This window comes from Bidens hawaiensis, unplaced genomic scaffold (genome assembly GCF_021521415.1).
Source record: "Bidens hawaiensis isolate Kalapana, Puna unplaced genomic scaffold, B.hawaiensis_p1.1 tig00023837_1, whole genome shotgun sequence".
In the NCBI taxonomy this organism is placed as follows: Eukaryota; Viridiplantae; Streptophyta; class Magnoliopsida; order Asterales; family Asteraceae; genus Bidens; species Bidens hawaiensis.
Window position 1 is genome coordinate 27,276 of NW_027493752.1, and position 288,358 is coordinate 315,633.

General features: G+C 36.3%; 1 protein-coding gene and 1 pseudogene across 1 annotated transcript; one reads left to right on the top strand and one right to left on the bottom strand.

Annotated features, from left to right (window-relative positions):
* Positions 1–22,189: 22,189 nt before the first annotated feature.
* Positions 22,190–23,234, top strand: LOC143568210 (protein PHOSPHATE STARVATION RESPONSE 1-like; annotated as a pseudogene).
* Positions 23,235–117,293: 94,059 nt separating this feature from the next.
* Positions 117,294–120,099, bottom strand: LOC143568211 (pentatricopeptide repeat-containing protein At1g74600, chloroplastic-like). Its single transcript, XM_077054419.1, has one exon. It carries the CDS (start codon positions 120,086–120,088, stop codon positions 117,476–117,478), a length of 2,613 nt encoding a protein of 870 aa, XP_076910534.1. The 5' UTR covers positions 120,089–120,099; the 3' UTR covers positions 117,294–117,475.
* Between the last annotated feature and the right edge of the window lie 168,259 nt (positions 120,100–288,358).

Below are 288,358 nucleotides of genomic sequence, written 5' to 3' on the forward strand. Positions count from 1 at the left end.
GTCACTGCACCCTCATACGTCTGGTGTCCTCCCGCGTTAACTATACTCCTCACTACTGGAGTAAGTCCCCATATATAACGTTCCACCCTTTTTGACTCTGGGGTGACCAACCACGGCACTAATCGTGTCAGTTCATTAAACCGGTTGGTATATCCCAAGTGGTCCGCCCCATGCATCTCTAGGTTCCACAACTCATGTTCCAGTTTCTGCAATTCATTCTTTGGGCAGAAATGTTTCAAAACAAGATCCTTAAGCTCTGCCCAGGTCATGCGTTTTGTCGCCGCCTGACCTCGAGTCTGTACTATGGTGTTCCACCATGTCAAGGCATGGTCTGTGAACGTACAGGTGGCGTACTTAACGACACAATCCTCGGGACAGTTGCTGATATTCACCACTGATTCTATTTTCTCTATCCATTTCACTAACCCATTCGGTCCTTCCGACCCGTTAAACTCTAAAGGCTTGCATAACATAAAGTCCTTGATTGAACAACCCCTGGATGATCCAGTGCGGTTGGTCTCTACAGTAGGTATAGGGCCATTACTGTCGGTAGCGACCACCGTAGGCGGTGCGTCATTACTCGGAATCGTGTTATCGGTAGGTGGAGGATTAGCATTATGTTCCCCGCCATTATTTATGGGCGTTTGATTGCTCGGAGGGGTTGGATTAGATGAATTATTAATACTGGCGGCAATGCGCGATACTATATCCGGTATCGCCGCCTCCAACTGTTGAGCAATCAAACGGCTCACATCTACTTCCGATATTTTCGTGGATCGTTTCGGTGCCATTCTACACAATCATCAAAGAAATATATATAATCAATACCATTTCAAAACATAAAACACAATACATATTTCATTCATTAGTAAACATTGATTCACATTACACAAACATCAGTTTACATACTTTCAGTCAACATTACATAACTAGTTTTATTACAAGGGCCCTATGTCGGTATCATCTCGACATAACCCGCAAAGGGGTCAGTGCTTGAATGATACCCAAAAGTATCTATAGTGATATGCCCTACAAGAGACCCACCCTAGGGGCCAGTGGTTGTACTACAACTAAACAAGATTCACTCCGTGTTAGTATCACCACTAATTACTTACACGGAGTATCAAAAAGCGGTTCAAGATTCTACCATCTAACACATCTACACATGGTGGTAAACCAACCCCACCAACACCGCCACCAGCACCACCAACACCGCCACCATAACCCGGATTCGGGTTTCCATCTGGCCGATCAACCAGTGGGAGTATGAGCACTCCCTCTTTAACTGGTTAATAGCATACTGGTGGTCCAGTATGCTGTCCCCGAGGTACGCTCGCCTCTGTACCCCCACGACCAGGGCGGCAGAGTGCTCGTTCACCTGTTCGGTGAGAACACGTAGCCAAGCCGCCAAGTCCCGTTCCTGCCTCGGAAGACCCCACACAGGTAGGGTCGCAGGCTCGGGTTGGGGGCGGGAAGACTCGCCCCGGTGGTATGTGGATCTGGGTGGGGTAACGGTGGGCGGAACATACGGGGCACTGATCCGCGCCGTGAGGCGGGGGACCGTGTCTGAGGGGAATCGGGGCGGTCTGTGGTGCGGGTGGTGTAGGAGATCTGGTAACCCTAGCAGGGGAGGGTAAACTAGCACTCCTAGCTGGGGTGGTCTGTCTAGAGGCACTATGACTAGCCTCTGAAGGCTCGGAGCTGGGTGCTAAACTTGGGCTTCCAGAGGCCCCGGAACTGACCTCTTCCGGGTCCTCTTCCGTCGACACACTAGGTGTTCTTGCCATTTTTACCTGCACACAAGTTAACAAACATATAGTCCCTTTCCATAGTGTAATTCATAATTAAATTAATCATGCACTTACTTATACAATTTTACCACATAATAATATTATTATACATTTACACATATGTTGCCAATTTTACCTATTTAAGTCCCCCGTGACTTCCCCTGAATTCCCTCGTGCAGACAAGCCTGTTATTATGTTCCGGACCATAATAACCCACTTGTCCATCCAAGTTCATCCCGATCTCGTCACAATATATTATTAGTTGATATTCAGATCCTATAATACTTGAGCTACTGGTTATATTTTAGGTATCTCTTTCAGACATCCTAATTCTTTATAACCAATGGCTCTGATACCAAGTTCTGTAACACCCCGTAACCGCAGCGGAAACGTACACGGGATGCAACAGACACATCTGATATCAACAGCATTGCTTATAAAGAAAATACCACTACATTAATTTATAACATATTACATTGTTGCGAGTTGCGTTACTGTCTAGGTGTCACACACATATATTACCAATAAGACATTAATATATATTCATTACAAAATACAGAGCAGCAAGCTTCCAACAGGTAGCACAGATAGTTAAGCACATATCAATCATTCCAACCTGGGCATACCTAGAAAGCATGTAAAGAAAACGGGTCAACTACGAATAGTTGGTGAGTTTCACTAATTTAAATAAACCATAGATCAGTATAAAAATCATATGTTAACGATGAAATTATGCTAAGCTCGTTAATGAAAACTCTATTAATCCCAAAAACACAATAAATGACCCCTGGGGACACTGTTAACCCAGAACATATCCAATAACCCCTGGGGACACTGTTAACCCAGTACATATCAAATAACCCCTGGGGACACTGTTAACCCAGTACATATCAAATAACCCCTGGGGACACTGTTAACCCAGCACATATCAAATACCCTCTGGGGACACTGTTAACCCAGAACCATATCCAATAACCTCTGGGGACACTGTTAACCCAGAAACATATCCAATACCCTCTGGGAACACTGTTAACCCAGAAATATATCCAATAACCCTCTGGGAACTAAGTTACCCCAGAACAATTCCACCCGATAAACAAATTATCTATTCTATGCATCATACCATATATATATATATATATAAAAATATACAAGTGTTTCCATACGATCGGTATGTACTTAGATAATTTAACACAATCATCCTTTCCGCCCCGGGAAAATAATTAAAACAGTTCATTAAAAGGGGCTCGTGAAAACTCACCTTTTTGTGAGTCTGTGGGTAATACAATGAACAGCTACGTGCCTGGATCTGTAATATAATATCTAGTCGTTACTATATAATTCCCATAAACTAAATCCGTATTAATCGGTACATCTGGGGACATTGTTAACCCAGTACTGTACTCGATCCGGGGACAACGTTAACCCCGCGACACTTCTAAGGACTCAGATGGTAACATTGCTTAGAGTTTGACAGTCAATTTAGTTAAAGTGATGAAATTATAGCTCGGTTTGAACAGCTACGTGCCTGGATCTGTAATATAATATCTAGTCGTTACTATATAATTCCCATAAACTAAATCCGTATTAATCGGTACATCTGGGGACATTGTTAACCCAGTACTGTACTCGATCCGGGGACAACGTTAACCCCGCGACACTTCTAAGGACTCAGATGGTAACATTGCTTAGAGTTTGACAGTCAATTTAGTTAAAGTGATGAAATTATAGCTCGGTTTGACACCCCGTTTGGCCGCGGGGCCCGTTTCCGGTATTTCGGTGCCGGAAACGGTAAAATCGGGTAAAATTACCCAAATCATCCGAATTATTTTCGGATGATTTATTTTTACTTAATTTACTTAGATTTATGAAAATAGTCCATTTTTAAAGTTTTCGTGTACCAGTCAGCTCGCTTATGCGAACTTTGCCGGTTTACACGTTTTAAGCTTTAAATATTTGTTTTTACGTTCTTTTTAGCACAAATAAATACCCGTTTAGTCTCGGGTCTTGAATTTTTGCACAAAACTTATTTTGACAGAAAGAAAATTTTACAAAATTTTTCCAGATTTATTTTCTTATATTTACATTTATTTATCTATTTTTAAATCTTATTAAAACACTAAATATGTCAAAAATACCAAAACACTTTAGAAAAATCCCAAATTTTTCTGGGATGATCTCTGTCATCCTCATAACTTCCTGGAATTTTTCCAGAATTTAAAACTTATTTTTCAAGCCATTTTCACCCAAAACCGAGCTAGAAATCCCTAGAACTCGTTTCACCGAAAAGCCTACTTAGACTTTTCCAACTGAGCTCAAATTTTGTGGGTGACTTTTATATGTTATAAAAAGCTTATCTTAAATTTTCCAGAATTTTTCATCATGTTTAGCTATTTTTCACTATTTTTGGCCAAAACCGAGCATTAAATTCACCAAATATTTATCTTTTATCCAAAAATTACCAAAAATTCACAGATCTCATATTTTCATGTGTAGATCATCTCTGTGAAATTTCGTGACCCGACTCTAAGCACACGAAAATCTGTCCAAATCTCATATACACACGAAAACCGAACTATCTTGTGTTTTCTAGCTTTAGATCGCAAGGATCTCGGTTTCTAGCCTTTGCTAGCCGCTAGATACAACACCTACAAGCACAATAACACTATACCAAGCAAACTATACCAACAATCAAACCATTTCTTTCAAAGTGTCGGTTTTTAAGTAAAAACAAAGGTTTTAACCGTAAAAATCCGTTCTCGACTCTTTTTACTCATTTCTTGGACCAAGATCCTTTGTATAACATGTATACATCTCTTGATCGTGCAAGAGTCGGTTTCATCTCGGGTTTTCACCCATCTTCCACTTGGAAAACTCATTTGACAAGATTTCAACCGTAAAATTTCGTTCTAAACACTTTTAACTCATCACTTAGATCAAGATCCTTTGTATAACTTGTATACATCCCTTGATCACACGAGAATCGGTTCCATCTCGGGTTTTCACCCATTTTTCACATGAAACTTCCTTTTCTCAAGATTATAGAGTTATAAACAAGAATTTAAGCCTTAAAACATGAGTATACCTTGAAGATTTTGGTTAGAGATCATGGAATTAGATGGTTGCTTGAAAGATATGAAGAGAATTGAGAGAGTTGATGTGAAAAAAAAAGAAAATGTAATGTGTAATGGGGGTGTGGGTGGCCGGTTCTATTGGTGGTGTGTGGGGGGCCCACATCTCAAACCATGGCCACACATTTGGATTACACAATCCAGATAATGTTGTGGATAGTCTGGTTCAGTTCGTTTCTCGTTTAAACTCGTAATTCGGCTTAAAACGAGCATAAAATGGTCGTTTTTCGGGTTAAAATAAAATTTACATAAAACTGATTTAAAAACTTTAAAAACTTAACCCATGACATTAAAACATCATATTGTCGGTATTTGTGCATCTTTTTCGGTTTGATTGATCGTCTCTTGCTTGGTTTGGTGTTAAAGGTTTCGTTTAGCGTACCGACGTACCATTAAATCGAAATCCTTTTTCTGTGCTATAATTTACTTATCCCGAAGCATTAATACTTCGTAAATATCACTAAACATTATATACTTCGTCTATAATGTAATTCCCGATTCGTTCGGGTTTCAATAATCGTTCATTGGTTAATTGTAATTCCAATACGATTCACTATATAATCGAGTATGATTCGTACTATGAATCATATATACTCGTATATACGTACTATAACTCATATATTCAATATTGAATGACACGTAAATAGTATATACCGGCTAGGGTATACCTGGATTTGCCGGAATCGTTACAGTGATCCAGAGTTACCAGCAGTATAAAAACATGCTCTAAAATCACTATAGACTGTTGTTTCATTTTCTCTTGTGTTATGTGTCAGAAAAGCAGTGATCAGTGAAATTTTTGAACTTAGAGGCATGCTACCACCATAGAAAGCAGGATCTTGAATTTCCTTTGATGATTTTTGACACTTGAGATCATACTCACGAGCTTCAATCTTTTGTAAAAATTCACTTGCAGTTAAATCTTCATTGAAATAACTGTTTTCTTTTAATACCATTAGTAAAGTAGAGTACGAACTTGGTAGTGCACTCTTAATAGTATCAATCTTGTCAATCTCAGAAATTTCCAACTTCATTTTATCCATTTCTGCAATCAAGTGATTGAATCTCGTTGTCATCTCTTCAACCGTCTCACCTTTGAGTAAATTAATGTTTCTGAATTGAAACTTAAGCATCACCTTTTTACTTTCAGCCGTGTTTCCCATACTTGTCATTCGGATATGTTGAAACAGAGAGGCACATATTTAAATACTACCCATTTGATGAAATATAATTTCAGGTAAAGCCATGGTTAGAGTAGAGTAGGCTTTTGTTTCTATCTCTAATGCTTTCTTCTCTTCTTAGGAATATTGAGATATAGCTTTAGGTCTGAATCCAATAGTCTCATCCCCAATCATAGGAACAGTATAAACTTCATTTAAACAATATGAGCAGTCAGGATGAACTGATCCTAGATGAGCACGAAACCTAGGTTCCCATTTGGCAAAGTCACTGAACTTCATCAATCTTAGACATTTCGAATGTGAACCTATCTCGGTATCAAGTTGCAACATTTGTTGCATCAACATGTTTTGAGAAGCTAATGCATACATACCGGCCATTTTTGACAAGTTTCAAAAATTCAAGGGTGTAACGAATCAATTAACGAATAAGGTTAACGAATAGTGAACAGTGAATGTAACGAACTGTAAACAGTTGTAGCGAACTGTGAACAGTAATTAACGAATCAAATCTTAACGAAGCTAAGATTGATCAGATAGCGAATCAAGATTGATCTTAACAAATCAATCCAACGAATCAGAAAGTCAACAAATCAGATTTAACAATAAGTCAAATTAACGAATTGACTAACGAATTAGCTAGCGAATTGATAAGAAGAATCTTGACGAATTAGAAAGTTTCCAGCAACGAATCGCTAAGATAGACTTAGAGAAATAGGTAACGAACCAGCTACAGTTGATAACGAATCAACTATAGCGAATCAGTTTGTTACAACGGTTTGTAACAAACTCTAACATCTAATGCCACGTGGCAAAGGTTGTTATGACACAAATCCCAAGGTAGACACGTGTCACAGGAATCTGTTAGCCCAAATCACGAATTAGGTAACACGAATCAAATATTGATGCGAACTGGTTAACAAATTACTTGGAGTTTATAACGAATCGACTAACTTAGATAACGAATCAAAGTGAACAAGATAACGAATCAACATAAAGATGATAACGAATCACGTTCATCTTCAAATCTTCAAAGAAGATTACCAGAATTTCTGGAAATGAAGAACACGAAACCCAGAATACTCAAATTCGTAATACTACCTCAGAAACCTAGCTCTGATACCACTTGTTGGAACCCGGAGATCAATCCTAATAACTATAACAGATCTCAGATCTGTGTGTATTCGATTAATTCTCAATACGGATCTAGCTCTTAATTAGGTTTGATTATGTGTAGTATATGTATATTTATTATCAGTATATTAGTAGTTAAATAAGATTAAAGATGAAGATCGAGAGAGAGAGTTTGGACAGCGTATCGTTAATTATCTCTCAAAACTTAAATTACTTGTGAACAGAGTTCACTATAAATAGAAGATAGGTCCAGTTCGCTAACATTCCCTAGCGTACTAGACACTACTTCGTTACATACATAAATAAAGTAAACAACTTAACGAATCACCCCCTGATTCGTTAACATCCCCTAACGAATCAGGAGGGAATAAACTTAAGTCTTAGTTCGCTAAACAACCTTAGCGAACTAGACATTACATATAACGAACTAAACCGATAAATACTTGTTTATTACATTAAACAAAAATGACAAATACATTAAAGATAAATACAAAGACTCAAGACGCAAAACCGTGCACTAACAGACTTCCTCATATATGGATTCCCTCTGTCCTTTTTAGTAGAGCTTCCCAGATCAAGTAGCACGAGCCATTGTGTTGTAACAGTTGTAAATATAGGCCTTAATAGACTGTCGAAAGAGGTTCATCATTTTCTTTTCTTGGAGAAATCTTGCTCTATCACCCTTCGGGATTTGGGATAAACGGTAGCCGGTACCATTCTCGTTAAGTGGAATGATAAACTCCACTTTGACCGCTTCTCAAGCATCGTAATTAACAGCTTGAACGTATGTCTCAAATTTATCCGCCCAGCTTGGATAATCCTCCATTCTCAAAAACTTAGGTGGCTTTATTAATGTGCCCATCTCATTCTTGAGATTGATGTTTTGAAGTAATGCCAAAGGTAGTGACACCAAAGCATTCGTTTCCTCCATAATTGCACGTAAAACAAGACAAACAGTAGCTACAGCGTATAAGGTTGTTAACCTGTAAGTAATAGAGCGTATATGTATTAATAAAATGTAAGCGTTTTACGTTGTGTAAGATGTTATATGGTGTATATGAAGCTTATGCGCTGTTAAGTGACTTATACGTTTTAAGACTTATACACTTTAACTTGACTTATACACAGGGACACACTTATGCGGAGCAAATGACTTATGCGCTGATCAGGAAACATATATATGGATCAGCATACTTATACAGTGAAATGTTTTGTGAACTGAAAGTGATCTGATTCATGATTAATCTGATTGAATCTGTGGCTTTGACTCTAGCAGAAGTGATCACAAGATGTTTACGAACATGTAGATGTAATTGTATTTTATTTTGATCCGCATTTGAGTGTTTAATTGAAGAAATAAGTTTCAGTGATAACTTTGACTTGAAAATTGTCAATTTGATACTAACTGGTGTGTTTAATTCGGTAGTAGACACGAGCCTAATGCTCTGATACCACTTGAAAGACCGGTTGTCGGATCATATGATGTCACCATACACATGTAAAGGCAATACGAAACGGACCGAATACGTTGTGTCACTATACTAAGCTATAAGGCGGAAAAAATAGCAAAGGAATCAAACACATATCAACTCAAAGTAATAATCACACTTGAATATAACAATGTCAAAGAGTAAAAGTGATTCCAAAAGTATTTCCAAAGATTACAAAATATGACAAATTTTCACCTATTTATACATCTTGGCATATGGGTGTATAAGTCAACAACGTATAAGACTTATACGTTGATAAAGTGACTTATACGTCCTTAATAATATATTATGACCAAAACCAGCTCGCTTAATCCTACAAGACCTAGCATTAGAAATTTTTCATTAACATTATTACACGTTATTTATTGGACAAAGGTTAGCCAATAAGTAATATGACCACGGTCATAGATATGATCGAGTGACATATAACTTTCGGTAATTTGTAAGCAAATGTATATAAAAACCTCTTAATGTTGTAACTATAATAATGTGTCATTTACAAATGAATGCCCTCGCCAGTATTTTCTGCTGATCAAATTTTTTTAAACATGTTTAAAGTGACTTATTAGAGACTCAAGAATGATTCCTACGGGCCTTTAGTTTAAATAAGTGGCTTGCCACCAGAATAAAGAAATGTTTTTTTTTTTTTTGTAAACATCCTTATAATATGTTTTGTAAACATCCCTATAAAACTTACGTTTGTATAAAATGGGTTTTATTCCCAGTTTATAATATAAGAATCATAGTTTTTTTGTAACTCTGATAATTGTTTCTAACTACGGTCTTGATGAAATATTCCGCAGCTAAATTATTTAAATAAACACTGATACCACCACTCGACATTCACAGTTCCCCTACAGAGGTATAGATGGAGCTGGTCCACTAATAATTGATGAAGCATCACCATCCTCAATCATTTTCACATTAAATCTTGATTGACTTGCCTGGCTAGAAGAAGGTGCTGATGCAACAGGAAAAACTCTTGGTGATTCAACAAATTTTTGGTTCTTCTATGATTGGAATTTTTTGGTGTGGTCTTGTGCTCAAGTTGCTCATGGGTGCAATGAGAGCATTAGCGACAGTAAAACTAGGTTTATCTTTCTTGATCATTTCATTTTCAATCATTTCAAGCTCTATGACTTGCAAGAATGCAATCACAGCATCCATCTTCATGGTTAGGAAATTAGATTTCTCTTTGATGAGTTTTGTAGCTGTTTACCACTCACCAGATAATGAAGAAAGTAATGTCCTGTTGAGGTCATTATCAATGATTGGTAAGTCCTTGGTTATGATTTCATTGACAATTCCAAAAAATCTTTGCAATACTGAGCTTAACCTCTCACCAAGCTTGAAGTTGAAATCAAGTTGTTGTTTCAGCTGTTAGTGCATTGATTTTTCGTCTTGGTCTTTGTTTCGTTATGTAATTTATCTTGAATAATGTAAAAGGGAATTTTGGTAATTACCAGTCTATTCGTTAGGTTTATTTGGTCATTCAATAAGGTTTTTAACGAATGAGTTCAGTTGTTATGATTATTGGTCATTCGTTATGGATTGTATAACGAATGAGCCTATACGCTATTATTATGTACCATTCATTAAGGTTGTTTGACGAATGAGGTATAGCGAATGAGTCATTCTTTATACTTTAAGTTAAGTTAGGGAATGAAAACGAATGGATCCCATTCGTTATGGAATGATTAACAAATGGGTGTCGTCTTCTATATATACTTTTATCCCCGATCTGTAAATTAAGAAGTGTGTGAATTATCTATTAACAAGTCGTTACTCTGCTCAATTTCTCTCTCAACACACACACACTTCATCTAAACTATTTTATATACATCAATCACCTATAATATATCAATTAACTAGATCCGTAAAGTACGAATCAAAATCGTTACGTCCGTAATAACGTTTTCTCAATTGGTATCAGAGCGGGAATTTCTCTTGATGCGTACCAATAAGACGTGATTCAAATTTGAGATGATGTTTATTTTTTTTCTCCAACTTTTGGTACTGTTTGACCAAAATGGAATGAATCAGTGGTTAAATTGAAGGTTGATTCGTGTATCTGGATGACAACCGAATCTTCGTAATGTAATTTGATGGATCAAAGTGATTGTGATGAATCCACCATTGATGACCATGGATGAAGCTTGAAGAATTGATTAAGTTAAGTGATGATGATTCATTGTGTTTTTGTTGAAACTGATGCTTGAATCATGTTCTAAATGTAAATCTGATACTTCATTGAAGATATGGATTGATAATTTAAAGAATTGATGAAAAGATGTATTTTCCGATGAAGATAACCGTAATTTATGGCGATCTAACTGATTTTTCTAGCGATTCACGCTTTTCCGGTGAACAGTAATAGATTTAATTGCTCATTCGTTAAATTATTGTAGCCATTCGTTATGGGTTTCGTAGCGATTGAGATCATTCGTGTAACTATACTAACGAATGAGGATGGTTATAACGAATAAGAATGGTTTATTTATAACGATTGTGGGTTCATTCATTACATGATCTAACGAATGTAGACTGGTTAATGTATAAGCTCATTCGTTGATGGTTATAATGAATAGGACTGGTTAAGTTATAACAAATGAGGGTTGTTAATGAATGAGGGGTGTTAACGAATGTGGACAATGTTTTGTCGAATGGTGATCAGGTTAATGTATGGGGATAACGAATGAGGAATCATTCGTTGTTTGAGACGCATTCGTTATTGTTTTTTTATAAAAATGGCGATCAGGTTAACATATGAGTATTTTAGAAAAAAATTCTAAAACAAAATCTTTCTAGAATATTCCTAATGTATTGGGTTGTAAGGCCCCGTTACCGGTGCCTCACCTTTGGACGTTGGATTTACTCATAAACACAGTTCTACAGATCAGAGTTTATTAAAACATTCGCGGAATATAAAACATTAAACATTTGCTACAAAACATTCAATCTTTTCTTAAAAACCATAACATAAAGCATCATAATTAAAACATCGTTTCATCTATCCTCAGATGCCAGCCGTTCAATCCATGCCACGTGCCATCCTCATGCCATCACGATAAACATATATACTTGCGTGCATACTAAAAGTCAGCTACGCTGAGTTAGTTCTAGTTAATCAGGTAACATACAATACATACGCATATCATACATACTTATGTATCCGACGATACATATTCATACTTAACCAGTTAATCTTCTATTCTACATACATACTTACTACTACCTACCTAAATCCACCGAGAGTATGTTCATAGTCCGCCGTCTATACCTATACTCAGGGTCGTGAACACGAAAAAGGTCCGCCGTCCTTACCTATGTTCACCATTTATGGTACGTACAAAGTCCGCAGTCCTTCCCTGTACCATCCTATATTAACAACACGTGCAAGGTCCGCAGTCCTTCCCTGTGTTACAACCTATTTCTTAGCACGTAAGAGGTCCGCAGTCCTCCCCTATGCTATCACAACACAATTACAGCAAGTATAAGGCCCGCAGTCCTTTCCTATGCTGAATCCTATTTCATAAACACGTATAAGGTCCACAGTCCTTAACTACGTTCCCATCTATCGTATATAACTCGTATAAGGCCCGTCGTCCTTAACTACGCCATCACATGCCAAGTCTATGCCCAACGGAAGTTAGAGGGATTTGCCATCCTAACTTACTAAGTCAGATATAGAACTCATTTGCCATTCCTGTACCTGCATACACTTATTTTCATATACAATAATCACATCGTAGCATAAGAACACTCTAGGCGTTCTTCACATCATTCATCTAACAATCATACTCCTTGTCCATACGTGCAATATCCGAAGATCGTTCACGCCCCAACAAGAATTCATCTATCACGGTCATACATCATCTATACGTTACATATAACATTCATATCTTTATTTATAACCTAACAGTACGCGGAATATCCGAAGATCGTTCACGTACCGACAAACAATCATTCATATCTACCACTTAAGGTAAGTGTATTAACTAATCACATCGAGTATGCACACAGCCCCGAAAACATACAAGGAATGGGGCTAGAAACTCACCTGAACTCGGTTACTTCTTCTGCTATTGGTTATTCCTCCTTGAGCTGTGCGCGACTAACTGTTTAATAATTGCAAATATTAAATACTACTCTAGCCACTCTCAATGCTACTTAATTAGTCTTACTCGTCTAAGCCGGTTTTACTTCATTGAATCATTACCCGGTTAGTTAATCGTTACTCATTAACCTTTAAAGGAATCTTTCATAAATTATCAAAGTCCAAGGGCTATTATGTAATTATCTCATTCTTTCACAAGTCCAGGGGCCACTTCTGTAATTATTTCAAAGTCTAATTCGTTACAAAATCCTCCTTCATTCGCTATAACGAATGGCCTAGTTCGCTATCTCAATTATAACGAATTGAGTCTGATTCGCTAACTGATTCGTGACCTTATCTTCATCTGATTCGTTACTTGAACATAACGAACTGGTAGCTAATTCGTTACCTTGACAGAACGAATAGGCATTTAACGAATTAAGGGCTGATTTGTTATCAAGTCACACGAATGAGTCCCATTCGTTATGACCGCGTAACAAATCACCCAACCTTAACGAATCATCAACAGTTCTTATCCAGACTTTGACTCAAGGGTCAAAGTCAAATTCGTCAAGAACACCCACAGTCAACAGAACTTAGATTTGCAATTAAATCTTCGTTTCTTAACGAAATGTCACGATTTTGGTAGCAATGGAATCGTCTGACCAGCTTCTACAAACCCCAATCATCAAATCGGCCAAACATTTACATTTAAAGGGTGCGATTTATGCATCTACATACGGGTTTCTTCATATTAACAATTAACCTATCAAACTGTAATCAATTTCAGTAAGTTTAGCTTTGTTGGATTCGTTTTTACCATACTAACACAGATCTATGATTTCTAGACTAAATCCGAACCTTAACGAACTACGAACACGAGCTGGTCTTTGATGTTGCTTTGGTTCGTCACGGCGATCTAGCACCAACAAGCTCGGGTTCTCGTCTTCGGATCTTGGCTCGGGTTATAGGATAAGGTTTGTGTGTGTTTTCCAAGGTGTAGGCTATGGTGTAGAGATGATAATGGAAAGGATTAGGGTTTAAGGGGTATTTATACTCCCTTAAGCCCATGGACCTAAGGCCCATCTTTCCTTCTTGGTCCATATTTAATTCCATCTAACTAGCCCACTTGAACCATCTTTGTTATTTTACCATTACTCTACCAACTCAAGTAAACGTTCCCCTTCATACGTAAATAATATATATAATATTATTCTTGGAAATTTCGGGATGTTACATGGGTACTCTTCTTGTAAATTTTGATGACATATTTTCCGGCCTACTTTTTACATGTATCTATGGCCGAGGGGGAGACACGAGTAATTTAAAAAGGAGTTTGTTTGTGAGTTTTGAAGATTGTTCAATACCTTGCTAAATTTGTCAAGAAAATGGGGAGATAACAATTTTATATGAGTTTATTTGACTTTTATCTTCCTATGTTTGTAAGGGTTTCTTGAAAAATTACTACAGTTCGGGTAGTAGTTCATGATTGCAAAGCTAACTTTTATTGAGTTCTAGACTGCAATTGTTCTTCGATTGCTGATTGATTTGTTCGAGATTGAAACTTGGCTATATAAGATATGAGTGTCTCTCTAGTTACTTCTTTCTGAGGGACTTTAATCCTGACTATATTGACTACGAGTATTCAGCGGATTACTTCTGTTGAAGGGGAAAATTCTTAAACGGGTTGATTTTGTTGAATAATATACAAGTCTTGTCATTAGTTTGAAGAATATGATCGTTCGAAGTTGATTAATAGAGGTTGGAACTATGCATCATATGCCCAAAACATTTGTGCATCTAAGCGAATAGGACGTAAAGGAGCTTCAAAGAGATAATTTGGGATATACGTTATCAAGGGAGGGAAAACCGAAGTGAAAGATGTTAAATGATCGGGTTGTTCATGAAGATGTGTGATGAGATCAAATGTAAAGATATGTTTTCTTTACCGGTGCTGATGGATAGCTGATGACTTGTTGCTAATTGTTAAAAGATTGAGCTATATCATATGCCAGTTGGATGATCGAGATGATCACCTGGAGTTGCTTACTTGGGGGGGGTGGGGGGTTGAAGAGATATGATATGAGAAGCTACAAGTTATTGGTTTGCTGAAAAGATTTAGAAATTTGTCTATCTGCACAAGCCCAAGAATCGTTGGTCAAGGGGAGTTTATGATTAATGATTTGCAGTTCAAATTTAAAGCATTCGAAAGCTACTGAAAAAGGGGAGTCTGTAAGTGCATGATTTATTACCCGTAGTTGACCGAAGAGGCTAGGGGTAGTTTAGTTCTTATGTTTAATGTAATATGGCCATTCGCTATGGATTGTATAGTGAATGGGTCCATTCGTTATAGACTAGGCTATTCGTTAAGTTAGGAGCCCATTTATTATGGAGATATAATGAATGGATGCTCATTCGTTAAGTTAATCCCCAATCGTTATGGAGATATAACGAATGGGAGCTCATTTGTGATGGGAATACTCCATTCGTTAGAGATCTTAATGAATGGGGCCTAGGCCTATATATAGGCAGTTCCTATACATATTAGGTAGAGATCCGAACTTAAATTATACAAAGTACCGTTACCATGCCAGATTCTCTCTAGATATAAGTTAACCATTCATAATGTAATCACCATTAATTTATCTTCTCGGGTGTATGTATCATGTTATGCAATCGGATCATGTTCGTATAACGTGTAATAACGTTTCCTCATCAGCATGTCCTTCTTTATCTCCCCCAACTCCACATTTCCTTCAAACATGTCTATCATTGCGTCATACATGGCTTTTGAAGATGTATGGTGCTGTACTCTAGTCAAAATCTACAATTTCAAACCCAACTTCCACATAGGCAATGCTTCATCATCCCTTCTCTTCATTTGGCTTTCAACCGCTTGATTTGAATTTAAAATAGTTGTTAGTGTATAAGAACCCTCTTTAATTAAAAACCACACATCATGATCATTATAGTTGACAACAACGTCAAACATAACCTTCCGTTTAATGTAGTTTGACCGTTCAATCAACCTTGGATTGTTGTTAGTAGAAACTTCATGATCCAAATCAATTTGTTTTTTTTTTTTTGTAATTTTTGAGAAAAACTTAGAAATTATTTTTGTTTTGATTTTTGATTTTTTAATGACTGAAATTAAACTAAAAATTACTTAAAAATTGATAACAATACTGAAGTTTACTCAAACTTGTGGATCCTGCTTAGAGAAATTAGATATGAATCAAGAGAAAAATTCAAATGGAATTCAACGAAGATCTAGACCACATAATAATCAAACAACATGTAAATCTATTATTAGAATACTATTAAACCTTAATAATCTAAAGATCTGAAACAAAATTAAAGAAATCAGGAATGATGATGTCATTCTCCAATGAAATAATGCTCAGCTGATGTTATCATCTTCAATTCTTAAAATATTCATCTCAAATCACACAAATCTACAGTCGAAACACTAAAACAAAAACTTAACTATTTTCAATGACCTACACAGTTATGATACCACTTGTCAGGATCGGATTTCGTGATAACAATATAAATGGGAAAGAACACACGAAACAAAAAGTATGAAAAACCCCTAGAATGTGGTCGGCGAAATCAACCGCAAACAGTAAGGTTTTAATTATAGTAGTGACTGAAGAACAAAATTAAACTCAAAATATTTCCATTATCATTAATTTCAGTTTATAATGATATCCACGGAAAAATTAGGGTTTTTGAAGGAATGTCGGAATGCAATAAAGTTGTCAGGCGTGGCCTTCAAAGGTAAGAGGGATATTCATAGGTGTACAATCAATTTGACCTAATCATTTTATTTATAGACACACATGGCATTCATTCTAGAAACCTTAATCATTATAAATGCTAACAAAATTATTACAAGTGTAAAACAGGTCTTCGACTATACATCTCCATTGACGAGTAGAGCTCCTTTGACCTTGTAATCTTTGAGTGTGCTCGGGACTTTACTTCGAGCAGACTAATACATAGAATATTTTCATAGGGAAAATATTCTTCTCAATCGGATTTCACCTTCACAGGTATATCAAACCTATAGCACATTGAAAATAATATACTTTGTCAACATTTAAGTTGGTGAGAATTCATAAGTTTTAAGATACATACATACATACATATATATATATATATAATACGAAATGGATAAATTCAAATGTCACATGCAATATTACCAACCATAAGTAAACGATAAAAGTATGTAAATAACGCCCCACTCTCCCGACCAAAGTCGCGGAACCTGGGGAATGATAACCACCGTTTAGTCCAATCGGTACATCCTAGGTGGCGTAGGTGTGTCCCGCCAGACCCCCCTACTTTGATGTTTGATTTTGATGTACCAACCATAAAACGATAAACACATTGCACATAATTTCACGTATGATAATCATAAACGAAAAGGAATGATAATATTAACATGTTTCGACACAAGCATGAATCAGTTTGATCTTGATAACATAACCATTGAATAAAAACTAGTAACATGCTACACCCCAAAAACATAATAAAGGTTTAATATGGGGTTATGAAAGCTCACTTGCTGTAATAAGTGACTAAAAGCCAGCTAAGCGTTTATGCGAGCTAAACCTGAAAAGTTCGGGTTGATGAGCGGCCACATAAAAAATATTTCTAGGTTCAAATTAGGATTTAAGAAAAATGAAATGAAACAAAATACTGTTTTAAGCATTTGAAAGAAAAATATATATTACCTCTATAATTATCCATTTTAGTTTTTTTACCACAAATATTTAAGTGAGTTCATTTTAAATTATGTATAAAATTTTGGATTATAATAATGATTATTTACGTTATAAGTCGGGCTCGTTCCGAGAAGAATCCTAATCGGGCTCAAAACGAGTTTAAGCGAGTGGTTTGTTTTCGGTTGGACCAAAACTCAACTTTTTGGTTGGGTTTGTGTCTAACTTGATGAAGATATTATTTTCCAGTTTATGTGAAATAAATGTTCATTTTATATGTTTATGTAATGAAAATAACTAAACCGAAACAAATAAGTGTAAAAACGAGTCGGCTTCATTTTAATGAACAACCACCTAGGAAAAGTTGCATTCAACCAATTAAACTATTTAAAACAAACCGAACACATTGGAAAACATCACATAACACACCCGAGGAAAGAACTAAAACAAGAAAAGAAAAGTCTTGAACTCCATTGTTTGACTTTTGAAAGTCATATTGAGAATAATGCAAAAATAGCTTGAAGAACCTAATAATTTTGCTGGACTGAAGTGTGGAAAAGTTGTATGCAGAGATATGTGGGCCTATTTATAGTTGAACAAGGTGAAGGATGTTGCCAAACAAATTTGAATGGGCCAAGAGTGTTAAAGAGTGTTTTAAAGCTTTTATTTGACCAATAAAATTAACTAAATGAGTTGAAACAGAGGTTTTTGAGTTGAAACATGTTAATGTCAATAAAATATGATAATTAAAATTTAAAATGGTGTTTGGGTGTTTAAACGAGTTGAAGCATAAAAAATACCCATAATAGCATATGTGCGTGCGGTGATGACTGCTCCATGCGGCGCGCTTAATCTTTTTCTTAAAGAAAACACTTTTGGCAACACTAGTCCTTAATCTTGGTTAATAAGAAATAGTGGTTCGATATTCAGAAATACAAACTTCTCACGAGTACACAACTTAACAAAATCGTACAACGCAAAAAAAAAACTCAATAAGTCTCCACTTTATTAATGATAAAAGATCTGAAATACAAAACGAATCAGGTAAACGGATTCAAATACAAGTACAAAAACGACTAATGACACAGATATCACTTCAGCAATGACAGTTGTACATGCTATCAGGCATGTTATGAACTATCGAGACTCAACATCTTCATGCCTTATGATTTTTTGTCATTTCTTTACATTCATTTATGCATATATTATAATGGATTCCTTAAACTCCTAAAAAGTCACAGTTATGTGCATCAACTTATACAAACATTGACTAGGAACTCTTAAAACAAACCTCTCGGTTTATTCTCTTTTAAAATCATTGATCAAGTAAGTACTTGAACCACATTTGACTCCAAACAACGTTATAATTGTTAATGCTAATCACTTTTAGCTAATTTGTAATGTAATGCGTTCTGACGCTTTCACTATTAATAAACTGTGGTTATAATTTCAATATATCATAATCCAAATTTTGGGGAAGAAATTTCTTTAACAAGGGGATGATAAGACAAACAGAAAATTTTGCTCAAATACTGACAACACTTCTCGAACATTAGTGGCACAAACATATAGATGTGATGTCAATTGAATTCACTTTGATTATTCATGTACACGGGAAGTCTACTGAATTCACTTTGATCGTACACATAGACGGGAAGTATACTTTATCATTGGTCATACATATTGACGGAAAGTCTACTGGTTTACTTACTGTCACATATGAATTTTCAAGACGAAAATTCTTTCAGCAGAGGGATGATATGACACCCGATATTATAGGGTAACTTCTTTAACTAAACTATGTTATCTTCGTAAACTCCGTTAGAAAACGCACATGTGGTAGTGCTTAAACGTCTATTGCTAGAGTCTTGTATGTATTGGAAAACAGTCGGAATGTAATTTTGACATGTTATAGCGCATAAGTCTTATATGGCGTATAAGACTTATATATCACATAAGTTATGCGCCGGATAAGACTTATACGGCGTATAAGTGGTTTTTCATGTCTATAAATAGGTCTAGATACTTATGCGCTAGGGGGGGGGGGGGGGTTCATTCCATTGTACCTGAGTTGTACTAGTGGCATATCTTGGATGTACTTTGACCGTTTGAGTAATATAAGAAGATTTAAAAGAGAATTCTTGTGTGATTTATCTTTTAATGGATTCCACACATTGAATGAAGAGTAGATATTTTTTATTGTTATACATCGATCCTACACGTCATCACAAACGTCTCTACAAGTGGTATCAGAGCATTTGGGCTCTATATCTATTTAGAAACCGCAAGAGTTATCTCTTTTACACCTTATTTTCACTATATCAAAATTTTTCACCGTCAAAATTCTTCAAAAACTTCACAAGATGCTATTTTACTAGCCTACATCAATCCTTCAAAGTTTCATATTCAAAAGACCATTATTTTCATCTATAAAAGTGGCAAAAAGTTCACTAGGACATCTACGGTGCAAAAGTTTTTCACACCGGATATGTCATATACGGCGTATAACTGAGACTTATATGCTAGTGGATATCTTATACGCTTTGGAGAAATTATACGTTTGTGAGATATGTACGCCAGAGAAACATATACGCCAGGAGGGTCTAATACGCTGATTTGTTGATTTTTTCCAAGATGTACAAAATGAATGCATTCTTTTCTCAACCATCAAGCTTCCAAGATGGACAAAATGAATGCATTCTTTTCTCAACCATCAAATTTTGAGACTTATGTGCAAGCTGTGAATTACGACACATAAGTTACTGTTGAGGAGGAATACATCATCCCTAAGAACAAGAATGGAACCAACTACCGGTTATCTCAAATTGATGATGGAGATAAAGCTACATTCCTAAGAGAGAAGAAGATGTTGAACCTGTTCCAACAAGCTATCGAAGCTAAAAATTTTCCAATTGTTATAGCACAAGGCTCTTGTTACTCTATTTGGCAAGCTCTTTTGAGCAAAGACCGTGATAATCCCGACATGAGGAAGAGCAATATGGCTTTATTAAAAAAGGAGTTTAACATTTTTACCATGGTTAATGGTGAGTCATTTGCACAATTAATTGAAAGATATTGTCATTGGTGAATAAGATGAAAAGGCTGGGAATTGAAAAGCCTGAATATGACCACATAGAGAAATTGGCATTACCTAAGGAATTGGGAACCTTTATAATGATACAACAATCTAACCCTGTTGCATATTCTCGGCTAAATTTGGCAAGATTCATTAAGATGCTGGAAGCACAAGAACTGGAGTTGAGACAGAAGCAAAAAATGACGAATTCATCTTTTTCACAAGACATTGGGCTTTATTACAAAAATTAACAATCTGTTGTTTCTTCAATGCCAAAGATACAAACCACTTTTTGTGCTGAAAATAGGGGAGATGCTTTTGTAGGAAGTCAAGTACCATGCTAACTGATCAACAATCTCAAACCAATGCTAACCATAACCAAAATCCCGATGATCTCTATTGCAACATTGATGTCAACATAAAGAATGCGAATTGGCATACTGCTGATAATGTAAAAGAACAGATGGCATTTATTGTGTGTTTTGGAATCTTATGAATGCCTCATAGCTGGGAGAATTGGTAGCTTCAACATGACCAAAGAAATTGGCATACTGCTGATAATGTTAAAGAACATGGCATTTCTTGGGTCTGTTTTGGAATCTTATGAATGCCTCATAGCTGGGAGAATTGGTAACTTCAACATGACCAAAGAAGACAATGATCAAACAGAACCTGAGGAGATGGAAATGCTTGATATAAGATGGTGCATGGCAGGCGTGGTAAGAAGGGCACAATGGTGTAAGGAAATAACTTCGAGAAACTGGCTTGATCGAACTCCATCAAAGCTTGGATTTGATAAGTCTAAGGCGAGATTCTTCAAGTGAAAAGAAAAGGGGCATTTCAAGAGTGAATGCACCAAGAGGTGTCTGATAACGGGTCCAGTCCATTTGGAAGGGATTATAACAAAAAAAAACTACATATCACCGAAACACATCAACTCAAGCTGATCTGGTCATTTCCAACAAAAAAAAAACAAGTGAAGCTTCTACTTCTCAAAGTAAAGCTTGTCATGCTTCACAAGATGGTAAGGGGTTCAACTGGAAGAATTATATTCAAGCAAATGTTGTTGAGCTCCGAGGAGGCTAAGAGCTTTGCTAAGGAAGAAATTTTGGTTGCTGAGGAAACTGTGTTAGTTGTGGAAGAAAAGGATATTGTGGGAGTAAATCAATGGGAAATAAAAACATACATAATAATATGAGCAAAACGATTTGGTTTGGTGTAAAAATTAGGAGTGAATGTGTTTTTTTATTAGTTAATTAATTCTGTTAGTTTGATGATGTGTAGTTGTATACATTCAAAGTGATGAAGAAGTTGCTATTATGATGGCATAGCCTTATTTGCTATTATGTCCATTGATCGGTTTGGATTCCTAAAAGACGAATTATGGGATGTTTTCAAAAATTACAAGATGTAAAATTTAGCTAAAATATGCGCAGATAATCAAATGATCTCATGGCTATTTACCCTTTATTTAAAGCTAAATTTACTATTAACTGCGGTTGAATTTTACCCGGGTGTACGTTGACTTGGCTTCAAAGAGGCTCCAGGATCATTAAATTGAAAATATTAGATTCAGCAATCTATTAAAAACCAGTTGAATAATATGAGCCCACCGAGAGACATGCCATCACATAATCAAATGTTTAATTTTGTAAGTTCACAGTTAAAGGGTTCGGTTGGGTTGACTGGTCAAAGCAATGCAATGTTGTGGGGTCAAGAATCACTTGAAGATCTTCTTGAGTTTCCTGAAAATGTTAGTGGTGGGAGTTTGCAAATTGAGGCGAAAAAGGTTTGATTCCCGTCGGTGATCATGATGCCGGAGCGGGATCTGATTGACAGAAATGGGTAGTTGGCTTTATGAATGTTGATGATAATATTGACTCGAATTGGAGTGAAATTTGGCTGATGTTGATGCTCCAACTCTAGAATCCAAGGTATGCTCCTTTTTAATTACTTGCATTGAAATTAGAATATGCGTCGGTGGGACGAGTTGGGTTACGGGTCAAAATAGGTTATGTCGAAAGGAGTCATATTCCTTGGCAATATTTGCTAACGTCAAAAGGCGCATTAATCCGATGTTATTATTTTGCTTAACTCTTTGTTAATATTATATAATAAGTATTAAATCAAACATTGTTGTGCAGCAATTGCAAATCATTCCTTGTCCTCCTGGCCAAGTAAAGAAGTGTGTCCAGTCAGCGGCCCATCATCTATTGGACCCGCAGTCAAACCTCAGATGCGTTGAACACCGGAACTCCATGAATCCTTTGTTGAAGCAGTCAACAAGTTGGGTGGTAGTGAACGTGCGTATTTCATTTGCAATTTAGATGATATACGTCTATATGTGTATATAATATAGACATTTAGCTATGATTAACAATTTTTGAGTATTTATGCAACGGAGAACGATTCATAACTTTCATTTAATATGCCAAACTAGGAATTTAAGGTGTGTGTTCTTTTAATAAAATAGCTAATATCTGAAACTTATGTATAAGGTTTTTTATGACAGGAGTTTGGGGTTCACTGATGCATTAGAATTGCAAATGAAAGTACAAAAGCAACTTCATGAACAGCTTGAGGTATGCCAATATTTATTTATTTTTTTGTAACAGGTAAATATATTTTTGGTTTGAAATGTGTTTTTAGTACATTAATTGGGCCGTATTGACAAACTAACAGTTCAGTTCTCCAGTTTTTAATAAACAGATAATGGCTACGGGGAGGGATCAATTCAAAACACTATCTATTGTGAGAAGACACAATATTAATATGCACAATTTACTTTTACCAATATTTAAAAATTAACAATAAAAGAAACATGTATAAAATTATAAATGTAATGGTTATTGTTTCTAACTTTTATTGAAATTAAAAAGAAATCTTATTTCACAAAACTCATATCGATCGTATGAAACTGAAAACATAAAATGCTTGTGAATACTTTCAATTTTCTCAAATATACAAAAACACATCAAAACTGATTTACTCTAAATACTAAAACTAAAAAGTTTTAAGCTTGCCACATTCACTCTCATTTACACGTTAGTTCTTAATCTAATAACAAATGAACTATATCGCCAATCTTTCGTTCTGTTTTTCTTGCCTTGTCTAACCTTACTGATTTCCTATATAACAATTTTGAAAATACGTTAGCGATGTGCTGATGAATCGTGGACTGACTCTAAAACATTTTCAATCTTTCGCTAAAACACAAATATAGTTTTCTGTACAGCTCAGTAGGGCATCTGCTTTGTTCCCAGGGGGCGTACCACTAACATACGCTCACAAGTAAATAGTATTTCGGGGAACTGTGCCCATAAGAAATACGATTTGAGACTGACGCATAGCATGCCTGAGAAAACGTTATGTTACGTTATATGTTACACGAGCCAAGATCTAGTCACTAGCACGATACATCAATCGAATACGAGATGAATACGTTAAACTAATACTTTATTGATACATTACTGTTCATACATTATGAATATATTATGGAGAGAATCCGGCATGGTAACGACATACATTAAAGGAATGGAACTGATCTCTTACCTTAAATGAACAGGAACAGCCTATTTATAGGCCTCGGCTCATTCGTTATACATCACTAATGGATGAGTATTCCCATAACGAATGAGCTCTCAATTGTTAAATCCCATAACGAATGGGCCTCCCATTCGCAAATATCCGTAGCAAATGGGCTCTCTAACTTAACGAATGAGCTTAGTCTATAACGAATGGACCTCATTCGCTAAACATGCTTAGAGATAAGCCATATTACATTAAACATAAAGACTAAACTACCCTTAACTTACTCTATCAGTTGCGGACAATAAATCATGCACTAACAAACTCCTCATTTTCCGTAGTTGTCGAATACTTTAACTTCGAATATTTTAACTGCAAATCATCAGCCACGATTAATACATTAACAAACTCCCTCTTGACTGATGATTCTCGGGCTTGGGCAGATAAATAATTTTAAGTCTTTTCAGCAAACCAATAACTTGTAGCTTCTCATATCAGATCTCCCCCTCAAAGTAAGAAGCTCCATGTGATCATCCTAGTCGTCCTACTGGCATATGATATGGTTCAATCTTTCAACAATCAGCATCAAGTCAACAGCTATCCATCAACACCGGTAAAGCACAAATATCTTTACATTTAACCTCGTCCACATCTTCATGAACAAACCCGATTATTCAACATCTTTCACTAATGTTTTCCATCTCTTGATAACGTTTATCTCAAATTAACTCTTTGAATCTCTTTTACATTCCATTTGCTTGGATGTACAAATGTTTTATGCATATGATGCAGAGTTCCAACCTCTATTAATCAATCCCGAACTATCTGACTTCAATCCAATGAAAAAATTTGTATTGCATTCTTCAACAAGTTCAACTCATCCAAGAATTGTCCCCTTTAACTATTCAATGTAGCATTTCGGTTTTTTTCGTTTGGTATTTGTAGCCGTTACCCGACCCGGTTCGTATTCGGGTAATTCAATCATTAAGTATATATTGCTTTTATTTATTTATTTACTAGTAGGAAACCCGCACGATGCTGCGGGGAGCGACAAATTACAACGCAATACTTGTCTATGACGGTTTATCAATTCTCTCATGATATAATGTATGATACTCGTGTTAATTTTCTTATTCATGTAACTTATTAAAAAAGTTTATCATGTAATTTACTGCAAATGACAAATGTAAGCATCAAAAACACCACCATGAACAAATGTGACTATAGGTTATATATGGGTTCTATCAACCATATACATAATAATTAGCAATCCTTGATAGAACTTATATTGTAAACTAAGTCAACCAGATCAAGCTATATCTGTCAAAAGCATTTCAACAAACGGAAAGAAAGAAATCTAAAACAATGTCATATAAAGTAAGAAATTCAAAACAATGTCATATAGCAATACAATAACCGATTAGGCAACTAAGACTCACTAATCATACAATCTCAAGGGTCCATACGAAACAGTATGATAGATCTAAAGTTTTTACGCTTCAAGAAGGAACAACCAAATTTCTCTTAACCCTTCTACCGCAATTTACCAAAAATAGACTTCAACACCAACCTGCAGCAGCAACGAACGACCTGAAACAACAAAAAAAAACTCAAAACTGCCAAAAATAGATTCTAAAATTATAATTTTGATTTCATCAACAGAGCATGATGTATGAACAAAAATTGATTCTTTTGTATTTTTTATTCTTGGATATTCTAAATAGATAATATGTTACATTGATTATAAAAACCATATAATAATAATAATAATAATAATAACATTCTAAACCTCCTAATTGGGAGCGTGCATGTTAATCTTTAGAAGCAAGCTTGTGAGATACTGATCGTTGATCTTTTCCGTGGCAATGCAATGTGTCACAGGCTCTGAGTCCACAAGGCATTTTCTCTTCGTGAAACTGCCATAATAAAATGATTTTAACCACCATACATAATACTTAAATTTATTTATTCATGTGAATGTTAAAAAAAAGTTAAATGCAAAAGTTGATAATACAACCTAAAAGTTACTGCACTGACCTTTAGAAACATAGTTATCAACTTACTATATTAATAAACTTAAAGAGTAAAAAGGAAATACGTTAGCCGTAAAAATATCATTTCTTTATGTTTGTATACAACATTTAATTCCACGACTCATGATTTTATTTTAACGAAAAAAGCCCGTAATTAACTGAACCAACCCATTCAGAACTTGACCTGCAAGTACAGTTATACTCACCTGCTAATAGCTTTCATAATTATATATAATAATTATTATTCTGTAAAAAAATACATAAAACATTAAATAAGATTAAATAAATAATGGGCTTTTTTAATAAACAAACTTATTTTAAGGCTCAAGTTAAGCCCAAACTTGTTTAACTTAGAAAAACTCGAATCAGCTTGTTTATCATTAGTTATTTTTATCATATTTTATATACATTAATTATTGTTCCGGAAATATATACTTCAAAAATTAAATAAAAATTATATAAATGTCGGGCTCGTTTAGGCTCACGATCCTACTCAAGCTTGATAAGTGAATATCAAAGTCATTTATTAAACAAGCTTATTTTTAGGCTTTAGTTGAGCCCAAGCTCGTTTAAAATAAAGCTTGAATTCGGCTCGTTAGCATTTAGTATTTTTTATCATGATTTATATATAATAATTATTATTCTGTGAACATATACTTAAAAAATAAATTATATAAATATTGGGCTCCTTTGGGCTCACTAACCTACTCGAGCTCGAGAAGTCGAACTTTTTTATCGAACAAGCTTATTTATTAGGCTCGAGTGGAGCGCAAGCTCGTTTAACTTACAAAAGCTTGAATCCGGCTTGTTTATCATTTTGTTAATTTTATCTGAATTTATATATAATAATTAGTATTATTCTTATATGAACATAACAAACAACAATCGTAAACCTCACAACTTTGTAACCTGAAATGAATCAAAACACTTTGGTGACTGGACTCACTTTGTAATCTCACTCAGCCTAAATAGAAAAGGGTACTCACCCTGTACAAAAATATCGTAAACCTTACAGCAAATAAAAATTGTTATTTTGAAATAAAAATTTATAACTAAATTATTATAGTATATAACAGTATGATAACAATAACTAATTTATTTAATAATTATTATTAAATGAGCCGTGATTGAGCTGAGCTCGAGCTTGGAAAATAAAGCTCGAAACCAGCCGAATTCGGGCTCAGCCCGACTCGTTTACACCCCTAAGCTCAATACTTTGAGTTAATGCCGAGCAATACATAATTCTACAAAAAGATTACACCATGTTACTTAATTGTATAAGAGACACAACCTTTTTTAAAAATTTCTATTATTATAAATATATAAAAGCAGTTACAAGGGGATGTTGAATTAATTAATACATTGCAACAAAGTATTCAAAGACACTGCAAGTGGCATATCCTCAATTTGCTCACCCTCAAATGAAGCTTCAAACTCTTGCATTATCTTTTGTAGAGAATACTGAAAAATTAACAAAAATAAGCAAATTAATAGAATAATTGAAAGCTAAAATTCGGAAAATACGATTTAGGGTAGAGAAAAATTACCTTCTGACACTTCAATTAAGAGGAACGAATTAGACTTGTGAAAGTTTTATTGTTGCTTCATGAGTAACACATTATGCTAAAGAATCAAACTATATTAGCAGAAATTCATCCCATGTCATCTAATCAAACTATATATGAACGCTTTCATATCTGCACAACAGAACATTTTTAAGGCTTCAGCAATGTAGAAGACAAAATATTACAAAGTTCAATTACAATAACTTTTGGGTCAAAGAATTAGTTGAGTGTCAGTGACATGTCTCGAACAAGCTCAGTTAGAAATAATGTATTAATGCTCCGCTCAAAGACTGCACATAGTTAACGAACATAAACAAGAACCATTAAAAGATACAAATATATCAAAACCAGCCCTAGTGAAAAGTACTAAAACTCCAGTCTTTTGAGATCTCTTTTGCAAGCTCTTCTCTTTCCTCACCATCTGCATTTTAGAGTCTAGTTATGTAAATATTATCATAAAGATACATAACAAGATGGAAGCTAACCGAGTAATTCAAACTATAAGCACTAAAAAATCTGAATTGTAACCAAAGTATCCACATCATCCAAAACTACTTCTAGTATTTTTTTTTATGAAAAGATAAGATCATACATTTAGATTTAAAAATTTGAAAATAAAGTAGACGTGCTCACACACTTTTGATTTAGGATATTTAACCCAGAATTACGAAAAGCTCACAATGCAATTATCTAACATTCTCAAAAAAGTTGAACGTAGCTGAGACAACCGCTAAAACCTTAAAATTAGAAGAAGAAAAATTAAAACAAAAGCAACATGCGTACAATTATAAAACCCTAAAATTGGAATGACTGGAAGGCGAATTATGCATCAACAAAAATAAACTCATCATAACGGTACATTCAGAATCTGTCAAGACATAATATTTTAAAATATATAAGAGTAAAACAAAAAATAATTAAAGTGTTGTGGGTGACATGGGGCAAAGTTGTTAATATATACAAAATTTGAGTAAAGATTAAGGGTTAATATAGTAAATGTATTTTTTCCATCCGTGTATGTATTTGACTAAAAGACAAATATGCCCCTTAAAAGTATTAACCCTATGCAATGAGACTTGTACAATGAGCAATACAATTTGTATTATTTAAAATTTAAGATGCCCATAACTCGTGGATTATATATAGTGGAGATTGATATAACTATTGGAAATATGCATAAAACACCCCTTAAACTAACTTTAATCCCCTTGTGCTCCCACCACCATAAACCAGGGACTCCATTGCAATTTAATAAAAAAAATTATTCTTCTTCTCCCGTCGTCGCCCCCCCCCCCCCCGAATCCTTGCTTACTCCTCAATCTTCGGCGTAAACACGAAATTGATTTTACCAAATCACTTAGTTACCAAAACCGAATCCTACTGACACCTTAATCATGGTAAATGATCACGAATTGACAACCAATTGATTCGTTCTTAAAAACTTAACAAACCGTCCTAATCGGTCCTTAACACCCTATATAAACATTTCCATAAATTAATTAAACTTTTCTACACCATCCCTTTGTCATCTCAACAGTAATCCATAACTCAATTCCAGTATACAAAGCTGCCCATACCCATACCGTATTCAAGCTTGAGCCGTGAACGTTTCTCACAATTAAACCCTCAACTTGTCGTTGTTACTGGTAATTGTTATAGGTATTTGGTGTGTTTTTCTCCAACAAAAATTTACCCTAAATCCATTTCATTCAATAATAAAAACTTAATCTGATTTGAAAATCTTGGGTTTGTTTGAGAAGAACATGAATTGGAGACATTGTATTTAAATTATCAAACTCATCTAATGATCAAGTTTAAGCGCTAGCCTGATGGCCAACACATGTTTATTAAGACGCGAACCAGCTTGGGGCGTGGGTTCGAGTCCCCTTGGCCCGGTTTTGAGTTATTATATTTTTTTATATTTTTTAATCAAGTGTTTTTTAAGTTACTTTAAATTAACACTATTTTGATAAACAAGACCTGGGTTCACGTTTTTCTTGTTTGAACCCTTGTTTCTTAATATATCTACACACACACACAAACATACATACATACATACACATGTCTTACATATAATTAATATGATAGTAATATTTTACCACTCGTTTAATGAACCTAACCATATTATATGTTCAAGATAAATTTTCATTTAACCTTCCCGTTAAAATATATGTATATATATTATAGTTATTTTGTTTATCAAAAATCAAACATATTTACAATAATAATAATAATAATAATAATAATAATAATAATAATAATAAAAAAACAACATCAATAAATATAATAGTCATAATAATAATGATAATTAAACTAATCAAACTTTTACTTAAAACCCGATCATATCCTAAAATTCGTCACATTATTATTTTCGTTTATAATTATATGTTATCATTAACAACTAGGAACTCTTGCCGACACATCCCGAGAAGCCCGATCGCATCTAACTTATTTGTTATCGCTGTGTCTTCTTCCCTTACCATACTCTATAAGGTGAGAAGTCATTCCCCTTATTTTACCTATTTTTATGTTTTGGGGACTTATGCGTACTTACAAACTATTTACATATTATATTGTATACTCATTAGGGAACTGTGAAGATTGTGTGTGTATCAATTGCATGACTAATTGTAACTTACTTATTTGTTTGTTTGTGCCGCATTCGGAGAGGTCCATCATAATCACTTTATAGTATGATCGTATGACCGTCTTAGTAGCCAAAGCCCGATTCGCTAGGAAATGATTAAGCGACAACAATTATTGCTCATGGTTTGATTGTTTATACTCACAATAACAGTTTTGCGCTTTTATATATATTTATTGTATTTAAAACTGGTGACTTTCTCACTCAACCCCGTGTTGACAAATATATGTTATTTTGTACGCATTTACAGGTTATCAGTCGGTTTGAAGACAATGTGAAGAACATGTAGAGATGCCTTTAAGAATTAAAATTTATTACAAGATTATGTATTTTTATTTTGGATTGTTTTGTAATTTATTTCGAATTTGATGTACTTGGATGATATTTGGTTATTTAATATTAATTACATAACTGCATGATAGCACCTTGTGAGTTGTGAACCAATTGTTCGCGAATGGGCATACTTTAACGAATTATCCTTCATTCGCTAACACCCTTAGCGAATGAGCTCTCTAACTTAACGAATGAGCTTAGTCTATAATGAATGGACCTCATTCGATAAACATGCTTAGAGAATGAGCCATATTACATTAAACATAAAGACTAAACTACCCTTAACGTATTCTATTAGCTGCGAACAACAAATGATACACTAACTGTTAGGTCCTGTAAATGATCACTCACACTCACAATAATGTCATAACCCACACAATAAATGTGTCGACAAGAAGGTTAATGACGGTTGCTATTTTAGGTAAGGAAAACTGTGAGCACATAACAACATCGTGTTGTTTATACTGTACTTTTTGCTCAGCATTTATTCTTTGTCATTCTCATATAAATAATTCATTTTGTGGACCAAATACCAATGGGCTCGTGTGTGACTGGATAATCACTTTCCTGCCTATCATTCGGAAAGATTTATCTTGGAACATGCATAGACAACAATGTAACTCCACATAAAGCTTAGCAGTTTCTTGGTGTCAGGTCCCCGATTTCTAGTAGATCTTACACTCATAACTCACACAAATAAATGTGTTGACAAGGGAGTTAATGACGGGTTGCTATATTTAGAAAGATAACCGTTTGTTAAAGGCGAAATCAATAACAAACAGGGTAGTTGCTAAACAATAAATCAAAGGTAACTAACACACTCAAGATTCACTCAAAAGATTTCCATTCATATAATGTTCATCATACAAACGATAATCGATTTAGGGTTTCTTGAAGGGAAAATTATATCCGTACGATTCCTAGGGCATACTTTAACGAATTATCCTTCATTCGCTAACACCCTTAGCGAATGAGCTCTCTAACTTAACGAATGAGCTTAGTCTATAATGAATGGACCTCATTCGATAAACATGCTTAGAGAATGAGCCATATTACATTAAACATAAAGACTAAACTACCCTTAACGTATTCTATTAGCTGCGAACAACAAATGATACACTAACTGTTAGGTCCTGTAAATGATCACTCACACTCACAATAATGTCATAACCCACACAATAAATGTGTCGACAAGAAGGTTAATGACGGTTGCTATTTTAGGTAAGGAAAACTGTGAGCACATAACAACATCGTGTTGTTTATACTGTACTTTTTGCTCAGCATTTATTCTTTGTCATTCTCATATAAATAATTCATTTTGTGGACCAAATACCAATGGGCTCGTGTGTGACTGGATAATCACTTTCCTGCCTATCATTCGGAAAGATTTATCTTGGAACATGCATAGACAACAATGTAACTCCACATAAAGCTTAGCAGTTTCTTGGTGTCAGGTCCCCAATTTCTAGTAGATCTTACACTCATAACTCACACAAATAAATGTGTTGACAAGGGAGTTAATGACGGGTTGCTATATTTAGAAAGATAACCGTTTGTTAAAGGCGAAATCAATAACAAACAGGGTAGTTGCTAAACAATAAATCAAAGGTAACTAACACACTCAAGATTCACTCAAAAGATTTCCATTCATATAATGTTCATCATACAAACGATAATCGATTTAGGGTTTCTTGAAGGGAAAATTATATCCGTACGATTCCTAGGATGGCTGTCACACTCAAAAATATTCCATCTTATCTTAAAAGTGTGATTGCCTGAATCCGTCCTTAGGAGGCGTGCCCTAAATTATTCCTTTTATAGGCCTGACACCTCCTTTACAGCTGTCATTCCTTCTAGAAACCCTAAATGCTAAAACATATTCAAAACTATTCTAAGTGTAAAACAAGTCTTCCGGGTAGGCTTTGTAGCAATATGACTTTCCGAGTAGATTGTGTGCTTTGCCTTCCTTCAGTACTTGGTAACATACATGTGTTCCTGGGATCAGTTTCCGGATAGACTTTACTTAAAGAGTATTTCACCAAGTAAAATACTCACCGGGTAGACTTCAATCTTCTTGACTTTATCAGACTTTGCCTGACAACTCTTACGAGCAACCTTGTTCTTCAATGGTTCCTTCAACTCTTTACTAGAAAATAGCTTATTAGCAAAGTGTGCCCGGTAGCACTATTCCTTGCTTGAGTTGATCTCTTCCCGATGTAACTTGAGATATTCCATTATTCATCAAGCCTACTTGGACCAATTTATTATTAAAGAATACCTTGCCCGGTCTTCCAATCACTTGGCTTCATGAGCTTGGTTAGCCAAAAGCTTACTCGGGAGTAAACCTTACTTGGATATGAAGAACATACTTGCTTGATAAAGTGATCCTTGCCCGGGTATGTACAAACTAGTGAACCTTACCCGGTTATACATAAATTTGCAAACCCTGCCCGGATATCCACCAAAGAAGAATTCTAGAAGATAACCTTGCCCGATAGACAAAATATATTATGCCCGACTAAGTAAAACCTTGCTCGGAAGTCTAAGGTGTGCCCGGATCCATACTTAGCGAATTCTGAGGAGGTTGAGAAGATTCCAATCTTCCATATATCTCTTTTAGGTCAAATCTTTGACTCAACAATCTCCCCATATATTGGAACACCTCAGCTGACCCAAAACATCTCTATGGTTACGTACACTTAGTCAAAATACATAATCAAATCAAAGTCAAAATACCTATTCATAACAAAAACAAATTAATTACATAATCAAAAGTTGTCCGTAGACATTACAAAACAAAGCCTATACTAAAAATCATTTTCTTCTTGCATTGTAGTAGGCTTGTCTTCTATTCACCATGATTGTTGCTGCTCGTTGTTTGAAAATATCAAGGATTTGGTAATGAGTGTGACTTTCTGGAATGACTAAATCCCTAATATCTCTTAAGTCTTCATAGTGCAGGTAAGTCAATTCTTCATCTCTTCTGATTACTGCCAAAGTTACTCCATCTGAGTTTCTAAGAACATAATGGCCTGTATTCTCCTTGTATTCAATCTCTGCAATGATGCCGTTCTTCTGCACAATGTAATTTGGTCTTGTCATTCTTCTTTCCATTCTGATGCAGGTATTCATATTTGACAAAGGATTTTTATCTTTGATATTCATCTCATATCTCAGTTCAGCACTAGCTATTTTCTTCAGTTTAGCTGCTCTTCTTGTTTTCTCAAGTCTTTACATTTTCCAGCTTTTCTTTTCTTTCAAGAAGGAGAATCCCTTGTCAGCTTCATCTCTTAGGAACTTTGAGAGTTCATTTTGCTGTCTTCCTGCCATTTTGCTTGTGTCATGATAGTCAAAAAGGTCAAGCTTGGCCATTTTCTCCAACTGTTCTTGTGTGAAATTAGCAAAGTCATCCTTCAGAATTATGTCTCTTAGTTGTTTACTTTCCATCACTACTTTCAGAGACTGAGAGACTGAATCATAGTAGAGTCTTCTAGGTAGATCCACATCAGATTGTGGTCTTGTTGTTCTTTGCAATTTAGATCCAATAGATTCATCTCTATGAGTTGTTGGTTGTTGCCTTGATGTAGATGGCCCTGTTTGTGTAGACATCATGGGTTGACTGGGCCCCTCTACTTCAAATCTTTTCTTGTACCAACTTATGACCATTTCAGCAGGAAGATTAACTAATTCATCCAACTTTTCACCCCCGTCACTAAACAATCTTGCAATCATTTCATCAATTGCCTCATCACGCAGTAAACCAGCAGGTACAAATCTTCCTCTAATAAAACTTCTTAGATTTGCCCCCTGCATCAATACCTTCTCCCACTCAGCCTTTTGCATATAGAACATATCTTTCAGTTCATCTTTGTTCAGTGAATTAAAGGAATCTACATCCATTCCCTTCTGTGTAGTCATTACCCCTCTCAAGATATCAATCATTTCATCATTCTCCCAAGGAACAATGGGTTCATCAACCGGTTCAGGCTTTACTTCCTCTAAGATTGGGGTTTCATGGGTTTTAGCTCTATCAGCCTCTTGCTTCTTCCTCAAGGACATTAACTTCCTTTTCTTCTTACGAGGCTCAGCCTGGCTTTTTCTTTCTTCATTCAGAATCTTCCTTTTCAAAATCTTGTATTCATATTCAACCACATCTTGGGTCATTAATTCCACATCATTCAAAGTTCTTCCATGTTCAATCAGAAATTCGCATTTTCCACCATATTTGCTATTGATCTTTTCAATCCTTTCCTTTTCATCTGCAACTTTCTGCTTAGCTTTCTCAAACTCCTTTTCTTTTTCAGCTTCTTTGGTTTGTAATAGAAATCTTTGAGTTGCTCATAAGTACAGTTTTTCAATTCAGCTTCAGAGTGATTGTGCAACTTTAGATACTCTGTGAGTCTTTGTCTTTTCTTTTCTAGCTTTGAAGCTTTTGATTCAGCATGGGATGATTCAGTTTGTAACAAATCCTTCATTTCTTCTTTTCTTTTCATTTTCTTGTAGAGTGTATCAACAACCTCTTTCTCCAAGCAATCAATCATACTTAGCTTCAATCCTTTCTTTAACAAGTATCCACACTTACCATCAAAATTTTCTTTTAAAGCCTGAAGTTTCTCAGTGTAATACTCGCTTATTTAAAATATTTTAAATAATAAATATTGTTATAGATATAACAAAATTTATAAAGTTGAGTTAGATAATTTATTTGAGCTTCATGAAAATCGTTCCATAACATAACGATTTTATAAAGTAACATAACTATCTTACAAGTATGAATTCAAAAGCAATAAGTATTAAATATTGTAAGGTATGCACATGTGAGGAAATTGAAAGAAATAATATACACTTAAGAGAATAAAACCTATGAATATAAGATAAACTTCTTGTTGAAGATTTTTGGATAAATACAAATAGTTTAAACTGGTTATCCCAACAACTACGTATCAGATATGCTTCGTTTAGCCATGTTTATCGATTTGGCTTATACACAAATATATAAGGCTTGATTGAAGATCATATCCGAACACAAAAATTTTGTTGGGCAACACCACCACTGCCGCCTCAGTTGGAGCTACCGCCGCCCTCCGTCACCATTCGAACGCCACCAGTTACAACCACTACAGCCTCCGCGCACCGCCCGCCTTGTACCGTCACTGTTGCTTCTTACCATCTGACTTCTTGCTCCGACCATCACGCATCCGTGTTCTCTTTAGATACGTTCGGTCTCACGGCTATTGAGGTAATAGTCGGTTCTCTGTTATTCGTTCGTTTGCATGAGTAATCAGTTGAGTTACTTCCGATTCGTTTCCGGCGACTAAGAAATATTGTTAACTAAAAGTGAATGAAAAACAATAAAACTTATTACTACAAAAGCATTATTTGTTAAACCTGATATCCATGCAAGCCCTCAACATATGTTTTAGATTTTGCATGCTTCAGTTCAAACTAGTTTAAATCTCTTTTGTTGCTTGCTTGAGACCAGGTTACTCTCTTATGTTTTTTTAATATACATATATAGTAATAGTTGATTTAGTTGATTTAATTGACTTCTTGACTATTTTATACTAATTTATGAATTTTATAAAACGTTACAACTTAAACCATGATGAAAGTCCCTGATTATATCATTAAATTTATTGTTTTATATAAACGAAGGTATTGATAACTTAATAAAGGTTTGTCGTTGTTCTAAGCGAACCAACACTCCCTTCTATTAAATTTATAGTCACTATTACGGTTATAAGAAATAACGATCTCGTCCGTCGCCGGAAATCAATAAGCCAACCTCATCAAGGTTTCGTCACTCTAATTCGAACAAAAATTAACTATAGGTTCTCATAAGTTGTTGGAGAAGAACCAATTCGTTTACTATTGCCTTGTTAAAGTTGAGGTACGGATTATGTTTCTTGTTACTTCGTAGTACGGTTTCTGGTTTCTGTCACACATAGTATACATTATATTCCGTTAATTCCTTACGGTTTCCGTTTTTGTTTACTCATAGTATTGACTCCATTCCGTTACTTTGTAGTACGTATTTTCGTTGCGCGTCAGTTATACTTTGAGTTCCGTTATTAATATAATATATTTTGTAGCATGCAATAGATTATGTATTTTGTACTCATTATTGCATGTTCCATTAGTAGCATTTTTCGTTGCATAATTATATGAAATTAGCGTTTGTACTCTGTCACCCGAGAATGTCTGAAATGTCGTATGGGCGTCAACGACATGCACTTATCGTGACAGTGCGTAATAAAAGTTCACGGCGTCTCTAGCTTGTGCTCGTATAGCACTTTGGCCCCTAGAGGCTAATAGATCGATCTTAGCTCTGAGTTTGCGTTTGTTTTGTGGAGATGGAAAAATGGGTGTACGCCACGCTCACTACGTGAATATCGACCTTCGGCCACACATGTGGTCTGGGCGATTTGCCATACTTCGGCTTAAATGTGTGGCTTAAAGGTCTTTGACCATGTTTGAAAACCTTCCAGAATGTTTTGGCCACACATATTATTCTTCACGTGACCATTTTATACCTAGTCAGGTACTTTTCGCCACACTTTGAAAAAAACTGTGACAAAAACTAGCCACATTATAAAAACGTGTGGCGAAACAGTCATAGTTTGTTTGATCTTTGATACATGTGACCAAAAACACATGCATTAGCCACAAACTGTGACATTTAACTAGCCACATATTTTAATAGTGTGGCCAAATTTGACAAACGATTACTGTATTGATAAGAGATGTGTTTAAAAGGTAAAAGATATAGCCACTTATATTACGTTGTGTGACCTAATGTCACATTTTCTAGCCACATTTTTAATAAAGTGGCGAAATATAACGAACAACCATTGTATTTATTAGTTATGTGGCTAAAACGCTTAAAATATATGGCCACTTACACGACGTTGTGTGACCAAAGAGTAGTTTACTTTTATTTTTCATAAGTTTTTTTATTGTCACGGATACACTTATTATGTGTGGCTATAAGTTATAAATGGTCACACTAAAATATTTTTAAGTGTTTCCAAATGTAATTAATGGCCACTTATACGAGGTTGTGTGACCAAAGAGTATCTTAGTTTTGCTTTTTATAAGTTTTTTATTGTCACGGATACACTTATTATGTGTGGCTATAAGTTATAAATTGTCACACTTAAAGGATGTTTTAGTGTGTCCAAATGTAATTAATGGCCACTTATACCAGGTTGTGTGACCAAAGAGTATCTTAGTTTTGCTTTTTATAAGTTTTTTATTGTCACGGATACACTTATTATTTGTGGCTATAAGTTATAAATTGTCACACTTAAAGGATGTTTTAGTGTGTCCAAATGTAATTAATGGCCACTTATTCGAGGTTGTGTGACTAAAGAGTATCTTAGTTTTGTTTTTTATAAGTTTTTTATTGTCACAGATGCACTTATTTTGTGTTGCTATAAGTTATAAATTGTCACACTTGAAGGATGTTTTAGTGTGTCCAAATGTAATTAATGGCCACTTATATGAGGTTGTGTGACCAAAGAATATCTTAGTTTTATTTTTCCTAAGTTTTTTATTGTCACGGATACACTTATTATGTGTGACTAAAAGTGATAAATGGTCACACTATAATATTTTTAAGCGTGCCCAATCGTCATTAATGGCCACACGTTGATTTGACGAGTGGCGACGTCATCATTGCCTTTACAGTTTCTTGTGCCGCCAAATTCAAATTGTCAGGGAGATATACCGGCGGTTTCCGATGGTGTTTAAATACCAATCACAATCACAATCCACAATCACAATCACAATCCATAATTAGAATCCACAATCACAATCACAATCCACCTTTCTTCCGATTATAATTTCCAATAATGGCTGCAGCTTGGCTCGAACGTGCACTGGGTGCTCAAGCCCCCATCTACTACGACCCCACATTTTTCACCATACGATTCCACTTTTTTTCCGGCGACGTCCGGAGGAATCAAAGGGTAAGGTTTATTGACTATGTCAACCCTCAAACCTTCACGTACCAACAACTTAACCGAATGGTTAGGTGGCTTGGGTACACGACTGCTAATTATTTCAGCATTTAAATGGTAGTGTCGGGAATCGAGGTAGCGTACATCGAGTTGAACGACTTGGAGCACTTCAAGGCGGTGTCCGTTTATGGGGCATTCCATTCTCAGGTGAACCTTCACCTCCATAGGCTAAGGGACTCCACCTACACCTCCGATGGCATGTACGAGAGGATCATGCCCTCTCATACTCCAGAAGAGAATCCGGATGTAGATTCGGATACGGAATCTGATGGCAGGACTCCAAAATCCGATATAGATTCCGATATGGAATCGGATGCTAGGAGTTAGTTTTACGTAATTTGGTTTTCTATATTAATGTAAATGTTATTATTGTAAATGTTATTATATTTTGGTATTAATATGTTATGTGAATGTTATTATTGTAAATGTTATTATTATCTATAAATGTTATTATTATATTTTGGTTGTGTTTTTTAAGCGTAGTTGATGCTGATTTTTTATAAATAACTTTAAAATAGATGTTAGTGTGAGTGAATAACAAAATAGACCTAAAATTTAATTTTTGGTAGTTGAGACAGTAATTTGTTGTAGTTCAGTTGATTTGTAGCGTATCTAGTAAGATAAACTAGTTTTTTTATTTTAATTAACTTGAATGTAGGCTATTATTACATAAATATATTTCAAAGATTTTCTGACAGGTATTAAAAGCATACAAAGAGTGTGATATACTAGTTTTTTTTATTTTAATTAACTTGAATGTAGGCTATCATTACATAAATATATTTCCAAGATTTTGGACATGTAGTAGGTATAAATGTAATTAATTTCCAAAATTAATTAGCTTCTGTGCGTTTCCAAAGCGTATGGAAACCATTTTGACAGGTAGTATGCAGTTATACACTCAACAACCAACTATATAACAACAGAGACTTTAATGACTGCAATAAAACTGGTGACTGAAATTTATTACACTTCTATATATGTTATGTGAATTCCAAACTTGGCCAAGCAGAAAATATCTAAGGTTTCCACAGATCTTAAACTTCCCAAAGATGTTAGATTTTGATAAAATCCTTTCCAAAACTCAATGCCGTCACCAAATCTTAAATCTAAGGTTACTGGTGATGACATTGAGTTTGGAAGCGGTTTTTCAAAACTGAATTTTATTTGTTCAAAGGCTTCTTAAAAAGTCTGGAGGAAACAATTTTGGTATGCAGGTTAGTGAAAAGAAGGGCATAATGGTCTTTTCTTATAAAATGAGTTGATAATGTTTTACAGGAAACCAGCTGTTGAAAAGTATGTTGAAACATAACCAAATAGAGGTTGTGCAAGAAACAAAACCATCATACGAGAAATGATGCATTTTTGGGCTTTCTTTGTATTAATGTAACTTTGATATAGAACGAGTCAGTTATGAGTGTAATGATTTTATTGATCTTACTATGGTACACTATAAGTCAATTGTGACTTTTATCGATGTAACATGATGTATGTTTGAACTTGACACCAATTGACCAAAATAGCCAGAAGATGAAATGAATTCAACAAACCGGCCTTTACGTATAAGTAGTAATAGTATTAAAAACAACCAACATTTCTTTAGTTTGAATTAATAAGTACAAAGTAAAGAAGGAAGATATCATGTATCATAACTATATTTAAACATTATTTACATCTAACTAGCCGAATGAACACAACTGCTGGGTCGACAACCCCGACATCGGTGTCAATCTCCATTACCAATAGTTGTAGGCTTTTTACCGGGCCGCCAGTAATCATCCGAGGACTCATTACGAAGCAGTTGATTTGGTTGTACAAGTGGCAATGTATTACCCTCATGAGGGAAAGTTACCGTACTAAATTCCTTATTGACCTCGTCATACGAATGCCTATAATTCTTGGGTGGAGTCATGAGGACAACATGCTTTTTTCTATCTAGCTGATCTTAAACATAAAACACCTGGCGTGCTTGCGAGGCCAATATGAACGGATCATCCTTGTGGCCAAATTTGTTTAGGTCGACCGACGTGTAACCAAGAATATCATGTTTGTCATGTTTACGGTCAACCCATTGGCACATGAAGACCGGAATTCTTTTAGTATGATAATCTAGGACCCATATCTCTTGCAAAACCCCAAAATAAAAGTTTTGTCCATACGTCACCACGTCTTTTTTGATGTGCATGTCATCCGCCTCTACACCAACCCCGCTGTTCTGGTAAACTCTACCATCATGAGATTTTGTACTAAATTCAAAACCGTTGATGTCGTACGAGTCGTATTTGTAAACGTTGCGGTGTGCTCCGTGTGCAATCCACTTTACGGTTTCCGATACAGAACCTGGGGAGCCCGCTAGCTCTCTTTCAACCTGAATTTCATTAGAAGGATTAGATTCTTTACCTACATTGCAGAAACTATAAAAGAATTTTAAAAATTATAGAAGACTTAATAAATTGATCTACCTTGTCACGTAACCAGTCACCAAACTTTAAAGTATGCTCCTTCTCCAGCAATGCTTGTCATTTACCAGGCATTTGGTTTTTCAAAGAGGTCTTACGTTGTCTGCAAGTAAGAGTATAATATATTGCGAATTAATATATATATATATATATATGTATATATTAATTTTGGGTGCGTTTGCTTAGCGTTTTAGGTTTTTAGCTTTGTTTTTTGCCTTTGCACATCTCGCATAACTACCGTACGTTAAGGCATTAGCGTACAGTAACTGCACCCTATATATATTTGTATATATATAATTTAGAGTATATATGTTAGTAATACTTACTCGATATACAGCGCTATTTCAGGCGTATTCTGCAGCACATAGAAATGTGCTCTCTTGAAAAGATCAGGAGAAACTTCAACTGATTTAACACATGTGACAGGGATTGTCTCCCCATTATCATCATGCTTATCATGTGGAATACCAACAGTACTCTTGATGTTTTTTTGGTAATCGCTCAGAAACTCGATTGTTTCTTCCGCAATGTTCTCCTCAGCAATGCACCCTTCTGGATAAGTTTTGTTTCGCACATGCCCTTTGAGAACCTTCATACACCTTTCAAAGGGATACATCCAACGAAAGCATGGTGGCCCACATAATTTTATCTCTCTAACCAGGTGCACGGTTAAGTGAATCATGACATCAAAAAATGATGGCGGAAAGTACTTCTCCAGCATGCACAGTGTAACTATTTGCTCTTCCTGCATCTTATCAAGCTCTTCTACAATGATTTCTTTGCTACAAATTGACTTGAAAAAAAAAACAAAGCCTGATTATAGCATTTCTCATTGGTTCTGGCATGATGGACCTTATTGCAAGGGGCAGAAACTGTTGCAAAAGCATGTGATAATCATGTGATTTAAGGCCTTTTAGCTTCCTTTCTTTAAGATTCACCAAACTAGAGAAGTTAGAACAATAACCTAGTGGAGCCTTCAGTTTATACAGTGTTTCAAGAAACATGTCTTTTTCTTCCGCTGATAATGTGAAGCATGCTGCAGGCAGTTCTGTATTGTTGCCTTTTGCTTTCGGTTGAAACTCCTTTTTAATCCCTAAAAACTCCAAATCCTTTCTAGCTGCCAATACGTCTTTTGTCCTACCGGGAATGTTCAGCAACGTCCCGACAATACTTTCTGCCACATTCTTTTCAACATGCATCAAATCAATACAATGTTCGACAGGTAAATACTTCCAATAGCTGAGCCATTGGTACAATATGTTGAACTTCTTCCAATATTGGTGCGGCGTTGTGTTATCCCTTTTCCTCTTACTCCAACTTAGGGATTCAGATCCCTTTCCCCATTCATTGTTAATGTTTTTGACCTCGTCGTATATCTCCTCCCCTGTCATAGGCTCTTTAGCGGTTCTCATCTCCTCTTTTCCGTTGAACGTCTTTGTTTGTTTCCTAAAAGGGTGGTCATGTGATAAATACCTTCTGTGGGCAGCATAACTGTCACACCCCGGTCGTAATGGCGGAAAACCGAGGCGTGGCGACTAGGTCGTGATTGATTGAGCACAATAGTATAAAAGTCTAAATGCATAAACATAACCAAACTGTCAAATATTACATCATCCAGGTAACATGAAACAAATTGTTTTAATACAAAATATCAAGTTTCCAAACAACTCCTAGCCTAGCCTTCATCTCTCTAAGGCCTCTATCAGCTATTAGCTACTTCCTGCTTCATTTCCTGAAAACATGTAATAAAACGTCAACTACAAAAAGTAGATGAGTGAATTCATAAGTTAACTAATACTGTAGTGATAAGCCCTACACAAGCATACTAGGCTAAGTTGTAGGGGTTTATATATAGGGTGTACCATCGGCTAACCCACCACTCCTACAACTTATCCTACTATGCTTGGTATGCTTATCATCTCAACTGAATCTGCAAGAGTTTCGTATAAAGATTCCAATTATTGTTTCCATACATGCAGGAGGAACGGTATCAAGGATATATGTATAAGATACCCAAGAATCATATGTAACCATGCCATGATGAAAAATGATAATGATACATAATGATCACACAAGACCTGACATCGACCCCACACAAGACCACACTATGCTACTTGATTTCCTTGATGGTAACCCAAATCGATCACTTTGGGTACCATGAGAGAATTCTAAAGCGTACTTTAGTATCTCTTGGATTCCTAATCGATCACTTAGGAGATCCTTCGGATCCTTAATCGAACACTTAAGAGATCCTTCGGATTCTTAATCGAACACTTAAGAACCCCATAGGTCACGTGTATTCTAAATCGATCACTTTAGAATCCCACATCTAGTGACGGCCTGTCTACCAATCGACCACTTGGAGATCAAACCTATGCACTATTGTGACCTATATTGCCACTGTTCACACGATCACAAGACTGACCAATGAATAATGTGTTTTCATGATAAAGTATAACGGGTACATGACTTTGATTTCCAAACGTCCAATGTTCCCTAAACGCTGAGTGATTCCCATATTTACTCCTGAATATTTGATTATGCATACACAACTTCCGAGAAAGTTAAGGTACGCGTAACCTGCCATGATTACTTGTTTTCCCAATGTTCATTGTTTGCAAAAGATTTGTCAAGTGTTTATGATAAGTAATGTTTGAATAAATGTGTTTTGTCAAAACGTGTACATTTACCATGTTTTCACCCCCAATGATTTGAAAGGCTTTAAAAGAAAAATGGGGGCTATGAACTCACCTTGTTGACTAGGTGGGGTTGCTAGGGCGGTCGGGTGCTGTCAAACGTCGATCCTCTAAGTCTAGACAAGGACATAATAAGTTAACAACACAGTTTAAGTCTAAGAGTGTAAGCCTTACACGATCTCGAGCAAAAACTAGGTTTTAAAGACGAAACAGCTTGGTTCTGACCTGATTCGATCGAATAGGAACACATTCGATTGAATCGAAACACATTCGATCGAATAGACACACATTCGATCGAATAGACACACATTCGATCGAATAGACACACATTCGATCGAAAAACTCGTTCGGTCGAACATGGAACTTGTTCGATCGAATAGACACTCGTTCGATCGAATACGAAACTCATTCGGTCGAATGAGTTGGAGACCATTCGGTTGCTTTCCTATTCGATCGACTGGACTGATTCGATCGACTGGTTCGATCGAATGAGTCTGATTCGACTCCTTCAAGCTGGGCGACGGAGATACCCACGGGTTTTCCAGATTTTCCAGATTTTTGACCCAAAATCGAAGTTTTTGACATGGAAATGCTCGGGATTGAAAGGGGTATCGATTCCTAGTACTTTTAAACACAAAAGCTTGCATTTTGACACCAAAAATGACGGTTTTTGACCAAGAACACACTTGACACAAAAGTCGGAGTTTTTGCTCGATTCGGGGCGGGTTTTGGTTGTAAAAACGTATGATTTTCAAGAAGATCTTACCGACAACAACGATAAACAGATTGGTGGACTCGAATCTTAGATTGGATGACTTTCTCTCACTACTCTCTCTCTAGAAGTGGGAGTGTTTGGGTGGGAAGTGTTGGTGGAAATGAAAGAGATGGTGTAAGAATACTTGATTTTCCGCTTAAATACTCGGGTGACTCGGGTTCGGGTTTAGGCTACCGACGGGTCAAGACTAGTCGAGTTCATAAGTTTTTAAACAAACTAAAACTTTTTCAGCAAAACTTTTATAAACCATTTTCCGAATAATTATTTAAAATCTTTTTTTTTTTTTTTTTTTTTTTTTTTTTTTTAAATAAGAGCATTTTATTTTTCAAAAGCATAAAAATTAATATTTTCCAGGCGTAAATGTCGTTTTATAAAATAAACATTTCAAATGATAAAAGCAGATTTCTCCAATGATATGGGTTCCGAACTTATCGTCCAGAACCCCAAAGTGTATAGTTTCCGATGATTCCTTGATTTTTGTCTACCAGTCAAATTCCAGGGCGTTACATCCTCCCCAACTTAGGGGAATTTCGTCCCGAAATTTAGCTTTTTAGTATACTTGATGCATCGATGATTAAGATTACATGATCCCATGATGACCACTATGCGCCACCACTTCTAATATTCGTCTCAGGCACCACCCAAATCAAGCCGAAGGGGCTTATATATAGGGTGTACCAGCGGCTAACCCACCACTCCTTCAACCTTACTTGGGTGTTTCCTTCGACTCCTATTAGATCAATGACACACAGGACGACACACTATTTTCCACTACGAGGCATCATCCTCAAGCTTTACATCAGACATATTCATTTCGGATTGAAGGGGTTTATATATAGGGTGTACCAGCGGCTAACCCACCACTCCTTCAATCTTCCGCGAATATTACCCTCGGTAATTCTTGAATTCAATGTCTCACAGCTGCCACGCTAACTATAAGTCCCTAATTCCAGGTTTCGCTTCAGACATATTCAACTCGTGCCGAAGAGGTTTATATATAGGGTGTACCAGCGGCTAACCCACCACTTCTTCAACCTTTGTCGAATATTTCTCTACACGAACCTTGAGTTCACGACTTCTAGTTACACAATAGCATATTGCTTATACACGTATACACCTGTGACCTTGATGTAATTATATTCCGGACTATAATTACGAGCTCACCTTGTATCAATGTATAAGCTCTATTGTGTGCGGCTAGAAAATTTGACACGACACCACACACATACACACAACCATGCTCCATGAATGCAAGAATGAATGACAAATTTTTGGCTTAAATAATGTATAAATTTCCCCAAAATTCATATGATTGAGTAGATATGACTTGTGCTCCCAGCATGAGCCCTGAGTAGCCAAATTTGTGGATGCAAATAAAAGAATACTTATAAGCATAATAAGGCAACACGATATTCATTGAATAACACAATTATTTGATACATGCTGCAAATGTTATATTGACTTCTAGACAATAGATTACAAGAATAGAGACTAAGAGAACAGATGAGGGTATTTCTCCTTCATTTGATCTTCGCGTTCCCATGTAAACTCGGGTCCGCGTTTGTTATTCCATCGAACATTCACAAGCGGTATGCGGCTACGCTTGGTCTTCTTGACCTCGCGATCCAAGATTTCGACGGGTTCTTCAACAAAAAGCAGATTGTCGTTAATTCGAACCTCGTCGACGGGAATGAGAAGGGCCTCGTCAACAAGACACTTCTTTAACTGCGAAACATGAAAAACATTGTGAACTCTACCGAGTTCCGGCGGCAGCTCAAGACGATAGGCAACTGGTCCGATCCTTTCAAGGATTTTGAATGGTCCAACATACCTAGGAGCGAACTTTCCCTTCTTCCCGAAACGGACTACGCCCTTCCAGGGGGAAACTTTCAGCAGAACACGGTCACCAACTTGAAACTCGAGTGGCTTGCGTCGTTTGTCTGCGTAGTACTTATGCCGACAACGGGCGTCTTTGAGTCGCTGTTGAATGATAGCGATTTGATCGGTTGTTTCCTGTATTAGTTCCGGGCCGATGATCTGTGAATCCCCGGTCTCGGACCAACACAAGGGTGAGCGACACTTGCGACCGTAAAGAGCTTCAAACGGCGCGCATTTAATAGAAGAGTGGTAACTATTGTTGTAAGAAAATTCTGCCAGCGGCAGATGAGCTTCCCAACTATTACCGAATTCAAGGATACAAGCTCTCAACATGTCCTCTAGGGTTTGTATGGTCCTCTCGCTCTGCCCATCAGTTTCTGGATGATAGGAAGAGCTAAGCTTCACACTTGTCCCAAAGGCCTTTTGCAAAGATTTCCAGAACCTGGAAGAAAAACTGCTGTCGCGATCAGACGTAATGCCCTTAGGCACACCATGACGGGAAACGATCTCACGAATGTATATCCGCGCCAACTTTTCCGTAGTGTAGTCCTCACGAACCGGGATAAAGTGAGCGGATTTAGTTAGAATGTCCACAATAACCCAAATTGAGTCATGACCGCTAGGCGTCCGCGGTAGCTTGGTGATGAAATCCATAGCTAACTCTTCCCACTTCCACTGAGGAATAATAGGTTGCTGAAGCAGCCCAGACGGCCTTCGATGCTCTGTCTTGACTCGCGAACAAGTCAAACATCTCATCACGTATAAAGCGATGTCTTTCTTCATCCCGGGCCACCAATAATGAGGTTTAAGATCTTGATACATTTTGCTGCTGCCGGGATGAATCGAGTATCTGGACTTGTGGGCTTCACTTAGAATAAGCGTTCGAAGAGGCTCAGAGTTTGGGATCCATGCTCGATCAAGAAAATAGAGGATGCCGTCCAACTTGGTTTCGAATTTCTGTTCGGCTCCACACGACAAAACGCCCTTGAGATCTCCATTCACAAGCGCCTGATTCTGAGCTTCGCGAATTAAGGAGGGAAGATTGGATTGAATTCGAATAGAGTGCAGCTGGGTCCTTTCTTTACGACTCAATGCGTCAGCCACCACATTAGCCTTTCCCGGGTGGTAGCGGATTTCACAATCGTAATCGCTGAGAAGTTCGACCCAGCGTCGCTGCCTCATGTTCAACTCTTTCTGATGGAGGATGTGCTGTAAGCTCTTGTGGTCGGTATAGATGACACACTTCGTGCCGTACAGGTAGTGTCTCCAGATTTTTAAGGCAAACACCACAGCACCCAACTCGAGGTCATGCGTGGCGTAGTTCTTTTCGTGCACCTTGAGTTGTCGAGAAGCGTAAGCGATGACCTTCCCTCGTTGCATTAAAACGCAACCGAGGCCTTGATTTGAAGCATCGCAATAAACGGTAAAGTCATCGTCACCTTCCGGAAGCGATAGAATCGGTGCACGGCAAAGTTTATTCTTCAGAGTTTGGAAGGCTTCCTCTTGATCTCGTCCCCACACGAAGGGTTCTCCCTTCTGAGTCAGAGTGGTCAAAGGCAAGGCAATCCTGGAGAAGTTTGAGATAAATCGGCGGTAGTAACCAGCCAATCCAAGAAATGAACGGATTTCGGTAGGTGTTTTAGGCGCTACCCAATTTCTGATGGCTTCTACCTTGGCAGGGTCGACGTGTATGCCGTCGACATTGATAACATGTCCCAAGAATTGAACTTCCTTTAGCCAAAATTCGCACTTGGAGAACTTGGCATATAGTTGTTCCTTCCTGAGAAGCTCCAAAATAAGCCTGAGATGAAGCTCATGATCGGTCCTCGAACGAGAATAAATGAGAATATCGTCTATGAAAACAATGACAAACTGGTCGAGATATGGACGGCAAACGCGATTCATCAGATCCATGAAAATGGCGGGGGCATTGGTCATTCCAAAAGGCATAACCATGAACTCGTAATGACCGTAACGAGTTCGGAACGCAGTTTTCGGGATATCCTCTTCCAGAACACGCAATTGATGGTAACCAGAACGCAGATCGATCTTAGAGAAAAACGTAGCACCCTGAAGCTGATCAAAGAGATCATCAATTCTCGGTAACGGGTACCGGTTTTTGATGGTCAGTTTATTAAGCTCCCGATAGTCAATGCACATACGGAAAGTCCCATCCTTCTTTTTGACGAAGAGTACTGGGGCTCCCCATGGAGACGAGCTAGGGCGAATGAATCCCTTGCCAAGAAGTTCTTGAAGCTGATTCGATAATTCTTGAAGTTCCAGCGGAGCTAGACGATAAGGAGACTTAGCAACAGGGAGAGCACCAGGAATAAGATCGATACGAAATTCCACCTGCCTGCTAGGAGGAAGTCCAGGCAGCTCATCGGGAAAAACATCAGAAAATTCACGCACGACAGGGAAGTCCTGCAGTCTCTTGACTTTGGATTCCTTGAGAGTAACACGGGCTAGAAATGCGGGATACTTCTTTTGAAGGTACCGACTGGCTTTTAAGCAAGAAACGATTCTTAGGCATCCACCCGACCTATCCCCTTGAATGGTTAGAATTTCACCAGAAGACAGAGGGATACGAATAAGTTTCTCGGCGCAGATTACTTCCGCGCGATTGCTAGACAGCCAGTCCATTCCCACAACTAGATCGAAGCTTCCAAGACGAAAAGGTATAAGGTCAATACTGAACGATGTGGTGACAAGAGTAAGGGTGCAATATCGAATGACAGACCTCACTTGTGTGGACTCTCCACTAGCAAGTTCAACAACCAAGGCAGGTTCCAACTCGGAAATTTTTAATTTCAGCAAAGGAACCAATTCGCAAGAGACAAAACTCCTATCAGCTCCTGTATCAAATAGGACAGACACCCAATTGTTGTTAAGAGTAAACGTACCAGTAATAACATCGGGGTTTTGGCGTGCTTCGGCAGCTCCAATGGTGAAGGCCCTCCCGCGAGCCGGAGGAACGTTGGTGACGCGAGGGCATCGATTTCTGTAATGGTCCATCGCGCCACACTCGAAGCAGCCTCGAGCAGGGTTAGGCTGAGGGTTAGCATTCCCCACAGCCAATTGGTTGCCAGGACTCCTGCAGCGCTCCACCAGGTGTCCGAATCGTCCACAATTTGTGCACTTGCGGCACAACTCACTTGTTGGGTGATGATAAGAACATAAGTTGCACTTGGGATGCGGCCCAGTATATTCCTTTCTCGGTCTTCCCTGAACTGTTGCGGCTGAAACGGGGGCCATGGAGTTGATAGGCGTAGCACCAGTGATCGCAGTTAAGTAGGTCGCTTTCCGCTTCCTATTGTTCCCCTTTTTCGCTTTCCCATCGGAAGATTTGCCCTTATCCTGATGCAAAACACCGGACCTGAGCTGTTCCCTGGTCAAACGGGCAGTGAGATCGATCACTGCCTTAAGTGTAGTGGGGTCAACTGCAACCGCAATGCCCCTCATAGAGTCCGGAAGACCGCTGATGTATTGCTCGACAGCGCGTGAAGCTGGGGTAACCATGTGGGGCACCAATAGGGAGAGTTCATGAAATCTCTCCGTGTACTTCATGTGATCGGCGCCCTTCATCGTGTGCGCCCTAAACTCAGCCTCCAATTTCTGGAGTTCGGTTCTCGGAACGAACTCCTGCGTGACTAGCTCAACAAACTCGGCCCAGGGCAAGGCTAAGACCGCGTCTCGCCCCCTGGTTCTAATCTCGATATTCCACCACGTGAGAGCCCGTTTGTGGAACATACTCGCCGCGAATTTGACCCTGAGTTCATCCGGGCAAGAGCACATGTTGAATGAAGCTTCGACTTTCTCGAACCACTGGAGAAGACCAGCAGCTCCCTCGGATCCATTAAAGCTCGTAGGCCCAGTGTTAGTAAAAGCCTTATAGAGCCTGTCGGCCTGAAGAGTAGGATTCGGTTCTGGGGCTTGTGGCGCACCCGAGGTTCCTTCTTGCCTTAGGTTGTTAACCAGACCCGGAAGAACTGCTGCAATTTGCTGCGCTATGATGGCAGCGAGGTCAGCAGGGTCAGCATTGACGGACGAGCGACGAGGAGGCATTCTGAAAAAGAAAAAGAACGCGCAAGAATGATACCGGGAATAAGAATAACAGGATAAGGAATAGCCAAAGAATACATCGCTACGATAGACACAATTAAAGATGCAGCACATAAGCACATAGCAAGCACATAAGTGTGGGCGTGTGATAGTGATGCATGAATTATCTAGAGTTAAGGGTCCTAGGTTATAGTCTAGGTCGGTTTCCTAATTCCCTATAACCATTGGCTCTGATACCAATCTGTCACACCCCGGTCGTAATGGCGGAAAACCGAGGCGTGGCGACTAGGTCGTGATTGATTGAGCACAATAGTATAAAAGTCTAAATGCATAAACATAACCAAACTGTCAAATATTACATCATCCAGGTAACATGAAACAAATTGTTTTAATACAAAATATCAAGTTTCCAAACAACTCCTAGCCTAGCCTTCATCTCTCTAAGGCCTCTATCAGCTATTAGCTACTTCCTGCTTCATTTCCTGAAAACATGTAATAAAACGTCAACTACAAAAAGTAGATGAGTGAATTCATAAGTTAACTAATACTGTAGTGATAAGCCCTACACAAGCATACTAGGCTAAGTTGTAGGGGTTTATATATAGGGTGTACCATCGGCTAACCCACCACTCCTACAACTTATCCTACTATGCTTGGTATGCTTATCATCTCAACTGAATCTGCAAGAGTTTCGTATAAAGATTCCAATTATTGTTTCCATACATGCAGGAGGAACGGTATCAAGGATATATGTATAAGATACCCAAGAATCATATGTAACCATGCCATGATGAAAAATGATAATGATACATAATGATCACACAAGACCTGACATCGACCCCACACAAGACCACACTATGCTACTTGATTTCCTTGATGGTAACCCAAATCGATCACTTTGGGTACCATGAGAGAATTCTAAAGCGTACTTTAGTATCTCTTGGATTCCTAATCGATCACTTAGGAGATCCTTCGGATCCTTAATCGAACACTTAAGAGATCCTTCGGATTCTTAATCGAACACTTAAGAACCCCATAGGTCACGTGTATTCTAAATCGATCACTTTAGAATCCCACATCTAGTGACGGCCTGTCTACCAATCGACCACTTGGAGATCAAACCTATGCACTATTGTGACCTATATTGCCACTGTTCACACGATCACAAGACTGACCAATGAATAATGTGTTTTCATGATAAAGTATAACGGGTACATGACTTTGATTTCCAAACGTCCAATGTTCCCTAAACGCTGAGTGATTCCCATATTTACTCCTGAATATTTGATTATGCATACACAACTTCCGAGAAAGTTAAGGTACGCGTAACCTGCCATGATTACTTGTTTTCCCAATGTTCATTGTTTGCAAAAGATTTGTCAAGTGTTTATGATAAGTAATGTTTGAATAAATGTGTTTTGTCAAAACGTGTACATTTACCATGTTTTCACCCCCAATGATTTGAAAGGCTTTAAAAGAAAAATGGGGGCTATGAACTCACCTTGTTGACTAGGTGGGGTTGCTAGGGCGGTCGGGTGCTGTCAAACGTCGATCCTCTAAGTCTAGACAAGGACATAATAAGTTAACAACACAGTTTAAGTCTAAGAGTGTAAGCCTTACACGATCTCGAGCAAAAACTAGGTTTTAAAGACGAAACAGCTTGGTTCTGACCTGATTCGATCGAATAGGAACACATTCGATTGAATCGAAACACATTCGATCGAATAGACACACATTCGATCGAATAGACACACATTCGATCGAATAGAAACACATTCGATCGAATAGACACACATTCGATCGAATAGAAACACATTCGATCGAATAGACACTCATTCGATCGAATAGACAGACGTTCGATCGAATACGAAGCTCATTCGGTCGAATGAGTTGGAGACCATTCGGTTGCTTTCCTATTCGGTCGACTGGACTGGTTCGATCGACACATTCGATCGAATGAACTGATTCGATCGACTGGTTCGATCGAATGAACTGATTCGATCGACTGGTTCGATCGAATGAGTCTGATTCGACTCCTTCAAGCTGGGCGACGGAGATACCCACGGGTTTTCCAGATTTTCCAGATTTTTGACCCAAAATCGAAGTTTTTGACATGGAAATGCTCGGGATTGAAAGGGGTATCGATTCCTAGTACTTTTAAACACAAAAGCTTGCATTTTGACACCAAAAATGACGGTTTTTGACCAAGAACACACTTGACACAAAAGTCGGAGTTTTTGCTCGATTCGGGGCGGGTTTTGGTTGTAAAAACGTATGATTTTCAAGAAGATCTTACCGACAACAACGATAAACAGATTGGTGGACTCGAATCTTAGATTGGATGACTTTCTCTCACTACTCTCTCTCTAGAAGTGGGAGTGTTTGGGTGGGAAGTGTTGGTGGAAATGAAAGAGATGGTGTAAGAATACTTGATTTTCCGCTTAAATACTCGGGTGACTCGGGTTCGGGTTTAGGCTACCGACGGGTCAAGACTAGTCGAGTTCATAAGTTTTTAAACAAACTAAAACTTTTTCAGCAAAACTTTTATAAACCATTTTCCGAATAATTATTTAAAATCTTTTTTTTTTTTTTTTTTTTTTTTTTTTTTTAAATAAGAGCATTTTATTTTTCAAAAGCATAAAAATTAATATTTTCCAGGCGTAAATGTCGTTTTATAAAATAAACATTTCAAATGATAAAAGCAGATTTCTCCAATGATATGGGTTCCGAACTTATCGTCCAGAACCCCAAAGTGTATAGTTTCCGATGATTCCTTGATTTTTGTCTACCAGTCAAATTCCAGGGCGTTACAATAACTCTGCTTCTTTGTGTGATAAAGTCGAACACACTGAGTGTCGCCCCGACACACCACACAACCTTTGAATCCACTGTAAGGGCAACCACATAGTGTACCAAGAACAGGGTAATCATTAATCGTCCATAACACAACTGCACGTAGTGTAAACATTTCTTGTTTATATGCATCATATGTTGGCTCCCCGACCTCAAATAAAGATGCTAGATCGTCAATTAAAGGCTGTAAAAACACATCAATATTGTTTCCTGGCACTCCGGATATTAATAAGGTGAATTTTCTTTTTATACACATCTAAGGTGGAAGGTTGTAAATGACTGCTAAAATAGGCCAGACACTACGGTTTCTGTTGCCTCTATGCACGTCGACCCCATCAGTGCAAATCCCTAGACGGAGATTTCTTGGATCGCTTCCGATGATATAGGAGTACCGGTCATCTATGGCTTTCCATGCTGGTGAATCTGATGGGTGGCGTAAAACACCGGGTTTATTGGTACTCGTGGCGTGCCATGTTAATTTCTCTGCTGTGGTCTTTGATTGAAAGAGACGCTTGAATCATGAAATAATGGGAAAGTACCACAGTACCTTAGCGGGCGTGTTTATGTAAGTTTTGTTAGTCTTCTCATCCACCTTCCACCTTGACTTGTTACAAACTAGACATGCTTCCAAATCCTTGTAATCCTTATAGTAAATAATGCAGTCATTGATACACACATGTATCTTTTCGTATCCTGAGCCCATTGCCTTCATCATCCTTTTGCCCTCATACATATTATTTACCATTTCGTTATCTGCAGGTAGCATCTTTTTCAACAATTTCAGAAGTTCATCAACGAACTTATGAGATACCCCGTGCTTGCTCTTCAAGTTGAGTAGTTATACTAATGAAGACAACTTGGTGAAGTCAAGACATCCTTTATATAGGGTCTTCTCAGCGTCAACAAGTAGTTGTAGAAACTGTTGATACTTCTTGTCGCCTTTGAAATTGTCTTTTGTAGCATTTACCATTTCTACAGTTTCACAGGCATCTGTTAGAATGTTGGTGTCAACAAACCCATTATTATTATCATAATTAGTTGGAATGCAGGTGCAAGTAAACCCAATATTATCAACATAATTAGTTGGAATGTTGGTGTCGGCTTCTCCATGTTTTATCCAAGTAGTATAATTCATATCAATTCCAAACCTGTACAAGTGATGTTCTACCTCGTCTACACTAAGAGATACATGGTTCAAACACCGAACACATGGACATGAAACAGAAATTGGTGGTGATGTCTCCTTGCAATTACGAACTGCAAAATGTAGAAATACCTTAACACCATCTCTATATGCTTTACTGCACCTGTCGCCTACTGGCATCCAAAACTTATCCATCTTCCAAGAATTTTTTTTAATTAGCGCCAATAAATGTAACTGACTAAAAGCAAAAATATTTGGTGCTCACCTGAGATTAATGAAGCTGTTTGGTAGGATTGAGATTAATGAGAGTTCAATAAATAAACTAGCAGATCATTTATTAGGGTTTGGTCAATACTAATTGATTTGTGAGTCTTCCAGAAGATAACTCGATTAATTGGCGGGTAAAAATGAAAATTTTAAAATTCTAAATTTCGTTATATAAATATTAGAAGAGGTTCTATTACGTTCTCAGGGTGTAGCTCAAACGGTTGAGGCGCTTGTGATTAAACATAGATTGCAAATATCGCGGGTTCGAAACTTAAGAGGGACATATTTTTATTGATTTTTGATAATAACCTCTTTTTAATGAAATATTGTAATAACCTCTTTTTAATGAAGTAAATACACTGTGATTTTGGAAACACTCAAACTAAACTACTCATTAAGCCTTTAAATGCTTTCAGAAACATAAAAATACATCATAATAGCTGGTCTAAAATCATAACAAAGTTTATTAGCTTTTAATTACAAAACTAATTAAAATCCCTAAAAACAACAATAAGCAAATAAAATACAATATCTTCTTTTTCTGATTCAATCCTTGAAGCTACACTCCTTGCAAGTTGATCCTCTAATGACTTATTTGCCCTTATCAAGATAGAAATTATGTCTGTACATCTTGTGCACACATTAGATCTCGTGGACGAAACACAATCAGACCATATAAAGAAATCATATTTTTTTCCCTAAGTTGAAAAAAATATAGGGTTTATGGTCAACAATTGGATGAATTCCAACTTTATTTGCAATTTCACTAACATGAGATGCACAATTGTAGAACCTCCGACCTGGATTTTTGGTGGTGCTTGATGTTCTTTGAATGGCTTCTTGACCACAAAAACAATAATCTGAGACCGATTGCTTCTGTTACTGGATGTGGTGGTCCTCGATGAGATTTCTTCCATGTTGAAAAAGGACTTTTTATTGAAAACAAAACTAGATATATAAGTATATATATAGGAGGGTTTAGAAAGGAGTTGTTGTACACATGCTTTTTATTGCCGTTTTAGGATATTTATATATGTCTTTGTACAGTAGCGGGTTGCAAGTGTAACAGACTCTTTTGAACAATTATATTACATATTTTAACCTTATTGATTACACGCATTTTTAATAAAGAAAGATGAGAACCATTAATCCATATTTACCATTCATCAAAAGATGCATCACAAAAAGTACCATTAATTACAATACATAAAACATGTTAAGAAAGCATTTTAAGATAATACATATTTACCATTCATCAAAAGATGCCATACAAAAAGTACCATTAATTACAATACATCACAAAAAAACCAAGACTAGCAAAGCTAACATCACCATCACTCCGCCTTGTCCACAGTCTCCGCCCCCATCTCCTTAAAACTCATGTTGGTTGACACCGTAGTTATGGTGTTAACCAGGGTCTCACACACTAAGTCGTAGCATTCAGACTGTTGTTGCTGATAATCAGCAACCATTGCTAGAAACTCAATGTTGTCTTCCCATAACATGAGGTTACAGGATTGGAAGGTCTTTGATTTTTCAAATGCGAGTCTAGCCCTAATCTCTTTGATGTCTTCAACAAAGTGTCGTCTTTCTCTTTCTGAAGATCCATCGTTTTTTTCACGATGGCCTTCACGGTTTTCTCAGAAGAATTAATTTTTATTATCTTTCTGAAACTGTGTAGTGTGATTGAATAACCAAACTTAATGTAGTTAAGTTTGATTTGTAGTAAGATATAGTAAGATCTAGTAAGATATAGCTTAACTTTAATGTAGGCTATCATTACCAAAATATTTTTCCCGGCATTTTTGACAGGTGACGTATAATTGTGATCAATTAATTATGACAGGTGATATAAATGCAAGTAATCTCTAGATTAAACAAAAACACATGAGACAAATTTGTGCGTTTCCCAAGCGTGGGACACCCTTTTGTTTTTTATTACAGTTACTATTCATCTGTGAGCATTTTGGTTATATATACCTACACCACATTTGTGAAACTCATATACCTACATAATTTTAAATTATTTTTTTTAGTTAATAATGGATTGCTCGTCATCATCATCATCATCATCAATATCATCATCATCCAGATCCTACAAAGCTGCCCTCAGAAGGCGAATTGAGGCTCAAATCGAGGTAGATAAAGCTTGTCGGGAAACTCCTACTGAAGAATTTGTAAAGACTAGCAACAGCTTGGATGCCAGGGATCTCATTACAAAAGTTCTTACTCGGATGCCCGCTAGTTGTATCCGAGATCATGTTGTTTTGTTTATGGTTAATGTAGGACAGAGAGAGCTTGACAAGTTAAAACTTTTGGGCAAGGCAATTCTTGAACTGAATTTCTCAATGGAATTGAAGTTGAAGTTTCTTATGTCACTCAGAGATTAGTATGTGATGGTGTTTCATGGTGTATTTTTATGAGTGTCACTCAGAGATTAGTAGTAATAAAATTTATATGTTTGTGATGGTGTGTTTATATGTGTGTTTTGGTAATAATAAAATTTGTTGGTTATATGTTAAAACATTGATTCAACATGTAACTATTATCTTAAAGTGCATTACAAACTTATAACAGAAGTCCATATCATAACAAGTATCTTAAAGTACATAGCAGTCACTTTTGAAATCATTCAAATTTGTTGTTGCCGTTTCTTAAGTTCATCAATCAACTCTTCTCCGGTTAAACGAGTGTCGTCATTTCATGGAATAGCAGTGCTTTCTTGATAAGAGTATTTCTGTGTTGGTTTATATCCGAGAGGAGGATTTTGCATAAATACTTTAACCTCAACTATTTTAGCTGTCTTTGTTGTTTAGGGCCTTCATTTTGGAGATTACACCCCCATGGTCTCTTCCCATCATATTTCTCCATGTGTCTCATAGCAAAAATACCACAATCTATTCCATTACTTTTTGTTCTCCATGTCATCTTCAATCTATTGATTGTTGCTACTTAGAAAGCAATTTAAGTATTTTGACAATTTTTATAACAGGTATGTATGTTTTTTGGGTTAAAGGTAAATTTTTTTACCAGTATATCAGGAGTCTTTCCGTATCTTTCTTCAAAATTCTCTCTAATTGCTTTTGATTTGTCTTATAAGCTTTTAAACTTTGCATCAGCTGGTAGTTCTTGGTTTTCACTGTTGTCAAGTAAGTCTATCACTCCTGTTTGAAGATTGAAGGCAACCACAACGAAATGAACGTGTTGTAGAATTGGCACGAGCACTATAGCAACCTCCTTGAGTGATAGAATTCCACTCCTTGCCATTTCTCTTGTCATGTTGTCTGAAAACACATCCAGTCTTTATTTGTCTGTGTAACCCCTTGACTCAGAATAATGGTCACTTGTCTGTATATTAATTAAAATGCAGATTATTAAAGAGTTTAATCAGCGTTTTCTAGATAGTACAAACAAAATAGATTAATTTGTAACAGCACATTGCTTGAAGCAAAGAATCTGAACGGTGATGCTGTAGATTTTTTCTTTTCTTCATAGTTCATTACTTCACTAAATGCATCCATTGCATTGGCGGCTATATAAATGCCAGGACAGAAGCTTTCAAAGACCACCTTGAACGATTCTGTGTGAGTGGACTTGTAGACCTCCTCCCAAATGTCTCCAAGACAAAAAAATATATACTCTGAAAGTATTTCTTCATCTTCTGTGACACTAGCGGATACGTCAACCTCTCTCAGAAGATATGTAGAGTTCAGTGTAATGAGGCTATCACTTGTTGACAATCCGGTGTCAACTGTTAAACATAAAACAACTCACATTAAATTTGACTGAAAATAATTGTAACTTTAAGTAAATTCCTTCAACCCCTTTTGGTTTTTATTTATAATTACATACCCTCTTTTGCCCACACAACCACTGTATTAACAACTTCATCAATATTTACGCACAAGACATTGTTTTCTTGACCTGCATCACCTGCATCATTTTTTTACGACAGCCAAAGATGTAATATGTTCAACTATGATTATAATTAAGCTGGTATATAATTAAGCTGGTACATATATGATATACCTTTCTGAGCAGCCACTGGACCACCAACACCAACATCTGAATCAACTGCATCACACAGATGTAATAAGTTTAAAGAACAACATAAGTATTCTAAGAGCGTTTTAATTATACTAATAATTAATTTAACCCAAATACCTTTTAGAGAAGCCACTAGACCACCAACACCAACATCTGAATCTTGTGTTTTAGGGACCACATTATTAGTGAATCTGTTTCCCATTCACAACATCTAGCAAAGATATTCTCATTTGATGGATGTATATCCTTTCCTTGACGGACCAACTCATTGATATCGGAGCAAATTTTATCAAATTTCTTCAACTTGTTATCCATTGCGTTATTCCAAGACTGAAAAAAGAAAATATAGTTTGGGTTAATTCAAAAACATTTTCAATTTATCCCAGCCAGTTGTAATAGATTTAAATAATAGTCAACAAGCACGATAGGCATTTGCAAACTTAAATGTGAATAATCGCTTACATATTCATCCAAATCTTGTTCAGCTGTTTGATCGGCATTATCTGTTTCAGATGCACTTTGACCATCTGTTTTTTAATTACATATAATGTTGTATTACATAAAATGCATATAGAGATAAGAGATATGAGAGTTTTTTACAAGAAAATAACAAGTTTAATACCATGTTCTTGTTTTTTCCTCAGCTGCAGTGTTTTCTTCAACTCCAGGCTTACCGGCAGCACTAACCGTCACAGCAGCAGTAGCAGCAGTAGCAGTCTCATCAAGTCTCTTCCCGGCAGCACTAACTGTCACAGCAGCAGTATCAGCAACAGCAGCATCAGTAGTCTCATCAAGTCCCTTCCCGGCAGCACTAACGGTCACAGCAGTAGGAGCAGCAGCAGCCGCATCAATCCCTTTCCCGTCAACACTAAACGTCACAACAGCAGCAGCAACCTCAATAGCATCTTCTTCTAAGGGAGGACCATTATTCTCCAAGTATTTTTCTATCATATTAAGAGTAGTTGTTGTTATGTAGTTGACTGCGGGCGTTGTGACGGGAGTCTCAAATGGACCATATTTTTTCTGGTATTCATGCGTGTAAAGCATCACAAGGAAGGTGATCGGACCGTTGTATTGAAAGTTGATACCTCTCCATTCTTCCTTTGTCATTTTCAAGTTTTCAATAACATAGCTGCACCAGTCCATATTTAGAATATCAGAGGTTTTATCAACTGCGCCGATGAATCGTTGATTGACTGTTGTTGATTTTGTTACAAATCCTATACAGGTGTTGACCAACACAAGGAAATTAATCTTAAACAGTTCACCAACTCCTTGATCTGCGGCCAGTTTGTCTTTCACATGCTTTATACTTATTCTTACACTTGTCGGGAATTGAGATTTGAACAAATCTGTAGTAACATTTTCCCTCAATCTTGGTCTACTCTTGCCTAAAACAGGAATCTTACCCATTGGTATCCCCAACACTTCATGTACTTTTTGTGGTATTATCTTAATAACACCGCTCCCAATGTTTAATTCATTTAAATGGTTATTATAGTTCATGAGCAACCAATATCCCAAAGTTGTTAGAGTTTGGGTTACTTGAAGTCTTAACATTGACCCGAAACCCATTTCTTCTACACAAGTTTTTTGGGCAATGGTCATTGCCTTCACTGCATCAACAATATTAATAGGTGCACACCTATTCATCAATTTTTTGTCTACAAATTCAACGAAATGTTGTCCCCTCTCGGCTGGCTTCTTTTCTTTAACGACTCTCTTTTTCGGACGTTGAAATTTCGGGCCAGAGGTGCTGGGTTCCACCTGTTTCCGCTTTGACAACAACCTGTCGATTTTTGTGTCAAGGTCTGAATCAGAGTCAGCTTCCACAACATGTTTTGTTTTCCCCACCGGAGCAACTTTTTTAGTCTTCCATTTATCAGTCTTGTTTTTTTCTTTAATGTCTCTCTTTTTCGGACGCTGAAAGTCCGGGCCAGAGGTGTTGTGTTCCACCTGTTTCCGCTTTGACAACAACCTGTCGATTTTTGTGTCAAGGTCTGAATCAGAGTTTGCTTCCATATCATGTTTTGTTTTCCTCACCGGAGCAACTTTTTTAGTATTCCTTTTATCAGTCTTGGTTTTTTCAACAACTGAATCACATACATACAATAAAACATGAGGGTAGGGGATAACAACCCGAATCACAAGGAAACAGAAAACTCTTATAAAACATCACAATGATAAATTCTCATACCAAATCCATAACACGCTAATAATACGCATATAACATGCTTTAATATTATACATAGATTTAAAAAACAAGGATATGTATTACAACAACAACAACAACACGCTTACCAAACGTATTAATACATAAGAAGATTCAAACAAATTCTTACATTTTAAGATTAAGTAAACCTAAAACGCTAAAAAAATCATAAAGTAACACCTTTTCCATCTTCATTCTGAGACCTATCGTGCTTTTGCTTCGTCCTTGGTTCCGTTCCAGAAGTAGATGAGTTAGGGTTCTTCATTTTGGTTCCGTTCCAGAAGTAGATGAGTTAGGGTTCTGAAACCTATCGTGCTTGTACTTGTGCTTCACAGTAGAAACGAATCGTCGACGGTTTTTAGGAATTTTGACTTACTTATCCACCTTCCAGAAGTAGATGAGTGACATACGAGGGTAGTTATTTGACCCTTTTAAAAGAAGTCACATGCTTTTAAATTTTAATCGAACGGTTAGTATTGTATAGTAGCAAAAAATATATATATAATATTAGCGGGTGGTGGTGGGTTTAGGTGGTCATGATGGTAGTGGACGGTGGCGGAGGTGCGGTGATTCATGGTGGCGGATGTGTGATGGTGGGTGGTGGTGGTGGGTAGTGGGTTGTGGTGGCGGAGGTCGGTGGTGGTGTTGGTGGTGGTGGGTGGGTGGTGGTGGTGGATGGGTATAAATAAATGTATATATATTTATATATAATATTAGTGGGTGGTGTGGTGTGGTGTGGTGGGTGGTTGTGGTGGGTGGTGGTGGAATGTGGTTAGTGGTTGGTGCTGGGGGTCGTTGTGGCGAATGTGGGCGGTGGTGTGTAGTATGATTGCGGATATGTAATACATAACACAATGAAGGTGCTATCCCGTATGATGACCATGATGATTGGCCAAATTATGACGAGACGATGCTAATAAAACTACCTGGGTTGGTGGTGGTTATCATATTGATGCTGCTAACCTATATATACGGTTTGCTTACGCCAACCCATACGATGGCTACTGTAGCCCGTACGACGAGCATGACGTCTATGATGATGATCACACATATATATGATGAGGACCAATTATATGTACCTATATGACAATACGTCACACAGGCGCGCGCGCACACACACACACATATATTTTGATGATAATGGTGACACCATTGTTTAATGACATGTAACCCGTATGATCGACGACGACCATGATAACGTATATGATGGTCATACTGATGGTAGCATGTACGACTGATGATGTTGTTTGATGACAACAACAATTCATAAGATGGTGCCGACAGTGATCGCTAATATTGGGCGTTTTGTTTATGATAACCCATACGATGCTGACTACATCCCGTACATGGCAATCGGATGATGATGATGATGATGATGATGATGATGATGATGATGATGATGATGATGATGATGATGATGATGATGATGATGATGATGATGATGATGATGATGATGGAGATGTGTGACGATGATGACGACACTTATAGCGAGATATATGTTACCCGTATGATCAACGCCGACTACGATAGCCTATACAATGACCACGTTGATTACCCGCACGTCTGATGATGATGCCGTTTCATGGTGATGCTGATCGATGATTATGATGATGATAACCACTATAATACATGATAACTTTATGATGTTGATCATCATCATAACACATATGGTGATGATGATAACCTAGAAGATGATAATGATACAAAACTACATATGATAATGATAACACTAGAATGTTATGAGCCTCTCTATTACGAAGTTGTAAATCTTATCCAGAAAATCTTACTAACGGTTAAGATAATACTTCAATAATGGATAAAATTTTAAATTTATTTAAAAATATGATTTATTAAACGAACTCCTCTTTTAACGAAATTTAATACCGGAATGTTAGTAAAAAAAACTAAAAGTAAATGTTTTTATACTATTTTTATAAAGTTATAAAACAAAAAACCAAAATATATAAATAATTAAATGTGTAGAAATAAATAAAACCAAAATTCAAAACCCTTTTAACTTCAAAACCCTAAATCGACTTCTACTTCGCTTTACTGTAATTCGTAGACATTTCTTATCCTGGTAAGAACATAAAAATGCCACGTCTCAATAATGGAGTTAAGTTCCTGGTAGATATCGACAGCGATTCCATGAGTAGGATGGTATGTTAATATTGTTATCTGGTTAATTTGTTTTTATGAAACATTTTACAGTTTTGCAACATATACATTCTAAGAACATTTTTTGTGTTACTTATAGCTCATTCCTAAAGTTGTTCAACCAATGTTTGCTGACATGAAATCGAATACCGGCTGTTGTTTGATTTACGATCAAAGTGGTAGAACGTTTTCTGTTGTTATAATCAAAGTACTTGATGACTTTTATTTTGGAACCGGTTGGACTGAATTAATCAAAGAATGTTGTATAGAAGCCGGAACATATGTTGTTTTTAAGATTAAACCAAGATCTATGTTGAATATGTTTACTTTCAAAAGAAACGTAAATGATCAATCCGGTACTATGATATGTATTCCAGTCAGAAACCGACACGTCCATTACTTGGTAAGTTTTAATTTCTGTTTTTAATGATTGTTTCCAAATTCAAATGTCCTTTAATTAACATGTTTAATAGGATTTCCATGAGTGGTACGTGATTCAAGAATTTGGTGACAATTACGTGAATTCTCTTTTCGACCTTATTGCTCCAGATAGATATATGTTTAAAGTTTCATGTCTTAGGGATGGAATGGGTTGTTGGCTAGAGGATGGATGGAATGAGGTTTTTAAACAAACCAACTTGAAAAGTGGCTCGTTTGTGGTGTTTGAAATCATATCAGATAAGACATTTCATATTAATGTCTTTCATGAAGATGGCAGAGAATTTATCCTTCCTGGTCCAAATCAGCTGTTTCTCAACTATCAATAAAGCAATCAAGGTAGTTCCTCCCAAAACCCAATTCATCTTGATAAGCAAAATGATGACTCTAAAATCGTCTTCCACATGAACGTGTTGGCTCAGCCGAGACCGAGACGATCCGAGCGCGTTCGAGACGGAAGGTTTGAAGACCAAAGACGGATAGAAACAAACACGAAACAAACGATTTCATTGATAAAAACGAAAGATTACATGCTTGTTAAACACTGAAATCACGATCTATGGCAGGGGGAGGTCGAGCATGGCCTCCCCCCTCATCCGGACAGCACCTGGGCTCCGGGCAGGCAAAAACCTCAAACTCTTACCTGTTCACGCCTGAAAGCTGGTATTTATACCCGCTGCCATTCGGTCAGGACTCATTCGATCGAATGAGTCCTATTCGATCGAATGGCAGACTCATTCGATCGAATCAGAAACTCATTCGATCGAATGAGTATCCATTTGAAAATGCTCTTTCAAATGGATCACTTTCAGCGTGAACCACTACCTAGGTGTACAGCATACAACATAAACATTCTAAACTATTCGCCAAGCGACGGCCACAAAACATGCACCAACAGAACGTCACCAAGAAATTGGTAAATTGAATTTTTAAATTCTTTTTTATTTACAAGTATATTTGAAATTTACTTTTCATAGCGTCTTCCGCGTCACATTGCCACCAAGATTGATGCCTATGATGGAATGCCAATCACTTTGGTCAATCCCGAAGGTCGTAAAAAAAATGAGACTTCATGGTGAACTGTCGGACCTGAAATTCAGATATCGGTTACCAAAATGGAAAAATTTCAAGGTGGAAAATGAAATACAGATTGGTGATAAGTGCATATTTGAATATGACTTCAATGAAGCTACTTTGTTAGTTTCAAAAGTTGATTAGTGATTTGGTGATGTTTGGAACATTTGGGAAATATTTGGTGACGTGTTTGGTGAATTTTGGAACATTTGTGATTTGGTTGGTTATTTGCATATGTATGGTTGTATTGATATACTTTTTAGTTTATTGTGTTGAATGTTGGTTGGTTAATTAGCTTTTAAATGCTTTAATTTTATAGTTTCTTGTATCATCTATTTTGTTATTCACTTTTATTTTTGTTTCATGGAATGTATTGTAATGGTACCTTTTGTATGAAAACTTTTAATGAATGGTAATTATGGTTAAATCTAAAAATAAAACAAAAAACACTTTGTTAAATAACACTATTACGCTTGTAACACGCTAATGTACATAAACATATATAAATTTCCTAATACGCAATACACGCTTATCCAACCGTCTTCTGTCAAAGTGCCTATTTTCAGCCACAAGTTCTCTGCCGTAAAAACTATGCCAATAATCTATTGGTTCTTAATTAAAAGGGAGGCAAAACTCAAAAAGCTCCAAAATATTGGCTCCAAATATTCAAAAACTCCAAATTACATTTAACACTCCAAAAATCAAGTTACACTCCAAATTATTAAAAATTTTCCACTCCACAAATCAGCCAAATTATTAAAAAAACAATCGAAGATGAAGCTTATAGATGAAAGAATCAAAGAGGAACGCTACTCCGATGAGGAAGCCAACTACGATGACGACGCTCAATCAGACGACACTGAAGGCTACTCCAGCGAGGAAGCCAACGACGACGGTCAACCAGACGATGTTATAGGGATGATGGTTATCGAACCCCTCAACAGTTTGGAGGCTATCAAACCCCTCAACAGTTTTGCTACTACGAAAAAACCTACAAGGGGGTTGACGAGGGTACCTAAGCTGCGTACCCAATACGCAAACACCGGTGGTGTCAAACTGGCAGTGGAGTTTGATAATCTGGGTAGGTTCACTGACCGAAATAGATAAAAGTTTGCAAGTTTTTTAGGGGATGTTGTAAGGGAAATAGTTGTCTTGAGACATTTAAGTTGGAGGGAGGTTACAAAGGAGCTTAGAGATAAACTGTAGGAACAAATAACGGTTATTCTTTATTTCTATTTGTGCATTTTATATTTTGAGATGTAATTTACCTTTACTATATTATATTATGCAGAAATATTTTGAGATTGAGGCTTGTCGCAGGCCTTCTGTAATGAATCGGCTCGGACACCTTCTTCGGGATTTCAGAAGAAAAATGTATGCCAAATACATTATGCCGAACATCGGTAAACCTCTGAAGCTGAAGGCGATACCTAAGGGACACAGGACGATGATCAGGCAAGAAGACTGGGATCGCTTCGTTGAGTACACACAATCAGAGCAGTTTCAGGTATAAATCCTCTACTCTTCAAACATAGATTGATCGACTATATATGGTTTATGTTTTTTGTTTAAATATAATGAAATGATTATAATGTGTGGTTGAAGAAAAAATCGGCTTCATCAAAGGGAGCTCGAGCAAAGAATGTTTTTGATCATCACATGGGACGAGGGGATTTCAAAGGCCACTAAAAACTGTGTGTGGCCATATCATACCCACGGTGTCGCGACCTTTGGCCACATATGACCTGAACCAAATATGTGTGGCTAAAGTCCTACGGCCACACTTTTTTCGTGTGGCCGAAGGTCAATATTCATGTAGTGGCTCATCGTCTCATAGGTACATGGACTAGCTAGCTGTGTACCAGTCTGTTCTGTTTTGGCTCGTGGGTGCTTCCATTTCACGTGACTTTGAGTTCTTTTTTTTATATGTAGTCACGTGGTTTGATGTGTGTATATGTTATGATATGTTTCTGTATGCGTTTGATTATGTTCTGGCCAAGTGTCGGGTCATACCTCTGAATTTTATTAAGTATATGTTTCGGTAAAAAGGTTGGTTTCGAGTTTAAATTGAAGTCCGTATATTTATTTTCTTATGTATGTCCTTACCTATACTATTGTTCTTTCCGTTACTGGGCAATTTTTGACTCGGCCGTATTTTCTTGTTTTGTTTTTCTTATTTTGTTTTCAAGTAATCTGGGACTCGGGGAAATTAGTGATGAGAGAGAATAATGAAGTTCAAGCTTTTTAAAGACTATTCATTTTCGGTTATTTGAGTAAATATAATTTGACTTAGGCTTTTTCGAATTTTGTTATGATATCTGTAATAGTGACACGTCGGCCTGTTCTAGGTTGGGGTGTTACAGTTATGGTATCAGAGTCAAGGCTCTTTCCTGTAGAAAACATAAACCTTAAAACTAAAACCTGTGAGGTAATATGGGTAGACGTTGGGTTAGGATTCCTTTCTTTTTAATTTCCATGCTCATCATTTTGTGATTTTCAAATCTATTTGTTAGAGACCTTCCTTGGTTACCTATTTCTCTTTATTTCTTTATGGATTTATTAAGTTATTCTACCAATGTCCACGCTATACGGAGATGAGAATTACTTCGGAAGACAACGTTTGACATAATTGAAAGGATCACAACTTTAACTTATCCCTCTACGCTCGACTCAGACCGCGCTACCACGTGTGTCTCTCAATAGATTCGGGCGGGATCCATGTATCTGAATAAGTGTGCCGTTCGGTTTTAGTACCTTCAAGATTTTGTCATTGTTATTTTTTTTCTTTATTTAGTTTGTTATCACATGGCTCTTCTCTTCTAAGCTTAGTTAGGTCTTTAAGATGCATAACGAAAGGGCAGTCAGGACATAGTCGTAAGGTAAATTGACGATTATGGTCGCGAACGTAATCGTGAATTTACAGGTACGTCTGTGTGCTACTAAAAATCCATTATGCATATAAGGTTCCCCTAATACTCAGATACGACCTCTTCGTAAGTTTTCACTATTCTGTGCTAGTGTTACGTGCCTTTTGTTATTTATTTAATTAACTATATACGAGTTAAGAAATTAATGTTAACAATCAAAATGTGTGTTTGAATCTTTATACTCAAGTCTTGGGTTTTTGAAGTATTTGATTGGCTACTACTTGTTCAACTTATAAGTCACATGCGTCAGTTAATTGCTTTTTTTAGCTTCAGCTATTAAGTACATGCTACTGTCATGTCTTCATTTACAATTTTTTTTATTTATTAGTCATTTTAAATGTATGCATAAAAATTTTTCGTTTTTTAAAAAAAAAAGGACGACTAAGTTATATCAGTTACATGTTTTAGTTTACCAAATATGTTATTAGTTCCGTTTAATATCATTGCAGCTTTATTTAATTGTTTTAGTTACGTTTTATCGCTCCGTATCTTGAACGTGTTAATAAAAAAAAGAATAAAAAACATTATGTTTCTCCCAATCCGTGAAGTCTAAAGTTTCATTTTGAATTTGTTTTTTTATTTGTTCTTTAAATTATGCTTAATTATTTTAGCTTATTTTTAATTTCGAGGTCGAAATTTTCTAAGAAGGGTAGAATTGTAATACTCAGACATTCATAGGATATACACTTAATAATTCAGTATTATGCTCACGACTAGTTATCCTTCTCTAGCTATTAGTTTTTCAATTTCATTTGTTACGTTGTCAGTTATTTGTCACCAAAAAGCCATCGCTTCCCGATGCTTCTAAATCCCAGTTTCATCTATTCTACCAAAACTCTTGTGGTTTGGTATGTTTAAAATTTTCGAAGTTCGAAAAAGTGAAAAAATAAAATATTCTTAAGTATTTATTACATCTAAAATTATTTCATTTTTTCTACTTATCAAATTTCGAGGTCGAAATTTTATTTAGGGAGGTAGAATTGTAATACTCGCTTATTTAAAATATTTTAAATAATAAATATTGTTATGGATATAAAAAAATTTATAAAGTTGAGTTGGATAATTTATTTGAGCTTCATGAAAATCGTTCCATAACATAACGATTTATAAAGTAACATAACTATCTTACAAGTATGAATTTAAAAACAATAAGTATTAAATATTGTAAGGTATGCACATGTGAGGAAATTGAAAGAAACAATATACACTTAAGAGAATAAAACCTATGAATATAAGATAAACTTCTTGTTGAAGATTTTTGGATAAATACAAATAGTTTAAACTGGTTATCCCAACAACTACGTATCAGATATGCTTCGTTTAGTCATGTTTATAGATTTGGCTTATACACAAATATATAAGGCTTGATTGAAGATCATATACGAACACAAAAATTTTGTTGGGCAACACCACCACTTCTGCCTCAGTTGGAGCTACCGCCGCCCTCCGTCACCTTTCGAACGCCACCAGTTACAACCACTACAATTTCAGGGCACCGCCCGCCTTGTACCGTCGCTGTTGTTTCTTACCATCTGACTTCTTGCTCCGACCATCACGCATCTGTGTTCGCTTTAGATAAGTTCGGTCTCGCAGCTATTGAGGTAATAGTCGGTTCTCTGTTATTCGTTCGTTTGTATGAGTAATCAGTTGAGTTACTTCCTCGTTTGTATGAGTAATCAGTTGAGTTACTTCCGATTCGTTTCCGGCGACTAAGAAATATTGTTAACTAAAAGTGAATGAAAAACAATAAAATTTATTACTACAAAATCATTATTTGTAAAACCTGATTTCCATGCAAGCCCTCAACATATGTTTTATATTTTGCATGCTTAAGTTCAAACTAGTTTAAATCTCTTTTGTTGCTTGCTTGAGACCAGGTTACTCTCTTATGTTTTTTTAATATACATATATAGTAATAGTTGATTTAGTTGATTTAATTGTCTTCTTGACTATTTTATACTAATTTATGAATTTTATAAACCGTTACAACTTAAACCATGATGAAAGTCCCTAATTATATCATTGAATTTACTGTTTTATATAAACGAAGGTATTGATAACTTAATAAAGGTTTGTCGTTGTTCTAAGCGAACCAACACTCCATGCTATTAAATTTATAGTCACTATTACGGTTATAAGTAATAACGATCTCGTCCGTCTCCGGAAATTAATAAGCCAACCTCATCAAGGTTCGTCACTCTAATTCGAACAAAAATTAACTATAGGTTCTTATAAGTTGTTGGGGAAGAACCAATTCGTTTACTATTGCCTTGCTAAAGTTGAGGCACGGATTATGTTTCTTGTTACTTCGTAGTACGGTTTCTGGTTTCTTTCACACATAGTATAAATTATATTCCGTTACTTCGTTACGGTTTCGTTTTCGTTTACTCATAGTATTGACTCCATTCCGTTACTTTGTAGTACGTATTTTCGTTGCGCGTCAGTTATATTTTGAGTTTCGTTATTAATATAATATATTTTGTAGCATGCAATAGATTATGTATTTTGTACTCATTATTGCATGTTCCATTAGTAGCATTTTTCGTTGCATAATTATATGAAATTAGCGTTTGTACTCTGTCACCCGAGCATGTCTGAAATGTCGTATGGGCGTCAACGGCATGCACTTATCGTGACAGTGCGTAATAAAAGTTCACGGCGTCTATAGCTTGTGCTCGTGTAGCACTTTGGCCCCTAGAGGCGAATAGATCGATCTTAGCTCTGAGTTTGCGTTTGTTTGTTGAAGATGGAATAATGGGTGTACGCACGCTCACCGTCTCATAGGTGCATGGACTAGCTAGCTGTGTACCAGTCTGTTCTGATTTGGCTCGTGGGTGCTTCCGTATCACGTGATTTTGAGTTCTTTTTTTATGTGTAGTCATGTGGTTTGATGTGTGTATATGTTATGATATGTTTCTGTATGCGTTTGATTATGTTCTGGTCAAGTGTAGGGTCATACCTCCGAATTTTATAAAGTATATGTTTCGGTAAAAAGGTTGGTTTCGAGTTTAAATTGAAGTCCGTATATTTAATTTCTTATGTCTGTCCTTACCTATACTATTGTTCTTTCCGTTACTGGGAAATTTTTGGCTCAGCCGTATTTTCTTGTTTTGTTTTTCTTATTTTGTTTTCAGGTAATCTGGGACTCCGGGAAATTAGTGATGAGAGAGAATAATGAAGTTCAAGCTTTTTAAAGACTATTCATTTTCGGTTATTTGAGTAAATATAATTTGACTTAGGCTTATTCGAATTTTGTTATGATATCTGTAATAGTGACACGTCGGCCTGTTCCGGGTTGGGGTGTTACACTCAGCCTCTTCATTTTCTTTGATATATTTTTCTTTTATCTTTTCTCTTTCACTATTGTAAATATCATGAAGCTTGTCAATCGTGAAGTGAATTAAATCTTTCTCAGAGTACCATGTTTTCTCAGATATTCTCTATACTTTTGAGCATCTCTTTTCTTTTGTTCCATTCTTTTCTTGATTTCGTATCTTTCCTTGTACAATCTCTTTTGCAACTGATTGTCATCCAAATCAGCCAAAGTTTCAAAGCTTATACCAAAGTTTCTCAGTTTCATTACCAATGGATTTTTCTTTTTAGCTTCCAACATGCATAGCTCAATGTTTGCCCTTTGCTCATCAGTCATTGTTACTTGTGGGGACATAACATTAGCAACTTCATCATCTTTTCCATCATTGTCATCATTATTATCAGATTCATCAGACTCATCCTCCTCCTCTGTTGATTCATTTACTGCATCAATTTTGGGTTCATCAGGAGTTGGACTTTCTGGTGTTGTATCAACACTTGGAACATCTGGAACACCAGGCAGCTTTTCACCTGGTTTCAAAGTTTGCAATGGAACTGCTCTGATTGGACTATCTTCATGTTGGTGCATGTTTTGTAACAGATGATCTTTTGTGTTTGTTAGAATTGAGAGCAACGGTCAAAAGGGAGTCTGTTGGTGCATTTTGTGACCGTCGCTATGCAATTCTGATCAGCGGAAACGAAGTACGAAGTTAGAACAACTTCACCATAAGCGAAGTTATCCACAACTTCGCCTTCCACACAAGTTCGCTTATCTCAAGCGAAGTTACCCACAACTTCGCCTACCTCACAAGTTCGCTTAACTTAAGCGAAGTTATCCACAACTTCGCCAAATCAGGCAAATTTAGAAAAGAGAGCGAAGTTACGAATTCAAGCGAAGTTCAGACTTAAGCGAAGTTAACTTCAACTTCGCCTACAGTACTGTTAAGAATAAAATTTTTATTTTTCGGGTTTCTTTGTGTTTCGTGAAAGATGACTTCTAAAAACATTACAGAACTGGTGAAGATGGAAGTGGAAGCGGGTTCAGCTACTAAGGCACCGAAGATGCTTAAGGGAACCGATTTCGTGGCGTGGAAGGATCGGTTTGAACAATATGTCAAATACCAAGATGCTAAGATGTGGGTATGCATTCAAGATGGATACATTCCACCAACTGCTGAGTATGAGGGTCGTGATCAGATTAAGAAATACAACAAGATGGAAGAGGAAGAAAAGAAAATGTATGAGGCTGAAAGCAAAGCTCATGCAGCGATAACAATGGCTCTTCCACAAGAGATTCTTCACACCTTCAGGAAGTATAAAACTGCTAGAGAACTTTGGGAAGCGCTTGAAAACCGATTTGAGGGTAATGTGGGGATTCGTGCATAAAAGATTAAACTACTTAAAACCCAATTCTCGGTGTTCAAGTACTTGAAGAATGAATCACTTGATGATATCATCACGAGATATTATCATCTGATGACCAAACTCAGCAATTATTCCATTGCTCACAAAGAAGATGAGATCGTGGAAAAGCTTCTTGATGCTCTCCCACCGAAATGGGAGATGTACACTGTCTTGATGAGAGAAGATAAAGAGTTTGCCGACTATGACTTGGAAACAGCAGTCAACAAACTACGAATGTTTGAACTTAACATGGTTCGAAAAGAGACACCAACTGATCAGGTTCAAGATCCGGGAATGTATGGTGCAACAGTTAATACAAGTTCAAGTTCGAAGTCTGAATCATCTGCTTACTACTCAAAAGGAGACTCGGGCGCTAACTCAACACATGAAGGTCATGTATCTCTCAACATGAATGGTGATGTGTGTTTTGTAGCTAGTGGATCAAATACTTCTAAACCTCAAGCAACCAAGGGTAGTTTTTCCTCAAGTGTTCCTAACAACAACTACTCTAAGATGCCCATGAGTGTTAAATCTGCCGAACAGCAGTTTGCTCTCTATGCATCTTTCATTGCTTCGTATGAAAATTACATTCAAGGTAAGATTGTTGATCCTGCAACTTTGGACGAAGACTATGATCAGATCGATGCTGATGATCAGGAAGAGATGGATCTGCAGTGGCAGATGGCGATGATTGTGAGAAGAGTTAAGAGGTTTATGAAGAAGACAGGTAGAAAGTTTGTTGGTGAAAGACCAGGTTTTGACAAGTCAAAGGTGCGATGTTATAACTGTCAACAAAATGGACACTTTGCGAAAGAGTGCACAAATGAACGTGTAGAACGCAGTCAAAACAGGTCTATAGAACAGAGTGGGAGTGGTAATGAGAATAGAGCCATGATATCCAGACATAATGGGGAATACAACTGGAATCTGCATGCTGAAGAAGTGTTCGAACAGGCCAATTTGGCGAACATCGAAACTGCAGGAAGTGAGAAAGTGATTGGAGAAAATGAAGCTTACATGGCAGAAGTGACAGACCAGTTATCCGAGGTAAGTACTAAACTCCCTTGTAATAAATGTGAAAATCTGTCTGAACAATTGACAACTATAACTAATCAGTTTGTTAGTTTGGATGCTCAATTTAAAACATTAAAAGAAGATCATCATTACACTAAAGCTAGAGAAAACAGTTATAAGGTAAAAATAAAAGCTAGTGAGAAAGATATTAGAAGTCTTAAAGCAAATCTAGCTGAAAAAATTCAAGTAATTGATCTTAGCTATGAAGTGTTAGAAGAGAAAACCAAACTAATAGCTGAAAGGGATAAACAGATAGCTGATCACCAGGTGAAAGTGGTGGAACTTAACAGAAAGCTTGAGCAATTTAGAAATTCCTCCGCTATACTTGATCACCTCGTTAGTGATCAAAGTTCCCCAGTTAAAAGAGGAGGAATTGGATATCATGAAGTTCCACCACCTTACAATCATAACTATACTTATGATCCTAGTAATCAGAAATCTGTTGATGTTGATTTTGGTCAGACAGTTCCGGTTAAGGTTACTATTAAAGAACTAGAAGTTAGTAAAGGCGAAACAAGTAAGCCTGTTTCGAGTGTTAAGATTTCTGTTCCTAGTCCTGTCTCATCAAACTCGGACAAGTCATCCAAGTCGAGTGAGACAAAAGAAGAGGCAGTGTTACCAAAAAGTGGAGAGCAACATATATCAAATGAAAAGAATTCTCCACTAAACCCGTATGTCCCACCATATGTGAGACAAACGGGCAGTAATGCAGCCTCAACATCTAAAACAACTATTGAAAAGAAAGTTGAACACAGGAGTTGTTTCAGATGTAATCAATTAGGACACCTAATTGCTGATTGCCCTCTGAAGCAGAGATTCAGAGGTAAGAGGTCTTCAAAAACTGGGAATATAACTAACGGTAATCACTATAATGGTAAAAATGAAAACTCATCAAAGTTCAGACATTGGACTAATCCAGGTTTTCAAAGAAAACGATCTCAGTTTTTCACTGCTAACAACCAAACCATAAGTAATAATTCATTTAATTCACGAAGGTTTGGATGGCCTCATAGTCAATCTACAAGAAGGTATCCTTTTAAGACTTACAGAAATTATTCTGATACTAACTTTGGACAGCCAAAGTACGGGATGTATCGATCCAAGACCAATAGGTCTTGGGTCCCCAGATTTTAATCCTCTGCTTTAACCGTGCAGGAACAGTTGAACAGGGCTGCAAACAATCTATGGGTTGTGGATAGCGGCTGTTCCCGGCACATGACGGGTAACAAGAGTTTGTTACACGAATGGAACCTGTTCAGGGAGGAAGAGTGAGTTTTGCTGGAGAGAGCGGTGGAAGGATCACAGGAATTGGGACGGTGACTAATGGAAAAATGACGTTAGAGAAAGTAAATTTCGTTGAAGAACTGAAGCATAATCTGCTGAGTGTCTCGTAGATCTGTGACAAAGATTACACCGTGCACTTTACCAAGAATGAAGTGATCATGCTGTATCCTGGTTTCAAGATACCAGAGGATTGGATAGTTATGAAGGCTCCAAGAGAAAAGAATATGTATATTATGGACATGAGATCGACTGAGATGGCAACGAAAGGAGGAGACTTGGAGCTAGTCGCCTACACGGATTCTGATTATGGAGGATGCAATCAGAGTCGGAAGTCAACAACAGGTGGATATCAGTTTCTTGGAGGCAGATTAGTGTCATGGCAGTGCAAGAAGAAGACCTCAGTCGCCATTTCTACCTGTGAAGCAGAATACATGGCAGCATCGAACTGCTGCTCCCAGGTTCTTTGGATTCAACAGCAATTGCGCGATTATGGTCTGAATTTCACTCATACTCCTATTTGCATTGATAACACTGCTGCTATCTCAGTAACTAACAATCCCGTAAAGCATAGTAAAACTAAACATATTGACATCCGTCATCATTTTATACGGGATTGTGCTGAGAAGAAACTGATTGTGCTCGAAAAGGTTGATACGTTAGATAATTTCGCTGAATTGTTTACTAAAGCGTTTGACAAAACTCGTTTTCAAAACCTTGTTGAGCTGAATGGGATGATCAATCCCGAGTAACCGTGTTTTTCGTTTTTGTTTTAAAAAAAAAAAAAAACGTCACTTTCGCTTAGAATTATGTCGGTTGCCTCAGTTTGAAGGATATATTTTCGGATATGTTTGGTCCTCATTTCTACTTGTAGAATATGAGGATAGCCATTAACCAGATAACTGAAAGTGACCGGGGCGGTTTATGATGTGTTTTTATTCTTTCGCTGAAAATTAGTCGTTCATACTTAGTTAGAAGGACACATACTCGTATGTGGTCGGTCCAGCTGATCCATTGGATCTTCAGGATAGCCGTTTACCTGAAAACTTCAATTTGATCGGGGCGATTGAAGTTAAAATTTTTCGGGAGATGAAATTATTTTTCAAGTCTACTACTTCGTAAGAAGTTCCTTTACCATGTTTAACAGAAAATTGATCCAACCTTGGAAAGTGATAGATATACTGATTCTGTGTGCTTAACTAGTGAAGTTATTAGGCCTAAAAGACTTTAGAACAGTCATTGTATGTCATGGTAGCTTTTTATGGTGCGTAAAAGTAGAAGTGATACTAACTAAATCTACTCGATTTTACGTGGAAACTCCTTAAGAGTTGTGCATCTCTCCATATATATCTTTCCGAATGATAGGCAGAAAAGCGATTTCCCAGTCATACACGAACCCGTGAGTGTTCTGATTCCCGTGAAGATAGCGTGTCAAGAAAATGCAGTGATCCAGATTCGGGACTTGCAGTTATTTACTACTCTGAAGTTGTGTAAATACTTAAAAAAAAAAAAATTATGTTATTGAGACATTCTAGAGTTCATAATGTTAATACTTCTCAATCAAGATGTAAGAAAGAGAACGGGAAGAAGACTCTACAGAGATGTGTACTTACTATTTAATCAGACACTATGGGTCGAGGTCAACTCGGGGTGACTTGGGGAAAGCCAAATATGCTTTGAGAATAGATAGGAGGCATCATAATCTCTGAATTGTTGCCCATTTAAGTTTTGAGCTTAATTGAACCTAACCCGTATCACAGAAACGATGAAAACCATATTAAGTTATTTACCTGCTTACAACCTGTTTCTTTATGTCATAATACAGCTGAACATGGATCTGTGTGACAGTCACTTAATTAGTATGATTCCTGTTCGGATCTTTTCTAAAACATGGTAGTCCCTGTCGAGACTGAAATTTGATCCAGTGTACTTTATTTTAAAATTTTTTTTTCTACTTATATAGTTGTATTATTTTATACCTGGTTACTTGGTCTTGATCGTATCATTTAACTCTTTAAAGGATGTTTTCAAACTTAATTGCAAAGTTTTCAAATTATAGGGGTTAGTTTTGTAAAGTATAATATCGGCGAACTTGTGCATAACTTCGTCTGCAATAGGCGAAGTTATCCATAACTTCGCCTGTATAACTCTGACCCTATATAAAGAAGGTTTTGGTCAAAGTTCAGTATTGTTTTTCATAAACCAGCGAACTTATTTCCGTAACCCTAAGCGAACTTCTCTTTCGAATCAAATCTGTGTTGATTTTCTCGACTACTATTCCGATTAAAGGTGTGTAGGGTTGTAGTATCGTCTAATCTATGTCATTGATGTAAATCAAAGGTCGTATCGTCTAATCTGCTTTGAAGCAGTTCTTGGCATCTCAGGGGGAGACGAGCTGTAAGGGCGATGAGCTGAGGACTAAGAAGCGAAATGATCGAGACGATGATCCCAATGCATCGAAAGTTGCAGGTGGAGAGTTGCCAAGAACTGAACAAGCTCTTGGGACTTCCACATCTCAGGGGGAGTCAACAAGTGCAGCGGGCGGTACAAGTGATGATGTGGTGGTCGTGGATGATGATTTTATAGGTGATGATGATGTATTACCAATTGAAGAGATAGAGAAGATTGGTGCAGAGATTGTTATTGATAATGATATTGAAGAGGGAGAGATAGTAGAGGAGAATATTGAGCATGAGATTCCGGATGTTGATAAGGCAGATATGAGTAAAGATATGGGAAATGATGAGACGGAATGGGAAGAGCAGCCAAGATGGAAAGAAGGCTACGCTCAATGGTTTGTAAAAACGAAGAAACCGGCGGTCCCTACTATGTTTAAGAAGAGTTACAACATTAGAGGTTATGCTGAATCGAGAAAGGGGATTATATGCTGGTTATATGATGAGCAGTTGAGGCTCTTTGTGATTAAAAGATATGATGGTGTTCAGTACTTCAAGAGGATGTTGAGATCGTTGAACACGTTGCCTGAGTGTGAAGTGAAGGACTTAGCCAGATTGGGGTTGATAAACAGGAGTGATGATAACATGGCTAGAGTCATTGGAAAGATTGTTTGGAAGGAAAGTATAAAAGAGAAGAAGTTTGAGCTGTTGAAACCACAAAAGGGAAAACTTATTGAAGACAAAGATAGAGGAATGAGAGCAGATGGTAAGCCTTGGATGATTATGAAGTATAAGCCGATCCGGTGTTTAAAAGAAGTGCCGATGAAACAAATGCCCAATGATGTGCTCAAAGATCTGAAGTGGTGGTATGTTGATTGTGAAACAGCTGAGGCAGTAATGGAGGACGAAGATGAACAAGAGCTGCTGAGAGTGTATGATCCAATGCATCTAGTGAACTTGTCTCAAGCTGATCTGCAGGTGCTGAATGAGAAGAAGATATTTTATATTCCTGCTTGGAAAGACGAAGCGAAGAAATATCAAAGAGTTGTTTCGGTATGTGTACGAGAAGGAGTTCATGCTTAAAGACGAAAGATCCAAGATTGTTGAAGATTACAAGACACGTGTTTGAAGATAAAGATATGAAGCTACTGCCAAGGGGGAGTCTGTTGCTACATGATGTCAGTAGTTCAGTGTCTAGTGTCTGTAATCGAGTTAGTTGGATTTGTGTTTTGGATGTAAGCGAAGTTCTCACAAGTTCGCTGATATAGGCGAACTTGTGGAACAAGCGAAGTTAGGAACAACTTCGCCTAAACATGCTAGGCGAAGTTGTCGAGCTTTATAAGCTGTTAGGTTACGGCTGAGATTATTATTCATTAAGCAATTCATTGATCGAATCAAGTATTGTACGAGTCAGTTTAAGGTTTTGTGTAATCAGTGATTGATATCACGTGTTTTCGGTTGCAATACAACGTGTCTTTGTTTATTGTAACGTGTGTTTGATCGTGTTAATTCGTATCGTCTTCTACGCTCGTAACGTCTTACGTAGGGATTCCGCACCTACGTAGAACGAGATATTCCGTGTAGATCCAGCTGGGAACCTACACTTCATCATCAGGAGTTTCTACATAACATTTGTTCTTTTCATCCCATATATATATATATATATATATATATATTAGAAAGATTGTATTTTTAATAAAAGAAACAACACTAGCCCATTTTTTAAAATAAAATCACAATTACTATTGTACTAGGTTAATTATCTGTGTTACATTAGAGTGAAAAATAAAGAAAGCCTAATGTATATGTGTATGTTAGATATTTTAATTAATTGTAAATGTCATATTTATAAGAAGATATAATTTTCCATAATTAAATTTTATTAAAACATAATAATTATTTTATTTGGGTCAATAAGAAGTAAAAAAAGATATAAATCGTTTGAATATTATACAATTTGTGTATTGTGAATTGTGGAAAGGTCAACAATTAAATATAAGGGTAAACTTAAAATACAAAGGGAAACAAAAATAGAAGTGTGAGAAGGATTTGTGACCATACAAAAAATCTCTTAAAAATAAATTTTAAAAAAATCATAACTCAAAAATAAAATTACAAAAAAAACACTAAAATATTTCCTCTATCATTCCCGTTCAAAAAAATTAATATAAAAATAATTGACGAAAAGACACGATGCGGAGATCAAATACACAATGATGAAAATTGTCACATCCCAACTTAGGGCCTAAGAGTGTAATCAATAGTTGGTACATGTTGTCACACCCCCGACCAAATGCGGCGGAACATGCTGGGATACAACGGATTGCCCATGAACACAAGACACTATTAAAGCGACAATATTTAATCAACTCATTAATTTCATTCAATCATAAAAGTAGCACATCTCGTTCATACAAATTACACCAAATATAAGAAATAAATATTGTTCATTCTTCTAATAACCTAGCGGTATCAAATAGAATGGTGCCTTCAAACTCCAAGTCAAGTAATAATCAAACCTGCAACAATGCATAAAATAATATTTGTCAACACGTATGTTGGTGAGCAATTTCATAGTTTTTAGTATATATAATATGAGCGAAATCCACAAACGTAAATGATACTATAAATAAAAGCATCAATCATGGCATATAAAACATATGCAAATGAGGATTCTTTCTAATCGGTAACAACCGACATACTCAGATAATGATGCCCTATGCTACTTGCACAAGGCTAAGTAGCTAGGGGTGTGTATGATCATACTTATTGCGTTCCACAACAACATAAAAATAAACACTCGTGCACGTAAAGCATATGAAACATATAACACACAATAGAGCAAGTATTCTAAGTATCATAAACCCTAGAGTTTGTGGTTTGAAGATAGATTATTATATATCGTTCTAGTTTTGGATAAGTATGCATGTTACCCCCAAAGTATAAAAGTGAAAACGAGGGATGAAATGTACTCACATGAAATAAGTAACTTGATGGATAAATTGAGATTAAACGGGGGAAGGGTAAGTTCAACGGGCAAGACCTTGATGAAAAAGGGTCTTGAGTTAGTGGATGGTTTTAAAGGCTATAAAGTAAAATAATTTACAAGTAAAATATATAATTAAAGTTTGAAGGTTAAAATGTAAACACATTAGGAACTAAAGTAATCATTTTTGAAAAGTAAGTTTACTCGAAGTCGGGTCTCGGTATTCTATTTATTAGTTTTTACTTAACCTTTGTCAAGTAAATATTTGGGTTTAATTGCAATATTGCAAAGTTAAATACATACCAAAACGAGACTTTACGCGTGTTCGGATTTGTCGGTTCGAGTCTTGATAATTGATCAAGCTCGAAGCCAGGATTCCGATATGTTATGAGATAACTCAATGAATTCAAAAGAAGCTTAACCAAGTGTGTATTATATTAAGAAGAAACTCGACGTTCGTTAAGCGAGTGTTTGGTTTTGTCGGTCCAAACTTGTTATAAGATCAATTTAGATCCAACACACCAAGTGTTTTAAGGAAACAATTTAAAATTAGATTATAAAATAGTTTTAGAGAAAATATGAGATTCGGTGGCTCAAAACACACTAGTGTGTCTTAAGCGAGTGAACTCGGTTCAGTTCGGTCTGGGTTCGGTCCTTGACTCGGAATAAAACCGAGGATGGTTGCCACATACCCAATACAATAGAACTTATTAAAATGAACTTAGAAATTATAATACACAATTCATACTTGTAACATATTAATAAATCATTTTAAATATAAAGTATTTAAACAAGAGTTCGGTTTTGGTTCGGCTCTTGACTCGGAATGAAACCGAAAATGGTGGCCACATATCTAATACCATAGAACTCATTAAAATAAACTTAAAAATAATAATACTCAAATATTTCATACAATATGTTAACAATAAAGTATTAACCAAAAGTTCGGTTTAGGTTCGGCTCTTTACTCGGGATGAAACCGAAAATGGTGGCCACATACCCAATACCATTGAACTATTAAAAATGATTTGGAAACTAAAAGTAATTAGAAACTAAACAAGGACTATAATAGTCCTCCATGTAGCCTTGCCTTGTAGCACAACACTTCAACCGACCGTGACCGGAGAAGTGAAAGCCGAAGGAAACAAGGGGTGAATATTATATATATGTTGCAACATCAAGCTTTAAGTAAAAAAAAAATAGTTAGAACAAGGTTTGCATTAGTTTGACCTTAAGTAATCAAACTAACAAGAGGTTGAAGATGAACACTTGGATCTTAGATTGAGAGAGAGTTTGGAGAAGAAAGAGCAACCAAAAATGAGTGTGTTGGCCTTGTTTAAATAGGGAAAGAGTAAAGGGTTGGTAATAAGGTTGCTTTTGAGGTTTGCATGCAAATGGGTATGTTTAAAAGGCCAAACAATGCACAAAATAACAAGAATAAACGAGCTGGTCTGCAGGTCTGACTAGGCATCGCGCGGCCTGAAAGGAGAGAGGGGTGGCGTGGCGCGGCGCCCCTAGGGGGTGGAGTGTTTGGTTCCAGCTTTGGTTATTTGGCAATATTTGTCCCTGAAAGTCTCATTTTTAGCCATAAATAGGTGTTTTAACGTATCGAAAATGATGTTTTCTTAACCGGACATTTGTGAAACATAAACGAACATAAAACCCAATATTTCATTAATAATGACGGATTTGAAAGATCAAAACGGGTCGGATTTCTGGTACAATACAAATACAAGTTAATCCGAAAATGACAAATGTTACACATGTTTTGTAAATATATCAGAGTTTAAGGTTGTAAAGCAGAAGTTGGGATTAAAATATTAATACATTCCAAAAGACTGGAATTAAACACCTGTTAGTTTTTTCAGAAAAGAGTTGAAGTTATAAATCATAATTTACAATATTTTAATATTAAAACCTCATGAGCCATCCAAGTCTAACGGCTAGACTCCAACTCCAAACGTCTAATCTCTGTTACCTGAAATACGTCAGCAACGCATACTAGTGAATATGTTGACACAAAATATTATAATACTTAATTATCCCCTCTATACATCATATGCCTCGGCCCAACGTGGCTTAGGAAAAAATCAAGTTCTAAACTGCTCATCGAACACCGCAGCTTTCGAGATCGTAGCCACTACCTATATACACAAGATTATCCTCACTCAAACATCGTAGGTCTGGCCCAACGTTGCAGAGGCATAATCAAGCGTGGCGCGGTGTGCCCATTGTCTAACCACATATGAAACGATCCAGAAAAACGTATACAATAGCCTGAGGGCCAGCGATTACCTCTGTTTATAACGTTTTAGGTATATGCAATCCCATGTAATCATTTTAATGACTTGATTTAATAAGTTATAAAGAGTTGGACATATTGACCTTTGTTATGATCAGTGCAGTTCACTGGTATATTCTTCTTCTTACCTCAGACCTATAGTACGAGAATAACCTTTTATAAATACTAGATCAACGATCTAGCTTTAGACCTTTAGTCTATTTGCATAATCATTACCTTGATAATCATTTCTCTTTTATAAAAATACTTGGACCTTTAGTCCAAGAAGTTTTATCATTTAAACACTACGTTTCTTCTTCATGAAGGAACTTCCAAGTTTTTTATTTCTTAAGAAACATTATAAAATCTTTATAAATATAAAAAAATAATATTTTATCTATACCCTCGTCTTATGAAAACTATAATTCACTTATTATATAATCAAGGTATAGACTATACCCTCAACTAGGGTTTAAGCCATATATAACAAAATAATCGGGCAGAACCCCTACCTTGTAAGGCTTGTATTTCTAAAAATGCCTAAGTTTGATGCGGGCAGCACTCCTACTTATCATCGGTATCGAGGGAATGATATAACAACACTTCTACGCCTTCCACGTATTTCGAGAACGGATCGTCAGGATGGCGAAATCGTAGCATGTATCTCGAGATATTGATTTGTGATTTGAGATTTGGGATGCCTAAAGCAGAGCCCGACACCCCTCTATAGGGTTGAGATAGTGACCCATCGCGATAAGCGATGGGTTAAAAAGGGATCCACCGCGATGGATCTGTTAACCACCTTCGATTATAATATTCCATCGCGTATCGCGATGGAACTTTAGTTTGGCCATCGTGAATTGCGAGGCCGCCCACTAAGCCTGATTGGTCACCCAGTAGACCTGCCACGTCACGTGTCACGATTACTTAGTCTGTTCATCGTGTATCACAATGACCCAAAAGGTTGATCACGTATCGCGACACCGCCCATTATGGGGCACTGTGATGTACCCATCGCATATTGCGATGGTTTATTCCTTTGATCAATCATGTATCAAGATGGGTCTTGGAATCAAGAATTTTCATTTTAGTCCTTCAACTTCCATATCTTGTCGGCGGCTCTCAAACGGCTCGCGGCAATGCGAGCGTGCGAAGTGCAAAGTGCGGCATCAAAGCCACACATTGTGCCCAACGCCATTCGTCGTCGATGTCTCTTTCGCCATCACCATCGCCATCGCCATCGCCATCATCCTCGTCCTCCCTCTCGCCCCATGCGCGTGCGCGTTAGGTGCTCTGCATCATCCTCTAGGACCATTGGGTGCATGCTAAGCATAAAAGAATATTACTATGGAAACTCCATCTCTTATAAATAGCTTCCAAATCTATCCCACTTTCCATGTGGGATGGATTCCTTTCTTTAACATGGAGTGCTTCCATCTTTATGTTATTATTTCTTTACCATATTTATTATTAAAATATTTTTGGGTCCTTCTATTTTCAACGTTGACATTTTAACCCAAAAATAAATATGGTATTTTTCAAGATGTTACATCCTCCCCACCTTGGAATGAATCTCGTCCTTGAGATTCGTTAAAATAGGTGTGGGTATTTCTGTCTCATCTCAGATTCCAATTCCCAAGTAAATTTCGGTCCTCTTCGAGAATTACATCTTATTTTGACTAACTTCAGTTTTCACCTTTTAAGATTCTTAACTTTATTATTTTCAACTTGTAAAGGTTGTTCTACAAATTTCAGATTCTCGTTGATTTCAACATCTCTTAAATGCATAGATAAAGTTTCGTCCACCAGACAGTTACGTAGGTTGGAAACATGGAACTCATCATGTATTCCTTTCATTTCTTCGGGCAAAGGTAGGCGATAAGCTACAGTGCCGATTCGCTTAAGCACTTCGAATGTTCCAACAAAACGTGGACTTAGTTTTCCTTCTTTCCGAATCGCACAACACCTTTCCAAGGTGACACTTTCAATAACACTTTATTGCCTACTTGAAATTCCAACGCCTTACGACGAACATCAGCAAAACTCTTTTTTCGATCTCTCGTTGTCTTAAGTCGCTCAAGGATTTGTAATACTTTATCCGTGGTATCTTGGACTATCTCAGGTCCAGACATTTGATTATTTCCAATTTCAGACCAACATACCTGCGTTCTACATTTTCGTCACAAAGCTTCCATTAGGGGAAGATGATCGTCCCAACTTCCTCCTAAGTCAATCACACAAGCTCGGAGAATATCTTTAAGCGTTTGAATTGTTCTTTCGCTCTGCCCATCAGTTTGAGGATGATAAGCAATGCTAAGATTTAATTGAGTCCCTAACGCTTTTTGGAAACTATAGAAAAAATGAGATGTAAATCTACTATCTCGATCGAATATGATAGATAATGGCACACCATGTAATGATACGATGTTGTTTACATATATTCGTGCCAATCTATCCATAGAGTATGACTCGTTGATAGGTAAGAGATGAGCAGATTTGGTTAACCTATCAATGATAACCCAAATTGCATTATGTTGACGACTAGTCTATGGAAGTTTTGTTATAAAATTCATGGTTTTCATTTCCCATTTCCAAATGGGAAGTTTGGGTTGCTGAAGCAAACCGGAAGGCTTTTGGTGCTCGACTTTTACTTGTAAACATGTTAGGCATTTGGCTACATGCAGAGAAATGTCTTCTACATTCCATTTCACCAGTAGTTAGGTTTAAGATTCTGGTACATTTTATCACCACTGGGATGCATTATGTATTTCGATTTATGAGTTTCATTCATTATCTTTACACGTAGTTCTCCGATTATTGGTACCCAGATTCTATTTCAATGTTTGAGTATACCATCATCTCCTTTAACTACAGAGTCGATTGTGCCATTACGCTTTTCTTCGGAGATGTTGTATTCCTTAATGTACCCCCTTGGGTTTCCCATGTTCCTTTCAGCTTAACGCATCAGCCACCACATTTGCTTTACCTTCATGATAGATAATTTCTCAATCATAATCTTTCAAGGTTTTCATCCATCTTCTTTGACTCATATTAAGCTTTTTCTGATTAAAGATGTGTTTAGAACTCTTATGATCAGTGTACATGATAAATTTGACTCCATAAAGATGGTGTCTCCATAATTTCAAAGAGAAAATTATGGCACCTAACTTTAGATCGTGAGTTGTATAATTCTTTTCGTGTACTTTCAATTGAAGAGAAGCATAAGGTATTACTTTCTTTCTTTGCATTAATACACAACCCCAAACTGAATGGGATGCGTCACTAAATACAACAAAATCTTCCGTACCTTCTAGCAAGGCCAGTATAGGTGCATTAGTAAGCTTTTGTTTGAGCAAGTCAAATGCTTCTTGTTGTTTGGTTCCCCATTCGTACTTGACGTTCTTTCGAGTTAATGAAGTTTAAGGAACGGCTATTCTTGAGAAATTCTCAATGAATCTTCGATAGTATCCCGCCAAACCTAAGAAACTTTGAAATTTCGGTTGGCGATTTTGGAATTTCCCACTTCGCTACCTCTTTAATCTTGGCAGGGTCTACTTGAATTCCTTTAGCATTAACCACAAGACCTAGAAATTGTACTTCATGAAACCAGAATTGGCATTGAAAACTTAGTGTACAATTTCTCGTTCCTATGTATTTCAAGTAGGATCCTAAGAAGCACTTTATGATCTTCTTCTGATTTAGAATAAATGAGTATATCGTCAATGAATACGTTTACAAATTTATCTAAATAAGGTTTGCAACTTATGTTCATCATGTCCATAAAAGCGGCTGGGGCATTAGTTTGTCCAAACGGCAATACGGTGAACTCATAATGTGCATACCTTGTGCGAAATGCCGTCTTCGGAATGTCTTCTTCTCGAACCTTCAATTGATGATACCCCGAACTTAAGTCTTTTTTAGAAAAGAAGCTCACTCCTTAAAATTGATCGAATAGGTCATCAATTCTTGGTAGCGGATATCGATTCCTAATAGTTACTTTGTTCGAGGATCTATAATCAATACATGTCCTCATTGATCCGTCTTTCTTTTGGAGAATAATATCGGAGCTCCCCAAGGTGACGAACTTGGAAGAATAAATCCCTTTTTCAGTAGCTCATCCAATTGTTTCTTCAATTCTTTCATTTCCTTCGGAGCTAAGCGATATGGAGCTTTGGCTATTTGTTCAGTTCCAGGCATTAAATCTATTCTAAACTCAACTTCTTAGTTAGGTGGAATACTGGTAACTCATCGGGAAAGACGTCTGAAAATTCGGCAACTATAGGTACATCTTTTATCTCTTTTGGTTTTGGTTCATCGGTAACATATGCCATAAATTCTAAACAACCTTGGTTTAGACATTGTTAGCTTTAATCATGGAAATTATGCTAACTTGACCAGCATCTTTGTCACCAGCAATTTGTATTGTTTGTTTATGGATTTCTTATTGCAAATGATACGAGCATGGTTATCGGATAAACCAATACATACTTAGAAGAATGTCAAATCCGGCTAATAGCATAAGTAATAATTGAACAGGAATGGCATAACCTGATAACAAGATGTTTCCATTTTCTAAGGTTTCGGAAATCTTAACAATCTCTCCATTGGTTCGTTGAATAGACTATAAAAGTAATAATCTATAAAACTTTGATTTGCACCTGAATCAACTAAAACTCTAACATAAACGTTATTAACTAAGAACGTACCGGTGATGGTGTCGAGTATGTCTGCAGCCTTCTTGGTGTCGAGTACAAAGACTCGAGCATTTCCTTTCCTTCTATCATACTTGGTGCCGCTTTCTCCAGTACATGCTCCAGTAACAACATTTTTTTATTTTGGGGCATTCAAAACTGAAATGCCTAGTTTCCTTGCAATGGAAGCCAGTCATAGATTTCTTCCAGCAGTCAGCTGCAGTATGTCCAAGCTTGTTGCACGAATCACATACTGCAGAAATAGATGCTGCAAGCCTACATCAACCGAAATGTTTCCTGTTGCATATCTTGTATAATGGGTTCTTAGAATTAAAGCCCCCTCTTCTTTTATCAGTCTCATTTCCCTTAAAACGGGTATTCCCTTTGCGTCTCTTATTACTTGTTGTTTCAACTTTCTTATCCTCTTCCTTGTTTCGGGTAAGACCTATCATCAGATAAACTGCCAGTTCCATGGCGGAATCGGCAGTTTGTGGCAAGTGAGACCTTACCATGTCTCGTATTTCCCTAGAAAAACCCCAAATGTAACGGGTTACCTTGTTCGATTCCGGTGTTACCAACTGAGGTAGAAGTCTACAATACTCTTGAAACTTAGTATTGTAGTATTTCAGGTTAGTTTCGACTACCTTGTGGTTAAGGAACTTCATCGCGTATCGCGATGGAACTTTAGTTTGGCCATCGGGTATTGCAAGGTCGCAAACAAGGCCTGATTGGTCACCCAGTAGACCTGCCATGTGCTTCCACGTGGCTGGACACGTGTCACGATTACTTCGCCTAGTATCGCGATGACCCAAAATGTTAGGTGATAGCGTATCGCGGCACCGCACATTCTGGGGCACTGTAATGTACCCATCACGTATCGCGATGGGTTATTCCTTTGATCCATCGTGTATCGCGATGGGTCTTGAAATCAATAATTTTCATTTTAGTCATTCAACTTTCATATCTTGTCATTTCCTGGTCTCGCATCCGCTTTACAAAAACAACAAAGCGGCTCTCAATCGGCTCATGGCGATGCGAGCGTGCGGTATCAAAGCCACACATTGCGCCCAATGCCCTTCACCTTCACCTTCTCGTCGACGTCGCACGTGCACGTCAGATGCTATGCACCCTCCGCTAGGGCTAGGACCATTGGTGTAACATTTGCCAAAAATTTTCGTTAATAAATCATGTTTAGCAATAAAATTTCATCATTATGAGAAAAATCTTCTTTATTAGTGATCTATATGTTTCAAAGTCAACAAAAAGTGAAAAAATCGCCACGTAACGAATCTGACGTGGAATGACCCTGGGTAACAAGTCAGAAAGTAAATAATTCATTAAAGGGGTTAAATGATCTCGAAAAATTAAAATATATATTAAAGTAGTCGAGATAATATATAAACTTAATTTCAGAATATTCGAATTGCGAAAATTAGAATATAAGTAACCAAAAGCCAGTAGAGGACACTGTGAGAGCCCAACATCAAGTTTTTCATAAAACTAAGTTATTAGGCAGACATTGGCTGTAATCTAGTTTCGCTCAAATTCTGATAAAAGTTATCGAAAACGGACTTCGTTATGCATTACATTAAACCTTATTACCGAAACTATACAATATATATTATTTTCCAACTCTTACCCCCCCCCCCTCCTAGCCATCCACTCTTCTCTCTCCTCTTGTGACAACTCATTCCTACTACTTACTCTTCCTAATTATTATCTAGACATAGAGTATTGAGTTGGATAATCACCAACTCTTCACATGACCCTACATAATACACCTCACTACACTACTCCTTTCTCTCTCTCTCTCTCTCTCTATATATATATATATATATATATATATATATATATAACCAGCTCCCACCACCACTACTTCACCATCATCTTTAAAATTTCCATTAATCAAACACACACCCACATGCATACACAATCCATGGAAAACAAATTAATATAGAAGATCAAATAAGCTAGGAACAAATGATCAAGTGATGATCATGTGAGAGAGATGAACCATTCGGGATACACCGATAAGGATTCCTAGTTAAATATGATAATATATATTAGTTATAAATTACATAACATGTATAATGAATTTAGGATTTCGATGTGTGTTGAGTTAGGTTTTGTGATTAGAATTATTATTGATCGTTTGAAAAATAAAATAACAAACCGCGTCCAGGGGGCTTGAACCCGCGCCCCTGGCCAGTTTACTGTAGCAGGTCTCCAACACCAACAACCAGTTGAGTTAGGAGTTCAGATAGTTATTGATTGAGAAAAAAAATAATTGATAACCAGATCTGATAAAACCCCCAATTAGATTTAGAACCCTAGAATCGCAATTTGATAAATCCATTGATAGTTAGTTTGATTCACGTTAAGGTTAACATTAAGAATTGAAAATCAACCAATAATCATATAAAAATTACCCGTTCTTTTTGCGAATTGATGGTGAACTATGAACCAAACCTGCCGGACCTAAACTTGAACGCGAACGGGACCAGTAGACGTTTCTAGGAAAATTAATTAGAGGGGTTTCAGCCGCTAGGTTTACCGAAATCTATACATGAGTTTAATTGTATTATTATAGAGCCAAGGTAGTGATTTGATGATTGATCCAAGACGGTTCGTTTAAAAATAGGAAATTCATATATCACATGGTCGTGTTTTCCTAATTTAAAACGTCGGTGTGGCCGATTTGGTAAGAGTAAATATTCCAAAGATTAAATTTCCATATTGATTCCGAGATTTAAGGTCCAAGCATGTTAAACGGGGTATACGGGTATGCAGAAAGAGTCATGGGTTTGCGTTATTGGATCCTAGATACGGGTCAAGATAACAAAATGACCAAAAGTTGCACTTTGATCCCTGAAGATTTGGGATGGAAGCACAAAAGGGTTATAGTTTAGTTTTGGGTTGAAATCGAATAATCTTCAAAGTTATCTTATATATTACATAAGTATTTAACCAATAAAATTATAATAATCGATAAACGTGATATTTTATTGACATAAATCTTCCGACAATAAAAATGGGCCGGGTAATAATAAATGAAAAGTACGAGTTGTTACAACTTACTCTTCCTAATTATTATCTAGACATAGAGTATTGAGTTGGATAATCAATAACTCTCCACATGACCTTACATAATACACCTCACTACACTACTCCTTTATCTCTCTCTATATATATATAACCAGCTCCCACCACCACTACTTCACCATCATCTTTAAAATTTCCTTTAATGAAGCACACACCCACATGCATACACAATCCATGGAAAACTAATTAATATAGAAGATCAAATAAGCTAGGAAGGAGCTTAGGAAGGAAAATCACCACATTCACAACACTTTCATCTTTACTTTATCAAAACCCAAGTAAGTGAATGTTATGATTTTATGATTATATAGGTTGTGATAGATGATCTTGGGTTGGAATTGGGATTGAAGGATTGATAATTATGAGTTTGGGTGTATGTATGTGTGAACCATGTATATGTATGTGTGTGCATGTGTGTGCCATGAATGTGTGTGTATGTGGGCGGAAGCATTAAACCCACTCATGCATATATACATTCACCATAAAGTTGATTTTTGATTTACAAGATTTATTAGAAATAATTTTTAATATCTAGATAAAATCATGGATAAAAAGATGTTTATAAAAAATTGAGATTAATAAGAGGTTGATGATTTACATGGATAATTGTTAAATGTTAGGATGAGATTTTGATTACTTGGAAAAGTTTGAATCATAAAATGGATAATGATAGATTTAAAGATTGATAATTTGGGATTTTTATATAATGGATAAATTAATGAGATTGGTAAGAATAAGATGAACTGAAATAGGATGCATGCTAGATTGAACCACCAAAGTTATAAAATTTAAAAAGATGAAACTTGAACATTGTTAAACTTGCTAGATTTCTAAAGAAGGAAACTTTAATTGTTAACTTGTAAGAATTTTGATAAATGATCCCTTTGTGTTATGAAACTTAGATTTAAATGTTTAAAATGGATGGTTTACGGATAGGATGCATGTTAGAAATTCATACAAACTTGATATATGATCAAAAACTTAAATACATGAATTGCTTGTTAGATGCTTACTAGGAATGGAAACTTTGGAAAAGTAAGTAATAAGAGATTAAAACTTGAATAGAATCATAAGATGCATGAAATCTAGATCAAACTAATTGAATAAGATAAACAAGTTTGCTACTTGATAATGTTTGAAAAGATTGTGTGAAAAAGGTTAAGAAGAGTTGAATTTCCATAATAAAAAACTTTGCCAAATAAACACTTAGGAAATTATGAAATGTATGAACTTGATGATTTAAATGACTCATTAATATTAGTTTAAATCTGGAAAATTAAGGTGTGTTTTGATAAGCGTTCATATGAAAAATGATAAACTTGATTGTTCATATTATTGATAAACATAGATTGTAAAATAGGAACTTAAAATCCGACTTAAATGTACTATTTGAAATTATGTGACCAAATCTGAAAGTTTAGGACAAATTATAGTTTATAATGTGTTTATTTAATGCATAGGATGTTTGGTTAGAAATGGCTAAGTCTAGTTTACCTGTCGGTAACTTCAACGGTCGAAAAACAGACTTTTTAACGTAAAATCGACACAACGTTTAGGGACTATTTTAGAACAGCTCCTAAAGTGGTATAACTTACTCTTCCTAATTATTATCTAGACATAGAGTATTGAGTTGGATAATCAATAACTATCCACATGACCCTACATAATACACCTCACTACACTACTCCTTTATCTCTCTCTCTCTCTCTATATATATAACCAGCTCCCACCACCACTACTTCACCATCATCTTTAAAATTTCCTTTAATCAAGCACACACCTACATGCATACACAATCCATGGAAAACTAATTAATATAGAAGATCAAATAAGCTAGGAAGGAGCTTAGGAAGGAAAACTATTTGAAATTATGTGACCAAATCTGAAAGTTTTGGGAAAATTATAGTTTATAATGTGTTTATTTAATGCATAGGATGTTTGGTTAGAAATGGCTAAGTCTAGTTTATCTGTCGGTAACTTCAACGGTTGAAAAACAGACTTTTTAACGTAAAATCGACACAACGGTTAGGGACTATTTTAGAACAGCCCCTAAAGTGGAAATTATGAAATGTGAGAAAAGGAAAAAATGACTAGACTTGTTCCTAGACTGTTCGTGTCTGAAAAACTGACACGAAAACGTCAAAAGTTGCTAATTTATGAAAATATTAACAAAAATGACAAATGACATGTTTTTATAAAATAATTTATAAAACTTAATTAATATATGTAACAAGTTTTTTCAAGTCATAAAAATTATATTTTACACGAAATGCCGGTAGGTTCGTTTTTGAACCTGAAACCGACAAAACCGACAAAAACCGACAAAACTGAGAAGAATTAAAAATAAATAAATTAATATTTTCTTAAACTTTCCAGCAACTAGGACTCTATTTTGCTTGCATGCTTGTGTGGACATTAGAGTAGGGATAATAAGTAAAAGAATTTTTATAAACTAAGGCTCAAACAAAGTTTTTATTAACAAAACGTGTACTATATCGAACCCCCTCATTTTTAAATGGAATTCTTTTAAATGTTTTTATTGTGTTTTGGGAGAAAAGCATATTATTTATTACATATTGATTTCATTGATATTTTTTTAAGGCGTTTTATTTTACAAACTGTGTCAAACACGGGATGAGTCTAGTTGACTAAATAACGGTTAACCCTAGAAAGGGGCACAAAAATATGGGTAGATCTATCGGGGCGACGCCCCCTACTTCCATTGCGTTAGGTTAAAAGTGGGCGTATTTTGAGTCTGGTATGTATCAGGTTATCAACTATGATAGTCATACATAATGTTGTATTCTTTGCTCGTCTACAAAATCACAATTTGTTTAAGAAGTAAAATGCCTATTATTGTGATGTAATGACTGACGGTAAATCATTACACACGGGTTTGTGTTATAATGGTGGTAAACCATTATACACGGGTTTGTGTTTTTAGCTGCATGTTTTGGTCATGTTAGCTACATGGAGATTGATAGGATAGTCATTAATTTATAAACTTAAAATAACTGGGGCGATTAAACTTTATTTTTGTTGATGCTCCTCAAAATTTTGAGTTTTTTGAAGCAAAAAGAGAAAATGATAGTACATTGATTATTTCACCCCAAATCCAGAAAGAAATAAGCTTAAAAGACTGAGTGCTTAATCATTGGTGCATTGATAGATCTTAAACAAGTTGTTAGAGTAAAGTAAGTGATATAAACATAAAGAAAAGCCAAATTGAAAGAGGTGTTAGTCTCTAGCAAAAGTCTCGGTGAGGATGGCCGAAATGAAATAACCACTCATACTCAAGCCTTATAGCTGTTGATCATCCAAAAATATAATAAAGCAAATAACAAGCGTTAGGATTCTGGACACTGTGAGTCTTTATGCGGCTTAATCATCTGGGTATTCATAAGCATGAATATTTCATTCGCCTTTAGAGCAAACCCAAAGTCATTAAACTTGATCACTGCTGTACTCTGTACAATCCAAATTACTGACTTGATCAAAATCCGCTGTTAGTCATACAATTATTACTCCCTTGCGCGCGTCTCAATACCAATAAGAAACGGACCCCAGGGGATACAATGTATGTATGCCAACAGATGGACTCGTGCATACTCACTCACAGTAAAGGAAACTTGGTGCATTGCTCAAATATTCTAAAATCTTCAAATTTTGATCAACACTACAACGGTTTAAGTCAAGTTGGGGTGATTTGGCAAAAAAAAATCAAATTAAGCTTGAACCGGGATTAAGGGCTAATGGTTTCTGATATTCTGTGCGCTAATTGAACCATTAATTATATCACAAAAAAGTGCTTGAAGGCTTGTTATAAGATTTAAGTGGACAACAATCAATGACCGACTTAACGCCAGTCATAATATCGCTGAAATATAAAACTGTGATGGAATGGCATTTTGGTCAATATGATTCTCTGCTTAAACTCAACAAAAAATACAAAAATATGTACTGCTTTTGAAAATAATAGAAAACACAAATAGATTGCCTATTTCTTGGTTCGGATATTTTTCATGTATATACATTCTTTAAATATTACAAAATACCAAAAATATTTTTCTTTTTCATTTTACATACTATTTAATTTTAAATTTAAGTTATGTTTCAAAAACGTGAAACGAGTTAAAGTATTTGATGTTCGAGATATGGGATCTTGGTAATTCTTTAAATTTACATTCTTTATTTATTTGATTAATTTATTTAATTCATTTATTGAGTTGTTTATTTTTTTAAATAATTTAAAATTAAATAACTTACACTTCGTTAAATATGAATAACAAATTAAGTCATTTTAACGAACTACATCCTAGTTCGTTATCCTAATTCGCTTCCGCACTTTGTAACGAATGACTTCAATTTGTTAAGCATATTTTCACGAATGAGATAATAAATAACGAATTAGAGACGAATTGACTCTAATTCGTGTTAATTTAGCCTTAACGAATTAATCCGATTCGTTAATAAATCAATCTGATTCGTTAATTCAAATTTCAAACGAATTAGATGATTCGTTACCTAGGGAACCGTGAATTGTCAGTGTATATAGGACGGCGTGCATACGAACCGTCCTACTATTCACTCTTCATCTTCCTTACACATAAAGTTACTCTGCTAAAATTTTTTAGAATTATTCAATCTTTGATTTTCAGAAATTTGAGAATACCATTGTGTTTATAAGGTATAGAAGATCATATCTTTGTCATTTTCGTCAAATATCCATATTTTTTTGATAAGTTAATTGTGCTAATATGATTATCGTGTTTGAGGTTCATTTGAATCTTAATCTACAAGCTGTCTAATTAGTTTTGGATCATAAATTTGTTACCATTATCATCGGAATGTATTTCCGAGATCCTCGGTGATATTTAATTATGTTTTGATTACGAACTCATGGGTTGAATGTGAATGATTATTATCGAGTTTTTATTCTTTGGTTAGAACCCTAATTACTTAACTTATTTCTTGGTTTGGCACTTCAAATCGATACCATTTGATTCGTATTGTGTTTCCGAGATCTCGATGATCATTGATTCGGTTATCCATAGATAATTATAGGGTAATCGATACTGGATTCGTCTTGTTGACTTTCAGTGTTCTTGATTAATTTTGACCTTGACCAGTAAAGTCAAAGATTAAGTCATATTTTGACCATTCGTCAACCTTAGCGAATTGGAACTTACCCGTGTCCAATTCGTTAAGCATTTCAAACGAACCAGAATAGCGAATCATTTCCATAACGAATCAAATGTGGATTCGTTAAATTATAACGAATTAGTTTTAATTCGTCATCTTTATATAGTAATTCGCTACTTCTGATTCGTCAATAATTTACTTGATAACGAATTAGTTGATTCGTTACAATATTGTAACGAATCAGAATGATAATTTAACGAATGACATTATTTAATATAATTTAAATATTGCAAAATGAATAAAATATTCCAAGGATCTAACCGCGTCGATACATCGATTATACACACGAGATTTCAATCTTAATTAATTACACATTTTTAGAAATATAAATGTTCAAATTATATAACTTGGGTTTATACACTGTTCACATTACTGATATTCGATATTATCTATTCAGTATTATGGCTGATCAAATGGATCAAGATCCACCAATTACTGAGCAAGAACAGCAAGAACAACCACAACAACAAGAACAAGATGAAGTGCCTCTGTTTCTATATGACAAGAAACACAACATTTGTGCTTATGTTGATCCAAATGTTGATGACAAAGTGTTATTTGGGGTTATGCTTGCTTTCTTACGACGTTCGGTGATACACTTTGCGATAACTGCTCGGCCCACTGTGTATCTGAGCATTATTAGACAATTCTGGAATACAGCTGAGTACGTTGATGTAGACAATACCTGTCTCACCAATAATACCTAAGAACCCTAAATATCATGTAAGCTCAACGGTTTATTGGTTCGGATCACCTCCCGGTCTCACCTTACCTAACTATGCTAAGGTACCCAAAGATTAAATCACTTCCCGGTCTCTCTAATCACAATATACCCTAAGGCGTAAAGGGGTAGTTTTATTTAATTCGGTTATAATTCGGATCTGTAAGAATCTAAAGGAATCTAGGGTAACTCACTCCCGTGAAATCACTACCCAAACCCGCAAAAGACTAAAACAGACGACACTTAATTACCTCCTGGTCTCTCAGGTGGTAGAATATAAGGTATCTCTAAACTCTCAATTACCGTTCCTATGTAATATGTTAACAATAAACCATAAACTAGTTGTAAAAAAAAGTAGACAACCTAATATGCATCCATACATTAAAGACGTTCACAAAGACACATATGAAACAAAAATTTGATCATAAATTAATACCAAATACGCATATGCATCACAACCAAATAAAAATAAAAACTTTACCAAAACATGAACCAATTTATAATAATCCAAAGCTGAAAATAAAACCAGTCTAACAAGTATTCATCCAAAACCTAGGCATTATAAAAAGTTTAGCTACTCATAATATTCGATGAAACAAAGATTAAACAAGTATTACGGTTCATCGAAAATAATAATAATAGTTGAGCTACAGCCAGTGAGCTTAAATTATTGAGCTGTATGCCTACCTGTTTAAATTAATTTACCTGCCTGGTTGCCTGCATGATTTTCTTTTTTCGTGACTTTATGTGAGGTGCTTGGCTACCTGCTTGGTTGCCTTGTCTTTCTTCGAACTGTTTGAATTCGAAAACCACCAACAAGGGGTGGTCCCCTCTCTTGTGTCCCACTCTTCCCAATCAGCCCTTGGCTCAAATCAATTTATTTCCTTGTATCCACAGTAGCCGACTTCAATTTGTAGGTCTTCACATTTAAAATCTTATGGGCCAAATCCAAGTTAACTTCATTTAATAAATGTAGCCCATTAGTTTATTAGTAGCCCAAATCCAAGAGTGTTAAGCGAGCCCACACTAAGTTGTTGATGCTTTCGAAACTGTGGTCAATTTTAACACTTCATTCAAACAAATAATTGGTCACAAAATTATATGCTTCTTTTCTTTTTATTTATACATGAATCATTTAAGAATCTCTTTCTCCATATTAATAATCAGGCCTAAAGAAAATTAATATATGTCAAGTTTGTCTAAAGATTCACTCATTGGTTTCAAGTTTAGCAAAAGTACTCTATTCTAGCTCATTGTTTCTCGAAACCTTTAAAATCCAAATATGAGCCAATTGAGACTAGTTCTTGATAAATGCCAACTCAAAAGTAATTTAAAGTGGGAAAAAATATCTATATATTTTATATATAATTTAGCCCGTATCAAATATCCCGACATTTAAACCTTTTTCATCCCTGAAAAATTATTTGCAATGGAATCAGAATTCGAAACTGGTCTTTAAAACATATAGGTTATCTTTTAAGTATGGATAAACGCAAAAATTGCGATTGCCGATATTGTTGTCCACTTAAACCCAGCCACCAGCATATCAAGCCCACAATTGCATTAAGCGTTTTAAGTTCAAAAACCACGGCTACACCTACCCCATATCAGACAAAGAGAGCTAGAAAAACTAGAGTCAAAGCAGAATGGTTTGACAAATGGCCATAAGGCAAGGACTCGTTGATGGTACTAATTAGATGCACTCAGTGAAATTTGATGGATGAATAGTCATGTGGAGGCTGTACGAGCTATTCCTAAATATTATTGGACTTTGTCCTATATATTGTCACACCCCAACCTATGGCGGAAATGCCGGGGTGCGAACTGATAAGTTTTAATATCTATTTAATTCAATTTAATAATTCAAATAATTCAAGTACAAAATACAACTTATAAAACAAACAACAATTACAAATTAAATTCTTGATTTTATCTTTTCTAACATAATTCTTCACTAAATCTTCACAAAGTCTTGCAACTAATTCAAGCGATAACCTGCATATGCGTATAAAATAGAATTTTGTCAACAACACATGTTGAGTGAGCAACACACCAGTTTAGTTGTACGTATAGTATATATAATAAAATACGTAGCTGCAACAAGTCATATGAGAATAACAAAATAACCAAATGAGCAAGTATAACTAAGATGTCGAGAAGCACAAAGGCTAACGACTAGCGTATGATCATACTAGACTGAGATTATGTTGGACCTCTCCGAATGCGAAAGCATACAAAGCAAATAAGCACATAAACAAGTAAGGTATAAGTTGTTAACACATAAGACAATAGTTGCAGTTTTGAGTATAAGTATATATGAAATATATATTTACGCATATGTCCTCAAAACGTGGAAAACAAGTAAAATAGGGGAATGTGGTACTCACCTCGATAGACGAACAAAAGATGATTAGAATAACGAGAAGACGGGAAAAGTCACACGCGGACGTTAAATCCTAAAAGAACGAGAGTAACGAATACGCTTAAGTAAAATATGGTATTTATTACAACTAGTTAAATGATATAATAATAATAATAATAATAATAATAATAATAATAATAATAATAATAATAATAATATAATAAGATTTTATTTATAAAATAATTATTTTGATTTTTAAGAAAACATAACTTAATAATTATTATTTGTAGTTTTATAAATATATATAAAATTAGTTTACTTGATTTATATATTCATTAAAACATTAGTTTTTAAGTTATAACATTCTTTATATATATATATATATATAAATCTTTATGTATACAAGTGAACGAAAACCTGAATTAACGAGTATTATAAAGTCGGTTTTCATTAAAAATGGTTTTTAATTAGTTATTACTATTAATATTATAATTAATAATATATATATTAAATGATTTAAAAAGAAAATTATCAAAAAGAACAAGAGAATCCGGGGTTGGCAGGGGTCGAACCCGCGACCATCCCCCCGTGATTTAAGTGTTTAACCAGCTGAACTAACCAGCAACCTGCAACAAATCTTTGAACGACAAACTATAGCCAGCGGCGGCCAAACAAATATCAAACACAAACCCTAACGACATCAATCGGTAATCCGATTGATGTTTTTGTAATTGATGATGGGGCTTTCAAAGAAGACACAAAGACAATCGTAACACGTTAAGAAATTACCTCAAACCATGATGAAAAGCAGGTTAGTTATACAAGATACGAGCCGGCCAGAAACGAGGATTAAATCAACACTAAACGGCAGCGTTAATTTATTTGATTAAAGAGGTTTGCACGGCGAGGGTTTGATGACTATATCTGCGAGTTTAATTGAAATTTTATGCTTGTTGACAAGTATATTAAGAACGAGTAGAAGTCGGTTTGTTATAATAAGTAAATAGAATCATGTTAGATTGATATAACACAATTAAAGGTATCGGTGTGTTGATTAAGGAAGGAAAAACAAAGATTTTGATATAATTTCCTTGTTTGGAGACGAGAATTGAGGGGCAAGTCAAAGAAACGGGTTTACGATTCGATATACAGGTCCTGGTAAAATGGGTATGGGTCATGGGTTTCTGTATCATAATAATAACATAATAATATATATAGTATTTGCTATTTAGTCCCTAGGGAAAGTAGATGGGAACACCTTTAGGTAAAAGTTTAAGTTTAAGTTTTGCTATTTAGTCCCTAGGGAAAGTAGATGGGAACACCTTTAGGCAATCAATCAACAAATAGCCTCCCCACACTTGAATAAACCATGTATCATCAATCATCCAATAGCATCTCTGAAGAAACCTGAAAGAAAACGAAGAAACAGCCAGCACAAGAAAGCAAGAAACCCAAAAAATAAAAGTAAAAATAAAAGTAAAAACCAAAACATACTACCGGGTTGCCTCTTGGGAAGCGCTAAGTTTACAGAAGAGTCTTCAGCCAGACTCACTCCCGAAATCTCAATCGGGAGGCTTTTCTTTTATCCAACCCCGGTCTAACCCGTTTAATTCCACCTTTCCAACATATTTAAACAAATAGCACATAGTGAAACTAAAAATCATTTTAAAACATTCAAACGGGTCAGACCACCAATATTTGCATTTTAGTGTTTTCCTATAACTATTATTGTACCATTTTTGAACCCTCAAAACGTGTTGATCCAAGCACTTCCGCTTCCTCTTCTGTGGCTTTGTCGATTTCGGTGGCGATCCACTATCTAGTTCCTCCACATACCTGCTAACATTCCTACGATGTGGTGACTCAACTAACACCATATTCTAATCATTCTCCTTTGCCACTTCCTCTTCTTCTTCTTTTGGTACACACTTGATCTCCATTGTTGGCTTCCCCATGATCAGTGTTTCTAAATAGATAAGATCGCCAACAGGGTTAAATTCTTCATGTTCATCAAAAACTGGCAAGCCCACTAACTCATCACCAAACTCATCCTCCCAAGATGGTGCATGCTCCTCCTCTTCGTCATCTTCCATCTGGTCAAGTGGCTCCACAATGACATATTCACTCGAATTCGTGTAATCAGGTAGCTCCAACTCCATCTCTTCTATCATGCCCTCATCATCATTATTGCAGAATTCATCATCTGTTTCATAGATGGATTCCTGCTCCTTGTAAGAAAAACTCTCATTTTGAATTCTAGCACTTATCTCTTCTAACCTAGCTTCGATTTCCTCTATCTTACGGAGTCTTTCGCTTTCGATCAACTTATCAGGTCTGGCTTCCAATTCCTTAATCTTTTGAAATCTTTCACGTTCCTCTTGTTCGGCTCTTTCCAACATCAACTCTTTCCAACATCTTCGATATAAAATACTCCTAAACTGACTCAATCTATTAAACATATTAACTAGACTTGATAAAAAAAATTAAAAAAAATAAAAGACAAACTATATTATACTAAACACGACTAGACACACTAAATCTAAGACAAGGACTCACAAGACACACCACAACTCGAGACACAAGGACCAATTAATCAATTAAGTTCAATCAAAGCTAGTTTCTCTGTCGCCTAAGTATCCCCGACAGCGGCGCCAAACACTTGATGTGCAAAACGTGGTCTAAAAATATTAACCTAACCTAGACACTCTAGTTTTAAATTTATAAATTTAGACTATCCTAATGCTAGACCACTAGACAGACTAGTGTACCTATCGACTGTAGTAAAGCCTAATAAAGTCCGGATATCGAACCCAAATGACACTAGCGACACCTAAACTAGAATTTGACTAAAAACGTAAATAAATAGATTTAATTGATTTTTGTCATTTTTAATTATTAAATATAAAATAAATAATACTTAAACTAACTGACACTAAAAATAGACACGAACAAATAGAACTAGAACTCAAATAGGGTGAAACAACTACCTAGGCAAGGAATCCTACTACTCAACTTTTAAACTCTCGGTAATGGATTAATAATAGGTACCATATTCTAAAAATATGAAACTTGAGGAATAACTAAAGTATGCTAGATCACCTCCCGGTCTCACCAACAATACCTAAGAACCCTAAATATCATGTAAGCTCAATGGTTTAATGGTTCGGATCACCTCCCGGTCTCACCTTACCTAACTATGCTAAGGTACCTAAAGATTAAATCACTTCCCGGTCTCTCTAATCACAATATACCCTAAGGCGTAAAGGGGTATTTCTATTTAATTTGGTTATAATTCGGATCTGTAAGAATCTAAAGGAATCTAGGGCAACTCACTCCCGTGCAATCACTACCCAAACCCGCAAAAGACCAAAACAGACGACACTTAATTACCTCCTGGTCTCTCAGGTGGCAGAATATAAGGTATCTCTAAACTCTCAATTACCGTTCCTATGGAATACGTTAACAATAAACCATAAACTAGTTGTAAACACACAGTAGACAACCTAATATGCATCCATACATTAAAGACGTTCACAAAGACACATTTCGGAACAAAAATTTTGATAATAAATTAATACCAAATACGCATATGCATCACAACCAAATAAAAAAACTTTACCAAAACCTGAACCAATTTATAATAATCCAAAACTGAAAATAAAACCAGTCTAACAAGTATTCATCCAAAATCCAGGCAGTATAAAAAGTTTAGCTACTCATAATATTCGATGAAACAAAGATTAAACAAGTATTACGGTTCATCGAAAATAATAATAGGTGAGCTACTAGCCTGTGAGCTTAAATTATTGAGCTGTGTGCCTGCCTGCTTAAATTAATTCACCTGCCTGGTTGCCTGCTTGATTTTCTTTTTTCGTGACTTTATGAGAGGTTCTTGGCTACCTGCTTGGTTGCCTTGTCTTTCTTCGAACTGTTTGAATTCGAAAACCAACAACAAGGGGTGGTCCCCTCTCTTGCTTCCCACTCTTCCCAATCAGCCCTTGGCTCAAATCAATTTATTTCCTTGTATCCATAGTAGCCGACTTCAATTTGTAGGTCTTCACATTCAAAATCTTGTGTGCCAAATCCAAGTTAACTTCATTTAATAAATGTAGCCCATTAGTTTATTAGTAGCCCAAATCCAAGAGTGTTAAGCAAGCCCACACTGAGTTGTTGATGCTTTCGAAACTGTGGTCAATTTAACACTTCATTCAAACAAATAATTGGTCACATGAACTTGTATTTCACTTTGTGAAATATTGGTGTATGCATATACTCGTGACCTGAAAGACAAATATTCAACATTAAATTTCATATAAATACATTACAAAATTATATGCTTCTTTTCTTTTTATTTATACATGAATCATTTAAGAATCTCTTTCTCCATACAAATAATCTGGCCTAAAGAAAATTAATATATGTCAAGTTTGTCTAAAGATTCACTCATTGGTTTCAAGTTTAGCAAAGCACTCTATTCTAGCTCGTTTTTTCTCGAAACCTTTAAAATCCAAATATGAGCCAATTGAGACTAATTAATGATCAAAGCCAACTCAAAAGTAATTTAAAGTGCGAAAAATATCTATATATTTTATATATAATTTAGCTCATATCAAATCAAATGTGGATTCGTTAAATTATAACGAATTAGTTTTAATTCGTCATCTTTATATAGTAATTTGCTACTTCTGATTCATCAATAATTTACTTGATAACGAATTAGGTGATTCGTTACAATATTATAACGAATCAGAATGATAATTTAACGAATGACATTAGTTAATATAATTTATATATTGCAAAATGAATAAAATATTCCAAGGATCTAACCGCGTCAATACATCAATTATACACACGAGATTTCAATCTTAATTAATTACAAATTTTTAGAAATATATATGTTCAATTTATATAACTTGGGTTTATACATTGTTCACATTACTGATATTCGATATTATCTATTTACTATTATGGCTGATCAAATGGATCAAGATCCACCAATTGCTGAGCAAGAACAGCCACAACAACAAGAACAAGATGAAGTGCCTCTGTTGCCATATGACAAGAAACACAACATTTGTGCTTATGTTGATCCAAATGTTGTTGACGAAGCGCTATTTGGGGATATGCTCGCTTTCTTACGACGTTCGGTGATACACTTTGCGATAACTGCTCGGTCCACTGTTTATCTGAGCATTATTAGACAATTCTGGAATACAGCTGAGTACGTTGATGTAGAGAACCACATTCGAGCCACAATCAACCAAACTCTTATCACAGTGGATATCGAAGTGATTAGACGTGTGTGTCGTTTTGGAGACAATGATGATAATCCATGTGAGTTCGACAAGGAATTAGTCAAGGGTGTGTTTAGTCATGTATTTTATGGTGGCGACATTGAAGACTCTGAGTTTAATAAGAATGGATTGTGCCCACCCTACAAGTATCTCCTACATGTTTTGATTCATTGTTTGGGTGGTCGTCGAGGTGGATTTGATGAATGCCGAATCATGTTGCAATCGGCCTTTGTGGCATTTGTTCTCAACAAACCGTTTAACTTCTCAGAACTGATCTTCTATCATCTAAAGGAGCAAGTTCAACAAACGGCTCAAAAGAAGAAATTCCTAATGTATCCAAGATTTTTACAGTTAATTATTCAAGACTTGATTCCCAACTTGGTTATTGATCAATCTTTGGTGGATGATGTTCTTCCTTTAGAACACATGAAGGCTGAAACTTTAAGAAGAATGACGATCTATCGGAAAGAAAAACCGAAGACCAAACGCATGATTGGTCATTTTATTAATCCCGATTATGTATGTCCTCTCGAGGATCGCTGGATCCACGATGACTCGGATTCTGAGCGTGAGGGAGGAGAAGGTGGGAACGACGGAGGTGATGATGGTGATGAGGGTGGAAATGGTGGTGATGGTGATGCAACTCTTCAAGAACAACAAGCTGCAGTTGAAGCTGTGTTAGCTGCTACAATTGTAGTTCAACAAAAATGAAAACGAAAGGGTAAAGAGCCGGCAACTGAAAGTTCAGCAAAGTGACGTGTATCAGCTGGGGCTGGAGTGTCTTTTGGTGTTCAACCGTCCCGTACTACTATTTCTCAACGCCCGGCAGTGCCGCTTACTACTAGCACTCCGGCGCTTACTTTGACGATGACGATGGTTCCTCACGACAGGCTTGGTATGATTCCTCAAATGGCTTTAGCTGAAATACCAATGCCTTATGCTATACCCTCTATTGTTCCTCCAACACCGTCCATGAGGCCACCTTCACCTAGTGATGTCTCATTTATGAGAATTACATGGCCTCAGGGACCAATCCAGCCAGTTGATCCATCTCTTTATAATATGCCACCACATCGTCAAATAGACATGCTTTTGAATCTTCTTCATTTGTATGAAAATCAAATGTCTGCTGACCGGCTTAATCAAGAACACCTCATGGAAAACCAAAGAAAGCTGATGGGCTATGTCTCATTTTGTCAGAAAGAACAAAGGAGCTTCGTGCGATTGTTGAGTCTCAGGGTGTGAAACTCAAAGAACAGGAGGATCTGATCTTGCAGTTAACTTGCAACGATGATGCACTTAAGAAGATCAAGAATTATGAGGAAGATCCGGATGATTCTGGTGCAGGAGGTGAGCCTAAACAATCTCATGGATCATCTTCAGGTGCAGGTACTAGTGCTGGTGGTGACTCGGATAAGCAGGTTATTGTTTATCAAGATTACACAGTTGCTAAACCTATTGAGATGATAGAAGCTGACACTATAATCTTTGTCGATGGATCGGGGTGGTCAGGAGTGTGGTGAACGGGAATGAGATTCAGGTTGGACAGTTTGTGCAATGGTCTCTAACACGAGAGTAGATTTCACTACTGCTTGGTTTGAATGATGAACAATTGACTGTTGAGAGGCAGAGCCGGATGTTGAAGTAGAGAATGAGGAGGATATTTTGAACGATCCGTCTATTCAAATGAATACGGATTTTATTTATCAAGATGAAGAGGTCGAGGTTGAAGATGTGACAGCAGAGGAGTATCCTGACTTGTTTCAAGACAAAAATGTTGATCAAGGTGCTCCAGTATTCAATGAGAAAACGTTTAAAGCCGATGAGGATGATTTGTAAAAGATGCCTAAGGGTAAGAAGGTGGTTGATACGAGATTCAACTTAACTGAGAACCCGACTGATGCTGATATTGCAAGATGGTTTGGGTATCGAAGCAAGAGAACCCGTTAGATTATTGACGCTTACAGGTATGTAGATCAAGAGCAGAAAGATGAAGCTGTTGCTCGTGCCAAAGCCAACCAAGTAACATCATTCAAGACCGTGTCAAAGGTTCAAGGTGATAGTGTTTCTTGGTTATTTGATTCTGATCTTAAAGTATGTATCGTGAAATGGGAAAAGGGGATTCATTACTATGAGAAGATAATGGACATTCTCACTCTACCGCGTTGGGATGTTCGTACCCTCGCGTGTCATCCATTTATCAATCGAGGAGGTGACCGGATAGCAGATTGGTTTCAACAACAATTGCTATTCGAGGTCAATTCTGGATTCATGTTTCTCAAGCCCCAAGTTCCAACCCGAAAATGTATTGATGAGATTGATCCAAGGACGGGTTGGAGAAAGTTGGTTCTCAAGGTTAAGCAGCCAAAGACCTTGAAGTCGGTGCCGATAAAGACTATGAATCAACACATGCACCTGTCTTTCAACCGCTGGTATTACGATTACCGAACCGGCGATGCCGTCATTGTTTTGGGCAAAGGGTTGAAGACCGAGTTGATCAAGATCATTGACCCTATGTGGTTGGTGAACTTAACCGAAACCGATAACGACGTGCTACACAAGAACAAGATTTTGTTTGAGCGCAATGAAGACTATGATTTGGCTATGCAATTCCAACGCGTTGTGCATATCTGTTATCAGAACGGGATTCATAGCTGCAGAGATTGGCAGTCCAAGCGCTTCAAGTAAAGTAAAGACAAAGAGCTCAAGACGAGGGGGTGTCATTTGTTTTATGTAATAAAAGATTTAAGTTATTAAGTTAGTTCGCTAAAGTATAGTATAGTTCGCTAAGGATATTTAGTGAACTAGATCTAAGTTATTATCCCTCCTGATTCGTTAAGGATGTTTAACGAATCAGGGGTGATTCACTAAGATTATTTCATTTAAAGTATGTAACGAAGTGGACTCTAGTTTGTTAGGGAATGTTAACGAACTAGATCCATCTTCTATATATAGTGAACATTGTTCACTGTTAATTGAAGTTTTGAGTATTAATTAACGAATTGCTGTCCATATTCACTCTCAAGCTTCATACTAATTATATACACATACATACAACTGATAATATACATCATATAACATAAAATCAAGAGCAATTACGAACTAGATCCGTATGTAGGTTAATCGTATAATCAGATCTAAGATCTGTGTACTGTTTAAGGATTCACCGGGTTCAAACAGGTACATTTGGGGCTTAGCTCCCGAAATCCGAGGAATGCTTACCTCTTCTAAACCGACCACCATCCAATCAGCCCGAGAACTGGCAAAGTCTTTAACTGATGATGCAGTCCGAATGGGAACTCTGAAAAATTCCGGAAAGAAAGATGTCACCAAAGAACTTGAACGAAAGACAGCTACCATGAACCATGAACCCGAAGAACTCAAACAGAAATGGAATGGGAACTCAGGAGGGCAATTCGGAAGGAATCAAGGTACAGGGAGGATGTTTGCTGCAAACACGAGAGGATCTGGAGGGAACTCAGGACAAGGATCTCTTTGTAACAAATGTGGAAAAATCCATGGTGGTGAATGCTGGAAATGTAACCGATGCAACAGATTCGGCCATATGACTGGCGACTGTTACGCCAAAATCGCGACGTCTACTTCGGGAAACCAAAATCCTGGATGTTTCGAATGTGGCGTCGTAGGGCATTTCAAGAGAGAGTGCCCCAAACTCAGAAGTCAAATCACTAGGGGCAAAGCGTTTGAAATGAACGGGAAGAAAGCCTGAAAGGACTCATCTGTAGTCACCGATACGTTTCTCGTTAACAATCACTATGCTTATGTGATGTTCGATACCGGAGCAGATTTAAGCTTTGTTTCTAACCAATTTGAACCCCTGCTTGGTATTAAACCCAAAAGGTTAGACACCAAATACTCAATTGAATTAGCTAACGGGAAACTTATCGAAACAAGTGAACTCATTCGCAACTGTAATATTTTGTTAGGAAACCATAAATTCTCAATCAATCATCTACCCGTTGAACTAGGCAGTTTTGACATAGTAATAGGAATGCAAATATAGAGCCGAAATCGTATGTTCCGAAAAGCTGGTTCGTTTACCAACCCCAACCGGTGAATGTCTAGCAATTCACGGAGATAGAAGTGGTTCTAAGTTGAAGCTCTCTTGTGACATTCGTCAAATTCGAGTCTCGAGTTGTTTTCGATTTGTAAACTTTTATTTCGTAAACGCGACTCAACATTTCTTAGAACCTTACTTAATTATCATATAATATTATTATATACCTCGATCATAAATAAATCGATGTTTGTCATAATGTAGTGTCGTTAAGAAAACATAAAGGGTTCAAACTGAGTTTTGTAAAGTTGTTATAAGCTATGGAAACCTTTAAACGCATTTTAAACTTTGATTGTATCTTGAGGGGGTTGTTTTGTAAATATGTAATACACATATATATCACCAAAAACCCTAACCCTAACATATTAAACTACAAGCCTCCATCTCTTTCTCTCTTGTTTCCGGCCGCCGCCGCCGCCACCCCTGCCAGCCACCACCTCCGGCGACGCGATTCCGGCCACCACTCTCCCCCTGTACCTCCGACGCACCACCACCACTCTTCCTTTTCTCTCTCTCTCGGCTTTTCCGGCAGCCCCGCAACACCCCCCCCCTCCGGCTCGTTTTTCCGGCGACCGTTAAACCGGCCGCCGTGGCCCCTGGTGCTTCGTCTCTCCGTCCCTCAGCTCTCTCCGCCGTGCCATCTCCGTCTTTCTCACTCAGCTCTCTCTCTCTCTTTGTCTCTCTCTTTATCCCTTTATATCTCTCTGTCACCCTCTCTCGGCTCTCTTACCTCTCTCGGCTCAACCACTCTCTCTCTCTCTCTTATATGTTTTTCCAGCGCGCCTCCGGCGGCCGGAATTAGCTCCGGCGACCCTCTGTTTCTTCATCTCCGGCAGCCTTCATCTCCGACGACCTCGTGAACGACTAATAGGTAAACTAACAATATTGGGTTTAATTACGAGTTTAATTAAAAAATCGTTATCTTGGTTCAGTTGGTTTGTGCGTTAGTTGTTGAACTAGAGGTCTCAGGTTCGGGTCTCATCCTAGACCGGTTTTGGTATTATCTTTATACTTAACAAATTATGGTTACTATACTAATATCACTACACAAAAATTATATTAGTATTATTATGTTTAACTTACTATTATATGTATTTATTATATGTATCCATTATTAACATTATTATTATTATCATCTATAATATATATAAACGAAGACATAAAAATCCTACCTGTCGCGATGTGATCGCTCCCCCTTTTTTTGAAGTCACTAAATTTGCTTGATCTTTAAATGGAGGCTTCTCATGCATTTGACACGAATTAATGGGTATGGGTCTTATCAAACCCATATATTCCTTAAACGGGGGTATAACATCTCATTAAATTAAAAAATATTCTCACCAAATTATTGATGTAAAAATCCTATATGATAGGACATAATAAAAATTAATATCTTATTTATTTTAAAAAGATATGTATATATTATTTAAATTAAAAAACCAATTTTATAGTAAAAAAAATAAACGGGTCTTGGGTCTCATCAAACCATAGGTATATTATTAACTTTCATAAATATTATTTATAATTCAAAAACTAATTTTATGGTAAAAAAAAATAAACGGGTCTTGGGTCTCATCAAAACCATATAGATTTTAAACCGGGTTATAACATCTCATTTAATTGTGAAACAATTTATCATCAAACCATAAGTATATTATTAACTTTCATATAATAAAAATAAATTTAAAAAATAAATAAATATTAGAACACACAATATAAAACAACCCCCCGTAATACGGGGGATAAAAACTAGTTATTAATATAAAGATTGAAGTTGTTATTATTTATTAAAATCATATTTTTGATTAGCATTAATTATTAGTAATAATATTGTTATATTTTCCTTGGTGAATTCGCTTAGAAACCGAAAAAAAATTTAGTATGGTATCATTATTATTGTCAATACAACTTAACAATGTTATTATTAAATATTAATAAAAAAATTAATATTATTATTTTTGGATACAAATATTATCCACTTGTTTATAGAACCGAAACCCATATCGGGCCTAGTTGCCATTTAACGTCGTCGTCACTCGAGTTATATTTTTATAACTAATATTACTATTATTTGATATAGGAGAACAGGATTATGATTATAATGATGAAATAATGAATGTTGAATGGAGTGAAGAGAATGTGGATGGAGTTGAAAAGATAAATGTTGAAGAAAATGTAGCTACCAGTGATGTGGCTACTGATGTCTTGACGGATGTGGCTACTAATAATTTAACTAACATTCAAACTGATGTAATGAATGAAGAAGATGCTGCTACTGAGGAGTTGATACTCACTGAACCAGAAATTGAACAAACAAAAAACTCCAAGACTGTAGAGTATGATGAAGAGATGGAAAATCTGGATAGAGATATTGATGAAATTGAGCCTGAAACTGAAGAAGAGCTCCAGAGAAGATTGAGTAAGGGAAAGGCAAAAGCAACTGAAAAAAGAGCATGTTAAGGCTTATCCAGAAAAAGATATTATGTTTAAAGATGATGCTGAAGCTGCTGCTGCGGCCCGGAGAGAACATGAAAACATTATTAGATAAACAAGGGACAGAGAAACACTGGCCCAAACAATGGATCCTTTAGAGCTGGCAGAGCAGGAAGCCTTGATCAACCAAGCCAAAATTGCCAAAGTAATTAATGAAGAAGTGGCTGATCAAGATGTGATTGAAGCTTTGATTAAGTTGAAAAGAGTTGAGGAAGCAAACAACTATTTGGAAATGGTGGTTAGTATGTTTCAATCCCAAAGTCAACTAGAAAGTAAGTCAACAGATTCTGCTGAACCGACGTATCTGAATACTGAAATGATGGTTGAAGAAGAAATTTGTGAGTGTATTACTTCTATGGCTACCAAGAAATGGGCTGAGAAAGTGAAAGAAGATCTAAAGAAAAACCCAACTGACAGCTGGTCTGAAAGGGTAAATGTGACAAAACCTCAAGAATCAGAAACAATCCATCAAAAGAAAGAAAGACTTTCTAATCTGTATGAATAATTTGCTGAGAAAGTCAAAAGATTTGCTAAGATTTACATGAGAAGAAAGAGGGCGAATATGCAGTCTGAAGATGAAAGATCTGCAAAGAAAGGCAAGTGGGATGATAAGAACAAATATTTTGTACAAACTCCGGATGATGATGCAAGCCCAATCAGGGCAGTCCCATTGCAAACCTTGCAACCAGGAGAAAAGGTTCAAGGAGTTCCTGATGTGCCTATTAGAAGTGAACCAAATCCAGATCATCCACCTTCTGATGAGCCCAAGATAGATGCAGTATACAACTAAGGAGGAGGATGAGTCTGATGAATCTGATGATGATGATGACAATAATGATCAAGGAAAAAGTGCTAAGACTGCTAATGTTGAATCCCCACATGTGATAATGACTGATGAACAAAGGGATAACATTGAGCAGAGTCTGTTAGATGCCAAAATGAAGAATCCTTTGATTGTGAAGTTAAAGGCACTTGGTGTGAAATTTGAAAGTATTGTTCATATGAATGATGATGAATTGAATAAGAAACTTGAAGAAGAAAATGACAAGATCAAAAGGGCCATGCAACAAAAGAACAGAGATTATCAGAAATACAGAGAATATCTTAGAAGGCATGGTTATTCAGAGAAAGATCTAACACACTTCAAATTTGACAAACTGCAAGATCTTTATAATAGTGAAAGAGCAAAAGTGATTGAAAAATGTGTCTAGGAGAATGAGAAGATTGAAAAGATGGAAACTTTGAAAAAGAAGTTTGGAGGTATGTGTGGATACTTGCTGGAGGCCTGAGATAGTTGAGAACTTATCAAGAGAATCAGTGTTGGACCAAAACAATAAACTCAAAAGAAAAGAAAAGTTGAAGAGGTTACAAACCGAGATCTCCACTAAACAATCTGAACCATCTGATTAACCTCATGCAAAGAAAAGAAGAATTCAAACTTTGAGGGAGAAATTGAAAGAACAAGTCAGATCGGTTGAAACCCCTACCCCACAAGAAGTCAAACCTGAACCTGAAGATAAACCTATTGTTCCTTGGGAGAATGACGAGATGATCAACATTTTGAGGGGCATAATGATAAATCAGAGGGGAATGGATGAAGCCTCTTTTAATGCCTTGGAAAAGCAAGACTTGAAAGATCTTTTCTATATTCAAAAGGCTGATTGGAAAAAAGCTCTAAGGGAAGGATAACCCTAGAAGCTTTGTTGATGGAAGGTTTATACCTTCAAGACTGTCAAACAGTCCTGGGTTAGCAAAAATGATGAGGACTCTTAATGAACAAGCAGGACACAATCTTGTTGATCTTGCCAACCTTCCACCTGAAATTGTAGAGGCAATCTACATCAACACCTTCAATTTGAAGCCCGGAAAACCCAAGAAGTCCATTCCATTCAGGCCTCCAATTTCAAGAAGACATCCACAAGGTGGAAGAGGTGAATCAAGTAGATCTATACCCCATAGAACAACAAGACCACAATCAAATGTGGATCTTCCGAGAGAACTCTACTATGATTCTGTGTCTGAATGTCTGAGAGTGATTATGGAAAGCAGACAACTGAGAGACATAGTTGTGAGGAGTGATTTTTATGAATACACTCAAGAACAACTGGAAAGAATGGCCACACTTAATTTGTATGACTACAGAAACAGAAACAAGATGGCTGGAAGACAAATGAATGATCTCTCAAAATTTTTGAAGGATGAAGCCAACAAGGGATTCCCATTCCTCAAAGAGAAAAGAAGCTGGAAAACAATTCAACGTCACAAATCAAGAAGGACTGAAAAGTTAAAGAAAATGGATAGAGGTGAACTGTACTACAAGATGAATGTCAGAGACAGGAATCCTTTGTCAAAGATGAATACATGTATCAGTCTTGAAAGAAGAATGACACGCCCCAACTACACAGTTCAAAGAAATGGCTTCATAACTGAGATTGAATACAAGGAAGATGTAGGCCATTATGTGCTAAGAAACTCAGAGGGAAGAGCACTGGAGATAATCAAGAAGGATGAAGACTTGACTTACTTGCATGATGAAGATTTGATGGATATGAGGGATTTGGTCATGCCAGAAAGTCATACTCACTACCAAATCCTTGATATCTTTAGGCTGAGAGCTGCATCAGTAATAGTCAACAGAAGACAAGCCGCCCACAATGCAAGGAAGAGACAAGATTCATAGATTAGGCTTTGTTATGTAATGTCTTCGGACAAAATTCTATTTATGTAATTTGTTTATGTTATGAATATGTATTTTGATTTTTAATCTGATGAGTATTTTGACTAAGTGTAAGTAACCATAGAAATGCTTTGGGTCAGCTGAGGTGTTCCAATCTAGGGGGAGATTGTTGAGTCAAAGATTTGACCAAAGTGAGATATATGGAAGATTGGAATCTTCTCAACCTCCTCAGAATTCGCTAAGTATGGATCCGAGCACACCTTAGACCTCCGAGAAAGCTTTTACTTAGCCGGGCATGATATTTTGTCTATCGGGCAAGGTTATCTTCAAGAAGTCTTCTTTTGTGGATATCCGAGCAGGGTTTGCAAATTAGTGTATTACCGGACAAGGTTCACTAGTTAATGCCAATCCGGGCAAGGATCACTATATCAAGAAAGTCTGTTCTTCAAAGCCAAGTAAGGTTTACTTCCAAGTAAGCTTTTGGCTAACCAAGCTCTGAAGCCAAGTGATTGGAAGACCGGGCAAGGTATTCATTAATAATTATGGTCCAAGTAAGCTTGATGTTTTTAATGAAATATCTCTAAGTAACATCGGGCAAGGTTCAATTCAAATAAGGAACAGTGCTACCGGGCACACTTTGCTAATAAGCTATTCTCTAGCAAGGAGTTAAATGGACCATTGAAGAAAAAGGTTGCTCGTAAGGATTTGTCGGGCAAAGTCAAGAAGATTGAAGTCTACCTGGTGAGTAGTTTACCTGGTAAAATACTCTTCAAGTTATGTCTACCCGGAAACTGATCCCGAGCATACTTCTATGTTACCAAGTGCTGAAGGATGGCAGAGCACATAGCCTACTCGGAAAATGAATATTGTCGCAAAGCCTACCCGGAAGACTTGTTTTACACTTGAAATAATTCTGAATATGTAATTTGAATATATTTAGCATTTAGGGTTTCTAGAAGGAATGACAGCTGTAAAGGAGGTGTCAGGCCTATAAAAGGAATAATTTAGGGTACGCCTCCTAAGGCAAACAGACTCATTAATTAAGATAGAATATTATTGAGTGTGACGGCTGTCTTAGAATAGTACGGATATAACTTTCTTATCAAGAAACCCTAAATCCATTATCCTTTTGTATGAATGGAAATCTTTTGAGTGAATCTTGTGTGTGTTAGTTACCTTTGATTATTGATAGCAACTCCCCTGTTTGTTATGGATTCCGCCTTTAACAAACAGTAATCTTTCTAAGTATAGCAACCCGTCATTAACTCCCTTGTCGACACATCTATTTGTGTGACTTATAACATGATTTGAGTAAGATATAGCTGAAATCGGGGACCTGACAGAAAATTTAGGAAAAATTATTGTTTATAATGTGTATATTTAATTCATAGGATGTTTGGTTAGAAATGGCTAAGTCTAGTTTACTTGTCGGTAACTTCATCGGTCGAAAAACCGATTTTTTAACGTAAAACCGACACCACGGTTAGGGACTGTTTTAGAACAGCCCCTAAAGTGGTATAACTCTCATATATAACATAAGTTGATATGTGAGAAAAGGACAAAATTACTAGACTTGGTCCTAGACGGTTCGTGTTGGAAAAACCGACACGGAAACGTCAAAAGTTGCTAATTTATGAAAATATTAACAAAAATGAGAAATGACATGTTTTTATAAAATAATTTATAAAACTTAATTAATATATGTAACAAGTGTTTTCCAAGTCATAAAAATTATATTTTACACGAAATGCCTGTCGGTTCATTTTTGAACCTGAAACCGACAAAAACCGACGAAACTGAGAAGGATTATTAAAAATAAATAAATTAATATTTTTTAAACTTTCTAGTAACTAAAACTCTAATATTTAATATAATTATATATTATCTTTATTTATTAATTAAATTATTTAATAAATAATAATCGACGAAAAACTGAACCATAAGTGTGTTAAACTATTAGGACTCTATTTACTTGCATACTTGTGTGGACATTAGAGTAGGGATAATAAGTAAAACAAATTTTATAAACTAAGGCTCAAACAAAGTTTTTATTAACAAAACGTGTACTAATATAGGACACGCGTATTTTGGAGAAAAGGACTTCAAACCATGAGTATCGAACCCCCTCATTTTTAAATGGAATCGTTTTAAATGCGTTTATTGTGTTTTTGGGGAAAAACATATTATTTATTACATATTGATTTCATTGTAATTTTTTTAAAGGCATTTTATTTTACAAACTGTGTCAAACGCGGGATGAGTCTAGTTGGCTAAATAACGGTTAACCCTAGAAAGGGGCACAGAAATATGGGTAGACCTATCGGGGTGACGCCCCCTACTTCCATCGCGTTGGGTTAAAAGTGGGCGTATTTTGAGTCTGGTATGTACAAGGTTATCAACTATGATAGTCATACGTAATGTTGTATTCGTTGCTCGTTTACAACAACACAATTTGTTTAAGAAGTAAAATGCCTATTATTGTGATGTAATGACGGTAGATCATTACACACGGGTTTGTGTTATAATGACGGTAAACCATTATACACAGGATGCTTTTAATATCATTCGGGGTGTTGTGACGATATACACACGAAGTGATATCGGTATATAATAACAAAAGATCATTATATGGATGTTGTTTTCGACATATATATATATATATATATATATATATATATATATATATATATATATATATATATATATATATATATATATATACGGACTATTTTATTATAAAGGGAAACTCACCAACACATTGTGTTGATCGATATTTTAATATAATTTTCAGGTAAGTGATGGCTTCGTGACAATGGAGGAAAAGAGGCGAGCGGTGTTTGAATATGGGAATAAACTGGGATGTGTAATAACCGTGTTTTTATACATGTGTAAACTTACGTTTTTAATAATAATAAAGTTTCTTTGAAAAGTCAAAGTTTGATTATTATTTTATTATACTTTATTATGATTGGCTATCGGCGACTGTCACAACCCGAACGACTTGGTCAAAAGTCTTCCGCTGTTTAAATTAAAGTTTTCATGGTGTGACAATTGGGTGCATGCTAAGCATAAAAGAATATTACTATGAAAACTCCATCTCTTATAAAGACTTATTAAAGAACTTCCAAATCTGTCCTACTTTCCATGTGGGTTGGAATTTATCTTTATTATTTATACCCATGTAAAAGAGTTTCCTTTTCTTTCTACCTTCAATGTGGGATGGATTCCTTTCTTTAACATGTAATGCTTCCATATTTATGTTATTATTTCTTTACCATATTATTATTAAAATATTTTTGGGTCCTTTTATTTTCATATTTGACATTTTAACCAAAAAATAAATATGGTATATTTCAAGATGTTACAAAAATGAAAAAAAAACACAATTATAACAAAAAAAAGACATAATAGATCGCAAAATATAACACAATACCGAACAAAATATAGTATAATGTTAAGTTATATAACACCCTATAAAGGAAAAAAGACACAATTAATGATGAAAAAAACACAAAACACAATGATAAATAAAAAGACACGACGACTTTTTTCACTTACCATTGTGTTTTTTTTATAAGAACGAGAAAGACGATGGAAACATTTTTGTGTTTTTACTTTTTTCATTTTTTTTATTAAAATTTGAGTTATGATTTATTTAGGGGTTTTTATGTGTGACTATAAATCATTCTCATATTTGTTCCCTTTTATAGAATAACTTGACTCTTAAATATAATTTTGGTCTTGTACTTGAAGAGAAACATATTTATATATGTTAAGTTAAAATATCTAACACAATTACCACTTAAGTGGAGTTGTTAAGTATCTTAGTTTGGAACTTAAGGTTTTGGGTTCAAGATCTCCATCACACAATAATTTATTTTTTAAAATTTTATAAAGACACAGCTATCGAAAAACGGGTCATGGGTTATAATAAGAAAACAAATATGGGTCAATAGGTTTTTTTTAATAGTATAGTTAGATTAGATTATTTACTATTTTTATATACAAGTTATCAAATTTATATTACTTAAGACCCAGGATTTTATTCGCCTTTGACCAAAAAATTAAATTTTTAAACGATTTTCAAAAACGACCCTATATCTTAACAATGCGGATGATGGTAATAACACTCGCACTTCAACTAAGTGCCTACAAAAAAAAGGAAGAAAGAGAGAGAAAGAAAAACTAAAACTCAATTTACAAATTGGTACCAAATCATCACTCTTACTCCAATTCGTTGAAGATTTTCATAACTTTCAGAATACTTAAATCAAGACATGAAGTTAAACTATATTGCTAAAAACAGATTTAACAAATAAGACTAACCTGAAAAATAAGAATATCTGTTGGTGAAAACTATTGTTCTTTGTTGCAAAAGAATGAGCCCTATATATAACTCCATCCTGGCTGTTTCCTAACACCACTACTTTTCATTTCATTTCTAATATTCCAAACGTGTTCCCATTGGCCCACATCAGCACATATGTTTGAAAATGCTACATAACCTCCATCTTCACATGGCTCCAGTTCAATAACCTTCTCAGCTGCTGTCTTCCCAATTTCCACGTCAGCATGCACCTTACAAGCCGCAAGAAGCGCCGCCCACACTAAGGAATGCGGTTCAATCGGCATGTTTCTAATAAACTCTTCCGCTTCTTTTAACCGACCCGACCGCCCCAAAGCATCCACCATGCACGCGTAATGTTGTTGACCCGGCTTGATTCGGTAATCTTTGACCATTGACTTCAAATACCCATATCCTTCTTTGACCAAACCGCTATGACTGCACGCGGTCAACACGCTAACAAATGTTACCGAGTCTGGTTCGGTTCCGGATTTCTTCATGAGTTCAAACACTTTTAACGCTTCTAATCCTTTCCCGTGTTGACCGTAGCTGTTGACCATGGCGGTCCAGCTCACCACATCCGGTTCGTTAATCTCGTTAAATGAGTTTAAACAATCGTCAAGATTTCCATATTTAGAATACACCATCACTAACGAACTACCGACAGACGCGTTTGATTCAAATCCGAGTTTTGTAACAAGCGCGTGAAGCTGAATTACAAACTCTAAACGGTTCATGGTTCCTAAAACAGATGATAATGTGAACGAATCGACCTCAAAACCGGACGATATTAACTCACGAAACAAATCAAGTGCTTCTTTAACCTTCCCGTTTTGTACATAACCCGAAACTAATGAAGAACATGACGTTAGATCCTTAAATGACATCAAATTAAACACCCGTTTAGCTGATTTCAAATCACCACATCGTGAATACATATTAACAACCGGACCGCCACCATAAACGGACGTGTTATCTTGTTGTTTGATGAAAAAACCATGAATTTCTTTCCCGGTTTTCAACAACCGAAGAGAAGAACATGTTGTAAGAAAAGCGGTTAATGTTGTTTCATCCAAACTAATGCTTTTTACTAGATTCATTTGTTTGGCTAACTCGATAGCCCGATACGCATACCCGTGTTCTGTAAATCCGGAAATCATCGATGCCCAAGAAATGTTATCCTTATCTGGGATTTCGTTAAAAACCTCGTACGACTCGTTTAAACAACCACATTTTGAGTACATGGTGAAAAGAGAACAACCCACCAAACGATTGAATAATACGCCCGTTTTGAGTACATAACAGTGAATCTGTTCCCCTAATTCTAGAGCATTAATAACGCTCAAAAGACTCGGTATGCATGATACATCAGGTGCCAAACCTTCTAGAAACAATCTTTTAAATAATCTAAAAGCTTTCTCTAGCGTGCCAGCTTGGCAAAAAGCGGTTATCATTGAGGCATAAGTTGTTGGATTCATCAAACCGTGTGTGTCTTCGAATACTTGCTCAGACAATTCGACTATTCCTAACTTCGAGTGTAAGTTAATCAATGAATTCTTGACCGTTGGATCTGAATAAAACCCCGTTTTATAAACCCAACAATGAACTTGAAATGACTCGTTAAACATCAATGCGTTAGCACAAGCCGAAAGTACACTTGTGACAGTGTAATTATTAATTTCTTGATTTAATATCATCATTTGTTTAAATAACTGAAGGGCTGAATAATACTCGCCTTTTTGAACAAAACCTGTGATGATAGCGGTCCACGATACCACGTTTCGAGTACGCATTCGTGAAAACTTCTTTATAGCTTCGTTGACCTGACCGCATTTGGCATAAAAGTCAACTATCGCAGTCCCAACAACCAAGTCTTCATGGTCGCCGTATTTGACCGTTAGCCCGTGAACCACTCTACCAAGCTCAAATTCTTGAAGTTTAGCACACACACCGAACACACTAGGAAACGTAAACCGATTCGGTTGAGGAAACCCGCGACACATTTGTTGAAAAAGATTTAAACCCACATGATCCTCATTATGTTTAACCGCACCCGATATTATAGTGTTCCAACAAACCACACTGCCACAAGATTCATCGTTAAAGACTTTCAAAGCGTTATCGAAACTGCAACCTTTTAGAAACAACTCAATCAGCCCGCTTCTGACATAACCATCCAACAAAAACCCATGTTTTAACGCGAGCGAGTAAAGTAGCTTCCCGCCATTAACAAAAATTAAAGGTATACAGGCCGAAAGTGCATGCCCATATGTATACTCGTTCGGGTGAAAACTCAAAGAATGCAACTTGCAAAACGTTGCCCACGAATCCGCGTACTTGGAGGATTGATTCTGAGTCGTGATAACGAGGTTCCAAGAAGTGATATCTGGTTGGGGCATTTGGTCGAACACCTTGAGTGCATAATTAAAACCTGAAGCTTTAGAGTAAATTCGCAGCAGAAAATTTGAAAAATCGAGACTGGAATGGAGGGAATTGGTTTTGAGGAGACGGGCGTGTATGATTTTGGTTTCTTGAAGTGTGTAGGTACGTGATTCATTGAGGAAGTGATAAGGGTCAAAGGTGGTGAAGATGTTTGAGTGGTTTAGTGATGAAATGAATCTAGATGATGTTTTTAGATTGATAAGAGCTTTCATTCGTAATCTAACAAGAGATTGATTGTTTATAGAGTAAACCTGACGATGAAATTCTACAACTAATTGTATATTTGTATACACCTGAAGATGAAACAGGACACATGTTTTTCTGTCAACTAATCATCATGTTATATCATATTTTAATCAACTTACGAAAATGTTTTACATCTATGTTATATCATATTTTAAATCAACTAGGCTGTCATTTTCTTATTGTCTCACACAATTTTTTATGCGTTGCTAGTATTTCCTTTGTCACTCAAGCTCATTTTTGAATATAAAGGTACTAGTTTGAGGCCCGTATATTACATGAGAAATTGATGAAAATTTTAAACTTTAAGCATTAAATAAAATACAATAAACAACAAACTTATCATAAATTGTTAATATAGTTGCAAATGTAAAATTATAGAAACTACAAAACAAACATTACACAAATATTTTATAAATAATATACCATGTTTATCATGAATCAAAATAATTAGTCCATATCTAGTTGTAGCTCTTAATAATGTCACACATAGCCGTCCGTGTGAGAACACGTGTTCTTTCAAGTAACCAGCCCTAGATAATGATTGACCTTCATCATCATTTTTGACACGATATTTGACTGCTTTGGTGCAAACCTTCCAACTCACATAATACCATTGCATATATATGGACATAGGAAGAAATTTTCGATATATAATAACTTCAATTTAAATTACCCTATTAAATTCTTCAAATTCAATGATATGATTGTCGATTGAACTCGGCACCTCGTGTAATGGAAGAGAATAGTGGGTGCGAGAAGACGACTTGACGACGATTGAGTAATATAGAACAAATATATATATGTACATATATATATGTACATATATGTATATATATATCTAACAGGGGTGCTAATGGGCTTTAAACCATAGTGGAGCATTATTGGTTGGGGCTTCGATGTCCCCCGGTGTTTACGTTGCGCTGACATGACACTGTGGAGGGGCTTCGATGCCCCCCACCATAAATGATAGAATAAGATGTCTGAATGAGTGTACAGAATTACTATTTTGCCCCTCTAAACTATTTCATATGTTTATTATAACCAACCAAATTCAAATTACAGCAAGACCAAACAAAAAACAAACTTACAACTAACCAAACCAATACTTTTAGTAACAAGATCAATCCACACAAGTACACCCACAACTAAAAATCCCATTCTAACAAAATCTAAAAGATATACAAATATCAAAACAAAAACTAAAGGACTAACATACAATAGCAGTCTTCAAGGTCATCAATCGTGTGCACCCACATAGCACATCCCTGCCACAAATCTTTCACATATCTAATCCAAATATTCATATTAATCTTCTGTTTGTTTTTTGACCATCCGTCCATACCTAATCCTTTGCATATGCAGATTGTAGCGCATAAATACTTCTAGGCAGTTGCACAAGGTGGGTTGGTTGTTATATATCTAGCGCATAAATCTGTAGATCACCATGTATTGCAAAATAAGGTTGTTGAGACCTCTCATTAGATGAGGTTTTAAATCACCAGAGTTGACCTATGTGTACAAAAATAAGATCTTATTAAATATGTGTTTATATAATGTCGAGATGTAAGGTGGGAATTTGCTCTTAGAAGTTAGAACCTTGTACAACTCTACCACCACTTTTTTCTTCAAACACAATAATCTAAATGACAGACGTAAACGAACCAAAATAAAAGACCAACGGATTTGTTTTAAGTTCTTTGAAAAACCATTTTTTCAGTTTTGCTATCAACCAACTGTGAAGAAACCAAATCGAAATAACTGAACTCAATTAAAAAACGATTCGATTTTGCTATGAACCAAAAAAATGAAAAAACCGAACCGTAATAACCAATCCCAGTAAAAAGCCAATCCGTCATTTTTTTATTTTATTGGGTGCGGTTCACCTTTTTAGTTTTTGGTTGACAACAAAAATTGAAACAACGCCCATCCCTGGTTCGTTTTTAGATATCTCCAAATTACATGTGATGCAAAACGTCCAAACATAACTTCTAAAGACATAGAGCAGAATGTATTTCTTTAAAAGTTATGCCTTTTGAAAACGATGACTTTAATCAACAAAATTATTCATTCCAAAATTCAACTAAACAACCGCATGTACTATCGATATAATTAATTGAAAAAAGACAACAATTCAACAACTTCTTGCTATAACACACATTTCAACAGCTTCATGCATATCATTTTATTACTGAACACCATTGTTGGTATCCTTAGTTAGGCAATTTTATTTGGTTGTTTGATAGGGTTCATTATGATAGGGTTCATTATTTAGCTCCATAATCATATACAATAAGATTTATAGAAGCAAGCTTCACAAAAAGATCAGCTAATGCAATTAAATTTAATATTTATTGAAGTTAATAAAGTAAACAATAATAACAATAACTAAGAATACCAACAATGGTGTACAAACATCAAAACAATTTAAAACATGAAATTGATGGATCTAAAGGAGGGAATTGGAAGTTGCGTGATAACAAGAAGTATGGGTAAAATGGCAATGCAACAGTGGCAACCGGCGACTACCTAGGTTTCGTAATTGGTGAAGGGGTTACGAACAATCATATTGAATGACATAACTAAATCGGGTTATATGAATATTTAGATCTAAAGTATAATATTTGGGTCGGATCCCTCACAATATCCATTAAAGAAATTTATATATTGAAAATGAGTTTAAAAGTGGTGAAGAGGACTTAGAGAGTGATAAGTGACAGATAGTGATATTATTTTATTAGAGTAGATTGATATATGAACTAGGTAGATAGAAATGAGTTTTTGTATGATATGGCAATCTTCTTGAAGATGCCAAGATTTTCATGTTGGTTTTATAATCGAGTTCTCGATTATCAAAAGCTTTAATTTCTTCACATGCTCTTAAAGATTATTGCTCTATGAATACTTATGATATAGAGTTAGGAATTTAATTTCTTTTTAAGACAATTAATCAATTTTTCCAACTTGACATCTTTAGCCCAAAACCTATATAAAATTTAACCCACAATTTAGGGGTGTTCAACGAATCGAATTTCGAATATTCGAATTTATTCGAATCGAATTATTCGATTTTGAAATTTTGAAGATGGATTCGAATTTGATTCGAATTCGAAATAGACTAGACAAATTCGATTCGAAAATGAAGTTCAATCGAATTCGGTTAAAAAATATATTTTAATTTCAAAACCACTATAAATTTGAGTATTTTAACAACAAAAAGTACAAGTCTATAAAATAAATAAACCATTTAAAGTTATCAATGTCCAATTACATTAATTATTAACCAAAATGATGACTTTTCTAATTTTAATCTCTATAAAGCATAATATTTATTTAGTTTATATTTCATAAGTATGCACATCTATAATAAAAATAAAATGTATAATTTGAATTCGAATTTTGAATCGAATACGAAATTATAATCATAAATTCGTATTCGATTACTAAAATCGAGTTTGAACCGAATCGAATCCGAATGACTGAAAATCGAATTCGAACCGTCAAATTCGAATGCGAGTCGAATCGAATTTCGAGTTATTCGAGTTTGATTCGAATACTGAACACCCCTACCGCAACTTGTAAATACTCTACTTCAAAGTAATTTGCTATTTATTCTCGTCAAATTTCCAATAAAAGGTTGTACGTATTCACCTTTCAAAAATCGAGCTTTAACTTCTTTCGTTTAAGCTGGATGAACGGGATTGATCAGACCTATAGTTTGATAACAACCACGTATTAATACTAGCTCACATAATCTGGTTTCAGATCTTGCATCTGGTTTAACCTTGTAAATCTTTTTGAATAAAACTCTTTTGTTTATTCTAGGGTGACGTTTGATATAGCATGCTTTGTTCAATCGCTCTCATTGAGTTTCTCCAGGTAAGTAAACGGATCCCTCGGTTGATTGGGATTTATACGAATTACTTTCCTTAGACAAGAAACCTGGTATACCGGTGGTATCCCCTTCCAGTTACTACATGCCCGTCAAAATATAATTTTTATATGTACATTACTTCATCTAGAAATTATATCTTTATGAAAACGTTTTATCGTATATCAAAACAAGGTTATAGATGATACCCTTGACTAGGGTTTAGCATATATAGAGATAACTTAGTACATAAGTCACCTTAGATAGGCTAGACAATTTGATAACAACTTGGACAGAGGTTCGATTCTTTGTTTTGATTGCATACGAACTTCCTGACTCGCAGGGCTTTGCCGTAGCACTTAGCAGCTAACAATCAAGTGTTCGAAAGAGAGAAAGAAGTAACTTTGGTGTGAAATTCAGGTTGAACATGAAGTTTCTATTTATAGGCCAAGCTGGTGACCCTTTAAACCGCCATTATGGGTCATAATTTACAATTTTGGCCCTTAAGCTTTTGTTTTGATGTTTTCGAACCCTGTACTTTCTCGTTTCGCCATGCTAAAATACGAAGGCGGCTCATGGCAATGCGAAGTGCAAAGTGCGCCACATTGCGCCCATCGCCCGTGCCAGAGCCCGTGCGCGTGCGCGTTCTGGTGATTCGCACCTTCCGCTAGGACCACTGGGTGCATAAGGGCATATAAGAATATTACTATGAAATTTCATCTCCTTATAAGGAGCTCAACATTTTTATCCACTTCCAATGTGGGATGGGATTTACACTTCTTATTTATACCCATGTGCAAGGAGTCCACTTTCTTTCCTCCACCAAGTGGGATGTACCCATCTTTTCTTATTTTCCTTTTTCATATTTTACAAAGTTTATCCATAACTTTTTAGATTGAAAATTTTAGTCCAAAATATTTATAGATTTTTATGGGATCTTACATCCTCCCCACCTTTGAATTAATCTCGTCCTCGAAATTATTGGAACAGATGAGGGTATTTCTTCTTCATTTCATATTCGAGTTCCCAAGTTCGGGTCCTAGACGCGAATCCCATCTCACTTTGACAATCTTAAGACACCTCATTTTGAGGAACTTAACCATAGAATCTTCTATTTGAATTGGTTGTTCCACAAACTTAAGCTTGTCGTTGACTTGCACGTCTTTTAAATGGTCCAACAAATTGGGGACTCAGTTTACCTTTCTTGCCGAAACTAACAACTCCTTCCAAGGTGATACTTTCAACAAGACCTTATCACCTTCTTGGAATTCCAACGGTCTGCGGCGTATGTCAGCATAGCTCTTTTATCTATCCTGAGCCGTTTTTAGTCGATCCCTGATTAATTGTATTTGGTCAGTAGTCTTTTGAACCAGTTCGGGTCCAGACATTTGTTTGTCTCCAATTTCTGACCAACATACCGGTGTTCAGCACTTGCGACCGTATAAAGCTTCGAGTGATGCCATCTGTATACTCGTATGGTAACTGTTGTTATAAGAAAACTCCATCAACGAGAGATGAGTATCCCAGCTACCACCAAGATCGATTACGCATGCACGAAGTATATCTTCCAATGTTTGAATCGTTCTTTCGCTTTGCCCATCTGTCTGTGGATGATAAGCAGTGCTTAAGTTCAGACGGGTGCCCATAGCTTTCTAGAAACTTCTCCAAAAGTTTGATGTGAACCGACTATCTCGATAAGAGATGATTGATAGTGGTACACCATGCATTACTATGATCTCTTCTACATAGAGTTGGGCTAGTTTGTCAATTGAAAATGATTCCTGAATTGGAATAAAATGTGCAGATTTTGTCAGTCTGCCTATGATAACCCAAATGGCATCGTTACCTCGAGTAGTCTTTGGTAACTTCATTATAAAGTCCATGGCTATCATATCCCATTTCCAAATAGCGATTTCGGGTTGCTGCAGTAGTCCTAGCGGTTTTTGGTGTTCCGCTTTGACTTTTGAGCTAGTTAGGCATTTGGAAGACAGTTAGAGTGAGATATTTAAAAAAACATTTTGGCAGTATTCTCACACTAAAGGACAAATTCTTTTAAAACCCACTTTCAAAAATGCAAAGGGCACATTATGAAAGGGGGGACTTAGAAACATTTTCACATTTCACTTTTTCCCTCTACTCTTTTGCATTACTCCCCGATTGCTCGTCGCCAGAATATCAATCGTCTTGCTTTAATCCTACCCAAAATTTACCAGCCCACTAAATCCAACTCGGTAAGCTTCAATTGATATTTTTCCAACACTCTTTATACGGATTTAGGGCTTGATTTCATTTTCACTAACGTCTCTGTTTTATGTGTAGGTTATCAATTTGTAGAAGAACAAGTTCTTAAATAATATCTTTTATTTCTTCTTCAAATTGTGACTTATTACATGTCAAAGTTGTGTTATTTAATGACTAATCTTCACTTTGAATGTGTTTTTGTTTGTGTTTGTACAGATATGGAGTACCCCTTTGAAAAGAAACATAATATGTGTGCTCCACTCCAAGTGACGGACGATAATAGACCGGTTGAGCTAATGATACGATCGTGAAGCAATCAAATCTGCGATTTTCACTAACAGAAAGCCCGGTCATTTACAGAATCATCAATAATAATTCTAGAAATCCGTAGAACTGATAGATAATGAACTCGGTAGGCGTATTGAGGCTACAGTAGAAAGGCAAGAAGTGGTTATTACAGAACAATTGATAAGAGCCAGTCTACAATTGCATGACGATGTGGAGGCCCTGATTCATTTCTCCACCAATCGATTATTAAGAATATTTCAAGAAACTATGGGCTATCAAGGAGATGTCCATGAGGGACAATTCAAGAAGGGATTGTTTCCAAATATGTATAGATTCTTAATACACCACATTATACAGGGTTTTACACCCAGAAGGGGCATGTGGACCTTGATGAGCAGGGATATTGCAAATTCCACGGTGGCTGTTGTCTTCAACCAGCCGTTTAACATTTCACGATTGATATTTAAGGCTTGGATTCGAGCTTGAGAAAGGCCGATAAAGATAAATTTTTGGTTTATCCAAGATTATTGCAGATCATTTTCAATCTGGTGATACCTGATTTTACAAACCTTGAACAACTAATGCACTACAAGATGCTAATGTTTACAAAAGGATAGCCAGGTTGGCAGACACTAGAAATTTTAATCCGGAGGTTGAATTTGATATACTCCCGTGGCTGATAAATCATGATTTGGAGATTATGGAGTTTCCAGAATCACCCACCAAGGATAACTTATGAGGAAGAAGAGAGTAAGATGGAGAAGAACCTGATTCTGATGATGATGGAGATTATGTTGTTGGTGGAGGTGAAGGCGATGATTGTAACAATAATGATGATGGAGGGGGGTGATCGTGTGATTGTGGAAGAAAATATTGAAAATGATGCTGAGGCACAGGGGGAGACTCAAACCAATCCCAACTCATCTCTACACCACCTATTTCACCCCAAAACCAACCCTTGAACCAAGACCTGCCACCACCCAACACCAAGACCAAGAACCATACATCCCATCCCCACCAACATCACCACTAAAACAAACCCAGTAACCAACCCATTCCCAAACCCAAAACCTAAACCATACTCAACCCTTAACCCAAAACCCAGACCAACCTATACATGAATCATACATTCCTCAACATGTACCAGCCCATCTCATTTGCCAGCCCAGCACACCTTACAAATCTCCAACCCAATCACAAAATTCTGAATAAACCAATATCCCAATCTTTGAAATCATTCACACAATCAGAACTTTAATCCAAAACATAAACACATTACCCTCAAAAAGTACAATTATTCTTGAATGCCCGCCGCATGACCTCATCCAACCCCAAGCAAATATTCTTGACCTTATTCACAATTTCACCAATCAACTCCCTTTCCCCTGATGCTAGAATGAGATTATTGTAAAGACACATGAATGTACTTATTGAAAATGTTGATGTAAGAAGGGAGAATGAGGAGTTGAGGAGTAAAAATGCTGATCTTGAATCAAAATTGGCACATGCTCTAAAAATGATTCAAACCCTGGGCACGGAGGTTGAGAAGACCTCAACTGCACCAAAACAAGGGGAGAATCCACATGCGATCAATGATGCTGATAGTGATATTTTAAAGAATCTTTGTGATGTGTATGGCATTAGTGGAGATGAAGATAGGAGGTGAATTGGGAGAATGATGAAGAGGGTTATGAAGCTGATATGTCTGATGTTGCTAAACAAGACTATAATATTAATGAAAATGAAGATCCTGGGAGACTGTGCAAGAGAAGGTGGTGGAGGATGAAACTGTGGATGATGAGAATGCTTATAAGAATGTTGATGAGAATGATGATGAAATTGCTGAAGATGAAAATGTTGATAAACTGTGGTTGAAAAGACTGTGGACGAAGGGATGGATGACCTATTTGATCAGATTGATAACTTTCCCAATGAACCAACTGTGGTGAGGTAAATTGGTACATCCAGGCCTGTTACTTTGGAAGAAGAAAGGAGAAAATTAAAGGGAAAGGCCATTGCTGAATCTGAAGAGCAGTTACACCCTCTTGAAACTAATAAAGTTAAATCAAGTGATGAGGTGCTGATAACTGATGAGTCTGTTGAAATGGTTGCCAAGAGGCATGATGAGATAGTGGGGGAAAGGATTCAGAGAGAGATGATATCTAGAATTTTAACAGATAAAGAAATTGAAGACCGAATAATTTTATTAGAAAAGGCTGAACTTAAGAATAATCTGGATGAAGAACAGGGGGAGTTGGATCAGGAAGTGATTGAAAGCCTGTTAAAACTACAAAAGATTGAAGAAATTGACAACTCTTTGCTCTTGTCATACATAATCTCAAACAAGCTGAAAAAAATCACCTGACCAAGCCACTACTGATGATATGCCTGAAAATGATGAGAGGAAAGTGGTACCTGATGAATTTAATGCCGAAACTGTAGCTCAAATTTTAGCTAAAAAATTGGAAGAACAGATTATTGATGACGTGAAGAAAAATCCATAAAACTGGGATCCAGAGTATTTGGATAAATATGCAAAGAAGTATGTGAGAAAGAGGAGAATACAAGAGAAAGATGAGTCCTCTGATAAACCTTCTCCAAAGAAAAAGAAAAGTCCAATTCATGCCATACCTCTTCAAGTGATCAAGCCTGATGATGTTGTAGATGAGCCTGAAGCGAATGAACCAAAGATTGATGTACTTGAAGATTTTTCTGAAGATGATGATGAAGATACAGTTGATTCCCCAAATGTGGACATGACTAATGTGCACAGGGAAAATATTCCAGATATGTTGAATAAGGCTAAGAAGGAAGATCCTAAATTTATGAGTTTGATGAATCATGGTTACAAGTTTGAGACCCTGGCTCCAATGACTGATGAGGAGTTGCATGAGTTAATGTAACATCACGGAAATTTCGAGCCAAAAATGTCAAGATCTCAAAGTTAAGGGATTAATTCTGCCAATTTCCAAACTCAAGGGTCAAAAATGTAAATTCTGATTTCATGACCCGTCGCGCTACACGATGGATCAGAAAAGAGACACATCGCGTACCGCGATGGGTTATCTGACACATTGTGACACGTGTGCCACGTGGCACACAGTGGCACCCTCTGCCGCCACGTGTCATCACGTGGCAACACGTCCGCCACGTGTCGCCACACGGCACAACACCTGCCACATGTCGCCACGTGGCAAGTTTACTGACTCATCCAACCTACGTCGCATACCGCGACGGTACTCTGAGAAATGTCTATAAATAGCAGGTTCGGCGTCTTCATATTTCACACCAAAATTCACACATTACTCTCTCTCTAAACATCTCTATACACCTCGTTAAACGTGTCCTCGATACATCTCGATAATCGTGCCCCGATTCCTTGATAAGTGTGCCATACCTTGATACTCGTGCCATTTCCCCACAACGTGTATAACAAGAAGGTGATACGATTCCGACATCCCGACGACCATCTCGAAGTGCGTGTCGTGAAGTGTTGGTGCCTCGAGAAGCGTGCCAAGTGTGGAAATAGGTTGCAAAGAAGAGACGAAGAAAGAAAGAGTGATTGCTCAAGCGGCAACAAAGTTTTGCTCAAATTGAATAGGGTTTTATAAGCCAAACAAGGTAGGCATAATGCCCTAATAAAATATTAATAAATATTATAAAGGCTTAATTCCCTAAGTCGAGATTATATTCAATACCTCGAGAATAAAAGAAATATATAACAAAGAAAAGAAAGAAAAAGAAAAGGAAAATATATATAAATATATATATGTGTGTGTGTGTGTGTTTACATATTCTTTGTTATAGATATTATTTAAAGTATAATGAGTATACTTAAATAATAATAGAAAAAGAATACGTTTCTTAAAGAAGAAGAAGAAACGTAGGATTTTATAAATAAACTAAAGATTTATAAATTACTATTAAAACTAAAGGTTTTAAAGTAAAGAAGTTTGAACTAAAGGTTCATCGAGGTAAAGTTTATAAAAGTAAGACTAAAGGTCTTAAGCCGGATTGTATATCCGACTAATGAAAAGTTATACTCATACTATAGGTGCGAGATAGCAAGGGAAAGACCCACGGACGGTGTTGGAAACCGATCCCAATCGAAAAGGTAAATACGCCTCACTTTTACAAACTTGATTTCAAAGGAGTCAACTTGATTATGTGAAAAACTTTAAGTGAGACTAAGTGTCTCTAAAAACGTTGTAAATAAGAGTATAAGCCTAGCCCTCAGGCTGTAGTATACGTTTGTCTGGATCCTTACATATGTGGTTAAATGTGGTGGGCACATCGCACCACGTTTGGTCACGACCTCCAGCCACGATGGGCCGGACCTAAGTTACGTTCGAGTGAGACTGACCATGTGTATATTTATGGTACCTAAGTTATGTCGAAACGCTGCGGTGTTTTGCTGAGGTGACCTAGTGTAGAGACTCGAGTTTATAATGATGTTGTTTTAACTTGATTATTCCTAAGCCAATATGGGCCGAGACTTACGTGGTCTCGAGGGGTGATTAAGTAAAGAAAATATTTTAATCGTCAGCATATTCACCAACATTCGTTGCTGACGTATTTTCTAATATTTTGCAGGTAACCAAAAATCGAGATTGAAGGACGAAGGGCTCAAGAATCCGATGGCTCGGATAATTTTGTTTAAATATTAAACATGATGTTTTTGTAAAACTAATAAACAAGTAAACCTAAGCGAGACTTTTGTCTCGTCTTTTGTATTGTAAATATTTATAACTTAAATCCACATGTTTTATAAGTCTTCCGCTAATAACCCGTAACTCTGATTTATTTACTAATGTGGTACCAACTATCGATCACACTCCTAGGCCCAAAATGGGGGTGTGGCAGGTTGGTATCAGAGCCATCGATCTTAGCTAATTGGGTATCATAAAACAATATACCCAAGCTTCGATCCAAGCGTAGGAAAAATTATTTGTTTATTTGAATAGGGATAAGATCGGTTGGTAACCCTTTCTTTCCCTCTCCTCAATCTAAACCACCTAATCTAGATGTCTTTCGAGAGATTAATGGAGTATTATGACAATGAAGCGAGAAGAGAAACGAAATATTACAAATTCCTAAAGGGCATCATGAGCAAGGATTATTTCGAATCATTCTTCAATACCAACGAGGAACATGAGCAACATCTCAATATTGAACCAAGTTCCATCTACCATCTAGATAACACTCCACATCAAGTGTACCAAGCACCAAGACACTCTAGTTATCACCCGACATGTCTACCTATGTACCAACCATCAGAAGTCCTGACATATTATCCTTCCGAGATCCTGACTTATCAACCAACTGAAATCCCGCCGTATTACCCATCTAGAGGTTCAACACATCTACCAAATCCTCACGTTTCATATACCTTCCTCTCCAATATACCGATCAAAGAGGAACCAAAATCTCCCTCATCTGACTGGATCCAATGCCACTCCGATCAACGAAGGTGGCATACTGGCACTTCAACTATGGATTCTGCTAATTCCCGCATCAAAAATGAAGGACCCTCTCGCAAGCCTAAAATGAGGGTAATGATGCCATATGAGAAGATTCACATGCCAGCAATGACAGAAGAACCTACCCAAATTGTGGAAGAAGAAGAATCGGAAGAGGAACCGGAAGAGGAAATGGAAGAAGATCCTGAAGAGGAATATCCTGACAACCCAAATGAAGTAACCACGTCAATCGAAGAACAACACTCAACTCCAAGCTATGGTTCTGTCGATCCTTACATACAATTTCTTCATGAACTCAAGGGTAAGGCGTCATCAAGTTTTCCACCATACCAAGGTGAAATTCCGTCCATTGAAGAACAGGCCAAAGAAATCCGTGAACAGAATGAAGCTGCCGATGCATTCTTCAATTATCCCTCCGATGTGACCACGTCTCCATATCCAAACCCAAGGAACCATTATGACATAGTGATGATGGGTTACCGCGACCCACCTCCGAAGTATGGATACCCAAACGAGATAACACAATCACAAGAGGATCATTTGGACCGAGCCTTGCACGAGACTGATGAGTTAAGAAAGAAGTTAGCTATAGACGGAAAGAAAAAGAAGAAGATAGGAGAGACGCTTCTTCGAAAGTGCAACAAGTTAACCAAAGTGGTGAAGAAATTCATGAAGGATTAAGAGCATGGTGATGATGGCGTGTTTTTGAAGTTTATATGTTAATATAATGTTGTATGTTATGTGATGTATGTATAGGAAGAAATATATATACATCAAGTATGAATGTATATATATGAATCTATGTGATGAAATAATCCATGTATATACCTTGTATGGTATGTACAAATGTTGAATAAATAAAATGTATGTTTAATAAGAAAACATTCGTTAAATTTCAGATTTTAAAAGAATAAAAAGAAAAAGATAAAATGTCTCAACAAAGTAATAACTTTGAGGCCTCCCGAATAGAAGCTGAAAAACGAGAAGAGAAAGGGAAAGGTCCAGAAAAAGAACAAGAGGAACCGATTCCAGATAAATACATGAAGCAAATCCAAAGAATAGTAAAGGATGCCGTAAGGGTCGAAACTGAATTTCGATCCCAATCTAGAAAAACGAAACATTCGCAATCTGAAAATCCCTCTAAAAAATCTGTTTCTAAACCTCGTTCTATACCTTCACGAATGGAAGAAAGTGTGCATGAGTCTAACGCTGATGGTGGCGTCCGTCAAGAATTTAAGAAACTTAAAATTGGTGGGTGTTCATTCAAGGATTTTAAATACTATGGACCGAGGGAATTCCATGGAGATAAAGGAGCCATCACAACCGTGAGGTGGCTTGAAGAGATGGAGACGATTGTGATTACAAGTAAGTGTTCCAATGAAGAGAAGATTCAGTATTCTGCCCTGATGTTCAAAGGCGAAGCACTAGAGTGGTGGAACACGTTAAGCTTGAGTCTTGTTTGATTCGGGTGCCAACTTAAGTTTTATAGATTATAAATTTTGTAGTCTATTAAACGAACCTTTAGTCAAACTTAATAAAACTCTAAGCGTCGAGACCGCTAGTGGCAGAATTGTTAAAATCTCCGAAGCTCTAGAAAACGGAAAAATCTTATTAGCTGGTTATGTTTTGCCTATCCAATTACTACCTATGACTCTTGCGGGTTTTGATGTTGTATTGGGTATGGATTGGTTATCCGACAAACATGCTCGTATCCTTTGCAATAGCAAAACCGTTGAACTTCGAGCCCCTGATAAACGAAATATCCGAATTGAAAGGGATAAAGACGTTGGCTGAGTTAGCCTAATATCCATGATAAGGGCTAACAAATGTTTAAATCAAGGATGCTTAGCATTCATGGCCTACGTCACCGAAGAATCAAAGCCCAAAGAAATCAAAGACGTTCCTGTTGTTTCCGATTATGCCGATGTATTTCCGGACGAACTTCCTGGAATTCCTCCCAATCGTGAAGTAGAGTTTAGAATCGATCTAATTCCCAGTACTGCTCCGATCGCCAAAGCTCTGTTTCACCTTGCGCCAACCGAGATGAAGGAACTGAAGAAACAACTTGATGAGCTTCTTGAGAAAGGTTTCATACAACCAAGTTCATCACCATGGGGAGCGCCAATATTATTCATTAAAAAGAAGGATGGATCCATGCACATGTGCATCGACTACCGAGCTCTCAACAAAGTCACAATCAAGAACTGTTATCCACTCCCCCAAATCGATGATCTTTTTGACCAACTTCAAGGTGCTAGCTTCTTTTCAAAAATCGATCTTCGTTCCGACTTATTTTAAGCCAAGTTGAAAAGAGTAAAGGGAGTCGAAGAGAAGTTGATCAAGGAGAAGTTGAAAAGAGTAAAGGGAGTCGAAGTGCTGATCAATTCCCTAGATTTATTATAAGCCAACCAAGGTAGGCACATAATGCCCGACTAAAATAATAATAAAATATTATAAAGGCTTAATACCTAAGTCAAGATTATACTCAATACCTCGAGAAGTAAAAGATATATATAAGAAAAGAAAGAAAGAGAAAAGAAATAAATATATTTATATATGTGTGTTATATTCTTTGTTATAGATATTATTTAAGTATAATGAGTATACTTAAATAATAAAGAAAGGAATACGTTTCTTAAAGAAGAAGAAAGGTAAGATTTTATAAATAAACTAAAGGTTTATAAATTATTATTAAAACTAAAGGTTTTAAAGTAAAAGAGATTTTGAACTAAAGGTTCATCAAGGTAAAGTTTATAAAACTAAGTCTAAAGGTCTTAAGCCGCATTGTATATCCGACTAATGGAAAGTTATACTCGTACTATAGGTGCGAGATAGCAAGGGAAAGACCCACGGACGGGGTTGGAAACTGATCCCAATCAAAAGGTGAATACACCCCACTTTTACAAACTTGATTTCAAACGAGTCAACTTGATTATGTGAAAAACTTTACGTGAGACTAAGTGTCTCTAAAAACATTGTAAATAAGAGTATAAGCCTAGCCCTCAGGCTGTAGTATACGTTTGTCTGGATCCTTACATATGTGGTTAAATGCGGTGGGCACATCGCACCACGCTTGGCCACGACCTCCAGCCACGATGGGCCGAACCTAAGTTACGTTCGAGTGAGACTAACCATGTGTATATTTATGGTACCTAAGTTATGTCGAAACGCTGCGGTGTTTTGCTGAGGTGACCTAGTGTAGAGAATCGAGTTTATAATGATATTGTTTTAACTTGATTATTCCTAAGCCAAGATGGGCCGAGACTTACGTGGTCTCGAGGGGTAATTAACTAAAGAAAATATTTTAAGCGTCAGCATATTCACCAACATTCGTTGCTGACGCATTTTCTAACATTTTACAGGTAATCAAGAATAGAGCTTGTGAAGATGAAGGGCTCAAGAATCCTATGGCTCAGATATTTTGTTTAAATATTAAATATAATGCTTTTGTAAAACTTATAAACAAGTAAAATTAAACGAGACTTTTTGTCTCGACTTTTGTATTGTAAATATTCTTAACTTTAAATCCACATGTTTTATAAACTCTTCCGCTAATAACCCGTAACTCTGATTTATTTACAAATGTGGTACCAACTATTGGTCACACTCCTAGGCCTAAGATGGGGGTGTGAAAATTTGGATATCTGTGTTTGTGGAGCATTGAAGATTTCTGGAAATTGAAGAACAACTGTTCTTCGTGTTCTTAGGGGTTGTTGAGATAACTTGGGAAAGAATTTGGATTGATTTTGGATTTAAATTCAAATCTTATAAATTTTGGATTTTATTCTGTTACCAAAATCAGCTGGTCAAACAAGTGCTTTGTCAAGAAAGAAGGATTCTCGATCTTTTAAGAGGGTTTTCGGTCAACTGTAAAGGGTTTTCGGTCAACTGTAAAGGGTTTTCGACCATTCTTAAAAGTTTTTGGTTATCAAGTGATTTCGGTCATCATATGTTCTCGGTCAACATCTGTTTTCGGTCAACACCTGTTCTCGGTCAACATCTAGTTCTCGGTCAAAGCAAGGTGTTCTCGGTTGACTTTGTATTACCGGTCAATGGAGTTCTCGGTCAAAGTAGTTTTCGGTCAAAGGAGTTCTCGGTCAAAGGAGTTCTTGGTCAAAGGAGTTCTCGGTCTTCCTTAGTTCTCGACCAAGGAGTAAAAAAAAATTTCATGAACGTAATTTTTCCAGAATATTCCTTATAAGTAAAAATTCATTTATGAAAATTTTGGCGAAAGCAATTTTTTTTTGGTAATTTTCGGTGAGTTTTTGGCAGGAAAATCGGAAAAATTTGTCTTGAACAAAATTTTTCCTAGACGTTTCTTATGAGTGGGACATCTTTCTTGAGAATTTTGGCGATTATACTTTTTTTTCCAAAAATTTGGCGGGAAAATCAGATTAATTCCTCTAATTACTCAATGGATTCTCCACAACTCGTCTCAATATTTGGAAGTGCTCTTAATCAGTCTGCTCCCTCACAAGTAGTATCTCATAGTTCGTCTGAGGTAAGTTTTCAACAATGTTCTCTAGATTGTGTTGATAAGATAGAGTTGTATAAGCTCCATAATGATAACTTAATTAGAGACATGGAAACAGTAAAATCTGAAAATTTTAAACTTAAGAAAAACGAAAAGGGCTTTCTAGATAAAATAGAAGCACAGAAAAATGACATCTCTAAGCTTAAATCTGATTTCAGTATAAAAAGTTGTCACAACCTAGATGCCAAACAGGAAATTGTTGTACTAACTGCTATACTGGAAGCCTCCAAGTTAGAAATTTTGAATCTAACTGGTAAATTTGAAAGGGCTAACTAGACTTTAGAAATTTCGATGGTTCCAGTAAAGTAGTCAATTCAATGATTGAAATCAATTATGGTGGAAAGAAAACGAAGGTGAGGGTATAAGATATAGTCAAGTACCCCCATCATACAATGACAACTATACTAGTCTTCCTCTTACCAAAGAGTAGGAAGAAAAGGTTAAAGATATGAAGTAGTAAACAGGTTCGATCTGAAATTGTTGGATCAGGATCCCTAGAGGAAATCAAGCTTGTTTTTAAATGTGTGAACAATTTTGATGCTTCTACTTCATGTGAAGATGTAGTAAATTATGTTGCTTCTGATAGTAAAGGGGTTCAGGCTAGTAAAATTGAATCTTATTCTAACGTGTCATCAAACTCAGATGACACCACCAACTCAAAATTGTACTAACAATAATACACAGAGTTGTGGCAACAAAGGGAAGGCACATAAGAAATCAGCACAACAAGGACAGTCTCGTCCTCATAGATCCTCCGGATCTCCATGTGTTAATAAATCAATGGGTGCTATTTATGTTAAGAGGCAAACATGTTACTACTGTGGCACGCCAGGACATATAGCCAGAAATTGTGTTCATCGTTTATATGTTCCATACTACAAGCAAAATCAAAAGGTTGCGCCAAGGGGCAAGAAGAATGGAAAAACCTTTCATAAGAAGTTATTCCAACATGAGGCTAGTGCTTACATTGACATTAGAAGAAGGATGAAGGTGTGTTTCGTCTGCGAGAACGGCGGGCATTTGGCAAAGGAGTGTCACTACCGTCCTGTTAATAGACAAGCTCCTCAGGTGAAAGGTGACAGGTTTCAACCGAATCCAGTGGTTAAAACTCCGCAAACAGAATCTGTATTAACAAATTATTCGAAGTCGAATTGCTCCACTCCAAAGTATGTTCTTTCAAATTTCACTAAACCAAGACAGACTTGGAAACTTAAAACTCCACAAACAGAATCAGTATTAACAAATGATTCTGTTAAAGATGGGAAAGATATGAGTTGGCAAGAGGTCACATATGTTGATGCTCAAGGGAACCCCAAGACATTTATGACTTGGGTTCCTATGTCCAACTGATCCCGTTATGCGTGTAGGAACAACCACAAATTCATTGTTTATTAAATGGGTTGTTCCAGGCACATGACAGGGCAAATAACCATTTATTTTAAATCTTTAAACCATAAAATGGATTATTTGTTGCCTGGACGAGATTTTAGGGTGATAGAACGTTATTAATCTGCTCTCTAAGTGTGTAAGAACAATCATGGAATATATTGCATATTAAAAGCTTTATTCTAGACATTCAACTCGCAAGGATGCAGAATCTCAAAACAAGTTTATTCCTATGGGAGATTCTCACAAATGGAAAGATGATGTCGTGAAGATAAAAGGTAACCGTATCACTTTGGTATGAAAGACTGATCAGTAAAAAATATTTTAAAATTTTAAATTTTTATAAAAAAAATACAAAAATATGTTCACATATAGTTTTTGAAATATAGTTTTTTATTTTGTTTTATTTAAAAATGAGAAAATGACTTGAACGTACATGAGAAATAATAGTACGTCAGTTGGCTGACTATCACACGTCATCATCTGTTATTATTAAATACTACATGAGTCTTTTTGAGGTTAAATTTGTACATATTTTATAAATTTGCACAAATTTAGGGAAAGAAAATTAAAAATTCAAAAAGGTGTGTGTGTGTGTGTGTGAAAATTAAAAAAATTAAAAGTTTTGATTACGTTTTTCAAGATTCACTCTCGCATAAAATTATGTCGGTTGCTTAAGGTTGAAGAACATATACGTGTATATGTTTGGTCCGGTGATCTACTAGTAGTTCACATGATAGCCATTTATCTAAAGACTGAAAGCATCTGGGGCGATTGTGATGTGTTTTTTGTATTTTGAATTCTTTCACTTAAAATTATGTCGGTAATTCCAAGTTGGAGGGACACGTATTCTCATATGTGTTTTGGTCATGTTAACCATTAGTGGTTATACGGGATAGCCATTTACCTGAAAACTGAAGAGTGACCAGGGAGACTGAGTTCTTAACATGTCAATCTTCTGTAATTTTATGGGAAATGATATTAATATTCAGTTAACATTTTTTAGAAGCTTCAAAATATTTTCAAATGAAAATTGATCCAAACTTTGGAATGTGATAGATAAATTGTTTATGTGTGCCTAACGGGTGAAGTTATTAAGATTAAAAGGCTTTAGAACAGTCATTGATTTGTATGGTAGCTTTCCATGATGCGTAAAAGTTGAAATGATATAAACTAAATATGCTGAACTTTCTGTGGAGAGTCATTTTGAAGACATGTGCTTGTTTCCATATACATCTCTCCGAATGATAGGCAGAAAAGCAATTGCCCAGTCATACACGAGCCCGTCAGTGTCTTGATCACCAAAAATATTATGTTTCTAAGTTATGGCTTAAGCTATAAAAAAATATATGTAATAAAAAAAATTAAAATTAAAAATCCAAAAAAAGGGGATTATTGTGTTATTAAAAAAATTCGTATTTCAAAAGCTTAAAGGGAACTAGAACTACAGAGATGGGGACATAAAAGTAAGTCCTGTCATGCCTCGAATGAAAGGCCTGTAAGTCCGGATGGCTTGTAAGTCCAACGTTCAACCTTAAAGCTTAAAACTCTATTTGATTATCTATAAAAATCTTTTGATCAAACACTAGGGGGTTGGAGTTAAATTGGGATGATCTGGGGAAAGCCAAATACGCTTTGAGAAGAGATAGGAGGCATCACAGGTCCATGAGTGATGTCCATCTAAGCTTTATGCCGAACTGAAACTAATTCATATCACTGATACAATGAAAATCATGCTAAGTTCGTTATACCTGCTATCAACCTGTCTCTTTATGTCATAATAACGCTGAACATGAATCCTAGTGACAGCCTCTAAAACGATATGATTCCATGTTTGGATTTTTTTCCATAAAAGGGCGGCGTTTTTACAGAAACTGAAATTTGAGCCCAATTTTTTGCTAATTACAAGAAGACCGAGTGATTAAATTTATTTTATTTGTTGTTTTTGGTTTTATTTTATTTCATTTATTCTATTTTTACTTCTTGATTACTCTTGTCGAAATAAATGCGTTAAGAAAGCGTTTTAAATTTGGATCAGGCTTTTATCCCCCCTTGAAATTTGATGTCGGTTATGTGTGTTATAGTTGGTTTAGCTGGTATGATCTCATTTCAAGTCTTTTCAAGAAAATCATAAAAAAAACAGAAAAACAAAAATTACAAAAATATTTCTGTCTTATTTTGTTTTATTTAGCTGTTTTCAAAATATTTTGGTTGATCTTTCTATCAAAGTTGATTGTTCTTTCAAGACTGATTTCTTGCAACAGAAGCATATGAAGTATCTGAGATTCAAATTGGATGATGTTGTCAAAAAGAGGGAGATGGTAGATTATTGGATGCAGATGCTGAAGTTGCTGATCATGTTCAAGTAAAGAGTCTGAAGGCTTTGAAAGCATCAGTCTAAGGGGGGGATTGTTGGGTCATAAATTAGTTAGACTGACGCATATCAAAAGGCCACGACATGATCAAGAATAAAGTGATGTAAACGAAGACGAGTTGAAGAATTACATTGGTGTAATACCGAAATCCCTATGGATTTCGATTAGGCTAGTTTGAAGTGAAATAAACAAGAACGAAGCTACAAACCAAGGGGGAGATTGTTGGGTCCATATTTAGTGGTTTGTACTTAGTTCTATCTTTATTGGGTTTCGTGTTGAGCTATGTATGTAAACAGAGATCCATTATGGATCTCGGTGGGCTTTGGGCTTTGTTGGGCTTGTGTATTGAGTACCCTATATATAGAATGCATTGTATAGGGTTCTAGGCGGCTAGTTGAGCAGTTGTTGAGAACTTTGGTAACCACCATCAAGACATATTTAAGATGATAAAAGTTTGTTTCATATGTTTATTAGGATAATTATTTGATATAATTACATTTCATATTCCTATGTAAACAAAGTACTTAAAAACATAAACTTACTACAAAAGAAGATTCACAGTACATTGTTTGGAAACATAATTTAAAACTTTAAAAATTACAAATTTATAAACTGCAAAATATTTCCTTATAAATCATATTTGTTGTCTTGTTTGTAAATTTACCTTACTTATCCAAAATATGCATTTTAATACAATATCTACTCTTCACTCTTGATAAAACAACATATAGTTGACCATAAGTAAAAACGGGTCTCTCGTATATATTTCAATTCTTGCTAGATCTCCTTTGAGTTGTTAAAATTATATCGCGTTTATCTATTGTGTCACTAATATCACCAACGATTAACGCTGCAACTTTAGAAGTTTTTAGCAGTTTGTAAGTCATTGCATCTTTTTTCCTTGTTCTAATAATGCGCAACTTTAAATCCATATCGGGATCGTTTTTAAAACAATCACTTACCTTTTAAGAATCCAACATTGTCTTCAAGTAATTCATTATTTCTTTATCTAACATTTCCGAACTTGATTATGAGTCGCTGCGTAAGAAAATAGTTATTTGTTAAAATAATTTAATTAATTCTCATAATTTAGATTGTTCATAAAAAATATTAAAAATAATAAATGATGTTTTAAAGATCTACCTTGACTCTTAAGGCGTGACAATTAGGATATATAATACGTAAATTCTGTTATTTCATGTAATAATATTTATTTATGACTTTTTTATTAAGTTTTTGATATATTTATGCACTTTTAGTTCAAAGTGGCAAACCAAAATTTGGTGTGATCTATTTTAAAAATAATACATTCATATCAATATTATATTACATTTTGTGTGTATAAAAATGATATTTAGAAAAAAAAAATGTTGTCACGGATTTAAAATATAAATTTACAAAGACTAAGATTTGGTTGTAGAGAAATATAAATTATCTTAAAACAAAAGGAGAAATGTTCAACACGGGTTAGTAATTAAAAAAAACCGTTTACCGCATAGATGGAAAATATATAATATGTCATATATATATATATAAATGTGTGTGTGTATGTATGTGTGTGTGTGTTGTACACTATAATGAATTGTAAAAAGTTGTATTTCTAAAAAAATATAATTCTATATGAATTATAAGGTATATAAGAGTAAAAACAAGAGTAATCATCTTTATAACTTAAACCATGAATCAAAAAAATAAATTTAAGAAAAAATGCAAAATCTATTTAATTCAAATGTTACATGCCCAAAAACTTTGTAACATTAAGAAAGACGTTCGAAAATATATGTTTTAATAGGTTATAGGCTAGCGACCCGTGTACTACACGGGAGAAAATTATATAAAAAATGTCAATTATAAATATATGTTAGTATATAGGAAGGAATATATTGTAAATTTTGTATTTATATGAACGGATAATTTTATATAATGTTATGTTTTTGAAATGTATATAAAAATGGAATGCGTGGAAAGTCATGTACGTCTAATAATTATAATATTATGAAACTATTTCATTTACAGAACCACTCACTAAACTTTCTTTAAGAATGATCAAATAAGAATGCAAGCATTGTTATGATTCTTAAACTCTTCTTGTTTTAGCATGTCAAATTTAAATACAGTCGCATAAATAATATAAAGAAAGTCATGAATGTTTATGAATCCACATGGTGGTACCTTTACCATAAAAAGAAAAAATTAACCACAAAGTAAAAATAAAATTAGAAATAAAAATATTATATGTCAAAATTTGAGAAATCTTAAAACGACTTGATAATTTGATTAATTTTAATTTGTCTGAAAGTATAACAATCTCGTAACAATAATATTATATAAGACGTTTATGAAGGTATTAAAAGACAATTATTCAAATATTGATATTGATATATAATTAAGGAAATCATTATTGTTAGTCACATCAATTATTAAATATCTGTCATATTCATATTAATTATACATCTATATATCAATAAATAACAATATAATGATGGTAATACTTTGAGTAATGATGTGCGAAAATATATATATAAATATTAAACACAAGTCGCAACTAAGCTTTAAAAACCAAACAATCTATCCTAGTTCACACAAACGGCAAGTGTACCGATCGCGTATAGCACAGATAAAGAAAGTCCGGATATCGAACTCGAAGACACGTGAAAACGTTTTTAATTACGAAACTCTAACCAAGACTCACCAAAATATTTAATTGATTTATTTTATAATTTATTTTAACTATTTAACTTAACTGAAAGAAAACTTTTAACAAAACCTTGAAAACTTTGATTTAAATTCAATGAATAAAGACGTCTACCTAGGAATGAATCATGTTGATAAAAATAACAAGACAATGGATTGAAAATATTCACGACACCGGTTATAAAAGATGACACACCTAAAACGTGTTTAAGAAAGTCAAATTACCTCTCAGTCTCTCTAACAAACTCTAACTTATTTTAGTTGATTTTAAAGAATAAACCGATAAAACAATTATTAACGTGTTCAAATGACGACTCACCTCTCGGTCTCACCGACACACTAGCCAATGGAAACGAATACTACGCAACCAAGTATAGAGGAACAATTTAACTTAACCCAAATTAAACCAACTAATTGCACATAAACACTCAAACTTGACAAGACAAAAACCCGCTCTCGCGCGGTCTTAATTCTAACAAATAAAAGCAACGAGACAATATTACTTCTTATCACCTCTCGGTCTCAAAGAAGGTGTATTTTAACTGATTTTAGATGATTATATTACCCACGTATCCCTACGGTTGTACACCCCGCAAATAAACCCTAAACACCAAGTCAAGAGTCTAACAGGCAATCAATTAATCAAAACCAATTCAATTAACTAATGCAAGAGGATTATAAGTAATAACAAATAAAACACAGCCATCACACACAATCTAATTTATGGTTTAGTTAAACTTTACATCAATAATTCAAGTCTTGAACATTAACAATCCATTAAACAAGTCTAAACTACTCAACAATCATCTATCCTAGGTAGAACAAGCAAGTTTAGCTACTCATAGATTTTGGACAGCCATGTATACTCAAGAAAAACATCATAAACATCATCTTAAACATGATTAAATTCATTCAAGATCCAAACAATATCAATAACAAGTCAAACCATCAATCAATTGCAAAACAATTCAAAACAAAAGATCAAATCAACAAAGTTAGGGTTCTTGAACAAAAAACAAAGTTTAAGAATGTTTTACTATGAAGTATGGCTGAGATTTATGCTTGTTTAAAGCCCCTAGCTGCTGCCCCGATGTTCCTCTTCCTTTTCCAGCCGCCAACAGCCTCAGCCGCCGGTTTTCTTCTCTTTTTTTTCTTTTTTCCTTTGCCGGCTGCAGTCCGATCGGAACCCTTAGGGTTTTAGGGTTTTTGGTTCTTGATTTCGGGATTATGATGGAATTATTGGCCGGTAACTTTATTAATCAACTTAATATAATATTATATAAGGCCTTTAAGATGTGGGCTTGGGTCGGGCCTTGACTTATAAGTTTGAAAGTTGCACAATTAAGCCCCTAAACTCTTCAATTTAACTCTTTTTTCCACCAAACTTCATAACCTACAAGAAAACAATAATCTTTGTAATATCAAGCATAAACAAACCATAAAACTTAATAATTAAACTAAAAAGTAATTAAAACATGATAAAAATGATACGGAAAGTAAGTGTGTTTCACTACACATCAAACATCCCCACACTTAAACCTTTTTCGTCCCTGAAAAAGTCTAATGCAGTTGGATCAGAATCGGAAAATCAAAGTTAAATCAAACATATAGGTTATATTTTAAAGCTCAGAAAAACACAAAAACCACGATCATCGATATTTTTGTCCACCTAAACTCATGCCTTAATATTTACTGGGACAAATAAGATCCGACAATAATATTACTTAGTGGTTTACACAATTAAGACCCGCTTATTTTCTGCTTTTACCGGACCAGACCACCCCAACTTGACTTAAACCTCAAAGTTAGCAGAATTAAAACTTTATTGCTCCATATTTATGAATAGTTAAGACGATCAAGGGTATTGTTTATCCACCTAAGCTTAAGCATCAAAGTCTACCAAGCAGCCATTAGATATGATTAAGGTTCAATTAGTTATAGCCAGTGCTCCCCACAACATGACATACCCCCGTTATCAAGCAATACCCCAAATCCATAACCATAGGTGAGTATGCAAAATTTTATCTGTAGGGCTTACATGTAGCGTGTCCCTTGTGGTCCGTTTCTTAATGGTAATGAGACGCGAGCAAGGGGACCCCACATGACTAACAGCGTGGATGATCAAGTTTGTAGTGTATTTGTACTTTCGTACTTTTTGTGATCATGTTTATAGACTTATAAGGGTTTTGCTCTTTGGCTTTATTTTAAATATCCACAACCCCACTTAGGAATTGTGAATACCCAGCTAAATAGATTGCATACAGACCCATGGTCTCTGGACTCGAAGCATCCCATCAATACAGGATTTAAGGTTATAAAACCATACGCCGATGAGGTGTAAAACACTAACTAGCATTTTAAGATTTATATCACAGGCTACACGGCATACTCTAACGTTAAACCTACTCAAGCATCATATGATAACGTATTCAAATTTTTTTTTTTTTAAACTCATGATATTTCCACTTTTTCATACCAAAATTTGAGGCTTGAGTATGGCCTGACCTTTCATTGCTTATTTTCCACGGACAAAACGCTTTACCCACAAAAGATTTCCGTTTAACCGTTTTATCAAATTTGCCCTTTCATTTTCAAGGCTTAGCCTACCGACACATCCCAAGTTAAGTGCGTTTTCTTTAATTTATCTCATATTATTAGTAGTTTGAAAAACCGATTTCCGATAAATATCATCATTTCTCACTTTAATGCAAAAGAAACTAGAAACAAGGGACATTTTTTTATCAAACTTGAACAACGTACGAAAACGAAAAACAAGTGAAAACTTTTTATTTTTATTTTTATTTATTTTTTATTATTATTTTTTTTTTCTACAATTAAGTAAAATAAATTCCCATCCCCACACTTAGAACGAAATCGTCCTCGATGAGAACAAGGAAAAGAAATAAAATAAAAATAAAACGTAAAGCATAAAATTAAAACTTGAAAGAACAGAAATTAAAATAGAGAACGGGTTACTCCCCTGGTTTAGATGCAGATTCTTCATCAGCTGTATATGACTCAAACGAACGACCGTATAGCATTTCATTCGCGGCCGCAACCTCGGGTGAACCAGCTCCAAAACGCCATCAGAGCTACCATGCGCATAATAATACCTGTAACAACTCAAACTCGCTCGCATGTAGCGGCGTACAAAACAGAAAACAGAAACATAAGAACTAAACATATTTTTGTGTTTTTGAATTTTTTAATTTTTTTGATTTTTATTAAATATTGATTTTTTTTTGTATTTTTATGTTTTTATGAATAGAAATAAAACAAATAAAAACAGAAAGTAAAGGGAATCATAATACAAACTCTACAACTCGGGCTGTCTCCCGAGTGATGCATCCATCACGACTATTCCTCGGTGAATAAAGAACGGGTTACTCCTCGACTGTCTGATCAATTATCGGCTCTCCAATGTAGTGCTTCAATCTATGGTCGTTCACCTTAAACTTCCCGCTTCGATCTTGTATCTCAATCGTGCCATACAGGAAAACCTCAGTGACCGTGAACGGTCCCGACCATCGGGATTTCAACATTCCCGGGAATAACTTCAACCGTGAGTTATACAGTAAAACCTTATCCCCACACTTGAACTGCTTATTACCCTTCAATTTCATGTCATGCAGTTCCTTCGTATGCTCCTTATACCGAAATGATTGTGCATATGCGTGATCCCGGAGCTCCTCTAATTCGTGTAATTGATAGAAACGATTACCCTCTGTGGCGGGTAAATCAAGATTAACCCTTTGAAGGGCCCATGAAGCGCGGTGTTCCAATTCAACAGGAAGATGACAGGCCTTCCCATAAATAATCCAAAATGGTGTGGAACCAGTCGGAGTCTTGTAGGCTGTACGGAAGGCCCACAGAGCGTCATCTAATTTGTCGGACCAATCCCGACGATTTGAACCAACCGTTTTCTCGAGAATACGTTTGATTCCCCGATTACTCACTTCTACTTGCCCACTAGTCTGTGGGTGGTAGGCTGTCGCAAGCCGATGGGTGACCCCATAACGCTTCAACGCCTTATCCATCTGCGAGTTGCAAAAGTGAGTACCTCGATCACTGATCAAGGCTTTCGGGACTCCAAAACGAGCAAACAGACTTTTCAGAAAACGGACTACCACTCGGGCATCATTGGTGGGTAGAGCTTTGGCCTCAACCCACTTAGACACGTAATCGACGGCCACGAGTATGTATTTGTTTCCACGGGAAAATGGAAATGGTCCCATGAAATTAATACCCCATATATCAAAAACCTCACGAACTTGAATGGCATTCTGGGGCATTTCGTTTCGCGAAGAAATGTTGCCGACACGCTGGCAACGATCGCAACTCTTAACGAACAGGTGAGCATCCTTAAAGATAGACGGCCAGTAAAAACCAGAATCAAAGACTTTCTTTGCCGTAGAATTCACACCGTGGTGACCTCCAGTCGGTCCCACATGACAATGGCTCAAAATTTGCCATCCTTCCTTGACATCCACACATCTTCTAATAAGCTGATCAGCACCAATGCGGAAAAGATATGGATCGTCCCAAAGGTAAAATTTGATGTCAGCAAAGAATTTCTTCTTTTGCTGGTAAGGCATCTTTGGGAGGTATCCGTCAGCGAGATAATTCACGAAATCAGCAAACCATGGAAAACCTTCCTCTTGTGCAGTAACGAACATCAGACTCTCCGTCGGAAAACGATCATCGATCCTAACTCCTGAATCTCCTAAATCAACTCCCTCTAGTCGTGAAAGATGATCAGCCGCCACATTCTCGGCCCCCTTTTTATCACGGATCTCTATATCGAACTCTTGCAGCAACAGGATCCATCGGATAAGACGAGGCTTAGCATCCTGCTTGCTGAAAAGATATCTAATAGCGGCATGATCCGTATAAACAATCGTTTTGGACAAAACCAGATAGGACCTAAATTTGTCGAAAGCGAACACCACAGCTAAAAGCTCTTTTTCGGTGGTGGTATAGCTTTCCTGTGCGCCATTTAAGGTCTGGCTCGCATAGTAGATCGGATGGAAATGCTTATCCTTCCGTTGTCCAAGAACCGCTCCTACTGCGAAGTCGCTTGCGTCACACATCAACTCGAATGGTAACGACCAGTCGGGAGCAACCATGATCGGGGCGTTAACTAGTTTGTCTTTTAGAAGATCAAACGCCTCGATACACTGCTCAGAAAAAATAAATGGAGCATCCTTCTCCAAGAGTTTGGTCATGGGTCTCCCGATTTTAGAAAAATCTTTGATGAACCGGCGGTAGAACCCGGCATGACCTAGAAAACTACGAATTGACCTCACAGAAGTAGGCGGGGGAAGATTAGAAATGGTCTCGACCTTTGCCCGGTCAACCTCTATCCCCGCACTTGAGATTCGATGACCTAGAACAATGCCCTCGCGAACCATGAAATGACATTTCTCCCAGTTAAGGACTAGGTTGGTGTCAACGCAGCGGGACATCATCCTCTCGAGATTTGATAAACAATGATCGAAGGAACTCCCAAATACGGAAAAATTGTCCATGAACACCTCCATGGAGTCCTCGATAATATCATGGAAAATGGCCACCATACACCTCTGGAATATGGCCGGAGCGTTACAAAGTCCGAACGGCATACGTTTGTAAGCAAACGTTCCGTAAGGGCAGGTGAAAGTGGTTTTCTCCTGGTCGTCGGGAGCTATCGGAACCTGAAAGTACCCGGAGAAACCATCTAGGAAGCAGTAGTACTGCTGACCTGCTAAACGCTCAAACATCTGATCAATGAATGGGAGAGGAAAGTGGTCTTTCCTGGTGGCATCATTCAATCGGCGATAGTCAATGCAGACTCGCCATCCTGTCACAGTCCTCGTGGGAATAACCTCGTTCCTCTCGTTGGTGACGACAGTCATGCCACCCTTTTTAGGAACCACTTGGACTGGACTCACCCAAGCACTATCAGAAATGGGGAAAATGATCCCCTCGTCAAGAAGTTTAATGATCTCCTTCTTTACGACCTCTTGCATTTTCGGATTAAGCCGCCGTTGCGGCTGGACGACAGTTTTGAAATTTTCCTCCATGAGGATTTTATGAGTGCAGAACGAAGGGTTGATACCCTTGATGTCGATAATCTTCCAAGCAATAGCCTCCTTGTGCTCTCGTAGCACCCTCAACAACTTCTCCTTCTCGACCTCGGTCAACGCAGATGCAATGATAACCGGAAGCTTTCTCTCTTCATCTAAAAAAGCATACTCAAGGTGGGAAGGTAAATCCTTAAGCTCTAAGGAAAGAGGAGGACTCTCGACTGAAGGTCGGTCCATCGGATCGTCTCGTACGATCTCAGCAGACACGCCAGATTCAGGGGTATGCGACTCGGTGTCGTCATTTAAGGACTGATTGGTTACGGCAACCATTTCAATCTCCGGAATCTCCCTATCGAGGATCTGGGTGTCGGAGGCAGATCCTCCACAAATTTCACTGAAAAACTCCCCGACATGCTCCATGATGGTATCAATGAAGTATAAAGAGTCATCAGCAGACTTGGGGTGTTTCAGTGACCGTCGAACGTCAAAGGTGACGTTCTCATCCCCAACTCTTAAGATTAATTTACCCTCGCAGACATCGATTAATGCCTGTGCAGTGGCAAGGAATGGCCGGCCCAAGATAAGTGGGACACTATCGTCATCGTTCATGTCCAGGATGACAAAGTCCACCGGGAAGATGAACTTGTCGACACGAACAAGCATGTTCTCGACCACCCCTCGGGGGTATTTCACAGAACGATCAGCAAGCTGGATACTCATACGGGTGGGCCTCGGTTCGCCTAGACCCAACTTGCGATACACGGAATACGGCATGAGATTAATACTGGCACCAAGATCTGCCAGCGCATGGACGACCGTATTATCACTTAAGATGCAGGGAATTGTGAAACTCCCAGGATCGGACATCTTTTCTGGTAACTATCTCTGCAAGACTGCAGAGCAACCAGCACTCAGAGGAATGGAAGAGACTTTGGCTAACTTCTCTTTGTTTGACAGAATATCCTTAAGAAACTTTGCGTATTTGGGCATTTGCGTGAGTGCCTCAAGGAAAGGAATGTTAAGATGAAGTTGCTTCAGAAGATCAAGAAATTTGGAGTTCTTCTCCTCGTCACTATCCCTACGGACTCTCCCGGGAAATGGGAGTCTAGGTTTGTAGACTCTCGGTGGTGTGCTGGGTGATGGCTGGTTCTCGGCCTGTGCTGAACTTCCGGGAATGTGCCTCTGATTCACCTTGGCCGGTGGAGACTCCAACTGAATCTTCTCGTATACCTGCTCCTTCACATCTACCGCAGGCTCGTTAACGACTCCGCTCGTCGCCTCTTGAATCACGGGCTCGCTACGTGCCCCCGCACCGCTCCTTGTCGTCACAGCCTTCGCGAATGCCTTCGGATTTTGTTCAGTGTTACTTGGAAGTGTACCTGGCGACCTCTCATTTAGACGACTTTCTATCTCTCCCATCTGACGCTCAAGATTTTGAATTGAAGCTCCTTGATTTCTCATGAATGACTCGTGCTCCCGGAATTTCTCTTGAGTTTCTTTGTGACGAAAGTCCTCTCGAGTTATGAGTTGCGACAGCATCTGTGTCTGATGTGCCATCATCTCCTCTAACGTGGGCTTCTTCTCCCCACTACTCGGTCCCTCACCGGAATCCTGGAATAGGCTCTGACGTTGCTGGAAGCCGGACTGATTTCCGTTCCTCCAGTTGGAATTTTGGTTACCTCTCCACCCCGAATTATAAGAATTGAAAGAATGTTGATTTCGGTTTGGATTATTAACGAAGTCGACTACCTCCTCCTGGAAACCTACGGGGCATTGAACAGTATCATGTCCCCCTCTAAAGATCTCGCATAACTTACTTTTCACCTGCAAGTCCTTTACGATCTTTGCTAACGCTTCAACTTGTGCCGCAAGTGCGGTGCTGTTGTCGACCGAATGCATGCCGCGTGATAGGGAATCGACGGTTTTGGTGCTCTTAGCTGGTGGTCGCTGGTATCCACTCATGGCTAAACCGTTAAACAAGGCAATGCACTCATCCGTATCTTTTGTCGTCAGTAGGTTACCTCCTGCAGCTGTGTCGAGCATACTCTGAGTTGCGTACGTCACTCCGTTGTAGAACTTCTCGACAACCGCACAGTCTTGTAGGCCGTGGTTCGGACATAAAGCAAGTAGATTTTTGAACCTTTCCCACCCCACGTAGAAGCTCTCGGTGTCCTCCATCTAGAAAGAATGAATCTGGTTACGCAAACGAGCGGCCTTAGCCGGAGGATCGTATTTCTCAAGAAATTGGGTCTGCATGGCAGCCCAAGTAGCAATGGACCCCTGTGGGAGGGACTCAAGCCACAGACTCGCATGATCAACGAGTGAGAACGGAAAGATTCGGAGTTTTATGGCGTCTTCGGATACGCCGGCAAGATAAAACGTGTCGCAGATACGTGTAATACGAGTGAGATGAGAATGCGGGTTCTCGTGGAGCAACCCGTGAAACTGAGCAGAATGAGCAATCGTGTTCAGAACGTTAGATGGAATCTGCCAAGTTGTTTGAACTCCTATAGCTGGTGGAGCAATGCTGGATCTCGCGCCAGCATCGACCGGACGGGCCCGGTCTGCAACTGTCCTCCTCGGTAGTGGATTCGCGTCGCCCATAATCCTATCCCTAATGACGGGTTCAGAAAAAGTAGGAGAAGAAAACGTATTACCGACGGATGTAGATGAACTGGAAGACGGTTTTGTACGACGTCTCTCAAGAAGCTCTCTCTCTGGTTCGGGAAATCCTTCAACTTCTGATGGTCCTAGAGATCGAGTACGTCGCATACAACTATTAAAATAAATAAAAGAAATTATAATAAGCTAAACTATATTAAACTAACAAACAAAACAATTAAGAAAGACAAGTAGTAAACAAGGCAAGTCTTAACTCGAGCCGTTCTTAATACGCCTCAAACCGTGTCCCCGGCAACGGCGCCAAAAACTTGATGTGCGAAAATATATATATAAATATTAAACACAAGTCGCAACTAAGCTTTAAAAACCAAACAATCTATCCTAGTTCACACAAACGGCAAGTGTACCGATCGCGTATAGCACAGATAAAGAAAGTCCGGATTTCGAACTCGAAGACACGTGAAAACGTTTTTAATTACGAAATTCTAACCAAGACTCACCAAAATATTTAATTGATTTATTTTATAATTTATTTTAACTACTTAACTTAACTGAAAGAAAACTTTTAACAAAACCTTGAAAACTTTGATTTAAATTCAATGAATAAAGACGTCTACCTAGGAATGAATCATGTTGATAAAAATAACAAGACAATGGATTGAAAATATTCACGACACCGGTTATAAAAGATGACACAACTAAAACTTGTTTAAGAAAGTCAAATTACCTCTCAGTCTCTCTAACAAACTCTAACTTATTTTAGTTGATTTTAAAGAATAAACCGGTAAAACAATTATTAACGTGTTCAAATGACGACTCACCTCTCGGTCTCACCGACACACTAGCCAATGGAAACGAATACTATGCAACCAAGGATAGAGGAACAATTTAACTTAACCCAAATTAAACCAACTAATTGCACATAAACACTCAAACTTGACAAGACAAAAACCCGCTCTCGCGCGGTCTTAATTCTAACAAGTAAAAGCAACGAGACAATATTACTTCTTATCACCTCTCGGTCTCAAAGAAGGTGTATTTTAACTGATTTTAGATGATTATATTACCCACGTATCCCTACGGTTGTACACCCCGCAAATAAACCCTAAACACCAAGTCAAGAGTCTAACAAGCAATCAATTAATCAAAACCAATTCAATTAACTAATACAAGAGGATTATAAGTAATAACAAATAAAACACAGCCATCACACACAAACTAATTTATGGTTTAGTTAAACTTTACATCAATAATTCAAGTCTTGAACATTAACAATCCATTAAACAAGTCTAAACTACTCAACAATCATCTATCCTGGGTAGAACAAGCAAGTTTAGCTACTCATAGATTTTGGACAGCCATGTATACTCAAGAAAAACATCATAAACATCATCTTAAACATGATTAAATTCATTCATGATCCAAACAATATCAATAACAAGTCAAACCATCAATCAATTGCAAAAAAATTCAAAACAAAAGATCAAATCAACAAAGTTAGGGTTCTTGAACAAAAAACAAAGTTTAAGAATGTTTTACTATGAAGTATGGCTGAGATTTATGCTTGTTTAAAGCCCCTAGCTGCTGCCCCGATGTTCCTCTTCCTTTTCCAGCCGCCAACAGCCTCAGCCGCCGGTTTTCTTCTCTTTTTTTTCTTTTTTCCTTTGCCGGCTGCAGTCCGATCGGAACCCTTAGGGTTTTAGGGTTTTTGGTTCTTGATTTCGGGATTATGATGGAATTATTGGCCGGTAACTTTATTAATCAACCTAATATAATATTATATAAGGCCTTTAAGATGTGGGCTTGGGTCGGGCCTTGACTTATAAGTTTGAAAGTTGCACAATTAAGCCCCTAAACTCTTCAATTTAACTCTTTTTCCACCAAACTTCATAACCTACAAGAAAACAATAATCTTTGTAATATCAAGCATAAACAAACCATAAAACTTAATAATTAAACCAAAAATTAATTAAAACATGATAAAAATGATACGGAAAGTAAGTGTGTTTCACTACACATCAAGTAACTTATTGAAAGTTTAAAATATGCAATATAACTTGTTGGTCATTCAAACTACAATATTATAAAAATTTATAGAACTAAAAACAAAATATAAAAGCATAAATAAATAAATTTACATTTTATTATAAAGGTTTTTTTAAATTTGACTTTGGTTTTAGTTGTATTCAATGATTTTTAGTTATATATATTAAATTGAAATAAAAAAGTTGTTTTCTACTAATTTTAATTAATAATTTAGATATAATTGCAAAATTTATAATTAAATTGGTTAATTGGAAAACTTTTCAAAAATTATGGAAATGTTTTTTACTTTTAAAACATTAAAGTGAAGAGTTTATTTTAGACATTAATTTTGACATTGCTGTGTTCCCGAGTATCACTTAAAGGAAGAAAGGAAAGGAAATGGATGGAAAGAACAAAAAAGTGTGTTTCTGAGTTTTTTTGTTGGATGGAAATAACAAAAATGGTTTTCCGGAGATTCATTAAAGGAAAGAAAGGAAAGGAAATGAGAAGGTTTTAAGAGTAAAATGAAAGAAAAGTGTTTATTTCCAAATTAGAAGGAAAGTGAAAGGGAAAGGAAAAGTGAATGGAAAGAAAAAACTTTCCTTTCCTTTAATTTCCATTCTTTCGATAAATGAACTCGGGAACACAGATAGTTAAAAAATAGAAATCTTGATGAGATTGAAGAGTATGAAAACTTTTAAAAGTTTGTTGCAAGATTGGTCAAATTTCGTATTTAAAACTGGTTTAAAATTGTTATGAATATTAAGAGTAAATTGAGGGTGCCATATAAAAACATAAATAAATAGAAGTCGGTAATAAATTGGAAAATAAGTTATGTAAAAAGAAAATAAAGAAATTAAAACTAACACACATGTTAACAATTGATAGAAGTTTCAAGATAAGATTCACACATGTTAACAATCAAAATAAAGATTGATCATATAAAAATGATCTAATTTATATGAAGTGTGTAGCTTACATATACATAAATAATCTTAACTTAATATCCATTGTTGTACAAAAATAAAGCCATTTTTCAGCAAATACTCCTTCCAGACAATTAGCTATTTTACAAGTTGGGCCGCTATAAGCTGAAATGATTAAAATAAAATTAATGTTACATAATATATTATTCCAACTAAATTAAAAATAAAAACATATATTTTGGTTTAGTAAGAATTACCAATGGCGGATAGATGCAATTATAGAAATTTTAATCACAACCTACAAAAATCATTTATTGTATGAAAGATAGAGCAATTAGAGAAACTTCAACATATCTAGTGAATCTTGGAGTTTGATATAGAACCTAAATAGATTATAGGAAAATCATATTACAATTAAAAACAATACAAACAACAAAGTGCAAAGAAAATGAAATGAAAATGACAATAACGAATTATACATCAGAATCGATTATTAGCGTAGAATAAATACTTTTACCAGAACTATGGAAAAGAAATTCGGCAGAAATGGCTAAACTGCGCGCGCGCGTGAGAGAGAGAGAGAGATAAATTAATTTTACGGTATGTAATGTTAAGCTTTATATAATATGAAGGAGGTGATATGACATTAATAAGAAAGAAAATATGTGACATGACATCTAGATGGATAACCTAGAATGATGTCATGCAGAACTTTTGTATTGCTTTAATAGAGTAGTAAATAAGTAAAACAATGAATGACAACATAAATATAAAAAATTAATCTACACAACCAATTAAAATGAGCGACATCATAAATATAAAACAATGCACTCTGATAATTAGGTTTTGTTAATTGAATGAATGATAATAATCCACAATATATAGAAATGTATCAAACATCTTTGTTGAGAGTAATAACTGTAGTTATGGGTTTATGTTATATTGTTTTTGTGTTCCATACACATTTTAAATAGATGGGCATTACAAATATTAAAGGGAAATCATAAATAACATATATTACAGTATCAAATAAAAAAAATATCAATTAACTTAAGACATCATAATATAATAGAAAATGAGCATTAGAACAGTGTAAAGAAACTCCAATATTATGTATGAGCAAATAATAATCCTTCATTTTATAAGAAATACAATTCTAGAATGACTAATCTAATAAATTAGGAATAATTTTTTATTCGGTATATATATATATATATATTACTTACCTTAATCCATATGCTCTAGGATGAGTCGATGGAAAAATATTTATTCTTCAGACATATTTTAATAATTTTAATATAAGTGAGTAAGGTTTCAAATGTTGTCATGTCAGATAATAATTCTATACATAACAAATAATAGTAACAATGACCGCTTGTAATTAACTTTATTATTTATTTATTATTATTTTTTAATAGTCTTTTTATAATTCACACTAATAATCGGTTTTGATCTTAAACTGCTACACTGGATACTTGGTTTTTAATAATGATTGAATTAATAGATACCTGTACTAGGGCAGTGGATTCAACAGCAATATCCTTAAGTCATGATACGTGATCTTGACATATGATCCATGTAGGGTGCATTATATAAGGTGGGAATTTTGTAGTTTATTATTATTATTATTATTTTAAATATATTTCTATTTATTAATATATTTTTTTAAGTTATTATTATTTTGGCAAAATTTTGAATCTACCGTGATATGACTGCACATTTTTTTAGATGATTGCTCATATCATATTTTCTAAAGCTCGTAGTTATGTCCTAGGCCTTCTAGATCGACTACACCAACCTTGTTTCCAATTTGATTTAATTTCATCAAGATAGTTTTTTTTAAGAGATGGGGGGGGGGGTCACAATATTTCTTAGTCGGCTATTTGATCGGTATATGCTGAGATTCGGGTGAATAATATACTTGAGTCGCGGAGTCGATAAGGATAGTTATTATTTGTTGAATTTGGATATAATTATTTAGTACAGAAATTTGTATAATCTTATATTTTCCATACTTATCAAATCTTAAACTGGTTAAAGCCTAAGTATTTTGATCAAATACATAATTCGTTAAAACTGATAGCTTTGATATCACTCTGTCACATCCTGACTTAGGGTCCAGGCGTATGACAAAAAGTTGGTACCTGTTTTGTATATATATCAGAGTTGCGGATTGATTTTAGCGGAAGACTTTGTTAATAGTAAAACATTTATTTATTTTGAAAAACACTCAGATATTAAGTATCCGAGTGCTTGCAAATAAAATATTAATTTATTTCAAAAATTTCTCGGACGGTGAATATCCGAGTGTTTGATTTATAAATTTTTTGGTAAACTTGTTTACAATAGTTTAATAATTAAAATTGAGCCATCTTCATATAACGAGCATCTAACTCCATGAGTGACTCTAACTCCTGCTACCTGTGACCAACTTGATTTCCTAAAATGTTGGGAAAAATATGTCAACTATATGCTGGTGAACACGCTGACGCAAAAACATTTATGAAAACCTTTAGCTCATACTCGAAACAATCAGCGGCTCTCTAGACCGAAGTACCATTTATATCACACTAGTCCAGCCCTCACATCCATATAGACTGGCTCAATGAGATGGGGACCTGGGACCACGTGTGGTGGGGTATGCCTACCCTCTGCCCACATATGTAAGGATCCAAACACATGTATAATTAGCCCAATTGCCAGCAGATACTAAAGTTTTAGGGATACATTATCCCATGCAAACTTTGATTTCTGGGTAAATGACTCGATTAAAGAGTTTTAAAGTTATGAGCGTATTCACCTTTGTTATGATCAATGCAGTTCACTGATTTATGCTTGATCGTTACCTCGAACCAATAGTACGAGAATAACCTTTTGTAAATAGTAGATCAACGATCTAGCTTTAGGCATTTAGTTAATTTGCATAATCATTACCTTGATAATCATTTATCTTTATAAAATACTTGGACCTTTAGTCCAAGAGGTTTCATCATTTAAACACTATGTTTCTTCTTCACGAAGAAACGTATATACTAAGTTTCCTCTTTCTTAAGAAACTTTATAAAATCTTTATAATCATAAAGAAATGATATTTTATCTATATTCTCGGCTTATTCCCCCGACTAGAGTCTAAGACATTTATAATAAAATAATCGAGTATAACATCTGCCTTATGTGGATATTTTATATGAAATGCTTAACAATGAATGAACACCACTTCCACTACGCACTGGGTTTCGGAGGAACGGAACCTTGTCGGGTCTCTGAAAGATGGTGCATACTTCGAGGAATAGGATAGCGGCTCAGGATTCGTATTCGTGGAAAATGTCGACATGAATGCCCATTGTGATAGTGCCACAATGGGCAACGTCCATCAATATATATTATTAACTCTTTTGTAGTTTACTAGTAGGTGTGCCCGCGCGTTGCGGCGGTGACACAATGAAAATGTGTTCGGTATGGTGTCGTATTGAAGTGCAGGGGTGATGCAAAGAGAAGTCAGTCAGTAAGGTGATTTATTTATTTGGAAAATTAACTGTTAATTACATCATAATATTAACATAAAATAAATGTCATTAATAATATGTACACAACCATTTCATATAATAATGATGCTATTTAAATATATAGAATATCGTTGAAACTATAAGATAGAAAGGACCAAACCGAATCGAATCTCGGAAAATCATACCTTTTTTTTCTTCGTTCAGTTTAACTTCGGTCTGGTTGTGAGCCAATAAGTACCGGTAAATGGTTTGCAACATTTTAATGAGTCACATATACATTGCAGAACTTAGTAACATAAGAGAATTACAAAAACACGTGTTTGAGTTTTTGACATTTTTCATGACTTTTAGAAGTGTATGACACACTTAACAGAAAACGCAATCGAGACAAACAGAAAGAAACGGTTCTGGTTGTATTTTCAGGTACATAGCAGGGCTCAAGTCTTTGACCATTTCCAGCAGCTGACTGTTTCTTCCATCATTACCTGTAACTGATGAAGCTTGTATAATCCACTTGTCTTTATCCGAGTCACCAAACATCGCCCAGGCTGCTTGTTGTTGTACATTTGTAACAGGACTTCAACTCCATCAACAGGATACCCGCAAGCTACATCTAGTATATGGGTTTGTGATGGGGGGCGGGACCGTGTAGTAGTATGCCCTCCTAAAACGTTCACCTGACCTTCTACATTAAAAAGATCAATGTTAGTGTAAAAGGTAAACAATTATTTAGTATATTATAGAATGGAAACAGATGTCAATGACATAACACAATAATTTTTATACACTTTGTTTTGAACAAAAAGTTGATTGTAGGGAACCATTTTGTTTTGTAACCCTCTTGACGAAACCCAATCAATTTACAATATCAAACAAAACAACAGAATAATAAAGTTGACATTTTTAGTAACCCATTGTGAGATTGTGATAGGTTGAGCCTGATCATTTACACTGCCAAAAAAGAAACAAATTCAATAATTTAGTAATTACAATAAAAAGATTTCATAATCAATTTTAAATAATTTTTCTAGATGGTGTGGAGGGATAAAAAGCCAAAACACATATAACCCTTTAGTTTCATTTTGTTTTGTTTGAATGTGCTTTTTCAAATGTAAATAATAAAATTGAGATTTGAAACCTTCATCTCATCTATAAAGAAAAAGTAAAGTCAAATAGAACTAAAATGAACCTGCTGTGAATGCTATGAAGAAATTAATAGTAGGCGATAAGCACGGCACCGTTATTAAGAGCATCTAGAAAAGGTTGAGTGATACGAGCAAGAATCGGCCCGGTCATAACCTTAGACCCGACTTGTTTGGGTCGGGTCCTTTCAAAAACAAACCTTGTTAAGGCATCAAGTCCGGATTTAAACTCGGGCCTCATATCGTCCACCTACATATCACAAACAACTGAACAAGTATGTTTGTTCACGTTTAATTCGCTCGTTATGTTTGTTCGTGTACGTTTAATTATTTCATTCATTTATGTTTGTGAATAGTTTGTTTGTATAATTAACAAACAAACACAAAAACACTCGTTTTCTTAACGAACGAACACAAATAAGAAACCTTTGTTTGTTTCTGATAAATTTAATATGGCTTTTATTATTTTTTTAGTTATAGCAAATTATTGTTCACGTTTAATTCGCTCATTATGTCTGTTCGTCTACGTTTAATTATTTCATTAATTTATGTTTGTGAATAGTTCGCTAATAGTTCGCTTATACAATTAACAAACGAACACAAAAACACTCGTTTTCTTAATGAACGAACACAAATAAGAAACCTTTGTTTGTTTATGTTAAATTCAATCTGGCTTTTATTATTTTTTTAGTCCCAATAAATTGTTGTTCACGTTTAATTCGCTCGTTATGCTTGTTCGTCTACGTTTAATTATTTCATTCATTCATGTTTGTGAATCGTTCGTTTATACAATTAAAAACGAACACAAAAACACTCGTTTTCTTAACAAACGAACACAAATAAGAAGCCTTTTTTTGTTTCTGTTAACGTTAAACGAACAAATATGCTCAGTTCGTTTACAAACCTAACTTTAGTGCCTGAATTTGAACCATATGGACTCATGCTTGTAGATGAAAACACAGAAGATTTTTCATCAATCCCGCCTCGTGCAAATGAATCTGCAGTCGAGTGTCTTCTTGGAAAAATGGCCTTATGAGTCCTTGTTTGGGATGCTAGCAAAAGGCTTGGTGATATAAGAGGTCTTGAGGCTGATATTAATAAGATAAAACACGAAACATCAAACTTGGTCACTAACTAACCGGAAGAAGTCAACTCCAAAAACTCGTGTCTCCCCATCCTTCACACGCTCATCATGGTATGAGTTTCCTATGTATGAGGATTGACTCCTTGTCAACGAAATGCTTTCATCATCTTCTGCAACACATGACATCACCTGTTAAACTAAAAAAGATTCATTTGTTGAATAAAACATTGAAAAGGAATTAAAAATTCTATGGTTAATCGAATGAAAAGATAAATATTCTCACATAAAATAAGTTTTTTGGAAGTTTTGGATGTAGAAAACCAAGCATCCAAATCATCCTTGTTTGTTGCAGCATCGTTTAAAGAACCAGAACCTTTGGCCACACATGATACAGCAATCAACTGACATATAAAACACTTCATCAAAGTTAAAACCAAATTAAACGAAAAGAGTTAAGTGCCATTTTAATACCTGTGGTTTGATTAACTACGCAACTTTAGTACTTTTTTTGAATTTTTCGCAACTGGCTACCTCATGTTTCAAAAACTGGTCATTTTAGTACTTTTTTGTAACCCCATTTAATTTATCCGTTAAATCAAGGGCATAATGGTAATTTTATTATTTTATATATTTTCTTTATTTTAAGCCATAATAATAAAAATATAAAATCCCTTTATATCATCTTAATCCACAAGAACCAAACTCATACATCCACTGTATTTATAACCACCACACCCTCTTCCGTCACCACCACTCACCGCAGATCAAATTAGGGTTTCAACTTTCAACATTCAACACTCGATGGATCAATCGTTTCTAATCATGCTGTCCAACCTCCTCCAACTCCAAAACCACTTGGACCCACCACCTCCTTAATCTCCGACACCACCACCACCCCATCCTCCCTCCTAACCATCACCTCCGCCGCCCCACTCCTATTCTTCACCATTGCCTCTGTCATCTCCTTCATCTCCACCGCCCGCAAACCCCGCACCCCATCCCCACCACTACCTCCCAATATTCCGTCGCCGCGATTACGCCCCTTCCGTATATCTGTGGCGCGATTGATAACACGCATATTAGGGTTTGCCGTCAGGTTTGGCGAATCCGAATGTTTATATGAATGGTTACGGGTTTAATTCGATTCAGCTCCAAGTGGTGGCGGATTGTAAGAAGATTTTTTGGGATGTGTGTGTGAAGGTGCCGGGGACGCTTGATGACGTCTCGCATTTTCGGGATAGTTTGCTTTATAATCATGGTTTGTGAACTGCATGAGCAATCCACCATGGCAGCTTGTTTAAAATGTTCTGAGGTGAAACAATTGATGCGGCTGAGAGGTGAAAGAATGGGATTAGGGTTTGGATTATATTAAATGGGGAAGGGAAGGAGCTTAAAAGAAAAAATAAAATAAACAAAATAACTAAAGTTACCATTATGCCCTTGACTTAACGGACAAATTAAACGGGGTTATGAAAAAGTACTAAAATGGCCAATTTTTGAAACATGGAGTAGCCAGTTGCGAAAAATTCAAAAAAAGTACTAAAGTTGCGTAGTTGATCAAACCACAGGTACTAAAATGGCACTTAACTCTAAACGAAAATTTCAAACTATCATATGATTAAAAGACACATACCGTCTAATAAAACTCCTGCAAGTGTCTATTATGTTCTTAAAACAAACTTAAGTAATAGAATTACTTTGATGATAGTCCATCGACAAAAGTCATCATAGCTTAATCAAGAACATGTCATGAAAATAAAGAAAAAAGGTAAATCATTATATTAACAATTAATAAAGATACACATGAATAAGTGTGTGTGTAACAATATTCAAAATTTAACCTGCTTATGTTATTCAGATTGCATCATTTAACCAAATGAGCCATATAACATAAAACCATTTTTTGGTTATACAGATTATGTTATTTAACCTGCTTATAATATGCAGATTGCATCATTTAACCAAATGAGCCATATAACAGCGCCTTTATTAATTCAAGTTTGCATATTATCATTTAACAGAAGGGTGATCAAATTTTGTAGATGAATACACAAGCGAGGTATATATTATTTAAAAAATTTATATTTGCGGGGCCCGTTTTTCTACTCGCCCTGCCCCCTAGATTCTCAGAGACAACCTTGATATTGTATATCGATTTTATGGGAATTGTGCATAATAGCATATGATTATCTAGAATTTAGCATGACCTATCTTTAAAAAAAATAAAAAGTACTCAATTTCTACACAAAAATTGATAATTAATCAACAAAATTACGTTAGAAAAATTATAAATAAAAATAAAAAATAAAAAAAGACAAGAAAATGATAATTAAACAACAAAATTATGCTACAAAAACTTTTAAAAAAAATCTCAGATTTTTAACATAACTCAGTAACTCACCTTTGATGAGATATGAATTCAAGAAAGTGAAGAAAGTAACTTGTCATACCATCAAAACTCAAAAATTAAAAGCAAATTGAAGAACCCAAGATTGATTTAATCACAAGTCATGTATCCAAAGTCAGAAAATGAACAAAAACTCACATGAAACAGGTTAAAGTTAAGCAAAAAAAATGTAAGTGATGTGATAAAATGAATATAGAACTAACCTGGAAGTTGGATATGATTCCAAAATATGTAAGAGATAAGAAGACGAGAGTATACAATGGGCAGCTGGAAGAAGAGAAGAAATCTAATGGCTGGTTAACCAAATGAAGAAAAGTCAAACTACTTATTAGCTTATAGATTATTAATTTGTTTATATTCGTTAATAAATTACATTAAATTTTAAGCCAATACAACTTAGTTTAGTTTTAACAACTTTTTAGGCCCCAACACACTGTTGTTCGCATTTACCTTTTAATTTGTTTTAGCTCCGAATGCATATTCATTTATGTCCGTTCGTTTACGTTCATCAACAGTTTGTATATATGTTGTTAACGAACGGACATGAACACGTTCATTTTCACAATGGACGAACACAGACAAGATAACCTTGTGGTCGTGTTTGATTTCTTGTTCTATTAAAGTAAACGAACATGCTCCATTTGTGTTTGCTAGCATGCTTACTAAACATACCTTTTGGGATAAGCTCCATTAGTAGATCAAAAATAGCCCTAATCCAAAAGTTAAGGTTAAAATCGGTCCTAATCACCATCAATCTACAAATAAAAGAATCAGTTGTAACATACAAACCTGGGAAAGAGTTGTGGCAAGGAGAGGGGGAATTTGAAGCTTGCGACCGCTAGGCATCTCGATTATAACCATGTTTCAGTCACGAAGGGTTTCAATTAACCCTCCATTGATTAATGATGAAGAACGGTTTCAATCCATTCATGTCGCCGTATTCAATTTCGCCGGTGCAATAAAGTACTTGTTGGAGGCCGGAGAACATTGAGATTAGCCGTAGCATTAACGTGCATTCAATATTACGGCGTAGAGAGAGAAATAGGAAGATGAAGGTTGCCTATTCTTCTATTACAATATTCTAATTACAATGTAGTATAGATAAATAGATAATTGATAAATGTTATATATCATATCCAACGCCCATCATTTTATTTCATTAAAATCCTTTTTGAAAACGTTAAAATATTGCTTTTAGTAATATTTCAGTTTTGACATTAGATATAGTTGTCAAAGAAAGAGGCATATTTTGTTCATAACAAACTGAAAAATGCAATACCAGATTATATGATACACTTCATTGAAATACGGTTCTAAAAAATATTTTTACGCATTTTAATTCATTCGTATGAATTTGCAATCAATATTTTTATAAACGGTGCGCAGATTCGTACCCTCTGATTAACATGACTGTTTTGGCCTATTTAGGTTATGAATTTGTGAAACTTTTCTAAATGAAAGTTGTTCAAATCATTCTAATTTAGTTGACCGGAAAGTCTTGATTTATAATAAAATTGTTTGATATTTTAAATATCTTAAACAAAACAGAACAGTTTCCTGTCCAAAAACCAATTTTGTATTTGATCTTCCTTTTTGATCTTTTTCTTGTTTTTATCTTACTATTTATTCATTTAATTTAGTATTCTTTAAACTTTACAATCCTGTTAGCTAGTCCTTAATTTTGTATCTTCGTGATTACTTATAGTTTTGTGAGATTCGACCGCTTCGGTTCGTTAACTCGCTTTCGGTTATTATTTCAAGTTGTCTTCAATCTTAAAGGTGAGTTTCTCACACCCCCTTTTTAACGCTTTTTATTACTTTTGGGGGTATCATATATATCATATCCAAATTACAATTTCATTTATCCATTATTTACAAACTACAATTCGTTACATGGACTTGTGTGTTTACTTGTTACTTGCTCAAAATTACTTGCACATGGATTACTTCAAGATAGTATGATCATACGCCCCCTCCCCCTTTGCGCTCAAGACATTTTTTGTTATGAGTGAAAAAGGGGCTCATTAGAAGAGTACGTTGGTGCACAATCCGAACTGGAAAGGACCATACTTGAGCTTATCTGAGTACGTTGATGCACAATCCCAACTGAAAAGGATCTTACTTTCTCATTTACACTTGTTCATGGAATTGTAGATTTTTATGTACTTATATCAAAACTTGTGTGAACTCACAAACTATTCATTTAGTTGACTTTAATTTGTGGATATGCTACAGGCACATTTATTAGAAGATAATACGAGAAGAAGACATTAATACTTAGGATATTCAAACAAATGGACAAGATGCTTTAATATGTACTCTTTGTATTTCTTTATTTGATTTCCAAACTTGTGTACTTATTGTTTAAATTAATTAATGATAATATTGTCACTTAATAGTGTCAGATGTGTTTTGAGAGATCTATACGTCACACTCAGGTGCGTAAAAAATAAAATAGTTTTGTCAACACGAGGTTGAGTGAGTAAAACACCAGTTAATTTAAGATACAATATAATATAAAAACACAAAATTGTTCTCGTGAGATAAACAATTAAGCCAATGAGCAAATAATGAGTGTCGGTAAAACCGTTGCCTTGTGAAGTGGACAATTAAGTAAATAAACATATAAAAAGTTAGGCAGATAATTGATATACATACAAGGATTAAACTGTTTGCAAGTGTAAATATTAAATAATAGATAAATATGATACGATATGCGTATGTCCCCAAAACTTTTAAAATAAGTAAAATGGAGAGTGAATACTCACCTTATCAATAAGCGGAGATTTGAATATGATAAGAAAATGAATACTATGAGTCACACTCGCCGAAAATCAGCAAGAACAATTCCTAAGTAAGAGTGATAAATGAAGAAATGCTATGAGTTAATAGATGAATAAAAGAGAATTGGGATATGAACGGTTATTGGAGAGTTAAAATATTTTATTTAAAGTTTTTTTATAACGGTTATAAAAATTATATCAACATTAATATCTGAATACTTTTACTTAATAAATATTAAAATTGTAATAAATAATATGTATAAAAAAATGATTCGACGTTGATCGGTATTTGTGAAATTATAAATTATTACCTTTTATTATTAATAAAGATATCTTTTAAATTAATATTGTAAATAATAATAATAATATTTATATAAAATATAATCTTTTATAAAATACTTGAACCTATACTATATTTTAATATGTTAATTAACATGGTATATTTTAAATTAAAACTCTTTTTAAATCCTTAATATTTATCAATTTTAAATATCTATTATATATAAATATATACCTATATGTAAATATATACATAACTATATAGTTTTAACCAAGGTTCGGAAAAAACGACTAGTTAATATGTCGGTTATTGATAAAATATCAATTAATTGTTATATGTATTATCTATATTATATATAAAGGAGTGATGAGCACAAAAGTAATTACATAATTCCATGAGAAGGGTAAAACATGCATTTCATAACTGGGCAACAAAGGTAATTTGCCATTGCATAATTTCGTTTTTCAAGCGTCTTGTACAAGTTCATAAAGCTCTATTTTTATGTAAATTACTTTTCAAGCCTTTAGAGATGCAAAATGTTTGTTTAATTAATGTTTGAACAACACTAAATAATTATTATAAAAGCCCACTAACTCCACATCAATAGTTTAATTGATTTCAATGATTCAATTGTATTATTATTATTATTATTATTATTATGGTTACTATCCACATTCTTAACTCTTATGTGTCATTATGTTTTTATTAACTTTGTTAGCCTATATATAGTGGCTTCTTATGCTTGTATTAGATATACATGCATACATATCAATGAATAGCAAACTCCATTTTCTCTACTTATTATGCTCTCTATACACTTCAAAACAACAACGACAACGACAACTAACGTAAAGCAAGGTCCGGCTTTGGATTCAGAAGGGTGGACTGAATATTGTTGGTTCTCATTTGGGGGAGCAAATGTTGTGTAGAAATTAGAATGTTTTGATATTTTTGTATGACAAATTTCTATTTGTTTGTTACTCTAAATCTAACTTGTGCTTGATGTATTTGGTTGATGAAAGTGAATAATGTTTTATGGGAAAGTGAGTAATGTTTGTGTCACTGTGTACAATCAATCATGACAACATGATAGTGTAAGTTGCATTTAAGAAAATAATAACGGTGACGAAATTGGTACCTATTTTGAAAATGAAAAGACCTTTCACGAATTTATTCACGAGCTTATTATTATTATTATTATTATTAGCATCGCGGAACAAAAGGATATGGCATTTTGTTTCGTTTAGGTTAATTTTTTTTTGCTTTGTTTTGGTAAGGTATTTTTTGTTGGTTTTGTTTTAGTTTTTTGGGTTTTGTGTTTCTTTTAAGTTTTGATTCGGCTTGGTTTCAGTTTCAGTTCAATTTGGGTTGTTTTAATTTCATTTAGGTTCAGTTTAAGTTTATGTTTGACGGAAATAGAGTTGTTTTCGCATAACCTTGGCACTACAATTTATGATGCTGAGTTTGAAGAAACGAAGTTTATGCAACTGATATATTCCAAAAAACATGGGATTGAAAGATAGTCTTTCAGGTTCATGAATATTAACATTTTTTGTATTCGTTGCTTCTTTTGTTATCTCATTCAATGAAATTATTGAATAATAAAAGGATTATAAAATTTATTTTTTGTATAGGCCTACTTGATCATGTATTCAGGTTACTTATCTCTGCATAAGTAACTATGAGATTGTGTTTTTACTATACATAAATTGTGTGTTTTTACTATACATAAAATAATCCCAACATTTGGTATCAAAATATGAAAAAAATAAAAAATACGTAATAAAGGAAATAAATATCAAATACAATTTGCAAGGGCATTTTTGTCCTTTTTAAATTGTTGCATTCCAACCATTTGGCTCATGGTATTTTAATATTGATTCGTTTTTGCTTCAAACCCTATTGTAAAGTTCAGCACATTTAATATGGATGAATATGAAAATTAGAAACAAAGTTACAAATTGATTTTTATTGATTTTTGTTGACATTTTAGTCAACATTGACTTTTTTTGGCAAATTTTGTTACACTTTGAATGTTATTTTGTGTTTAAATTGGAAATAAGAGCAATAACTGCAGAATTAGAATTACTTATTTTTTAACTGGCCTGTTTTGATCCAAACCAAGTTTTATTTTTAAGGTTGACTACTTTGACATGAACTGATCTAACGAATGAACAAACGTAAATTAATAAACATAAACGAATTTAAATTAACACAAACAAACGTTCATAAATGTAAATGAACGAACAAAAACGAACCAGACTTTTTTTCATGTTCATTTAGTTAAATGATCATAATGTTGTTTTCTTGTTCATTCAGATAATACGGGTCACTGAATGTTTACTTCATTTTCTGCCAAGTTTTGGTTGTATAGTCTTATTCTTTTTGTTTTTGTTATTTTTTTCTTTTCATTTCGTTTTTTGTTTGTAAAGCCAATAGGTTTTATAGTGTATTTTGTTTTTGTTTTTGTTTTTTTTTTGTGTTAATACCATGTTATTGCTCAAGTTCCAGATCAAGAAAATCAAAGTTATGAGTAATGATTATAGAAAGAATATTAATTTAGGTTATTGAATGCATCATTTTGGATGACAATATGTGACTGGAGGATCATAAGCGAAGTTATGAACAACTGTGATTAATCAAGGTATATTTGTGATGTACGTACATATACAATGATGTTGAATCAATATTATGTAAAGATGACTATGTTATTAAGTTGGATTCTTTGTATATTTGACGGGGACATTCAAAATTTGCTATGTATTTTTTTCGTATTTTGTAGGTATTCTCTTTATTAAAACTGGTCTTCTTAAAAGTAAAAAGTTTGGTATAAATTTTTATGACACTTTACAACACAAGATGTATGAATAGGTTGGTTTTTAGGGATATTACACTTTACGACACAAGATGTACGAAGACTTAGGGATATTACACTTTACGACACAAGATGTATGAAGACGGTGGTTTTCAGGGATATTGTTATTATGCTTTATCCTTTGACTAAAGGGTATGGAACATAGTTTGCCGCTCAAGGAGTATAGGTGGCTCTAGTTGAAAAATAAGAAAAAAAACTTAACTGATTTGTTCTTTTAGTTTGATTTTATATTAACCTATCACTTTATAACACCAACTTTCCAATATAAGTCAGTATGCATGTGCACAATCAAATCACATATGCCCACCACTTTACCTTTTTTAAATTTAACAATAGGTCCTGGAGACTTTTTGGTTCATCATGCTATTGCTCTGGGTTTACATGACGATAACTTTGTGGCTTTAACTTGAACTTTAAACACTCTCCAATTAACACACATTCAATCATTTATGTTAATTAAAAATCACAAAACCTATAAACCTACTTTATTAACAAATACAAAAAACATCCAACAATCCGTATGCACATGTGGTAGCATGCTCGCACTGATAACCAATTACACATCAAAACAAACTCTACAAAAATGGAGATATTAGTTAATATTTATTAATTACGTTTTTGGAATCATAAATAACACATTATTCATATAATCTCTTTTTTCTCTTTTCTTTCTTTTTACTCTTTTCTTTCATTGTTACGAACCCACTATCGACCAAATCTCCAATGTGCCGCTGCTGCTTTTGATAGACAAAAAATGTATTATTTAGCGTCATACCAGAAGAAGTTTTCATTCTTTGGCTTAAACTTAATAGAATCCTCCTAATATTTTTGGAATGGCAAGTAATTTTGTTAAGTGAAAAGGTTGAAGGACAAATTGATATTGTGAGGACAAAATGTATTAATTGCTTACACCGTATGAGTAACACGCAAAATAACACATTATTCATATACTAATGTGTGATCTAGACATAAAAATCGTTTTGGAAATATAAAAGTAACACGTACATTAAAAAGTATTATAAAGCTAATAAAAGATTCTAACTATTGATAAAATTGTTTTTTTTTTATATTATTATTAAGGGTGAACAACTTAACCGGTATAACCGTGAACTAAATCATAACTGTTAACTGACTTTATCCAATAATCGACAAAAAACCAATGTATAGGTTTAATGAATTTTGAAAAACCGTCAAATATGGACCGAATTTGGTTAAAGATAATTCAAAACCCACCCTAACCGATCCGACCCATTTAACTTCCATAAAACATATTGTCGGATATACCATTTGATGTTTGTCGGTGCAAAATTTATTATCGAGTTAATTTTATTTCATTGTTGAGTTATATAATGCCAGTTTTTTTTTTAATATTTAGTATTGTAAGGCCTCGTTACCGGTAGCCCTACTTTGGTGTTGGATGTACTCATAAACGCAGCTCTTAATATCAGAGTTAATTAAAACATTCGCGGAATATTAAAACATTCATAAAACATTACATATAAATCCATAACTTTGTCTTAATAAAACATATTGTCTTTCAATTCAATTATAAATACTAAAACGTCTTTAAGTCTTCAGATGCCAGACTTTATTCTTCTGCCACGTGCCCTCATCAAGCGAGCTGCCTCATCCTACTCACCTGCGTGCATACTAAAAGTCAGCTACGCTGAGTGAGTTCTAGTTAATCACATATCATATAATACATACACTTACCTTCAATCATGCATCCGAAGATACATAATAATTACTTTTCTAACTTACTTTCATTACATAATTTCATACGTATATTCATACTTTATTACTTTCATACTATATAGTTACTGTCCATTCTATCTCAGATATTATTAGGGTCTGGTCCCTCTTTCCGTTGTCTATCTCAGATATTTTAGGGTCTGGTCCCTTTCTTGTCTATCTCAGATATTATTAGGGTCTGATCCCTATCTTGTCTATCTCAGATATTAGTAGGGTCTGGTCCCTTTTTACTTCGCTATCTCAGATATTATTAGGGTCTGGTCCCTTTCTTCTCTATCTCAGATATTATTAGGGTCTGGTCCCTCTTTCTTCATCTTCGTACATATTGTCTTTACATACCCATAACATACATACTTTCTATAATCATCCATACATATTCATATATTGTACATATATCTGTCATACACATTCATCTATCATAAACATACCTCCCTTGTTGGCACGTGCAATATCCAAAGATCGTTCACGTACCGACAAGCTTTCATTCACATTTAAGATATACATACATAACATTTAAACCATATAAGGCATACACTTACCAGTTAAGGTAAGTGTATTAACTATCACATCGAGTATGCACACAGCCCCGAAAACATAACAAGGAAATGGGGCTAGAAACTCACCGGAACACGGTTATGCTCTCCGTTAATCGTTATCCCTTTCTTCAGTTGTGCATGGCTGACTGTATAATAATTACACGTATCAATTAACTATCACTACTCATATCATCTTTCTAGTCTTAGTTATTACCCACAACGAACGGGGGTCCGGGGGCAGCGCCCCTAGCAGCGGGGTTCTAGGGGCAGCAACCCCTAGCAGGGTCCAAGTGGTAGAGCCCCTGGCTGGGGGTCGAGCTGACTTAACTTTTGGTATTTTACATTAACTGTCTTAACGCATTTTCCATTAGTATTTTAATTCATTTCTCAGCGAACTTAACTTTTGGCAAGCTTAATATCAAGCGAATTTAACATTAGCGAACTTGTATTAGGCGAAGTTCACAGTGGGCGAACTTGTATACAAGCGAACTTAATCTTGGCGAAGTTAAGCATTCAGCGAACTTAGCATTGGCGAAGTTATAGCTTGGCGGACTTGCTCAGCGAACATGGCTTAGCGAACTTAACGTTTAAGCGAACTTGTCACAGCGAACTTGGCTTGCAGCGAGCTTGGCTTGCAGGCGAAGTTGCTCAGCAGTAGGTTCTGTTCATTCTAAAACCCCTTACTCGTATCCGTTTTGTCGCGAAATCCTTGAAAATGATAATTAGCCAACACGCGATCATTCCCATGGTCATTTTTGAATAAGATTCGGCCCGTAAACGTATAAAGTTTGGACCTTTAAGATCAAAAACGTTTAACACTAGATCTATGGTTTATCTTAAACGAGCCGTTTATGTTTACGGGTTCATTAGGTTCGTTTTAACATCAAGTTTATAACTTTACGTTTTGTTTACACTCGATCTATCTCTGTTCTATGTTTCAAGGCTAACCGATCCTAAAAACATAAACTTTAAGGTAAAAGGCATACCTTTATGCGATCGGTGTGGTCGCGGTTTGCTTGGTTATATTGTTTCTAGCTCGTATAGTGAAGATCCAATAATGGTTGGCTTGATCTTTGGACTCGAATCCCGTCTCTCTCTCACGGCCGTATGTAAGGTATCGGGTGTGTGTGTTTTGGAGTGTGTAGGCAATATGGATGAGTGGAATGAGGATTAGGGTTTTAGGGTGGTTTAAGGGGTATTTATATCCCTTAAAGCCCATGGACCTAATGCCCATTCCCTTTAATCCATCTTAATAGTCCAAGTCCATGATCTATTCCTTATTAGTATTAATTACTTATTTAGGCCCAATAACTAAACGCGACTTTATTTTATTAAATATGAAAATTTAGGATGTTACAAGTCTTCCCTCCTTAAAGAGGTTTCGTCCCCGAAACCTAACTATTACTTAAACAAATTAGGGTAAAACTTGCGCATCTCATCCTCAGCTTCCCAAGTAGCATCTGATCCTTTGCGATGTTTCCATATTACTTTTACCAAAGGTATAACCTTATGACGAAGCTGCTTCTCCTTGCGATCAACAATCTCTATCGATTGCTCGATGTAGTTCAATTGTTCATCAACCTCGATGTCCATTAATGGCACGTGAGACGTGTCATCAGCTAGACACTTCCTTAGATGAGAAACATGGAAGGTTGAATGAATTTCTTCTAACTCATCGGGTAAATCCAGCTTATAAGCTACTTCACCCACATGATCTAAAATCTTAAACGGTCCAATGTACCTTGGACTCAACTTCCCTCTCTTCCTAAAATGAATAATCCCCTTCCAAGGCGAGACTTTGAGCATCACATTGTCACCAACGTTAAATTCGATCGCTCGGCGCTGTTTGTCAGCATACGACTTCTGTCTGTCTTGAGCGGCTTTCATTCTTGCTTTGATCTGATCAAACTTTGATGAGGTTTCTTGCACGACCTCTAGGCTTCCCCTCTCTTTCTGACCAATCTCTCCCCAACACACCGGGGTTCTACATCGTCTACCATAAAGCATTTCGAATGGTGGCATACCAATACTTGAATGGTAACTGTTGTTATAGGAGAACTCTGCTAGATGCAGGTGATCGTCCCAACTTCCACCAAAATCTAGAACGCAAGCACGTAGCATATCCTCAAGGGTTTGGATCGTCCTTTCAGATTGTTCATCTGTTTGAGGATGATACGCCGTACTGATGTTCAACCTCGTTCCCATAGCTTCATGGAACTTCTTCCAAAACCTCGAAGTAAACCGTGTATCTCTATCAGACACAATCGTTAACGGTACTCCGTGCTTGGTTACAACCTCCATGATGAACAAGCTTGCTAACGTTTCTGATGAGATAGCCTCTCGTATGGGTAGAAAGTGAGCACTCTTGGTCAAACGATCCACAATCACCCAGATGGTATCATGATGCTTAGCTATACAGGGTAGCTTAGTTATGAAATCCATAGTGATGTGTTCCCATTTCCATTCAGGTATCTCAAGCGGTTGCATCTTTCCATAAGGCTTCTGATGTTCTGCTTTTACTTGTAAACAGGTTAAGCACTTACTGACATGATCTACTACATCATTCTTCATTCCTGGCCACCAGTAATCTCTTTTCAAGTCTTGGTACATTTTTGTAGCTCCAGGATGGATTGAGTACCTTGACTTATGAGATTCATCTAAGATTCGACTTCTAAGATCACCATGGCGTGGGATCCACATACGGTCGATCCTAGTCTTAACTCCATGAGTGTTTTCCATCAACTCATCTTGCTGGCTATAAATCCTTTCTTTCTTAATTAATCCTTCATCTACTAGCACCTCTGACTGTACCTTGACAATCTCTTCAAAAAGACTGGAGTTCATAATCAGCTGGTATGACTTCACTGTTGCAAGGACTTCCTCGTTATTATGGCTTAGCACGTCGACGACCACATTAGCTTTACCAGGGTAGTACTTGATGTCGCAATCATAATCTTTTATCAATTCTAACCACCTTCTTTGCCTAATGTTCAATTCTTTCTGCTCGAAGAAGTACTTTAAACTCTTATGATCTGTGTAGATGGTACACTTAGTACCATACAGATAATGCCTCCATATCTTCAAAGCATGCACCACTGCTGCTAACTCTAAGTCATGCGTCAGATAAGTACTCTCATTGACTTTCAACTGTCTAGATGCGTAAGCTATCACTTTCCCTCGTTGCATCAACACGCAACCTAACCCACGACGCGAAGCATCAGTACAAACAACCAGATCCTCGTCACCATCGGGTAAAGCAAGGATTGGAGCTTGTGTGAGTCTCTTCTTTAACTCCTGGAAAGCTTCCTCTTGAAACTTACCCCAACTGAATACTATCGACTTTCGGGTCATACCGGTCAACGGTGCGGCTATCTTGGAGAAACCTTTGATGAATCTCCTATAGTAGCCAGCTAACCCTAGGAAGCTTCGTATATCAGTCGGATTCTGTGGAGTCTTCCAATTCGTTATTGCCTAAATCTTAGCTGGGTCCACGGTAATCCCTTTAGGATTAATCACGTGACCTAGAAATTGCACTTCTCTTAACCAGAACGCGCACTTTGAAAACTTAGCATACAACTTCTCTTTCTTCAGAGTCTCTAACACCTCTCTCAGATGCTCGGCATGATCAGACTCGCTCTTTGAATAAATCAATATATCGTCGATGAAAACGATAACTGACTTATCCAACATCGGCCGACACACCCTATTTATCATGTCCATAAATGCTGCAGGAGCATTCGTTAGACCGAATGACATTACGAGGAACTCGTAGTGTCCATACCGCGTCCGAAACGCGGTCTTAGGGATGTCTGCCTCTTTCACTTTCAATTGATGATAGCCTGATCTAAGGTCTATTCGTGAGAACCAACTTGAACCTTGTAGTTGGTCAAACAGATCATCAATCCTTGGCAAAGGATATCTATTCTTTACTGTAAGCTTATTCAACTCGCGATAGTCTATGCACATTCTCATGCTTCCATCCTTCTTCTTTACGAACAACACTGGTGCGCCCCACGGGGAAACACTTGGTCTTATAAAACCTTTATCGAGGAGTTCTTGCAGTTGGGACATCAATTCTTTCATCTCGGATGGTGCTAGACGATAAGGTGCTTTCGCGACGGGTTGGGCTCCTGGTACTAAATCTATCAGGAATTCTATCTCTCGCTCCGGTGGCAACCCCGGAAGATCCTCTGGGAATACTTCTGGGTAGTCGCGCACAGTAGGAACATATTTCATTTCTTTTGTCTCGGCCGTAGCGTTGAAAACATATGCCAGGTAGGCACCGCACCCTCGCCTTAACAATCCTTCGGATTTTATCATCGAATTGACATTAAGCCCATAACTTTCCTTATCACCATAAACCGTCACCGCACTACCATCCAAGGACTTTAACCTTATTATCCTACTCCTACACACTATCTGAGCTTCGAACTCAAATAACAAATCCATTCCCAAAACCACATCGAACTCTCCTAAGGTCATTACATACAAAGTAACAAGGAACTCATGTCCCTCTAACTCTCTCTTACAGTCCTTAACCATTTTCATTATTTTAACCGAAGTGTCACTAGCGGTTTCTACTATAAAAGTTTCGGACACTCAACAATATTTCATTTTAGCTAGTTTACTAAATGGCATGGCTACGAAACTTTTGTTCGCACCCGAATCAAATAATACGAAAGCGGAAATACCGTTTACTAAAAACGTACCAGTGACGACATCCGGAATCTGCTTGGCTTGTTCTCGAGTCAGCATGTAGGCTCTAGTTCTTGGCCTAGCTTGATCGGCATCCTTCTTCCCACTACCTCCAGCTTCACCCTTGGTGCATTCTCTAGAAAATTGGCCCGTCTTACCGCACTTATAACAAGCGGACTTGGCGGTACAATCTGGGGCATAATGTCCCACCTTACCACACTTATAACAGGCATTCGACCCTAACCTGCACTCTCCTCCATGATTCTTACCACACTTTTGACACACATCAGATCCTTTACCCCACTTGCACTCACCACCGTGCATTTTACCACACGTTTTACAAGACTTCTTCTCCCACACTTTCTGCTTCTTATCCTTGGAGCTCCATAATTGAGTACCGGGTCGTTTGACGTTGACCCACTTCTTATCATTATTCTCTTCTTCTACCACAATATCATACGCAGCCAGGTCTGCATAAACTATCTCTGCGAGTTCGACAGCTTAGTCAAAAGTAGCAGGTTTACTCGTCCTGACTAGCATGCGGACTTTTTGTGGCAATCCCCTCACATAAAACTTGATTCTTTTAGCCTCAGTGTTGACCATATCGGGTACCAACCTGGACATTCGGTTGAACTCGGTGGTATACTCACGATGTGTCATCGCTCCAGCTTTCAAGTTCAGGAACTTCATCTCCGCCCTCTCAACTTCGGCGTCAGCACAGAACTTCTTCATAACCAGTTCCTTCATATCCTCCCACTTCATCGCTTTGATCTCTTCATGGGTCTTCCACTGCTCCACACTCTCCCACCAATACATAGCTTCATCCTCGAATGATTGAGTAGCATAACCTACCGCCTGGTCGGGACGGCACTCGCTAATGCGGATAATTTTATCCGTGGCGGTTATCCATTTGAGAGTAGCGATTGCATCTCCCAAACCAGTCAACTTCGGCGGGTCACATCCTTTAAAGGACTTATAGTTGCACCCACCTCGGCCCCCCCTTTTCCTATCATCGGCCTTCACAGAGTTAACCACACTCGAGGCCTCTCTCTCCCCTTCATCATCCTTCCTACCCTCTCCTTCCACCCTTTCAGCAGTTCTTTCACGATCTCCAGCAGACCTCTCCGGGTTCATGTTCTTCACCGCAGTAGCTACAGCTTGTACAATAGCTGCTTGGATTAAGGGATCAAGCTGAACCCCTTCATTGTTGTTAAGATTTCTTCCAGCTGCGCTTCCTTCTTCTTCGGTGTTGGAAGCTGTTTCTACTGAAGGTTGTTGGGCACGACGAGGCCTGCCACGTCGTCCAGTGCGGCCTCCTGCTCTAATAACTGCTCTAGATCCAGCTTTCGTATTCTGGAAAGGAAAACACAAACGTCATCACTCAAGGAACTATTTAGTACAAGGATAGTAGGGCTAACAGGTAATAACAGTGGCCAGCTGTGATTAGTTGATCACGTTACTTTCCGTGTCCTATACACTTCCTCTTATGAGTCTATTTGTGCTGATTCTACTCTAAACAGTTATTCAATTGAAAAATCAATTAATCCTATCCCTAACATTCACATATCCTTACTTTGGCAATTAATCCAATATTAACATACATATTTAACCATACACTTTACCTTTACTGAGCTTGCTTGAGTGACACATGGCTATCTTGAACTGGCATCTTCTTTCTTTTCTTACTTAAATCCCATTCTCTGTTCGAGTCTAAGCATTTAGGATGCTTAAATCTCTCAAACTTTGCCCTGATACCAACTTGTAAGGCCTCGTTACCGGTAGCCCTACTTTGGTGTTGGATTTACTCATAAACGCAGGTCTTAATATCAGAGTTAATTAAAACATTCGAGGAACATTAAAACATTCATAAAACATTACATATAAATCCATAACTTTGTCTTAATAAAACATATTGTCTTTCAATTCAATTATAAATACTAAAACGTCTTTAAGTCTTCAGATGCCAGACTTTATTCTTCTGCCACGTGCCCTCATCAAGCGAGCTGCCTCATCCTATTCACCTGAGTGCATACTAAAAGTCAGCTACGCTGAGTGAGTTCTAGTTAATCACATATCATATAATACATACACTTACCTTCAATCATGCATCCGAAGATACATAATAATTACTTTTCTAACTTACTTTCATTACATAATTTCATACGTATATTCATACTTTATTACTTTCATACTATATAGTTACTGTCCATTCTATCTCAGATATTATTAGGGTCTGGTCCCTCTTTGTAACGCCCTGAAATTCGATTGGTAAACTAGGATCGTGAAATCATCGGAAACTATAGACTTTGGGATTCTGGACGATAAGTTCGGAACCCATATCATTGGAAAAATCTGCTTTTATCATTTAAAATGTTTATTTTATAAAACGACATTTACGCCTGAAAAATATTAATTTTTATGCTTTCGAAAAATTAAATGTTCTTATTTAAAAAGATTTCAAATAATTATTCGGAAAATGGTTTTATAAAAGTTTTGCTGAAAAAGTTTTAGTTTGTTTAAAAACTTATGAACTCGACTAGTCTTGACCCGTCGGTAGCCTAAACCCGAACCCGAGTAACCCGAGTATTTAAGCGGAAAATCAAGTATTCTTACACCATCTCTTTCATTTCCACCAACACTTCCCACCCAAACACTCTCATTCTAGAGAGAGAAACTAGAGAGAGAAAGTCTTCAAACTTCAAATCCGAGTCCACAAATCTGTTTGTTGTTATTCTTGGTAAGATCTTCTTGAAAATCATCCATTTTCATAACCATTTTCGGCCTCAAATCGAGCAAAAACACCCACTTTCGTTTCTAGAGTTTTCGGGTCAAAAACCGTCTTGTTTTGGTGTCAAAATGCAGGCTTTTGTGTTTAAAATCACTAGGAATCGATAGCCCTTTCAATCCCGAGCATTTCCATGTCAAAAACTTCGATTTTGGGTCAAAAATCTGGAAAATCTGAAAAACCCGTAGGTTTCTCCGTCGCCCAGCTTGAAGGAGTCGAATCAGACTCATTCGATCGAACCAGTCGATCGAATCAGTCCAGTCGATCGAATCAGTCCAGTCGATCGAATCAGTCCAGTCGATCGAATAGGAAAGCAACCGAATGGTCTCCAACTCATTCGACCGAATGAGTTTCGTATTCGATCGAACGAGTGTCTATTCGATCGAACAAGTTCCATGTTCGACCGAACGAGTTTTTCCAACTGGTTCGACCAAATGTGTTTCTAGTTCGATCGAGTGTGCCACAGATTCGATCGAATGTGTGTCTATTCGATCGAACGTGTTCCTATTCGATCGAATCAAGCCAGAACCAAGCTGTTTCGTCTTTAAAACCCAGTTTTTGCTCGAGGCCGCGTAAGCTCGTTTTCTTAGACTTATAGCACGTTGTTAACCTTATATTTATGTTCAACTCTAGGCTAAGGAGATCTATTGTAGCACCATCCTAACCCGAGATCAAGGTGAGTTCATAGCCCCTATTTAAGCTTTTCAAAACTATGGGGTGGAAACATGGTAACTTTACACGTTTGGATAAAATCATTTATGCAAACCCTCTTTAAACTATAAACTTTTGGATTTCTACACACGTGCGGAAATCCACAAGCTTTTTAAGAATCTATAAACTTTGGAAATCTATGAACATGGGGAAAACCCATCAACTTATGGAGATCTAAGAACATTGGAAATCAATGAGTATGGGAAATTCTATGAACATTGACATCATGGGAATGGGAATCATATTCATATCATCATAGTCATTGTGTCAGCATGGAAATCTAGAGATCAAAGCATCATGAGTTGAATTGGACGCGAGAGTCTATTCTACTCTCGGTAGAACTCGCGACCATGAGTGGCATTCTATTCTCGGTGGCACTCGTAACTCATGGGATTTCATACTAGTCTCGGTGAAATCCATAACTCTTGAGGACCCATACTAGTCTCGGTAGGGACCAAGGGAACCCAGGATTCTTTGGGGAGCCTATCCTACTCTCGGTAGAACCTAGCTGAGTCCTGGATGACAAGAACGAGGTAGTCTTGGTTTAAGCCTTGCGTAGGATCAATCAAGTCTTGTGTGATCATTGAGTTTCATCATCATTCATCATCATCATCATTTATTCACCATCATCTTGGATACTAGTAAACAGTGGGATCTTGGTGTTGGTTTATCTAGTAAACTTAGCATGCTCAAATCTATATGTCCTTATTTATGCTTAACTGCTATGTGCTACATGTACCGTTGGGAGACCACAAATCTTTGAGTAATCTTATCACAAACGACTCTAATGGGAGAATAATAAGCCCGCCGAGAGTCCAGGAGAACATTTCATGTTTTACTTACTACAAAAACCTCTTTGGGAAAACCAAGAGACCTTTTCTTACAAACCATCTTAAAACCGGGTATTATATCCAAACATAGTAGTATAAGTTGTAGGAGTGGTGGGTTAGCCGCAGGTACACCCTATATATAAACCCCTACAACCTATACTAGTATGTTTGTGTATAAACTCTTTTTCTTTAAACCTATGAATTCACTCATCTACTTTATGTAGTTGACAGTTTGTTACATGTTTTCAGGAAATAATGCAGCAAGAAATCCCTAGCAAGTTTAGAGGCCTTAGAGTGATGAAGGCTAGTCTAGGAGTTGTTTGGAAACTTGATATTTTGTATTAAAACAGTTTGTTTCATGTTACCTGGATGGTGTAATATTTGACATTTTGGTTATGTTTATGCATTTAGACTTTTATACTATTGTGCTCAACAATCACGACTTAGTCGCCGCGCCTCGATTATTCCGCCATCACGATCGGGGTGTGACAGATTGGTATCAGAGCCAGTGGTTATAGGGAATTAGGAAACCGACCTAGACTATAACCTAGGATCCTTGACTCTAGATAGCTCATGCATCACAATCACATGTCTACACTTATATACGTGCTGCGTGCTTATGTGTTGCATATTAACTGTTAATCTCTTGAGCCATGTCATTCTGTGTTCTTGGTATAATCTATGTCCTCTATTCTTAATCTTTGGCGTGTCATTGATTCTATTTAACACTCGTTTTTTTTTTCGTTTTCGTTTTGTCAAGAATGCCTCCCAGACGTGCACCCGCCCCCTTGGACTCCGCTGATCTAGCCAACCTTATAGCCCAGCAGATCGCGGCTGTGTTACCAGGCATGGTAACAGCCATCAGCCAGGGGCTGAGGCAAGAAGGAACCTCTGGGGCCAACCAAATTCCAGCTCAGAACGCAAACGAACCAGCAAATAAGCCATACAAGGACTTCATGGCTACCAAACCCACCAGCTTCAGCGGTTCAGAAGGCGCCGTTGGTCTCCTCCAGTGGATCGAAAAGATGGAGGCTGCCTTTGTTATTAGCTCGTGCCCTGAGACACTGAAAGTCACGCACGCGGCAAGCATGTTGTCTAAACGCGCGCTGACCTGGTGGAACAACGAGATAAGAACCCGCGGGCGTGAGGCTGCCTTGGCCATGACCTGGTCGGAATTTGTAGCCTTGGTTACCCGCGAGTTCGTACCTCGCAGTGAGGTGCAGAAACTTGAAGCTGAGTTTTGGGTGCACAGAATGAAGGGCGCTGATCACCAAGGGTACACGGAGCGTTTTCACGAGCTCTCCCTTCTCGTACCACACCTGGTCACCCCTCCCTCCCGGGCTATTGAGCTTTACATCAATGGCCTACCTGACACTGTCCGTGGAATCGTTATCGGGGCTGACCCATCAACCCTACAAGCGGCCATTGAACTAGCTGCCCGACTGACCCAGGATCAGGTTAAGACTGGGGTCCTAGCCAAGGACACGGGCAAGGCCGCTGAGGGCTCATCCAAAAAGATCAACCGCATCAAAAAGCGTAAGGCTAGCAGTTACGCGATGGTTACTCCCGCAACCCCAATCAGCTCTGTCGCTCCTGCTCCCACCCCTTCTGGAAGGCCAAAGAGGGAGTACACTGGGGTTCACCCCAAGTGCGGCACTTGCCAATTTCATCACCCTGCCGGAACCCCGTGCTGGAAATGCACGAACTGTGGACGTTTGGGGCACCTAGCGGAACGCTGCAGATTTCAAGGTAATCAACTGGCAATACAGAGCAGCAGTTCCCAACCCAGCAACACTCGAGGCTGTTTCGAGTGTGGAGCCACGGACCATTTCAGGAGCAGGTGTCCTCGTCTTGCAAATCTTCCTCCGACCCGAGGCCGAGCCTTTACTATTGGCGCTGCTGAAGCTCGCCAAAATCCTGACGTCATTACTGGTACGTTCATCCTTAACAATCTCTGGGTTTCTATTCTATTTGACACGGGTGCAGATAGGAGTTTTATTTCTAGCGAGTTGGTCCCATCGCTTAATCTAGGAACCTCTGTCTTAGACCCCGCTTTCTCTGTCGAAATGGCAAACGGAGAGTCTACCCAAGTGAACAAAATCGTTCGCAATTGCACGCTTACGTTTGATCAGACGTCTCTTAACATTGACCTCATCCCTATGCAATTGGGAAGTTTCGATGTAATTGTTGGGATGGATTGGTTGTCCATCAACCACGCGGAAGTGGTGTGTGCTGAGAAGCTCATTCGCGTTCCTTGTTCTTCTGGCGAGTCCATAATTATTCAAGGAGAAAGATCAGGTAGATGTCTGAAATTAATCTCCTGCTTTAAAGCTCGGCGATGCCTTCGAAAGAAGTGTCTCGCCTTCCTAGCTCATGTCTCCATCAAGAAATCTTTGGGGAAGAAGCTCTCTGATGTCCCCGTTGTGCGTGAATTTCCAGACGTTTTTCCTAAAGACTTACCCGGACTACCTCCTAGCCGACAAGTCGAATTCCACATCGAATTAGTTCCCGGTGCAACCCCCGTGGCAAAATCTCCGTATCGTTTGGCTCCGTCAGAAATGCAGGAATTATCGAGCCAGCTACAGGAACTACTAGACAAGGGTTTTATTCGCCCTAGTTCATCTCCATGGGGAGCTCCAGTCCTCTTCGTCAAGAAGAAGGACGGATCTTTCCGGATGTGCATAGACTATCGTGAGCTTAACAAACTCACGGTCAAGAATCGGTATCCATTACCAAGGATTGACGATCTTTTCGACCAGCTGCAAGGAGCCACTTACTTTTCCAAGATCGACCTACGCTCAGGTTATCACCAAGTACGCGTCATGGAGGACGACATCGCGAAAACCGCTTTCAGAACTCGTTATGGACACTACGAGTTCCTAGTCATGCCTTTTGGTTTGACGAATGCCCCTGCGGTGTTCATGGATCTCATGAATCGCGTTTGTCGTCCATACCTGGACCAGTTTGTTATCGTCTTCATTGACGATATTCTCGTTTATTCCCGCTCTAAAGCCGACCATGAGCTTCATCTCAGGCTTACCTTGGATCTGCTGAGGAAAGAGCAACTCTACGCCAAATTCTCCAAATGCGAATTCTGGCTAAGGGAAGTTCAATTCTTAGGTCACATCATTAACAAGGAAGGCATTCATGTCGACCCTGCCAAGATTGAAGCCATCAAAAATTGGGGAGCGCCTACAACGCCAACCGAAATTCGTTCATTTCTTGGTTTAGCTGGGTACTACCGTCAATTCATCTCGAACTTTTCAAAGATCGTATTGCCTCTCACAATGTTAACTCAAAAAGGGGAACCATTCATTTGGAACCAAGAGCAAGAAGAGGCTTTCCAAACATTGAAACATAAACTCTGTCATGCACCAATCCTGTCACTTCCTGAGGGTAACGATGATTTTGTTGTTTATTGCGACGCCTCGAGCCAAGGTCTAGGCTGCGTCTTAATGCAACGCGGTAAGGTCATCGCTTACGCCTCGCGTCAACTCAAGAGTCATGAGAGGAATTATGTCACTCATGACTTGGAATTGGGTGCTGTGGTCTTTGCCTTAAAAATATGGAGACACTACCTATACGGTACGAAATGTGTCATCTTCACCGATCACAAGAGCCTACAACACATCCTCAACCAGAGGGAGCTAAACATGCGACAACGTCGATGGGTTGAACTCCTAAGTGACTACGACTGCGAAATCCGCTACCACCCTGGAAAGGCTAACGTAGTGGCTGACGCGTTAAGTCGCAAGGAAAGGACCCAGTTGCATGCGATCCGTATTCAGTCCAATCTTCCCTCCTTGGTTCTTGAAGCTCAAAAGCAAGCGATTGCTGGTGGTGATCTCAAAAATATGCTATCTTGCGGTGCCGAACGGAAGTTTGAAACCAAGTCTGATGGTATACTTTACTACTTAAATCGCATGTGGATTCCAAACTCTGAACCACTTCGAGAACTCATCCTGAACGAAGCGCACAAATCCAGATACTCTATTCACCCAGGCAGTGATAAAATGTATCAGAATCTCAAGACTCATTTCTGGTGGCCGGGTATGAAGAAAGTCATAGCTTTGTACGTCGGTAGATGTCTAACATGCTCGCGGATCAAGACTGAACATCAGAGACCATCTGGCCTGCTACAGCAACCGATCATACCGCAGTGGAAGTGGGACGAAGTCGCTATGGACTTCATTACCAAACTCCCGCGGACACCCAGCGGTTATGACACGATTTGGGTTATCGTGGATTACTTGACCAAGTCTGCCCATTTTCTCCCTGTCCGCGAGGACTACACTACGGAGAAGCTGGCGCGGATTTACATTCGTGAGATCGTAACCCGTCACGGTGTGCCTAAGGGCATCACGTCAGACCGTGACCCCTCTTTTGCGTCAAGGTTCTGGAAGTCATTTCAGAAAGCCTTTGGGACAAGTGTGAAACTTAGCTCTGCCTATCATCCTGAAACGGACGGACAGAGCGAAAGGACCATACAAACCCTGGAGGATATGCTCAGAGCCTGTATCCTTGAATTCGTTAGTAGCTGGGAGACTCACCTTCCTCTTGCAGAGTTCTCATACAATAACAGCTATCATGCTACCATCAAATGCGCACCATTCGAGGCACTCTATGGCAGGAAATGTCGTTCTCCACTGTGTTGGTCCGAGACCGGAGATTCTCAAATCCTCGGCCCGGAACTGATACAGGAAACCACTGACAGTATCGCCATCATCCAGCAAAGACTTAAGGACGCCCGCTGTCGACACAAGTATTACGCTGACAAACGCCGCAAACCTCTGGAGTTCCAAATAGGCGATCACGTAATGCTCAAAGTTTCCCCCTGGAAGGGCATTGTTCGCTTCGGGAAAAAGGGAAAGTTTGCTCCAAGGTACGTAGGACCTTTCAAGATCATCGAAAAGGTCGGACCCGTAGCCTATCGCTTGGAATTGCCTCCAGAACTCAGCCGTGTTCACAACGTTTTTCATGTGTCGCAACTCAAAAAGTGCCTCGTTGACGAGACCGCTCAAATCCCGATCGACACGGTTCGCATCGACGACAAACTACACTTTGTTGAGGAACCTGTCGAGATCCTAGATCGAGAAGTCAAAAGGACTAAGCGAAGCCGGATACCCATAGTCAAGGTACGTTGGAACAACCATCGTGGACCCGAGTTCACATGGGAGCGAGAGGATAAGATGAAGGAGGAATACCCTCATCTGTTCGCATAGTCATCATCTTTGTAATTCTAGAAATCTTGGAGTCTATGTAATCGTAATCATGTAATCAGGGACCAATATCAATCAATGAAGTATCATGTTGTTCCTATTTGCTTATAAATATTCTCTTATTTGCATAACACCAAGTTTGGCTACCCATGACTCGTGCTGGAAAACACAAGTTGTGCATACTTAATCATGTAAACATTGGGGTAAACTATGTATCATTGAGCCAAAATTTGTCATCATTCTAGCATTCATGAAGCATGGTTGTGTGTGTGTGTGTGGTGTCGTGTCGATTTTTTTCTAGCCGCACACAATGGAGTTTATACATTGATACAAGGTGAACTCGTAATTATAGTCCGGAATATAATTACATCAAGTTCACAGGTGTATACGTGTATAAACAATATGCTATTGTGTAACTATGAGTCGTGAACTCAAGCTTCGTGTAGGGAATTTAATCAATGAATGTTGAAGGAGTGGTGGGTTAGCCGCTGGTACACCCTATACATAAACCCCTTCGGCACAAGTTGATTATGTCTGAAGCGAGACTTGGAATTAGGGACTCATAGTTAGCGTGGCAGCTGTGAGGCGTTAAATTCAAGAATTATTGAGGGAATTATTCATTGGAGATTGAAGGAGTGGTGGGTTAGCCGCTGGTACACCCTATACATAAACCCCTTCAATCCGAAATGAATATGTCTGATGTAAAGCTTGAAGGTGATGCCTTGTAGTGGAAAATAGTGTGTCGTCCTGTGTGTCATTGAACTAATAAGAGTCGAAAGAAACACCCAAGTGGAGTTGAGGGAGTGGTGGGTTAGCCGCTGGTACACCCTATATATAAACCCCTTCAACTTGATTTGGGTGGTATCCAAGACGAAAATTAGGGGTAGTGGCGCATAGTGGTCATCATGGGATCATTTGATCTAAAACATCATTGCATCAACTATACTAAGTTCTAAATTTCGGGACGAAATTCCTCTAAATTGGGGAGGATGTAACGCCCTGAAATTCGATTGGTAAACTAGGATCGTGAAATCATCGGAAACTATAGACTTTGGGATTCTGGACGATAAGTTCGGAACCCATATCATTGGAAAAATCTGCTTTTATCATTTAAAATGTTTATTTTATAAAACGACATTTACGCCTGAAAAATATTAATTTTTATGCTTTCGAAAAATTAAATGTTCTTATTTAAAAAGATTTCAAATAATTATTCGGAAAATGGTTTTATAAAAGTTTTGCTGAAAAAGTTTTAGTTTGTTTAAAAACTTATGAACTCGACTAGTCTTGACCCGTCGGTAGCCTAAACCCGAACCCGAGTAACCCGAGTATTTAAGCGGAAAATCAAGTATTCTTACACCATCTCTTTCATTTCCACCAACACTTCCCACCCAAACACTCTCATTCTAGAGAGAGAAACTAGAGAGAGAAAGTCTTCAAACTTCAAATCCGAGTCCACAAATCTGTTTGTTGTTATTCTTGGTAAGATCTTCTTGAAAATCATCCATTTTCATAACCATTTTCGGCCTCAAATCGAGCAAAAACACCCACTTTCGTTTCTAGAGTTTTCGGGTCAAAAACCGTCTTGTTTTGGTGTCAAAATGCAGGCTTTTGTGTTTAAAATCACTAGGAATCGATAGCCCTTTCAATCCCGAGCATTTCCATGTCAAAAACTTCGATTTTGGGTCAAAAATCTGGAAAATCTGAAAAACCCGTAGGTTTCTCCGTCGCCCAGCTTGAAGGAGTCGAATCAGACTCATTCGATCGAACCAGTCGATCGAATCAGTCCAGTCGATCGAATCAGTCCAGTCGATCGAATCAGTCCAGTCGATCGAATAGGAAAGCAACCGAATGGTCTCCAACTCATTCGACCGAATGAGTTTCGTATTCGATCGAACGAGTGTCTATTCGATCGAACAAGTTCCATGTTCGACCGAACGAGTTTTTCCAACTGGTTCGACCAAATGTGTTTCTAGTTCGATCGAGTGTGCCACAGATTCGATCGAATGTGTGTCTATTCGATCGAACGTGTTCCTATTCGATCGAATCAAGCCAGAACCAAGCTGTTTCGTCTTTAAAACCCAGTTTTTGCTCGAGGCCGCGTAAGCTCGTTTTCTTAGACTTATAGCACGTTGTTAACCTTATATTTATGTTCAACTCTAGGCTAAGGAGATCTATTGTAGCACCATCCTAACCCGAGATCAAGGTGAGTTCATAGCCCCTATTTAAGCTTTTCAAAACTATGGGGTGGAAACATGGTAACTTTACACGTTTGGATAAAATCATTTATGCAAACCCTCTTTAAACTATAAACTTTTGGATTTCTACACACGTGCGGAAATCCACAAGCTTTTTAAGAATCTATAAACTTTGGAAATCTATGAACATGGGGAAAACCCATCAACTTATGGAGATCTAAGAACATTGGAAATCAATGAGTATGGGAAATTCTATGAACATTGACATCATAGGAATGGGAATCATATTCATATCATCATAGTCATTGTGTCAGCATGGAAATCTAGAGATCAAAGCATCATGAGTTGAATTGGACGCGAGAGTCTATTCTACTCTCGGTAGAACTCGCGACCATGAGTGGCATTCTATTCTCGGTGGCACTCGTAACTCATGGGATTTCATACTAGTCTCGGTGAAATCCATAACTCTTGAGGACCTATACTAGTCTCGGTAGGGACCAAGGGAACCCAGGATTCTTTGGGGAGCCTATCCTACTCTCGGTAGAACCTAGCTGAGTCCTGGATGACAAGAACGAGGTAGTCTTGGTTTAAGCCTTGCGTAGGATCAATCAAGTCTTGTGTGATCATTGAGTTTCATCATCATTCATCATCATCATCATTTATTCACCATCATCTTGGATACTAGTAAACAGTGGGATCTTGGTGTTGGTTTATCTAGTAAACTTAGCATGCTCAAATCTATATGTCCTTATTTATGCTTAACTGCTATGTGCTACATGTACCGTTGGGAGACCACAAATCTTTGAGTAATCTTATCACAAACGACTCTAATGGGAGAATAATAAGCCCGCCGAGAGTCCAGGAGAACATTTCATGTTTTACTTACTACAAAAACCTCTTTGGGAAAACCAAGAGACCTTTTCTTACAAACCATCTTAAAACCGGGTATTATATCCAAACATAGTAGTATAAGTTGTAGGAGTGGTGGGTTAGCCGCAGGTACACCCTATATATAAACCCCTACAACCTATACTAGTATGTTTGTGTATAAACTCTTTTTCTTTAAACCTATGAATTCACTCATCTACTTTATGTAGTTGACAGTTTGTTACATGTTTTCAGGAAATAATGCAGCAAGAAATCCCTAGCAAGTTTAGAGGCCTTAGAGTGATGAAGGCTAGTCTAGGAGTTGTTTGGAAACTTGATATTTTGTATTAAAACAGTTTGTTTCATGTTACCTGGATGGTGTAATATTTGACATTTTGGTTATGTTTATGCATTTAGACTTTTATACTATTGTGCTCAACAATCACGACTTAGTCGCCGCGCCTCGATTATTCCGCCATCACGATCGGGGTGTGACACTCTTTCCTTTGTCTATCTCAGATATTTTAGGTCTGGTCCCTTTCTTGTCTATCTCAGATATTATTAGGGTCTGGTCCCTTTTTCCCTTTGTCTATCTCGGATATTTTAGGGTCTGATCCCTTTCTTGTCTATCTCAGATATTAGTAGGGTCTGGTCCCTTTTTACTTCTCTATCTCAGATATTATTAGGGTCTGGTCCCTTTCTTCTCTATCTCAGATATTATTAGGGTCTGGTCCCTCTTTCTTCATCTTCGTACATATTGTCTTTACATACCCATAACATACATACTTTCTTTAATCATTCATACATATTCATATATTGTACATATATCTGTCATACACATTCATCTATCATCAACATACCTCCCTTGTTGGCACGTGCAATATCCAAAGATCGTTCACGTACCGACAAGCTTTCATTCACATTTAAGATATACATACATAACATATAAACCATATAAGGCATACACTTACCAGTTAAGGTAAGTGTATTAACTATCACATCGAGTATGCACACAGCCCCGAAAACATAACAAGGGAATGGGGCTAGAAACTCACCTGAACACGGTTACGCTCTCCGTTAATCGTTATCCCTTCATTCAGTTGTGCACGGCTGACTGTATAATAATTACACGTATAAATTAACTATCACTACTCATATCATCTTTCTAGTCTTAATCATTACCCACAACGAACGGGGGTCCAGGGGCAGCGCCCATGGCAGCGAGGTTCTAGGGGCGGCAGCCCCTAGCAGGGTCCAAGGGGTAGAGCCCCTGGTTAGGGTCGAGCTGCCAGGTCAGCTTGGAAAAATTTTATTTACATTAACTGTCTTAACGCATTTTCCATTAGTATTTTAATTCATTTCTCAGCGAACTTAACTTTTGGCAAGCTTAATATCAAGCGAATTTAACATTAGCGAACTTGTATTAGGCGAAGTTCACAGTGGGCGAACTTGTATACAAGCGAACTTAATCTTGGCGAAGTTAAGCATTCAGCGAACTTAGCATTGGCGAAGTTATAGCTTGGCGGACTTGCTCAGCGAACATGGCTTAGCGAACTTAACGTTTAAGCGAACTTGTCACAGCGAACTTGGCTTGCAGCGAACTTGGCTTGTAGGCGAAGTTGGCTTGCAGGCGAAGTTGATCAGCAGTAGGTTCTGTTAGTTCTAAAACCCCTTACTCGTATCCGTTTTGTCGCGAAATCCTTGAATATGATATTTAGCTAACCCGCGATCATTCCCATGGTCATTTTTGAATTAGATTCGGCCCGAAAACGTTTAACACTAGATCTACGGTTTATCTTAAACGAGCCGTTTATGTTTACGGGTTCATAAGGTTCGTTTTAACATCAGATTTATAACTTTACGTTTTTTTTACACTCGATCTATCTCCGTTCTAAGTTTCAAGGCTAACCGATCCTAAAAACATAAACTTTAAGGTAAAAGGCATACCTTTATGCGATCGATGTTGTCGCGGTTTGCTTGGTTATATTGTATCTAGCTCGTATAGTGAAGGTCCAATAATGGTTGGCTAGATCTTTGGACTCGAATCCCGTCTCTCTCTCACGGCCGTATGTAAGGTATCGGGTGTGTGTGTAGGCAATATGGATGAGTGGAATGAGGATTAGGGTTTTAGGGTGGTTTAAGGGGTATTTATATCCCTTAAAGCCCATGGACCTAAGGCCCATTCCCTTTAATCCATCTTAATAGTCCAAGTCCATGATCTTTTTCTTATTAGTATTAATTACTTATTTAGGCCCAATAACTAAATGCGACTTTATTTTATTAAATATGAAAATTTAGGATGTTACAAGTATTAATTGCATTAATTTAATATTTGGTTGGATTATGTCATTTTTTTCTAATATTTGGTACCAAACTTGGGCGTGGTCACATTGTTTTGGTTATGGTTAACCGGCCCATAGCCGACGAGCTATAACCATCAAAACAGATAAACTGAAACCGCCTTAACGGATCAGTTATGGATATGGTTTTCCATTAACAGACATATTAGTTATGGTTATGGGTTTGGCCCAAAACCGTCCAAAACCGACCCTGCATGCACACCCCTAATTGTTACCGTACTGAACCACACTTATGCCACTAAAGTTTTCGGGCCAATATATATGCATACGTTAATATTTTTTGTGTGAACACCCCCACCCCCAATAAAAGAATAAAAAATAAGACATCCAACAAACCATAATCACATGCGTTAGTTCGCTCGCACGGATAACCCATTACACCATACTAAACACTACAAACCAATAATAGACGATAAGTTGCACGAACCCGCAGCAACGCGCAGACACTTTTGCTAGTATTTAAATGAGTTTTCAATGAATTAGATTAACAATATATAACTAACAAGTTAATTTCCAAAAATAAAAACCCCAAAACAGGGCCAGAGGGGTTCGAACCTGCGCCCTCCAGCCCAGCAAACACTTAACCTACACACACCAGCCATGCGAGCTGGTGTGTTAATTGATAATAACCTAGAAACAAAATATATATAACTAAAAAGAAAGTAACCATATTAAACTATGAACCCTAACAAGATCAATCGATTAATCCGTTCATTGATCGATCAATAAATGTAAGACCTTTTGATCTCGGATCATAGACGACCAGAAAGAAAATATTAATTACTTTAAACGATTAAAGAACGACATCTAGTTTGAGCGGAAACCCAACGACAAGAACACGGAGAAGAACACTAATCAGACGATTTTAATAACGTAATTAGATATAGGGGATTTGATGGCGATGCTTGTAAGATGGTGCAGCCTAATTTAATTGGATTATAATGATCTCTAACTGTATAATAGCCAAAACCCTAAGACGGTTAGTAAATAAGTTAATACAGATCAATTTGATTAGTTTTTCCTGATTACGAGCGTCGGTTAGGTTGTTTAGAAAAGTAGAATAAGATGAATGATTCAATTTCTAAGATTATGACGAGAAATAAGGTTAAAGAAATCAAAACGGGTCATGGGTTGCGGGTTTGGATGTGACAAACGGGTTGGGTAATTGGTTTAGGATATAATAATTTACAGATTTTGCAGATTGGTCCGATATATTGAGATGGAAACAAAATAAGTTTAAGGTATAGTTTAGGGTTAGAATTGAATATAGTTGAAAGATATATATATATATATATATATATATATATATATATGATCAGGATCATGAGAGAACCTTTTTAAAATCGAGAACTATGAGAACCATTTTGGACCACAAAAAACCCAAAAATAAAAAAAATCATATAATAAAATAAAACACAAAATCAAAAAAGTAAAAAAACCAAAATTCTTATTTTATCATCCCGGTTTCATAAGAAAAAAAACTCGGTTTAGCTAAATTATATACACATATGTATAATATATACATATATGTACATTTACATGTTTTTTGTACACATGTGTATAATTTAAGATAAATGATGCGGCACATATGTGTATATTACGTAACTAAAGATTAAATAAAATTATACATATGTGTATAATACAACGTTTTTTTTTGTTTTTTTATTTTTTTCTATTTTTTTTATTTTTTAATGAAACCGGAATGAAATATAAGAAATTTGGTTGTTTTACCTTTTTAAAAATTATTATTATTTTTTGTTTTATGATTTTTTTAAATGTGTTTTTTGTGGTCCAAAATGGTTCTCAAAGTTCTCAATTTGCAAAGGGTTCTCTTAGGATCTTTACCCTATATATATATATGTGTGTGTGTGTGTGTGTATTAAATCCTTATAATAAACACATAATAAAATAGTAATTACTCGAATAAACGCGATATTTAGTTGATAAAATTTTCCGAACATCGAAACGGGTCGAGTAATGGATAAAAATATTAAATCGGAAAATCCAAGTTGTTACAAGAAATCCTAATTTACAGCTCGACAGTCAAAGGTAGTTTAAAGCATTCACTCGACTAGATAAACAAGGTTGATAAACCGAACTTAGACGGACTCCTTACGTAGAGCTAAATTTAGCAATTCAAATAACCAAGACTTATCATATAATCTATCACCTTACAGCTATTTATATTAGCATTACACTTAGATCTAATTGATTAATTATTATTGTTTCTATAGTTTTAAAGCATATCAACCACAAACTAGTCAAAAACACACAGTAGATGACCTAACAGAATCCTATATATGACAGACAATCACCGAAGAAACTGTGAAACAATAAAAACTTATCAATCAATTCTAAGCACACACACGCATCGAATGAATAAAAATAAACTGTTTACTTGATCAGACATCCATAAACAAAAACAAAATCCAAACCAAAAATCAAATTTCAACAGAAGTTCATCATAAGCTTAGACGGTCTAGAACATTTTGCCTAGCATAATTAAATCAAACAAAACAAAAAAGATAGAATTCATGGTGAAAAATAGATAACAATGATAGATTATGGTGATAAAACCTGTAGTCTTCGATCTTGTGTTGATAGATCTTCACCGTATGATTCTAGGCCTTCAAAGGCTTCAAAAACGTTTAATCAAAATCTCCAAATTCGTCCAAAATAGCTGGTGCTCGACTCTTCTCTTTAGGGTTATGATAATGATATTCTATTTTTAATATTTCTTTCTCTTTCTTACATTTATATAATCTTAACTACTATTTATTTTGTCTTATTATTATTTTCATTTTAAATTTATTTATAATATATTTTTATAAAAGTTTTACTATCGAATTATTATTTTGGGAAATCGGAATTGCTTATTAAGGTCGGGTTAACCCAACACCCGAAATTCAATTCGTTTTGAAGGCTTTTGGTTGGAAGCTTGTATGCAATATTCAGTTTAGAAGTCACATGTTTCATATACATATTTAATTAAGTAAATTGTATATTACCAATAAATTGCAATGTTAGTGTAACATTCGCTAATTTTTAAATCCGAAAACCTGACCCTTTTTAAATTTTGGACTCGTTATATATATATATATATATATATATATATATATATATATATATATATATATATATATATATATATATATATATATATATATATATATATATATATATATATATATAAATGGTTGGTTTCATTTAAGAACTTTAAAAAAGTTAAGAACCTTTAGGAACCCTAAACAACCAAACATTTTTTAATTTTTTTTATAGATTATAACTATTTAAGAGTAGTTTTATCATCTTTCATATAAAATTTTTTGATTACATATATTAATCACAAGTTTACATATGTGTAAAATTTATGTACTAACAAATTTACATAGGTGAAACAAAACATAGATATGTATAAAAACTAATTTTCAAAATTGAAACTGTAAATATTAATATAAAAAATGATAAATCTACACTCAAACAGTATTAACATACAAAATTTTTTATAAAAATGCTAGTTTTTAAGGGTTCCTTCAAGTTCTTAAATAATTTATCAGTTTTGTAATGATACTCATCCTATATATATATAATGTTTTGATAATCTTGATTATGACTCCATTAACATATCTTAATCAATTTTCTATGTTTCAACTTTCAATTATGATTTTATTCAAAGTTTTAAAGACATGTTCAATTATATTAACTTCTTTGACTAATTTAACCAAGTTGAAACATCCTTGGACTATTTCTCCTATAAAATGAGTTTTATATTTTTGCCTTTCACCAATTTTGATAAAAAAAATCATTCAATTGCATCCATTTTTGCTAGTCTTATGCCTTTTAACTACCCTTGACTAATATAATAAATTTGGTCAAGCCTTGTAATTTACGAATTCATGGCTATAAAATGCCCACTCCCTTTGTAAAATCTTTTCCATGATAAATGTTACTATCAATTGCTCTCTAACTTCACCAATTTGGTGTATCTATATTTAGTTTGACCTAAAAAGTCAAACCTTTCGAGTTCAAGTTTTCTTTTCTTATTTCTAGTTCATTCCTCAGGTTAGCATGTCATGTTTTTCTGCGAGTTTAGTTTGTTTAGGACGTTATGCTATATTAAAAGTATTTTTCAACGACATTAGTCCGACTGAAAACGAACTCAACTCGCTTATGTTTATTTTGGACGAAGTTTGGTTATTTTTCTACTTATAACTTTTGAAACATAAACTACTAAAGTTCTAACCAAAGAATAATATTTTACCATAAAAAATGAACCTGACATAAAAACTGGGTTTGGGCCTGACTAAAAACGAACCACTCGCTTAAACCGTTTTCTTACTTTTTAGTCCCGTTTAACTTTCTTGAACGGCCGAACTCATAAAATATGATTAACAAATATCGCAACTCAAATTCTCAATTGATTTTACCAACTTGGGTATATTTACGTCAAAAACATTACTAAACTAGTTATAGAAGGAAAAATATATTTTTCGTTATAAACTCTAAAACTCCAAACTTTGCATGTAACCTATCGGTATCTTTGATATTTTACTTTAGGTCTATCTTTTTAAATCTAGAATTTATTTTTTAGGACCGTTCGCCGAACTGAACTTGTCCGGTTTAACTCGCGTAAACGCTTAGTTCGTTTCACTCGCTTACTTTAACAAGTGAGTTTTTCATAACCCATTTTTAACGGTTTTAATATTTTGGGGTGTAGCACATCACGAACTTTATCTCGTTAGTTAGGCGCTTGTCTACAAACCAATTCACATTTATCGTTCGTGTTAATACTATTCCTGCATATTGTTTATGATTATACGTGAACTATGTGCAACATGTTTACTTTTTATGGTGAAAGCTACGCAAACACATACATACAATGGGAGGGTCTGACGGGACGTACATGCGCCGTCGAATGTTACGACTTAGGTTGTTTACGTAGGGTGGTTCTTATTTCCCTGACTTCTATGGCTTCGGCTAAATGAACGGGAGGAAAACACTATTAGATTTCATTTACATTATGTTTGAATATTTATTGCTTGATGATCGTTGAATCACGCATTTTATATATATATTTATGTATGCAAAAACTTATGAAAACTCACCAACATGTGTTGATGACAAAATATATTATTTTAAACGTGTTGTAGGTTGATACGATGAAGTGCCAGGACAAGAAAACTAGTTATACATTAGGATTATTTCAATGAATAATATTTGTTTTATTTAGATGTAATGATGTTTGTCTCATTATCAAAATATTTGGGTACCTGTGAAATTATGGAATAAAATAAATATATTGTCACTATTAGTAGTGTTACGAGCTTATGAATGATATGTACGTTGCACCCGGGCGTATTCCGCTTAAAGTCGAGGTGTTATAGTTAGCAAGCTTGTATGTTGTAGATACATAACAAATAAAAATAACATGAAACATGAGACTTACAATATCCAAAACATAAGTTCCATATCAAATAAACACATTATGCATATTAGTATGCCATATCAAATAACTAGCTAACAACATAATTCTATCAATACTCTAACTAGTTAATTACTTGCCAAAAGCCAAAACATGGTCATAAAAGATAACGCAAACTTGTTTATTTTTGAGTAAAAAGTAGTCATTGATGTTCAGTTAGATTTTTTTTAAGTTGATAATGCGTCGTGCTGTCTCTAATATAAAGAAGACATTATTTGAAGTCCATAAGCTAAGTTGTGTGATCACTCGACACTTCGGGGAGATCAATGTAACATGAGTTATTTTTCATTACTTGTACTGGATCAATATTACAATTCTCCGTCATTATTAATAAAAGATGATTTATTTAATTTATGGTGCGTATTTATTTAATTATATATGTTATTTCATGTTACAACACTATCTCGAACACTATTTCAGGTAATTTATTCCTTTAGTTACATTAAGTATAGTGGTTATAAGTGTAAAAATAATAAATTATCTAATCTAGGAAGGCCGCCGCGCTACGCGGGGATCTGCGTCTCCCTTCCGCGACGTGTTACGGAATTTTGAGTCGGGTGCAAAATGGAATCCCCACGCTACACGGGGGAATCCTCTACATGCCCCACAACGCGCAACGAGGGGTGTTTGCATGTGAAACTTTTGTTTCAAGCTTCTTTGATTAAACAAATCATCTCCAAACTTGTTTTTGCTCAATCCATCGACTCTAGAACACTCCAATGGCATATTCCTTAATTATACCTAGTCTTATTCTTCAAGAGATGTTTTAATTGGTCCGAATTCCTACTCTTTCTCTCCGAGTTAGGGCTTAAACTCTAAATAACGAATAACTCGCCATTTGATGGATTATTATAAATACCAAACGTTCCTAGCCTTTGCCATTGTTTAAATGTAGGACATATGTTCACTTTTTTATTTAAATAAAATTAATATAACGATACTCTCGTTATATAAGGGAAATATCATGTATAAAAGCGAAAAAGAAATAAATATAAAGTACAACTTATATAAATATGAATTCTCAAGCCGACGCCTTTGGTAAAAGCTTCAACATAAACTTCTTGACTTCAGTCGTCATCTACCTATTGAATACCTTCGACTTAGTTTTCCTTGTTATGGCTATAGAATTTCGTTCTTGGCACAAATCCGTTGACTGTAACAAAAGATGAATGAAACAATATATATTAAGCGTGGTTGAGGCACGTATTCAATATGCTTAACTTAAAACAGATTTCGGGTCTCTCCTAAAGAGCCGTCTGCCTCCCAGGGTACAACAATCGGAACAGTTTGTGTACTGCCGGAGATGACACTCGCACTCGAGATTGCATTAGGTAAAGTGGTGTTAATGAGAAGAAAAATTATGGAAAAATAAGATGGTGATGGAAACAAGTAGAGAGTACTCATCTCTATAAGTTTTCACATATGAAGTCTTCAATTGTTATTTTTCCAAGAATTCTTTCTCTCACTAATGAGTGAGACATACAAGAACTCATATAGATCCATGCATGTATGAAGAGTCCCTTATTAATTAGAGACTTCATATTAAACATTAAAACTCTAATAAAGTGACATAAGTAATCTAGTTAAGAGACATAAAACATCATTTAAGAGTTAGCCTTCAATTCACCACTTGAAGAGTCATATTTAATGACTAACTATTTTGTATATGATTCTTGCATCATTTGGATAATTATTTTCTATAAATTCAGTAACTTAGTCATTACCTAATATGTCGGTCCCGAATCTCTCTATAGATAGATGTTTTACTCACAGTCGTAACCCACACATAAGTGTTGACAAGAAGGTTAACTACTAACTATTTATGGTGAACAATAGAGTATTAATGACGGAATCACTAACACACTAAATGTTGTTGTATAGACACAAAATTAACAGACACACACCTAGACTTTATATTATGAAAGATGCAATGAAGAATCAATTAGGGTTTTAGAGTGGAATGTTTAGATTTTATGGCAGATTTTCGTGTAGTAATGAGTCAGCCATCAAAATAACAATCAGGTGTAAGGTCTAGGTGTGTCATAGGCGTGCCCTAAATTATTCCTTTTATAAGCTTGCCCTGACACTTGACATTCCTTCTAGAAACCCTAATGATAGTGACATTAAATATTCAAACGAAATCTAAAAGATTCTAAGTGTAAACAGGTCTTTGAGCAAGCTTCACAGCTTTTGTCTTCATCGAGCAGACCTGGTAAGCAAAAAGTGTGCTGGGGAACAGTTCTCTGGGCAAGCTTTACTTAGAATATTTCCTTAGAAAATATTCATCTAGCAGACTTCAATCCTCTTGACCATAGCAAACTTTGCTCGATATAGTCCTACGAGAAAACTTGTTCTTCAGAAATCCCTTCAACCTTTTGTTATCTTTAACTTGTTGAACAAACCTAAGTGTGCTGGCAACACTGTAGCTTGCTCTTGAGTTGAACATTGCTCATATGAAGTACTTAGATAAATTCTTGATCAACTTCTTTCAAGCTTGCTAAGACCACCATTTAGAATGAATAAACCTTACTAGATCTTCCAAAGGACTTGTTTTTAGCTTGGTTTAGTCAAGAGTTTGCTAGGAAATCAGGTAACACCCGATTGAATATGATCTGCAAAATTTCAGATAAACCAAGAATTTATCCTTATCTTCCTTTCTTAAGTTAAATGCCAAACCTTCAATTATCATCTTGGGAAAATTGAATGGCTGTCTATAAACTATAGCCACTATTGCCTTGGGAATATCTCGGCTCATTAAAGTCCATGATTCTTTTCTGGGTGTAAACCCCTGCACAATGTGGTGTATCAAGAAACGGTAAAGATTAGGGAACATACTCTTTGAATTGTTCCTCATGAACTTCACCCTGATATCTCATAGTCTCCTGAAACATCCTCAACAAATGATTATTGGAGAAATGAATTGGGTTCTCAAAGTTATCAGGTAACTGCATACTCGCCCGTATCAACTATTCAGTTATTACAATCTCTTGGCGTGCCATGGTAGCATCAATCCGCCTACCACCTGCATCTTCAATCAATTGCGCAGAGTGCCAGAAATCGAGTTAATGATTTTTTGTAGATAACAGGGCTTTCTGTCAATGCAAATCTGATGTTTGAAAGTTGTAACCACCGAATCATCCGTTCAACCGGGCGGTTATCGTCAGTTACTTGAAGCAGCGCGCACATATTATGTTTCTTCTCAAACTTATACGCCGCCATAACTGTACATACACAGACAAAAAACACATTCAAAGTAAAAGTTAGTCGTAAAGTTCACAACTTTGATATGTTTTAGATTAAAATTTGAAGAAGAAATGAAAGAATTACTTTAAAAACCTGTTCTTCGACAAATTTATAACCTACACAGAAAAACAAATACGTTAGTGAAGATGAATTAAAGGTCTAACACCACATAATTAGTGTCGGAAAACTCTTAATTGAAGCTTACTGAGTCAGAATTAGTGAGCTGACAAATTTAGGTTAGGATAATTAAGTAAATGTTTGAGATTCTGGAAGGAGCGATCTTTGGCAATAATGCAGTAGTGGGAAGATGGAGAAGGTTAAATAAAAATTTTTCTAAGTCCCCCTTATATAGTGTACCCTTTGCATTTTGAAAGTGGGGTTTAAAAGAAATTTGTCTTTTAGTGTGAGAAAAGTTGTCAAAATATCTCAGTAAATATCTTTCCTTTTAAAACCTTGCTCGATAAAGCACATTTTATAACCCTTGCTATGAAAAGTTCATTCACAAAGCTTGCTCGTTAAAGTTAATTTACAAAGCTTGCTAAGTAAAGTTCAGTTTTCAAAGCTTGCTCGTCCTAGAATTTGTTCAGATATTATAAAGTAATTAAAAATAACCTAAGTGAATAAAGTGAAGGAAGCTTACTCGAAAATACAAGATTGCTCGAGAAATAAATCACAAGACAAATAATCAGTTATAAAACATCAGATAGGCAACCTTGCTAGGAATCAATAAAGAATCCTATAAAAACAACTTAGAGACATTTCTAACCATCAACCTTGCTCGAATATCTGAACATGACAAACCATGCCCAAAAATACTTAATACAGTTAACAAATATTCATTCAAGTATATTCTCAGGTAAAGTATGTTCGAAAATACTTCAAGAGTGCAAAGTGTGCTATAGTGAACTTGTTATCCTTTGATATACAAGTGTGCTCTAAGCATAACGTGTACTTGAAAAGTAAATTTTGCTAGAGATTCCCTGAAATTAACAGTATGCTGGGAGAACACTTAAAATGGTTTACAAATAGACAAGTGTGCTCGGAACATGAAGCGTGCCTGGTAAACAAAGTTTACCCGAAAACACTTGTATTTTCTGAAAATACTCTGGAAAACTATGAAGTGTGCTAGACATATTCAAATGTCAAATAAAAACACCTAAGTTTACTCGAAACAGAAATGTAAAGCATATACATGAATGTATCACATAATCATCAAGTATGCTAGATAAAGATAACCTTCTCAACATCCAAGTTTACTCGAAAGTTAATAAATATCAAAGTGTACCCGATAATACATGAATAATTCTCTTAAGTACAGAAAATCACAAAGCTTGCTCGAATGAGTTAAAAACTTAAACAAAACACCTAAGTGTGCTAGAAAGTTTAAAATCATCAAAGCTTGAAAAATGCAACTTTTTTTTTACTTAAACCAAATTTTAAACAATTTTATCATTAAGGTTCAAAGTTTAAGAGCAAATGGTGCATTTAGAGACCAAATTTCAGTCTTATTTCATTTCAAACCATTTTTATTTCTTTTTGTGAAAAGATCTCAACATGGGATTATATTGATTAAGTCACCTTTCAATACTTCATTCTCAGCATTATTATGACTGATAGACAGGTTAATAGCAGGTCTAGACTTAGCATGAATTTCATTGCATTGGTGATATGCTTAAGGTTCAATTATTTGCATAAATCATAAATGGATAACACTTATTGTGCTATGATGTCCCATATCTCTTCTCAAAGCTTTATGGCTTTCTTCAGATCACCCCAATTTGACTTTAACCCCCTGATATTTGGTTAAAAATTTTGTTTATGACATAAGTTATTTATAATTATACTTTTTCAAACTTATGAGGTTGAACGTTGGACTTACATGCCATCCGGACTTACAGGCCTTTCATTTGAGACATGACTGGACTTACTTGTATGCCTCTATCTCTGTAGTTCTAGTTTAAACCCTCTTTTTTTGATAATACTTAAAAACTTTTAAATTTTTATCAACTTTTGGTTTATTTATTATCATTTTGCTCATATTTTGTTCTTTGTCAAATTCATAAAATGTTTCATTTTTGGTTGGCTAAATACCAACGGGCTTGTGTATGACTGGATAATCACTTCTCTGCCTATTATTCGGAGAGATTTATATTGAAACATGCATATTCAACAATGTATCTCCACATTAAGATTAGCATTTTCATTTATGTTTATGTCACCTCAACTTTTACACATTATTGGAAAGCAACCATACATATTAATGACTGCACTAATAGTCCTTTTAGCCTATTAAATCAATATGATTAGCAAAATTAACCAATGTACTATCATTTTCCATAAGGTTGGATCAATTGTCATTGAAAACCTTTAAAGCTTCTACAATGCTTTGAACTGAATAATCTTATCATGTCTCTACACCATAACAACTTGCTCTGTTTTGTCAAAAATGTTTTGAGTAAAATTTTCTTGAAAACTTTTCAATTGAGCATGCAATTTTAACACAAAGACACACTTTGACACAGACAGTAAGTAACATATTCAAGGACAATCATAACATGAATGACACCATCAAAACAAGCAGTCTTCACATAAGGTACATCCAAGACTGATTATGCATAGTCTATCATATCCTAGTCGTATCATTATATCAGATTAGATATCAGATAAGTACACAAATAGATCAATTCAAACCATAAGTTCTCACACTTACCTGATATCACACACATTCATTGACATTAAAATTAAGTATCAAAGAAACCTAAGTCACACAAATAGTCATTTAAAGCACATATCAGTTAAGATCACAGATTCACACATTAATCATAAATCACTCATCAAGACCTTCATAAATAGAATCAGTTAGCACAATGAGCACACATCATCAATCAGTCTTCATCAGAGTTGATCATTCCCAAGGCTTTCAGGAGATAGTGGAATCTAGTTCTATCTAATGGCTTGGTGAATAGGTCAGCCAAGTTGTCACTAGTGCTAACTCTTTTCATTTCAACCAGTCCTTTATCATTACAATCTCTATTGAAATGATGTTTGATTTAAATATGCTTGGTCTTGGAGCGTTGAACTGAATTCTTAACAATAAACAGTGCAACAATATTATCAATGAAAATATGGGTGTTTAAGTAATTCAAACCATAATCCAGCAGTTGATTCTGAATACAAAGAACTTGTGCACAGCAGGAAGATGCAGCAATGTACTCAGCTTTAGCAGTTGAGATTGACACAATAGTTTGCTTCTTGCATTGCCACGACACTAGTCTGTCTCCCAAGAATTGACATCCTCTTGATGTTGACTTTCTACTCATGTTGCATCCATCATAGTCACTATCAGTGTAAGCAATCAGATCAAAGGCATTGTTCTTTGGATACCATATCCCCAAATCAGGTTTCCCTTTCAAGTATCTAAAGATCCTCTTGACAGCAGCCATGTGAGAAACTTTTGGACATGATTGGAATCTTGCACACACACAAACAACAAACATGATATTAGGCCTTGTAGCAGTTAGATACATCAATAATCCAATATTTGCTCTGTATTCATGTTCATCAACAGGCTCCCCCTTTTTATCTACTACCATCTTTTCATGAGTGTCCATTGGAGTAGAAGCAGTATTGAGATCTTGACATTTGAACTTGTTTAGAATGTCCTTCACATACTTTGATTGACAAATGAAAATTTCATTCTTCTTTTGTTGAACATGCAATCCCGGAAAGAAATGCATTTTACCCATTGAGCTCATGCAGTATTTAGATTTCATTACTTCTTCAAAATCTAGACACATTTATTCATTTGTAGATCCAAAGATGTTGTCATCTACATACACTTGTAGAAGGAGCAATCTCATCCTCTTTTGTTATAGAAGAGGGTCTTATCAATGGCTACCCTTTGAAAACCATTCACAAGCAAGTGATTTGATAACTCATCATACCAAGCTCTTGGAGTTTGATGTAATCCATATAGAGCTTTGTTCAATTTCTAGACTCTAGTAGGATAATCAAGATCCTCAAAACCTGGAGGTTGAGCCACATAAACTTCCTCTGCAATCTTTCCATTTAAGAAAGCATATTTGACATCCAGTTGAAACACTCTTATATTCTTTAAAGCACCATAAGCTAAGAAGATTCTAATAGCTTCTAGCCTTGCCATTGGTGCAAACACTTCCTTAAAGTCAACTCCTTCCTCTTGTAAGCATCCTAGAGCAACTAGTCTTGCTTTGTTCTTCATTACTATTCCTCTTTCATCACTTTTGTTCCTGAAAACCCATTTGGTACCAATAGCATACTTACCCTTTGGCTTATCCACAAGTTACCACACTTGTAGATTTCTAAACTGAGCCAACTCATCTTGCATTGCTTCTACTCAACTACTGTCCTTTAAAGCTTGAACAATGTTCTTGGGTTCAATTTGGGATAAAAAGCAGGAGACAAATAGATGTTTGCCATTTCAGATGCACTTCTGGTAACTCTTTTATGAATGTCCCCAATGATGTTTTCTGGTGGATGATTTCTTTCAACATAGGAAGTTTGCACAATTTGATCAGTAGACACACTTGAATCAAGATATATCATTGAGATCAGGTTCATCAATGATAAAATCTGCTGTTGCATCATGAAATTCATGTGCCTCTTCAGTAAACTGTTGTGAAGTAGATGCACCATTATTTCCAATGTTCAAGTTTTGAAACAAAGTTTCAAATATTGCTTCTCTGTTTTCTTGTTCTTGACTCTAATTTTGTTGGTTGCTAGGATCTACCTCATTTAATACATGATCATTTTGAACCTCTTGATTGTCTTGAAAGGCATTAAGTTCAGCATGTTCTTGTTCTTGATCTTGATCATTACCCTGGTGTGGATCTTGAACGTGTTCAGTTTTAGCATTTGAGGCATCCTTAATGAATGAATATTCAGTCTTTTTACCAGCAACCTTGGACCATAGTTTGTCCAAATCAACCTTCTTTTCAGATTTCTCTTCATATACATTTGTTTTGTAAAATGTTTCATCAAAGTCTTCAGGATAAATCTTGAAAGACTTGATTAACTTCTCAAGGTCAAACAGCCATGATGCTTCATCCACAGTATTAAATTGATTCTCACTGAATGCTACATCAGAGGACTCAATTACACTCAAATGATCTTTTACATAGGCTCTATAAGCTTTTGAGTGTGTTGAATATCCAACAAAGAAACAATCAAAAGGTTTGAGGAACTTGATGTAGGGCTTGTTAAGATTGAAACTTGTTAAGATAGTTCTTGGTATTCAATAGTGAGCACTTGCAACCAAAAGGTTTGAGGAACTTGATGTAGGGATTCTTTTTGAACAAAATCTCATAAGGAGTTTTGTTATGAATTTTGTTGAGAAGAACCCTGTTCTGAACATAGCAGGCTGTATTGATTGCTTCTGCCCAAAAAGTGACAGGTAGATTAACATTTGCTAACATGGTCCTTGCATCCTCAATGAGTGTTTTGTTTCTTCTCTCTGCAACACCATTCTGTTCAGGGGTTCTAGGGGCACTGAATTGTTGTAGTATTCCTTTTGAATAGCAAAACTCATCCATTACCCTATTTTTGAATGCTCAGTCCCATTGTCACTTCTCATAACCTTCACCCTTACATCCAACTGATTATCAATCCTTGTCACACAACTCTTGATAAGTTCAGCAGTCTCATCTTTGGTACTTAGGAAATAAACCCGTGTGTATCTTGAGAAATCATCAATGATCACTAAACAATATCTCTTTTTACCAATGCTTGGAACACTCACAGGACCAAAGAGATCCATATGAAGCATTTCAAGCACTTGATCAATTGTGCTTATGAGCTTTGTTTTGTGAGATGATTTATACTGCTTACCCTTTTGACATGAAATGCAATTTTCATCAAGTTTGAACTCCCTTGTGGGTAAACCAATTACATGTTCACCTTTAAAAAGTCTGTTCATGTTCTTTAGGTTGACATGACAAAGCTTTCTGTGCCATAATTTGGTTTCATTTTCAGTGGACTTTGAGACAAAACAAGTACCACCAAACCCAACCTTATAACCTTTGTCACACATCTAGAGAAATCACAAAGTCAGGTTTGAGAATAAAGCAATGAGAACCATCAAACCCAATCTTATAACCTTTATCACACATCTTTGAGATGCTCAAAAGGTTATATTGCAATCCTTCAACAAAGAAAACATTATCAAAAGTGACTTTTCCATTTCTGAGTATGCCTTTCCCTATAATTTTCCCTCCATTCTCATCACTCTTAAATGTAGTAGGTCCTTCAAACTTTTCTTCATAATTCACTAAGGACCTCTTGTCACATGTCATGTGCCTTGAACATCCATTGTCCATATACCATACTTCATTAATTGGTGTGGACTATTCCTGCACAAATCAAGGTAAATGATTAGTTAAGTAATGAAGTGCAAGTTGAATCAACTTGCAAATCATTAGTGACATGTACAAGTGTTGCATTAGGATTAGGAATAGGTTTGTGGTCCTCATAAACAATTTCACAGAAGTCATCATAATCATTTGTGTCATATCCAGATTCATATGATGTTCCCACATATGGAATTATGCCCTTGCATTCTTCAGTGACATACTCCTTCTTCACATTTGTTACCAATGTTTCACATGTTACTTTTGCTTCACATCTTGGTTTCCATAGGAACCCTTGTGGTTCAAACCCATTCTTTAACCAAAATTTCCCATCACCATTTAGCTCTCTTGGCTTCTTCTTTGTGAACACATCTTTTTTAACCTTCTTTTCTATTCTTGGTGACCTATCAGACTCATCAGACTTCACAGACTTGGAGTCTTTGTTAGGGACAATTCTGATGGGTTGTGTGTTCATTTGAGTCTTCTTTTTCACTTGTTGAACCACATTCTTCTTCACTTTCTTATCAACAGTCTCAATATTCTTATCAATCTTGACTTTAACACTGCTTTTAGCATCATCAGTTAACTTCTTGCCTTTTCCCCAGTATTTATCATACTTCTTTTTGTAGAAACCAAAGTCTTGTCCAAACTTTGTGAAATTTGGAATATCAATTGGTTTGAATGTGAATCTTTCATGGCAAGAATCTATGTGATGTCCATATCCATCACAATATTTGCACCACACTTTTCCTTTGAAGTTCTCACTTGACTTCCCATTCTTGACTCTTTCACTTGGTCTTGGGGGATCAATACCAATAGTCTTTTGATTCTTAAAACCATCAAAGTCAAATGAGAATGGTACAAATTCTTCAATTTATATGTCTTGTCTTTCCACTGAACTTTTGACAAAGATTATTCTTACCATATTCATTGGTTCATCTTATATGTTACTTCTGAACCTTGACTGCCTTCTTAAATACTCCTCCATACTTTCTACTTCAAACAACTATTGGTTTGAGAAAACAGGATAAACGCGGATGAATTGATCATCATTTTTCTTTGTTACATCTGTTTTCTTGTTTTCCTCGACATTTTCTTTTCTTTGTGGGACTTTGTAGGCTGTTCTTTCGTTGTTCTTCTTTGATTTAGAACCACCACCAATGTCAATTGGTGTTCTTTTCTCATTTTCTCATGGTGCCTTCTCATCTTCGCAGTTAACTTTAGTAACAAAGGGATCTTGTCCTTTGTTTCCTTTTTACCAATCTTTCCCTTCTTCACACTTCCATTACTTGAACTTTTCCTACTTGAGTCACTCAAGTCATCTCTATTCAACAAATCTTCATCAAGGTCATCTTCAGACACTTGTGTACCAACTAAATTCTCATCACACCTCTTCTCTTTCACCACAAATTCACCATAATCATCAACTTCCACCATCTTATACTTTTCAAGGAATTCTTCCTTCTCTTTGAACACCTCTCTAAACTGGTTAAGATAGGCAGTTCTCTTTTCTTTGTCAACCTTCAATGAATAATTGTCACTGAAATGTGGAGGAACTACATTGTATTTATCTTCTTCTTTGATCTTGTTGAGCTTCCCACAAATGTTTCCAGTTGAAACTAGATTTTTAAGGAAATCATTTTCAACCTGAAGTGTAGTGTTCTTTAACTTCTCTTCAAGAAACATTTTCTTTAGTTCTTCATTTTCAGTGACATATCTGGACTGTTTTGAGATATTGTCCATGCAGTCTTGTCACTAGTCTCATACACATTCTTAATAAGCTTCCCAACTGTAATTCATAATGATTCTATTATTTAAAGTAATTCAAGTTTTGCGTTTGAATGTACCTGAGATGTAGAGGATTCAACTTCATTCTCAATTTTTGCCATAAATTCTACATTTGCTTTCTTAATGTCACTTGCATGATTCTTCCAATCAAATTAACCTTCCTGTTGTTGAGCAGCCAATGCAATATTCCCTTGGTTTCTGGGTTGAATAACATTATTTCTGTTGGGGTTTGTGGGAGCTTGTGGTGGGTTTTGACTGTTTCTATGAAAGTTCTGATGTTGAGGAATTGCTTGCTGATGATTTTGTTGTTGTTGGTTGTTGTAGTTGTTGTTGAAGTTTCTCTAATGACCTTGATTTTGGTTCTGGTATTGATACTGGTTTCTTGGCTGGTTGTTATGAAATTGCCTAGGTTGATTTCATTCCCTAGCAAAGTGACAGGTAACTGACAGTTGTAGTAGATAGCCTTGTATTTATCAAATCCAATTCTATCATTGGGTCCTGACACCAATGATCTCCTAGTTCTGTTGAAGAGTCTCTTGCTTCTCAATGCTAGCATAGCTGCCTGCCATTTTAGATCCATGTCTTCTAGGTCATCTGCATCAATTTGTTCAAGGTCCTCTTGAACAACATTGGTATGGATTCTTGGCAACAAAGCATTATATGAAACATTAAACATTGAGAATAATGCTTGGTACTCATTTCCTTGATTAGCATTCCCACCACTATAAGAAGCATGCCCACTGGTCATTGAGGATGTGTCATTGTCATCAATCAATTGGACATTAAATCTTGATTGTCCACCTTGGTTACTTGAGCTACCAGCAACAAAACTCCTTGGTGTATCACCACCATGCTCACTTGGTTCTTCTATTAGGGGAATTTGTTGTTGATTCTTTGTGGAAAAGTTCCCCAAGGGTGCAATGAGTGCATTGCTTACTTGAAAAAAAGGTCTGTCTTCTTTGATCATTTCATTTTCAATCATCTCAATCTCTACTGCTTGCAGAAACTGGCAGTATACCATTTTTTTATTGAGGATGAAAGCAATTTTGTATTCAGATCAGAATTGGTGACTGCATAATCAGTTGTCCTGATTTCATTAACAATAGTCAGGAATCTTTCCAACACCGAATTTAGTCTTTCGCCATCTTTATACTTGAATTGGTCAAGTTGTTGCTTGAGCCTTTCTTTATTAATACTTCAGTTCTGTATTTCCTTCAAACATCTCCAACAAAGCATCATACATGGCTTTAACTATTGTATGGTGAGCAATTTTGGTAAGAATTTTCCATGATAAGACCAACTTCAGCATGGCTAAGGCTCTAACATCCTTTTTCTTCATTCTGGCCTCAACAGTCTGATTGTTGTTGGTTCCATCCGGCACATAGGGTCCATTCTTGATAGAATGCCACATTTCAACATCGTTGTAGCAAACTGAAACTTCAAACAAAACTTTCCATTTGATGTAATTTTCCTGTCCATAGAGTCTAGGAATCTTGTTAGTAGACACTTACTGATCATCATTTGATCCAGACATCTTTTTGTTAATTTTTTAGAAATATTTTAAAACTTAAAAACTTAGCAAATATAAAGAAAAACTTAAAAAATTTGATCCGGATGACCAGATCTGTGGATTAAATCCTCAGTTTTGATAGATCTGGATGAAGAGGAGCAATATTTAGAAAAAAGATAAGAACTTTTATATAGATCTAAGTAAGAAGACACTAAACCTAAAAAATATTGTATATTTGAGAAAAATGAAGAACAGGGCAACTGACGTCACAAACCAATGTAACAATTGTCAGCTGACGTCACTCTTCATCTTCAAAATCGGCAATATTCAGCAACAGTTCTTTACCAAAATAGTAGGAATCAACTCTGATACCACTTTGCGGTCCCGAATCTCTCTATAGATAGATCTTTTACTCACAGTCGTAACCCACACATAAGTGTTGACAAGAGGGTTAACGACTTACTATTTATGGTAAGAACAATAGAATATTAATGGCGGGATTACTAACACACTAGATGTTGCTATATAGACAAAAAGTAACAGGCACACATTATAACTCAAAAGATTTCCATTATATTATGAAAGATACAATGAACAATCAATTAGGATTTTAGAGTGGAATGTTTAGATTTTATGGCAGATTTCCGTGTAGGAATGAGTCAGCCATCAAAATCACAATCAGGTGTAAGGTCTAGGTGTGTCATAGGTGTTCCTTAAAATATTCCTTTTTATAAGCCTGCACTGAAACCTGACATTCCTTCTAGAAACCCTAATGATAGTGACATTGCATATTCAAAAGAAATACAAAAGATTCTAAGTGTAAACAGGTCTTCGAGCAAGCTTTGTAGTTTTTGTCTTCATTGAGTAGACCTGGTAACCATAAAGTGTGCTAGGGAACAGTTCTCCGGGAAAGCATTACTTAGAATATTTTTCTTAGAAAAATATTCATCTAGCAGACTTCAATCCTCTTGACCATAGTAAACTTTGCTCGATATAGTCCTACGATCATACTTGTTCTTCAGAAATCCCTTCAACCTTTTGTTATCTTTAACTTATTGAACAAACCTAAGTGTGGCGGTGACACTGTAGCTTGCTCTTGATTTGAACCTTGCTCGTAAGAAGTAATTAGATAAATTCTTGATCAACTTCCTTCAATCTTGCCGGAACCACTGTTTATTATATAAACCTTGCTAGATCTTCCAAATGACTTGGTTTCTTCAGCTTGGTGTAGTCAAGAGTTTGCTAGAAAACAAACCTTGCTTGACTTGAAGAACAACCTTTCTAGACAAAGTGAACCTTGCTCGGTTTAATACTTAAGAGGAATTCTAGAAGATAACATTGATGGGAAAGCAAAATACCTTGCTAGATTAAGTAAAAGCTTGCTGGGAGGCCTAAATGTGCTCGGTTTTCATACTAAGCCATTTTCAGAAAGGTTGAGAAGATTCCAATCTCCCTTATGTCTTTTCTTCAACCCAACATAATATAAGATTTTGAGTAATCAACTGTCTTTCTAGTTAATGTAAGAATTGACTTCTCATATTCCATGATATATACACAATTTAGGAGTTATTTTTATTACTATTATCAATAATAACTTGTACCCTTTTCAAACATATAAATATTTTTATTATCTAAGATTATGCTTTTGTCACCTTATTTATTTATTTGATTCGATATGTCTGGCGTACTAGGTCTACATAGATCGACTCATATTCTTTTATTGATATTAATCATCATATTGGGTTTTGTTATTTTACACATATGATATAACTTCACAAGACATGATATTAAGTGTAATTGTCATTTTTTTTCATTCAAGTATAATATTATTCCCATAATGTCTCATAACATATCCATTATGTAGATGAAATCCACATTAATTATTCTCATCCTAACCTAGAAATTACTCATAAAATGATGGACCAAAATGCCATATGTAAAATAATTGTTTAAAGATTTGCTTACGTAATCTAACCATTCACCTCATTCCTAGATAAGAAGTAACTAGTCAGCAACATTAGCTTACATGTAATAAACCATTTATTTTTATTTATAATCCTTAGTTACCTTTTGTTGTATGCATTAATGACGACATATTTTTTTGTTGGGAATGAATAATGACAAAGGAAGATTCGAATCATCTCAACCTCCCCAGAAAATGGCTAAGTATGGAAACCGAGTACACTTGGACTTCCCAACAAGCTTTTACTTAGTCAAGCAAGGTATTTTGATCTTCGACCAAAGTTATCTTTTGGAATTCCTCTTAAGTGAAAGAACGAGCAAGCTTCACTTCATCAAGCAAGGTTGTTCTTCAAGTCAAGCAAGGTTTGTTTCAGAGCAAAATCTTAACAAAACAAAGCTAAAACCAAGTCTTTTGGTGGATCGAGCAAGGTTCATTTATAATAAACAGTGGTCCCAGCAAGCTTGAAGGAAGTAGATAAAGAAATAAGGAAGCAATGAACTTCTAACGAGCAAGGTTCAACTCATAGTAAGCTACAGTGTTCCCAGCATACTTGGGTTTGTTCAAATAAGTTAAGTTAACAAAAGGTTGAAGGCATTTCTAAGAACAAGTTTGCTCGTAGGACCTTACTGAGCAAATTTTGATTTGGTTAGGTGGATTAAAGCCTGCTGGATAAATATTTTCTAAGGAAAATATTCTAAGTAAAGCTTACTCGGAGAACCGTACCCCAACACACTTAATGGTTAGCAAGTTACTAGCTAAAGACAAAAGCTGCAAAGCTAGCTTGAAGACCTGTTTACACTTAGAATGTTTTGTAATACGTTTGAATATGTTTTGTATCAATCATTAGGGTTTCTAGAAGGTATATCAGGTGTCAGGGCAGGCCTATAAAGGAATAACTTATGGCACGCCTATGACACACAACTGAACAATAGACACTAAGCGAATATTGTGATTTGACGGCTGTCTCCCTCCTGTACGGAAAGCTGCCAAAAATCCAAACATTACACTTGGAAACCCTAATTGATTTACAAAACTTGACAAATGAAACTGCGTACATATTCATATGCCATTAGTGGTTTTCTAACAGAATGAGTTTATTTATGCTACAATACGTGAGGAATCATAATAATTAAAACCTCTATATATATATATATATGAATAAAAGGGGAATTGAATGGCACGATGTCAGTTTCAAACATGAGTCAACTTCTTTTATTTAAGTTTTTATGATAAAATACTAAAGCCCACCATAATTTGTTTTTGGCAGCCCATGAAAGGTATAGACGGTGAGGTATTGTTCAAGCTTTAGGGTCTTAGGGATTATATATAAAGAATGGTTTCGGCAAAAGTGAGAGGGGTTATTATTTTTCCAAGGGCAACCGCAAAAAGTTTTGAAGAATAATATATTTTGTCCCAAGGTCAGCGCACAGGGGAGACACGGCTGGAATTGTTTAGATTGGAGTTCACCACCAAACAACTATTATAATTATTACTTTGAAGATTTGGTGGACACCATAAATAGAACAGAGAAGGGGTGACAATGACATTCAAAGAATTATTTGAAGGTGTTTTGTTAAATTGTTTATTAACTTTTTCAGACCAAACTTTTATTTGGATCATGGTTACTTTAATTCTTGTTTGGTTTATTATTCTAGACATGGTTCTTAGCTAAAATATCTGCACTACCTAGGTTGAGATGAATATAGATTTTGTTTGACGGTTTATTTGTTTTTTATTAATTACACGCCGTATTACTTTTGAAAAGCTTTATCTATTTTGATCTTGGATGTGTTAGTTATTGTTTTTATATAATTTTTGCATGTGATTCTCCTTATTGCCTTGATTGATTGATTTTGTATCGTCTGGTTAGGGTTATTCGGTTAGGTCATAGGCTTGGTGTTTTTGATCTGTTTGTGGTTAGCACGACCATGGGAATTTTGAGTGTGATTAATTATTAAAATTCAATAGCCTCACCTTCCTTGCGACCGAGAGGTAATAGGGAGTCGGTTTGTCTCGTTTCTTTATTCGGTTAGGTTAGAATTGCACGAGAGCGAGTTTTGGTCTTATCCAGTTCAGTTTTGTGTGAAAATATGTGTCTTAGATTGGGTTAGATATTGTTACCCCTTTATCCCTATAATTGATAGTACCAATTTTAAGCGGGTTTTGTGTCGTTGAGTCCGAGAGGAGATGAGTCATTAGGGTACCTTAGTAATCTTTATCCCGGTGCAATTATTCAATTTTCTTAGATTTGTGAGGGTTAGTTGGTGAGACCGAGAGGTGATCTAGCGAACTTTAATGAGCTTTAGTTGATTATTTTAAGATCCCGGTGTCATGTGATTAGTTAATTCCGTTAGCCGTTGAACTGTCAGTAGGATTCTTGCCTAGGTAGTCGTTTCTCCATATTCGTTAATACCCAGTTTGTGCCGTTAAATTTTCCAGTTAGTTTCGTTAAGTTAAGTTAAGTTAGTTTTAAATAAAATAAAATAAATTAAAATAAAATAAAATAAATATATTATTTAGGAAGGACTTATATTAGGGTTAATTATCTGAGCCGTTCTCACGTGTCTTTGTGCTCGACATCCGGACTTCCATTAGACTGTGCTGCTATGACCGGTTCACTTGTCGTTTGTTTGAAGTTTAGTTAGGATTTTTTGTTTTTTAATAAATTTAAGACTTAGTGTTGAATTGCGAGAATTAGTTATTAATATTTATATATAGCTTTTCGCACATCAGGGACCGACAAGTGGTATCAGAGCTTGTTTCTGCTATTTTTGTGAAGAACTGTTGCTAAATATTGCTGATTTTGAAGATGAAGAGTGACGTCAGCTGACAACTGTTACATTGGTTTGTGACGTCAGCTGCCCTATTCTTCATTTTTCATAGATCAACAATATTTTTGAGGTTTAAACGTGTTTTCTTACCTAGATTTACATTAAAGTTGTTTCCTTTATTATAGATCTTGCTCTAATCCATCCAGATCTGAGGATTTAGTCCACAGATCTAGTTATTTTTCAAATTTGCTCAGTTATTGCTATAAGTTTGTTAAGTTTTTAATTTCATAAAATTTTCTAAAATACCAAAAATATTTCTGGATCAACGAATGGGCAAGAGGTTTCTACTAACAAGATTCCTAGGCTGTACGGACAGGAAAATTACATCAAATGGAAAGTGTTCTTTGAGGCTTTCGTTTGTTATAATGATGTTGAGATGTGGAACTCAATCAAGAACGGGCCTTATGTTCACGTTGGCACATCAAACAATCAGACCGTTGAAAGATCCACGAAAAAGAAAGATGACAGAGCCTTAGGTATGTTAAAGCTGGGTTTTTCATTGGAAATCTTAACCAGTGTTGCTCATCATACCACAAGAAAAGCAATGTATAACGTAATTGTAGAGATGTTTGAAGGGAACACCAAGCTGAATGAGATAAAGAAAGACAGGATAAAGAAACAACTTGGCCGTTTCAAGTTTATAGAGAGTGAGATATTAAAGACAGTGTTGGAAAGGTTCATGACTATTGTTAATGAGATCAAAACAACTGATCTTGTAATCACCGACTTTGATCCGAACAATAAATTGTTGTCATCATTATCAGGAGAGTGGTACACGGCTAGCAAATTCATTAAGCAAAAGCCAAAATTTTCAGCCTCAAGCTTGATTATGTCATATTCTTTTTGCAAGCAGCAAAACAGGAGATGATAGAGAACAACATGATCAAAGAAGACATACCAAGTTTTCAAGTGGCCAATGCCCTCATTGCACCCATGGGGAACTTATCTTCAAAGAATTAACAACAAATTCCCATAATAGAGGAGCCTAGTGAGTGTGGTGGGAAACACCAAAGGGTTTTGTTGCTGGTGGGTCAAATAATCAGGGTGGACAATCAAGATTTAATATCCAACTGATTGATGATAATGATACATCTTCCATGTCCAGTGGACATGGTCCTTATGGTGGTAGCAATGTGAATCATGGGAATGAGTATCATGCTCTGTTCTCAATGTTCATTGAATCCTATAATGCCTTTGTTGCTAAGAATCTAATTCATACTAGTGTGGTTCAAGAAGATCTTGAGCAAATTGATGCATATGACTTAGAAGACATGGATCTGAAATGGCAGGCTGTAATGTTGGCCTTGAGAAGAAAGAGGTTGTTAAGTAGAACTGGAAGGTCTTTGGCCTGTGGACCAAATGACAGGATATGATTTGATAAGTCAAAAGCAATCTGTTACAACTGTCAATAACCTGGACACTTTGCTAGAGAGTGTAATCTACCAAGGCAATTTCAGAATAATAATAAAAAATCAGTATCATAACCAAAACCAGAATCAAGGGCAGCCAAGGCAGTTCAATAACTATAATCACGTTCAATAGCAAAATCTACAACAAGTAGTCCCACAACAGCAGCCATATCAGAGAAATCAACATCAAGTCCCTCCACAAGCTCCTATAAATCAGAACAGAAACAATGCAAATCCACCTAGAAACCAAGGAAATGTGGCATTAGCTCCACAACAACATGAATGTGCCTTTGATTGGAGCAATCATGTTGATGAGATTGAAAAAGAAAATGTTGCATTCATGGCTAAAATGGATAATGAAGCTGAATCTTCTTCATCTTAGGTACATTCAAATCTATTAAAACTTGAATTACTTGAATTGAATGAATCACTGAGAATGACAGTTGGAAAGCTACAAATGAGTGTTTTAAGAAGCAAAGTATGATCAATGTCTATGAGGTAAGTGACATGAATTATGAGGAAATAATCAAAAGTCTAGAACAAGATTGTATGGACAGCTATATGAAACAGTCCAGATATGTCACTGAAATAGAAGAATTGAAGAAGATGTTTCTTGATGAAAAGTTGAAAACACTACACTTCAAGTTGAAAATGATTTCCTGAAAAATTTAGTTTCAACTGGAAATATTTATGGGAAGTTATAATAGTTCAAGGAGGAAGATATGTACAAGGTTGTTCCTCCACCTTTCAATGACAATTACTCACTGAAAGTTGATAAGGAAAAGAGAAATGCATACCTTGATCAGTTTAGAGAAGTGTTCAAAGAAAAGAAAGATTTTATTGAAAATTATAAGTTGGTGGAAGTAAATGAGAAGGGTGAGTTTGTGATGAAAGAGAAGAAGTGTGGTGAGAGTTCAGTTGGTGTGCAAATGCCTGAAGATGACTTTGATGAGGAATTATTGAATAGAGATGACTTGAGTGAGTCAAGTGGCAAAAGTTCAAGCAGTGAAAGTTTAGAGAAAGAAAACAATAGTAAAAGGAGTCAAAGAAAAAAAATCCCTTTGATTCCAAAGATAACACCAAAGATGAGAAAGCATCATGAACATATGAGATGGGACCACAAAGCATTTGACATTTGTGGTGGTTCAAAAGAAAAGAAAAATAGTGAAAAATCAGTCTACAAAGTGCCACGGAAAAGGCATAACAAGAAGACAAAAGAAACCAAGAAGAATAATGATGTGTTCATTCCTGTTTACCATGTTTTCTCAAACCAAGAGTTGTTTGATATTGGTGAAGAAGAGAGTATGGAGGATTATCTCAGAAGGCAGTCAAGACACAAATATGACAAACATCACACTCCAAATAGATTGGAGGAAATCAAGTTTGTGAAAAGCACTGTTTCAAGAGAAAAAACAAGAATTGAACAATTTGTGCCTTTCAACAAAAACTTTAACGGTTTAATTGCACATCAGAAAACAACTAGTGTTGATCCACTGAGACCAAGTGAAAGATACAAGATGAGAGACTCAAGTAATAAATTCAAAGGTCAAGTGTGGTGTAAAATATGTGATGTTTATGGTCATCACACTGATTCATGTCAAAAGAGATTCATCCCTGAACCATTTCATGTTCCTGACACAACCAAGTACGGACAAGACTTCGGTTTTTACAAGAAAAGGCACAATGATTATTTGAACATGGGAACAAAGATGGTTGATGAATCAAAAAGAGGTGTTGAAATGGCTAGAGAGGAGAAGAAGGATTTGTTTGAAAAGAAGAAAGCTTCAATGAACAAATAACCAATCAGAATCAACCCTGATGTGGTTTCCAAATCAGTAAGATGTGAAAATTCTAAAAAGTTACCAAGAAGTGTAGAGAAAGGTAAAAGAAATGTGTTCAATAAGAAAAAGTCAAAGGAATTAAATGGTGATGAGAAATTTTTGATGAAGAATGGCTTTGAACCACAAGGATTTCTTGGAAACCTAGTGACATATCAGTCAATAGTAACAAGTGTAAAGAGAGACTTTGTCATAGAAGAATGCAAAAGCATTGTTCCTTATGTTATAAATGTGATTGAGTGTGGTTATGAATCTGATGATTCATCTGAGATTGTGTATGAAGACCCTAAAGTCAATGCAACAAATGTTCATGTTACTGATGATTTGCAAGCTAATGCAGCTTGTACTTGATCACTTAACTGACTATTTTCTTTGATTTGCGCAGGAACTGTCCATACCAATCAATGATGTATGGTATATGGACAGTGGATATTCCAGGCACATGACATGTGATAAGAGGTCACTGGTGAATTATGAAGTGATGTTTGAAGGACCTGTTGCATTTGGGAGTGATGAAAATGGAGGGAAAATTGTGGGAAAGGCATACTTATAAATGGAAAAGTTTCTTTTGACAATGTGTTCTATGTTGAAGGATTACAATATAACTTACTGAGCATATCTCAGATGTGTGAGATAGGTTATAAGGTTGGTTTTGATGATTCTCATTGTTTCATCCTCAAACCCGAATTTGTAATTCCTCCTGATATGATTATGATGATGGCACCAAGAAATGGGAACTTATATGAATTGAGAATGAAAGATGCCATTTCAAGAGGTGGAACCTGTTTTGTGTCAAAGGCCACTGAAAATAAAACAAAATTGTGGCACATAAAGCTATGTCATGTTAATCTAAAGAACATGAACAAACTTCTTAAGGGTGAACATGTAATTAATTTACCTACAAGGGAGTTCAAGCTTGATGACAAATGCATTTCATGTCAGAAAGGAAAGCTGCACAAGTCATCACACAAAGCAAAGCTAGTAAACTCAATTGAACAAGTACTGGAAATGCTTCATATGGATCTTTTTGGTCATGTGAGTGTTCCTAGTATAGGGAAGAAAAGATATTTATTAGTGATCATTGATGATTTTTCAAGATACACTTGGGTTTACTTTTTGAACTCCAAGGATGAAGCTGGTGAATTGATAAAGAGTTGTGTTACAATGATTAAAAACCAATTGGATGTAAGGGTGAAGGTTATGAGAAGTGACAATGGAACTAAGTTCAAGAATGGGGTGATGACTGAATTTTGTCTTGTAAAGGGAATTCTACAACAATTCATTGCCCCTAGGACTCCTGAACAAAATAGGGTTGTAGAATGAAGAAACAGAACACTCATAGAAGTTGCAAGGACCATGTTAGCAAATGCATATCTGCATGTTACCTTTAGGGCAGAAGCTATCAATACTGCTATGTTCAGAACATGATTCTTCTCAACAAAAGTCATGACAAGACTCCTTATGAGATTTTGTCAAAATAAAACCCTACATCAAGTTTCTCAAGCCTTTTGGATGCAAGTGTTCATTGTTGAATACCAAAGACTACCTAAACAAATTTCAATCAAAATCTTTGGAATGTTTATTTGTTGGGTATTCAACACACTCAAAAGCATATAGAGTCTATGTGAAAGATCATTTGAGTGTGATAGAATCTTCTGATGTGGTATTCAATGAAAACCAGTTTAATACTGTGGATGGAGCATCATGGCTATTTGATCTTGAAAAGTTAATCATGTCTTTCAAGATTTATCTGAAGTCTTTGATGAAACTTTATACAAAACAAGTGTCTATGAAGAAAATTCTGAAAAGAAAATTGATTTGGACAAATTGTAGTCCAAGGTTACTAATAAAGACAATGAATATTCCTTTATTGAGGATAAGGATATTCAAACTGAGCAAATTCAAGAACAAGTCCAAGATCAAGATCCAGAACAAGAACAAGAACATGTTGAACTCAATATCCAACAAGACAATCAAGAGGATCAAGTCTTGAATGAGGAACATCCAAGCAACCAACAAGATAGTCAAGAACAATCTTAAAGAGAAGCAAGATTTGAAACCTTGTTTCAAAACTTGAACATTGGAAATAATGTTGCTTCAACTTCACAACAGTTTACTGAAGAGGCACATGAAGTGAATAATGCGACAACAGATTTAATCATTGAGGAACCTAATCTCAATGATACAAATCTTGAGTCAAATATGTCTACAGATCTAATTATGCAAACTTCCTTTGTGGAAAGAAATCATCCACCTGAAAACATCATTGGGATATTCATGAAAGAGTTACAAGAAGTGCATCTGAATCTGCAAACATCTGTTTATACTCCTGCTTCCTATCCCAAATTGAACCCAAGAATATTGTTCAAGCTTTAAAAGATAATAGTTAGGTGGAAGCAATGCAAGAGGAGTTGGCTAAATTCAGAAGCTTACAAGTGTGGGTACTTGTAGATAAGACAAAAGGTAAATATGCTATTGGTACCAAATGGGTTTTTAGAAACAAAAGGGATGAGAGAGGGATTGTTATGAAGAACAAAGTAAGACTATTTGCACTAGGATTCTTACAAGAAGAAGGGATTGACTTTCAGGAAGTTTTTGCACCAGTGGAAAGGCTAGAAGCAATCAGAATATTCTTAGCCTATGCCGCTTCAAAGAATATTAGAGTATTTCAACTGGATGTCAAATCTGCTTTCTTGAATGGAAAGACTGAAGAGGAGGTGTATGTGACTCAACATCCAGGTTTTGAGGACCCTGAGTTTCCAAAATAGTCTATAAACTGAACAAAGCTTTATACGGATTGCATCAAGCTCCTAGAGCTTGGTATGATGAGTTATCAAATCATCTGATTGTAAATGGTTTTCAAAGGGGAGCCATTAACAAAACCCTCTTCTACAAAAAAAGAGGAAAAGATTTACTACTGCTTCAAGTGTATGTTGATGACATCATTTTTGGGCTACTAATGAACATATGTGTTTGAAGTTTGAGGAAGTTATGAAATCAAAATATTGCATGGGCTCAATGGGTGAAATGAATTTCTTCCTTGGATTGCAAGTTCAGCAAAAGAGGGATGGAATATTCATCTGCCAATCAAAGTATGTGCAAAACATCTTGAACAAGTTCAAATGTCAGGATTTGAAGACTGCTTCTACTCCAATGGACACTCATGAAAAGATGGTAGCAGATGAAAAGGGGGAGCCTGTTGATGAACATGAATACAGAGCAAAGATTGGATCATTGATGTACCTGACTGCTTCAAGGCTGGACATCATGTTTGCTGTCTGGTGTGTGCGCAAGATTCCAATCAATTCCAAATGTGTCTCACATGACTGCTGTTAAGAAATTTTTAGATATTTGAAATGGAAACCCGATTTGGGGATGCGGTATCCAAAGAACCATTCCTTTGATCTACTTGCTTATACTGATAGTGACTATGATCGCTGCAACATGAGTAGGAAGTCTACATCTGGTGGTTGTCAATTTTTGGGAGACAGACTAGTGTCATGGCAATGCAAGAAGTAAATTACTTTGTCAATCTCAACTGCTGAAGCTGAGTACATTGCTGCATCCGCCTGCTATGCACAACTTCTTTGGATTCAAAATCAACTAAAGATTATGGTCTGAACTACTTAAACACTCCTACTTTCATTGATAATACTGCTGCTTTGTTTATTGTTAAGAACCCAGTCTAACACTCAAAGACTAAGCACGTAATCAGACATCATTTCATTAGAGATTGTAGTGAGAGGCTTGATTGAAATAAAAAGAGTTGATACTAGTGACAACTTGGCTGACTTATTCACCAAGCCACTGGATAACATGTCACACCCCAACCTACGGCGGAAATGCCGTGGCGTGAACTGATTGCTCACAGCTTTTCAAAGGTTACTATCAAGCAATATTATAAGTTCAATATCTATTAATTTTAATTACATATAAAACAAAACCCATACAATATTCAAACAAAGCAATAATGTATCAAACAAATATAAATCATAAATAATATTGTATCATTAATATTTTCGTTTAGCATACATCCTTAAGTGATCTTCTAATTACTTCACATCACATGAATACCTGCATATGCGTTGAAAATAAAGTAGTTTTGTCAACACAAGGTTGAGTGAGCAACACACCAGTTTAAATGTACATATAGTATATATAAAAATAGGTAATTGCAACAAGTCATATGAGGATAACAAAATAACCAAATGAGCAAGTATAACTGAGATGTCGAGAAGCACAAAGGCTATAACGACTAACGTATGATCATACTATTCTACGATTATGTTGGACCTCTCCGAATGCGGAAGCTTATAAAGCAAATAAGCACATAAACAAGTAAGGTATAAGTTGTTAACACATAATACAATAGTTGCAGTTTTTAGTATAAGTATATATGAAAAATATAATGTATGCATATGTCCCCAAAACGTGAGAAAGCGAGTAAAATAGGGGAATGTGGTACTCACCTCAATAGACGAACAATAGTGAATAGATAACAATAAAAATGACGAAAGTGGATCACACGCATTGACGATAAGGCTTAAAAAGGAAAAAAATAATACGAAGATACGCTAAGTTAATAAACTAGATTGGATAAGCGAGCTCGATAATTAAAATTATTATTAAGTCACTATTAAACCCTTAATCATAATTAATATGATGTTTTATTTTATATAAAGATATTATATGCAAAATTATTAGTTTGGTTGAATTACAAATAACGTATATTATAATACTTTATTATATGAAAATATTGTATAAGTAAAACTCATCTTAAAAATATTATTAGTTTATTAATCCCTTTAAAAGTATATTATAATATTTTATTATATAATTTTCGTAAAAGTAAAACATATCTTTTATAGTTAATTAATTTGTCAAATATACATAAGTATAAAACTTCACCTTTTTAAATCTTTAATATTAAAACCTGATTAAAATTCTTTATTGATTCTTTTTATAACTATAATATATATATATATATATATATATATATATATATATATATATATATATATATATATATATATATGTTTAAATCATGGTTCAGAAAGATATTGAGTTAATATATCGGTTTTTAACAAAAATATAAATTAACTACTATTTTTATATTATTTATAACATATATAATGGTTAAATACCATAAACTAACTTATAACAAAAATAATTCCAAAACAGGGACTGGCGGTGTTCGAACCCGCACCCCCCAGCATATCAAGAGACTAACAACCACCCTTCGAACTGGGCAAGGGTGTTAACTTGTTATAATCCGAAAGCTGATCGTTTATAAAGACAGACAGAAAGCAAACCCCATATCAAATATGAAACCTAATAATAAAATTTGATAAATCGGTTGAATGTTTGCTTAAATAATGATAGGGCTAATGATGTACTCATAAAACCGATCACACGGTAACAAACAATTACCTAAAACGATGAAGTCTTGCTGATCAATTTACACGATGGACAGTCGGCAGAAGGAGGCGCAAGAACTAGGGGTTTTGCTCGTGAGATATGTTTGACAGTGTATCTATGTGTAATTGAATTACCATGATCGGTTATATGCATATCTAGATCAACTTATGTCGGCAAGGTTAAGATGGAATGACGGATCAAGAATGATTATGTTAACATAATAAAATCGATGCTTATGGCCGAAAATAACATACTTAGATGATTTACTATATTTATTGCAAAAATTTAACGAAAATTGTGGTCCAAGTTATCAATTTTTGAATTTGGGTTCTACTAAAAGTGGATACGGGTTTGGATCGTGGATATCCGTTGGGTGAAAAGGGTTATAGAAATATTGCAGAAAGCACCCTGGATTTTGAGAATGGGTACAAAGAAGGATAACACTTTATGTTTTGGGTTAAACATGTCAAAATATTGAAGATATAATTATAATTAAATATTAATAAATAATCCATTTAATTCAATAAACGCAATATATTTATAAAATAACACGAACATCGAACCGAGTCGGGTAAAAGTAAAAATTCGAAAACCCGAGTTGTTACAGTCTCCCATACTTTAGAAAATTTCGTCCCGAAACTAAAAAATACTATAACAACACCGTAAAATTTTAAGAAAAATAAAAGAAAATTATAAATAGATAAATAATAATACAGAACTTTGAATAGTTAAAATAACACTCCAGATGAAAATATGATAAGATCACTTATATATAGTATGTACCAGCGGCGTATCCGCCATGTCCGTATCATCTTTGCATTCGTACGTTATCTCAACTGCTTTCGGTTCTTTTCTTATGACACACAACTATTCAGATCATGGTTTCCATGCGAGGACTTCGATAATTATGTTCCGGACCATAATTATTTTCATCGTCGGATGATACACATGATTCGTCCCATCGTGTGGATTTACAAAACGTTTGATTAAAAACATGACTTTGAGGAAACAAAAGTTTTAAGAAGTTTTAATTTAGAACACTAGAAAGTTACCAATGTATAAAATAATTTAAAAAGTTGCAGTAAATTTTAATAAAGCCAAGAAATTTTAAGACGATTTTTGAACATAAAGATATAAGTATTTAAAGTTTAAGAAGGGGTAGCGTATATATAGTTAAGGTTAATGAAGGTAAAGAAATAAGGTATAAGTAGACTTCAATAAACAATCTATTTAATCCAAATAAACTTTATTTATTAGATATTAGACAAATAGTCCAAATACGGAAATAATTAAAGGCCATAAAGAGGCGTTACCAGAAAAAGACAAAATAAGGTAAGATAACATAAAGAAATTAGCAAAAGTCTTCGGGGTCCTTGAGTAGTTTAATTGATGTGACTTGAAGCACCATGAGGAGTTGCAGGATTGGGAGCAGTTGAGGTAGATTGATTCGGAATTGCTTGCAAAACTGGAGCTTGAACGGTTTGCAAGAGAGTTTGGTGGAAATATGTCTGGTAAACTTGAGCTTGAGGTTGCGGGGTTTGGTAGTGTTGGGTTAAGTAATGGTGACCTTGATTGATGGGAGGAGTTTGAGGGTCATGAGCTTGATGGGTTTGAGCCTGGTGAGCATGGGATAAGTAGTAGGGTATAGTCATAGATTGGGCTTGATGAGCTTGGGTAAGTAGAGGGCACGCATTACGGAGAAGGTTTGGGTCCTTATAATGGTAGCAAGTACGGGTATTAGGAACATTAGGTTGAGCATGAGGGGTAGGTTATTGCGGAACAGCTTGTGCATTAGGCGGGACACGACATTTGTTTGCAAAATGGTCATAACAGTTACATTAGGTGCAACGACGGCATATGGATTTAACTTGGTGATGATGGTTACAAATGGAGCATAACGAAAAAGGACCGAGTTAAAGTTTCTTATTTGAGGAGACTTACGGGTGGGTAGGTTTTGTTGTAGCAAGGTTCTTACGTTTATTGTGGTGGGGATGAGTTAAAGGAGATGATTCATAGACACCAATAAAGAAATTAGTGGGAAAAGTTGAATCGGTTGCATTGATGTTTTAAATTTGCGTCACTATCCTAAAGATCACAACAACTATCTCTTTGGCAATACAGGCATCCATACGGTGATTGTGAAAATCAAACGATTGATTTCGAGGATAACGTTGGTTTCTTGAATGAGACATTCTTCGAGGACCAAAAGAATAAAGGTTTATAAGATGAAGGATAAGTTGAGGAGGTCATAAGAATAGTGAAATGTTTAACTATGTGAATAACTTATAATAACGTTACCTTAAGAAGTAAAGAGGAATTGCGTCATGTGGATTAAAAGTGAAAGTTTATAAGATAAGAGGGGGGGGGGGGTACATAGCGTAAATAGTTATTAAATGATGTAGTCAGTATGATTAATGTGTGAAGACTACACGAGGAGTTAAGTCAGTTTACAAATTTATCTTTTTTATTAAGTTTACAATAAACTAACGAAATGTAAATTGTGGATGTTGACCTCCCATAAGCTTTCCATGGCAATTTGAATGGCCCAACGAACTAATGAATAAAAACAACTGAGTTGGACAGCCCATGAGCGTTACATGGCAATTTGATTGTCCCAACTAATTAACTAATTAGCAATGCAATGAAGTTTGTCGGCCTAATGAGCGTTACATGACGTTTTAACCGACCAAACTAAATAACGAACTATAGAAATAAAATTTGGGTAGTCGGAGTATCTTGTGTATCACCACGTTGATCACTCCAACAAAAATACGACAACAAGTTAATAAATGGATAGTAGGAGTGCCTATGGGTTACATGGATTTTTCACCCAATTAACCATCTAAATAACGGAACACAATAATCGGGAAAACCGAGTTTAGCCACGAACCACTGTGAGTTCGGTTTAAAAATATTATAGGGATGCAACCACCAATGTGGTCACGGTTGACAACTTAGGGTGTCGGTCATATGGCGTTTTGGGTCTCGCTCGGGTCCATGGGGTCGAGTACTATGGTCAGTTATCCTCCAGGTAAGGAATAGCGTCTTACCTTTGGTTCTTGGAACCTTTTTTCCAAGGCCCAACTCACAGTTTCTCTTCCCCTTTCATTTATTATAGGAACATGCCACATAACCTAGAACTAAGGTGTACGAGCGAATACAAAAGGTGGGAATTCTTATGGAATTTCCCGAAAATTAAAAGCAATCTAATTTTGAAAAGTTTTCTTTGAATGCTGAGGCATAACCTCGGAGTTTGTGTTTGTGTGCATAACAATACAATAATTAATAAATAATTATATATGAAAGCTGTAAACAATTTAAAATTTAAACATAAAGGTAAACATATAGGCACATATAGGGCTCCTAAACATGTGTCTAAGGCAATTTCTAACAACCTATATTAAACCTTCGTCTCTGATATCAATCTGTCACACCCCAACTTACGGCGGAAATGCCGGGGCGTGAACTGATTCCTCACAGCTTTTCAAAGGTTACTATCAAGCAATATTATAAGTTCAATATCTATTAATTTAAATTACATATAAACAAAACCATAAAATATTCAAACAAATCAATAATCTATCAAACAAATATAAATCATAAATAATATTGTATCGCTAATATTTTCTTCTAGCATACATCCTTAAGTGATCTTCTAATTACTTCACATCACATGAATACCTGCAAATGCATTGAAAATAAAGTAGTTTTGTCGACATAAGGTTGAGTGAGCAACACACTTGTTTAAATGTACATATAGTATATATACAAATAATTAATTGCAACAATTCATATGAGGATAACAAAATAACCAAATGAGCAAGTATAACTGAGATGTCGAGAAGCACAGAAGCTATAACGACTGACGTATGATCATACTATTCTGCGATTATGTTGGACTTATCCGAATGCGGAAGCTTATAAAGCAAACAAGCACATAAACAGTTAAAGTATAAGTTGTTAACACATAAGACAATAGTTGTAGTTTTGAGTATACGTATATATGAGAAATATAATTTACGCATATGTCCCCAAACGTGAGAAAACGAGAAAAATAGGGGAATGTGGTACTCACCTTAATAGACGAACAATAGTGAATAAAAATGACGAAAGTGGATCACGCGCATTGGCGATAATAAGGCCTAATAAGGAAAAAAGAATACGAAGATACGCTAAGTTAATGAACTAGATCGGATAAGCGAGTTCGATAATTAAAATTATTATTAAGTCACTACTAAACCCTTAATCATAATTAATATGATGTTTTATTTTATATAAAGATATTATATGAAAATTTATTAGTTTGGTTAAATTACAAAAAACGTATATTATAATACTTTATTATATAAAAATATTGTATAAGAAAAACTCATCTTAAAAATATTATTATGTTATTAATCTGTTGGGACTTATATTTTAGACCGACGCATCGAATTAATCTGTGGGTAAAAAATATATTATTTGCTCTCAACCAAGGGTGGATGGCTTGAAGACCAAGTCATGCTAGACTAGTATAAATAGATGTTTTTATTCATTTGTCTAGTATGAGTGAGTGTATTGTGTATGAGTGAGATCTAGGGTTTTATCCCCATGAGAGAGTCTTCTCCTCCAGGATGAGCTCTCCTGGAGGCGGCTGATATTTCTTAACCGATTGTATGTATGAATGTATGTATGTATGAGTGTTCTTGATGAGAATCATTCGGTTAATGGAATCATACATCTACATCTTCTTTTGTGTTTTGATTACAATTGTTCATCCTATTATTGATTGTTAATCAAATCAGTCTCTCTCCCAATACACCTCATCCGTCCAAACATCTTTCAAGAGTGAAAACAGGTTAGATTCGATCCTAACCCTAGACCCGAGCTCCACACCGTTGTTTAATAACGATTATTCACGCTTCCGCACCGGGGCTGGGGACCTGACAGTTGGTATCAGAGCCTGGGTTACCGAATCGTTCAGACTAACCGCTGAACAGATTCATTTCGCTCTTGAATCCACCATGGACGTTAAACGATGAAGTTCGTTGAAATTATTTTTGGGGGTTTTGAAATTATTTGATGATTTGGAGAAAATTTTATGGATTGATGTTTGGGTTGATGACTCGTTTGGAGATCCAACATAAATTTCGTGTTTATTTGGTCAGAATGGTCTAGATCTGAACAGTGTTATTTGGCTTGTTTTGGAGCAACTCTGTTAATTTGATGATTTCCAGATTTGAAAAGGCTGTGGATAAGATTGAAGATAGATTTCTGTTATTTAGTTCGAGATGACCTGGATATTGCTCATCGATTCTTTTCAGATTTCGGAACTACTTTTTCGATCTGAAAGAATTAGGGTTTTGTTTGCTCGATATTGATTTTGATTAGTGTGCTGCACAAACAGGATATGGTATGTTGGAAAATGTTGCCGTTGGTACAAACTGGTATGAAGAAGGTACAAGTCAAGAATGAAAAGGTACTAAAGGCAATATTATCATTGTTTGTTGTAGAAAATGCAAAGTGAATATTCAAGCAGGTTCTGCAAGGGCAAATCAGTGATTGATGATGCAGAAATGAATTTTTGATGTACCGGGCATACAATGAACATATAAGATTGTTCTCGAGTAATGATAATGGTTAAGTGTTGCTTCGGACACACTTTATCACGGGCACATATTATCTCGGGCACATCAAGTTTCAGTGTCGAGTAACCCCTTGCATATCCTTGGTCTTCTCAAGAAAACTATCTTTAAGTCCCAAGCACACTTTGTGCTAGTGAAGTGATTCTGGGCACACTTTGTGCTAGTGAAAGTGCTTCGGAGCACACTTTGTGCTAGTGAAAAAAAAATGAATGAAAAATCACAAGTGTTATGCTTTCCGGGCACACTTTGTGCAGGGAAAGTGCTTCCGGGCACACTTTGTGCTAGGAATGTGCTCCCAAGCACACTTTGTGCTAGGAAAGGGCTCCTCAACACACTGCCTTGCTAGTAAAGTGCTCCCAAGCACACTGTGTGATAGGAAATACAGTTTGTGAAACATTTCAAGGTTTTGAATAAACTTTTGAGATTTTTGGTGCCATTGACCGTTTGACCAAGCTGTTCTCTACGGAAGATATATACCAGGGGTATTTTGGTAATTTTTCTCCAATCAACAACAAGCTTATGGAATTCAAACCTCATCCAATTTCACGACTTCATCAAAAGCTTTACAAGAACAAGAGTTGACCAAGCTTAAGGATTTAATAACTTTTAGTGTCAACCAACATATGAATATGTTTATTTTCAGATTTCTACAATCTTGATAAAGATGGTCAAGATTGGTTCACCCACACTTTATTTGAAGACACATTTATTAAAGACAATTGCAATGAAATTGGGGGAGTAAAAATCGTTGAATTTCATTGAAAATGGTTAGCTTCAAATCAAGTAAAAGACTCAAGTTAAGGAAAAGTTGATCAAGATCAGAAATCCAAGGTTTTTCAAAGATGTTTTATCGTTTGTAAGTTTTCAGATTTCCTAGTACGGATGAGAAGATAGAGTCATCACGAGTAACAATGTTGAAAGGATGATCAGTAGAGTTTAACCTCCTATGAAATAGTCACTTGAACAGTCAAGAACGGGTTATGGTTGACTTGAATGCTATCTTAATTCTAGGAATGGTTTGAAGATGATTTACAAGGGAAGAAACATATTTGAAGAATGGAAGATTATTTGATGATCACATTGAGTTTATTTCTTTTTGTGATGACCTTGTTACTTGAAGTTGATCTTTGAAGTTCAATGCCTCGTTCATATGCCTATACAACTATAACCAAAAGTGGTATAAGAGTGATAATTCGAAATGAACAATGGGAGTAGCCTAACGCGAGGGGAAGAATTTCAACGAAAGACAACGAGTTATGAGGTGATCATGGAAGAAATTTGATGGCATCGGTCTAAGGGGGAGATTGTTGGGACTTATATTTTAGACCGACGCATCGAATTAATCTGTGGGTGAAAAATATATTATTTGGTCTCAACCAAGGGTGGATGGCTTGAAGACCAAGTCATGCTAGACTAGTATAAATAGATGTTTTTATTCATTTGTCTAGTATGAGTGAGTGTATTGTGTATGAGTGAGATCTAGGGTTTTATCCCCATGAGAGAGTCTCCTCCTCCAGGATGAGCTCTCCTGGAGGCGGCTGATATTTCTTAACCGATTGTATGTATGAATGTATGTATGAGTGTTCTTGATGAGAATCATTCGGTTAATGAAATCATACTTCTACAACTTCTTTTGTGTTTTGATTACAATTGTTCATCCTATTATTGATTGTTAATCAAATCAGGCTCTCTCCCAATACACCTCATCCATCCAAACATCTTTCAAGAGTGAAAACGGGTTAGATTCGATCCTAACCCTAGACCCGAGCTCCACACCGTTGTTTAATAACGATTATTCACGCTTCCGCACCGGGGCTCGGGACCTGACATAATCCGTTTAAAAGTATATTATAATATTTAATATAATATTTTATTATATAAAAATATTTGCGTAAAAGTAAAACACATCATTTATAGTTAATTAATTTGTCAAATATACATAAGTATAAAATTTCACCTTTTGAAATCTTTAATATTAAAACCTGATTAAAATTCTTTATTGATTCTTTTTTCAACTATAATATATATATATATATATATATATATATATATATATATATATATATATATATGTGTTAAAATCAAGGTTCGGAAAGATATTGAGTTAATATATTGGTTTTTAACAGAAATATATATTAACTACCATTTTTATATTATTTATAACATATTTAATGGTTAAATACCATAAACTTTGAGGCCTCCCGAAAAGAAGCCGAAAAACGAGAAGAGAAAGGGAAAGGTCCAGAAAAAGAACAAGAGGAACCGATTCCCGATAAATACATGAAACAAATCCAAAGAATAGTAAAGGATGTCGTAAGGGCCAAAACTGAATTTCGATCCCAATCTAGACAAACCAAACATTCGCAATCTGAAAATCTCTCTCGAAAATCCGTTTCTAAACCCCCCCGTTCTAGACCTTCACGAATGGAAGAAAGTGTGCATGAGTCTAACGCTGATGGTGGCGTTCGTCAAGAATTTAAGAAACTTAAAGTTGGTGGGTGTTCATTCAAGGATTTTAAATACTATGGACCGAAGGAATTCCATGGAGATAAATGAGCCATCACAACCGTGAGGTGGCTTGAAGAGATGGAGACGATTGTGATTACAAGTAAGTGTTCCAATGAAGAGAAGATTCAGTATTCTGCCCTGATGTTCAACGGCGAAGCACTAGAGTGGCGGAACACGTTAATCTTGAGTAGAGGAAGGGAGGTGATGTATAGTTTGACTTGGAACGAGTTCAAAGAGTTGTTAATGTCGAAATTCTGTTCGATGCATGAAACGGACCAAATTCAAACGAAATTCTTGACACACAAGGTTGTTGAAACGAACCTTCATGAGTACAACACGAAATTCCACGAATACTGTCGTTTGGTCATTTGGTTACCCCTGAATACATCAAAGTTACACTTTACATTTGGGGATTACCACGAGAGATTCGTGACATGGTGAGGTCACACTTGCCACAAACCATTGACTCCGCGATGGACTTGGCTGGATATTTGATGGGCAGAATGATCCGCAACAAAGAATAGGTTACCCCTGAATACATCAAAGTTACACGTTACATTTGGGGATTACCACGAGAGATTCGTGACATGGTGAGGTCATACTTGCCACAAACCGTTGACTCCGCAATGGACTTGGCTGGATATTTGATGGGCGGAATGATCCGCAACAAAGAAGAGGATAAGAAGTAACAACATACGACTCAAGGAAAGAAGGGAATACCCGGTTCAAGGGTAAAGGAGTTGACCAACGAAGGTCCAGCTTCAACCTCAGCACCCCACAATGCAAAATCTGTAAGAAATATCATAGGGGTAGATCCAATTTTACTCCTCGAGTCTGTGATTCGTGTCATCGACTCGGCCACGCGACGACCGATTGTTGGAAGAAGAAGATGACCTGCTACAACTGCAAGGAAATGTGACATCTTAGCTTTGAATGCCCCAAGAACAAGCCTGTGACTGGTGGTGCGGGTGGTAGCGGTCAAAAGAATGAGCCCAAGAAGCGCAATGCAAGAGTCTTCGTCCTAGACACAAAGAAAGAGACCGACATGCCGGAAACCATTACCAGTATGTTCTTAGTTAATAACACTTATGCTAGAGTCTTGTTTGATTCGGGTGCCAACTTAAGTTTTATAGATTATAAATTTTGTAGTCTATTAAACGAACCTTTAGTCAAACTTAATAAAACTCTAAGCGTCGAGACCGCTAGTGGTGGAATTATTAAAATCTCCGAAGCTCTACAAAACAGAAAAATCTTATTAGCTGGTTATGTTTTGCCTATCCAATTACTACCTATGACTCTTGCGGGTTTTGATGTTGTATTGGGTATGGATTGGTTATCCGACAACCATGCTCGTATCCTTTGCAATAGCAAAACCGTTGAACTTCGACCACCTGATAAACAAACTATCCGAATTGAAAGGGATAAAGACGTTGGCCGAGTTAGCCTAATCTCCATGATAAGAGCTAACAAATGTTTAAATCAAGGATGCTTAGCATTCATGGCCTACGTCACCGAAGAATCAAAGCCCAAAGAAATCAAAGACGTTCCTGTTGTTTCCGATTATGCTGATGTATTTCCGGACGAACTTCCTGGATTTCCTCCCGGTCGTGAAGTAGAGTTTAGGATCGATCTTATTCCCGGTACTGCTCCGATCGCCAAAGCTCCGTATCGCCTCGCGCTATTGAGATGAAGGAACTGAAGAAACAACTTGATGAGCTTCTCGAGAAAGGTTTCATACATATTATGTTTCTTTTCAAAGAAATACTTTGGCTGTTCTTCTTCTGCCATATATGAAACACATAAACAAACATATTCAAAGTGAAATTAGTCATAAAGTTCAGTTAGATAATTTCAAGTTATAAAAATGAAAAAGAAAGAAAGAAATCTTCATGAACCTGTTCTTCGACAAATTAGTAACCTAAACACATAAACAGAGTATTAGTAATCAAAAAAATAATCAAAGCCCATTATATTCTAATCGTGATCGGAAAACACATTATTAATGCTTACCGAGTTGGAATTAGAGGGCTGATAAAAGTTAGGGTTAGGAATAATAGAATGTGATAAGTCGGTTTGGGTTTCTTTGGGAGTAAGGATTTGCAATGGAAGGAGAGAGAGGGAAATAATGTTGAAAAATTTGCCTAACTCCCTCTTATATACCTTTTGAAAGTGGGTTTTAAATGCTCTTTGTCTTTTTGTGAATTATTAGCTGTCAACCAGTAACATTATCCACTTGATATATTAAAAAACATTTAATTTCATTTAAGTTCATAAGACCTTACTCGAAAGATTAATATATCCAAAGTCTACTCGGTATACTTCCACTTATAAACCTTACCCGGTCAAACTTTGCTTGGAAAATTTTCATTTTTGAATATACAAAGTTTGCCCGAATTCGTCTATTTATAAACCTTGCTCGATCAAGCAAATTAATTTAAAGTTAAGACATAATGAAGAAAGCTTATCCGAAATACTAGATTTCTTGAGAAATTATTCACAAGGCAAATAATCAAGTATAATCATCAAATAAACATCCTTACTAGGTATCAATTAAGACACCCATATAGATTTCTCAATTTCAAATTAGAGCTTATCTAGCATAAACCCTAATAAGAATCATAATCAAACAATCATACTCAATACCATATTCAATCATGTAACACATTCATTCAAGTATGCTTGAAAAGATAGTGTGCCCGAGCAACCACTCAAGAGAATAGTGTGCCCGAACACCTTTCTAATGCAAAGTATACCCGAATAACCTTCATATAGTACAAAGTGTGCCTGGAAAAAGGAATTCTAGCAGACAGTGTACTCGGAAAGTTAAGTCTTGAAATTACCAAGTATATTGAGGGAACAAAAGTGTACCCGAAATATAAAGTGTGCCCGGAAAACAAAGTTTGCCTGAAAACACTTGTAATTTCAAAGAAATCATAAACACACATATCACAGAGCATGCTCAGAATGAAATTAAAACACATAAACATTTAAGTGTGCTATAGTCTCAAATTTCATAGAGCTTGCCCGAAAATCCTATGTTAGCACTAAGCTTGCTAGGATAAACACATTCAATCATCAGGTATGCCCTTACTCGAGGGAATTTCAACATGTCAAACCATACCCGAAAAATGACAAACTTAAATAGTAATATCTAAGCATGCCCGGAAAGATTAACAAACATTTCCTAACAACATATTCACACAAATCACAAAGCTTACTTGATGTACTTGACTAAGTTCATAAAGTTTGTTTGGAATCACAATCAGCATATAACATGCATAGCTTGCCCGAAACAAGAATTTCTTGTTAAAAACTAGCTATAACAACACATAATCATCTCGAGACTTCAAGCTTGCTCGGGAAATGAGTACACCAGTGTACTCTACCCGGAAAGTGTAAACACTTCAAAGCATGCCCAAAAATCATAAAGTTAGTCAAAAATGACTAAGCTTACTCAGAAAGTTTGAAAAATATCAAACCTTACCCGAAACAACATATTCACACATAATCAACTGTTTTGTACCTGGAAAGGTTGTAAATCATTAAACCTTACCCGAAAATACATATTCAAACAGTTTGTGCTCGGGAAGGTTATAAGGCATCAAACCTTACCCGAACTTATATATTCAACCTATTTTAGGCAAAATGCAACACTTTTTGACTTAAACCACTTTGTCAAAATATATTTTTCTTTTCAGATCATAGTTTAAGAGCAAATGGTGCATTTAGAGATCAAATTTCTGTTATATTTCTATTCAAAACAGTTTCTTCCATTTTCTGAAAAGATCTCAAGAATGGGATCATATTGACAAAGTAGCTATCTCAATACTTCACTCTCAGCATTATTATGACAACATAGATAGGTTAACAGCAGGTATAAACTTAGCATGAATTTCATCTCTTTGGTGATATGATTTAGGTTCATTTAAAGCATAATGCATTAATGGTCAACACTGTGCTATGATGCCTCATATCTCTTCTCAAAGCTTATTTGGCTTTCCCCAGATCACCCCAATTTGACTCCAACCTCCTGTACTTGGTCAAAAATAGTTTTTGTATGACAGAACTTATTGTATTTTTGTAATTTTTTTTAGATTCAAACATATATAGAGGTTGAACGTTGGACTTACAGTTAGCAACATGCCTTTCATTCAAGATGAGACAGATTTTGCCAACATCTTTGTAGTTCTTGTTGTAACCCTCTTGTTTGATAAAATATTTAAAACACTTATCAACTTTTGGTTGATTTATTCATTCTTCCCCTTGTTTTTTTTTTTGATATTTTCTCAAATTTTTTTAAAGCATGTTCCTTGTCATATTTAAAGATGTTTCATTTTTGGTTGACCAAATAACAACAGGCTCATGTATGACTGGGTAATCACTTTTCTGCCTATCATTTGGAGAGATTTATCTTGAGACATGCAAAGACAACTATGCATCTCCACATAAAGATTAGCATATTCATTATGTTTATATCACCTTAGATTTTACATCATCATGTGAAAGCAACCATACATGTTAATGACTATACTAAGGTCTTTTTAGCCTATTAATTCCATATGATCAGCTAAGTAGTCAATGTACTATCATTTCCCAGATCACAGTTTAATATTCAATCACCCCAATATCTCTTCATTTTCAGGTTAATGGCTATTCTGTTTGACCAAAGGTGGTCAACAGGACCAAACATACATGTGAATATATGTCCTTTCAAAATCAGAGCTATTGACATAGTTTTAAGTGAAGGAATAAGAAACAAGTCATAATTGCCCCAAATGCATTCAGTTTTCAGGTCAATGGCTATCCTTTGAATCTATAGAGATTTAAGGACCAAACATACACAAGTGCATGTCCTTCCAACTGGGCAATTGACATAGTTTTCAGCAAAAACAACTTTATGAGACTTTCTCTTTAAAAATCCTTCTTTTAAGCTTCTTTAAAGCTTGAACTGAATAATTTTATCATATCTCAACACCATTAATCAACTTGCTCATGTTTTGACCAAAATAAAGCATTTATGCAAAATTCATTATAAAATTCATTGAATCACTTAATTTTGATATAAAACACATTTTGACATAAACAGTTGCATCACATAATCAAATATTAATCATTCTTAACATCATCAAGAAAACAGACTATACTAACATTCAATGTCTATCCTATCTTAACAACATCAGAAGATCAGATAAATAACATATTTAAGTAACCATAGACATGTGATTACTCATGACATCAGACAAGCATTCAATTTCACCCAAATAAATCAAACTACTTATCATAACATCAGATCAGTTAACTTGATAGTCAAGAATTATCATCAATTTCAAACAAATTGCACAGATATTTACTTAAGCACCTATCAGTTAACTTCAAAACAGTGACATATTCAAAACATATTCAATCAACATTCAGTTGAAACATATTCAAAACATATTCAATCAACTTTTAGTTGAAACATATTCAAAACATATTCAATCAACATTCAGTTGAAACATATTCAAAACACATTCAATCAACATTCAGTTGAAACATATTCAAAACACATTCAATCAACATTCAGTTGAAACATATTCAAAAACATATTCAATCAACATTCATAAGGTATAACCTCTGTCAAAATAATAAGTTATCACAGAGAGACACACAACCAGGCACACATCCTTAATCAGATTTCATCAGAGTTGATCATTCCCAGGGCTTTCAGAAGAAAGTTGAACCTGGTTCTATCAAGTGGTTTGGTGAATAGGTCAGCCAAATTATCACTTGTATCAACCCTTTGCATTTCAATCAAACCTTTTTCACTACAGTCTCTGATGAAATGATGTCTGATTTCAATGTGCTTAGTTTTGGAATGTTGAACTGGATTTTTAACAGTAAAATATGCAGCATTATTGTCAATAAGAATAAAGGTGTTCAAGAAATTCAAACCATAGTCCAGCATCTAATTTTGAATCCATAGAACTTGTGCACAGCAGGCAGATGCAACAACATATTCAGCTTCTGCAGAAGAGATTGAAACTATAGTCTGCTTTTTACATTGCCATGACACTAGCCTTTCACCCAAAAATTGACATCCTCCTGAGGTTGACTTTCTGCTCATGTTGCAGCCATCATAATCACTGTCTGTATATGCAATCAGATCAAAAGCTTGGTTCTTTGGATACCAAATCCCTAAGTCTGGTCTTACCTTCAAATATCTGAATATTCTTTTAACAACATTCATGTGGGAGACTTTTGGACTTGATTGGAATCTTGCACACACACATACAGCAAACATGATATCTGGTCTTGTTGCAGTCAGATACATCAGAGATCCAATTTTGGCTCTATATTCATGTTCATCTATAGGCTCCCCCTTTTCATCTGCAATCATCTTTTCTTTGGTGTCCATTGGAGTTGAAGCAGTCTTGTACTCTTGACAGTTGAACTTGTTCATGATGTCCAGCACATATTTTCTTTGATGAATGAAAATCCCCTCAGCCTTCTGTTGAACTTGCAATCCTAGAAAGAAGTTCATTTCTCCCATAGAACTCATGCTGTATTTGGACTTCATTACCCCTTCAAACTCCATACACATTTGTTCATTTGTAGAACAAAAGATGATGTCATCCACATACACTTGTACCAGAAGCAAGTCTGATCCCTTTCTTTTGTAGAAGAGTGTCTTGTTAATGGCTCCTCTTTTGAAAACATTTTCAAGAAGATGATTTGACAGCTCATCATACCATGCTCTAGGAGCCTGATACAATCCATAAAGGGCTTTGTTTAACTTATACACCCTGTTTGGATACATTGGATCCTCAAAACCTGGAGGTTGAGCAACATACACCTCTTCATCAATCTTTCCATTTAGAAATACAGACATAACATCAAGCTGGAACACTTTAATGTTCTTTGAGGCAACATATGCAAGAAAAATCCTGATAGCTTCAAGTCTTGCAACAGGTGCAAAGACTTCCTCAAAGTCTATTCCTTCTTCTTGAAGACATCCCAGTGCTACAAGTCTTGCTTTATTCTTAATCACCAAACCCCTTTCATCCCTTTTGTTTCTAAAAACCTATTTTGTTCCAATTTCATATCTGTCAAATGGCTTATCAACAAGATCCCACACATGCAGGTCTCTAAATTGTGCCAATTCCTCTTGCATTGCTTCCACCCAACTATTATCTTTTAATGCTTGTGCTATGTTCTTTGGTTCTATTTGGGATAGAAAACAAGAGTAAAGACAAATGTTTGCAATTTCGGAATGACTTATTGTAACTCTTTCATGCAAATCACCAATGATGTTTTCAGAAGGATGATTCTTTTCCACATAAGGAGTTTGAACAATCATATCCGTAGACACAGTTGTGTCAAGATTTGTTTCATTGAGTTCTGGTTCTTCAATGATCAAATTAGTCTCTGTATCATGAAATTCTGGTGCTTCATCATTATGTTGTCTGAAGTAGATGCACCATTGTTTTCTAAGTTCAATCTTTGAAATAGATCTTGAAATCTTGCTGTAGATGCAGCTTCTTCTCCACTTGCTTGGTTGCTTGTGTCACCCTCATTCTGAACTTGATCATCCTGTACATCTTGATTGTCTTGATTGTTCTCAGTATGATCATGTTCAACATTGTGATTGTTTTCTTGATTAGGTTCACCAATATCACATTAGGAGTTCTTCACAAAAGTATATTCCTTTTCCTTTTCAGCAACCTTCTTCCATAATTTTTCCAAGTCCAATGACTTCTTCTTTTTCTCTTCAAATTCACTGGTCTTGCAGAAAGATTCATCAAAGTCTTCAGGATAAATCTTGAAAGACCTTATTAATTTTTCATGATCAAACAGCCATGCTGAACCATTAACTGTATTGAACTGATTCTCATTAAAAATGATGTCAGATGATTCTATAACACTCAAGTGATCTTTTACATAGACTCTGTAGGCTTTTGAGTGTGTAGAATATCCAACAAAGAAACAATCCAGGGACTTTGTTTGAAACTTGTTCAAATAGTCTCTTGTGTTCAGTAGAAAACATTTGCATCCAAAGGGCTTGAAAAACTTAATGTAAGGCTTTCTGTTGTGAAATATTTCATATGGAGTTTTGTTAAGCCTTTTGTTGACAAGTACCCTGTTCTGAACATAGCAGGCTGTATTTATAGCTTCAGCCCAAAAAGTGACAGACAGATTAGCATCTGCTAACATGGTTCTTGCAGCTTCAATAAGTGTTCCGTTTCTTCTTTCTGCTACACCATTTTGTTCGGGAGTTCTAGGAGCTGAGAATTGTTGTTGTATTCCTTTTGCTTCACAGAATTCTTGCATAACTCCATTCTTGAACTCAGTGCCATTGTCACTTCTCATCATCTTGACTGTCTTATTCAACTTGTTCTCAATCATTGTTACACAACCTTTAATCAACTCTGCAGTCTCATCCTTGGTACTTAGAAAATAAACCCAACTGTATCATGAATAGTCATCAATGATCACCAGACAATATCTTTTCTTCCCAATACTTGGTACACTCATTGGACCAAAGAGATTCATGTGAAGTAATTCAAGTACTTGATCAATTGAGTTGATGAGCTTTGGCTTATGAGTAGATTTGTGTTGTTTTCCCTTTTGATATGAATCATAATGATCTTCCAACTTGAATTCTCTTGTAGGTAAGCCTATGACATGCTCACCTTTGACAAGTCTATTCATGTTTTTCAAGTTCACATGGCACAGTTTCCTATGCCACAATTTTGACTCATTTTCAGTGGCTTTGGAAACAAAACATGCACCTCCTCTTGAAACAGCTTCTTTCATATTCAATTCATACAAGTTACCATTTCTTGGTGCTATCATCATAATCATTTCAGGTGGAATTACAAACTCAGGTTTTAAAATGAAACAGTGTGAATCATCAAAACTGACTTTGTAACCCTTATCACACATTTGTGATATACTCAGCAGATTGTACTGAAGACCTTCAACATGAAATACATTATCAAATGAGACTTTCCCATTTGTTAAGATTCCTTTTCCAACAATGTTTCCACCATTCTCATCACTTCCAAAAGCTACTGGACCTTCATACTTTTCTTCATAATTGACAAGGGATCTCTTGTCACAAGTCAAGTGCCTAGAACAACCACTATCCATATACCATATGTCATTTAGAGGAGTGGTCTGTTCCTGCACATACAAAGAAAATTTGATTAGTTGAGTAATGAAGTGCAAGCCTTATCAACTTGCAGCTCATTAGATTCAGTTTCAGACACAGCTTGGGAAGTGAGTGTTGTTGGTTTAGGATCTTCATGAGTCACTTCTAAGTTGTCTGAATGATCAGTTTCATAACCACACTCTCTTGGAGTTTTAACAAGTGAGGATGGACACTGGTATTCATCTGAGTCAGTGGCATACTCCTTTATCACATAGTCCTTCTTTTCAGAGTAGTCTCTCACATCACCAAATTGCTCAACCTTACTCTCAGTCTTAGGTTTCCAAAGGAAACCATGTGGTTCATATCCATGTCTTAGTAGAAACTTCTCATCACCAGTGAGTTCTGTTGGTTTATTTCTAGAATGTGTCTCTTTTCTTCTTGTCTTCTCACGGCTTGATGATCCTAGAGAACCATCAGATTTGACTGATTGAGTATCTTGTTTGATTCTCAAAGACTGATAGTTCTTTTTGGTCAATTTCTCATGCTTCTTAGGAGATTTACTTCTTCTTGCTAGTTCAGCCACTTTATTCTCAATCCTTGTCTCCTTTTCAGATTTCTTTTCTTCTCTTTTCATGGTTTCATTTCCACACACCTTTCCTCTTCCCAGATATTCATCATACTTCTGTTTATACAGGATAAAGTCTTGGCCATACTTTATTCCATCTGGTACATGAAATGGTTTGAATTTGAATCTTTCATTACATGAATCTGTGTGGTGACCATATTCATCACACCTTTTGCACCAAACCTTACCTTTGTATATTTCATGTTCTTTTGGTTTCTTGTGTCTTTCACTTGGCTTAGGTGTCTTGACTCCTAGAGTCTTCTGATTCTTTAAACCATCAAAATCAATTGAAAAAGGAACAAATTCCTCAATCTTGATGTCTTGTCTTTCAAGTTTGCTTTTGACAAAGACAATTTTCTTCATAATCATAGGTTCTTCATCACAGCTTTCTCTAACCCTTGACTTTCTTTTCTCATACTCTTCCATAGTTTCCACTTCTCCAACATCCAACACCTCATGACTAGAAAAGATTGGATAAACTGGGATAAAATTTTCTGTATCAACTTTTTCAGTCACCATCTTCTTTTTATTGTTCTTCTTTATCTTACTCAATACATCCTTGCTTGGTGGTCTGACTGCATTGTAGTTTATCTTCCTCCTTTCACAAATATCAAAGGAAACATGCTATCTTTTCATTTTATCATTCTGTTTCTTCAATCTTGGTGGGACTGGTGGATACTTTGGAAGTTTATCATCAGATTCCGGTTTCTTATATTTTCTTCCTTTTTCAACAGCTTTGATTTCCTTTTCAGTAATTTGATCACTCAAATCACTCAAGTCATCTTGAACCAACTCAACTGAATCGAAGTCATCCTCAGAGACTTGAATTCCAATTGACTTATCCTCCTTTACTTCTTTCTTAATCACAAACTCTCCTTCTTCATTCACTTCTACCTTTTTGTACAAATCAACAAATTCTTCCTTGTCTTGAAAAATATCTCTGAATTGTTGCAAGTATGCATCTCTTTTCTCTCTTGTCAACTTTTGGCATGAAGTTGTTGTTGAATGGAGGTGGAACTGTTTTTTATTTGTCTTGTTCCTTCACCTGGTACAGTATACCACATATGTTTCCTATTAAGACCAAATTCTTCAGAAATTCAGTTCCAACCTTCAGTATTGTGTTTTGCACCTTTTCTTCAACCAACATTTTCTTTAATCCATCAATCTCAGTGGTGTATCTGGTTTGAGTTCTGTAAATGATCATGCAATCATCTTCAAGGCTTTTAATCTTTTCTTCACTGATCATCTCACTTGCCTCATACTCATTGATGATACTTTGTTTTCTAAAACACTCACTTTCCAGCTTGCCTACTTTTGTTTTCAATTCAATGATAAGTTCATTTAAATCAACCGTAGGAGCAGAGCGTACCTGAGATGATGATCATTTTTCTTTCTCAATTATGGCCATGAATGCCACCTTTGCTTTCCTGATATCATCTGCAATGTCCTCTTCATGATTGCTCCAATCAAAATTTCCTTCATGCTGTGTAGTCACTGCCACATTTCCTTGATTTCTGATCTGATTTTGATTTGCTGGAATAGTGTTGTTCGGAACATTTTGAGCTGCTTGAAGGTTTTGATTGTTATTCATTTGAAAACCTTGAGTCTGTTGCATACTTTGTTGTTGATTATTCATTTGAGGCTGAAAGTTGTTGAAGTTGGGGTTGTAATTGTTGTTGGGATTGAAGTTGTTGTTGAAGTTGTTCATTTTATTGCTGTTGTTGTTGAATCTTGGCTGATTTTGTTGGTAATGCTGTTGACCTCTTGGTTGTTGATTCTGGAATTGATTCATTTGAAAGTTTCTTGGTTGATTGTATTCTCTTTCAAAATGACCAGGTTGCTGACAGTTGTAGCAGATTGCTTTTGAATTGTCAAATCCAATCCTGTCATTAGGACCAGAAACTAGAGACCTACCAGTTCTGTTATACAGCCTTTTACTTCTCAAACCCAACATGGCAGCTTGCCACTTCAAATCCATGTATTCCAAGTCATCTGCATCAATTTGCTCTAAATCATCTTGTACCACACTTGTGTGAATTAGGTTTTTTGCAACAAATGCATTATATGACTCAGTAAACATAGACAGCAAAGCCTGTGTTTCACTGCTTTGACCATGTCCTGTGCCAGTATGAGGAACATTTCCACTTGGCATAGAGGCAGAATCAGTATTATCAATCAGTTGCACATTGAACCTCTGCTGATTTCCTTGATTACTTGTGCTACCTCCAATGAAAGATTTTGGAGTAACAACATTATGTTCAGCTGGTTCTTCAATAATGGGAATTTGCTGTTGATTCTTGGTAGACAGATTTCCCATGGGTGCAATCAATGCATTTGAAACATTGAAGCAGGGTCTGTCTTCCTTAATCATCTCATTCTCTATCATTTCAAGTTCTGCAGCCTGAAGAAAGCATACTACATCATCCAATTTCAATTCATTGAAATTATGCTTCTGAAGGATGAACTTGCAAGCAGTATACCATTCTTTTGGCATTGAGTTGAGTAACTTTGTATTCAAATCAAAGTCAGTCATTACATAATCAGTTGTCCTCAACTCATTCACAAGACTTAGAAAACGTTCTAGTATTGATTTCAACCTTTCTCCATCCTTATACTTGAACCTTTCCAACTGTTGCTTCAATCTTTGCTTCTTTATGTTCTTTAGTTCAGTATTCCCTTCATACATCTCATGGATGGCATCATACATTTGCTTGGTAGTTGTGTGATGTGCCACCTTGGTCAGAATCTCCCAAGACAAACCTAGCTTAATCATAGCTAAGGCCTTGTCATCCACTTTTCTCATTTTTTCTCTTACAGCAGCAGTTGCAGCTGCATTTGCACCTTCTTCAACAGCAGTTTGTGGACCATTCTTGATGGAGTTCCACATATCAATATCATTGTAGCATACGGCTGCTTCAAAGAGTACTTTCCATTTGGTAAAGTTTTCCTGTCCATACAATCTTGGTATCTTGTTAGTTGACACCTCTTGTTCCTCATATCCAGACATTTTGAGAAATCAAAAATCAGTTTCTTTGTAAAAACAGAGTTTCAAAATAATCAGATCTGAAAACAGAATGCTCAGATCTGATGTGTTTGATATGATTAGAACAAGATTTAGATATAAAGATTAGAACTTAAATTGAAATAAGGAAGAGAAAACACCGGTAGATTGTAGATCTGGAAGAAAAATGAAAAACAGTGCTGCTGACGTCACAAATCCATGGAACAGTGGTCTGCTTACGTCATTCTTCTTCAAATCTTTAATAAGCAACAATCTTTCCAAAATAGCAGTAAATAGCTCTGATACCATTTGTCGGTCCCTTGATTTCAGCTGGATCTTAATTAATCATGTCATAACTCACACAGATTAATGCGTTGACAAGAGAGTTAATGACGGGTTGCTATATTTAGAAATATATCCGTAAAGGCGGAATCAATAACAAACATACGGTTGCATAGAATAATCAAAGGTTGAAAGCACACTCAAGATTTACTCAAAAGATTTCCATTTATATAACATTCATCATACAAAGTGGATAATCGATTTAGGGTTTTCTAGGAATCCTAGGACAGCCGTCACTTTCAAGAAATATTCTTTCTTATCCGAAAAGTGTAAAGGCTTGTCTCTCTTTCTGCCCGTATTGTTGGAATTGATCTGCCCAAGACACATATTAGAGTTGATGTGGCTAGTACGTATTGATCCAAGTCGGGTCATATCCAATAACAAGCTAGACAAACACCGAGAATATTTGTTTATGTATGATATAATCATAAGTAAATGAATATTGACACTTGAGTTATTTGGAAAAGGGTTTCTAAATAAAAATGTACTTGTGTAATAAACAAATCATATGGATGATTTATGTTTTATGAGAGAACATTACATGTTGTTAATTAAGTTGGTTAAATAACAATATATGAATAATGGTTACTAAGCATGTCACCCAACATGTAATAAGTTTTGTTATATCTTATAAATATATATATGGATATATATTTATGTTATAAAACAAAATTAATAATATTAATAATGTAAAGGAATCTCTTACACTTGATATTATTTTATTATTAAAGTTGACGTAGTGGAGACATGCAATGGATATCATTGGTGGAGAGAAAGATGCTTTTGAATAAAACCAAGTCTTTCTCTTTCCTTCTTTTACAACACATAATTAATTATCACAAGTAACAAAGGTTTCTCTCTTCTCTTTTCCTCTTGGATTTTCGGCCAAGGAAGAAAGGCAAGGAAGAAAGGGTTATCAAGTGTTCAAATCCTAGCTAGAAGTGGTGTCTTGTTGGAGCTGGGGTATACTAGCTTGAGGAGCTTCCATATTCAAGTTCTTGCCTTTCAATCATCATCCTTTTCACACTTCTTTGGTTACTTGAAAGGTAGTTTAACATGCATGAACTTATAGTGACATGCATGTGTTTGATAGTGTGTAATTCGTATTCGGATCCGGGTTTGGGTTTTGCATGTATTGAATTGGTTCTATACACTAAAACTAACAAGATTTAAAACTTATATCCGCTGCGTTTTTGGTAAAATAAGGATTTTATCACTTTGATAATCTTGTTAAAACCCAACACGTATGTGTGCTCCCTCCTCTCTGGCGGCGTGCCCTAACATTCTATTTATAGGCTTGCCAACCTAGGACAGCTGTCATTCCTTCTAGAAACCCTAAATACAATCATACATATTCAAATTACATATTCAAAATAAACTAAGTGTAAAAAAAGTCTTCCGGGTAGGCTTTGCATCAATATTGTCTTTCCGAGTATGCTCGGCCATCCTTCATAACTTGGTAACATAGAAGTGTGCTCGGGTTCAGTTTCCGGGTAGACTTTACTTAAAGAGTATTTCACCAAGTAATAATACTCACCGAGTAGACTTCAGTCTTCTTGAATTTGCCAGACTTTGCCCGACAACTCCTTACGAGCAACCTTGTTCTTCAATGATCCATTTCAGCTCTTTGCTATAAAATAACTTATTAGCAAAGTGTACTCGGTAGTACTGTTCCTTGCTTGAGCTGAACCTTGCCCGATATTACTTAGAGATATTCCTTTAGATCATCAAGCATACTTGGACCATACTTATTAATGAATACCTTGCCCGGTCTTCCAATTTCTTGGCTTCTTGGACTTGGATAACCAAACCTTACTCGGAAGAGTAATATACTTGGCTCTGAAGAACAGACTTGCTTGATAAAGTGAACTTTGCCTGGATTTACATAAACTAGTGTACCTTACTCGACAATGCACTACTTTGCAAACCCTGCTCGGATATCCACTTAAGAAGACTACTTGAAGTAAACCTTGCCCGATAGGCAAAATATCGTACCCGGCTAAGTAAAAGCTTGCTCGGATGTCTAAGGTGTGCTCGGATCCATTACTTAGCGAATTCAGAGGAGGTTGAGAAGATTCCAATCATTCATGTACTTCATTTAGGTCAAATCTTTGACTCAACAGTCTCCCCTTTAGGTCAATTTCTTGACCCAACAATCTTTATGGAGTAAGATTAATTGTGTACACTGATCATAAAAACATAAAGCACATTTTCGATCAAAAAGAGCTTAATATGCGCCACCGAAGCTGGATGGAAACTCTCAACGACTATGATTGTGAGATCGTTTATCACAAAGGTAAAGCCAATGCTGTGGCTGACGCCTTTAGTCGTAAAGAGCACGAAAAGCAAAAAAGAGTCCGAGTGTTAAGGCTAGAACTTCAAATCGATCTTATTGACCAAATCAAATCTGCTCAAACTCAAGCGATCAATAAAAACAAGATCTCCGATGAAAAACGTAACGGCACTGTTTACTCGTTAGCCAAAGGTAACGATGGTATCCTTAGAATGGGAAACCGGATTTGGGTACCAATAGTTGGGGACTTGCGAGAAAAGATTTTGAATGAAGCCCATAAGTCCCAGTACATGATGCACCCCGGTAGTGACAAAATGTATCAAAACCTCAAGCCAAACTACTCGTGGAATGGGATGAAAAAGGACATCGCTTCGCATGTTGGGAAATGCTTAACTTGTTTGAAAGTCAAGGCTGAACACCAAAAGCCTTCGGGACTGCTTCAGCAACCCGGACTTCCTGTATGGAAGTGGGAGTTAATAACCATGGATTTCATAAACAAACTCCCGAAAACGACTCGACAACATAATGCTATTTGGGTGATTGTGGATCGATTAACAAAGTCCGCACACTTTATACCCATCAATGAGTCGTATTCAATGGATACATTAGCACGTATCTATGTAAACAACATCGTTGCTTTGCATGGAGTACCGCTATCTATAATATCTGATCGAGACATTCGTTTTACGTCTCACTTTTTGGAAAGATTTCAACAAGCCTTAGGCACCAAGTTAAACCTTAGCACCGCCTATCATCCACAAACTGATGGGCAACGCGAAAGGAAGATTCAAACGTTGGAAGATATGCTCCGCACATGTGTGATAGACTTAGGTGGAAGTTGGGACGACCACTTGACCCTAATGGAATTCTCGTATAATAATAGTTATCACACGAGCATTCAAGACGCACAATTTGAGGCGTTATATGGTCGAAAGTGTAGAACGCCTGTGTGCTGGTAAGAAAACGGAGACAATTAATTATCTGGACCCGAAATAATCCAAGAAACCACCGACAAAGTTCTTCAAATCCGAGAACGACTTAAGACAGCACGTGATCGCCAAAAGAATTACGCCAATGTCCGTCGTAAGCCGTTAGAGTTCAATGTTGGTGACAAAGTTCTTTTGAAAGTCTCGCCATGGAAAGGCGTAGTTCGTTTCGGCAAGAAAGGAAAGTTAAGTCCTCGATTCGTTGGACCCTTCGAGGTACTTGAACATATTGGCACTGTTGCATATCGTTTGCGACTACCCGAGTAAATGCAAGGGATACACGATGTATTCCATATCTCGAATCTGCGTAAATGTTTAGCCGATAAAATCTCTTTCGATGCCACTAAAAGATGTAGAAATTAACGAAAACTTAAAATTCATTGAACGTCCAATTCAAATTGAAGATTCAAAAACAAAGAAACTTAAAAGACGAAAATTGAAAATCGTGAAAGTAAAATGGGATTCCCGACGAGGATCCGAGTACACATGGGAACTCGAGTCCGAAATGAGAAAGAAATACCCCCACTTATTCTCGTAAAGAAAATCTCGAGGATGAGATTTATTTCAAGGTGGGGAGGATGTAACATCACGGAAATTTCGAGCCAAAAATGTCAAGATCTCAAAGTTAAGGGATTAATTCTGCCAATTTTCCAAACTCAAGGGTCAAAAATGTAAATTCTTATTTCCTGACCCGTCGCGCTACGCGATGGATTAGAAGAGAGACCCATCGCATACCACGATGGGTTATCTGTGTCACACCCCAACCTAAGGCGGAAATGCCGGAGCGTGAACTGATTATCACAGCTCTCAAGGTTACTATCATGCATTATTAAAAGTGTCGATATCTCTATTAAATAAATTTCCAAATAACAATTATCCATACAAAATTCAAATACACAAGTACATATATCAATCAATAACAATATATCTTGTTAAGTTTTTTCTTCTAGCATAAATCCTTAAGTGATATTGTACTTCGCATTAAACGAGTACCTTCATATGCGTTGAAAATAATATAGTTTTGTCAACACAAGGTTGAGTGAGCAACACACCAGTTCAAAGTATAAATAAAAATATGTATTTGCAACAAGTCATATGAGAATAACAAAATAACCAAATGAGCAAGTATAAATGAGTTGTCGAGAAGCATAAAGCTATAACGACTGGCGTATGATCATACTAGACTAAGATTATGTTGGACCTCTCCGAATGCGAAAGCATACAAAGCAAATAAGCACATAAACAAGTAAGGTATAAGTTGTTAACACATAAGACAAAGTTGCAGTTTTGTATATAAGTATATATGAGAAATCCAATTTACGCATATGTCCCAAAAACGTGATAAAAACGAGTAAAAAGGGGGAATGTGGTACTCACCTCAAAGACGAGCGAAGATGATTAGGATAACGAGAATGCGAAAAAAGAGTCACACGTGAACGTTGAATCCTAATGAGAAACGAGAGCGAATACACTAAGTAAATATTTAAGATTGATGACAACAACTCGATAAAGTAAATATAATATAATATTATATAAGGATTTATTATATAAAATGATTATTTTGATTTATGAAAACGTAACTTAAATATTATTTGTAGTTTTATAAAATTGGTTTACTTGATTATATATTTATTAAAACATTAGTTTTTAAATTATAATATAAAAATAAAATGCATCTTCAAAATTATTATTATTATTAGTTTTATAAACATATTTTATGTATATAAACTTATATGCTTACATATACATATATACACGAACGTAAACGTGAGAAAACAAATATTTATAAAGTCGGTCTTCAAGAAACTAGTTTATTATTATAGTTATTAAGTGTTTATAAAGAAAACAATCTAAATTAGCTAAAAATCAGGGGTGCAAGGGGTCGAACCCGAGACCTGCCCCCTGTGATACATGTTGATTAACCAACTGGGCTGCCAGTGACTCGCATTCATAAACAGTTTCTATTAAATATAAACTCAAGTAGAACCAAATCAGTTTTGAACATAAACCCTAACAATGGATTTGATTAAAATAGCTATGTTTGATCAAATCAACCATGGGGTTTTTGATAAGCATCATCTCGCGAACATAAACATGTATTTAATTACCTCAAACACCGATCGGGCGTGGGTGAACGGGATTGAAACAGAGCCGACGCTAAGAGGGTAAGAACGAGTATGTAAACGAGCAATTTAATCAAATTATATATAGGGGTTGTGTCGGCCACTGATTAAGGAATGTATCTTTGCGTTTAATTGAAATATCATCAACGATTTCATGATTAACACGTTAATGCAAGTGTCGGTTTTAATAAAAATGGAAAATCGCATCTGTTTGATATTATTAACATGTTTAGGGTGTCGGTTAAGCCGCGTTTGAGATAGGTAACATATTCGCAGATCAAAACTTTGATTAGAAAAGGATTTGTTAGCTTAATTTGGTGATTAATTGAGTCGGGTACAAGAAAACCAATATGGATCGGGTTTGGGTATTAGGGTATCTAGGTATAATATGGGTTATAACAAAAATTTACAGTTTAAACCCTAAATTATGGAATTGGATACAGAAGAGGTTAAACTTTATACTTTGGGCTAAATTTGTCATAAAGTGAGAGTTATAAATACATATTATAAAATTACTTAAATAGTAATATAATAAAAATTGATCTTCTCGATAAACGTTCTATTTTAATAAAATAACCCGAACATCAAAACGAGTCGGATATTTAATAAAAATATAAATCTGGAAAAACCCGAGTTGTTACAATCTGACACATTGTGACACGTATGCCACGTAGCACACAATGGCACCCTCTGCCGCCACGTGGCAACACGTCTGCCACGTGTCGCCACGCGGCACAACGCCTGTCATGTGTCGCCACATGGCAGGTCTACTAACTGACTCATCCAACCTACGTCGCGATACGCGACGGGTGCCAAAGAGGCCGTCGCGTACTGCGACGGGACTCCGACAAATGTCTATAAATAGCAGGTTCGGGGTCTTCATATTTCACACCAAAATTCACACATTACTCTCTCTCTAAACATCTCTATACACCTCGATAAACGTGTCCTCTATCCATCTCGATAATCGTTCCCCGATTCCTTGATAAGCATGCCATACCTCGATACTCGTTCCATTTCCCCACGACGTGTATATCAAGAAGGTGATACGATCCTGACGTCCCAAAGACCATCTCGAAGTGCGTGTCGTGAAGTGTTGGTGCCTCGAGAAGCGTGCCAAGTGTGGAAAAAGGTTGCAAAGAAGAGACGAAGAAAGAAAGAGTGATTGCTCAAGCGGCGACGAAGTGCTGATCAAATTGAATAGGGTTTTATAAGCCAACCAAGGTAGGCATAATGCCCGAATAAAATATTAATAAATATTATAAAGGCTTAATACCCTAGGTCGAGATTATATTCAATACCTCGAGAATAAAATAAATATATAACAAAGTAAAGAAAGAAAAAGAAAAGGAAAATATATATATATATGTGTGTGTGTGTGTGTGTTTACATATTCTTTGTTATAGATATTATTTAAAGTATAATGAGTATACTTAAATAATAAAAGAAAAAGAATACGTTTCTTAAAGAAGAAGAAACGTAGGGTTTTATAAATAAACTAAAGGTTTTAAAGTAAAAAAATTTGAACTAAAGGTTCATCGAGGTAAATTTTATAAAACTAAGACTAAAATTCTTAAGCCAAATTGTATATCCGACTAATGAAAAGTTATACTCGTACTATAGGTGCGAGATTGCAAGGGAAAGACCCACGGACGGTGTTGGAAACCGATCCCAATCGAAAAGGTGAATACACCCCACTTTTACAAACTTGATTTCAAACGAGTCAACTTGATTATGTTGAAAACTTTACGTGAGACTTAGTGTCTCTAAAAACATTGTAAATAAGAGTATCAGCCTAGCCCTCAGGCTGTAGTATACATTTGTCTGGATCCTTCCATATGTGGTTAAATGCGGTGGGCACATCGCACCACGCTTGGTCACGACCTCCAGCCACGATGGGCCGGACCTAAGTTATGTTCGAGTGAGACTGACCATGTGTATATTTATGGTACCTAAGTAATGTCGAAACGCTACGGTGTTTTGCTGAGGTGACCTAGTGTAGAGACTCGAGTTTATGATGATGTTTTTTTTACTTAATTATTCCTAAGCCAAGATGGGCCGAGACTTACCTGGTCTCGAGGGGTGATTAAGTAAAGAAAATATTTTTAAGCATCAGCATATTCACCAGCATTCGTTGCTGATGTATTTTCTAATATTTTGTAGGTAACCAAGAATAGAGCTTGAAGGACGAAGGACTCAAGAATCCGATGGATCGGATAATTTTTTTTAAATATTAAACATGATGTTTTTGTAAAACTTATAAACAAGTAAACCAAAGCGAGACTTTTGTCTCGTCTTTTGTATTGTAAATATTTATAACTTTAATCCACATGTTTTATAAGTCTTCCGCTAATAACCCCGTAACTCTGATTTATTTACAAATGTGGTACTAACTATCGATCACACTCCTAGGCCTAAAATGGGGGTGTGATAGTTAATTTATGAGGAAGTGGAAGATTTGAAGAAGAAGAGGGAAAAGAGAAACAAGCACTCCCAGAAGTTTCGTGCATATTTGAGATTACATGGTTTCTCTGAAAAACAGTTAAGTCATATGAAATTTTAAAGAATTGGAAACTGCTTACAAGGCAACTATTGAAACTATAAAGAAGGAGGAGTTTGAAAGGATGAAGAAGAAAGCAACTGATCAGGAAGACAAGATTAAAAACTATATAGTAAGTATGGTGGAAAGTGCAAGTACATAATTGATCATGGAATGGAAATAAATGATGAGAAGAAGATGAGTAAGAAGAAAGTTGAAGAAGAATTCAACAGGATATTAATGAAAATTCAGTCTGAATCCAGCTTTAGCAAAAGAAAAACCAAACTGATTACATTGGCAGAGAAAGAGAAGAGAGCATGGGAAAAGTGAACAAGTGAGATTGTTTGACAGACTAATGGAGGCAATGGGTGAAGGAGAGAAGCACAAAAGTTTGAGCAAAGAAGAAAAATTGTCTTTGTATGAGTCTGAGAAAGCAGAATTCAATAAACATAAAGAAAAATCAGAAATTTCTCATACTCCTTCTCTTGTTACTGTGATTGAAGAACCTCATGAGCCTGTTGAGCCCTGGGAAGATGAAAACAAGATCAAAACCTTAAAAGCTTTGATGCTAAGCAAGGGCATGGCTGAGGGTGTTTTTGATAATTTGGGAAAAGGGCCGTTAAAAGAACTATTTTATACAGAGAAGGAAGAGTGGGAGAAGTTGGAGGCAGAGGAGAGAAGATTACTACAATTCCAGTGTGGACCTAGGGGTGAACCTATTGCAAGCCAAAGATTTGTCGCTGTTGGTCCAACTGATTATGAGGTGATGAAGATGATAACTACATTGGCCAAAGAAGGTGGTGATTATTTGAAGCTGATTTTGATGCCAAAGGATCAAATCATCAACATGTATGAACAACTTGGGCATGTGAGAAGGCCAGTTCCTAAAAAGAAATATACTTAAAGGTCTCCACTGTAAGTGTCCCAATGCCAACCACCAGAGCCTCTCAATAAAGACAATAAATGCCACCAACTGATGTGGACCTACCACAGAGGTTGTACCTTGATGCTAGAACCAAATTTTTGAAAGTTATAATGACTAGTGGTGAGTTGAGGCATATCTTTTTCAAAGACAATTTTCAGGAATTCGGCAAAGAGCAGTTTGAAGAGATGGCTACTCTGAGCTTATTTGATTATCAAGACATGCAGATTTTTGCAAGACAACATCAAAATGAGCTATCCAAACATCTCAGGGATCAAAACAGGAAGGGATTTCCCATGCTAAACAAGAAGAGAAAGTTGGAGCTGTCAAACTATGAAATATCAAAAAGGCAGAGAAAAAAATGGACATCAACCTGACTGAGGCTTCCTACAAACAGAAGACCAAATATACCAATCCTCTTGCCAACTTAAAGGAATGCTTGAGTATGAGGCGGCGGATGACTAGGTAAATCATGAAGTCCAAAAGAATGGAAAATCTCTAAAATTGTCTTTGAAACTAAATATGAATCCTTCATTTTTTGAAATTCAGATGGACTGGCTCTGGAAATCATTTATCATGACACTAACATTGAATTCCTTCATGTGGAAGATCTGGAGGATATAATCAGATGGACTCTGCCCTCCCAGCATCCTCACCACAGGGACTTATTCTTGTTCAAAGAGAAAGCCGCAGCAGTCAGACTAGACAAAAGAAGATAGGAAAAAAATCAAGAATATTAAGACTCTTTCTTTGTTTTAGTTTTAATTTGTAATGTCCTTGGACAGAATTCCAACTTGTAAATTCTTATTATGTTATGTAATTTTGATGTCTGAAAAATTTGATGGGTATTTTGAAAAGTGTATGTAACCTAATATGTGTTTTGGTGCGGCTGAGTGTTTTCCAATATGGGGGAAATTGTTGGGAATGAATAATGATAAAGGAAGATTGGAATCTTCTCAACCTCCTCAAAAAATGGCTAAGTATGGAAACCGAGCACACTTGGACTTCCCAGCAAGCTTTTACTTAGTCAAGCAAAGTTATCTTTTGAAATTCCTCTTAAGTGAAAGAACGAGCAAGCTTCTCTTCATCAAGAAAGGTTATCCTTCAAGTCAAGGAAGGTTTGCTTCAGAGCAAACTCTTGACAAAACCAAGCTAAAACCAAGTCTTTTGGTGGATCGAGCAAGGTTCATTTATAATAAACAGTGGTCCTAGCAAGCTTGAAGGAAGTTGATAAAGAAATTACTTAAAGTACTTCTAACGAGCAAGGTTCAACTCAGAGCAAGCTACAGTGTTACCAGCATGCTTGGGTTTGTTCAAATAAGTTAAGTTAACAAAAGGTTGAAGGGATTTCTGATGTACAAGTTTGCTGGTATGACCTTATCGAGCAAAGTTTGATATGACCAAGTGGATAGCCTGTTGGATGAATATTTTCTAAGGAAAATATTCGAAGTAAAGCTTACTCGGAGAACTGTACCCCAACACACTTAATGGTTAGCATGTTTGCTCGCTAAAGACAAAAGCTGCAAAGCTTGCTCAAAGACCTGTTTACACTTAGAATGTTTTGTAATACGCTTGAATATGTTTTGTATCAATCATTAGGGTTTCTAGAAGTAATATCAGGTGTCAGGGCAGGGCTATAAAAGGAATAATTTAGGGAACGCCTATGACACACACCTGAACAACAGACACTGAGTGAATATTGTGATTTGACGGCTGTCTCCCTCCTGTACGAAAGTTTCCAAAAATCCAAACATTCCACCTTGAATCCCTAATTGATTTTCATTGTATCCTTCGCAATATATATGGAAATCTTTTGAGTTACTTTGTGTGTTTGTTACTTTCCAATATGTTGAGCAACATTAAGAGTATTATTGATTCCGTCTTTAATATTCTTTAGTTCTTACCAAAATAGTATGTCATAGCCTTCTTGTCAACACGTGGGTGTGGGTTACGACCGTGAGTGATTGATCTATTGAGTGAGCTATACGTACCGACATTTTTCGATGGACAGTTAATTAGCCGTTATACCTTTCTGTTCGTTTATTTGTAGCATACATTTGGATTTTTTTGTTCAATATTTTCCATGTATAATTAGTGAATTTTTATTTTTTTATTATAAATATTATTCCTTAAGTTTGTCAGGGTTTAATTAGTAGTGTACTAGTACTTAATTATGATAACCATAACCAAGGGTTAAAGGGGTGCTTAACTAAACTAACCTAATATCTACCATTCTCTTAACGTTTTGTCAATTTGATATTTTACTATCATAATAATACACTTAAATAATTTGGTGGGTGGGTTGGGGGGGGGGGGGTACTCCACTCAACCATCTCACTCCTCTTATCTTCATCGGACAATAGTCCACCATTTTTTATAACCTAAAAATCATTTAAGGTGAGGGGGCGATGTTACCTATTGGGTATAGATACTCGTTTTCACTTTGTGTTGGGTCCATATTTGGTGGTTTGTACATAGTTCTATCTTTATTGGGTTTCGTGTTGGGCTATGTTTGTAAACCGAGATCCATTATGGATCTCGGTGGGCTTTGGGCTTTGTTGGGCTTTTGTATTGAGTACCCTATATATAGAATGCATTGTATAGGGTTCTAGGCGGCTAGTTGAGCAGTTGTTGAGAACTTTGGTAGCCACCATCAAGAGTGTAATCTCATGTACTAGACGATTTAATAATATAATCGTGTGCATTTGGAGTATTATCGTGTTTATTATATTCATACTGTTCATCGTTGTTCTTGAATCACCACGTTAAACTAGATTTCGCATATTTGAAGTGTGTTGGTTGATATCATACTTTAGTGATCCAGATTCGGGACTTACAATTGGTATCAGCGCTTTTAGACCTACTCTAGGCTCGTTTGTGATATCAACGATTCAATATTTGTGCAACATCCCGAATATTCCAAGCCAAAAATGTCAAGAATCAAAGTCAAGGGACCCAAACTGTCAATTTCCAAACTTCAAGGGCTAAAATGAAAATTCTGGTTTTCCTGACCCATCGCGATACGCGATGGATCAAAAGAGACACCCTTCGCGTACCGTGATTGGGTTGTCTGACAGGTTGTGACACATGTGCCACGTGGCACACGGTGGAATTATTTGTCGCCACGTGGCACGACGCTTGCCACGTGGCAGGTCTAGGTGCTGACTGGCCAAGCCTACGTCGCGCTACGCAACAAGCTAGGCAAGGAACCCATCGCGTACCGCGATGGGAACCAAAATTATCTATAAATGGCAGGTCTGGGCTTTCATTTCCACACACCACAAATCAGCTCTCTCTCACTCTAAAACATCTCTCTAAACCTCGAAGTTCGTGCCCTCGATCGACCTCGATAAGCGTGCCCAATTCCCCGATTTCCGTGCCATACTTTGATATTCATACCACTCCACGACGATATTCCAAACAAGAAGGTGGTGCCGTTTCGACGTCCCGACGATTATTTAGAAGTGCATGCCGTGAAGTGTTGGTGTCTCGATTTTCGTGCTCAAGTGAAGTATTGATCAAGGAGAAGTTGAAAAGAGCAAAGGGAGTCGAACTGCTGCTCAATTCCCTAGAGTTATTATAAGCCAACCAAGGTAGGCGCATAATGCCCGACTAAAATAATAATAAAATATTATAAAGGCTTAATACCTAAGTCAAGATTATACTCAATACCTCGAGAAGTAAAAGATATATATAAGAAAAGAAAGAAAGAGAAAAGAAATAGATATATTTATATATATGTGTTATATTCTTTGTTATAGATATTATTTAAGTATAATGAGTATACTTAAATAATAAAGAATGGAATACGTTTCTTAAAGAATAAGAAACGTAGGATTTTAAAAATAAACTAAAGGTTTATAAATTACTATTAAAACTAAAGGTTTTAAAGTAAAAGAGATTTTGAACTAAAGGTTCATCGAGGTAAAGTTTATAAAACTAAGACTAAAGGTCCTAAGCCGGATTGTATATCTGACTAATGAAAAGTTATACTTGTACTATAGGTGCGAGATTGCAAGGGAAAACCCACGTACGGTGTTGGAAACCGATCCCAATCAAAAGGTGAATACGCCCCACTTTTAAAAACTTGATTTCAAACAAGTCAACTTGATTATGTGAAAAACTTTACGTGAGACTAAGTGTCTCTAAAAACATTGTAAATAAGAGTATAAGCCTAGCCCTCAGGCTGTATTATACGTTTGTCTAGATCCTTACATATGTGGTTCAATGCGGTGGGCACATCGCACCACGCTTGGTCACGACCTCCAGCCACGATAGGCCGGACCTAAGTTACGTTCGAGTGAGACTGACCATGTGTATATTTATGGTACCTAAGTTATGTCGAAACGCTGCGGTGTTTTGCTGAGGTTACCTAGTGTAGAGACTCGAGTTTATAATGATATTGTTTTAACTTGATTATTCCTAAGCCAAGATGGGCCGAGACTTACGTGGTCTCGAGGGGTAATTAAGTAAAGAAAATATTTTAAGCGTCAACATATTCACCAGCATTTGTTGCTTATGTAATTTCTAACCTTTTGCGGGTAATCAAGAATAGAGCTTGTAAAGACGGAGGGCTCAAGAATCCGATGGCTCGGATATTTTGTTTAAATATTAAATATAATGCTTTTGTAAAACTTATAAACAAGTAAAACTAAACGAGACTTTTTGTCTCGACTTTTGTATTGTAAATATTCTTAACTTTAAATTCACATGTTTTATAAAGTCTTCTGCTTATAACCCGTAACTCTTATTTATTATAAATGTGGTACCAACTAGTGGTCACACTCCTAGGCCTAAAATGGGGGTGTGAAAGGTTGGCAATAGAGCCATCGATCTTAGCGAATTGGGTATCATAAAACAATATCCAAGCTTCGATCCAAGCGTAGGAGAAATTATTTGTTTATTTGAATAGGGATAAGATCGGTTGGTAACCCTTTCTTTCCCTCTCATCAATCTAAACCACCTAATCTAGATGTCTTTCGAGAAATTAATGGAGTATTTTGACAATGAAGCGAGAAGAGCAAGGAAATATTCCAAATTCCCAAAGGACATCATGAGCAAGGATTATTTCGAATCATTCTTCAATACCAACGAGGAACATGAGCAACATCTCAATATTGAAACAAGTTCCATCTACCATCTAGATAACATTCCACATCAAGTGTACCAAGTACCAAGACACTCGAGTTATCACCTGACAAGCCTACCTATGTACCAACCATCAGAAGACCCGACATATTATCCTTTTAAGATCCCGACTTATCAACCAACTGAAATCCCGCCGTATTACCCATCTGGAGGTTCAACACATCTACCGAATCCTCACCCTTCATATACCTTCCTCTCCAATATACCGATCAAAGAGGAACTAAAATCTCTCTCATACGACTGGATGCAATGCCATTCCGATCAACGAAGGTGGCATACCGGCACTTCAACTATGGATTCTGCTGATTCCCGCATCAACAATGAAGGACCCTCTCGCAAGCCTAAAATGAGGGTAATTATGCCATATGAGAAGATTCACATGCCAGAAATGACAGAAGAACCTACCCAAATTGTGGAAGAAGAAGAATCGGAAGTGGAACTGGAAGACGAAATGGAAGAAGATCCCGAAGAGGAATATCCTGACAACCCAAATGAAGTAACCACGTCAATCTAAGAAAAACACTCAACTCCAAGCTATGGTTCTGTCGATCCTTACATACAATTTATTCATGAACTCAAGGGTAATGCGTCATCAAGTTTTCCACCATACCAAGGTGAAATTCCGTCCATTGAAGAACAGGCCAGAGAAATCCGTCAACAGAATGAAGTTGTCGATGCATTCTTCAATTATCCCTCCGATGTGACCATGTCTCTGTATCCAAACCCAAGGAACCATTATAACATAGCGATGATGGGTTAACGCGACCCACCTCCGAAGTATGGATACCCAAATGAGATATCACAAGAGGAGCATTTGAACCGAGCCTTGCACGAGACTGATGAGTTAAGAAAGAAGTTAGCTATAGACAGAAAGAAAAAGAAGAAGATAGGGGAGACGCTTCTTCGAAAGTGCAACAAGTTAACCAAAGTGGTAAAGAAATTCATGAAGGATTAAGAGGATGGTGATGATGGCGTGTTTTTGAAGTTTATGTGTTAATATAATGTTGTATGTTATGTGATGTATGGATAGGAATAAATATATATACATCAAGTATGTATGTATATATCTGAATTTATGTGATGAAATAATCCATGTATATACCTTGTATGGTATGTAAAAATGTTGAATAAATAAAATGTATGTTTAATAAGAAAACATTTGTTAAATTTCAGATTTTAAAAGAATAAAAAGAATAAGATAAAATGTCTCAACAAAGTAATAACTTTGAGGTCTCCAAAAAAAAACCGAAAAACGAGAAGAGAAAGGGAAAGGTCCAGAAAAAGAACAAGAGGAACCGATTCCCGATAAATACATGAAAAAAATCCAAAGAATAGTAAAGGATGCCGTAAGGGCCGAAACTGAATTTCGATCCCAATCTAGACAAACGAAACATTCGCAATCTAAAAATCCCTCTCGAAAATCAGTTTCTAAACCCCGTTCTAGACCTTCACGAATGGAAGAAAGTGTGCATGAGTCTAACGCTGATGGTGGCGTTCGTCAAGAATTTAAGAAACTTAAAATTGGTGGGTGTTCATTCAAGGATTTTTGTTGGTGCATGATGCCAGTAGTTCATTTATCTTGTGTATAATTGTGCCTTTAATCATTATACTGTTCTGATTGTATTGAACTTGTTAGTTTGTTTTTGTGTTTAAGCGAACTTGAGTAGGTAGCGAAGTTAGGACAACTTCGCCTAGCATGTTAGGCGAAGTTGTCTTGATATATATTCCTAAATTCGGCATATGTAGATAGAACTTGGACTGCTGTTTTGTAACACCTTAGTGTTACGTGTTTGGTTTATCATTGCAATATAACAAGTATTATCTTACTTACTCGTGTTCTTTGCATGTGATTTACTTGTTAATCATCTCAACACTCGTATCGTATACGTGGGGATTCCGCACCCTCGTGTTATGAGATACTCCTGTGTAGATCCGGCTGGGAACCTACTATTGGTATCAGAGCATTTTGCTCGTGATTGTGTGGTTCGGGATTATCACACGGATGTTAATATTGTTCCATTAGACAATTCGCGGAACTGTTTTACGTTGAAATACCTCTTTCTTGTCAGTCGCTCCTCAACATTCATCAATTACACCTTCCAATCACCCTCGTAACCTTCGAAATCGACCTGTCTAACCTGCAAAACTCCTTTGCTCTTCTGGCGAAGTTGTCGTCACTCAAACTAGGGTTTTAGCGAAGATATAGGGTTTCAGCGTAGTTGTGTGACTAGCGAAGTTGTGTAGCAAGCGAAGTTGTTTAGTAGCGAAGTTTATAATCTGCGAAGTTGTCCTGAGAGAAGTTGCAAGCGAAGTTGTATTAACTTCGCTGCTTACTGCACACAGAATCTTGTTTTTAAGTTCTAAGTCTCGTTTCGTTCAAATATGACTTCGATAAACATCACTGAACTGTTAAAGATGGAGGTTGAAGCTGGTTCAACAACTAAAGCTCCAAAACTGCTTAAATGTACCGATTTCGTTACATGGAAAGATATATTTGAACAGTATGTGAGGTATCAAGACGCAAAGATGTGGGTATGCATTCAAGATGGGTACATTCCACCAACATCCATGTTTGAAGGTCGTGAACAGATTAAGAAGTACAGTAAGATGGAGGTTGATGAAAAGAAAATGTATGAGGTAGAAAGTAAAGCACATGCAGCCATAACAATGGCACTTCCACAAGAGATTCTTCATACTTTCAAAAAATACAAAACTGCTAGAGAACTATGGGAAGCACTAAAGAATCGATATGAAGGAAATGTTGGGATACGTACCTACAAGACAAAGCTACTGAAAACTCAATTCTCTGTATTCAAGTATCTGAAAAATGAATCGCTTGATAACATCATCACACGATATTATCATCTGATGACCGAGCTAAATAACTACTCCATTGAATACAAGGAATAAGAGATAGTAGAAAACCTTCTTGATACTCTTCCACCAAAATGGGAGATGTACACAGTTTTGATGAGAGAAGCTAAAGACTTTGAGAAGATTGACTTGGAGACGGTGGTAAATAAGTTACGTAATTTTGAACTTAACATGGCTCGAAAGGAGACACCTACGGATCAGGTTCAGGATCCGGGAATGTATGGAGCTAAAGTCACTCCAAACTCAAGTTCAAAAACAAAATCCACTGCCTACTACTCAAAGGGGGAATCAAACGCCACTCCAGATGGTCATGTGGTACTCAATATGGATGGTGACGTATGTTTCGTAGCAGGAGATAGTAGTTCCTCAAAACCTCAAACCACAGCTGGTAATTTCTCAACCAATGCTTCTAGCAAGAACAACTCACAGATGCCTATGAGTGTGAAATCAGCTGAACAACAGTTTGCTCTCTATGCCTCTTTCATTGCCTCTTATGAGAATTACATCAAAGGAAAAATAGTCGACCTTGCAACCTTGGATGAGGACTATGATCAGATCGACGCTGATGATCTGGAAGAAATGGATCTGCAGTGGCAGATGGCTATGATAGTAAGAAGGGTAAAGAGATTTATGAAGAAAACTGGTAGAAAGTTTGTTGGAGAAAGACCGGGGTTTGACAAGTCAAAGGTTCGTTGTTATAACTGTCAACAAAATGGTCACTTTGCTAAAGAGTGTACAAATGAGAGAGTCGAACGAAGTCAGAACAGGCCTGCTCAACAGGAAAATCTGGTAAATATCGAAACCGGAAGAAGTGACAAAGAGACGGGCGAAGATCAAGCATACATGGCAAAAGTGAACGATCAACTCTCAGAGGTATGTTCTGAATCTCATTGTGAACAATGTGAAATACTGTCTGATCAATTGAAAGCATTAACTGATCAATTTGTTGGTTTGGACACTCAATTTAAAAATTTAAAAGAAGAACATCACTATTCTAAAATTAAAGAAAATAGCTACTCGGTAAAAATAAAAGCTAGTGAAAAGGATATCAGAAGTCTTAAAGCTACCCTAGCTGAAAAAATACAAGTGATTGATCTTAGTTATGAAGTGTTAGAAGAAAAGACCAAACTAATCGCTGAAAAGGATAAACAGATAGCTGATTACCAGGTAAAAGTGGTGGAACTAAACAGGAAAATTGAACAATTTAGAAAATTTCTGCGATGCTAGATCATATTATAAGTGTTCACCGTTCCCCGGTTAACAAAGTGGGAATTGGATTTTTAGAAGTCCCACCACCATACAATAATAACTATACATATAATCCTAGTAATCAGCAATCCGTGAATGTTGAAATTAGTCAGATAGTTCCAATCAAAGTCTCTGCTAAAGAAACTAAAGTTAATGATAGTGAATCGAGTAAGACAAGTTCTAATGTCACAAGTTCTGTCTCGAGTTCTGTCTCGTCAAATTCGGATAAATCGTCTGACTCGGGTGAGATAAAAGAAGAGGTCTTGTTACTAAAACGAGGGGAGGACTATAAGTTTGATGAATATAAATCTTCCCTAAATCCGTTTGTTCCACTGTATGTGAGGCAAACTGATAGTAACACAACCTCATCATCTACAACAACTTTTGAGACGAATGCTCAAAACAACAAGAATAAATCGAACATAAGTTGTTTTAGATGTAACAGGATAGGACACTTTGTCAGTGATTGTCCTCTGAAACAAAGGAAATCTAGAAATATGAGGCCAACTGAAACTAAGAATAAAATGAATACTAAATATGATGCTGGTAAAAATGCTAACACATCAAACTTCAATCATTGGACTATTCCAAGATTTCAAAGAAACCAGTCTCGTTTTTTCCCAGTGAATCACCAAACCAACAATTATAATTCCATTAGTGCTAGAAATTCTCGAAGCTTTGGATGGCCTCATAGCCAATCATCTAGAAATTTTCCTTTCAGATTTTATAGAAACTCTCCTCAAACTAACTTTGGGCAACAAAGGTACTGGATGCCGGATAAGAGGTTTAATCAACCCAATGCCAGAAGGTCTTGGGTCCCCAGATTTTAATCTATTTCTTTAATTGTGCAGTAACAGTCGAACAGGGCTGTAAACAATATGTGGGTTGTTGACAGTGGCTGTTCCCGGCACATGACTGGTAACAAGAAATTGTTACGTGATTGGAAGCCTGTTCAAGGAGGAAGGGTTAGTTTTGCAGAAGAAAGTGGAGGAAGAATTACTGGTATTGGGACTGTGACGAATGGAAGAATAAAGTTGGAAAAAGTGAATTTTGTGGAAGAGTTGAAGAACAACATGTTGAGTGTCTCTCAGATTTGTGACAAAAAATACACTGTTCAATTTACTAAAGATGAGGCACTCGTACTTTATCCTGGTTTCAAGATACCAGAGACCTGGGTCGTGATGAAGGCTCCAAGAGAAAAGAACACGTATGTGATGGATATGAGATCAACCGAGATGGCAACAGAAGAGTCATGTCTTCTGTCAAAAGCAACAGAATCTGAGTCAGAGTTGTGGCACCGAAGAATGGGTCATATTCATCTTCGCAAGATGAATTACATTGTCAAGAATGGGCTGGTACTTGGGGTTCCCTTGAAGAACTTCAATTTTGAAGACCAATGTGTGTCATGCAAGAAAGGAAAACAACACAAGAAGCCTCATCACTCCAAGATGGTTAACTCAATTTTCAGCACCATGGACTTGCTTCACATGGATCTCTTTGGTCCTGTGAATGTAAAAAGTCTAGGAGAAACTTCATACTGTTTGATGGTAACCGATGACTACTCATGATACTCTTGGGTCTATTTTCTTATGGCAAAAGATGAAACAGTTCAGTTGGTAATTAACTTGATTACCAAGGTGGAAAATATTGTTGGGAGAAAGGTTAAGTACATCAGAAGTGATAATGGTACAGATTTCAAGAACTATCAGATGGAGATGTTTTGTTTGCAGAAAGGGATAGAACATTAGTACAGCGCCCCATATACTCCACAACAAAATGGAGTAGCTGAAAGAAAGAATAGAACTCTAATCGAAGGCGCCAGGACCATGTTGGCAGATGCTAAACTTCCTGTGGTGTTCTGGGCTGAGGCTGTTGCTATAGCATGTTATATCCTTAATCGTGTTTTAACTGTTAAAAGATTAAATAAAACCTGTTATGAACTTATGCATGGTAGAAAGCCAAATTTGAAAGGTCTTGAACCTTTCGGGTCCCCATGTTCGATATTAAAGAGTAACTCTAAATTTGGTGAGAAAGATGACGAAGGTATCTTAGTTGGTTATGTTGTTGGGACACCCAACAGAAGAGTCTTTAATCTATCAAATAGCAAGGTTGAGGTGATCTGTAACACTGACATTACTAGTTACAAATCACCAAGGCCTAGCATGGGACCAGCAGAGGCTTTCGACTATGATAAGCTATTCAAATCTTTTAATGTGCCTTACTTGGATTTTGTAGACATTGATGAGAAAATGGCCTCACAGATGCTGTATGACGAAGAGGAGGCCATTGTACAACGTCTGCAATATAATGAAAATCAACCAACCTCATCAAGTGCGGTTGAAACTCCAGCTGTCTCGAATGAAGATGAATTCTACAATCCATTTCACACTCAGCCTCACTCTGATGAACTCTCTTCAAATCTTGAGAATGATCTGGAAGTCGGTCCAGTACAGATCACCAAAATTCACAAGAATCACCCTTTGGAAAATGTGATCGGTAATCCTTCTGATGGTGTTCATACTAGAAGAAGTTTGGATGAAAACACATGTGTATATGAAAGCATTAATGACACGGGTATTATAAATAAATGCTTGTTCGCCTGCTTCATCAGTCAGATAGAACCAAAGAATTATCAAATGGCACTGAAGGATAGCTTGTGGGTTGAAGCCATGCAGGAAGAACTGGCACAGTTTGAAAAGATGGAAGTTTGGCAGTTAGTTGAAAAACCATGAGAAGTGAACGCTATCGGTACAAAGTGGGTATTCAAGTGTAAGAGAGATGATAAGGGAGTAATCATTCGCAACAAGGCAAGATTGATAGTTAAAGGGTTTAATCAACAGGAGGGAATCGATTACAACGAAGTGTTTGCTCCTGTGGCCAGACTGGAGGCAATTCGACTGTTTCTGGCATTTGCTGCACACAAAGAGATGAAAGTGTTCCAGTTGGATGTGAAGAGTGGGTTTCTTAACGGAAAATTCGATGAGGTGGTATATTTGGAACAACCTCCGGGTTTTCCTGACCCATATTTTCCTGATCATGTGTACAAACTAAGCAAAGCATTATATGGGCTTCATCAGGCACCTCGAGCCTGGTATGCAACTTTGTCAGATTACTTACTAGAGAATGGGTTTGAGAGAGGGAAGATCGATAGTACCTTGTTTGTCAAACGGAAAGGGGTGATTTTCTACTCATTCAGGTTTATGTGGACGACATCATCTTTGCTGCCTCAAGAGTTACTATGTGTCAGGAGTTTGAAGCAGTCATGAAGAAAAGGTTTGAGATGAGCGCCATGGGCGAATTAACTTTCTTTTTGGGATTGCAGGTAGATCAGAATTAAGATGGCATGTTTATCATCAAAAGAAGTATGTTCATGATGTGCTTAAATGCTTTAAGATGGATTATAGTACCCAATTTGACACTCCAATCTGCGTCAACCACAAACTGGGTGCTGATTCCGACAGTGATGAAGATGTGGATCCCACTCAATATCGAGCAATCATAGGTTCTTTAATGTATTTAACTACGTCTAGACCTGACATTATGTTTGTAGTTTGTCTTTGTGCTCGTTTTCAGGCAAACCCGAAGGAATCACACATGAAGGGAGTGAAGAGAATCTTGCGGTATATTAAAGGAAAGCCTAAGTTGGGACTATGGTACTCGAAAGGGGGAGAACTGGATTTGGTAGCATACACCGATTCTGACTATGGAGGTTGCAATCAGAACAGGAAGTCAACAACCGGTGGATGTCAGTTTCTCGGAGGAAGATTGGTGTCGTGGCAGTGCAAGAAGCAGACCTATGTAGCCATATCCACCTGAGAAGCAGAATACATGGCAATATCGAACTGCTGCTCCCAGGTTTTATGGATACAACAACAAATGCGCGATTATGGTCTGAATTTCACTCAAACTCCTATTTGCATTGATAACACTGCTGCTATCTCAGTAACTAACAATCCCGTTAAACATAGTAAAACTAAACATATTGACATTCGCCATCATTTCATACGGGATTGTGCCGATAAGAAATTAATTATGCTTGAAAAGGTTGATTCACTGGATAATTTTTCCGATTTTTTACCAAATCGTTTGACCGATCCCGTTTTCAAAACCTTGTTGAACTTAATGGGATGATCAATCCCGAGTAACCGTGTTTTCTCTATTATCCTAAAAAGAACATCGCTATCGCTTAAAATTATGTCGGTTGCTCAAGTTTGAAGGACATATTCCATGAATATGTTTGGTCCTTATATCTACATGTAGACTATAAGGATAGCCATTAGCTAGATGACTGAAAGCGACCGGGGCGGTTTATGATGGGTTTTTATTTTTTCGCTTAAAATTAGTCGTTCATACTTAGTCAGAGGGACACATATTCGTATGTGGTGGGTCCGGCTGATCCACTGGATCTTCAGGATAGCCTTTTACCTAAAGACTTTGACTTGTTTGGGGCGTTTGAATTTAAATTTTTTTTTTGGGAAATGATATAATTTTTCAGTCTATAACTTCGCAAGAAGTTTCAATATTGGTGTTAAAAGGAAAATTGATCCAACCTTGGAAAGTGATAGATAAACTAATTTCTTGTGCTTAACCGGTGAAGTAATTAGGCCTAAAAGACTCTAGAACAGACATTGTATGTTATGGTAGCTTTCTATGGTGCGTAAAAGTAGACGTGATACAAACTAAATCTTCTCGATTTACTGTGGAGAGTCATTTTGAGCTGTGCATGTCTCCACATACATCTTTCCGAAAGATAGGCAGAAAAGTGATTACCAAGTCATACACGAGCCCATAAGTGTTCTGATTCCCGCGAAGATAGTGTTATGTATCTGTAGTGATCTAGATTCAGGACTTGCAGTGGTATTAGACTTGCAGTTGTATTAGCCTAGCAGTTGTATTATTGTTAAAAAAATGAAATGAGGATTTCCTTATTATTCATAAGCCTTATGAAGATTATCTGTCAAATATCAAGAAAGAGGCAGGAAAGCATAGTTCAAGGTATAAGAAAGTTCGGGAAGACGAATCGGAAAGTTTACATGTGAATATTGATTAATCAGACACTACGGGTCGAAGTCAACTCGGGATGACTTGGGGAAAGCCAAATACGTCTTGAGAATATATAGGAGGCATCGCAATCTCTCATGTGATGTCCATCTAAATTTTGAGCTTAATTGAACCTAATTCGTATCATAGAAGCAATGAAAACCATACTAAGTTTTATACCTGCTTACAACCCGTTTCTCTATGTCATAATATCGCTGAACATGGATCTGTGTGACAGCCTCTTAATCAGTATGATTCCTGTTAGGATCTTTTCTAAAACATGCTGGGTTTCTGCGAGACTGAAATTTGATCCCATTTATTTAGTTATTTAACTTTTGTTATGTATTTTGCCTTATGGTTTAACTTTTTAAACACTTGGTTACTTGGTTCTTTGAACATTTATTTTAATCACTTTGGGCAAAGTTATCAAAATGGCGAAGTTGACCATGGGTCAACTTTAAGGGAAGTTGACCATCGGTTGACCATGGGCGAAGTGGTAAACAGGGCGAAGTTAACCTAACTTCGCCGCTGGGTTTTCCAATACTATATAAGAGGAAACGGTGGTCAAAATTAGTCAAACTGTTCAACTTTTAAACCCTCGGCGAACATACCAGTTGAATCACGCCTCTTGTTTATCAAATATTAATCCGTAATCCAGGTTGGTCTGATCGTTTAAACTCATAATTCACATTGTATATTGTTAATCGGTTTCTAAATGATCTGTTTTGAACCCGTTTGTGTACCAAACCCTTTTCCCACTATGTCGGTTAGATTGAAGGCCCCTTTTGGTGATCATAGGTTATACAACACTCTAATCGCATTACTCTTTCCTTATTGATACTCTCTAATCGGCCATTCCTAGCCCCAACTGGGTATGGTTGATGCGCTGATTACGGCGGCGAGGTTAGGGTTTCAGCGAAGTTATATGCAACATCACCAGAGTACTAACTTCGCCTGGTTTTTGCAAATTTGCTTAAGTGTTCTGAACTATTACTATCTGTGTTGGAGCTATTATCCTCAAGTGAAGTTTTATTTCATGCGAACTTACAAACCTCGCTAAAACAAAAGCAAAGTTATGACCTGATTGATGCAGAGATCTGATTTAGCTCATTTATTTTACAGACATGGCTGTTGTGGCTGGTGCTGGCGGAGCTGGTGGTGATGAAGGAGGAGGTGATAGAAGGCAGTTCTTTCCAGGTCACAACATGTATATCACCTTGGACCCGGATGGTCGTGGAACTAATGACTTCCGTGAGATCATTACGTTTCTCATTCGCTCACGTATTTTTCATGCCATTACTACTACTCCTCCGATCTCACTACCGAACATTGAAGATTTCTGGAACAAGGTTGAGTATGACTGTCGTGTTGACCCACCTGTGATGCTTGCTACTGTTAACAATCAGGTGGTTCAGTTCTCCGCCAATCAGATCAGGGAAGCTTTACAGTTTGGGGTTGAGACTACTGACGACCCTACTGACTTTTCGGCCACTTTTCGAAATGGTGCATTTGTCCGTATGGGGTATTTATGCCCATTGGCAGACTCTCAAAGAAGGAAGGGGTTTTTGTTAGATCAGTGGAGATTTCTGATGCACGTGATAATTGTGTGCATGTCTGGTCGCAAAGCTGGTACAAATGGTATGGGTGCAACGATGCAATCTGCGATGACTGCATTGACTTACAACAAGCCTTACAGCTTTAGTCGGATGATTTTCTATGTGATCGATCGACAACGACGTGCGGTGTCTCGGGAAAGATTTTTGATGTACCCGAGATTCTTACAGATGATCCTCAATCATGTAGCTCCCAACCTGCCACAACGACGTCCGATTTCTTATGTAGAGAGTGTTTCTAAGAGAATTTTTGCTTAGTGTCGTTCATCGAGTGCACGTAGCAGGGAAGAGCTACGTCCTAGGCACAAGGAATTGTTTGGGTACTTAGTGAATCCTGCTTATACTGCTCCTCCAGGAGATGAATTTCTTGATCCGGCACTGCAACAGGCTGATATCCCTCAACCACCTCCTGTGGTTCAACCACCACCTCCTGTCGGTCAACCACCCATGGTACAACAAGCACCTCTTGTTGACCCTGTTGCAGTTCCAGAAGAACAGGTTGATCTTGAAGTTTCCTTTGGAGGGCAAGGTTTCTTTGATATGGAAAGGCTTGACCTAGTTGCTGAAGTTCAAGCCTCAGTAGTTGATGTGTCTGGTGTACATGTTTCTATGGTCGGTACATCTGTGGCGGATTCTGAGGGAACTGTTTCTGATTCCTCCACTGATGATATAGTTGAAGCACAACGAGTTCTTGCCAGACAAGAATGAATCCATGGCAAACGAAAGAAAGACTCAGATGATAGTGAATCAGATTTTGAGGAAGATTTGTATCGGTTAGTACGAAGATCAAAGAAGGCAAAAGTTGGTGAAAGTTCAAGGGTTGTTCATTTTTCTCCACCATCGTTATCAGGTATGACTATGTTACCTGCTTCTTCAACTGTCATATTGCCGATAATCTTGAGTGTACCTTTGGTGAACGTGTCGTCATCATTTGGTATTCCTCCAACTACGTTCCAGTTTACAGCACCAGAGATTGTTTCTTTACCGCGTCCTACACATACTCCGTCAGAGGTGGTTGCTAGATTTGTTGAATCCACGCTGGTAGCAACTGCTGGGTTACCTGTATCTATACCACCCACGGTTACTATTCATCCTACCTCTGATATTCCAGCGAGTTTGGGAATTCCACCGCCGTATGCTCAAGATATTTCTCATATGTGGTTTGACTTTGATGCTACTCTGTCTGAATTTGAAAGGATTGCGGCTCTTGAACGGGTAGTTGCTGAACATTCGTGGATCAATCTTATTCAAACGCAAGCTATTCAGCGGCTTGTAGCAGAAAATCAGATACAATCATCACTTCTCATTGAACACGGTAAACTCTTTGACACTCTTAAACAGTTCTTAGCATCTCAGGGGAGACGAGCTGCAAGGGTGATGAATTGAGAACAAAGAAGAGGCAAGACAGAGACGATGATCCCAATGCATCGAAAGATGCAGGTGGTGAGTTGCCAAGAACTGAACAAAATCTTGGGATTTCCACATCTCAGGGGGAGTCTGCTGGTCCGTCAGGCAGTACAGGTGGTGACACAGTGGTGGTTGTAGACGATGAGGAGGTGTTGGGTAATGATGAAGATTATTTAGTTGATGATGTATTGACGGCTAGTGAGATTGAAAAGATTGGGGAACAGATAGAAATTGATAGTAACTTAGAAGAAGGGGGAGATAGTTGATGATGGTGTAGAGCATGATATTCCAAGTGTTGATGAGGTAAAGCTGGGTCAAGATGAAAATGTATCGGGTGAGTCTGAGTGGGAAGAACAGCCAAGATGGAAAGAAGGTTGTGCTCAGTGGTTCTTCAAGACAAAGAGGCCTGCGGTACCAACAATGTTCAAAAAAAGTTACAATATCAAGGGATATACTAAATCAAAGAAAGGTATTATCTGTTGGTTGTATGATGAACAGCTAAAATTGTTTGTGATAAAGCGATATGATGGGGTTCAGTATTTTAAGAAGGCTTTGAGATCACTCAACACCTTTCCTGAGTGTGAGGTGAAAGATTTGGCTCAGTTGAGATTGATTAATAGAAGTGATGACAACTTGGCGAGATGGGTTGGAAAGATAGTGTGGAAGGAAAGTGTGAAAGAGAAAAAGTTTGAGTTGTTGAAGCCTCAGAAGGGAAAGTTGGTTGAAGACAAGAAACAGGGTATGCGGGCTGATGGTAAGCCCTGGATGGTGATGAAATACAAGCCGATTCGATGTTTGAAAGAGGTTCCGATGAAGTTGATGCCCAAGGATGTGTTGAAGGATCTCAAGTGGTGGTATGTTGATTGCCAGACTGCTGAAGCCGTGTTGGAAGATGGGGATGAACAGGAGATCCTGAGAGTGTATGATCCAATGCACTTGGTTAGTTTGTCTCAAGCTGATTTGTAGGTACTTAATGATAAGAAGATTTTTTATATTCCTGCGTGGAAGGATGAAGCAAAGTACCAGAGGGTGGTCTCTGTCTGTGTGAGACAGGGCATTTATTCTTGAAGACGGTGGGTACGTGATTTTTGGATTACAAGACACGAGAAAGAAGATAAAGATATGAAGCTACTGCCAAGGGGGAGTCTGTTGGTGCATGATGCCAGCAGTTCATTTATCTCGTGTTTAATTGTGTCTGTAATCATTATACTGTTCTGATTGTATTGAACTTGTTAGTTTGTGTTTGTGTTTAAGCGAACTTGAGTAGGTAGCGAAGTTAGGACAACTTCGCCTAGCATATTAGGCGAAGTTGTCTTGATATATATTCCTAACTTCGGCATATGTAGATAGAACTTGGACGGCTGTTTTGTAACACCTTAGTGTTACGTGTTTGGTTTATCTTTGCAATATAACAAGTATTATCTTACTTACTCGTGTTCTTTGCGTGTGATTTGCTTGTTAATCGTCTCAACACTCGTATCGTATACGTGGGGATTCCGCACCCTCGTGTTACGAGATACTCTTGTGTACATCCGGCTGGGAACCTACAATTTTAAATACTATGGACCAAAGGAATTCCATGGAGATTAAGGAGCCATCACAACCGTGAGGTGTCTTGAAGAGATGGAGACGATTGTGATTACAAGTAAGTGTTCCAATGAAGAGAAGATTCAGTATTATGCCCTAATGTTCAAAGGAGAAGCACTAGAGTGGTGGAACACGTTAATCTTGAGTAGAGGAAGGGAGGTGATGTATAGTTTGACTTGGAACGAGTTCAAAGAGTTGTTAATGTCCAAATTCTGTCCGACGCATGAAACGGACCAAATTCAAACGAAATTCTTGACTCACAAGGTTGTTGGAACGAACCTTCGTGAGTACAACACGAAATTCCACGAATGCTGTGGTTTGGTTCCCAAGTTGGTTACCCCTGAATCCAGCAAAGTTACACGCTACATTTGGGGATTACCACGAGAGATTCGTGACATGGTGAGGTCACACTTGCCACAAACCGTTGACTCCGCGATGGAGTTGGCTGGATATTGATGGGCGGAATGATCCGCAAAAAAGAAGAGGATAAGAAGGTCGTAACAACACACGACTTAAGGAAAGAAGGGAATACCCAGTTTTAGGGTAAAGGAGTTGACCAATGAAGGTCCAGATTCAACCTCAGCACACCACAATGCAAAATCTATAAGAAATATAATAGGGGTAGATGCAATTTTACTCCTCGATTCTGTGATTCGTGTCATCGACCCGGCCACGCGAAGGCCGATTGTTGGAAGAAGAAGATGACCTGCTACAACTGCAAGGAAATGTGACATCTTAGCTTTGAATGCCCCAAGAACAAGCCCGCGACTAGTGGTGCGGGTGGTAGCGGTCAAAAGAATGAGCCCAAGAAGAGCAATGCAAGAGTCTTCGTCCTAGACACAAAGAAAGCGGCCGACATGCCGGAAACCATTACCGGTATGTTCTTAGTTAATAACACTTATGCTAGAGTCTTGTTTGATTCGGGTGCCAACTTAATTTTTATATATTATAACTTTTGTAGTCTATTAAACGAACCTTTAGTCAAACATAATAAAACTTTAAGCGTTGAGACCGCTAGTGGCGAAATTGTTAAAATCCTCGAAGCTCTAGAAATAGGAAAAATCTTATTAACTGGTTATGTTTTGTCTATCCAATTACTACCTATGACTCTTGCGGGTTTTGATGTTGTATTGGGTATGGATTGGTTATCCGACAACCATGCTCATATCCTTTGCAATAGCAAAACCGTTGAACTTCGAGCCCCTGATAAACGAACTAACCGAATTGAAGGGGATAAAGACGCTGGCTGAGTTAGCCAAATCTCCATGATAAGGGCTAACAAATGTTTAAATCAAGGATGCTTAGCATTCATGGCCTACGTCACCGAGGAATCAAAGCCCAAAGAAATCAAAGACGTTCCTGTTGTTTCCGATTATGCCGATGTATTTCCCGACGAACTTCCTGGAATTTCTCACGATCATGAAGAAGAGTTTAGGATCGATCTTATTCCCGGTACTGCTCCGATCACCAAAGCTCCGTATCGCCTCACGCTAACCGAGATGAAGGAACTGAAGAAACAACTTGATGAGCTTCTCGAGAAAGGTTTCATATGACCAAGTTCATCACCATGGGGAGCGCCAATACTATTCGTTAAAAAGAAGGATGGATCCATGCGCATGTGCATTGACTACTGATATGTCAACAAAGTCACAATCAAGAACCGTTATCCACTCCCCCGAATCGATGATCTTTTTGACCAACTTCAAGGTGCTAGCTTCTTTTCAAAAATCGATCTTCGTTCTGGCTATCACCAGCTCAAAGTTCAATCGGAAGACATTCCAAAAACGGCTTTCCGAATAAGGTACGACCATTATGAGTTCACCGTTATGCCCTTCGGACTTACTAATGCGCCAGCCGCATTCATGGGCATGATGAATCGTATTTGCAAGCCATACTTGGATAATTTTGTTATCGTATTCATCGAAGACATACTTATTTATTCTAAGTCAAAGGCTGATCATGAAGTCCATCTTCGAACTTTACTTGAAATCCTTAGAACCGAGAATTTGTACGCCAAGTTCTCGAAATGCGAGTTCTGGTTGCAAGAGGTGCAATTTCTTGGTCATATTATCAACGTCAACGGTATTCAAGTGGACCCCGCTAAGATTGAAGCTATCTCTAAGTGGGAGATCCCAAAGTCGCCAACCGAGATTCGAAGTTTCTTGGGATTGGCCGGCTATTACCGTAAGTTCATTGAAAACTTTTCCCGAATAGTTGTGCCCCTAACTACTTTGACTCGCAAAAACATTAAGTATGAATGTGGAACAAAACAACAAGACGCGTTCGATATACTTAAACAAAAGCTTACCCAAGCTCCTATACTGGCCATGCTAGAAGGTACTGAAGATTTCGTTGTCTATAGTGATGCGTCTCATTCTGGTTTAGGATGTGTACTAATGCAACTAAAGAAAGTAATCTCCTACGCCTCTCGTCAACTCAAGGTGCACGAAAAGAACTATACAACTCACGATCTAGAGTTAGGCGCCATAATCTTTGCACTTAAGATATGGAGGCACTATCTCTATGGAGTAAGATATATTGTGTACACTGATCATAAAAGCTTAAAGCACATCTTTGATCAAAAAGAGCTTAATGTGCGCCAACGACGCTGGATGGAAACTCTCAACCACAATGACTGTGAGATCGTTTATCACGAAGGTAAAGCCAACGTTGTGGCAGACGCCTTGAGTCGTAAAGAGCACGAAAAGCCAAAAAGAGTCCGAGCGTTAAGGCTAGAACTTCAAATCGATCATATTGACCAAATTAAATTTGTTCAAACTCAAGCGATCAATGAAAACAAGATCTCCGATGAAAAACGTAATGGCATCATTGACTCGTTAGTCAAAGGTAACGATGGTATCCTTAGAATGGGAAACCGGATTGGGTACCAATCGTTGGGGACTTGCGAGAAAAGATTATGAATGAAACCCGTAAGTCCAAGTACATGATGCACCCCGGTAGTAACAAAATGTATTAAAACCTCAAGCCAAACTACTAGTGGAATGGGATGAAAAAGGACATCGCTTCGCATGTTGCGAAATGCTTAACTTGTTTAAAAGTCAAGGATGAACACCAAAAGCATTCGGGACTGCTTCAGCAACCCGAACTTCCTGTATGGAAGTGGGAGTTAATAACCATGGATTTCATAACCAAACTCCCGAAAAAGACTCGACAACATAATGCTATTTGGGTGATTGTGGATCGATTAACAAAGCCTGCACACTTTATGCCCATCAATGAGTCGTATTCAATGGATAAATTAGCACGTATCTATGTGAACAACATCGTTGCTTTGCACGGAGTACCGCTATCTATAATCTCTGATTGAGACAGTCGTTTTACGTCTCACTTTTGGAAAAGCTTTCAACAAGCCTTAGGCACCAAGTTAAACCTTAGCATTGCCTATCATCCACAAACTGATGGGCAAAGCGAAAGGACGATTCAAACGTTGGAAGATATGCTCCGTGCATTTGTGATAGACTTAGGTGGAACTTGGGACGACCACTTGCCCCTAATGGAATTCTCGTATAATAATAGTTATCACACGAGCATTCAAGACGCACCATTTGAGGCGTTATATGGTCGAAAATGTAGAACGCCTGTGTGTTGGTCTGAAACCAGAGATAATCAATTTTCTGGACCAAAATAGTCCAAGAAACCACCGACAAAGTTCTTCAAATCCGAGAACGACTTAAGACGGCGCGTGATCACTAAAAGAGTTACGCCGATGTCCGTCGTAAGCCGTTGGAGTTCAATGTTGGTGACAAAGTTCTTTTGAAAGTCTCGCCTTGGAAAGGTGGCGTTCGCTTCGGCAAGAAAGAAAAGCTAAGTCCTCGATTCGTTGGACCCTTCGAGGTACTCGAACGTATCGGCACTATTGCATATCGTATGCGAATGCCCGAAGAAATGCAAGGGATACACGACGGATTCCATGTTTCGAATCTTCGTAAATGTTTAGCCGATGAATCTCTTTCGATGCCATTAAGAGATGTAGAAATTAACGAGAACTTAAAGTTCATTGAAAGACCAGTTCAAATAGAAGATTCAAAAACTAAGAAATTAAAAAAACGAACATTGTAAATCGTGAATGTAAAATGGGATTTTCGAAGAGGACCCGAGTACACATGGGAACTCGAGTACGAAATGAGAAAGAAATACCCCCACTTATTCTATTAAGCAATCTCGAGGACGAGATTAATTTCAAGGTGGGAGGATGTAACATCATGAAAATTCCGAGCCAAAAATGTCAAGAATAAAAGTCAAGGAACCAAAACTGTCAATTTCCAAACTTCAAAGGCTAAAATGAAAATTCTAGTTTACCTGATCCATCGCGATACGCGATGGATCAGAATAGACACCAATCGCGTACACGATAAGGTTGTCTAACAGGTTGTGACACGTGTGCCACGTGGCACACGGTGGCATTATGTGTCGCCACGTGATACCACGTGGCAGGTCTAGGTGCTGACTGGCCAAGCCAACATCACGCAACGCAACAGGCTAGGCAAGGAACCCATCGCGTACCGCGATGGGATCCAAAATTATGTCTATAAATAGCAGGTCCGGGCTTTCATTTCCACATACCACAAATCAGCTCTCTCTCACTCTAAAACCTCTCTCTAAACCTCGAAGTTCGTGCCCTCGATCCACCTCGATAAGCGTGCCCAATTCCCCGATTTCCATGCCATACTTTGATATTCATACCACTCCACGACGATATTCCAAACAAGAAGGTGGAGCTGTTTCGACGTCCCGACGATCATTTAGAAGTGTGTGCCGTGAAGTGTTGGTGTCTCGATTTTCGTGCTCAAGTGAAGTATTGATCAAGGAGAAGTTGAAAAGAGCAAAGGGAGTCGAACTGCTGCTCAATTCCCTAAAGTTATTATAAGCCAACCAAGGTAGGCGCATAATGCCCGACTAAAATAATAATAAAATATTATAAAGGTTTAATACCTAAGTCAAGATTATACTCAATACCTCGAGAAGTAAAAGATATATATAAGAAAAGAAAGAAAGCGAAAAGAAATAGATATATTTATATATGTGTGTTATATTCTTTGTTATAGATATTATTTAATTATAATGAGTATACTTAAATAATAAAGAATGGAATACGTTTCTTAAAGAAGAAGAAACGTAGGATTTTATAAATAAACTAAAGGTTTATAAATTATTATTAAAACTAAAGGTTTTAAAGTAAAAGAGATTTTGAACTAAAGGTTCATCGAGGTAAAGTTTATAAAACTAAGACTAAAGGTCTTAAGCCGGATTGTATATCCGACTAATGAAAAGTTATACTCGTACTATAGGTGCGAGATAGCAAGGGAAAGACCCACGGACGGTGTTGGAAACCGATCCCACTCAAAAGGTGAATACACCCCACTTTTACAAACTTGATTTCAAACGAGTCAACTTGAGTATGTGAAAAACTTTACGTGAGACTAAGTGTCTCTAAAAACATTGTAAATATGAGTATAAGCCTAGCCCTCAGGCTGTAGTATACGTTTGTCTGGATCCTTACATATGTGGTTAAATGCGGTGGGCACATGGCACCACGCTTGGTCACGACCTCTAGCCACGATGGGCCGGATCTAACTTACGTTCGAGTGAGACTGACCATGTGTATATTTATGGTACCAAAGTTATGTCGAAACGCTGCGTTGTTTTGCTGAGGTGACCTAGTGTAGAGACTCGAGTATATAATGATATTGTTTTAACTTGATTATTCCTAAGCCAAGATGGGTCGATACTTATGATATAATGCAATATATATATGTTTCCCGTGTTTATTTTATTTAATATTTTAATTGTTTGTGTTCGTTTTTAGTCAAGATTTGTATACTACTAACGTTTTTGTGTGTCGTAGGTTCCGGGATTTAATCATGATTAAAAAGGGCGAAAAACGAGCTAAAACGAGCCGAAACGGAGATCCAGAACCCGTCAGAAAGGAGCCAGAACAAAGAACCGGTCAGACCGGTCCGGTCTGACCAGGCCCCATAAAAAAGCACGTCGCGCTGCGCGAAGGGGGGAGGCTAAACCCGCCCTCGCGGCGCCTAGGCAACACTGGGCTAGATTAATTTCGTTTTTGCTTAATGTCGGGCCTTGTTTTGAGTATTTAAACACCTTTAACTTAAACCTGACATAACCTGGAAGACCTAGCCGATTTTGGAGAGTTCTTGGAGCTATTTTACGAGTCTTGTGGTGATTTTGGAGGCGAGAGGACATCCGGTGAAGAGCTACACGTTCACGTTCGGGTTTACGGGTTTTATCATCTTCGATTCCCCGTTCTCTATATTTTCACCATGTTTTCGTTATTATTCGTTTTGTTTGATTTAGAATTTATGATGCTAGGCTAAATTCCATAGACTACCTAGGTCGTGATGAACCTTAGTTCGGTTTGATTTTATTTGAATTTCGTGTCGTTATGGATTTTATGTTCTAAGTAAACGGTTGAGTTTGATTTAATTAATGTGTATGATTGATTGGTTTTGTTTCCTTGAATTTGTTGTTTCACATTTCCCTTGTTGATTGTTTCATTGGATAGGGTTTTGTTAGCTCATTTACTGTGTGTTCTTGACTAGTTTGTGATTAATATGCATTAAAATCATAGAAACAATAAAATCAATTAAACAGATAAAAGTGAGCTGCTAGTCTAAAAAGCTGTAAAGTGATAGGCTATTAATAGATCTTTGCTTGTCGGGATTGCTAGATTTAGTTCTTCGTAAAGAGTCCGTCTAAATTTAATTGTCAGCTTAGTCTGTTAAATTAATTGGGTTTGCTTTGCTATCTTTTGAATTCCGTGCTGTAAGGTAGGTTTTCGTCATAAAAGATACTTAGACATAAGCGATTAAATAATGGTAAGGAAGTTTAATATAAAACTGGTGAGTCTTAAAACTTGTTAGAAATCCATAGGCGTCTTCTTGAAGTTCAAGGGTCATGTTCGGTTTTTCTGTCAAGGGTCTATTTTATGATCCCGGTTCCATAACTTGCGTTTTTCCATTTAAATTAATAACCGCAACTTTAGGGATTCTGGCCTGGGTAGTTATTTTCATTATCTAAATTAATCCAAGCATTCTAATTGTTTATTAGATAAATTAAATTAGGTTAAGTTTAATTAATTAATTAAGTTTAAGTAATGATTATGTTTTATTATTATTATAATAATTAGGTTTAGAGTTTATTATTATATTATTTGTTTTATTAGTACTTAATTAAAGTAATCGTTAGTTATTTATTATTAGAGTTTTAATTAATTAGTATTAAATTCCCCCTCAAATATTATTAATAAATAGTCGTGTCTTGTAGTCGAGTCTAATTTGCTAGTTTCATAATTTAAAGAGTCTCGTGGGTTCGATATCCGGACTTAATTAGATGTACTAGAGTCGACCGGTTCACTTGCCAGTTAGTAGTTTAAGTTGAGTTTAAGGGTCTAGAGTATTACTTAGTGTCTAGATTAGTATAATTTTAGTTAATAATTAATTGACTACTTTTAGCACATCAAGTTTTTGGTGCCGTTGCCGGGAACTCTTGACGATTGCGTTATTAGTTTTGATTACACTAACTTGCTATATACGTGCTATATGTGTTTGTTTTTTTTGTTTTGAGTCGTAGGAGTCTATTTGTCCGTGTCTTTTATTTCTTTTGAGTCGTAAATATGTGTGAGATTTGTGGCGGACCACATTTTATACTTATATGTCCACAATATGTGGGGTGTTTGGCACATCATTATGCTAACCCTTCTGTGCAGCCGGTGCAAAATTTTTCACAGGGACCTTTTCCGTATTATTTTGATAATTCGTATTAGCAACCTCAGCAAAACCAGGAGTAGTGTTATGATCAATTTTCTAAAAGCCTTTCTGATGAGGATGTAGCTGCTATAGATAGAATAGAAAAGATTTTGGTCCAATACATGGCTACAAATACCCAAAAGATGTTCGTTGAGCATGATACCATCTTCAAAAATCACCAGGATATTATTACAGATCTCCAACGTGAAGTAGAAGAAATTTCTAGGACACTGGATGAAGAAGATGAAATGGAGAGGTTGAGATCCTTGGAATATGTTGAGCAGTCAGATGAGGAGATCACTCAAGTAACAGAGACAAAAATGGATGTTGAAGTCCCACCTCCAGTTTCACATGCTATTATTGATTTTTGGAGTGACTCCGATGATGAGATAAACGAAGAAGAGTAGGCTTCTTATAAGATGTCGCTAATGAAGAAAGAAGAGATAGAGGATGAAGTGGATTTGGTAGATTCACTTGAGTTGTTGTTTGGTGTTGAGGATATGGTTAAGGTTGATAATAAGCTTAACGAGGAAGATGAATTCCTGAATCTGGAGTTGGATGGATTGTCGGATTATGACGGGGGAGACACATTGGACGTTAATGAGGATGTTGCGTTTTTCGAGTCCCTACTTGTAGAGGACAGTGTAGATGAGGATGTGGTGTTAGAGGAAGAACACTATTGCCGGACCGTGGACTGTGTTTTGAATGCTTAACGGGAATTAAAACCACGGGAGAAGGTCGATGATGAGGATGATAGGTTACCTGAAAACCGAAGTTGCGTTTACTTTAGAAGATGATTTACGGGAGTGAAAAAGCCATTAAATGTCAAACACGACCACTCTTCTAGATACTTACAACGCATTCGGCTCTTGCCAGGTAAGTTTAAATATAGGTGGTCTGACCCGTTACTAATTTTTAATTCTAATTTAAAATTTTGCGTTTCCATCATTGATATATTACTGTTTGATAAATTCCGGGTGGAACTAAACGGGTTAGATAGGGTCCAGATCAAGGAGAAACCTCCTGATTAAGTTCAAGTGTGGGGAGGTTTCGCAGAGTTTGTATAAGTCATCGAGTCGCTAACGTAATTTTTGTAGTTCGTCTTTGTTTTGTGTTTTTATGTTTTGTGAGTTGAAGTTTGTATGAGCTAGAGAGACAATCCCCAAGGAAGAGTATATTGAAAAAGACAAGTGTGGGGATGGAGTAGCAGTGGAGCCGTATACTTTATGTTTATTTATTTGCTCTTGATTATTCATGTCTTATATATTGGTTGGGTAGATGTGACACACTTTAATTGCTTATTATCTATCACTTTGATAAGATACATTTTTTAGATATGTTTGTTTTGTTTTGCCGCTTCCGTTCGTGTGAGAGAGAAGGAGTTACCATTTGCTGAGCACGTTCGTAGTTGGAGGGCATTCATGGAAGAAGATTTTGGCATTATATTTCATTCACATATTACTAGCTAAGTCTTTTCCATTATCTAGCTTATTAACTTTTTGCTTTTGCTTTTGTTTTTAATTTTAGATTTTTAGTTTTTTTTGCAGTCCAACTTTATGTTTAATTTTATTTTTATTTTAAGTCATCCTTATCCTTGCATTGATGACAATGCATAATTTAAGTGTGGGGATAGGATATTTGAGTCGTAGTTTAATTTTGCTTTAAATTAAAAAAAAATTGAAAAAAAAACTTGAAAAAATGTTTTAAAAATGTCCCTTGAATCTATTTTTTTTTGCGTTAAAGTGGGAGATGATGATATTTACCGGAAATTGGTTTTTCAAACTACTAATAATATGAGATAAATAAAAGAAAGCGCACTTGACTTGGGATGTGTTGGTAGGCTCAGCCTTGAAAATGAAAGGGCAATTTGATAAAATGGGTCGGAAATCTCTTGTGGGTAAAGCGTTTTGTCCGTATAAGATAAGTAATGAAAGGTCGGGCCATACTCAAGCCTCAATTCTTGGTATGAAAAGTGGAAATATTATAAAGTTTGAAAAGTTTAAAAAATTGAATACGTTATCATATGATGCTTGGGTAGGTTTAACGTTAGAGTATGCCGTGTAGCCTGTGATATAAATCTTAAACTGCTAGCTTTAGTGTTTTACATATCATTGGCGTATGGTTTTATAACCTTAAATCTTGTATTGATGGGATGCCCCGGGTCCGGAGACCATGGGTCTGTATGCCGACTATTCATCTGGGTATTCACAATTTCAAATGGGGTTGTGAATATTTAAAATAAAAGCTAAAAAAGAGCAAACCCGCAGTTTCTGCCACTTAAGTCTTTAAACATGATCACAAAAAGTACAAAAGTACAAATGCATTACAGACTTGATCATCCACGCTGTTAGTCATGTGGGTTCCCCTTGCACGCGTCTCATTACTATTAAGAAACGGACCACAAGGGACACGGCACATGTAAGCCCTACAGATGTAATTTTGCATACTCACCTATGGTAATGGTTCGGTGTATTGCTTGATAACGGGGGTATGTCATGTTGTGGGGAAAACTAGCTATAAAATAATTGAACTATAATCATATCTAATGGCTACTTGGTAGACTTTGATGCTTAAGCTTAGGTGGATAAACAATACCCTTGATCGTCTTAACTATTCATGAAAAAATAGAGCAACAAAAAGTTTTAAATCTGCTAATTTTGAGTTGTAAGTCAAGTTGGGGTGGTCTGGTCCGGTAAAAGCTGAAAATAAGGGGGTCTTAACTTTGTAAACCACTGAGTAAAAAATTGTCGGATCATATTTGTCCCGGTAAAGATTAAGGCATGGGTTTAAGTGGACAACAATATTGGTGATCGCGGTTCTTGCGTTTTTCTGAGCTTTAAAAATTAACCTATATGTTTACGGGTTTTATCATCTTCGATTCCCCGTTCTCTATATTTTCACCATGTTTTCGTTATTATTCGTTTTGTTTAATTTAGAATTTATGATGCTAGTCTAAATTCCATAGACTACCTAGGTCGAGATGAACCTTAGTTCGGTTTGATTTTATTTGGATTTCGTTTCGTTATGGAGTTTATGTTCTAAGTAAACGGTTGAGTTTGATTTAATTAATGCGTATGATGGCTTGGTTTTGTTTACTTGAATTTATTGTTTCACATTACCCTTGTTGATTGTTTCATAGGATAGGGTTTTGTTAGCTAATTTACTGTGTGTTCTTGACTAGTTTGTGATTAATATGCACTAAAATCATATAAACAATAAAATCAATTAAACAGATAAAAGTGAGCTGCTAGTCTAAAAAGCTGTAAAGTGTTAGGCTATTAATAGATCTTTGCTTGTCGGGATTGCTAGATTTAGTTCTTCGTAAGGAGTCCGTCTAGATTTGTTTGTCAGCTTAGTCTATTAAATTAATTGGGTTTGCTTTGCTATCTTTTGAATTCCGCGTTGTAAGGTAGGTTTTCGTCATAAAAGATACTTAGACATAAGCGATTAAATAACCGTAAGGAAATTTAATATAAAACTGGTGAGTCTTAAAACTTGTTAGAAATCCATAGGCGTCTTCTTGAAGTTCAAGGGTCATGTTCGGGTTTTCTGTCAAGGGTCTATTTTATTATCCCGGTTCCATAACTTGCGTTTTTCCATTTAAATTAATAACCGAAACTTTGGGGATTCTGACCTGGGTAGTTATTTTCATCATCTGAATTAATCCAAGTTTTCTAATTGTTTATTAGATAAATTAAATTAGGTTAAGTTTAATTAAGTAATTAAGTTTAAGTAATGATTATGTTTTATTATTATTATAATAATTAGGTTTAGGGTTTATTATTATATTATTTGTTTTATTAGTACTTAATTAAAGTAATCATTAGTTATTTATTATTAGAGTTTTAATTAATTAGTATTAAATTCCCCCTCAAATATTATTAATAAATAGTCGTGTCATGTAGTTGAGTCTAATTTGCTAGTTTCGTAATTTAAAGAGTCTCGTGGGTTCGATATCCGGACTTACTTAGCTGTACTAGAGTCGACCGGTTCACTTGCCGCTTAGTAGTTTAAGTTGAGTTTAAGTGTCTAGAGTATTACTTAGTGTATAGATTAGTATAATTTAGTTAATAATTAATTGACTACTTTTAGCCCATCAACTTGCGTGGTCTCGAGGGGTAATTAAGTAAAGAAAATATTTTAAGCGTTAGCATATTCACCAGCATTCGTTGCTGACACATTTTTTAATATTTTGCAGGTAATCAGGAATAGAGCTTGTGAAGACGAAGGGCTCAAGAATCCGATGGCTCGGATATTTTGTTTAAATATTAAATATAATGCTTTTCTAAAACTTATAAACAAGTAAAACTAAACGAGACTTTTTGTCTCGAATTTTGTATTGTAAATATTCTTAACTTTAAATCCACATGTTTTATAAAGTCTTTCCCTAATAACCGGTAACTCTGATTTATTTACAAATATGGTACCAACTATTGGTCACACTCCTAGGCCTAAGATGGGGGCGTGAAAATTTGGATATCTGTGTTTGTGGAGCATTGAAGATTTCCATAAATTGAAGAACAACTATTCTTCGTGTTCTTAGGGGTTGTTGAGATAACTTGGGAAAGAATTTGGATAGATTTTGGATTTAAATTCAAATCTCATAGATTTCGGATTTTATTCTGTTACCAAAATCAGCTGGTCAAACAAGTGCTCTGTCAAGAAAGAAGGGTTCTCGATCTTTTAAGAGGGTTTTCGGTCAACTGTAAAGGGTTTTTGGCCATTCTTAGGAGTTTTTTGTTGTCAAGTGATTTCGGTCATCATCTGTTCTCGGTCAAAACCTGTTCTCAGTCAACATCTGTTTTCGGTCAACACCTGTTCTCGGTCAACATCTAGTTCTCGGTCAAAGCAAGGTGTTCTCAGTTGACATTGTATTCTCAGTCAATGGAGTTCTCGGTCAAAGTAGTTTTCGGTCAAAGGAGTTCTTGGTCTTCCTTAGTTCTCGGTCAAAGGAGTTCTCGTCTTCCTTAGTTCTCGGCCAAGGAGTAAAAAAAAAAAATTTCTTGAACGAAATTTTTCCAGAATACTCCTTATAAGTAAAAATTGAAAATTTTGGTGAAATCAATTTTTTTAGGTAATTTTCGGTGAGTGTTTGGCAGGAAAATAGGAAAAAATTGTCTTGAACAAATTTTTTTCTAGACGCTTCTTTTGAGTGGGACATCTTTCTTGAGAATTTTGGCGATCATACTTTTTTTTCAAAAATTTGGCGGGAAAATCAGATTAATTCCTCTAATTACTCAATGGATTCTCCACAACTCGTCTCAATATTTGGAAGTGCTCTTAATCAGTCTGCTCCCTCACAGGTAGTATTTCAGAGTTTGTCTGAGGTAAGTTTTCAACCATGTTCTCTAGATTGTGTTGATAAGATAGAGTTGTATAAGCTCCATAATGATAAATTAATTAGAGACATGGAAAGAGTAAAATCTGAAAATTTTAAACTTAAGAAAAATGAAAAGGGCTTTCTAGATAAAATAGAAGCACAGAAAAAGGACATCTCTAAGCTTAAATCTGATTTCAGTATAAAAAGTTGTCACAACCTAGATGCCAAACAGGAAATTGTTGTACTAACTGCTAAACTTGAAGCCTCCAAGTTAGAAATTTTGAATCTAACTAGTAAATTTGAAAGAGCTAAACTAGACTTTAGAAAATTCGATGGTTCCAGTAAGGTAGTCAATTCAATGATTGAAATCAATTATGGCGGAATGAAAACGAAGGTGAGGGTATAGGATATAGTCAAGTACCCCCACCATACAATGAAAACTATATTGGTCTTCCTCTTACCAAAGAGTAGGAAGAAAAGGTTAAAGATATGAAGTAGTAAACAGGTTCAATCTGAAATTGTTTGATCAGGATCCCAAGAGGAAATCAAGCCTGTTTTTAAATTTGTGAACAATTTTGATGCTTCTACTTCATGTGCAGATTTAGTAAATTTTGTTTCTTCTAATAGTAAAGGGGTTCAGGCTAGTAAAACTGAATCTTATTCTAACGTGTCATCAAACTCAGATGACACCACCAACTCAAAATTGTACTAACAATAATACATAGAGTTGTGGCAACAAAGGGAATGCACATAAGAAATCAGCACAACAAGGACAGTCTCGTCCTCATAGATGTTACCACTGTGGATCTCCATGTGGTAATAAATCAATGGGTGCTATTTATGTTAAGAGGCAAACATGTTACCACTGTGGCACGCCAGAACATATAGCCAGAAATTGTGTTCATCGTCTATATGTTCCATACTACAAGCAAAATCAAAAGGCTGCGCCAAGGGGCAAGAAGAATGGAAAAACCTTTCATAAGAAGGAATTCCAACATGATGCTAGTGCTTACATTGACATTAGAAGAAGGATGAAGTCTTGTTTCGTCAGCGAGAACAGCGGGCATTTGGCAAATGAGTGCCACTACCGTCCTGTTAATAGTCAAGCTCCTCAGGTGAAAGGTGACAGGTTTCAACCGAATCAAGTGGTTAAACAAAATGCTTATCTTAGAAAGCCACATGTATCTGTACAACGGGTCACATATACTCAAGGATTAAAACTTAATATGACATTTTTGCACTCAAATGATCTAGAAACTGTTAAAAGAAAATTAAATACAATTCAGAAATTAAGTGTTAAGAGTTCTAAGAATTTGAATTCGAATTGCTCCACTCCAAAGTCTGTTCTTTCAAATTTCACTAAACCAAGACAGACTTGGAAACTTAAAACTCCGCAAATAGAATCTCTATTAACAAATGATCATGTTAAAGATGGGAAAGATATGAGTTGGCAAGAGGTCACATATGTTGATGCTCAAAGGAACCCCAAGACATTTATGACTTGGGTTCCTATGTCCAACTGATCCCGTTATGCGTGTAGGAACAACCACAAATTCATAGTTTATTAAATAGGTTGTTCCAGGCACATGACAAGGCAAATAACCATTTATTTTAAATCTTTAAACCATAAAATGTATTATTTGTTGCATGGACAAGATTTTAGGGTGATAGATTGCATATTAAAAGCTTTGTTCCAGACATTCAACTTGCAAGGATGCAGAATCTCAAAACAAGTTTATTCCTAGGGGAGATTCTCACAAATGGAAAGATGATGTCTTGAAGATAAAAGGTAACTCTATCACTTTGGTATGAAAGATTGATCAGTAAAAAAGATTTTAAAATTTTAAATTTTTATAAAAAAAAATACAAAAATATGTTTACATATAGTTTTTCAAATATAGTTTTTTATTTTGTTTTATTTAAAAATGAGAAAATGACTTAAACGTACTTGAGAAATAATAGTACATCATTTGGCTGACTATCACACTTCAACATATGTTATTATTAAATACTACGTTTCGACGATTGAGTCTTTTTGATGTTAAATTTGTACATATTTTATAAATTTGCACAAATTGAGGGGAAGAAAATTAAAAAATTCAAAAATGTGTGTGTTTGTGTGTGAAAATAAAAAAAATTAAAAGTTTTGATTACGTTTTTTAAGATACACTCTTGCTTAATATTATGTCGGTTGCTCAAGGTTGAAGAACATATACTTGTATATGTTTGGTCCGGTGATCTACTAATAGATTCACAGGATAGCCATTTATCTTAAGACTTAAAGCATCTGGGGCGATTGTGATGTGTTTTTTGTATTTTGAATTCTTTCACTTAAAATTATCTCGGTAATTATCTCGGTAATATTTTGGTCCTGTTAACCACTAGTGGTTATACGGGATAGACATTTACCTAAAAACCGAATAGTGACCGGGGTGACTGAGTTCTTAACATGTCTGTCTTCTGTAATTTTATGGGAAATGATATTAATATTCAGTTAACAGTTTTTTAGAAGCTTCAAAATATTTTCAAATGAAAATTGATCCAACCTTTGGAATGTGATAGATATATTGTTTATGTGTGCCTAACGGGTGAAGTTATTAAGCTTAAAAGGCTTTAGAACAGTCATTGATTTGTATGGTAGCTTTCCATGATGCGTAAAAGTTGAAATGATATAAACTAAATATGTTGAACTTACTGTGGAGAGTCATTTTGAAGACATGTGCATGTTTCCATATACATCTCTCCGAATGATAGGCAGAAAAGCAATTGCCCAGTCATACACGAGCCCGTAAGTGTCTTGATCAGCAAAATATTATGTTTCTAAGTTATTGCTTAAGCTATAAAAAAATATGTGTAATAAAAAAAATTAAAATAACAAAACCAAAAAAAGGGGATTATTGTGTTATTAAAAAAATTCGTATTTCAAAAGCTTAAATGGTCAAACTAGAACTACAGAGATGGGGAAATAAAAGTAAGTTCTGCCATGCCTCGAATGAAAGGCCTGTAAGTCCGGATGGCTTGTAAGTATAACGTTCAACCTTAAAGCTTAAAATTCTATTTGATTATTTATAAAAATCTTTTGATCAAGCATTAAGGGGTTGGAGTCAAATTGGGATGAGCTGGGGAAAGCCAAATACGCTTTGAGAAGAGATAGGAGGCATCACAGGTCCATGAGTGATGTCCATCTAAGCTTTATGCCGAACTGAACCTAATTCATATCACTGATACAATGAAAATCATGCTAAGTTCGTTATACCTGCTATCAACCTGTCTCTTTACGTCATAATAACGCTGAACATGAATCCTAGTGATAGCCTCTTAAAAGATATGATTCCATGTTCGGATTTTTTCCATAAAAGGGCGGCGTTTTTACAGAAACTGAAATTTGAGCCCAATTTTTTGCTAAATTACAAGAAGACCGAGTGATTAAATTTATTTTATTTGTTGTTTTTGGTTTTATTTTATTTCATTTATTCTATTTTTACTTCTTGATTACTCTTGTCGAAGTAAATGCGTTAAGAAAGCGTTTTAAATTTGGATCAGGCTTTTATCCCACATAAATTTGATGGCGGTTATGTGTGTTATAGTTGGTTTAGCTGGTATGATCTCATTTCAAGTCTTTTCAAGAAAATCATAAAAAAAAACAGAAAAACAAAAATTACAACAATATTTATGTGATTAAATTTATTTTATTTGTTGTTTTTGGTTTTATTTTATTTC

Coding starts and splice junctions, on each gene's coding strand:
- LOC143568211 (XM_077054419.1), bottom strand. CDS start 120,088: ATGAAAGCTCTTATCAATCTAAAAACATCATCTAGATTCATTTCATCA.